Source organism: Pinus tabuliformis, chromosome 4_1, assembly GCF_031772625.1.
Source record: "Pinus tabuliformis cultivar Carrire ecotype Pingquan chromosome 4_1, CPIR1, whole genome shotgun sequence".
Lineage (NCBI taxonomy): Eukaryota > Viridiplantae > Streptophyta > Pinopsida > Pinales > Pinaceae > Pinus > Pinus tabuliformis.
This window is the reverse complement of record NC_142303.1, coordinates 352,481,885-352,770,242: the sequence shown is the minus strand read 5'-3', so window position 1 is coordinate 352,770,242 and position 288,358 is coordinate 352,481,885. Positions and strand designations below refer to the sequence as shown.

Sequence of the window (288,358 nt, the reverse complement as noted above, 5' to 3'; positions counted from 1 at the left end):
ACAGAAGGACGCACCTGTCCCTTAACATACAGAGCGTCCATGGATGCAGCTTTTGTGAACATGGTTAGCATCCCCGCAGGTAAGGCTAGAGAGAACCTGCGACCCCAGAGATAAACATATTTTTGACAAGACTCTCTCTCTTCTTTGAGTTTGAGATGGATAACAGAGGCATAAGACTTGCCTAAGAGGGTAGCATGACTGTTGATTTGAGCCATACTAACTGTAAGTGGTCATGGTGACATTTTTTAGTGTAACAACTGCATATATTTTTTTCAGAGACAACTCATCAGGATGATCCTATTATGACACATTTCCACATTGTGCTTATCGGTGGACATGATCGCCATATCTCTTTGTTGAGAAATCACTCTGACATAGCTACTGAGTGTGGGAATTCCTAACTCAGGACATGATTTTAGATTTTAACATATGTGGTTGTATCAGGTTTCTCATAGTCCTGAAGCTCTGATCCTATCTCTCTTTTTTCCAACACAACAATTCTAAAGTATTTCAGCCATCATCTTTGTCTCTGATCTCACACTTTAGGGGGAATTTGTTATACATGAAAATGACCTCCTCATCAGCTAAGAGGAGAAATATAGTTTGACTGAAGGTTTGACCAAGTTCGCAATTCTATTTGCTAGGGTAACGCTCATTGGGAACTAGTAAGATGAGTTATAACGCTCCCCATGCATGAACCAGGGGCGTTAGTCCCTAGGGTAACTCTTTGTGTTTCCTTAGGGGAAGCGTTAGTCAACTTTTGTGAGGTTTCGGAGGTTAAAGGAGCAGGTTGACTGAATAATATCCCACTTTTTACTCATATGTCAGCTCGAAAAGCAGGAAATATCCATCTTTGATCGATTTCAGGATATTGATATTTCTAACGAAGTCTAATAGAAATAGAAAGAGAAATAAAGAAAGGAAAAATCCTACATTGGCAAGGATTAGATTATCATTCTATATATTGTAGGCTTAGAAAATTGAGAAAGAGGTCGAAAGGTTGAAGGATTTCTAAGTTATTGTCAAAAATTTGTATCAGACATAGTGGTTTACCAAGAGGTTAAGAAGAGAGAGAGTGAGAAAAAGGGGATGGAGGAGTAAGGAAATAAGTATTCACTAGATGTTTGTAATCATCCTTTCCTATTTGCAATATAGACCTATAGTTGTGTTGTCTACTATATGTTGTTTACGTTGTGATTTTGGTATGCATTGATGCAATGCCATAGTTTCTGAGTAGCTTAGATTCATTTTAATTGTTATCCTTACGTATTAATATTTTGATTATCAATTTTATATGTTGTAGTATTACTTCTTGTATTATCTATATGTAGGTGTTGATCTATGATCTAGTAGAGAGGTCTTCCACTCCGCTACATTGTGTTCTCCAACAAAACTGCATCAATGTCTGAGGTAATATCTTCCCTCCTGCTTTGAATATCATTTCATTAATATGGCTTTGTACATGTTTCTTTGTGCCATATGCAGCTAATATGATCTGTCTGCCAAGGATCCTGGGAAGATCCTTGAGGGCATTCTAGCCAGAACTACCCTTGCATTAATTCCTATAGTAGTGTACGACATGCACAACATTGAGAACAACTATTCCCAACATAGCTAAGGCATCTGACATATCAAATACATTTACTTCACCTTTCTTCCTACCTTTCTCATGATTGTCCTACCATCGTCCATTTACTCCATTGTATCCAACCAATCCAACTGGTTGTAACATTCTTGCCTTCAATTTCCCTTATACATGCACTAGGCTTCATCTAGGTCTTAGATTACATGTTGGGTTTAATTCATCCCTTTCCAAGCTTCATTAAGTTTCCTATTCCTCAAACAAATTCCCAAGACCCTCAAAACATAAAAGGAAAGACAAGAAAAAAACATGAAGAACACCATGGAAAACCAATATCAATACAGAACCACAAATAAAGTGGCATGATCAAGAATGAAACATAAATAGAAATACAAATCACGCGCAAACAATTCAGAAAAGACTGGAAGCACAAAACTCCCAACAAACAGCGTGAATAAATCCCCATGGGTTCCCAATGCCTCTAAGGGAAAGCTTAACATGAGGCTTCTTCAAGATTTCATGGCAGTCTCTTTTTCCATTTTATCCCTGCATAATGTTGCCATAAACATATAACTATCAGTGTATAAATAAATGTAGCAATATAATAGTTACCTTACATTGTTGTACTCAACATGTTGTCTTGTAACTTGTTGATAGTGTTGGACCCACCAACATGTCAGGGGATCTCCCCAGTAAGAATTCCTAGTTAGACCTCAGACCATTTGGTGTAGGAGTCTCAGTAGTGGGTCGTATAGCAATGCCTTGATTGTGATTTCACACAGAAACAAGTAAGATAACTCTATTGGTAGCAGGGTTGTGACCACTGCAGTGAATCGAGGAAGATGCATGAGATGTTCTAACACAGGTGGGTTGAGATGAGTGCACCCCTTAGCATCCTGTAATAGTACTCAGATGGGAAGGGAACACACGAGTGAAGATACATCAAAAGCTAGGAAGCAAGTCAGCTGGAAATCCAAAGTGATGGTTAAACCAATCAACACATGTCAGAAAGATTCATACATATTCATACAGAACAGTCCATACATGCATGGATAAGAAATAAAATACATATGCCATTTAGAGTAAACAAGAAAGATGGAATACAGTAAAGCATATGCATGAAACTTGTTGGCTCTTATTATATAAATAAGAGTAACTTCCAATCATACAAGACATCAATGTACACTCAATAGCCCAAATAGTGGAACATTACAGCCACATCCACTTGCTCCTCCAAGGAGATGAACTAGCTCCATGTAGTGGAGAAGCCAAGGCACATTACAATATTGTCCAAGCTCTCTCCAAGATAGTCTTATCGAAAGCTTGGCTAACCAAAAGCCTTTACAATGAGTTATGAGGTTCTATTTATAGCAAAGGGTGGGGTGACCCTTGACATCCCACTTTGTGACAATTCATGTACCCTCATGACTCTTCATCTACTCTATGACATTTACATCCAAATATTGACACTTGAACTTCCACTTGACATGACATTACATTACAATGCACATGTGCTCATGAGAAACAAAATAGCTTGAGCAAGCCATGCAGGACATCACTGAAACTCGGTCCATTGAGGTGAGACCAACTCTTTGACATGATTTTGATGGTGAAGATGGTGAGCTGATGCCAAGCTTGGTCATCCGTGATGGTGTGCATGCACCCCATGGAGACATCTTGCCGAAGTGAACTCTTGCCTTTGTTGCATTTGGTGCATTGCTATGGATCCTTCTTCCAATTCATCCACTAACATGTGCATGGTATTCTTGGGTGCGACTGAAATGGAAACACACTGATGCATAGTGTCTATGCTGATCTTCAAGTGTGTGCTAGTGGTCATGCACATCAACTTGTCGAAGTACATGTTGAGCTCCATTTGTACTTTCTTATTGTCTTCACCTTGGTGAGTGTGTTGAATTGGTTGGATCGCATGTGTGTGCACAATGATGTGCATACTGTTGAATCCCTTACATGTGACCAACAACACTTCTCACCATGTCTGCTCCATGCCACCTACTGGGATGGATATTTAACTTGTACACAGATAGTTCCATCTGTGAATGTATGTTGCGCCCCTTGTTGTTCCTATTACTGCTGCACTCATTCGCTTGTCTGTGCAACTTCCTGTTCTCTCTTGAGTTGTTGCTTCAACACATGAAACTCCTTCTTTGTTCCATTCTTTGTCTTCGTGTCATCTTCATGTCACAGCATTACCTCATTACCTCAGGTGATCTTCATGCTTTCTTTCCCCAGATCGTCCAATGTTGTCTCAGTGAAGGCAGAGTCTCAACCGAGCTTATCCAGACTCACCGATGGGAAACTAAATGGCAATGTGAGTGTGAATGCATGGTGATACTAAGTGTAATCATAAGTGAATGATTAGGCATGGAAATGGTGAATGACAGATTTAAAAAATGGAACAACATGCATGTGGGTGAGGCGAGTCGCCGAATCGGAAACCATTCATGAAAAATAGTTTAATGCATGGGATAGCAATGAGATGTTGACGAAAACCAAAACAGTGATAGTAAAAGATAGAATGTATCAAAAGGATAGCAAGCGCTCACTGAAATCAAGAAGACAACATTCATATGAAGCGAAAACACAAAAAGTGCCAGAAATTCAACACAAGTCATGGAAAGCGAGCTTACCCCAAAACAGCTGAGTTGAGTGTGCCAGCAACTGCTAGATGTGATTTGGGATGTCATAGATGCAAGGTGGATGTGAGGAATGAGCTCCGCAGTGTCCATATGATGAGTTTTCATAACATCAAGGTTGTGACGCACATGCCACAAATCTAGGGAAAGTGACACTTGGTGGGAGGCTTCTGAAATGATCCTTGGATGTAACCTCAAATTGCCAAAATAGATCCCTAACATAAGGGATTCCTTTGTATGTTATATTGGGAGAAGAATCCCATGCATGCAAGTCTATTTTGCTCGGTCCCATAGGGAACCGGTCAACTCAACTACACATACAAGAGGCTACTCAACTGCAGGGAGAAAACGCACATTTCTGAATGGGAGCTCAACTAGATACCCAAAAGATTTACACAATTTTTAGGTAGAGAAGATGACTACTACCCAAATTCACACAAATTTTGGGATGAGCAGCCCTGCTGGGGAAAATTGTGCAATTTTCACTATGAGTGTTAACTACCAAAATTACGCAATTCTGGACCCTAGCAAGCTGACAGTCAAGATTGTGCAATTTCTAGAGGGAAGGCTGGTTGCCCTCCAGAATTGTGCAATTTCTTGGGGGAGCTTCTCATCTTGGAGCTGGACCAAATCTGGGTGATCAACCAATGAGGAGAATGCATCGAGTTGTCATCGACATGCTTCCTTTGCAGAAGAAAAACATTGAAGCTTGTGTACTTGATGAAGCAAGACATGATGTTGTGAAGGTTGGAAGGGAGGCTCCAAAATGAACCCAAGGAAAGATTTTTGAGGGTGGTTCTAGCCGCCACAACACATGGTGACACACTGGTAGAACTCTAGCTCTCTGAATGGACCTTGTTCATGAAAATAAAATCTAACACCTCCAAAAGTATTGCTTAGTTCTCAGCTCCTCTTTGTTTACACACTAGCTTGATTGTAAGATGTACCATCTGCCAAGCTCTTGGTCGATTGACACACATTCCAAGCCAAGGCAACATAGTTGTTTTGATTGGAGTTGAGGGGTATATTGGCAGACAAGCAATATAGTAGTCAAAATCTTAGTTTCATCTTTGGTGTTTCTTTGCTGCGAGCAGGCTTGGACAATACCCCGACAAAGTCACATAGTAACACAGGCATGGCTCCACTACCAGCGAGCCTAGTTAGTACCCAAGTCGAGTTACTTGCATCACCTCTCTACACAAGAAGCCTTTCTCTTCTTTCACCATATTCATTTTCATTTTTTTCAAACTTTCTTCACTGTTTCATTTTTTTATTTTTTTTCATCTTTATAATTGTGCATAGCACTTATTCATTTCAGAGGCAGAAGAGGGATCCTGACTTATTGAAAGAGGAAGAGGTTGTTCCTATATAGGAGTAGTTTATTATACCTTTGACGTGCTTGCTAAGGTTTTCCCCCTCACCTTACTCTCCTTGACTGAGTTGACAAGGGTTAACCCAAAAACATCTGACTAGGGTAGGTGACACTAGTTAGTGCACAACCATTATGTTTTCACCAAGTTTCACTTCGAACAATATGTATTTTTGTTCGACTTATCATGGACTAAAAGTAACAAGTTCTTCATACAGTGGGAGGATGACAGATAACTAAGTAGTGAAAGCAGCACAAGGCCTCTTGTGCTTTACCCAACTTTCTTCAAGAGTCATACATGGTTTCATGTGAAACTATCCTACGAAACGAAACAAGAGAACTAACAAACAACAAATAAAAGTAAGACCAGAAGCAAAAGAGAAAGCAAAGAAATTAATCAAACAATGAAGAAGATAAACCAACAAATAAAGAAATTAAGCAAACAAGCATGCAATCAAACAACTCAAAAGAAAACACTACTCCTACTCCTAAGCTAACAGTGCATGGGTCATCTCATGTGAAGTGATACTTCCAATGCAGCCACCGGCACATTGGTTGACCCATGTTTGTGAAGTCATGGTTCACGAACAAGATAGTTGTGCAAACCAACAAACAAGAAGTATGTAACAATGAAGACAAACGCACTCTGGGCATACAAGTGACCATGGAACAAAGATGAGTGAAAGTGCAGGACATGCATTTTGTGGTGCTACCATGATGTTGTGCTACATTGCATGCAAATGTTTAGTGTATGCATTCTCTTGACCATGACATGCAAGAAAACGTGAGAAAGGTAGACCACTTGTGTTGAGCATGTGTGCTTGCTGTCTAAGATTGCTCCAATGCATGAGCGATGGGATCGTGTAGTTTGAGTGTAGGAAGAAAAATCTGGGTGTTTGGTTGAACTTCAATGCAAAGCAGAGAGTGATGAGGATCCTTTAGTGTTTCAACAATTTCCTGACTAGAAGTGAAACCAACCTCAGGACAACAAGGGCCTGACATAATCATCAACTTGGGCTAAAGTGCCTTGACAGTCTAGGGGGTTTCAACCTTATTGACAGATAGATCATCATAGACCAGTTCCTTAGATAGATTAACAATGGTTGAATCAACACTGTGATTGGATGATGAAGTGAATAGATCACAACAACCAAGATTATAAAATTTGAGACATTCGTCGGCATCCTCATGATTTGATGAATCGGGCAGAGGGATATATCAGAAGAAAAGATGTTCACCCTCTATGTTTTCGAAAAAGATAGACAATATATGGGATGGATTTTTCGAGAAGGACGTGTCCTCTCCGCACTATTATGACAGATTGACATCTAACGTGTCCTATGAATGATCGGAAGTAGAAAAATCTAGAAATGGGTTTTAACAAGGGAAATCAACAATGGAAGAATAAAAAGGGATGTTAGGATAAAGTGGATTAGGCGTGGCTTAAAAGGAGTCATCCTTCACCAAGAGTTCTTGTTTAGATTCCCGCACACACTCGTTATGAATGATGGTGTAGTTTGGCTCCATAACACTAACTCCATTGACAACTTGATCCTTGTTCATAATAGGTGAGGAGTCTGGAATGGAAGAACACAAGATAGTACAATCTAAAGGATCAATAGAATGTGAGGGCAAAGGTCAAGGGAACAAATCCAAGTGACAACCAATAGGCTTGCAAGCCAAATCTGTGCAAATTTCAAGAGAAGGTTGGGTGGGAGGATGTGACAGTTCAACAGAGGTTTGTGCAAGATCTCCCACAGCACTCCTCGGTGGTGGAATTTTTTGATGAGGTGAATGTGGACAGTCACTTGAGATAGCGATTGTGCTTGCTCGTGATTGTGTAGTTCCATTACTGAAATATGGGTGAGATTCGAGTAATTTCAAGAATTGCGGACTTTTAGATATGTGAAGAAGATACTCAAATCTCCCATCGATAAATTCCCAATCAATATCATCTTCCGGGAATCAGTATGCAAGATTACAAAAGCATGTGTAAAATTGTTCAATGGATTCATCAGGTGCTTTTCATAATTCCATAATTTCCTTGTTCATTTCTTTATAGTTAAAGTGATTGAAATCACGATCTATCTTTGCGGCCAGATGAGCAAGAGAATGAATATATTTTTTTGGCACTATGGCACACCAGTGCCGGGGAAGCCCTGAAAGTGTGTAGATGAACAGTACGTAGCTCATGTATTCTTCAAAAAATCCATGTCTTTCACATGAGCCTACAACACTTACCACATGCCTAACCAAGGCTACATAGCCTCCACCATCAAATGTTTTATGAGAGAAGTTATCTGAGAGATTTTACGAGTTGATGAAATCATTTCCATAAGACATACATTCTAGAAGAGAAACTCGATAGTTAGTCATGACAGATGTGTAGAGATTCAAAACATATCTGAGGACTCAGCTTGTCATCTGGCCCTTCTTCTAGTGCCAAAATGTTGACGGTGTTGGACACATCGACATGTCTAGGGATCTCCCCAGTAAGAAGTCCCAATTATACCTCAAGCCATTTCCTGTAGGAGTCCCAATAGTGGGTTGTATAGAAATGCCTTGATCATGATTTTGCACAAAGGAAAGTAAGATAACGATGTTGGTAGCAAGGGTGTGACTGTTGCAGTGAGTCAAGGAAGATTCGCGAGAGGTTCTAACACAGTTGGGTTGAGATAAGTGCACGCCTTGGAAACCTGTAATAATACTCGAATGGGAAGGGAAAACACAAGTGAAGATACATCAAAAACTAGAAAGCAAGTCAGCTATCAATCCAAAGTGATGGTTAAACCAATCAACACATTTCAAAAAGATTCATACATACTCATATGGAACAGTCCATACACGCATGCATAAGAAAGAAAATACATATGCCATTTAGAGTAAACAAGACAACTAGAATACAATACAACATATGATGAAATGTGTTGGCTCTTATTATATAAATAAGTGTAAGTTCCAGTCATACAATACATCCATGTACACATGCTAGCCACAATAGTAGAACGTTACAGCCGCATCCACCTACTCCTCCAAAGAGATGAACTAGCTCTATGCAGTGGAGAAGCCAAGGTGCATTACAATATTGTCCAAGCTCTCTCCAAGATAGTCTTATCGGAAAATTCACTTACCAAAGCATTTACAATGAGTTATGAGGTTCTATTTATAGCAAAGGATGGGGTGACCTTTGACATTCCCCTTTGTGACAGTTCATCTACCCTCATGACTGTTCATCTACTCTATGATTGTTACATCCAACTATTGACACTTGAACTTCCACTTGACATGATGTTACATTACAATGCACATGTTCTCATGGGAGACAAAATGGCTTAAGCAAGCCATGCATGACATCACTGACACTCGGTCTGTTGAGGTGTGCATGGTGTGCATGCAACCCATGGTGACATATTGCTAAATTGATCTCTTGCCTCCATTCCATCCGGTGCATTGGTATGGATCCTTCTTCAAACTCATCCACTAACATGTGCATGGTCTTCTTTGGTGTGATTGAAGTGACAACACACTAATGGATAGTGTCCATGCTAATCTTCAAATGTGTGCTGGTTGTCATGCACATCAACTTGCCGAAGTACATGTTCAGTTCCAATTGGACTTGCTTATTGTCTTCGCCTTGGTGAGTGTGCTAAACGGGTTGGATCGTATGTGTGTGCACAATGACTTGCATACTGTTGAATCCCTTGCATGCGACCACCAACATCGTTGACCATGTCTGCTTCATGCTAGCTACTAGGATGGATCTTTAACTTGTATGGGCTCAGTTTCATCCGTGAATGTATGGTGCACCCCCTACTGTTCCTATTCCTACTGCACTCATTTGCTTATCTATGCAGCTTCATGTTCTCACTTGAGTTGCTGCTTGAGCACATGCAACTCCTTATTTGTTCCATTCTCTGTCTTTCTATGATCTTCATGTTGCACTGTCACCTCATAGCCTGATTCGCCAAAGTTCCTTTAATCATTAGTGGATTTGCTAGAGCTTGCAACTCTGTTCTGCCCATGTGTTTTCAACAACCTTCCTCTTGCATTTGTTTCATTAATTGCATTCGTTACATTCGTTATGCTATCGTCAACTATTGTTCATGATGCTTCTCAATGTGATGATACTGCTATCATATCTTGATGTCCTTGTCTACGAATAGCTTGATATCTTCATGAATAGGAAAGTTCATAGACATTTGATCGATTGCATCTCCAGGTGTGCTCTGAATGGTGTCTTCGACTCTGCTTTCTTGGAACCATTGTACCTGCACTACTAAGAGGCAGATGAACACCTGTAATACCTGGAGACATGGAAACACTCATAGCAAGCAATCTGCCAATTGAAAGCCAAAGTAAACTTGAAAACTGACTTGCAACATTCCTGTGTGACTGATCATGAAGGTTGCATAATTTCGGTTGAGAGGTCAGGAGAATGACTGCCAAAACTGCGTAATGCACATTTCATGGTTACTTTGGGATTGACCTAGGTCCAGCAAAGATTTTATCCAAGAAAATCCTGGTACTACTGCCCCTTTTGGCAACAGTTCACGGTGTTTAGATTGAAGTCTCACCTGAGGTAATATGGGATAGTGCTGGAACTAGGTTTCAGCACCCTAGGGATGCCTTGATGAATTTTGGGAAGTTCGCGAACCAATCCTGTGCACTTGCGCTATTACGCGCAGCCATCTGTCCTTCACGACTTATGTAACTGCTTCCGCCTAGATTTGTAGTGGTGTGAAGAGATGAATTATAGATCCTTTATCCTTACTGTTCCTTTATTATAGATCCTACCTTAATTATGTGGGTCCAATATTCTTATAAATCATTCAACATTTATAACCAGTGCGCGCAATCATAAAATATAAAGAGATGCATAAATATCATAGAAATAATAAACACATAGTATTCCAGAATCAACTTATCTTTTACTAATCTTCTGCTCAAGTATAATCCCAACTCCTCCCTATGCATTATGCTGCAGGGGTCCACGCGCATAGCTGCGGACTCTACCAAGCCTCTGCACACACAACTGTAGAGCCTCTCCCTCCTACTACAACCCAAGACTTGGACTTATAGACTCAAAATGAATTTCTTATTCAGAATCCTATAATACTTCTCAAAGTTAAGACTTAGAATCTCTTTTACACTTAGATCCTCACTCTCTTGATACAATCCCATGGTCCACGGACCATGGGTAGGCCGACACACTCTACATTAAATTATATTATTTTACGATAGACAACCCTAGACTCTTGCGCTCCATGCCTACATTTTGCAGGGTCTTTACATTACTTTGACCAAAGGCTTTAAACCCCAAAATTTGCTATGGGGGGATCTGCTGCCCAACAACATTCTGGTCTAGATATTGACTACTAAAATTGCACAACGTGCAATCTTAGCTGGCAATGGTTGTACACACAGTGGCTGCATTGCACAATTTTTTGGGCCAACAATCACTGTCCCTCAAAAATGTGCAAAATAGTCCTGGAGTGTAGTGGCTAGGTAGAAATGCGAATTTCTAGAGAGGGAGATAGAGCCTTCCTTCCCTAGATCGTGCAATGTTGTCTCAGTGAAGGCAGAGTCTGGGCCGAGGTTACCCAGACTTGCTGACGGGAAACCCAATGTGAATGTGAGTGTGAATGCATGGTGATATCAAGTGCAAGCATAAGCGAATGATCATTCATGCAAATGGTGAATAACATGTTCAAAAAATGGAACAACATGCATGTTGATGAGGCAAGTCGCCGAATCAGCGACCATTCGTGAAAAACAGTTTCATGCATGCGACAGTAGTGAGATGTTCATGAAAACCAAAATGGTGCTACTAAAACCTAGAATGTATCAAAATGACAGAAATCACTCACTGAAATCAAGCAGACAATGTTCATATGAAGCAAAAACACAAAAAGCACCAGAAATGCAACATAAGTCATGGAAAGCAGGCTTACCCCAGAATAGTTGAGTTGAGTGTGCCGACAGCTCCTAGATGTGATGTGCGATGTCAAGGATGCAAGGTGGATGTGAGGAATGATCCTTGCAATGTCCATCTGATGAGTTTTCATAACTTCAAGGTTGTGATGTGCATGCCACAAATCTAGGGAAGGCGAACTTGGTGGGAGGCTTCTGAAATGATTCTTGCATGTAACCTCCAACTACCAAAATAGATCCCTAAAATAAGGGATGCCTTTGCATGTTATCTAGGGAGAAGCATCCCATGCATGCAAGTCTATTTTGCTCAGTCCTGGAGGGAACCGGTCAACTCAGCTGAACATGCAAGAGCCTACTCAACTACTGGGAGAAAATTCGCATTTCCGACTGGGAGCTGGACTGGCTGCCTAGGATATCTACATAATTTCTGGGTAGAGTAGCTGATTGCTTCCCAAATTTTCAAAAATTATGGGTTGAATAGCCTTGTTGGGGAAAATTGCGCAATTTTGACTGTGAGTGTTGACTACCATAACTACGTAATTCTTGAGCCCATCAAGCTACCAGTCAGGATTGCACAATTTCTGGAGGGAAGGTTGGTTTCCCTCCAAAATTGTGCAATTTCTAGGGGGAGCTTCTCAGCCTGTAGCTGGACCAAGTCCGGGTAGTCAGCCTGTGAGGGGAATGCATCGAGCTGTGATTGATAGGCTTCCTTTGCACAAGAAAAATATTGAAGCTTGTGTACTTGACAAAGCAAGACATGCTACTGTGAAGGATGGAAGGGAGGCTACAAAATGAAGCTAATGAAAAGATTTGGAGGGTGGTTATAGCTACTACAACACTTGTGTTATAGAAATTTTTGGGCGCTGCAACCCCAATCATAAATTTTCATAAACCAAGCGCTCCTAAGTCCCTAAAAGTGTTGTTCCGTCCCCCTAAAAGAACAAGGTCAGCTGATTTCATCATCTCCCAGAAGTTCTCCATGAAAAACTACTCAGAACTGGTCAAAACTGGACCATCTCACCTGCTCCATGGTCAAAGTGCGCTGCATCCCACGTAAAGGGACACGGGAGGTGTGATGCATACTGAAAAGCCCTTCTATGGGGTGCGATGGGCAAGAGTGGACAAACGACATAGTCAATTTGCAAGGTGGAAGATCATGGAATCTTCCAAAAACTTCTGCTGTGACACTTTCCTCTTTGCATTCGCCCAGGGATGAGTAAGAGATCATCAATCTCTAAGTGGAATCAAGAACTATCAGAGAGAGGACACTAATCAAATCTCAGAGGCTGGAATTTTGTATCTTGTAAGGAAGTGCTGTTGGTTTCTTGGTGTAACATCATAGTGTTGGGTGATCTAAGCTTTTCATGAGATGAATAAGGGCTTTCTTACTAAGATGATGACGCTGGGTCAGAACAATTGGTTGTAATCTTCTTTACTATTCTTGATTATTAATAAATCTATTCAATTTTTCCTCCACGTTCTTGTATGATTGATGATATATGCATTTGTGTGGTCAATATATATCTGGTCCTATATTGTCTATGATAGTAGATCTCTGTTCTCGGATAGTGTTATGCTGCTTTGATTCCACAGGTGCTCTTTGAAGCTGGGTAGATGAGGAAGCGAGTGGAAAAGATCTATTAGAAGGGAGAGGAATCAAGCAAGAAACCAAGCGCAAGACAGAGGTTGGTCTCCTTCTTTCCCCTCTTATCTACTTCTCATAAAGGAAAACGAAAGTGGTTTTATTTAGTTTGTTTCTAAGGTAGCTACCAGCCTTAGTGGGACTAGCAGCTTTGCATAGACACTAGATTTCCTAATAACAAAATAGTGACTCTGCTGGGGAGCGAAGAGATTGTTTGTTTGTCTATATCTGTTTGTTTTATAAACTTACAGACGGAGCCTGAAGTCAAGCCAGCTAGCCTTTGAACTGCATTTTCTATGCAAGTGCAAAGTAGATCAATGCTGCTTCAATCTATCTCTGGGTTTTGTTTATGAACTGAACAATCGATTTACAAACTCTCTAATTGCCCTTGTGATGGATCTAGTAACCTCCTTAGATCTACCCCTATGATTTATTTACTGATTACCACTTGCTCGGCCTAAATCCCTGAACTGTGCTGTAAACTGTGATCAAGAACTAGATCAAAAGTCTCGCACTGTACCATCGCACCCTCTCTTCAAGAATATCAGTATGCATCACACTTCCCATGTGTTGTAGGTGGGATGCATACTGGAGTCCCTGTGTAACAGGTGCGCTGATCAGAAAAGGATAATTTTGCCTCCAGACTTTGCTTTTTCTTCACTCTTTTCAGCTCTATTTAGGAGTTTTGTTGTCTGTAGTCAGTATACCTCTATTGGAAACCCCCTTCCTTGCCATTATTCTGCCTCCATTGTGCAAAGAACTATAATTTTTTTTTATGTATTGTGAGCCATTTTCAGTTCTCTTTTACAAAGAAGTAGTGTAATTGAACTATCATTTCTTGATTTGGATGTGTCGCAAGTGTCGTCTTTAGTCATAGAAGAGAATCCAATTGTTCTTGATAGTCGATTACACTATTGCTCTTGTATTTGATTTGAATTAGTAGTTTTTTTAAGTGTCGAAAGCAAGTTTTCCATTCCAAATCGCAAAGTGCCATCATTGTCTTCATTTTGTCTTGAAAAGAAGCTTGTTAGTAATGTCGCTTTGAAAAATAATTCAGATTTGCGCTTAGCTTTCTTTTTATCATTCACACATTAAGAAGGCTAAAAACAAATACATGCATGTGCATTTGCATTTAGACTGTTTGTTGGATTGATTTAGGATAGTACATATAGTGTGTGCTCTCTGCTCCATGTTGAAAGAATATCATCTCTCTTTCTTTAGTAGCTAGGATTTTCACTGCAAAAGGGATATTAAACGATTGTTTATCATCTTAGATTGCATTTTAGGAATTGTATATCTACATCACGCAGTGAACCTGGAAGGAAAATTTCTTAAGCAAGATCAACTGTAAAATAAATTTAATGAATCTAAAAACGCTTTGGAACCTAACGCACAACATTTAGAAGTCTAGGCTAGAGACATATTCCGGCGTCGTAAAGCCTAGTAACTATTGTTTTCATTGCTGGTTGGGTGATTCCTCCACTTTGAGACGACAAGTGCCAGTATAGACTTGTGCTCCCACATACCATCGAGTATATATTGGGAGACCACAATAGGCTATATCCTTTATCCATAGGAAGTCGTGTCTACCGCCCTATCGATCGCAATGCATTGAACACACATTCGGGGAGATTGACTGCCGTACTGTAAAAAGTATTCTATAGTTTTGCGATTGGTTTGGTAATCCCTCTGTCTAGATTTCTAGAGTAGCCTCTTTCATTCCTTTTTAGACTCCTTAAAGGAAAAGGTCCATCTAAGCACTTGTCAGTTCAAGCTCATTAAAAATCGAAGGTGACTAGAGTCATCTTTTGTTTTTTCTCGACTCTTAAATATTGAAAAAACAAGTTGTTTCAAAGCATCTAAAATTAATTTAATTTGGAAACATATTTCCCCTTGATTTTTAGTTGGTCGGGTAATCTGCAATCGTGGAAGAAATTCAATTGAAACCCCGTCATTCACGAAGGCTTATGAGTCAACTGTCTTTGTCTCCAGAATCAAAACTGTTACAGATGAAGCGAACTCGTTTAATCGGTTCCAAATCCCCTGGTAAAGTTAGAACAAGTGTTCCGACACCATCGGAAACTCCGGTTGCTCCAAACATTTCTGGTATCCCTGCCTTTACAAAAGAAGTTCTGCAGCCACCAAAGGACAGTAGAGTTGATCCTAGTGTGAAGGAAAACACTTGTATTACTGAACCAGCTCCATCTACAGTTGATTTGGAAGGTGTTATTCCCTGATCATCTATTTCTGCAGATTCTATACCTTCTTCGTCACCAGAAATATTTTACGGACCTGGCGATCTACCTCTTCCACCTGGTCTGATTTCTATAGAAGAGATTGTGGAGGATCCTCCATCTAGTACTCCATCGCAATTTGGAGTTGGGATCACTTTATATCCTTCTTCATCAGAAATTAGTCTACCATTATCAAAAGCTCTTGTAGAATCGCTAGGAAATCTTTTGGATAGACTAGAAATGTCTGCACAATCGTTGACATCTAGGACTGTGTCATCTGACACAACGACGGTAGAAGTTCCTGCTGTCACTCCAACAATGTTTGCCAGAATACCATCTATCCCAACTAGCTCTCAATCGCTATACGGGGCCCACTTAGGGGTTATTTCGACAGTATGGTCCATTCCCGTTTGTTCATCCGGAATAATATCTGGGAACTCTTATGTTGAGTCTCTGCAAATTGATCCTTCACGGTGTCAATTTGGGCAGTCCGGTCTTCAAGGGCAAACCATTCCTTTAAGTACCAGATTACCGCTGTATGGGGGGCAATATAGCCTCTCATTGTCTCCTTCGGGAGGACAACCATACGAGAGTTCACAACAAAATTCAGGTTATGCTGGAGTTACATCTAGGGGATGGGTGCCAATACTACCTCAACAACCAAGAGTTGTATACTCGATGCAACAATGTTTACCTATGTCAAATATACCAACTACACCGGCTATTATGACGGTGTCGCAAGTATAAGCGTTGCCTGTTGTATGCCAACCTCAGGTTTCTCAGGCTGTAATGCAACAACCTCTTATCCCTATGACTCAACCACAATCGCCAACTAGTGGAATGACACAAGCCCAAATTTGTAAAATTACCCCTCATCATGGTCAAACAGCCAGTATTGGACAACAACACATGGCTTCACAACCATGGCTGGTGCAATATCAACAACTGCGATTCCAACAAGTTTACCAAGGATTTGAGCAACAAATATTTGCAAATAATGGGCAGCCGTATATTCAAAATGGTCAAAATCAACCATTCTACAATGGTTATGCCCATCAACCTTACCAAAGTTACCAGCGTCAAATTCATTATGCTGGTATGCAAAGACCAATTTCTTAGGCAATTCCATCTTATCCTGGGTATGCTTCGCCGAACCTGAATCAACGGTTACCCTTCGTGGCAACTTTAGAGTTACCAGATCTAAATCGGCTAACGAACGATCCAATTGCTTACGCCCCTTGGTGGCCAGCGATTCCACATAAACTTCCATCAGATATTCCTAAATTTAATGGAAATCCGGGTGAAGACCCGTCGAATCATGTGATGACCTTTCATCTGTGGTGTTCATCAAACACCCTAAACGATGATTCAATTAGGCTTCACCTTTTTCAGAGAACGTTAATTGGTCTAGCATCAAAATGGTATATTGAATTACCTGGAGCTTCGTTTGATAACTTCAGTACCCTAGCCACAACCTTTTTAACCCATTTTCAGTTACCCATAAGGTACGAAATGGAACAGAACTTCTTACCAATTTCAAGCAAACGATGGCCACTCACATATCCGATCATATTCATGAGTGGCGACGACATCGTAGAATGGTAAAAACGTGCGTTCCTGATCATCTTTTAGCTGAATGGATTGTCAAGTTATTATTACCTTCCATTACAGAAGATGTGGAAAAAGCAGGAGTCATCACTGAAGAGCAATTTATTGCTCGTGCGCAATATTTAGACTTGATCTATACTCAATCTGGCACGCTCTACAGTAAAATACCTGACACTCCCAGACCGGAATTTTCTGTTCCTCCTCCTCCTAAATCAAACAATGACTCTCATGCCGACAATGGCGTGATTGGTACGACAAACACGAAATCAACAAAGGCTATGTCTAAAAAGGCCCGTAAGATTTCTAGTCAAAATGAAAAAGATGAACTTCGCACCTTGGAAGTAAATGCCGTCTCAACTGATAAAGGCAAAGAAACCAAGCAACCAGGAGGCAAGAAGAAAAACAAAGGGAAGAAGAAGAAACAGGAGGAATCATCACCTGAAAAATCTTCTGCAAACCCTTCTGGAGATAAGAAACCAAATCATCCATGCCTTATATGTGATGAAGATCATTGGACAAGAGAGTGTCCATATAAAGTTGAGCTTATAAAATTCTTCAAGAATTCAAAAACTTCGGCGGTATTGACTGATCCGTTTCCAAATCTAGGAACAAATTTGGTTACTAGTGACAATGCTTCCCCATCCCAAGTGCTGATGTTGTCGGTTTCGAAACAGCAAAATGATGCTTTGATAACGACAAGGAATAAAGATTACGGGAATCCACAACTGTCGAACAACAACGATAAAGATCAACTTAGTAGTTCGACAACAGCTTCGACAGAAGTTGTGCCACCCATCATTCCAGAGCTAACAATAAAACCGCTAAAGGGAGTAGTACACATATTGACATTTAATCGTCATGCCAGAGCAGCACAACATTATAATATAGTGGAAGATCTGGCCCAATCGCCATCCGCTATGTCGACACTTGAGGTACTGTAAAATTGCCCCTCCCAAAAGCAGGCTTTATTATCAGCAATAGGTGGGATTGACCCAAAGGATTCTAATCTTGTGTCCTTTAATCACAAAGGATATGATCCTCAGTTACCAGCTCAACTAGCTTTCCTCATTCAAGTGAAAGCCCTCAACAAAACTGTTCATCGAACAATTATTGATGAGGGGGCATCTACATGTATTATGTCGATGAGTTGCTGGAAAACTTTAGGATCTCCAACCTTGTCGTGATCTTCAACGACATTAAATGATGGATGAACATATACCCCATATGGGATTTTAAGTAACTTGCAAGTTGAACTGAGGGGAAAAATAGTAGAAATAGATGTTGAAGTAATCGGCGAAAACCTCGACTACAACATCCTCCTGGGAAGGCCCTAGATATATGCTATGGCTGATGTTGTGTCTACCTAATTTACGAAGATTTCATTTCCCTTTCAAGGGGGAATTACAATCGTCGACCAACAAACATTTCTCCCCAATAGTTCCCAAGTTACAGGAAGCATTCCGATGATCCATGGAAGCCCCCATTCACTTCAAAATATCGGAGTAGGCCTACTAAAAGACCCTATATTAATGGGGACTTTTGCCCTTCCACCTCCAAGCAATCTGACGGAAGTGGCAATGGTAGGAACCTACACTATGATATCTTCTATTCAAAATATCTCAGAAAATGATATTAACATGGATCATCTGCAAGTGTTGCCTCCAAGCCCAATAGAAACATTGTAGCAATCAATGTTTTTGGCATGGGAGGCAGACCCAAATCAACGCTCATCAAGCGTTTGGATAGATAGGTCCAAGGAATATGGTACCCCTTCAAATCCTTGGTCGCAAGTGCACTACACCGACGAAGGAATGGTTCAGTCAATGATAATTGACGGGGTGCCATGGGAAGATTACCACCATCGTTCCCATCGTCCAGATTGTTAAGAAGATACTCCTAATGACCTTCATCATCCTTCAATTTTTGATTTCCTATCAAATACTGTAAACATGGTGGATTCCGAGCGAAACTTGTCCAATATTGAAGAGACTATCGCCATAAATATCTCGACCAAAATAGAGGTTGTAGAGAATATTTATGTTGGCAAATGTTGTTCTCCTTTAGAACTGGAAATATACAAAGTTATTTTTCACGAATTCAGAGATGTCTTTGCCTGGTCATATGATGAAATGCCAGGCATTGACTCGAGTATAGTTGAACATGAAATAAAGATGTATCCAGATGTCAAACTAGTACGACAATGGCTACGGCAGGTGCACCCCAAAAGAGCCGCTGCCATCTAGGCAGAAGTTGAAAAACTTCTCCATGCTGGTTTTATTTACCTGGTTCCTCTAACCGATTGGGTATCTAACATTGTTCCTGTAATGAAAAAACAAGGAACAATTAGAGTGTGCGTCGGTTATAGGGATGTAAATCAATCTTGTCCAAAAGACAACTACCCTACACCCTTTATTGACCAGATAATAGATGAATGCGCTGGATGTGAAATCTTTTCATTTATGGATGGATTCTCCGGGTATAATCAAATAAATATCCGCCCATAGGACCAGTCAAAGACTGCATTTATTTGTCCATAGGGCACATTTTCATATCGCAAGTTACCCTTTGGTTTAAAGAACACAGGGGCAACATTTCAAAGGGAAATGAAATATGCCTTCCATGACATCAAAAACATCGTTCAACCATATCTCGATGACCTTCCGGCTCATTTGTGAAAGCGGACCATTCATCTGCAGCATTTGAAAGCGATATTTCTACGTTGCTGACACTACAAGATACGACTCAATCCACACAAATGTGTGTTCTGTGTTAGTTCTGGTCATTTACTTGGCTTTGTAGTCTCAAAGAATTGGATTCTTCTCGACCCATGCAAGGTTTAGGCAATCATAAACTTGCCTCCAGCTTCAAATTTTCTTCAGATTCAGAAACTCCAAGGGAAAGCAAACTTTCTGAGGAGGTTCATTCCAAACTACGCTGAACTTGCTAAAGGTTATACACGTCTATTGAAAAAAGAAGTACCCTTCATCTGCGATCCAGTCATGCAAGCTTCCTTTGATGCTTTAAAGGAATCCCTAATGAAAGCATCATTAATGTACGCTCCTGATTATCAAAAAGACTTTAACCTATATCTGGCTACAGCGGATACAACCATCGCAATGGTTTTAGTTCAAGAAAACAATGGAATTGAACATCCCATATATTATTTGAGTAGAAACTTAAATGATACAGAAAGCAAGTATTCCTATGTTGAAAAGCTGGCTCTCGCAGTTGTTCAAGTGATACAGAGATTTCGACACTACGTCCTCTTTCGAAAAACTACCATTTTGTCAGATTGCAACCCCATGACTTATATATTATCGCGACAGTTGCTGGGGGGAAAATATTCAAAATGGATAGCAATCCTTCAAGAGTTTGATATGGAATTTGTAAAATCCAAATCGAAGAAATCCTTGGTTTTTGCGGAATTACTATGCGATCTCTGATTGTCGTCCAACGATGAAACATTCGAAGAAACCATCGTGGACGAATCTTTGTTTCTGATATCTTCAAGAAATCCGTGGTATGGAGATATAATCATCTATCTCCAAACCCAAAAATATAGGTCTAATACCTCTCACTCGGAACAAAAACGTATCCGATACCAATCAAAAGACTACATGATCTTCGGTGATACGCTTTACTGTCGTGGTGTCGATACAGTTATGAGGAGGTGCCTCACCCATGAGGAGGCCGAAAAAGTCTTGAACGATTTTCATTCGGGCACGTGTGGGGGGCATCAATCTGGTTACGCTACGACACAAAAATTTTTATGACTAGGATATTTATGTCCAACAATGTTCAAAGATTGCATAACCGGAGTCAGAAGTTGCCATGGATATCAAATTTTCGATAGCAAAACCAGAAGACCACCCGCACCCCTGCAACTGATAGTTGCGGTTGGGCCATTTGCCAAATGGGGCATAGATTTCATGACATGTAACCCCCCCTCGACTGGGGGGCATGGGTATATCATAGTCGCGGTAGACTATTTTACCAAATGGGCTGAGGCGATGCCTACATTAAAAAACACCGACGAAACAGTTGCCCTTTTCTTTTTCAATCATGTAGTCACCAGATTCAGTGTTCCACAGGCCATAGTCACAAATCATGGATCACATTTTCACAATCACATGATGGTTGAATTGGCTGCCAAATTGGGGTTGTCCCACGATAGCTCTACTCCATATTACCCGTAGGCCAATGGACAAGTTGAAGCAATCAACAAAGTCTTGAAGTGGATGCTGCAAAGGATGATTGGAATCCACAAAAGGAATTGGCACCTGATCATGTACTCACCCTTGTGGGCATACCAAACATCGATAAGGAATGCAACCGGGTTTACACCCTTTCAACTGGTGTATGGCCTAGAAGCAATCTTACCAGTTTAGTGTGAGATATCATCCCTCAAACTCGCAGTCGACCTTCTCCCCGGAACTTCAGAAGAGGAGGCTCGTTTCTTCGAACTAATCCAATTGGATGAAAACCTTCGTGATGCCACTTTGGCTAATGAAGCCCATAAGAAATGAGTTAAGGTGCAGTTCAACAAGAATGTCAAACCCCGTGTCTTCTCAGAAGGTGACTTGGTCTTACTTTACGACCAGGAATCCGATAAATTGGGAGCAGGTAAATTCAAGTCTTTGTGGATGGGTCCCTATATTGTTAAATTTGTATTAGGAAAAGGGGCCTACGAGTTAGTGGATTATGACGGGATTCCACTGGCGCAACCCCGTAATAGGTTGTACCTTAAGCGTTACTATGCATGATTTAGTGTAGTAACCCCTATGCTTTTGTTACATTTTTGTTTTCGCTAAGGGTAATTGTTTTAGTCAAGTAATCCACTTTTTACATTTTTCGCAGATGTCGAATGTATTGGAATCTTTTGTTGGATATGCCGACGGAGTGATTGTAGTTTGCGGAACCTATTTTCTGTGGCCTTGGCCATTTTTTATCCAAGCGACGCGTTAGTAAGTTTCAGAGGGGTATGTATTGGTCGGTAAACAAATACCATTGTTGAATATAGCGCGTTGATAGAAATCCTCTCTGATGCCATCACACATGGCATACGCTGACTTGTCATCATGCTAGACTCACAACTCATCATCCTACAACTCACTGGTATCTACTTTGTCCGCAATCCATCTATCTATCGCATGTTCCTAAGGGTCAAGATTTTGGAAAGGTAATTTGATTTTATTCAATATCAGCATATTTCCATAAACATAAACACATTAACAGACTCATTGGCAAATTATGTCTTAGATATACATTTGCAACGTTTATAAAAGAAGCATTTCATCAATATTTGCATCAGGATCATGTAACTTAACCAAAATAAAACTCTGGAAACCAAAAATATATATATAATTGTATATGGTTTACACATAATGTTTTGTAACCAAGACAAAATTGGTCAGATGACCCAAAACTCAAAACACTAGGGGGCACCCTAGTTTAATGATGCTGGTGATAACAAGTCACCGCCTGTGCAATCATGCGTAAAATCCTAGTCCACCGACTTGGCACGCCAGTAGTATGCCGTTGCAACCTCAAAGGCAGCTCGTCAGTCCTCATGTTCGGAATACCAAGAGTGAGGCCCTTGACTTGATCCTGCAATGCTGAAAGAGTCTCGGCCACATCAAGGTCACGAAGGATAGCCCTTCCCACAGCCTCTCCTGCTGGAGTGGCAGCTGGCACTCTCAGGAGTACTACTGGCTGAACTGGTCCAACATCTGCATGAGCACATTTGTTTTGATTAGTCCTGATAGAATAAAGCACAAGAACATTATAAAGAGAAATGATAAATAGAGATATGGTCAAAGAATTTGCCGATGACACCGCACTGCTCGCCAGCTGGCAGTACCAAATCCGGGTCACCTCGGAAATCCATACCAGCATATGGATACTCGGAAAAACCCATCTCCTAATGGTTGAACCACTCGAAGAAGGTATCAGAAAAGGAAACCTGGGACTGACCAACATGTCTGGCCATAAGGTCGACCCATCTCTGCATCTGTGGCTCAATCGGTGGAGGTAAACCAAGTGAAAGATACTACGGTTGCATTAGCGGGATCTTTTCCAAGGCAAAAGCGATCAAAATAGAACCATATCCAAAGTTATTCAATCTTCCATTTTTCACCTTGGTTAATTGTTCTTTCATCATAGAGAGTACTGCATCACACCAGTTGAACACCTTTGGTGCAAGGCATTCCAAGGCATACTGCATATAAGACCTGTTGGCCACATGAAGAGCCGGACTACCAGAAATTCTAGCAAAAGTGAATAGAATGGTCCTCAAGGGCCTGTCAGTGACATCTCAAATATTGATCTTGCCATCCTTACTCGGTTGAGATCCCTTTCTGCAATACTGGCGAATGTAATCTCTCACGGATTCACCCCCACGAGCCGAACCTGATAATGAGATAGGGGCACCACGCCTCAATAAGCTGGTCAAAAAATAGATGTCCATGATAGTCAAAGGGATAGATTTTCCCCTAATCTAGAACACCTAGTTGGTGGGATCCCATGCATCGAGAAAATATTGCAACAAGTTGATTTTTTGCCTCATGCTAGAGATGCTGAAAAACTTGAACAGGCCATTGTTCCGCAGTGCATTTACCGTAACCTGATCATGTAAAGCAAGCATGTCCTCTTCTTCATGCTCACGTTCTTGCCATGTAACAGGCATTTTGCTCCAATGAATCTTTGAAAACAAACAAGAGAAGAGTCAGGATCCTGATTTGGTGAAAAACAGGAAAAAATTTCCATGAAAAACTTTGCACAAGCTTCCCTCCTTGCGCCCACCGCACCCCTAGCAGTGTTCTGGGTGGGATGCATGCTGACTGGTCAATGGCCAAGCTAGCATGCATCACACCTTTCGATATAGAAAGTGTGTGATGGAGCCAGGGTGAGTTTTTCAAACCCTAGAGGCTCAGAAAAATTAGAAAACATGCTTAGAATTCAAAAAGGAAAGAATGAAACTGAAGAGCTCAGGTTTAGCTCTTACCTAGTCCAGACGGCGCCAAGAATCGTCCACAGAATCTCCCAGAATCATCTAATCAAAATCAAGGGGGAAAGCACCTCCAAAGCTCCAACAAACAAAAGTTCAAACAAAATGGTAAAATGAGAGGGAAAAATCACTTTCAAATTACTTTTCACGTAATTCAAGTAAAATTTTAATATTTTGACTCATTTTTCAAGCATATATTATTCATTTCTAACTGGTTTGATGAAGTAATTGAATAGGTAGTACAACCTTTGAAGGAACAAAGTTTTCAATGGTAAAATCAAAGTAATCAATGACCATTATATCGAGTAGTTTTTAGATGGAGTTCAAGCTCATTAAAAATTAAATATAAGTAGTGAGCAAATGTTTCCCCCAAAGTTTAAGCTCATTTATTAAAAAATGAACCAATTTCCAGTAAATAACCATCATGAATGCATTATCATCAGCCTTTGAAGCCTTGGTCGTGTTCTCATCATCACCTCCACTCTGTATTGGCTGATCATTCACCTCCATTTGATTGTTTACCCTTTTTTAGGAACAGCTATGAAGAGTGATCCTGTTAGCCATCCTTGTGACACTACCATGATTGGAAAATTCCAAACCTTACCTGGAATTAGTTGCTACTCAAATTTATCACTCGTTCCTCGAAAAATGAGTCTCCTTTAATCTCTTTTCATCTGACTCGTAAAATATGAAAAGATTTCCAAGTCCCTCACTTATATTTTAATCTTTTTGGACCTAAGGGATTATTACACAAAAAGATCGAGCGCTTGTTTTGTTCGGCTCGTTAAAATTCCCGAAAATTCATCCCTTTTGTATTATTTTATACTTTTTGGGACTTAAGGGATTATGAGACGAAAAAGGATTATTGGAGTTTTATTTACATCCCTTTCATACTCTCTAAAATTGAAAAGGACCAAGTTATCTTTGTCGTTAAACTCGTTAAAATTGAATATCGACAAACTTGTCCATACAGACAAGAATGAGTTTCTCTATCGCTAGGCTCGTTAAAACATAGCGATGGGTTTTCCTGAAGGGAAAATTATAGAACAAGCCTATGTTATCCTCCTAAAGCTTGAAAAAAATAAAGAGGTACTGGTCAGCAATGACTGGGGAAAAATTGGGAAGAAAACTTGGAAAAACTTTATTGGTAGCAAGTCGCTCTTGAACATGACACTTTCACTATGCACTCGAGTCAGGTTGGTTTGCTCTGTTCACTAGTCATATCACCATTGGTCCATCACACCATCTGTATTTTGGGTTAACGCTACCAATCCATCATGTCAGTGTCGCCGATATGTTCAAGAGAAGTCGCTCAGAGAATTCACCTGTGTCTCATCCACTGCAATACATTTACGCTCCATTCTTTCATGACCGCCACCCTGAACCTTATATCATCAAATCGTTTTTGCCTCCATTAAAATCATTTGCTCCGTTCCGTGTCATTGATGTGGGATTCACTAAGGCCCTCCTATGACGGATCACTTCTTGTCGACATCAGCTCATTATCCAGGAAGTCGATCTAGGAACAACCCTTTCAGTACTTTGAAGCTTGCATGCCTCAATGGCAAGTTTCTCACTTCCGGCAACAGGTTTACATCAACGGCCTTCGACTGAAATGTTTTGCTTGGTGTTCGACGCCAAGTCCCTTATTCACACCATGTGAATTGTACTGTAGTACCTGTTGGCATTATGATACATATGTTGTACTTGATGGCAACCCACTCATCTCAGATAATAAATTATAATGTAGAGAAAAGTTCACGCACTTTTATGCAGAGAAAAGTTTATTTCACGTAGAGAAAATGTTCACGCACTTTCATGCAAGGAAAAGCGTGTATATGTTGGAGAACTTACCTTTGGTCCATGGTAGTTAGTCCTTGGTATTTGAACCTATGAGGAAAAACGCGTATATGTTGGAGAACTTACCTTTGGTCCATGGTAGTTAGTCCTTGGTATTTGAACCTATGAGGAAAAGCGTGTATATGTTGGAGAAATTACCTTTGGTCCATGGTAGTTAGTCCTTGGTATTTGAACCTATGAGGAAAAGCGCGTATATGTTGGAGAACTTACCTTTGGTCCATGGTAGTTAGTCCTTCGTATTTGAACCTATGGTTTTGGACCATGGTACTTCGTCAAAAGTGTTGATCTCACGTACTTTCATGGTTGGTTCATGGTATTAGTCCAACAGTTTTTTGATCCTATGGTTTTGGCCCGTGGTATTGTGAAAGGCCTAAGCCTATATAAAGCAAAGGAGATCACTTGGCTAATTCATTCTTGCAAATCGAATATCTTAAGATCTGAAATATTGGATTATTTTTTTAAAAGTTTGATCTATGAAAGGGAAGTTGAAAGTGAATCTGTGAAGGGTGATCTCTCGAGCGCTGCAGCTGCAGAAGTGCGGAGACGCCACAGAGGCGCCACAGAAGGCGCAGTGCGGAGCTGCCACAGAAGGCACAGTGCGGAGCTGCCACAGAAGGCACAGTGCGGAGATGCCACAGAGGCGCCACAGAAGGCGCAGTGCGGAGGCGCCACAGAAGGCGTAATGCGGAGGCGCCACAAAAGGCGCAGTGCGGAGGCGCCACAGAAGGCGCAGTGCGGAGGCGCCACAGAAGGCGCAGTGCAGAGGCGCCACAGAAGGCGTAGTGCGGAGACGCCACAGAGGTGCCATAGAAGGCACAGTGCAGAGGCGCCACAGAAGGCGTAGTGCGGAGGCGCCACAGAAGGCACAGTGCGGAGACGCCACAGAGGCGCCATAGAAGGCACAGTGCAGAGGCGCCACAGAAGGTGCAGGTGCGGTGGTCGCGGCGCCACAGAAGGCGCAGGTGCGGAGGTAGTACAGATATCCGCAGATCTATACCGGTGAAGTTGCGATCCCTGCTTAAAATTTGTTTTAACTGCCTTTGACTATTCTGCAGGGTTTTGGGTGCATAACTGATGTTTGGTTACTGGTATTGAGTTCAGATAATAGCATGATTAATGACTTATCTTTATGTACTAGATCTGGTTGATAACTCTCATAATATCATTGTATATGTAGGGATCTGGTGATTGGGTGATTCAGAAGGTTGTTTGATTATGAGCTTCAATGTTATTGTTGGGTCCAGTATGAAAATTGGATGAAAAGTGGCCTTTCAGATTATGTGTTGTGCTTCCGTGTATCCAGTCTGAAAATTGATGAAACGTGGTACCTGGAGGAGAGAAGATTGTAGGCCAGCGCCTATGTACTAGTATCTAAGCTAGTACAAAAGCTAAGGGAGATCTTTGGAGCATTGTAGCAGGTAGCAGCCTACGTACTAGTAAATGGATCGGCTAGTACAAGAGCAAAGGGGGTTGTAGCTCCCGTACTGGTATAAGACTGCACCAGTACAAATATTGTAAAAGGATTTTCTTATTAAGAAGAAGATTGAGATGACTTGCAGCAGGTGGTTTTTCTCCCTCATTGGGTTTCCACCTTATATCATGGTGTTCATGTGTGTGCCTTGTGTGTGATGATCTATTCTCTATTACGACATTTGTTATCTGATAATATGGTTGATAATGTTCTAATGCACTCATTGAAGATCAATTAACTTAATCATAAGAAGTTGTGGAAGTAGCATATATGAATCTGATTATGGAAATGAAAAAGTTTTATTAATGTGATAATACTGATTCACCACCCCCCCCTCTCAGTATTATTTCCAATAACTGGTATCAGAGCAGGTCCTTTGATAGAAGCTTGATCGCTTGAAGGAGATCCGTGGAACAATGGGAAAGAAGCTTAAGAAGAAAGCACCTAAGAAAAAGAAGTCATCTCAGAAGAATTATGACAGTGGGAGAATCGATTGGGGATTAGGTATAAGAAGCTCCTCAGATTCAGAATCATTATCAGGTATGAATATATTATCCTCTGATGTTCTAGCTATATTTCCTTTTGGAAGAGATGAAAGTGATAGCGAAACTACTGAATTTGCTCTTATGGGTGAACAAGAAAGATATCAAATAGAGGCAGAATTTAAAAGACTGACAGACAAAATTAGAGATCAACAAGATCTATTGAACAAAAGGGAATGTGATTTCAAAGAAGAAGCTACCAAACTAAAGGCCCAACTAGAAGAAGGAAACAAGGTAAGAAATCTACTCAAGGACAAGGAAGACCAATGTCAAAAATTGCAGCATGAAGTGACATCATTAAGAAAAGAAGTCAACGAAAGAAGCACAACCATCAAGAAACTCAAAGATAGATCCAACTACTATGAAAATATTGAAGCTACAATCCTCTCACTAAAAGGAGATCTTGAAGAATTAAAGAAGTAGAATACAGATCTACTCCAAGCTATTGCAAAACAAGAAAACGAAGTCACCAGCTTAAAATCTCAACTAGAATGTGCCTTCCGAGTTCGTCAAATGCAGCAGGATTTGAATGAAGAACAAGAAAAGGAGATTCTCAAACTAAGGGAACAAATGGAAGAAGGAAGGAAAGCTGAAGAAGATTTGAAAAAGCAATCTCTTGAAAAGGAAGAACAGCTTCAGGTTGAGGTAAATATCTTGAAAGGTAAACTAGAAGAAAAGGATAAGCTTTTACGATTTCAAGATAGTTCTAAAGTCTTCGATGATATTCTTAGTAGTCAAAGGTCTCCTGCTATAAAGACTGGTCTTGGTTTCCATGAATCTGTTGAAGGTGAATCTAGTTCACAAGGTGAGGCAAGGAACTCTAAAGAGAAATCTAAAGTGATCAACGAAGAAATGAAAGATCAATCTCATCATCAACCAAGAAAAGAGATTCCTCAAAGAAAATCCTTTACTCCTCCTATGAATAATGTTGAATGTTATGTATGTCATAATCTTGGACATGTTGCAGCTAGATGTAGAAGAAGAAGGGTTCAAGACCATTATGGAGAAAGATCATCACATTCAAGGTACTTTTATGGATATTGCTTTGCTTGCAATATGTTTGGTCACAAAGCTGCTGATTGTTACAGGAGGAATATGAAACATGTAAGATGTTATGCATGTAACAAGCTTGGACATATAGCTAAGGAATGCAGGAACAAAGTGTGGGCACCATATCAAAAGGAGAAAATGTCATCATCAAGCTTGAAGATATGGAGGAAAAAGGAAGTACAGTCAGAAAAAGGCGGCACTGCACAACGTACAGACATACCAGAATCAGAGGGAGCTGAAAGTACAAAACTTCAGTGTCCTGAATCTCATATGCAAACTCCATAAAGGAAAGTTGCATATATACGTGAGTTAGTTACTGCACAGTCGCGTATATGATTGTTTGAAGAAAGGCAGTAGGGACAGATTCAAGAGAAGGATGAGTTTTTCTCTAGTTAATAATAATGATGTGTGGATATGATAGTTAGAAGTGTTTTGGTTCTAACTTGATATTGATGATGTCTTGATACTTCTTATTGATATGCATGATCAGACAGATGGCACAGGTTTAGAGGGAGCATATGGACTTAATGCATTAATGGCATTATGGTTAATAGTCCTTGGTGATGATACTTATATGGATAAATGATTCATCTTGCTATGGTTATGAGTTGTTCACATGGTTCTTGGATCAGATTTATGGTTGATTCTCTAATGATGCTTGCATGGGAAGCACTTAGCTTGAATTCACATCTTCTTGATGTTGAGTCACTCATATGCTGCTGTCGTCATATGCATAAATATCATATATTACAGTTATGATTCCTTTCATTCTTGGCACAAATGGATGAGGATTGTTGGTTGGATACAAGGATGATTATTCAAAGTTGCATTGTTGGAGACATGATGATAATGAGCTCTTATCTATATGATGAATTGTTTCATACATATGTTGATTAATGCAGATATTCCCAATTGATGATACTTGATTCATGTAGATTTGGATGGCTATGATGTTTCTCACATAGAATGTGAAATTCTGTTGATGCGGACATACCTTGATGATTCATGCACTAATACAAGTTGCTGGTCTAGTTGCTGTTGACAGATACTATGGAGCAGATCATAAAGTGTTGTTGCTGATGTTCATCTTATTTAGGTGATGTCATATCAAGACTCATGATGTAATAGTGTCATCTCTTCAGGTCATGTAACGACCTATGTTGGTTTCCCCACTATGCCTGGGATGAAGATGAAATGTATTTGGTTTTCATTTTTCTGATATATCCCCACTTGGTTGGGTGATGGATGTATGTATTGAATCTTTTAGGAAGGTCATTTGTGATGTAGAACATCCTTTTGCAGACCTTGCTTATAGTAAGGGGGAGCCTGAGAATGAACAGCACTATATAGTAGAGCAGACATTTCAGCTTGTTCTCAGAAAGAACATGATCAGATTGGTGCACCATGACATATACAAAGGGAGAGCTCATTCAGAGATTTCAACAGGTACTCAGGGGGAGCATATCATGCATTGTTGGCATTATGGAGGAAGTACAGAATGAGATCATGGATGCTGGTCTGAATATTGCTGCAATACGTCTCTATCTCTTTCATGGTCATGGATTATGGTTCTTCTTTGCAGATTTGGTTTATAGTCAGGGGGAGCATGTTCTTAGGGGGAGCATAACCCTTTGACCTTGATATCAAAGGGGGAGACTGATTGTTTGTTGTTGCCATCAAGTCCAAAGGGGGAGATTGTTGGCATTATGATACATATGTTGTACTTGATGTAGAGAAAATTATAATGTAGAGAAAATTTCACGCACTTTTATGCAGAGAAAAGTTTATTTCATGTAGAGAAAAAGTTCACGCACTTTCATGCAAGGAAAAGCGTGTATATGTTGGAGAACTTACCTTTGGTCCATGGTAGTTAGTCCTTGGTATTTGAACCTATGAGGAAAAGCACGTATATGTTGGAGAACTTACCTTTGGTCCATGGTAGTTAGTCCTTGGTATTTGAACCTATGAAGAAAAGCGCGTATATGTTGGAGAACTTACCTTTGGTCCATGGTAGTTAGTCCTTGGTATTTGAACCTATGAAGAAAAGCGCGTATATGTTGGAGAACTTACCTTTGGTCCATGGTAGTTAGTCCTTGGTATTTGAACCTATGAGGAAAAGCGCGTATATGTTGGAGAACTTACCTTTGGTCCATGGTAGTTAGTCCTTGGTATTTGAACCTATGGTTTTGGACCATGGTACTTCGTCAAAAGTGTTGATCTCACGTAATTTCATGGTTGGTTCATGGTATTAGTCCAACATTTTTTTGATCCTATGGTTTTGGCTCGTGGTATTGTGAAAGGCCTAAGCCTATATAAAGCAAAGGAGATCACTTGGCTAATTCATTCCTGCAAATCGAATATCTTAAGATCTGAAATATTGGGTTATTTTTTTAAAAGTTTGATCTATGAAAGGGAAGTTGAAAGCAAATCTGTGAAGGGTGATCTCTCGAGCGCTGCAGCTGCGGAAGTGCGGAGATGCCACAGAGGTGCCAAAGAAGGCGCAGTGCGGAGGCGCCACAGAAGGCGCAGTGCGGAGACGTCACAAAGGTGCCACAGAAAGCGCAGTGCGGAGGCGCCACAGAAGGTGCAGTGCGGAGGCGCCACAGAAGGCACAGTGCGGAGGCGCCACAGAAGGCGCAGTGCCGAGGCGCCACAGAAGGCGCAGTGCGGAGGCGCCACAGAAGGCACAGTGCGGAGACGCCACAGAGGCGCCACAGAAGGCGCAGTGCGGAGGCGCCACAGAAGGCGCAGTGCGGAGACGCCACAGAGTCGCCATAGAAGGCACAGTGCGGAGGAGCCACAGAAGGCACAGGTGCGGTGGTCGCGGCGCCACAGAAGGCGCAGGTGTGGAGGTAGTACAGATATCCACAGATCTATACCAGTGAAGTTGCGATCTCTGCTTAAAATTTGTTTTAACTGCCTTTGACTATTCTGCAGGGTTTTGGGTGCATAACTGATGTTTGGTTACTGGTATTGAGTTCAGATAATAGCATGATTAATGACTTATCTTTATGTACTAGATCTGGTTGATAACTCTCATAATATCATTGTATACGTATGGATCTGGTGATTGGGTGATTCAGAAGGTTGTTTGATTATGAGCTTCAATGTTATTGTTGGGTCCAGTATGAAAATTGGATGAAAAGTGGCCTTTCAGATTATGTGTTGTGCTTCCGTGTATCCAGTCTGAAAATTGATGAAACGTGGTACCTGGAGGAGAGAAGATTGTAGGCCAGCGCCTATGTACTAGTATCTAAGCTAGTACAAAAGCTAAGGGAGATCTTTGGAGCATTGTAGCAGGTAGCAGCCTGCGTACTAGTAAATGGATCGACTAGTACAAGAGCAAAGGGGGTTGTAGCTCCCGTATTGGTATAAGACTGCACCAGTACAAATATTGTAAAAGGATTTTCTTATTAAGAAGAAGATTGAGATGACTTGCAGCAGGTGGTTTTTCTCCCGCATTGGGTTTCCACCTTATATCATGGTGTTCATGTGTGTGCCTTATGTGTGATGATCTATTCTCTATTATGGCATCTATTATTTGATAATATGGTTGATAATGTTCTAATGCACTCATTGAAGATCAATTAACTTAATCATAAGAAGTTGTGGAAGTAGCATATATGAATCTGATTATGGAAATGAAAAAGTTTTATTAATGTGATAATACTGATTCACCCCCCCCTCTCAGTATTATTTCCAACAGTACCTTGAGGGTCATCATCACTATCGGTGATTCCTCGCGTGCCTGTTAACAACTTACATCATTGGCTGGTAATCAGGCGATGTCTTTCCATGTTCGACTCGAGAACATCTCTCACATGGATCGACTTGTACTTTGAGTGAAGATCGAACGAAATTGAAGACCCCAGATCTAGTTTCATCCATTTGGGCTGAAATATATATTATGGAAAATAAAGACATCAAATTTACATCATTACTGCACAAATAATCATCCAAAGGGATGATGGCTCTACTAGAATCATTAGTCTGCATGCAGACGATTGTCCGTCTTATGTACATGAAAATGAATTTATAAAGTTGAGCATGGGAATGCCCGCCTCAGCTAGATCATGAAAATATCATGAAGATAATGTATTGTATTGTATCTTATTACAGGTCACCTTCCAGCTTGAAAAAACTTCAGATCCTCAAGATAAAGCATTTCACCCGACATCAAAAGATTAACGACCTCATGCTTTAGGGGGCAAATGTTATAGACATTTTTGGGAACTGCAACCCAAATCATAAATGTCCATAAACCAAGGGCTCCTAAGTCCCTAAAAGTGTTGTTCCATCCCCCTAAAAGAACAAGGTCAGCTGATTTCATCATTTCCCAAAAGTTCTCCATGAAAAACTACTCAGAACTGGTCAAAACTGGAACATCTCACCTGCTCCATGGTCAATGTGCGCTGCATCCCACCTAAATGCACATGGGAGGTGCGATGCATACTGAAAAGCCCTTCTATGGGGTGCGATGGGTGAGAGTGGACAAATGGTAGAGTCAATTTGCGAGGTGGAAGATCATGGAATCTTCCAGAAACTTCTCCTATGACACTTACCTCTCTGCATTCGCCCAGGGATGAATAAGAGATCATCAATCTCCAAGTGGAATCAAGGACTATCAGAGAGAGGACACTAATCAAATCTCAGAGGCTGGAATTTTGTATCTTGTAAGGAAGTGCTGCTGGTTTCTTGGTGTAACATCATAGTGTTGGGTGACCTAAGCTTTTCATGAGGTGAAGAAGGGCTTTCTTGCTGAGAGGATGATGCTGGATCAGAACAATTGGTTGTAATCCTCTTTGTTATTCTTGATTATTAATAAAGTTATTCAAGTTTTCCTCCACATTCTTGTATAATTGATGATATATGAATTTGTGTGGTAAATATATATCTGGTCCTATATTGTTTATGATAGTAGCTCTCTGTTCTCGGATAGTGTTATGCTGCTTTGATTCCACAGGTGCTCTTTGAAGCTGGGTAGACGAGGAAGCGAGTGGCAAAGATCTATCAGAAGGGAGAGGAATCAAGCAAGGAACCAAGCGTAAGATAGAGGTTGGTCTCCTTCTTTCCCCTCTTATCTACTTCTCATAAAGGAAAACGAAAGTGGTTTTAGTTCATTTGTTTCTAAGGTAGCTACCAGCCTTAGTGGGACTAGCAGCTCTGCATAGACACTATATTTCCCGATAACAACTTGGCGACACACCAGTAGAACTCCGGCTCTTTGAATGCACCTTGTTAGTGAAAGGAAATTCTAACACCTCTGGAAGTATTGTTCAATTCTCAGCTCCTCTTGGTTTCCACACTAGCTTGATTGTAAGATGTAGCATCTTCCAAGCTCTTGGTTGATTGACACACATTCCAAGGCAAGGCAATGCAGTTGCTTCGATTGGGGTTGAGGGGTATATTGGTGCATAAGAAGTATAGTCATCAGAGTCTTAGTTTCATCTTTGGTATTGATCTGCTGCCAGCAGGCCTGGACAATAACCCGACGGAGTCACATGGGAGCACAAGCATGTCTCCGCTACCAGCAATCCTAGTCAGTACCCTGGTGGAATTACTTGCATCACCTCTCTACGCAGGAAGCCTTTCTCTTCTTTCGCCTTATTCATTTTCATTTGTTTCAAACTTTCTTCACTTTTTTTATTTTCATCTTCGTAACTATGCATAACACTTATTCATTTCAGAGGAAGAAGAGGGATCCTGACTTATTGAGAGCGTAAGAGGTTTTTCCTACATAGGAGTAGTTTATTATACCTTTGATGTGACTGTTAAGGTTTTCCCCCTCACCTTACTCTACTTGACTGAGCTGAGAAGGGTTAACCCAAAAACAACTGATTAGAGTAGGTGACACTAGTTAGTGCACAAGTGTTGTGTTTCCACCAAGGTTCACTTCGAACAGTATATATTTTCCTTCGACGTATCATGGACGAAAAGTAACAAGTTCTTCATACAGAGGGAGGATGAAAGATAACTAAGTAGTGAAAGTATCACAAGGCCTCTTGTGCTTTACCCAGCTTGCTTCAAGATTCATACATGGCTTCATGCGAAACTATCCTACGAAATGAAACAAGTGAATTAACAAAATTAACAATCAACAAAGAAAGGAAAGAGTAGAAACAAAAGTGAAAGAAAAGTAAGTAAGCAAACAAGAAAGAAGATAAACAAACAAACAAAGTAAATAAGAAAACAAGCATGCAACCAAAGAACTCAAAACCAAACGCTACTCCTACTCCTAAGCTAAAAGTCCATGGGTCATCTCACATGAAGAGATACTTCTGATGCAGCCACAGGCACATTGGTTGACCCATGTTGGTGAAGGCATGGTTCGCGAGAAAGAAAGCTCTGCGAACCAAAAACAAGAAATATGTAACAATGAAGACTAACACACTCTGGGCTTACAAGTGACCACAGATCAAAGATGAGTGAAAGTGCATGACATTCATTCTATGGTGTTGCCATGATGTTGTTCCACACCATGTGCAGATGTTGAGTGTATGCATTCCGTTGACTATGACATGAAAGAAAACGTGATAAAGGTAGACCACTTGTGTTGTGCATGTGTGCTTTCTATGCAAGATTCCTCCAATGCATGAGCGATGGGATCCTATAGTTCAAGTGGAGGAAGTGAAATCTGCGTGTTTGGTTGATCTTCAATGCAAAGCAGAGAGTGATGAGGAGTCTATAGTGTTTCAACAATTTCCTAACCAAAAGTGAAACCAACCTTAGGGTAGCAAGGGCCTGACATAACCATCAGCTCGGGCTGAAATGCCTTGAAAGTATAGGGGGTTTCAACCTCATTGACAGATAGATTACCATAGACTAGTGCCTTAGACAGATTAACAAAAATTGAATCACCATCGTGATTGCATGAGGAAGTGAATAGATCATGACAACCAAGATCAAACAATTGGAAATGTTCATCGACATCCTCATGATTTGATGAATCGGGCAGAGCGGTAGATGAGAAGCAAAGTTGTTCACCCTCTACGTTTTCAAGAAAGATAGACAACAAATTGGACATATTTTTTGAAGAAGATGTGTCCTCTCCACACTATTATGACAGACCGACATCCGACGTGTCCTGTGAATGATCAGAAGTAGAAACATCCAGAAATGGGTTTTTACAAGGGAAATCAGCAATGGCCGAATTAGAAGGGATGTCAAAATAATGTGGATTAAGCATGGTTGAACAAGAGTCATCCTTCATCGCGAGTTCTCGTTTAGATTCCTGCACACACTCATTATGAATGATGGCATAGGTTGGCTGCATAACACCAACTCCGTCAACAATTTGATCCTCGTTCATAATAGGTGAGGAGTCTGGAATGGAAGAACACAAGATAGTACAATCTGGAGGATCAATAGAATGCAAGGATGAAGGTCGAGGGAACAAATCCAAGTGACAACCAACAGGATTGCAAGCCAAATCTATGCAAATGTTAAGAGCAAGTGGGGAGTACGGATGTGACAGTTCAATAGAGGTTTGTGCATGATCTCCCACATCACTCCACAGTGGTGGAGTTGTTTGATGAGGTGAAGGTGGATAGTCACTTGTGAGAGTGACTATGTTTTCTCGTGATTGTGTATTTGCATCAACGAAATATGAGCGGGATTCAAGTGATTCCAAGAATTGTGGAGTTTTAGATATGTGAAGAAGATACTCAAATTTCTCATCGAGAAATTCCCAATGAATATCATCTTCGGGGAATCGGTATGCAAGATTACAAAAGCACGTGCAAATTTTTTCAATGCATTCATCGAGTGCTTTTTGTAATTGCATATTTTCTTTGTTCAGTTCTCTATAGTTAAAGTGATTGAAATCATGGTCTATCTCTACAACCAGATGAGAAAAAGAATGAATATATTTTTTGGGCACTGTGGCACACTAGTGCATTGGGTGCCCTCGAAGTGTGTAGATGAACAATGCAAAGCTCATGTATTCTTCAAAGAATCCATTTCCTTGACATGAGCGTACAATGCCAACCACGTGCCTAACCAAGTCTATGTAGCCTCCACCATCAGGTGTTTTTTGAGACAAGTTATCCGAGAGATTTTATGAGATGATGAAATCATTTTCATAAGACATACATTTTGGAAGAGCAACTCAATAGTTAGTCATGATAGATGTGTAGAGAATCAAAACATATGTGAGGACTCAACTTGTCATTTGGCCCTTCTTCTCATGCCAAAATGTTGACAGTGCTGGACCCACCAACATGTTAGGGCATCTACCCAGTAAGAAGTTCCAATTAGACCTTAGACCTTTTGGTGTAGGTGGGTTATATATCAATACCTTGACCACGATTTCGCAAAGAGGCAAGTAAGATAACGTTTTTGGTAGCAAGGGTGTGACCATTGCAGTGAGTTAAGGATGATGGATTGGAGGTTCTAACACAAATGGGTTGAGATGAGTGTGCCCCTTGGTAACCTATAATAGTACTCAGATGGGAAGGGAACACGCGAGCAAAGATACATCACAAGCTAGAAAGCAAGTCAGCTGGCAATCCAAAGTGATGGTTAAACCAATCAACACATTTCATAAAGATTCATACATACTCATACGGAACAGTCCATACATGCACGAGTAAGAAAGAAAATACACATTCCATTTAGAGTAAACAAGACAGTTGGAATACAATACAACATATGTATGAAATGTGCTAGCTCTTATTATATAAATAAGTGTAAGTTCCAGCCATACAATACATCCATGTACACACGCCAGCCCCAATAGTGGAACGTTACCACCACATCCATCTGCTGCTCCAAAGAGATGAACGTTCTATGTGCAGTGGAGAAGCCATGGCGTGTTACAATATTGTCCAAGCTCTCTCCAAGATAGTCTTATTGGAAGATTTTCTTACCAAAATCCTTTACAATGAGTTATGAGTTTCTATTTATAGTAAAGGGTGGGGTGACCATTGACATTCCCCTTTGTGACAGTTCATATACCCTCATGAATCTTCATCTACTCTATGACTGTTACATCCAACTATTGACACTTGAACTTCGACTTGAAATGATGTTACATTACAATGGACATTTGCTCATGGGAGAAAAAATGGTTTGAGCAAGCCATGCAAGACATCACTGACACTTGATCTCTTGAGGTGAGACCAACTCTTTGACATGATTGTCATGGTGAAGGTGGTGAGGTGATGCCAAGCTTGGTCCTCCGTGATGGTGTGCATGCACCCCATGGTGACTTATTGTCGAAGCGAACCCTTTCCTATGTTCCATCCGGTGCATTGGTATGGATACTTCATCCAACTCGCCCGCTAACATGCACATGGTCTTCTTGGGTGTGACCAAACCAGCAACACAGTGATGCATACATCTGTGTGGATCTCCAAGTGAGCACTGGTGGTCATGAACATCAATTTGCTGAAGTACATGTTCAGCTCTAGTTGGACTTGCTTATTGTCCTTGCCTTGGTGAGTGTGAGGAATGGGTTGGATCGTATGTGTGTGCACATTGAAATGCATACTGTTGTATCCCTTGCATGTGACCAACAACATTGCTCACCATGTCTACTTCGTGCAAGCTGCTGGGATGGATCTTTGACTTGTATGGAAGTCGTTTCATCCGTGAATGTATGTTGCGCCCCAGCGATTCCTATTCCTGATGCACTCACTTGGTTATCTGTGCAGCTTCATGTTCTCCCTTGAGTTGCTGCTTTAGCACATGCAACTCCTTCTTTGTTCCATTCTCTATCCTTTCATGATCTCCAGGTCGCATCATTGCCTCATAGCCTTATTCTCAACAACCTTACTCTTGCATTTGTTTCATTTGTTACATTCGTTATGCTTTCGTCAATTGTTGTTCATGATGCTACTCAATTTGATGCTACTACTATCATATCCTGATGTCGTTGTCTACGAACAACTTGATATCTTCGTTAATAGGAAAGCTCATAGACATTTGATCAACTGCATCTCTAGGTTTGCTCTGAATGGTGTATTCGACTTTGCTCCCCTGGAAACTATAGTACCTGCATTGCTGAGAGGCAGATGAACACCTGCAATACCTAGAGACATGGAAACACTAATGGAAAGAAATCGATTAGTCAAAAACCAAAATAAACTTGACAAATGACTTGCAACATACCAGTGTGACTGATCATGAAGCCCGCACAATTTTGGCCGAGAGGTCAGGAGACTGACTGCCAAGACTACGCAAGGTACAATTTGGGCTACTACGAGAATGACTAACTGCTAGAACTGTGCAATGCACATTCCAATCTGGCTGGTAACTGCTAGAATTGCACAATGTGCAATCTAAGTTGGCAATGGTTGTAGGCTCAGTGACTGCATTGTGAAATTTTCTATGCCAGCAACCATTGTCCCTAAAAAATGTGCTAAATAGTCCTAGAGGGCAGTGGTTGGGCATAAATGTGCATTTTTGAAGAGGGATATAGAGCCTTCCTTCCCAATATCATGGAATGTTGTCTCAATGAAGGTAGAGTTCAGGCCGAGGTTGCCCAAACTCACCGACGGGTGACCAAACGCAAATGTGAGTGTGAATGCATTGTGATACTAAGTGTAAGCATAAGTGAATGATCATGCATGCAAATGGTGAATGATAGGTTCAAAAAATGGAACAACATGCATGTTGGTGAGACAAGTTGCTGAATCAGCGACCAATCATGAAAAACAGTTTCATGCATGCGACAACAGTGAGATGTTAATGAAAACCTAAACGGTGCTAGTACACGCTAGAATGTATCAAAATGACAACAAGCTCTCATTGAAATCAAGAAGAAAGTGTTCATACGAAGAAAAAACACAAAAGCACCATAAATGCAACACATGTCATGGAAAGTGGGCTTACCCAAAAACATCTAACCTGAGTATGCTGACAACTCCTAGATGTGATGTGGGATGTTAGAGCTACAAGGCAGATGTGGGGAATGAGCTCTACATTGTCTAGCTGATGATTTTTGAAAGATAGAGGTTGTGATGCACATGCCACAAATTTGGGAAAGAGACACTTGGTGGGAGGTTTCTGAAATGATCCTTACATGTAACCTCCAACTGCCAAAATAGATCCCTAAAGTAAGGGATGCCTTTTCACGTTGCCTTGGAGAAGAAGCTCATGCATGCAAGTATATTTTGCTCAGTCCCGGGGGGAACTGGTCAAATCACTTTCACATGCAAGAGGCTACTCAACTCCTGGGAGAACATGCACTTTTTTGACTGGGAGCTGGGCTGGCTGCTAGGTAGATTTGCTTAATTTTTGGGTAGAGCAACTGACTGCCGCCCAGATTTTCAGAAATTTTCAGTTGAGCTCCCTACTAGAGAAATTGCACAATTTTCATTATGAGTGTTGACTGCCAGAATTGCGCAATTCTGGAGCCTAGGAGGTTGCCAGTAAGGATTGTGCAATTTCTCAATGGAAGGATAGTTTACCTCTAGAATTGCACAATTTCTTAGGGGAGCTTCTCATCCTGTAGCTAGACCAAGTCCTGGTGATCATCTTGTGAGGGGAATGCATCGAGTTGTGATCGATAGGCTGCCTTTGTGCAAGAAAAACACTGAAGCTTGTGTACTTGATGAAGCAAGACATTTTGCTGTGAACCTTGGAAGGGGGGCTCCAAAACGAAGCAAAGGAAAAACTTTGGAGGCTAGTTGTACCTGCTATGACATAACGAAAAACATACATATATGATCTCTCTAGGGACTTTAATTCCCTGATGAATCCTGCCATAATTGAAAACCAATTGTTTACCTTTCAAATACATGTTCATCAATCTAGCACATATCCACATAATTTCAGACAAAATCAAGGTTAAGAAGACTTCCTATATTCATGCAAAGCACTCATTATTTTAGAATTTCGGTTTTCAAACATAGCTAAAGGAATTCTCACCCAATTCATTCTTTTAAATTTTACCTTATTGCAATTGAATATTATTACATGCTATTACCTCATCTGGTTGTTAGTTATATAAAAAAGTCAATTGTTACCTTGTCATGCTAATACCAAGCATGTTTCCCTCCAATTGTTCACACATGCTAGCCACATGTTTCAAATATCAAGACATCATGTATATTAGTTTGAACTTAGCCTTTACGAATACTAAAATCCATGTAATAATCAACTCATATTCATTAATCATAATACTAAGACTAACACTCACTTGTAATCAAGTGCATATCATCTGTCTCAACACATAATGTGTTAGTAAAATTGTTTTAAAACAAGATCATTCCTTTAAGCAATCTTATAGACACATACCCATATCATGCAATTAATCAAACATTCAAATAACCTGTAAACATAGCATGTTAGATAAACCAAATAGACAACATGATCGAGGTGGATTTCGGTGGCCACCCACCAATTCCACTTGGACCCCCACCATTGTCTCTTTCAATTTTTCAGTTTTCTTAATTGTAGCATAGTTTACTATTTTTAGCAGTATTTTGGGTCGTAAACCTCCATAGCCATTTTGAGGCCCTAAACGACATTTTTTTGGCAATTGATCCCTAATAATTGTTTTATGTAATTTTTTATATCATAGTCCTCGAAGAGATCTTTCCAACAAGATATCATGCACATCAAACAGGGAAAATATGACCAAGTCACGACCCCGAGAAGTTGGCTGCCCAACTAATCCCAACGGGGCCCATAAACTCTTGGTGTTACATCTCCTCGGGTTAGGGTTTTGATTGTTTAGGGTCTTCACTTATTGTTCAATAATAAAAAGGCCCCTGAGCCTCATTGTAATGCAGTTCAGAGGCATGTAGCTGCCACATCTCTCCTTAGAGTTAAGCTACCATTGCCCGATCTAGTTTATTTCCATTTCTGTTTGTAAGAATATTTCAATATTTTACATTAATGAAATTAAGTATTATTTTTGCTGCAGCTCTGTATTTATGGTTATCTATGTAATTTTTTATGTTTGTGTCTAAATTCAGATCAGTGGTATCAAAGTAGTCTTCTCTTTCTTTATTTTTCTTTGCATGTCCCTAACTAGGTTAGGATCTAAGGAGTTAGGGCTTGAACTGGTCGAACCTTTGGAAGACCAGCCTCACAAATCTCGACGGCCTCCCATGGCGGATGAAAATAAAGGCAAGGGGGTAGGAGTTCCTATCAAAATATTGCTCGAATAAACCCTTGAGTGATGAAGGAATGCGATGATGGACAACTTTTCCCAAATCCTTTAGCGGCTATCCAGGGGTGACACATCTAATAGCTACGCTGGAAACACCACACCGTTTCAGGTACAAGTTAACTTTGAAATCCTCATATTTGAGGGTTAGAGAGATACAAATGTTGTAGATAAATGGTTAAATCTACTAGAAGGGTATTTTTCTATTCATGATTTTTCTAGTTGGGAAAATATTACTTTTGCTCTTCTCAAAGCTTTGCCCCACGTCAAGGACTGGTTGGAAACCTAGCGGAAGGATGAAAGTATGACCTCTCTATTTTTAGTGGAACCAACATGGAATTCATTTCAAGATGCCATCAAGGAGTAGTACTACCCTATCAGCAGCTATGACGAGAAATACATAAAGTCGACCACACTGCGATAGGGAAGGGACCAGGACATGCCAAATTTTACCAAAGGTTTTCATACCCTTCGCACAAAGTTGGGTATTAAGGATTCTGAGCACCATTTGGTACTCAAATATTACAGCTACCTACACAGGTACCTCCATGACAAGATGGAGTTCCTGGACATCTCCTCGCTCAGCATGACGTACCGATATGCTGTCAAAATCAAGCAGAAGTTTAAACAAAATAAGAAAGACTTTGGATCTGCAAATTCGAAGAACAAAGGAAAAAGAAAAGGTAGGGTGACCCAAGCCAACTCTTCGAAGCCACAAGAAAATAACAACACCATGAAGTCAATTAGGGACACAGGAAAGTGGTGTGAGTTCCACAAGAACCCTACTCACAACACAAGTGAGTTTCAGTCCAAGTAGTCGCTGGTGGCTGAGTTGAAGGCTTCAGAATCAGATGCATGTTCTAACCCTGAGCTAGAACCCGACAATAGGAATGAGAAATGGAAGCAGATCATTGATGCGGAGCCTAGTGCCACTACTACCACTGCTAAGATCCATAAGAATGAGCCTAAAGATCCAGAGGAGGGTGAGCCTCTTTTCCACTCACAGATGTGGGTTAAGGGTTCGTCGTTGTAATTCATTGTTGACAATGTGAGCCAAAAGAAACTCATTTCAATAGAGGTCGGGAAGCAGCTAGGACTACCGACCATAACACACTCGAAAGCGTACAACATTGGGTGGCTTCACCAAGGATGAGATCTTCGAGTCCGCCAGTAGTTTTTCCTTCCCTACAGCATCAAGCCCTTCACAAATGAGGTATTGTGTGATGTTGCACCACTTGATGTTTGTGATGTATTATTAGGCCAACCATACTTGTGGAAGTGACCGTATGAGTTAAGGCCTCGTGCTATTATATTTCTTTTTGTAATAAATTATAAAAGATATTGAAGGTAGCCTCACCTACGCCACTTCTTTGATCTCTACTAAGAAAGGCAATAAGATCATCTCCCAAACTACGAATTTTTTTTATTTCTGGTTCACTCTCGAAGTAAGGGGAAGATCGTAGCCACATCCATGGCCCCCAGGAAGGGTTCCCACATGTAGCATAAGCAAGTGGATACTATCATGAAATGATACAGGAACATCTTCCCCTCAACGAAAGGGGTACGCTACACTATTAGGTCAAGCATTCGTTTGATTTGACTCTGGAGTACCTGTACCCAATGGGCTGATATATTGCTGCTCCATTCTGGAAAATGCCAAGTACAAGTAGCAACATGATCAACATCAAGTGTCATGCAAGTTTTAGTTGGTCGATAAAGTTTGGTTGCATTTTCCAAAAGAATGCCTTACTAGATCCCATCAGAAGCCCAGACCACTCCGATATGGTTCTTACACCATTATCAAAGATGTGGGAAACAATGCTTTGGATCAAAAAAATGCCCCATTCCTTGGCTTGTACTGAATGTTTACTATGGACCACCCTTGACTATGCTTCCCACCATTACTAGACACATCAGAGATTGCAAAATAGCTCACGAGGGACCAAGTTCAATAGAAGTTTCCCCATCTTAGGGAGGAACTCAACGTAATGCGGACCATTGCCTCCTAAGGGGGGAGGGGGGCAATGATCCAGGTGAACATCGGTGGCCACCCTCCAATTCCACTTGGACCCTCACCGTTGTCTCTTTCAGTTTTTCAGTTTCCTTAATTATAGCACAATTTACTATTTTTAACATTTTTTCGGGTATTAAACTTCCGGAGATGTTTTGAGGCCCTAAATGATGTTTTTTTGGCAATCTACCGCCATAAATTTATATTAAGTATTTTTGTCCATCGTATTCCTTGGAGATATCTTTCCAATGGGATATCATGTGTGTCAAACAGAGATAACATGACCAAGTCATGACCCCAGGAAGTTAGCTGCCCAACTCACCCCAACGGGCCCATAAACTCTTGGTGTCACATCTCCTCGGGTTATGGATTTAATTGTTTAGGGTTTTATCTTATTTTTCAATAATAAAAATGCCATAGAGCCTCATTGCAATGAGATTCAGACGCATGTATCCACGACATCTCTCCTCAAAGATAAGCTACCATCATCCAAGCTAGTTTATTTCCATTTCTGTTTGTAAGCATATTTCAATATTTTAGATTAATGAAATGAACTATTATTTCTGCTACATCTCTGTATTTATGGTTATCTCTGTAATTTTTTGTGTTCCTATTTAAATTTGGATCACACATAATGAAACTCATACCTCAATTTATCTTAGGGAAGGATATCACATATGCACAAGTGAGTTGATATTAGTATGACACGATATCACAAATATATCAACTCATACCCAAATGTGATAAAACAAAGCATATTATATTGGAAACAATATTAATACTATGGGGGAGGGGGTGGATAAGTATTAAGCCTAATTTTAACTTTTATGCCAACTTATCTTTACTCATTCAGTTTGGAAAATATTATATGAGAGAAACCAATAACAAACCATAACAACATCCATATCAATCAACACAAGCATACACATCATGAGCATCAAACACATGAGACACGAAGGTTTTACGTGGAAACCCCTTCGATAAAAACCACCAAATCTTGTTGTCGTTATCAATGTAAAAATAAGAGCACCTACTCTATTACATAAATCTATTTGTGAGCCATCACTCATAGGAAGAACCAACTTCCTTTGATTGTTTTCTATCACCCACTAGGAGGATGCACTAACTCCCTCCATTTGCAGACACCTAATCAGCCTACCAAAAGCACCATATGAACCACCACCATCATGTATTTGTTGCAAGAACCAACTTGTAGCTCCTTGTATTTATGCAAGGACCAACTTGTAGGAGGCACCAACCCCCAATCCTTTTCAGACACCCACTAGAAATGGAAGCACCAACTTCTTGTATGTAGGCTCCAACCCACACTCAAAAGAAACCTTACTGTTCACTATAATTGTCAGGCTCTCTAGCTGTTTTCATTTCCTTGTTCTTTGCTTTTATCTTCCCTTGGCCCACACAACATTCTACCCTGTAGACCTTTACAATAGCATGTTGTTCCACTCAAAAGAACTCACTAACACACAACTCTCTCAGTAATCTTTCCACACCACAACACCATACTTTTCTTCGCCCTCTGCTCTCAAGAACACACATTCAACACTCCACCCCTTCTATTCCACAGGATCTTCTTGGTCTCTCACACAGCATCACAGAATTTTGGGGTATCTTTCCACTACATAGGAACTCATAACCTCTTCTTTGCAACATAGGCTCACTCAACCTTTCCTCAATAGTGCACTCACACCCACAGAGCTCTCCGCAAATCTCACTAGCAACAATGTTGCTTCCCCCCACATCACTCAATTGTAATCTTGGGTTTTGCTCCATTGCTAAGCTCTCTTTTTTAATCATCACTCTAGCATTCACACTACCTGAGTGTACTCCTACATGGTTTCTCCATCCTGCTATTGCATCTGACTTGGCCATTGATGCTGAATTAATTTAAGGGATGTGCTACTGAGTGATCTCCCATATTAAGAATTATTTCTCAGTCAGAATTGTACACTCCAGCAAGGCTCTGCATGCTTATTCTTAGCTCACAAATATTTACAGCTATTTTGGCATGGATTCTCTATTCTTCATTTAACTCCATGAAGCATGCATGAGAATATCAGAGGTGTCTTACAAATTAGTGCATGGCAGGCTCCATTAAATCATCTATGTAATCATGGTCCTAGTTGCATTGACCCAGCAATCTCCGCAATCACGATTACTCCTACAACATCAAATTTACTATGCAGATTATCTCTTTAGATACCAACCCATTCATCCTCTATACTCCTTTATAATGTAATAGAGGAGCCCAAACATATCATAACTTTTTATTAAAATGATATTATGACCTCGGAAGGTTCCAAGCACCTTTTTCTTAGACCCTTACTATTTTTCACCATAGGACCAGGTGAGATGACCAAAGGCATAACATTTAGGTGTTAATCCCTTCATATCCTATTGGTGTCTTATATCCTCATGTTCTTCCTCTATTCCCTTAGTTCTTTGGGCTCAATGACCAAACGAAAACAACATCGAAGCTGCCACATATCATAACTTTTCTCAAAATGTATTTATAGTGGAGTTCTGAAATCTCCAACCTTCGATATGCTCTAGAACACTTAGGTATTAGGCCCTTCTTTGCACCCTTAGGTATTTAGGTCCCCACAACTGAGTGTCAATAAACATCAAAATCCTTTAGCACTGTAACTTTTTCATATAAAAATTTCACGGGAGTTATGAGATCTCTGACCTTCGATATTCCCACCTCTGAGATGATGTCATGATTTTGTTTTCAAATCCATGTGGCGTCTCCATAGTGGTGACATGTATCACCGGGATCTTCCCCATTAGGACACCCAATAATGACGAATATGACTAAGACGTGTCCTCTGTACTTCCATATCATGCTGACATCATCTACCACCATCAATTCCTGAGTGGAAATGACATGTTTCCATGTGTCCTCTCAGAGGAGAGAGAAAGGGTCCCTGGGTCTATGGTTTTGCAATGAATTCCTTTGTAAATATATGCTCCCCACAATCTTGGCACTCATAAAAATATTCAATTTATAAGGACTTATAAAACTACAAGGTTCTGATATGCCGAGGTTCTCGCCTACTATGATATTTGACATTTTGAGGAGAATTAAATTGAGGTTACAATGTACCAGATCAGAATGTTCTCAAAAGGAGATTACATTAAGTTTACAAAGTTCTGAGGTTCCTAAACTTCGAGGTTCCAATGGTCTCAACCTTCTAAGGTTCTAATATTCAAAAAACTTCCTGTCCCTAGGTTCTGATATTTGGCCTGCTTCCAGGTCTCTATTAAATAAACCTCTGAAGTCCTGATATTTCGACCTTCAATATTCCGAGGTTCTGAGGCTTCCAAGGTTGCAACATTCCAAGCCTTTTGAGGTTCTGAGGACTTCCTTCCTTGCATAGAGGCTCTGCCATCATCTCAGCTGAGTTTGACATCACTGCCAACTTTGGTTTTGTGTCAGGACTCCTCCAATCACCTTTTAACTATGTTACCATGGATTTAAGTAACCAAACTTTGACTAGGAATAACTCCTAATACAGGAGGCCATTTATAGACATCCACATACCATTAGAAATATCTTTTAGATCACTAGCCAAGTCTTCCATCTCTAAGAGGATATGAGTTGCTCTATTACGGTAGAAACTCCTCCAAAGTCAGGGACTTCCAACCATCATAGTCTTGTCTTTATGGCTTCTCCAGTATGCCTATTATTATTGTGATTCTCTATCAAAGACTACAGTAGCCATAGGAATCCCCATGATCTTGACACGTCAATCGTATCAATTCTAGCATCATCTACCACAGACATCCATGCTCGATCGTTGACATAAATTCCAACACTCTTTCCATCTATCAGATAATGCTAGCTGCCCAACATATCCCCCAACATGATTGTTGATGTCAATGCCAATGCACTAAAAACCGCTATCCATCTAGACAATTCCAATTATCTAACAATCTCCCCCTTTGGAATTGATGGAAACACCTCCTCACTTCTCCATATTGATGTCCAATCCTTGGGATTTTTCTACACTTCTCCTAGCATGAACCACCAATGGATTTCTCTCCTTTGCATGGGCCATCAAACCTTCTTCAATAAGCTTCTCTCCCCCTTTGAAATCAATGGAAAAGGGCTTATAGGTTGCTTCTTCTTCCCCATGCAATCATCGACCATCAATCACTGAGGGTCTAGTTCCTGATGTGCATTTTTCCCTCTAGACTTATCTTCAAGGACTGATAACTGTTGCTGCTCTATAAATTGGACATATGTGATATGATCACCCTGAAGATATACTACATGTGCTTTGTATTCATCCATTTTTTTCCACCTTATGGTTGTTGACTGAATACTTTCTCTTCCAATGCATATTTTGTACTGAATGAAGAAATAGATACCAATTAAAATTTCTCATGGTATTGTTGTTGCTATAAATACCAATCATTATTGATGCATTGAGCTTTTTCTTCATTGATATTGTTGCTTCATCCTCTATTCTCACTTCTTCTGAGCAACTATATTAACCAACTTTACTCGTCTTGAGATTAGGCTACTCGAAATATGGATTACTTCTTAAATAATACCAATTACACCAAAAAGAATCGAACAAATTTGATATAGTAGTAGGAAAACTCTAATAATTCCTTTCATAAATAAATGCCCATTTTCAAAAGAAGGCTATTCCATACGAACCCAAACCATCAATTGACATACCAAGACCAATTGAAGACTAAGGTACATTTGAAATATTATACCCATTTTTCTTTATGAAAAGAAGACTACTAAGCAAAATTAGGTTCACAAACTTAAATGAAATAAGGGTACTTCACCGAAGATGCAAAACTTTCATTCCTTGTGAAATATTTCTTACCAGGGCTAACAATTTTTGCCCACTACTATTGCCAAAGTAGCTCCCCCTGAGCCAATGCTCTCAGATCTCTTACATCTGCATGAAGACAAATCCTGTGGACCTAACCTGACAGTGGATGTTTTTCCATTCCACACTTTTGTTTCAACTCATATTCTTCTTCTCGCAACATAAGATGTTGTTGTGTACTCCCCCTTACACTAGCTAGCTACACCTCTCTCTTTTTGAATGTTGATACATTTGAACTAAAAAAATACATTACACATAGGTTACACAATTCTACTCTGGAAATCTCCATCATCAAAAATACATTATTGTAATCGGCAAGGGGCTCGGTCATACCTTCATTGTTCAGATACATCTTGTTTGTATGAGATTTTATGCCTGCATATGATTTATTTGGCCTACCTTGAGGGAATTTTCTTCTTTTAATGATGAGAAAGATAGGATATACTCCCCCTGAGTCCATCATATTCCTCCTTCTTCTAAACCTTCTTTGTTCTTTTCCAAAAAAAACATTATCCTTAAGATGCTTCTTTTCCCATGTTTTAGCATTCTCACTGTTGCGCGTGCATGGAGGACTCTATAGAAATTCCTTATAGATTCAACCTGATAATTGTAATTTACTAAAACAATAGACTTGAATATAATTTACTCATCATTGGAAACAATTAAACGATCATGAAATCATGAACCATACAACAGAAACAATTCAGTCGACACATTACACAATCATTTCCTTAGGAAAGCGATAGCTAAAAACACCTAACTTTTGTATATTGCATTAGTCAGAAAATATGAGAAGATTACAATGCTTTTCTCAACCTTGAGCAACCTATGCACTATCTTTATCTGTCTCACTACTTCCGAAACAAGCTCTTCACAATACATAACCAAATTTCGGCTTGCCCAACTCCCTATTTCCTTCTATTGTTTCCTTGGGATTTATCCCCCTATTAATTAGGGAATTTCCTCAACTCGAATTGTGTCATATTCATAGGTCTTCCTTTGATTGCATGCACCACTTGTACAATTCATATGATTATACAACTAATAGTACATTTTCCCTGAACTCCAATCTCAAATGGGTAACTCTCATATCTAACATGGATGATTGATTTATGAGTGAATCATCAGTTAACTAGTTAAACACATGAAGAAGCACCCCACTATCTAAACTGCTGCTAGTTCCTCCACCAGTTGGAACTAGTTTAACTGACTTTAACTCAATTAAACTGAATTAATTAATTACAACTCAAAATAAACTCAAGAAGGACTCCTATAAGGAGACTCTCTACATGACTCAAGTTATACCCTCAACTTGAATCAACTGAGCCAACTAAGTCAATTTAACTTAGTTAACTCATACATCTTGTATTGTCATGTTGTATTACAATTTTATTCCTAACTTAATTCAAGGACAAAAGTAAATTAGGATTTTCTTATTTCATTTTCAACACTCCCTCCCAACAAGAAAGGGATTATTAGATACCCTATTGTTTCCTCTATGGAACTCTAATTTTCCTCTTAACAGTGCCTTAGTCAATATGTATACATGCTATTCCTCTGTAGGAATGTACTCCAACAACATGATTCTCCTCTGCATACAATCTCGTAGGTGGTGATATGAGAGGTCGATATGATTAGGTCGATCATGAAAAAATAGACTCTCAGAGAGTTTGATACAACTATGATTGTAACATTAAATCATTGTAGGATTTATTGACCAAATAACCCAACAAGGATCTTCCTTATCGAGATAGCCTCACAAGTTGCTTGACTTGAAGCCATGTACTCTACTTTTTCTGAACTGAATGCAACTGATCCCTGCATTCTGCAATACCAAGAAACCATTATTGACCCAATATTGAAGATCCCCCTTGAAGTGCTATTACTGTTGGATGGACTGCCTCGCCAATTTGCATTTGTGAAGCCTTGAAAATTCACTCCCCCTGTCTGTCTATACTAAAGACAAAACTAAGTGGTGCCTTTGAGATATCTCAGCACATGTTTAGCTTCCTTCCAACAGAGTTTGGTTGGCTTAACCATTGCTTGACTATGTTAGTTAACTGCAAAACATATGTTTGGTAATGTGTTCAGCAAATACATAAGTGAACCAATAAGATTCTTGTATATAGTAGGCTCCACTACTTCACTTGAAGTAAGATCTTCCTTCATGCAATTTCCTACTAGAGGAGTAATGCATGAGCCCCTGTTCCTTCATCTCGAATTCTCTTGCAAGATATTCTTCGTAAGATTTTACTAGCCTCTCATAACCCATTAGAATTAAATCATCAACATATAATAATATTATCAATAATTTACCTTCAAACACAATATGTAAACGTTCACATCTCCTTCACTTTTGGTGAAACCCAGCGCACTGAAATAGTTTTCAATCCTAGTCTACTAAGCACGAGGTGCTTGTTTCAATCCATACAATGCTCACTACAGTCTTCACACATGTGACTCTCTATTGAAGGTATCAAATCCTTCTGAATGCTCAATGTAAACCTCTTCATCAATCACTCCATTAAGGAATGATTTCTTCACTTCCATCTGATTTGTCTTCCATCCCATCTGTGTTGAAAGTGCTAGAACATACGTGATTGAAGATTACCTTGCTACTAGAGCAAAGGCCTCCTCATCATCAATTCCCTCCACCTGAGAGAACCCTTTGTCCACAAATATGGCCTTGTATTTCTCCACACTCCCATTTGTCGTTTGATTTACCTTGTAAAGAAATCTGGAAATCACCACTGACTTGTCCGTGAGTCTTGGGACCACCTCCCAAACATTGCTTCTGATAATGGAGTCATACTCCTCTACCATGGCATCAACATATTATGCCACTATACCAATAGGTGTCATATATCATGATTGACTTGTTGAAATTTGTAATATGTTCATACCTTTTCTTATTGCAAAGGTTTTCCATATTTGTGAAAAAATAAAAAAATTTAAAAAATGTAAAGAGGGTATACCCTAAAAGATAAATCAAAGGGTGTAAAGAATAAAAAGATTGTCAAAAAATGAAGTAAAATGAACCCCACCAAAAGGAAAGACCAGGAAAGTGTGCAAGTCTAAATTCCACTAATTTTTTACTTTTGTATAATTGTGTGCAGCTTGTCACTTGTGCCACAATTCATGAACATTAAAATAGTTTAAGCTTGGCTAGTTCATTTTTCAATTTCATGTTGTAGAAATAGAGATTAAATATCTGACTGAACAATGTAATCTTGGCAAATAAGTAGATAGGTAGAGTGAAAAAGGAGCTCAACAGTTTAATCTCATCCCTTGGATGTAATATGTGTAGACTTAGATAGGCATCACCATGTAAAAGAAAAGAAATTTTGGTAAGGGTTTGCCAGTCTAAGTGCACCCGAATAAAGAAGTGAAAATGCTAGGTTAAGTAGGTAGGGTAGGTAGATGATGGTTGCAGAATAACATGTGGTGAATGTTAAGTCTAAATGTGTAAATATTTATACTTTCATCAGAAGGCAAAGGCATGTATCACGTGGAAGGCACATCAAGGAAGCAAAGTCAAAATAATTAACTTTCGTACTCATTTCCCCTATTTTTTTACTAATTTCCCCTAAGTGCCAAGGCATCTATCGAATTAAAGGGGCTCAGAGTATTTCTCTAACTTTTGGAGGGATCAAACACTCGGCCCAATAATCTATGATACCTTAAGCACTTAAGGCCATGCATCAATGATCACACCCCTTCATAAGTCATTCATTCCCTTTATAAAGGGAAATTAAAATATTTTCCATAAAACCCTCATTTTTCACTTAGTAAGTTTTAGACATACACATGAAAATGTTTTACAATTCGCGCGTTTTCCATTCATTTGGTCATACTAACCACTAATCCACATTATTATGTAATTCCCTTATATAAAGCAACATTACCCATTCCCGTAGTATCATAACTATGTAGAAACCACAAAATTCTTATATATCCTTCCCCTCGGTTAAATATAACCATAATACAACAATAATTGGGATTAATTAGTTAATTTGTAACTAATTAACCCCCATGGTTAATTAATAACTTTTTCCACCAATCCCGTCACTCCCAATGCAATTAAAAAACTTTAATCATGTCGGGTTCACCCTCCATTAAGCTCCCATCACCTCACCTTCTCGATAGTCATCCAATCAAGCTCCCCAGATCCGATGATTGTCATGCATATCAGACAGCCCTCCGTGACCAAACGTTAGCACATGATCACGAGTTGTTTTGCAAATAGTGCCATTGCCATGTGTCGCTCATCGTATGGAATCACTCGGTTGAGCCCAAATACTGCCTCCCCTCCATTAGCGATGCGATAAAAACCACTTACCACCTCCCGCTAATGACAAATCATCAAATCATTCACTCACTAACACCACCTATCCAAATCTCGAAACCTGCCAAATTTTTGACTTTGTATAAAAAACAAAAGAAATCAGTTTATCGTCCTATTTTGCGAACGCATACATTCATGCAAAATTAATGTCGAGGTCAACCAGATCATGCTCCCAGCCGCCAACCACCTTTAAAACTTGTAGTCGATGTCGCTTAGAGTCATCCATTCACACCCAGTGTACCAGCATTCCATTGCCTATCCCTAAAAATAGGTATTTACAAATTCCCATCAAGAAACCCTGTGAATACTTGCTTTCTCTATAATTAATTGAAAAGAACCCCAAATTTTACCATAATTCAGTTATTGCACCTGAAATTCAAGTTCCCCAGACCCTCTGTTTTCACCAATTTCTCATAAAAACCCTAGTTTCCTATCTGAATCCACAAGAACCAGAATGGAAACCCCTGTTGCCCTAAATATTGCACCTATTACTACCCCCCATCGTGACTTAGATTATCTGCCTCTAGCAGATAAAGATTTTCAAAAAAAAAGACCTAACCACTAATAAAGACCACATAAAAATATTTTGCCAATGACAAGATAATCACCTAAATGGCTATGATACCATGGGACTTTGGGAATCCAATCTTCCAATGTTCTTTCTCCCTTCTGTGCACATTTTCCCTAACATTATACATCGATGTCATGCCAACTAGGATCCCAACCTTAGAGCAGTAATGTCCCCAAATCAAACTGTCCTCTTCCCAATTACTGCAGACTCCATCAATTAAATGCTTCAATTTTAGCTCGGTCAATCCCTCACCCCCATTTCCCTTGGAGATTTGCTTGAGAAGTCATCTAAATTGTCCCAGTCTAAACTTAGTCACCTATGCTAGACTTTCATATATAAGGAACTTCAAACCAATAATCCCCCTCCCTATCTGTCAGCTTTCTTCACAGAGATAGGAAAAACTATAGTTGATATGATAGCTGCAATCATGGGATTTAATACCAGTGAATATGTAGATGAATTGACCCTAGTTTTGATGACCATCTTTAACCCTGGTCAACCCCCTACTGTCAAGTACAATTATGCTACATTTATTGCTGTGAAAATCCATGACCAGTTCATGAGGCTGGAAAACGAGAAAGTATTCAACTACTCAACATTCATATATCACCTCATCCTCTACTATCAGTCTGACAAATTCCCATTTTTTGTGAATAAACTTTACACAAAAGGTAATCCAAGGTCAGTCATTTTCTGGACTTCTATCTTCCACCATTATTTTGCTTGTCCCTATTCATATAATGAATTCATTGACTAGTTTGTCCACCTAGAAACCACCATGCTAGTAGGAAATCCTCCTCCTAGGATTATAGATGAAATCAAAAGGATCCTTCAGCTATCCAAACAGTACATGGTAGGTGACTGGTACTTGTACCAGAATCACACAGAGATCAGGATATATGGTTGTGAGCTTCCTCCATTCAAACTACCAAAATATGTTCCAATGAGTTTTTTTGCATTGGAATATTATAGAAAAATGCTAAACTCATATCAGATTCACTTTACCATGGCCAAGAAGAAATCATAGCTAAGAATCAAAGATCACTTGGGCCCATTTGTATACAACAATAGAGAAGTAGGCAAGGAAACAGAACAAATCCTACAACTCCACATGAGATTAAATAAAAGTTTTAGTTCGAAATATAACCCACACAATTTCAATTGTGATAGGCGAATGGAAAATAGATTATCACCATTTTTTCATCATAGAATCCTAGAAATTGAGCAATATGCCAATATGGATGAATCGAGAGAAGGAACTCTTGTAGAGATGGATAGTGATCAGGTCAATGCAGAAAATGTAATGAAAGATATAGAAAAGACAATTGACCTAGATCCTTTTTAACAGGTACTAGTTGAGACTTCTCAGAAGCTAACATCAGGGACTAGTGCCTCAACAGCTGATACTTCTCAAAAGCACTCACAAGAAACTAGTGCACTATTAAATTGTAGGATCATCATAGGAAACAAAACATGAAACCAACACTCCAGCATCAGGCCAATCAAACATGTCAAATAAGCCTAAAATCTCAAAAGAGCAGGCCCCGCCATAATCCCATCCAACTCAGATTAATGTGGGAGACCCCCTTATTTTTCAAACTCCTCTAAATGAGGAAAAGAGACTAAAAAGAGATAGGGAAGTAGCTACCCCTACAAGTGGTCCTTCAGACCAGCTTGGTGCTACGCACAAGCTAAATCCCAGTAGGTGGGGCACCTTCTAGTTCAGAAAGACAGGATCTGGAGAGACAGAAAAACACTGAGGTTTCATCTTTCAGGCCTTCATCTAACAAGTCCTTAGACATCAAAGAAAAATTCAAAGAAATAAAGGCCAAAAATGAATCGTTAAGGGCCCAAGTCTACACACAATATTTGAATATGGCTCCTACAAATCAAACTACGTTGATGTCAGCTTATGACATCAAGGAACGAAAAATGCAGATGATCTTTTTAAACACCAAAGTACAGTAGCCTCAGTCACTTGCAGACTACCTCAAAACTAATTTTGAGGTCTTGGCCAAGGACATTCACCCCATAGATCAAATTGAATTACATAAGCAGATAGGGGAAATGGTGTATTCTACATTGACAAGTAAGGCCATGATGGCACACAGATTAGAGAATTCATTGAAAAATATCACTGCTCAACTACAGTTAGAAAGAGCCTCCTCATAGGCAAAAGGCAATAGAATCAAATCATTGGAGGAGTTGATTATTGGATTGTTTCATAACCCAAAATATGTAAAAGCTGCAGAAGCCCTAATAAAGAAGAAAAATGAATACATAGCTACCTTGAGAAAGTATTTAAAGTTGCCTCCGTTGATGCATCCATAAACTTCTAAAGTTATTGAAAAGAAGGCTAAAGAAGAGCTTATGGACCTAGTCCCCAAGCTAAATGAAAAATTAAAGGAGACTGAGCAGGAATTAGAGAAATCACTAAAAAGTAGGCAGAGTGAGTTGACCTCTCAGCCTCAAAATGTAGTACTAGTAGTCTCCACAACAGTTCCTTCAACATTGGCCACAGCTCTTGCACCAAATGTTCCTTTGGCCACTGTTAGCCTCCTCTTACAACAGGTTTCATATTTCATGATTGATAGTGGAAGTGCCAAAAATGTTCATCTTTTTTATGCTGCAAAAGTTCCATTTTTGAAAGATTTCTCAGTTAAGGGAAAGCCAAACAACCTAAGCTTGGTTTCCCTAGGTTTAAATTGCTTGTCTTAGATGATAGAGAAAATTAGTATCTGTCCAAACAGTTTAAGCTTGGCGGATTAGTAGTTAGGTAGAGAATGAAGGCACCCAACAGCTTAATCTGGGTCCTTGGAAGAAATAAGGCTAGTTTTTAGGAAGGCAGTTTAAAAGAAAAGCAACCAGGGTTTGCAAGTCTAAGTGCACCCTTTCTGAAGTAACAAAAAAATGCTAGGTCTATTAGGCTAGGTAGGTAGCCTGGGGTTGCAGAAGCAAGATCATCTTCAGTTTTGGCTTTGAGAAAGGAAGCTCATCTCATCAGTGGCAGAGGTAACAAAGCAGTGTTTGATGGCAGAATGCTGGAGGCATGTCTAACTTCCCTTCACTCCGCCCCAAAGTCCCTTACTAAAATCCCCTTAAAGGACGTTGGGATCTACCCAATAAGTCCTGATTTCTTCTCATTTCTGTGAAATATCAAGGTAAATGTTGGCTTTGTTCAAATGAAAAGAAGCCACATTTCTTGTGAAAAATCACTTCTCACTCTCATTTACCCCTATGTCTAAGTTTTACTTTTGAAACTTAGCCTTCTGTTTTACTTTCACCTCACAATCCATATTAACTTCTAATTGTACTATGTAGCTCCCTAACTACTCCTCCATCCCCATTCACTATCAAAAAACATATAAAATTCCCAAAAATATTAAATAACCTCCCCTTGGCACTATAGCCATATGTCTTCTAGTCCGGGAAATAGCAGTCCATTTGGGGCTCCTATTAACCCTTCTGTCTCCTAACCTCGGAATTAACCCAACCTCTCGTTGGGCTAATAACCTTTACCCAATTCCCCGCTCATCAAAAGTCTCGTATTTTTGCCCTCCGCAGTCATTTTTTCCCAAAGGTTAAATGTTTAAATGCTTTATTGAACATTAAACTAAATGTTTGACCCCCGCGCGCATATAAATCCAAGAACCCACTTTATTAAAGTTTAAACCCCCCCCTGCCGCATGAATAATTAAATAAAATAGCGGGCGGGTCCCCGCCCTAACCTTCCACCGACTTACCCGCCCGCCAGCCGTTAGATTTGGCCCGCCCAAGATCTACGGTCGGCGGGTGTTTTTACCCGCCAAAAGCACAAGGGTTAGCATCCGGGAGTTCGGCGGTTTTCCCGTCGTACTCCCGCCACGCGTCGCCCTCCCAAGTGTGGCGGAGCCCCCTCCTCCCAAACCGCCCGGGCGCTAAAGCGGTGCGCCATGAAACCGCTTACCGCTCTCCTTCATATGACGTAAGCGCCACGTCTGCCCCATGACGTCATCTCCTCGCCTCCGCTGCTGTGCCACGTTGCCGCCACTTCATCCCTTTTGTGCCCGTGTCACCGCCCCGTCAGCTGCCACGTCATCTATCCGTACCCCGGACCCGCCGATGACATCATGCTGACGTCATCCCAAAAAAAAGCAGTGCCAAAAGCGCCAAAATGTCAATTTTTGCTTAAAGAGCGCGCAGATGACCGTTGTAGTTCATTTCTATTGGTTCATTTGAAGGCTCCGGCTCACTATTTTATTCATTTTCGCATTCCCAAAGCTCAAAACATCTAGTTGAGCTGTCGCGACCTACAAATTCAGCTTCATAGCCTACTGTCGCACCTGCTCGTCCACTCTCGGCGCTGTTTGAACCAGGTATTTGTCATATCTCCCCCATTTTCGCTCCTGTTCTTTCATTTTATCCATTGCACATACTATAAACCTGTGAAATTTCCCAATTTGCAACGCTGCTACGCCTGAGACTCCATTAAACTCACTGGAAACCCTTCACCTCAGAAAAGGCCTCGTAAACCTTGTGCCCACTTACAAATTCACTGGCGAGTTCTGTTTTAGAGCTCGGCCTCCAGGAAAAGTCTTGCAGCAGCTCAGCATTGCCCTGTTTTACCCTATTCCGTTGTTTAAGTCAGTCCTCTGAAACTGTAATTGTCCTCTGCCCCTTTGCATTATTCTTCACAGTCTCTAGCCCCAGAGAATTCACTAAGAAAAGGGAAGTTTCAGCTCAATCATTCAAAAGTTGCATAATGGCCTCTCCATCTGCTTTGAACATCACTCCCATAAATCCACCAAGTAAAGAACTTGAGTCAATGGCCTTGGCTGATACAGACTATCTTATTCAAGACCTGGTTGGAAACAGAAATCATTTGCATACCTACTGCCAGCTGAGAAACAGTTTCATAAATAAATCCGACATGTATGGCATATGGGAGTCCAATTTGCCACACTATTTCCTCCCCTCTGTCAATATTTTTCCTGAAATTATTCACCTGTGTGCTGCAAATTATGAGCCAACTCAGAGGGCAGTTAAGTCTCCATCTGGGAGCATACTCTTTCATATCACACCTGACTCCATCAACCAGATGTTGAATTTCAAACAGACTCAGATACTATTGCCCTTCTCCATGAATAACTTACTGGAAGAAGCCTCTTGGCTCCCTGGCCCCAAGATTGAAAAAATTGCTAAGACCTTTATGAGGGCAGATTGTCAACCTAAGGAGCCACCTCCATTCCCATATGACCATTTCAATGAGGTGGGTAAGTTACTTATAGACATGATATCTTATGTGTTGGGTTTCACAACAAGTGAGCATGTGGATGAGACGGTGTTGGTTCTGTTGTCTTCATTTAGCCAAGGACAACCTCCTGCTGTCAAGTATAATTACGCCAAGTTTATAGCAAATAAAATCCATGACCAGCTCATTAGGCTAGATAGGCAAGGAGTTTTCAAATATTCCTCATATATCTATCATTTTCTCATGTATTATCAGTCCAAAAGCTTCCAATGCCCCATCAAGAAATTGAATTCAAAGGGAGAAAGAAGATCTATTGTCTTCTGGTCATCTGTTTTCCATCAAGTCCAGCATTCTCCTTACTCATACCGTGATGTCATTGACCAATTCGTTTATCCAGTCTCCTGCCTCTTGATGAAAGCTCCCCCTCCCAGAATAACTTATGAGATGCAGAAGCTATTGCAGCTATCTAAGAGCTACAAAGTAGGTGACTGGTACCTATATCAGAACCACACTGTGATTAGAATCTATGGCTGTGAGCTTTGTCCTTACAGGCTCCCAAGATATGTGCCAATGAGGCTGTTTTCCTTGGAATACTACAGGCAGCTTATAAATTCAGATTTGACTCATTTTCACAGCACCAAGAAGAAGGCACAACTCAAATTCAAAGATCACCTAGGCCCCTTCATCATGAACAAGAAGGAAGGTTGGCAAGATGCTGACCTGATACTCAAGGATCAACTCAAATTGAAAAGAAGTTTCTGGTGGGTCCCTTATGACCCGCTTGGCTTTATTAATGCCAAAAGGGTCAAATACAGATTGACACCCTATGACCACTGCAAAAACCCACACATCGAAAAATATGCTAATCAAGACGCATGGGCACAAGGCACTTTAGTTGAAGAATTCACTCAAGAGGAAATTTTGGAGCAAACTGCTAAAGATCTTGAAAAAACTCTTGACTTGGATTCTGCTGACCAGGTGACTTTCAAGCTGCCATACCAAGTGGAGGAGGGCACATCTACAGCTGCAGCTTCACAAGCTGCCCAAGGAGCATCTACATCAGCAACAGGTACAGTTAAAGGTAAAGAGCCAATGGAGACAGAACAGTCAATGGCCACTGAACAGCCAGTCACTTCAACCGAACAAACTCAAGGGCAGACCCCTCCTCAACAAACAGAGACACTACAAGTGCCACCTCTGCAAACTCCTGTCAATGAAGAAAGAGGCAGAAAGCGAGACCGAGAAGACTCCACACCTGCTAGTGGGTCTACACAGCAGCCTGAATCTAAGAGGCAAAGAGTTGATCCTCCAATTGAGGAGGAGGTCAGTGAGGAGGTCATAGAAAGCCCAAGAAGGGAAGCAAGCTAGCACACACCTACAAGCTCTTTTCAGCAAGAGCAAGATAGACAACATGACATGGAGGTGTCTTCCTCCACACAACAAGGCAAGAGACCAGCTAGCGTTAAAGCTAGCTTCAAAGAAATCAAAGCTCAGAATGAGCTACTTAGAGTGCAACTATATGATCAATTCCTAAAAGCTACACCTGCCAAGCAGGAAATATTGATGGCATAATTTGACATCGAACAAGAAAAGATGATTCTTAGCCACTTCAAGCCCAAGATTCAGCAGCCACAGTCAGCTGTAGATTTTGTTAAGACAAGGTTAGAGGTCCTAGCCAAGGAAATTCACCCCATGGATCAAATAGAGCTACATAAGCAAACAGGGGAAATGGTTTATGCCACCCTTGTAGAGAAGGCCACATTGGCCCATGAGTTGAAGGAATCATTAAAAAATACTAACACTCAGCTGGATTTTGAAAGATTATCCTCCACAGCAAAAGACAATAGAACCAAAACATTGGAGGATATTATTGTTGATTTAAGACATGATCCTAAGGATCCTAAGGGTGTGAGGGCCTTTATGAAAAAGAAAGATGATGATATAGCTGGATTGAAAAATAGATTGAGGTTGCTTCCTACTGAGCACCCTCAAATAGGAGAACTGCAGAAAGAGAAAGAGGCTGAGGATCAATTGGATTTGATGATGAAATTGAACCATAGAGTAATTGATTTGGAAGGGGAGTTGGAGAGAGCACTACAGGGCAAGCAGGGAGAGTCGACCTCCCAGCTGCCTCAAACAGTTCCAACTGTTGTTGCTATTCCATCTGCACAAGCAGCGGTAACTCCTCCAAATATTCTGGCAACTACCACAACAGCTACAGAAGCCACGGCATCAACAATAGCAGCACCTGAAACAGGCATGAGCATGGATGAATTGACAAGAGCTGTCAATGAGCTAAAGCTGCAGGCAACAGAGATAAAGGAGGCCAAAGAAAAGCTGGCCAAACTGGAAGAAAAATATGATAAGTCCAAAATGACAGTGGCTGAGCAAACAAGGGAAATTAAGGCCCTGAAGGACAAAATTAAAACCTTGGAGAAAGAGTTGTCTTTGGACAAGACCCTAGCTGAAATAAAGAAGATCATGTGGGCCAAGATTAATAAGTCAATCACCAGCAAATGGAGGTCAATTTAGGCCATGTATGAACAGGTAGAATTACTTGGCCTCGCTAAGTTCGAAATTCAGAGAGCCAAAGAAGCATTGTGAAATATGCCTGAGCAGGCCAACAAAATGATTAATTTTCTAAATCATCAGACTAAGGAAGAGTTGGCAGCGCTGCATATCATGAACCGAACAGAGGCCATATTAACACTAAAGAGGGTGCCAACATTGAGAAGCTTTGTACAAATGCTGGAAGCAAGATGTCGGGAAATACAGAGGGATGTAGACAATTTTGACACAAAGCTTGCAGCATTACAGACTAGAGGATTGCCCAGCCTACTGACCAGCGCTAGAAAATTGTTGACACGTGACCAATATGCAACCAATCTTAATAATTATGTCACCAATCAGCTTACTTGCTACATCAAGTTCTACAGCAGAGGCAGGGCCGCCTTTAGGAAAAACCCTCTATGACAGGCTGGAAAGCTTATTTTACATGGAGCATGAAGTTAATCACCTGTTTGAAATGCCGCCAAATTATTACAAGTATATAGAGGCTGATGAGACACTTGTCAAAATACAACAGCATCAATTACCTCCCGAGGATTGGTGGCAGGCAATGCTGGCCGTATTGCCCAGGTGATTTCAGTTTTTGCCTCTTTTTGTTTATTTCAAAATCTCAGTCAGCTACAGGTCAGCAGCAGGCGCAGGATAGGGCATGAGGCACCGGTCAGAACAATTAAGGAACGCGCAGGGCAGGCTAAAACAGTGACGAAGCAAAGAGCTGGGACGACAAGCTTAAAGGCACGGATTTTGTGAAAGCGCAACCCCAGCCGACTCAAATGGACTCAAAAGTCAATATTCACTGACAGAAAGAGCAGCTGTTACATGTGTCTTTATTTCAGCATTTATTTTCTCATCAACCGCTCCTTGGGAGTTGGTAAAGAAGTTATGAGTTAATAACTCATCCTCTAGATATTTTTGTATCTTGTTTTTGTATATATACAACCCTCTGCATTGTTAAAGGGGTTGGTCAGCTAATGTATTCCTGAAGAGACTCGCACTGTATGTCTGATACTTTTTCTATAATCAAAGACTGCTTACAAGCTTGGAGAATGGACTGCTCTGTGTCTAATGGTCTGAAGAAATGAATGTGGAATTCTTGTGCTGCAGTATGAATCAATAAGTGTTTCTTACCTCTGTTATTCCAATTTCACATATGCTTAAGTTACAGAACAAAGGATTGGTTTAGAATTTGCTTAGCCGCACTCTATGCTCAGTTTCTGTGGCTTATTAATGTTTTCCTCTTGATTTAGGCATAAATATGAATTCCTTTATGGCTCATGTTTGATCTATTTCACATATGAATGACTGTTATCTAGGAATTCTTAACTGCTCCCAGATAGATTTCATTCATCTTCTTTCTGCTAACCTGTTTGAGAGATTCTTTGTTGCCTCTCATACCTTAGCCCTCTTTCCATCCTTTAAAGCTTAAGTGTTGTTTCATGAGCAGCTACCCTGCTCCATATTCTTTCTTGTGACCAAGAAAACACACCAGCAGTCTTACTCCATGACTCCACGCCCAATGGTTTGAAACCTAACAGACTATGTTTTGCCTCTCTACTTGAAGGCATCATCCTTCCCACCAAACTTAAACAAAACCCCTGAACTTCAATAGCTAGCCTAAAATCATTATCAACAAAGCTAAATCAGAAAGAGAGAGCCCTCTCTGATTGCAGGTGGGCTAGAACCTGCAATCCAAAGATTGGTTTGTGGTTACCTCGGCCGTATCCTTTCAGGAGCTTAAGGACAACCTGAGTGATAACAACCATAATAGAAGCTATTATAGCTACAAGCACAGGTACATCAGAGGTGGTAATTTTAGGCCAGAGCACTAAAGAACTAATCAAGTCCATGGAGGAAATGAAACTCCAAGTTTCCAAACTCCAAAAGGTAAAGGAGAAATTTGTCACCTTAGAGCAGAGGTATGATGTGTCAAAGATTAATTTTTCTAAAGAAGTGAGGAAAAATAGAGGCTTGGATCAACATGTAAGAACATTGGAAAAGGATCTCACTTTTGAAAAGCCTTTAACGGATATTAGGAAAATTCTATGGACCAACATCACTCAATAAATAAATGATGTTTTGTCATCCATACAAATTATTTTTGAATAGATTGACCTAGTCAAGGTTTCTCTTCAAGAGATTGCCAAAAATAAAGAAGAGCTAGGAGGGAAGCCTGAGGAAGCTATCAGGTTAATAAACTTTTTGAATAATAGGAACAGGAACCAATTGGAACAACTGAATATTGAGGATAGAACTGCAACCATCCTTGAGATCAAGAAAGTCTTGACCAAAAGAGTTTTAATGCAAAACCTGGAAAGGAAATGACAATATATGCAAGAAGATATTGATGAATTTATGGAAAAGTTCGGCATATTACAGAGCAAAGGACTTCTCAATCCTTTAGTGATTAATGATAAGTTAATGAGGCATGAATATTATGTTAATAAATTGGGTCAGTATGCAAATAACCAAGCTAGTTCATCTGCTCCCAAGGCACTACCTATAGGCAGAGTTCTCTACGACAGTCTGGAGAACCTATTTTATGTTGAGCACGAATTCAAACATTTGTTTCCTGTATAGCCCAATTTTGCAAAATACACTGAGGCTGATGAAATCTTCAAAAAGCTACAAAGGACCAAGATACCAAGGGATGATTAGTGGATAGATATGATAGACATTTTGTAATTTACCTTGGTAAAAAGTAAATTGAAGTATTTACCATAGTCAATTTTGGTAAAAGAAGATGAATGAGGATAAAGCAGGTAAAGAGTATCAGAGTAGGTTGTAGAGTATCAGTAAAAAGCTGAAAGCAATCAGCCAACATATAATTACGAGCAAGACAACATAATGCTCAATCGTAGGGCTTGCCTCCATCTCATTCAACAAAAGTAGGGATAGCAAGCTAGCAAGTCACTTTCAGTTTCTATCTTCGAGACCACCTGTCTCTACTTTTATGTAAAATATATTTAGTCTTCCTAGAATATATCTCTATTAGTTAGGAGATATTTTATTGTAAATTTTTGTATAAGTACTCCCTAATTTTAAGTACTTAGTGTGGATTCTTTGACATTTTTGTAAACTTATTATATTGGAATAGAAGTGTTGTTGAAAAACTCTTGTATGGCTAGCTGGATGAAGAAATAAAGCAAAGGACTTTTACAAGATTCATGTGTTAAACATTGGACAAATAAGTATTATATATCTTATGTGTTTCACTGTTTTAATATTTCACATGTGTTTCATATCTGAATAATAAATGAAAATTTATATTTCAAAAAGTGCTTTACTGCATTCTGTCTTTAAAATTGTTTTTATTCTAAATGTTTTCTTCTAAACTATCATAGGCAAGGAATTCTTAACTGCTCCTTGCTTCTTAGTTTATCATTGTGGTCATCTAATAAGAAATTATTCATTTATTTTTATTAGTGATCACCCAATTTCCCTCCTCTTAGAATTTGTTGAAGGATTCTTAACTGCCCTTCTTCCCTTTTAAGACCATTTCACCCTTTCAAGTTATCATTTGTCTCTTGTTTAACTACCTTGCCCTATGAAGCCCTCCTTTGTTGAATCAACCTAATCTAGTTAAGCCATCCTTAGTTGAATCCATAGCCCAATGGCCTGAAATACTCTGTTCTATCCACCAAACACAATCAAAACCCCCAAGCTTTCTTAACTAGCCTAATATCTCATAAAACAAAGCTAAATCTTAAAGAGAGAGCCCTCTCTGAGTACAGATTGGCTAGATTATGTACTTAAAAGTTGGTTTATGCTTACCTCGGACCCCTTTCCTTCTTCTAACAACTTCAAGGAAAATTTGAGTGATAACATAGTGGCAACTCCGCTAGGGACCAATTCCTTAGTCTAAACAAATATTTAAGAATATTTGAAATCTAAATCTAAGGAATCTTAAAGAAATAATAGAAATTGTTTCTTTGATATCAGTTAAGAAAATAAAACCTAAAATCCTGGCTTTAGAAAGGACTCGTTATGCTAGAGCTAATCCTAGTCCCAATCCACCACAAGTGTTTGAGAACCCCAATCTGATCCCCATAATTCTTAGGAGACAATAAAGTTCTGTTAGTCCTTGGCCTACCTTCAGATCATCATCCTGTCCTATTAGGTGGATTTACCTTGAAGACCAATCCTTTGACAAATACTTTGAGACCTCTTTGTTTAGGACTTCATCTGATTATGAATTAATTGACTTAGTCCAAGACCTAGAGTTCATCCAAGAATTAGAGCTTCAAGAAGCCAATTTCTCAATTGATAGGAATTTGCAGAACTCACCACAATCTGATCTTACCATTGAAGGAACACCCAATCCCTCTGTAATCACAATTGTTACTGCATGTTCATCATCTTTTCCTCAGACATATCAACCTCAAACCACTCAGTATCAAACCACCCCTTCTAGCCCTCCATCCACAACTCAAACACCCACTATTATTCCAACCCCAGTTGATGTTTCACCATTACCTATAGCAATGACAAGTAGGTATACCCCTGTGGTACTACCAGCAAACTGAGGTACCATGCCCTAGGATTACCAAAGTAAGATCACTCAATTTGATGATACTGGTACCTATACAGCCCACCAACACACCAAGAAGATGACTGATTTCTTTGACATTTATGAAATAGATGTTGATGATGTACAAATGAGAATATTCGTTCAGATTTTAACTTGGGAAGTTAGAATGTAGTTTGGAGGTTTAGCAGCAAATAGTATAGACAACCTAGAAACTCTATAGGTAATTCATGAACTGATGGGAGAAAAAGAAAGATCCTCTTCAGATTCTATCTGAATATGAGAACTTAAAGAGAGCAACATAAGAAACTGTGCAGGATTATTGCACTAGATTCAACAATGTCTATAAAGCCATCCCTCAAAACCTCAGATGCCCACCTGATTTAGCCTTAATCAAATTCCCAGATGGATTTGATTTTGATATGGCTTTCCATCTGAGGGAACGAGCCCCTCATACTTTGGAAGATATGCAAAGCATAGTAGTTAGTGTTGAAGCCAACCTGAGGTCTAAAAGAGCCAAGGATAGGAGTGAAAGGATAATACCATTAAAGGAAGAATCCTTACCCTTTGAACAGAAGCTAGATGCAGTAATTAAAGGGATGGATAGACCAGGAGACAGATTAGAAACAATTGAAAGAAAAGCTCCTTAGGATGGTCAGCCAACCAACATAAGGAGAAATCCTAACTTTAGAAAAAATAAAAACTAGAACACTGGGAAGACTGGTCTAGACCAAAACATTAGACCCCTTTTCTAAGAGAATTATGCAGAAGCTTCCAACTCTGAAGATCCAGTAGAAGATACTCAAATAAATCTGATGGGACTCAGTAATGAAGGAGAAGTTTTCTTGACCTAAGAAGATCAAGAGGCCCACATTCTTAAACAATTTCAAACTCACTTAGGTGAATCATTCAACTTTAGGGAAGGATATGACACAGCCATATTTGAGGTTGATAAGCAATACAACCCAAGGAGTAGGCGAATTGATGTCCCTGAAGCAAACAACCAAGTGGTTCCAAAATAACCCATAAAAGGTAAGACAATCACCACACCTGTATATATTCTTTCTAGATCAAACATTAATCCTTCTAACCCCATAATTGAAGATGTCTCTAATAATCAACCAAACAATAAACAAACCTCCACTTCTCTTCCTTCCAAGGGAATTGTGGAAGAAACTTCTGAAGTTTATTTAGGAGAATCAGCAAATCATGATTCCACTCCTGAAAAGGAGAAAAACATAGAAAACACAGAAATCAGAGAGAATATTGTTGTTTGAAATCGAAAAGCCCAAATAGAAAACCCTTTAATCTGGAAACTGAAGTAGGTAAGCTAAAAATTGTTGTCCCATTATCTAAATTAGCTAAATGTGATGGTTAATGAACTCAAATAAATAGATCATTGAAAATTACTGGAGCTGATGACTCAGTTAATGTTTTTTATGACCAGCCCGAATTAATCTATGGCCCAGAAGTGAATGGAAAACATTTGGAAGGGGGAAATCCTCCCTTCTATGTGAGCTTAAACATACATGATAAGATTATTCACAACACCATGTTTGACTCTGGGGCATCTCATAACCTCATGCCCAAGTCTATAATGGAAAAGCTAGACCTAGACATCACTAGACCATACAAAGGTCTCTTTTCTTTTGATTCTAGTCAGGTGAGATGTTTAGGATTGATAAAATACTTGTGTGTCTCATTGGTTCAATACCCTACAAAAACAATTTTAATGGATATAGTGGTAGCAGATATACCACCAAAATATGGCATGTTATTATCCAGATCCTGGGGTGCTAAACTTTAAGGATCTCTTCAATTGGATATGTCATATGCTACTATCTCAGTTTTTGGCCAACCAAAGAAACTATACAAAGAAACATTGATGAAATATGTAGTAAGTAATCACGAAAAAGCCCAAAATTTCTCCATCTATTCAGTACACTATGATATGGACTCATTTATTTTTTATAATGTAGAAACCAATCCTCCCAACACTTTAGAAGTTTTAGCAGCTAAACCAAAAGGAATTAAAAAAGAAAAATGAAGTTTTCACATCTAAGAAATATTAGATAACAAAGAAAAACTAGATGAGAATGAAAAACTAGATCCCACTGTTAAACAAATTCCTACCACCCCTGACACCAATTATGAGCATGAAATTCTTTGGCATTTAGAATTTGATGGCTCAGTCAATAAACTAGGGGCAGGAGCAGGAGTTTGGGTGTACAATTTAGAAAATGATCACGCTAAAGGCCATGCCTATAGCTTAAATTTTAAGTGAACCAATAATATAGCAGAATATGAGGCTCTCCTTTTGGGGCTTAAACTTGTTAAAGGATTAGGAGCAATTAGAGTGTCCATCATAGGAGATTCAAAATTAATAATCAAACAGATCAAAGAAAAATATTTTACTAGGGATCCTATTTCAGGAAATTATAGAGGAAGAGTCATAGAAATTCTCAACAATTTTCTGGAAACTTAGCTTGCTACAATCCCTAGAAAACACAACTTTCAAGCCCACATTCTGGCCATATTTGCTAGCATCTTCAAATTACCTTTCAAACCTAATCATTAGTTTGCTTATGAAATTAGGCATAGACCAACCATACCTAATAATCTGAAGAACTGGTAGGTTTTTGAGAGTGATGAGTAGATCAATAACTTTTTAACTTTAGATGAAGAGTTTTCTAACAGTCACATAGATGTTGATACAGTTATTAATTCTAATCAGAAAAATTAGATAGAAACAAACATTCTAGAGGAAATTTCAATTAATATGCTTCATCCCACAAAATTCACACAAAAAGAAGTTCAAGACCTAAAACAAATGGACCTAGATGAAATAATTGACGAGGAAACAAAAGTTATTAACCTAAAAGACAATAATTTACCTAAAGGATTGACTCCTCTAGAAGATCTATTTGATTCCAATGATATTCCCAAGAAACCTAAAATGGAACCATTAAAAGTGGATATTGAAGAATACAACTTAGGAACACAGGATAATCCAAAAGTGATAAAAATATCAAAGTCTTTACCTCCTGACCAGAAGCTAAAGTATGTTGAACTTATGAGGGAATTCCAGGATGTCTTTGCTTGGAGTTATGAGGATTTGAAGTCATATAACACCTCCATTATCCAACATACTATACCTTTTAAAGAAAATCAAAATCCCTTTAAGAAAAAACACAGAAGAATTAACCCTATGCTATTACCATTAATTGAGAAAGAAATTAAACGCATGTATGAAGCAAGGATTATTGCCCCTATTAGATTTTCAGAGTGGGTGTCTAACTTGGTGCCTACTAGGAAGAAGACTGGGGAAATAAGGTTTTGTGTTGATCTAATAAATGTAAATAAGGTCTCTCTTAAAGATAAGTATCCTTTACCCAAAATGGATCATATTTTCCAAAGGGTAGTGGATTCTTCTAGAATTTCACTTTTATATGGGTTTTCAGGATATAACCAAATCTTGGTTCATCTTGATGACCAAGAGAAAACTTCTTTTACAACACGATAGGGAACTTTTATGTACATCAAGATGCCATTTGGACTAAAAAAAAACAGGAGCAACCTTCCAAAGGGAAATGGACATTGCCTTTGCCAAAGAAATTCATGATTTTCTTGTTATATATCTGGATGATCTGACTGTTTTTTCCAAATCTGATCAACATCACTTAGACCATCCTAGACAAGTCTTTTTAAAATGCAAAAAATATGGCATTTCTTTGAATCCAAAGAAGTCCTTGTTCAGTATGGAGGAAGGTAAACTTTTAGGTCATATTATTTCCAAGGATGACATTCAAATTGACCCTTCCAGGATCAAATCTATACTATAGATACCTCATCCAAGAAGTATTAAATAACTTCAAGCTTTACTAGGGAGGATAAATTTTTTGAGAAGATTCATTTCTAACTTAGATGAAGTCATTAGATTATTAAATAACATGTTAAAGAATGATTCAAGTATCAAATGGACAGTAGAGGCCAAACAATCTTTTGAAGAAAACGAAATGGCCTTAACTAGAACACCAGTCCTCATAAGTCCTCAATTTGATAGAGACTTCATCATTTTTTCTTTTGCATCATAACACACCATAGTAGCTATTTTATTACAAAAGGATGATCAGGGATGTTAAAAACCTATAGCCATTTTTAGTAAAGCACTCAGAGATGCATCATTAAAATAGAAAATAATGGAGAAACAAGCTTTTGCATTTGTAAAAGCCATTAAAGACTTCATAGTCTACATATTATACTCTCATGTGATAGCTTATGTGCCTAATGCAGTTGTCAAAGACATTCTAACTAAGGATGGAATTGATGGAGAAAGAGGTGAATGGATTGTTATCATCTTAGAGTATGATATAGATATAAAACCTACAAAACCAATAAAAGGTTAGGGACTGGCCAAACTCATGGAAGAAACTAATTGTCAAGCCCTAGACATCAATGAACAAGATAACCAGTAGGAGATGGCGACTCCACAAATCAGCCAGGCCTGCTGAGATTCACCTTGGTATGCTGATGTAATTTATGTTTTAAAAAACTTGCAGGCTCCACCAGGGTTATCCAAAACCAAGAATAGGTTTTTAAAAATGAAAGCTTCAAAGTTTTCTATCTTAGATAATTCTCTTTCTTGGAAAAATCATGAAGGAATTTTCTTGAATTGTTTATTAAAAGATGAAACTAACAAGGCTCTCCAAGAATTTCATGCAGGAGATAGTCATGGACTCCTTTATTGGAAGTCAACTGGAGATAAGATCCTAAGGGTTGGATTCTATTGCCCAACCGTATTTGCAGATTTGAAGAAATTTGTAAATTCTTGCCATAAATGTCAAATATTTGGAGGCAAAAGAAAGTTGTTACCTTTACCCCTGAAACCCATTTCCACTGAGAAACCTTTTCAACAATGGGGTCTTGACTTCATTGGAGAAATCCATCCACCCTCTTCAGGCCAACACAAATGGATACTCACTACCACTGACTATTTTACTAAATGGATAGAGGCCATCCCCTCCAGACAGGCCAATGACACTGTGATCATAGGTTTTCTAGAGACCAATATATTGTCCAGGTTTGGCTGCCCCACTAAAGTCATTACTGATAATGTTGTAGCTTTCAAATCAAAGAGGATGATCAGTTTCTGTAACAAGTATCACATTACACTAGGCCATTCCACAGCCTACTACCCTCAAGGGAATGGATTGGTTGAATATTACAACAAGAGTCTAATTAATATCATCAAAAACTGTTGGAAGAGAACAAGAAAACTTGGAACAAAAAACTGATAAATGCATTATGGGAAGACCGTCTTACAACCGAAAAATCCATTGGAACTAGTCCTTATGAGTTGGTATATGGCATGGAGGCTATTTTTCCTTCATCACTAGGGGTTCCTGTCATAAAAATACTCCAAGAATCTCAAGTGGAACCTAATGATATTCAAAGAAGGATAAACCAGACTATCAATTTGCAACAGACCAGGGAGGAGGTGTACCAAAGATCCCAAGTGTTGCAGGAGAAACTTAAAAAGATATTTGACAAAAGAACCAAGGCAAAAGATTTCTACCTTGGAGATAAAGTGTTAAGATTGGATTCCGGAAGAGAGGATAAGGGGAAGCATGGGATGTTTGACTTCCTATGGAAAGGACCATACATCATTTATGCTTTCAAAGGAAACAATGCATATTTTCTTAAAAACTTAGATGGTACAGAAGCAGAAGAAGGACCAGTCAATGGTCAGATGTTAAAGCATTACTTTGATCCTACATACTAATGTCACTATGTTCTTTACGTACATATTATAACTTTCGTAATGTCATAGTGTTGATTGGACAGTAATATTTTGAAGTTGAAGCCCAAAGAGAAGGCCCTAAGATTCAAAAGTATCACTGTCATACATACAATAAAGTAGCAAGCAAAATAGGATTGTAGAGCACAGACAAAATCATAAAGAGACCACTGATCTACTATTCTTGACTTTTCACCAGGGAAAGCCATCCCCAAGTGGAGCCACTATTATGCCCCTCTACCAATAAGTGTCATATATCATGATTGACTTGTTGAAATTTTTAATATGTTCAAACCTTTTCTTGCTGCAAAGGTTTTCCATATTTGTGAAAAAATCAAAAAATTTAAAAAATGTAAAGAGGGTATACTCTAAAAGAAAAATCAACGGGTGAAAAGAATAAAAAGATGGTCAAAAAATGAAAGAAAATGAACCCCACCAAAAGGAAAGACCAGGAAAGTGTGCAAGTCTAAATGCCACTACTTTTTTACTTTTGTGAATAAATAATTTTGTGCAGCTTGTCACTTATGCCACAATTCATGAACAGTCAAATAGTTTAAGCTTGGATAGTTCATTTTTCAATTTCATGTTGTAGAAATAGAGAATAAAGATCTTACCAAACAATGTAATCTTGGCAAATAAGTAGATAGGTAGAGTGAAAAAAGGAGCTCAACAGATTAATCTGAGCCCTTGGATGTAATAAGTGTAGACTTAGATAGACATCACCATGTAAAAGAAAACAAAGTTTGATAAGGGTTTGCAGTCTAAGTGCACCCTAATAAAGAAGTGAAAATGCTAGGTTAAGTAGGTAGGGTAGGTAGATGATGGTTGTAGAATAACATGTGGTGAATGATAAGTCCAAATGTGTAAATATTTTTACTTTCATCGCAAGGCAAAGGCATATATCACATGGAAGGCACATCAAGCAAGAAAAGTAAAAAAAATTAACTTCCCTACTCATTTCCCCTAATTTTTCACTAATTTCCCCTAAGTGCCATGACACCTATTAAATTAAAGGGGCTCAGAGCATTTTTCCGAATTTTAGAGGGACGAGACCCTCAGGCCAATAATCTATGATACCTTAAGCACTTAAACCCATTCATCAATGATCACACCCCTTCATAAGTCATTCATTCCCTTTATAAAGTCTTTCCTAAGTAAAATTCTATTTTACTTAGGGAAATTAAAATATTTTCCATAAAAACCCTAATTTTTCACTTAGACTAAGTTTTAAACATACACATGAAAATGTTTTAGACTTAGTGCTTTTTCCATTCATTTGGTCATACTAACCACTAGTCCACATTATTATGTAATTCCCTTATATAAAGCAACATTACCCATTCTCGTATTATCATAACTACGTAAAAACCACAAAATTCTTATATATCCCGCCCCTAGGTTAAATATAACCATAATAAATCAATAATTGGGATTAATTAGTTAGTATATAACTAATTAAAAACCTTGACCCCACCATAATAAATAAGGATTAATTAACCCCCATGGTTAATTAATAACTTTTTCCACCAATCCCATCACTCTCGATGCAATTAAAAAACTTTAATCATGTTAGATCTACCCGCCATTAAACTCCTGCCACCTCACCTTCCCAATAGCCATCCAATCAAGCATCCCAGATCCGATGATTGTCATGCATACCGCAGAACCCTCCATGACCAATCGTTAGCATTCAATCATGAGTAGTTTTGCAAACAGTTCCATCGCCATGCATCACTCATCATATGGAATTGCTCGGTCAAGCAGAAATACCGCTTCCCCTCCATTAGTGGTGCGATAGAAACTGCTTACCACCTCCCGCTAACAACAAAACATCAGATCATTTGCCCGCTAGCGCCACCTATTCAAATCTGAAACCTGCCAAATTTTTGACTTTGTATCAAAAACAAAAGAAATCAGTTTGTCATCCTCTTCTGCAAACGCATACATCCACGCAAACTTAACATTGAGATCAGCCAGCTCGTGCTCCCAGCCGCCAACCACCTTCAAAACTTGCAGTGGACGTCGGTTAGAGTCCTCCATTCACACCCAGTGTACCTGCATTCCATTTCCCATCCGTAAATATAGGTATTTACCAATTCTCGTCAAGAAACACTATGGATATATGCTTTCTGTGAAAATTAATTGAAAAGAACCCCAAATTTTACCATAATTCAGTTACTGCACCTGAAATTCAAGTTCCCCAGACCCTTTGTTTTCAACAATTTCTCATAAAAACCCTAGTCTCCTATCTGAATCCACAAGAACCAGAATGGAAACCCCCTTTTCCCTAAATATTGCACCTATTACTACCCCCCATCATGACTTAGAATATCTACCTCTGGGAGATAAAGATTTTCAAATGAAAGACCTAACCATTGATAAAGACCACCTGAAAATATTTTTCCAAGGTCGAGATAATCACTTGAATGGCTATGATACCATGGAACTTTGGGATTCCAATCTCCTAATGTACTTTCTCCCTTTTGCGCACATTTTCCCTGAAATTATACATCAATGTCATGCCAACTATGATCCCAACCTCGGAGCAGTGATGTCCCCAAATCAAACTGTCCTCTTCCAAATTACTATAGACTCCATCAATGAGATGCTTCAATTTCAACCCAGTCAAGCCCTCACCGCCATTTCACCTGGAGATTTTCTTGAGAAGTCATCTAAATTGTCCCAGTCTGAACTTAGTCGCCTGTGTCAAACTTTCATACATAAGGAACATCAAACCAATAATCACCCTCCCTATTTGTTAGTTTTCTCCACAGACACAAGCAAAACTATAGCTGATATGATAGCTGCACTCATGGGATTTAATACTAGTGAATACGTAGATGAATTGAACCTAGTTTTGATGACCATCTTTACCCCTGGTCAGCCCCCTGCTGTCAAGTACAATTATGCTGCATTTATTGCTGAGAAAATCCATGACCAGTTCATGAGGCTAGAAAATGAGAAAGTATTCAAGTACCCAACATTCACATATCACCTCATCCTCTACTATCAATTTGACAAATTCCCATTTTTTTTTTAATAAAATTGACACAAAGGGTAATCCAACGTCAGTCATTCTTTGGACTTCTATCTTCCACCATTCTTTTGCTTGTCCCTATTCATTTAATGAATTCATTGACCAGTTTGTCCACCCAGTAACCACCATGCTAACAGGAAATCCTCCTCCTAAGATTAATGATGAAATCAAAAGACCCTTCAGCTATCCAAACAGCACAAGGTAGGTGACTGGTACTTATACCAGAATTACACAGACATCAGGATATATGGTTGTGAGCTTCCTACCAAAATATGTTCCAATGAGGTTGTTTGCATTGGAATATTATAGAAAAATGATAAATTCATATCAGATTCACTTTACCAAGGCCAAGAAAACATAGCTGACAATCAAAGTTCATTTGGGCCCATTTGTCTACAACAATAGAGAAGCAGGCAAATCAACATAACAAATCCTCGAACTCCACATGAGATTAAATAAAAATTTTAGTTCGAAATATGACCCACATCGTTTCATTTGTGATAGGAGAATGAAAAATATACTATCACCATATTTTCATCACAGAATCCCAGAAATTGAGAAATATGCCAATATGGATGAATGGAGAGAAGGAATTCTTGTAGATATGGATAGTAATCAGGTCAATGTAGAAAATGTAATGAAAGATCTAGAAAAGACACTTGACGTGGATTCTTTTGAATAGGTACCACTTGAGACCTATAAGAAGCCAACATCAGGGACTGGTGCCTCAACAACTGATACTTCTTAAAGGCCCTCATAGGAAACTAGTGCACCATTTGCCGGATCATCACAGGGAAGAGAACAAGAAGCCAACACTCCAGCATTAGGCCAATCAAACATGTCAAAGCAGACTGAAATCTCAGAACATCAGGCCCCACCACAGTTCCATCCAACTCAGATTAATGTGGGAGACCCCCCTATTTTGTAGACTCCTCCGAATGAGGAAAAGAGCCTAAAAAGAGACAGGGAAGTAACTACCCCTGCCAGTGATCCTTCAGACCAGCCTAGTGCTAAGAGGCACAGGCTACAACCCCATTCAGAAGAAGAATTTTTTGAAGAAACTACAATGAATTTGAGGAAAGAAGGTGTAGATAGTCAGCATACATTCCTAGTAGGTGGGACACCTTCTAGTTCACAAGCACAGGAGCTGGACAGATAGCAAAGCACTCAGGTTTCATCTTTCAGACCTTCATCTAACATGTCCTTAGACATCAGAGAAAAATTAAAAGAAATAAAGGCCAAATTTGAGTCCTTAAGGGCCCAAGTCTACACACAATATTTGAAAATGGCTTCCACCAACCAGACTAGGTTGATGTCAGCTTATGACATCAAGGAATGAAAAATGCAGATGATCTTTTTAAAGCCCAATGTTCAATAGCCTCAGTCACTTGCAGACTACCTCAAAACTAATTTTGAGGCCTAGGCCAAGGACATTCACCCCATAGATAAAATGGAATTACATAAGCAGATAGGGGAAATGGTGTATTCTACATTGACAAGTAAGCCATGATGGCACATAGATTAGAGAATTCATTGAAAAATACCACTTCTCAACTACAGTTAGAAAGAGCCTCCTCACAGGCAATAAAAAATAGAATCAAATCATTTGAGGAGTTGATTATTGGATTGGGTCATAAGCCAAAAGATGTAAAAGCTGCAGAAGCCCTGATAAAGAAGAAAAATGAAGACATAGCTGCCTTGAGAAAGTAGTTAAAATTGCCTCCACTGATGCATCCACAAACTGCTGAAGTTATTGAAAAGAAGGCTAAAGAAGAGCTTATGGACCTAGTCCTCGAGCTAAATGAACAATTAAAGGAGACTGAGCAGGAATTAGAGAAATTTCTAAAAATCAGGTAGAGTGAGTCAACCTCTCAGCTTCAAAATGTAGTACCTGTAGTCTCCATGGCAGTTCCTTAAACATTGGCCATAGCTCTTGCACCAAATGTTCCTTTGGCTGTAGTAGAAGCTATTAAAGGTACAAGTACAGGTACATCATAGGTGGGAATTTGAGGTTAGAGCACTGAAGAACTAATCAAGTCCATTGAGGAAATGGAACTCTAAGTTTCCGAACTCCAAAAGGTAAAGGAGAAATTTGTCACCTCAGAGCAGAAGTATGATGTGTCAAAGATCAATTTTGTTGAAGAAGTGAGGAAAAATAAAGGCTTGGCTCAACAGGTAAAAACATTGGAAAAGTATCTCACTTTTGAAAATCCTTTAACAGATATTAGGAAAATTCTATGGACCAACATCACTCAATCAATAAATGATGTTTGGTCATCCATACAAATTATTTTTGAATAGACTGACCTAGTTAAGGTTGCTCTTCAAGAGATTGCCAAAACGAAAGAAGAGCTAGGAGGGAAGCCTAAGGAAGCTATCAGGCTAATAAAATTTTTGTACAAGAGGAATAGGCAACAATTGGAACAGCTGAATATTGAGGATAGAACTGCAATCATCCTTGAGATCAAGAAAGTCTTGACCAAAAGAGCTTTAATGCAGAACTTGGAAAGGAAATGTCAAAATATGCAAAAAGATATTGATGAATTTGTGGAAAAGTTTGGCATATTACATAGTAAAGGACTTCCCAGTCCTTTAATGATTAATGATAAGTTAATGAGGCATGAGGATTATGTTGATAAATTGGGTCAGTATGCAAATAACCAAGCTAGTTCATCTTCTCCCAAGGCACTACCTACAGGCAGAGTTCTCTATGACAGTCTAGAGAACCTCTTTTATGTTGAGCATGAATTGAAACATTTGTTTCCTATACAACCCAATTTTGTAAAATACACTGAGGTTGATGAAATATATAGAAAGTTACAAAGGACCAAGATACCAAGGGATGATTGGTGTACAAATATGATAGACATTTTGTAATTTACCTTGGTAAAAAGTAAATTGAAGTATTTACCATAGTCAATTTTGGTAAAATTAGATGAATCAGGATAAAGAAGGTAAAGATTATCATAACAGGTTAAACAGTATCAGTAAAAATCTAAAAGAAATCAACCAGCATAGAATTATGAGCAAGACAACAAGATGCTCAATCATAGGGCCTGCCTCCAGCTCATTCAACAAAAGCAGGGACAACAAGCTAGCAAGTCACTTTCAGTTTCTATCTTTGAGACCATCTATCTCTACTTTTATGGAAAATATATTTAGTCTTCCTAGAATATATCTTTTTTAGTTAGGAGATATTTTATTGTAAATTTTTGTATAAGTAGTTCCTGATTCGAAGTACTTAGTGTGGATTCTTTGACATTTTTGTAGACTTATTATTTTGGAATAGAAGTGTTGTTGAACAACTCTTGTATGCTGGCTGGATGAAGAAATAAAGCAAACGACTTTTACAAGATTCATGTGTCAAACATTGGAAAAATAAGTATTATATATCTTATGTGTTTTACTATTTTCTGGTTTAATATTTCACATGTGTTTCATATCTGAATAATAAATGAAAAAGTATATTTCATAAAGTGCTCTACTGCATTCTGTCTTTCAAATAATTTTTATTTTAAATTTTTCTTCTAAACTTTCATAGTTAGGGAATTCTTAACTACTTCTTACTTCTTAGTTTATCATTGTGGTCATTTAATAAGAAATTCTTAATTGCTTTTTATTAGTGATCACCCAATTTCTTAAATGCCCTTCTTCCCTTTTCAGACCATTTCACCCTTTCAAGTTATCATTTGTCTCTTGTTTAACTATCTTGCCCTGTGAAGCCCTCCTTTGTTGAATCAACCTGATCCAGTTAAGCCATCCTTAGTTGACTCCATAGCCCAATGGCCTGAAATACTCTGTTCTATCCATCTGCTCCTGAATTCTACCACCAAACACAATCAAAACCCCCAGCTTTCATAACTAGCCTAATATTTCATTAAAAAAAGCTAAATCTTAAAGAGAGAACCCTCTCTAAGTATAGATTGGCTGGATTCTATACTTAAAATATGTTTTTTGGTTACCTCGGAATCCTTTCCTTCTTCTGACAACTTCAAGGAAAATCTTAGTGATAACACAACACACACTGGTTTCTTCACTACTTCCTCGAATGAGGATGGCTCAATCTCTACACTCTCACTCATTACATCCATGTAGCTAGTGTATCGATCTAGTGACCTCCTCTGGCTTCTCTGTGATGTGGGTGCTCCCACATTCTCTCTAGCATCAGGAATCAATTTTTCAAATTCTCTGGTGCGCTTCCTTCCATATCTAGAAGTCCCTACATGTGTGGGTGCTTCTACTCTCTTCTCGTCTGCATGTGGTTTATCCACATGATCCTGAGGTTCTTCCATTGCAGCTAACAAATCCTCATCTCCATGTAACTGAAGCTCCCTCTGAAGGGAACATCTCATGGCCTTTGCTTCATCAAAATTCACAAATCTACAAACCACTATCAGCATCTGATATGGTAGGTACACCGGATAATTGTGAGGTGTATCCGTGTAGCTGAAAAATATTCCAAACTCAACTATTGGCTCTAGATTTTTCCTTGCATCCTTGGTAACATGAAAGTAAACTGGCAAACCAAAGATCCTAGAGTGCGCCACATCTAGTTTCTTACCTCAAAAAACTTCTTCTAGTGTACTCATCTTGAGAATCTGATGAGAAATCTTATTCTTCACATATACAATTATGTTGCATGCTTTAGCCCATAAGTGTAACAGTAGACCCTGATCATGTAACATTGCCCATGCAACTCCAAGAATACTTTTGTTATTCCTTTTAGCCATCCCATTATGTTGTTCATTATGGGGTGCTATTAACTCCCATTGAATGCCTTCCGATGCAACTCTTCTTTTCAATTCATTTGACACATATTATCCATTATTATCGCTCTTGAGAGCCTTCACTTTCCTGCCAGTGTATTTCTTAACAAGTTATTTTAATTCAAAGAATTTAGAATAACTTTTGATTTTTCTTCTGCATGAATAAAATACCACACTTATGTGAGAAATATTCTACAAATATTACATAATACTTCTGATTGGTCATGGGGGCTGTCCAGAACGGTCCACACACATCTGAGAGAAATATTTCAAGGATCACTTATGCTCGACTGTCCTTATCATGAAAGGTGGGTCTGGTGTATTTCCTCAATGTACACCCTTTCCATGTATCTCTCTGCTATAGTGCACTCTTGGGAAGACTTGGAGAAATATTTTGCATGATCTTCAAAGCTCTATTGTGCAAGTTTCCCAATATTTTACACCATAATTCACCGATGTCTTGGATCTGCACCTTTTATAATTTTGTGCTAAAAGAAATGAAGTCTTCTACATCCAATTTGTATGTATTCTTCACGTGATCCAATTCACTTGTCCTGAGGCTATTTGATGAAGGAAAGCCTTTCCTTTGCTAAATATCACATTATATCCATGGTCCTCCAACATAGAAACTGAAACCAAATTCTTCTTCAAACCTTGAACATACATGAAATATTTTAATGTGAGAGGAGAACTAAAATCCCTCTAAAATGTAGTACCAACATCGATCACACTATACATTCCACTATCTCCCATTTCGATGTCCATCTAGAGGTCCTTCTCCTCCAAGTCACTAAAGAATTATTTGTTGTCTATCATATGGAATGAGGCTTCACTATCCAGATACAACATACTACCCATCGCTGATGTCACCATGCAAGTAATGAGGGTGAAATCCAACTCAAAGTATGAAGAAATACCTTCACCTATTGCTCCTCCTGAGGGATTCTTGCTAGCCTTCTTGTGCGGACATTTCATGGCATAGTGTCCCAGCTTGTCATAGTGAAAACATTTAATATTTGACAAGTCCTTCTTCTTTCCTGCCTGATTAGAATCTAACTTGGAATGGGATTAATTTCCTTTCCATTTCTTTGTCCTTCTAGCCAAGGCATAATTCTCCTCATCATCATGCCTGGACGAGTTTCCATCTCTAGTGTTCCAACAAACCTCTTATTTCACCAAGATGAACCACAAATGCTCCCACTCTAGTAGCTTCTCCCTCCCATTTTATGAATCCTCGTAGCTATGCTAGCACTTGGGAAGGCTTAGAAGTGCTAGGATGACTAGATCGTCTTTAGAAATTGTAACACCAAGACTTCCAAGCTTATTCCCACGTTGGGTGAACTTGGTCAAGTACTTTGGTATTATGTCACCCTTCTCCATCTTGATTTTCCTGAGCTTGTCTTTCAATGCTAGCTTCCTATGGTCACTGTTATTCTAAAATAGTTCTGTCAAGGCCTTCCATGTTTTATATGGATTCTACTTCCCATGGAGGTTTGGGACTATATGATCTTGAATTTCTTCTAGTTTGATCCTTCTCACCTTCACAACACATTTCCTACACTTTGCCAGATATTGAGCATCAATTGTTGGAGGCTTAGGAATATCTTTGTCTATGAATTCCCTCGACCTGTTATCTTCCAACACTTCCTTTATCCTATCCTTCCAAGAAATATAGTTTGAGCTACCCTCAAGGGAATACTCGAGTCTCAATCCATAGAATGACATCCTACTGGCTCTGAAGAATGATACTGCAAACTCAATTTCACCTACAAAAGACAAAATTGTATTCTCCTCTTCTAAACTTATTTATGCTCCGATACCATGCAGAAATTCCTTGTATATTCAAACTACTAATTGTAATTTACTAAAACAATAGACTTGAATCTAATCTACTCATCAGGAAAAAAAATTAAACAATCACGAAATCATAAAGCATACAAGAGAAAACATTTAGTCAACACATTACACAATGATTTCCTAGGGAAAGCCACAACTAAAAGCCCCTGGCATCTATATATTGCATTAGTCAAAAACTATGAGAAGTTTACAATGCTTTGCTCTAGCCCGAGAAACGTCTGCACTATCTCTATCTATCTCACTGCTTCCTAGAAAAGATCTGGTCAATACTTAACAAGATTTTGGCTCTCCAAAGTCCCTATTTCCTTGTGCTATTTCCTTTGGAATTAGTCCACTATTAATTAAGGAAATTTCTCAATTGGAATTTTGGAATCCTCATAGCCCTTCCTGTGACTCCATGCAACACCTGTATAATTTAGATGATTATACAACTAATAGTAGATTGTCCCTAAACATCAATATCAACTCAATAACTCTCAGATCTGACATGCATGAGTTGTTTATCAGTGAATCATGAGTTAATTAGTTGAACACATGAAGCAACACCCCACTGTCTGACCTCCTACTAGTTCCTCCACTAGTTGGAACTAGTTTAACTAACTTTAACTCAATTAAATTGAATTAATTAATTACAACCCAAAATAAACTCAACAAGGGCTCCTATAATGTAGGAGACACTATACATGACTCAAGCTAGACACTAAAATCAAATTAACTGAGCCAACGAAGTCAATTTAACTTTGTTAAGTCATAAAAGTTTTCTTGTAATGTGAAATTATAAAATTCTTTTCCTAATTTAATTCAAGGAAAAAATTAAATTACTATTTTCTTGTTGCATTTTCAAGAGACTCTTCTCCTTCAAGTCCTCTTTATTAGCCCAAGCCTTCTTGCTTCCTTTTTTCCTTTTAGAGGGGTCTGCTACAAGATTAGGAGGATAATTCTTCCTAGTTTTCTTTTGATTCCTTCCTCCCGTTTTCATCTTGCTTTTTCAACACAGAACACTGAAGAAAACCTTGTATTCCTCTACTATATTGTTTCTTCTTGTCTTCAAATCTAGAGCTACTACATTTTCATGCATATGCTAAGAAGCATGACATTTCTTCTCATATATTTAGCTTGCTCTCTTGTTCCCAAGATTTCCATAATTGCCCATTCAACATAGCACAAGAACGGGGAAAAGAATTTATTGTTATTGACAACATTATTTTCAAAACTTCTATCATTTCCAACATGCTTACTTTTTTCATTCCTGAGTTGTTGCTACCTAACATATCTTGTTTCTTCCATGTCATCTATAGTTATGGATTTATGTCCAAAATTATTGCAAGAAAAGAAATAACTATGAAAATGATTTTGATGACATAAGTTACCTTTTCCTTGAAGGCTTTTTCCTTAAGCGGAAGGACTTTTGTTGGCTCTTTATGTTCCTTCCATGGCAGTTTGCATTACCTACTTTCACTCTTTCTTTTTGTTGGCTAGCTCTCTTATGTTTCTCTCCTTGTTGCACTTCTTAGCATACTATTGTTTCCTTATATTTTCCTATTGTTGATGCTTTCCTTTCTGATGTTGCTATCCAACAACATCTTTTGTTTTGTTGTTGTTAGAATTTCAAACTTTCCTGACATGGGTGGTTGACCTTCCAACCTTTTCCTTCTTGGATCTTGGTTCTTCTTCGAAACCCAAACCAGCCTTGATGAGTGGGCATCTTTGTTTAATAAGAATCTTATCCAAGGTATTTCTTCTCTCCTCAATCTTTTGATATCAAGACATCTTTTTATTATCCCTTTCTAGGTCATGTCTTAATGAGACTACTTAATTTTGCAGTCTTTCACATGAGCTTCTCTTTCACCTAGTTGAATGGTTAACCTCCCATGCAAATTGCTAACCTCTTCTTGTTGAGCATTTAGATCAACTATTGTTTTTCTCAAATTTTCATTCTAAAGATCATCAATTTTCAATTGCTCTACTTGATTGAGATTTTCCTTTGATATATCCTTGAACTCCATAGACTAGAGATATAATTCTTTCTAAAGTAGATCCTTTCATTCTGATCCTTCTCTTCATTATCATAGGTGCTAGTTGAGTTACCATAGAGATCTAAATTCCTCTTTCTTTCCATAGAATCTTCCACAACTTTGAGATATATTGCTTCTTCATCACTACTAGCGGTACTCTTATTTTCTCCTATCAACAAGCACGCTTGGGATCCCTCTTTTGCTATTGCCACTAACGTAGGTTTATACTCCTATGGATGAGCATGCTTGGGACCCCTCTTTTGCTATTGCCACTAAAGTAGGTTTATATTCATTACTACTACTAGATTTATGGCTATCTATATCTTCAAGTGATTCATTTGAACATATAGATAATGAATGGAATATTTATTTACATTTATCACAAATCAATAACTTACCTTATGAGAAACAGTGATTCTCATCCAATTTTTCTTCTTCACCATGCTTGGAGTGAAGATAAAAAAAATTCTCACATGAAGAAATATATTCAATATTCTGAGCATATTTCTTTTGGAATGCCTTCTTCTTATTCTCCCTTCTCTTCTTATCATTATTAGAAACATTCACATATTCAGGTTCACTTCTTGAGCAACAAGGTTCTTCGACCTCCTCTACTGCTGCATAGCTTTCTCCTCCAATAGACATTGCAATCTATCGAACATTACTTTACTAACTCGCAATGCCTCACTTTATCACCATTTGTCTTATACAACCCTTTCATGATGATTTCCTTGTCTTCTGTATTCAACTCATTCCTCTCTCCATATACCGTAGACAACCAAATATCTTCATTGGCTACCATCAAGTAGGCTTACATTCTAATCTTCTAGAGCTCATAGTCTAATCCATTTAAAAATGGGAATCCTTTTGTCATTAGCCAAACTTGATTAGCCATTGTTTCCCTTTGATCTACCTTCTCATGATTAAGCTATTCTTGGAGGAACCTTGGATCTGATACCAATTGTTGGAAAAAATGTTAATACCGGGGGGGTAAATTTTTATTAATGCTAATTTTCACTTTTATGCCAATTTATCTTTACTCATACATATTTTCCATCCATTATATGATAGTAACCATTAACAAACCATAATAGTAGGCATGTCAACAAAGACAAGCATAGAGGTTTTAAATGGAAACCCTGTCAAGAAAAAACAACGAAATCTTGTTGTTGTTATTGATGTAAAAATAAGAGAACCTACTCTATTACGTCAATCTTTTTGTGAGCCACCACTCACAATAAGCACCAACTCCATTTGATTTCTTTATATCACCCACTAGAAAGAGGCAATAACTCCCTCCTTTTGTAGACACCTCATCAGCCTACCAAAAGCACCATCTGAAGAAACAACTCCATGGATTTGTTGCAAGCACCAACTTGCAGCTCCTGGGATTTATGCAATCACCAACTTGTAGGAGGCACAAACCCCTAAGGCTTCTCAGAATCCCACTAGAGATAGAAGCACCAACTTATTATATGCATGAAACAACCCACACTCAAAAGAAATATTACTCCTTATAATTGGTAGCATCTCTCCCTATTTTAAACTCTTTATTATTTTCTCTTCTCTTCCCTCAGCCCCTGGAGAATTTTATCCTCTACACTCTCTCCAACAACCCATTCTTCCACTCAACAACACTCACTAACACACAACTCCCTCAACAATTTGTACACACCACAAAATAATACTTCTCTCATCCATCTGCTCTCAACAACACACATTTAGCACTCGACCCCTTCTATTCCACATGATATTCTCGTCCTCTGAAACAACAACACACGCTATTAGGGTCTCTATCCACAACATAGGAACTCTCAACCTCTTATTTGCATCACAAGCTCACTCAAACTTTGCTCAAAAATGCACTCACACCCACAGATCACTCCACACAGCTCACTAGCAATAATGTTTCTTCCCCCCACATTGCTCAACTATAATCCCAAGTTTTGTTTCATTGTTTCACTATCTCTTCCAACCATCACTCTATGATTCACACTCGTCAAGTTTACTCATGTATGGCTTCTCCATCTTGTTGTTGTGTTTGACTTGGCCACATCTGCTGAATTAATATAAGGGATGGGAAACTGAGCGATCTCCTGTATTGAGAATTCATTCTTAGTCAGAACTGCACACTCCAACAAGGTTCTCCATTATTTTTCATGGCTCACATAGCTTTACAAGTACTTCAACATGGATACCTTTTTCTTCATTTAATTCCATGAGGCGTGCATAGGAAGATCATAGGTGGCTTAATTTTTAGATAATGAAAAAATCCATTAAATCGCTCATATAATCATGGTCCTTGTTTCCTTGACCCAGAGATGTCTACAGTTGCCATTACTCCTGCAACACTAACCTTACTATGCACATTTACTCTTCAGCTTCTAATCAATTCATCCTCCAGACTCCTCTGTATGGAAATATCGGAGCCCAAACACATCGTTACTTATTGTTAAAATGATATTATGATATCACAAGGTTCCAAGCCACTTTTTATTCACCCCTTATTGTTTTTCACCATAGGACTAGGTGTTGTGATTGATGACATAAAATTTATGTGCTAAGCCCTTCAAATCCTCTTGGGGGCTTATCTCCTCATGGTCTTTCTCTATGCCCTTAGTTCTTTGGGCTCAATGACTAAATGACAACAACATCGGAGATCCCACATATCATAACCTTTCTCAAAATGTATTTATAGTGGAGTTTTGAAATCTCCAACCTTTGATATGCTCCATAACACTTAGGTGTTAGGCCTTGCTATGCGCCCTTGGTTTGTTGGGTCCCCACAACTGAGTTCCAATCAACATTGGAAGCCCTTAGCATCATAACTTTTTCAAATAGAAATTTTGATAGGATTTATGAGATCTTTGACCTCTCATATTATGACCTCCAAGATGATGTCATGTTGTCGTCATCAACTCCATGTGGTCCCCCCATAGTGGTGACATGTGTCACTAGCATTTTCCCCATTAGGGAACCCAATAACATTGAATATTATTAACACTTGTCCTCCATACTGCCCCATCGTGCTAATATCATTTGCCACCATCAGCTCTGAGAGCCAATTACCTGCTTCCATGTGTCTTGTCAGAGGAGAGAGAAGGATCCCTCGGTCCATTGTTTTGCAACAAATTCCTTTGTAATTCTCTACACCTCGCAACCTTGGTTCTTTTAAAAGAATTCAATTTATAAGGACTTACAAAACACTAAGCTTCTTATATGTCGAGGTTCTTGCCTGCTCTGATATTCGACGTTCCGAAGATAATTGCATTGAGATTACGAAGTATGGGATCAAAACTTTCTCAAAAGGAAATTACATTGAGGTTATGAATTTTCGATGTCCTAATGTTCCTAACCTCTTATTTTCCAATGGTATCAACCTTTCAAGGTTCCGATATTCTAAAATTCACCTTCTCCGAGGTTCTGATATTCAACCTTCTTTCATGTCTCTTTTAAAGAAACCTTCGAAGTCTCGATATTCTGACCTTTGATATTCCGACCTCTGATATTCTAAGGTTTCGAGCCTTCATAGGTTCCAAGATTCTAAGCCTTCCTAAGTTCAGAGGAATTCCTTCTTCGCGTAAAGGCTCTGCCATCATCTTCGTTGAGTTTGGCATTGCTGGAAACGTTTTCTATGTGCCAAGACTCCTCTAATCACCTTTAACTATGTTTTCATGGACTTATGTCACCAAACATTGACTATGAATAAATACTAATCCAGGAGGCCATTTGTAGACTTCCACATCCCATTGGAAAACTCTTTCAGAGCACTAATCAACTGTTCCTTCTCCAAGAGTATCTAAGTTGATCTCTTGAGGAGAAACTCCTCGAAATTTTGGGACTCTCAAACATCATAGACTTTTTTATGGCTTCTCCAGTAAGCCTGCTACTATGTTGATTCTCTACAGGATACTGTAGCTACCATAGGACTCCCCCTAACCTCCACATATCAAACATATCAATGCTAGCATCTGCTACAACAAACATCCATGATTTTCTAGTTGACATCAATGGAAACACTCTTGGAAATTGTCAAACAATGCCAACTTCCTAACACATCTCCCAACATGATTATTGACATCAATGCCAACACACTTGCAACCACTATCCATACGTAAAATTTCAGTTATTCAATGTATGCATAGGCCAATCTATATTAACACGATACATATAAAATCAAGATATATAACGTGATAACCATAATCATCATGTGTACAACCATAATTCATATAACAACAAATTAAATGTCATGAACGACTAATCAACACACGTGCATATGGTCACACTGATCAACTGTAATCTATCATACATGTAACAACAACAATAATAAAATGGAAAGCATGTATATAACCCTAATTCATATAAAAATAATTAACCAACATACATGCATGCCAGACATATAAACTTTTATGATGATCTTCTCCTACTGTGAGATCTAGAATGTCCACCTCATAACATACCAAAGAAATTATAAACTGCATAATGACCACCGTGATGCATGTTTGGCTTACTATACATGCATAATCATAACCATGAAAATGCATGCATAACAACATGCATCTAGCCCATCCAATCTAAGTGTTGAACCATGATTTGATACCACTTTGTGGTTTCAAATATTACCCACAAAGAATGCAATGTGCTCTGATACAACCCTATGGTATGATATATTACCCAAAGAGAGCACAACCTACTCTCACACCATTTTGTAACAACCCTCCTCCCACACTTACCCAAGTACGCTGGTCCACTGTGGTAAATATGTGATGAGGTGTTACTATGATATGGTTCAAATCCCTATGTATAGTTAAGGAAGTGGAACTAGTGAACTAAATCCCAACCAGCCTTCCTCATAATCTACAGGACCCCCAAGATCTAAACCAACCACTCAAGGTGGACAACCACTGAGTTAACTTTCTTTTCCACTAACCTAGGCTCTTAATTGCTCCCAAGAAAAGGAAAGATATTCATTGAGACCCTTCAGTTGGTCTCATGAGAATGCATCCTAGTGACTGTATACATTTTCACTCAGTTTTGTGCCAACGACTGCGATATGTAAGCCACTTTTGTCAGGGCTAGTCACCTTGCTATTACCCAGAACTTGATGAGACTTTCAAGAATGATGACTGACACACAAACAAAGCTTTTAACATAAAACCTAGACAAGGACTTGATCAAAATCGGCCTAAACATGACAGTCATTCCATCAAACACATTGAGGACATGAGGTCTACAGGTCATGAATGCATATCTAAACATAGGGATCTGGAACTCATTTGAGGTTTACCAAGAAGGACTAATGCCCTCTCACAATAGCTACAATAACATTATTAGGGGATTTTACAATACAAGAGATACCTACAAAATGCTTATATGGGCTAAAGTGATGTTTCTTGATAAAATGTTATAATGGTGATATATTGTTGAAATACCATACTAAAATATGCATTGTCATAAAGATAATCCCAACTTATGCAAAGGGTTACACGACAACCCCAGATCAAGACAACATATGCAATGGGTGACCTCAACATCATATTACACCATGATCACTTGTAATCACCATAATAAAATGGTGAAGGAAAATAGAGCCAAGTAGTTTTAACATCAACAATGCAAGGCTATAAATTCTTACTCATTCCTTAAACTGATTATATCAATTAATCCTTATTCGTAATAATTGTTCATTGTTCAATTAAAGTATGTTCATCCTTATTTATAATTAATGGTGATGTGTCTACATGAGTATAATAACAAAATGAGTTTTGGACACTTTGTGAGGGCATGATCCAAATTCGTGACAGTCGATGAATATTCAAACTTTCACCAAGGTCACCCTAAGGTGTATCAAGGACATCAATTTGATTCCTAAAGTTCCATACCTTTATTCCAAGATTGTTGCATTAAGATCTCATTACATTATTTTGTAAATATATTATTTTTTCATTAATGACAAATATTAAGTTATGGAAAAGGACAAAAGGGAAGATCAAGAGTTATGGTGGAAGTTGAAAGGTCAAGCAGAGTCCAAAAGTCATAGGAGAAGGTGAAAATTAATCCTCCTAATTTCTATAAATGAAACCTCATGCCTCATTCAAGGAAACTTTTAGCAATTAAGCTAGGCTAGTAATAGGATTGTTATGTTGTTCTTAAGTAGTTGAAGGCAATCACTCTTGGTAGCATATAGGTGGAGGGATTGTGAGGCTAGAGTTCTATCATTAATATGATATGAAATGCTCTCATCCCACTATTAGATTTTGATGAGCTTGTGTACATGAACTTGAATGGGTGGCATTATTAATGAGAAAATTCCAGTTCATGTAATGATTCCCATACGTGTTAACAACACTTATAAGGATTATTCATGATATTTTATTTATGTATGTAGGTTTACACATTGGTTACATGTTTAGGAACTATTTTGTTTCATGCAACTAGTGTATTGGATTTGAACCTTTATTCCTTGTTTAATGTTAATGTTAGTGATTAATTGTGAAGTAATTCACAGTTGGTCTCCAACACTCTTATTTGAGTATGTTTAAGTAGTTTTCTCAACTATTTGATTGTTCCTTAAGGCATGCCCTCACACATTATATTGTCGTTATGTTCCTATATAATATTTTGCAAGACATCAATGGAGGGATGAATTTATCCTTGCCCTTCTAATATATTACATTTGGTATCACATTCTTATATTTTCATTCAATATCCAAGAGAAAAATACACAAACCTAATGGTACCCGATCCGGTATCCCGAATGGGGCTCCTATCCAAAACAATATGAGGTATAATTGGGATTTCATATTGGGGATACCCCTTAGCATTGGCAGACTATCCCTTAGTGTTGGCAGACTATCCAAGATAGTCAATAAATTTTAGAACTAGATGGAGGGAAGATGATAAGATAACCATATTTTAATTTTTATATCTTATAATGTGTTCCTCTGAACCTTGTGTTTGGAGTTGTGTTTATGGAGAAATTGTTCTAAAACTCCCTTCAAAACTTATATCTTTTCAAAAGACAAGTATGATAGTGAGGGTGAAGTTTTCACATTATAGCATCTTACTCAAAGTTTTGAAGGTTGTATCTCGAATAATTTGTTAGATGAAGTTGTAATATGTATAATTTTCAATATTACCCTTGAATTTCATCTCAAATGCTGGTCTCAAACTTTACCACATGCATCTATTCATTTAATTCAACAATTCATTGATGTGTTTCTATTTGATTTTGAGGGATATAGTTACCATAAAGATTTTGACAAGACGAACAAGATTAGAAGGAAACGATGTGAATCATTGGATGATTTTATATGTAGATTTAATAATATTTGTTATACTTTTCCTGAGAGAGATGTGGACTTGAATTTTTTCCATGAAAACTGTGCCAAATTGGTTTAATTTTCTTTGGATCAACTTGAATCGGAATAGGACATTAATGATTCTAACAATCCATAATATACAAATCAATAAGAGGTTATGACAACTTGTGTTTCTTGTCCTGATCAAACTCAAGGATAATATCAAGCCTTTGAAGAGGAGATGGTTTACCCTAGCTTCTGTCATCCTCCATTGTCTTCATTACCTAATGAATTAATAGACTCTTGTACTAGCATTGAAATTTCATTTTATGATGAATGAAGTAATTGTGCAACAAGAGGAACCAAGTTGTCATGTTTTTTGAGCTACAATAAACCATGTTGAAGTAAAGTAAGATCAATATGGAAACCACATTAGTATACCATCCTTTGACCATCATGTCGATAAATTTTTTGTTGATTCAATTAATTTTTAGCCTCCCTATGATATGCTCTTACATTCACAATTAGGAGATGAAATGTTTGAATCAATTTCTCATGATCTATTTAATATCCAATATTTGATAAGTTAGGGAGATCTTAGAGCTCTAAATGTTTGAGGAAATTTGTCAATTGATTCATCTGCGATGTTAATTTGTGAAGAGCCTCATTTTTTTAATGTCGAGTCTCATAAAATTAATGGCTCTGATAATGTATTGTGTCACACATCTAATCATATCTAAGTGTACCCACCCATCAATATTTGCAAGACAACAAAATTTTTTGATCCATCATTTCAAAGTTTAGAAACTTATCAATAGGATGAGTCACTTCATATTTTGCTGATGGTTATGTGAGGTGATCATGACCTTGGCAAGATGTTTGAAAAAAATAGATTCAATTTTCTTCATGAGACTCTTTCCCTAGCACCTCTTCCTCTAAGGGATGCACATATTTTAATGATTTCCAAGCCTCTCATGTTCATTATTTTCAATTTCATGATATAATCACCAAATGGTTGGAGTAGTCTTATTTAGTAAGCTCTCTTGCTAATAAGAATATTCAATTTTAGCTTGCACTTTCTATGAATGAAGATGTAGTTGGAGGCACATTCATGAGGTATTTTCAGGATACTCCTATTTATCGTTCTATTTTTATAAACATAAAGTTGTTTCCTAATTAAAACATTCTTTTTTAGTAGCTCTCTTACCTAAAACCAGAGATTTAATTGTATTTGATTTTGGTGTTGGTATGGGAACCATTGGAACGTTGAACCCTAGCTTCGTAGACGCCGCCTCCTTTCCTTCGGCCGCTGCCTGGTCCCTGCTCGGCCATGATATGGACGGTGGAGCGCGTTTCAGCCCCAGAGCGCTGATTTCCCCCTTAAGCAATGATCTGCAGGCTGGAACGATGATCCCTATTTTATTGGATGCCGCCTCTCTTCCTCTGACCGCCGCTTGGCCTCTGTTCGGCCCTGAGGTTATTGGCGGAGCGCATTTCAGCCACAGGACGATGGTTTTCCCTTTAAGCACTGAAATGCAGGTATTTCATCTTTGTCTGAAAGCTTCCCGCTCCTCTCTAGCTTCCGCTCGGATTTCTGGGGTTGCCAGACTTTGGCCCTCCGTGGCGGCTTCGGGCATCCTTTGCTTACCTCAGACTGCAAACATGAAGGCCAAGGATGATCAGGTGGATCATTCTCATGCTTTTCCTCAGATGACGGCAAACAGGAAGTTGTTCTATAATCTGGAAGGCTGCTCAACCTTCTTATCACCTCCTCTGCCTCCCAAAGATAGCCAGTACTCTGTTTTTAAACTCCAGATTTTTTTCAGAACCCTGGATCTATCTGGACGGGCCATATGGAGCAGGATGCATCAACAGTCTCAATGACGATGGAATACCCCCATCCTCTTCTCTCATGCCCTTCAGGCAAATTCAGAAAAAGAATACCCAGCAAAGCTCCCGCCTCCCCTTGTCTCAGATCTGCAGAGGAAAGAGGAGCTCTGATTTTTTTGTCTCGTTTCAGATCCAAATCAAGCTCATTTCCGGTAAAACCCTGCTACAATGGGTGAATTCCACAGATCTAGTGCAGGACCTCAAGAACGCACTGGATCTCAAGCTGGGGATCCCCTCGGCAGCTCAACGGCTTCTCTACGAAGGTAAACAACTTGAGGATCTATACTCTCTTTCTTTTTACAGTATTAAAAGAAATGCTTCCATTAGTATTGCCCTTCGTTTGAGAGGGGGAGCTATAGGACAATCATCTTCAGCCAAGGCATACTCATACAAAGAGGCTGTCCATGCACAGAAACAGGAAAAAACAGTTCCACCAGTCCAGGCTCCCAAACCTTTTCTGGTGGACAAACTGGAGGAAACCCCCTCAATCGAAATAGGGCATCCAACGCTGGATGAGCAAACCCAAAAGTATGCAGAGCACGGTATTATATGCAGGTTCAATGGGCTATGGCCGCGCACAACAGACCTCTACCAGTGGATTCACTCTAACTGGACCAACAACTGTCGAGTTCTGTTATGCTCAAAAGGCTTTTTCATTACAGTGTTTGCTTTTGATGAGGACTACCAAAAGGCCTTAAAAGAAGGGCCATGGTTCTGGGGTTCAGCAGGTCTATTCCTCACCCCCTGGTTCCCAGACTTCGATCCATCTACAGCAATCATCACCAAGCTCCCAATCTGGGTCAGACTACCTAACCTCCCGGCACATCTATGGCACTTCGCAATGTTCTAAGGGATAGGTAACTCTCTAGGCCGCTTTCTAGACACAGACACGTCTAGAGGAGAAAAGGGCCTATACACCTTTGCCAGAATCTGTGCAGAAATAGACATGAGCAAAGGTCTCCCGGACAAGATCAATCTCAAGATTGGAGACTTCCACTGGACTCAAAACTTGGACTACGAGAACACAACCTTCCGCTGCCGCAACTGCCATCACACAGGGCACCTTCAGAGCTCTTGTCCCTCGACGCCAGCCCAAAAAAAGAAAGCCAATCCTAAGCAGAAATCCAAAAGCTGGAAGCCTCATGATCCTCTACCCATGGATGACTTTGATTTCAGCTCGTATGAAGAGGAGGAGAATGAGGAGGAAGTGGCTGCAAAGATGGCACAGGATCCGCCCTCGGCTGAGCCCGAAAATTTGTCCGTCTAGCCATTCTCTCAGAAAAGAATTCATGAATCTTCTACCTCGGATTTAGATAAGGAAAACTCTCAGCCAACCCAGCTCAGTTTGCAAACCTTGCCAGCTCAGCATTGCCCTCCTGAATGGGTCAAAGTGGGTAAAAAGAAAGGGAAAAAGTGCCACATAGTTGACTCTACCCATGTTGGGTAGAATCCTATTCTTTGCTTTCGCTCCTTGGTTCTCCTAGTTAATTCCTGCTCAGCTCATCCTTCTTCTCTCTTCTTCTAGGAACCGAGGTGGATAGCATATCCTTTCCGGCTGCCTGTGCTACTGCTTCTCCTGGTTGTAATTTCTTGATGTACATTACTTTCCTTTAATAGACTTAATCTTTACCGAGAAAAAAAAAAAAAAACTCTTACGTAAAACCATGACCTAAACAAGTTTTCGATCAAATGAGAACTGTACTAAGAACCTAAGTTTTTGTGGTAGAAAAAAATCATCTGATTTTGAAAAGTGGTGATTCCAAATACACTTGATTTTCTAGCATATTTTTGACATGTTAAATTTTGCTATGTATCAAGTATGAATATTTTTTTTAAATGTTAGCTATTTTCAAGTTGATTTTTAAAAGTGTTGATGCAATATCAACCCAATTTTTTACGAGGCTTATTTTTTACACTTTAAATTTTCTAATGTATTAAGTGTGGATAGTTATTTTTGAAATTTAACAATTTTTTAAGAAGTCTTCTTCTTCTTCTTCTTCTTCTTCTTCCCTGAGATATTTATTTTTAAGTGTTCTTCAAGTTTTTTATTTTTTTCTTTACTTTTCAATTTTTTTTGTAATGAAATATTCATTATTTTGCATAGTTTAAAAAAGGGGTCAATATTTTAATATTAGGATTTTCTATATAGTTATGTGTCATTAATTAATATTTCAATGCACATCAAATAATTGTCACTAAAAAGGAAATAATTTTAAACATTTGAAAAAAGAATACACATTTTGAATATATATAATAGAACAATACACATTTTGAGACTTTTTTTTGTTAAAAATGACATTTCAAATAAGCAATTTTTATAAGAAAAATTCAACAAAAAACTTAAAATAATACCAATTTTTATGCATTTATGTCAAAAATTAATAATAATCTCAGTTTTTTTTAACAAAAAATAAAGATTCATGTAAAAATTAAAATGAAATCAGATAATACAAATATAAAACATATAACAACAATAATTGAATACTTATTCTTCTCATAAAATCTCAAAGTAAAAACATTTCAAGTATAACTAATGGATAGTTCTCAAATTTCAGCTCGATTTTCAAGCATAACTTAAATTTAATCAATAATATCATTTAATCCATGTTCATCATCTTCTAGAGTTTCATTATTGTCTTCTTCTATAATATTTTGTTCTTCATTTTACTCATGTTTCCTCCTTTAATGGCTATTTGACGTCTGCAAATCTCCCAAATTGTCATTTTCCAATCATTCCATCTAATGGTGTTTGAGATTTCGTTTACTTTTTTTCCACACAAGATTCATTAAAATCCCCTTTCCTCGAACCAACTTCTTGCATTGCATCTGGAAGAAATTGAATAGAATTAATTCTTTGTTGAAAAAAATTGCATTGTAGTGAGTATTTTTCAATGAAAATACATTTTCTTCTTTTTTATAGGCAACATGCTAGTGTTGTACCTAATCATCAATCAAGAAAGAAATAATTAAGTAAATTAGTATAAACACATAAAAATTTAAAAATCAAATATTGAAATTAAATTTTATAAAAAAAACTTACATGAACTTGAGAATAAATCCAAAACCCAAACACCTTCATTTGAACATAAATCTATAAGATAGTTAATCAATGCTTGTGGCTTTTGATAAATGTTAACTATCTCTCATTTTGAAACTTTGTCCTCAAATGTTAGTTTTCTTACGAAATCATCATGAACGAGTACTTGGCTATGGCCCTTTCCATCTACTCGATTCAGAAGAATATGCTTACAACTATCATCATTTTTCTAACATTCAACATGGATGAACTCACAATCACTTATAATTGGTTGATATCTACAACCAATAAGATTTGACTTATCATGAAATAGTAAAAGGCCAATTAACTTGTACATACATATATTTTTTTAACATTAATCAAACATAAAATTTCAATGTATTACAATATAAGTTGCATCTTTGAGTTTTCTTTTCCCTTGAAGGTTGATAATAATATTAAAAATTGTGCTTTTGAAAGAAATGTCACAAATATCCAAAATTGTCATGTTGTGACTTCTCAAAATTGTATAACCACTTTATTAAAATATTGATAACTATAAGGCTCATTATCATATCCAATGTTTGGGAAATTGAAACTATCAGGAATATCTGAAATAACTAGGAAATATTCCCTTTTAGGTATGGGTTTTGAAATATCTTCAAAATCACCTTGTATTATGTGATATTGGATAGTGTGAAGCCTTTTCTAAATTCAATGACTAACACGATCATTTCAACATTCTTAAGATGCTTCTTTCTTAGCCTTTCAAGATTAATTTTTTCAATAAACCTTTTGAAACTATTCAGTACTGCATTTGCATCCTTCTTCGACATCTTTAATGAAATAAAAAAATATATGTATAAGTAATAAAATATGTACAATTTACATATGAACAAAATGAATATATAAATAAACATACTTTTGTGAATGCAAGGTAAAAATATTTAAGTGTTTTTGTATAACTTGAATCTAAGTAGTTGCATACAACATCATCCCAACTCTCTTCATTCAACAATTTAACCATATGTTCTTATATTTTCATATAAACCTTATGACCAATTAAATAATTTAAAAAATGTTAATATAGTGATATGTATAATAAATACTAGCAAGAACAATGTGTTATATTTAAAATAAAATCCTAATCCAAAAATAAGTAAGAGTAATTCAACAAGCTTACTTTTGAAATTCTGAGCACATTTCATCCAATAAAATTCACTTGACTTCACACGAAATAATATCGATATGACTAGTCTATCATCCTTCACTACTTGCATTGTTCTTTAAGGTGTGATAGTCATATCATCTAGAAAATGCTTGATTTCAGGACCTGTCTTACTGCTGGTGCATATAAAAGGTTTAGACTTTTTAACCTTCTATTTTTTGTGGCAATATTCTCCCACATTTCGAAAAATCTAATCAATAAATTCTCATATCTCCTCAATTCTAAAATCCAACTGGAAAATATTATCCATACCTCTGAATAAATCTAAATTTAGTTTTCCACCTTTTGAAATGGTTTTTTACTCAATTTGATAACCTATTTCCAGATAAAATTCCTACCAAAAGTTTAGACTGACTTTTGCCTTATCCCCACCACATTTTTCTTCAAATCTATTATGAATAATTTAGACATTTGGATGAAATTCATAAACATATTATACTCATTATATGTATTATGATTCCATGCCAATAATTTTTCTTCTACTTCTGTTAAACCAAGATAAAATATACATCTCATTGTTTTGAAAAGCGAGTTATAGGGATATTCCTCTATCATTTGTCTCCTGGCCTCTGCAGAATGGTTCCCCCCAATTACATAATTTTTGTATTCAAAACAATTATCCTCTCAAATTCCTCTTTGTTGGGAAATTGAATTAGATGAACAAGAACAACACAATCAACCACATGTGCATATGGATTGTACCTAATCAATGCTTTTAAGTTATGGAAATGTAGGTGATGTGGCTTTCTAATTTGATATTTAGATTATTATTCATTTGGATTATATAATTGGCTGACAATAAGATGAAATATTTTTTCTCCATTAATTAAGTTATTCATAATCAACTAATCCTGAACAAAATTTTGTTTTGTTTTCATAATGCCATCCTCTAAATCATCACTTGGTGTTATGATTTCTCTACTGCATTTAAAGCTTTCGCTGTGATCTTCACTAGTGCCCATGATTTTCACAAATTGCCCAACTTTTGATTTCTGCCTGTTACCGGTTAACATGTTTTCTTCTAGATAAACCATCTCTACATCATCACCTAGAAGAGAGACATTAGTGGGAATTTTTCTATTTGGTGATTTATAGCTTTTCTCCCTTTCAACAGTAGTTCTAATGTCATTATCGCTAGTGGAAACATATTATTTAGCTTCAACTTCCATAGCTTCAAAAGTAACATGTCTAGCTTTACCATATTGATCAAATTTAGAAATTCTTTATTGATCCCCTCTATGTAATCTTGTAGTTTCATGAACTATTATTCATTGCTTCCCTCTCCATTCTTCTTCTATCACTGTCCAGAAACTGATGATCACAATCATAATATTTGTCTTCAATTAAAAAATACCCTCCATCATAATTGAAAAAATCTTAGCAAAATCCTATCAAACAAAATATAATATGTCAATGATAAATAAGTAATAAAAAACATAATGATACTTACAATAATTCTTAACAAAAATATAAATAAGCATACTTACAATGTTATTTTCAATTTTTAGTGCGACTTCTTCACACAACTTTGCAGATTCTTCATATGTGTCATACCTGACCTTTAAGAGATGATATCTATCATTTTCATGTGTCCTCGAAAGTTTTGTAAGAACATAAACAATATATGTGTTCAACACCAAACATATGTCTCGTAGTTTTCCCATCAGGTCATATGGTTCACCAAAGATAATCATACCACATTATAGATAGATAAGTACACCTTCATTGCTTTGTCTATATTTAATGTGTCATGTAAATTTTGTTTTATTTATTTCTCGTGAATTCCTCCATTCTAAAATAATCTTGAATGTATTTGAGGGGCTAGTAATTTGACTTTTACCATGTTTATCAGTTCGTCTTCATTCAAAAACATTCATATAGGGTTCAACTGCAACTTTAGATGATGTAATTGTTGCCCCTATTCCACAAACATTCACAAAAACCTTCATTGATGCCATCCTCTCTCTCTCTCTCTCTCTCTCTCTCTCTCTCTCTCGCTATATATATATATATAGAAAGAGTGTTTAGTATTTTTAATTAAATTAGGATAAATATATTTAATTTTTCAATGTTTTTTATTTTGTTTGTTTGTTTAAACAACGAAAATAAAAAAACATTTTAATTATATATATATATATATATATATATATATATATATATATATATATATATATATATATATATATATATATATATATATATATATATATATATATATATATATATATAGATATATATATATATCTCAAGAGTGTTTAATATTGTTAATTAAATTAGGATAAATATATTTAATTTTTAATTGTTTTTTATTTTGTTTGTTTGTTTAAACAACCAAAATAAAAAACATTTTAAAATTAAATATATTCATCTTAATTTGATTAAAAATGATAAGAAAAATTAAAACACTCCAAATGTTTTAAAAAATAAAACACAAAAAATATAGAAAGTTATTAAAAAATAGCTTAAAATTTTATTTTAAAATATTAAAAAAATAATAATAATAAATGCTTAAAATTTAATTTTAAAATAAAAAGTAAAAAAAATGATAGAACAAAAAAATTAAAAGTAACAATTTAAAATATTATGCTTAGGAGGGTACCTATGGGCCTTCGTACCCCTGCTAGGCAGAGGGGTTGATTCTGGGAATCATCTCCTCTGCTCAACTAGGGGCCAAAGCCCTACAAATTACCTCATCAAACTCGCTCATGGGCCATCAAACCCATGTTGGCATAGGGGTTGTATTGAGGAATCGATCCTTGAGCCTAGCAGGGGACGGAAGTCACATGGGTGAGCCACACCAGGTTGCTCATGGGCCTTTGGCGCTCCACCTAGTGGGGGACTAATGACCCAGTGAGGCTCACTCAGTGGGTGGCTGAAGGCACGCAGGTGACCTTTCCAGGCTCTCCCATGGGACTTCGACCCCCACACTTCGTAGCCTCGACAGGCTTGCCCATGAGCCTTTTGCTCCACACTGATCGGAGGGGCTGATGGATTGTGAGTCACCTTGCTAAGTTCGCCCAGCATGCCAAGAGGGTGGAAAAGGCCTATGAGAGAGTTTGGTCAGGCTAACCAGGTGCCTTTGACCCCCTAGTGGTTGTGCCACGCTAGGCCACCCATGATCCATTGGCTCCCCACTCAGCCGAGGATCAAGGACCCATGGGCAGCCTCACTTGGCTCATCCGCGTGCCTTCGGTCCCCCATTAGGCAGCCTAACCAAGCTCGTCCATGGGCCTTTATCCCCCCACTAGTGGGAGGTGTGATTCTCGCATGTGTGCCTTCGGGCCCCCACTAGGTGGAGAGGTTGATTCCGATGATCAACCCCTACACCCAATAAGGGGCCGATGGAATGCAGGTTGCTTGTCCAAGCTTGTCGACATTCCATCAGCCATCCCCATGGTCGAGGGGTCAATTCTAGGAATCATCGATGTGCCTAGCGGGGGACTGAAGTCACGTGAGAGAGATTAGCTAAGCCACCCATAAGCCTTTGGCCCCTTTCCTAGTGTGTTATAGACATTTTTGTGCCTTACAGCATTGAGAATGAAATGTCCATAATCCAAGGGATCCAAAGTCCCTAAATGAGTTGTTCCTACCCCTAAAGGAACAAGGTCAACCAATGACAACTTCTCCCAGAAGTTCTCCACCAAAAACCACTCAGAAACAGTCAATTCAGGATCAATTCAGAGCCTCCACTAGCTGTCTGCGCTGAAATGCAGAGATTACACTAGCTAGGTGGACTGCAACGCAGGTAGAAGCACTACCAGGGTGCGCTGAGCGGGAAATGACAAATGGCAAGTTCATTCAACGAGGTGGAAAGGCACTGGAAGCTTCCAGAATATTCTCCAATGACACTTGCCTCAATGAATTCGACTAGTGATGAGTAAGAGGTCCTCAACCTCCAAGTGGAAGCAAGAACTGACAGAGAGAAGCCACAAGTCAAAACATGAGATGACTCATCCTCTCTGCTCACATCTATATATGGATCTCTCACCCAGAGGTTCAGCGGGCTGGAATTTTGTACTTTGCAGAGAATTGCTGTTGGTTTGGGATTGACATTAGCACATTGGGTGATTTATGCTTTGTTGGAGGAGAGGAAGGGATTCCATCGCTGGGAGGTAGATGCTGGATCGGAACTCACTTGGTTGTATCTCCTCTCAGACTTTATTATCTTATCAATAAACTATTTGAGTTTCTCCTACATGTTGTATACCAATGATGTTTTGTTATGTTTACATGTTTAACTTAATCTGATCTTGAGCTTTTTATGAATGTATATCTGTATCTTTGTGTAGTTTCTCTTTCTTGTGATCTTGCAGGAATTCAGTGAAGTTGGGCCGGTGAAGGAGCAAGAAGGTGGGAGCTACTGAAGAGAGGAGTGATTTGGATCGACAAAACTAGCGAAAGATACAGGGTAGTTAGATCCTTCTTCCTCACTTACATTCCATAAAGAAGAATACTCGAATAAGTTTACCTGTTTGTTGCTAAGGCACTATCACCTCTTAGAGTGGGATAGGGGCATTCCGTATTGGATACTTTTCCCAACAACAAATTGGCGACTCCACTAGGGAGAGTATCTTGTTGGTTTATTTGTGTTTCTGGTCTTGTTCTTCTCATAAACTCAGGAGTGCCGAATCGAAATGCACTTGCCATTTTCAAGTGCAAAGTAGAGATCTGCCACTCTAGCCCACTCACTGGGCCTGTTTTTATGATCTGAACAAACTAATCCACAAGTGCTCTAACAGCCCTTTGTGATAGATCTTAGTCCTCCTATAAATCATCCTCCTAATTGTACCTAATTGATAGCTTTGATTTGGCCAAAAACTGTTGATTTAACTGCAAATCGTAACCCAGAACCCAGAAACAACTCTCGTTTCTGTTTCAGCGCAGACTTTGTGAAGAGGTTCTGCATTTCAACGCAGGTCCCGTGAAGGCTACCTGTGCTGAATGTCAAAACCTCTGTGTTGGGGGTGCGCTGAACAGTCTTTGCCTTGTGCAGCTGTGGTTCCCTGCTTCCTTTTGCTCAGTTTCATCTCTGTTTTTTGCAGCCTGTTATCAGTCAATGTACCTATATGAAACCCCTTTTCTTTGCCTCAATTCCGCCTTAGTTGTATAAAGAAATTGTATTTGTTCTTTGTGTATTTGTTACATCATTTGCAGTTTCCCATTACAGAAGTAAACTAGTCATACTGTCGCCCTTAGATCTAGACCTGTCGTAAGTGTCGTTTTGATCTTAGGAGTGAGTTTGTTTGCTGTTCACAGTTGATTTAGCTTTCACTTTTGTCTTTTGGTTTGAATTTATGCATTTCTAGTGTCGAAACAAGTAAATCATAAGGTGTCGTAATCGTCTTTTTGATTTTGAAAAAGGAACTTGTTTATGTTTTCACTTGAAATCGAATTCAAATTTGTACAACAGCTTTCTTTTTAGGCATCAATATTAAGGAAGCGAAAAAAAATACATGCATTTGTGCATTTGCATTTTGATAGTTTGCATGCTTTGATTTAGGGAAAAGTGCATTACAGTGTGCTCTATGCTCTTTGAGAAAAGTTGTATATTCCTTTTCCCTTCGTAGCTAGGATTTTCATTGTTGAAAAGATATAAAAGCTTGCTTATCATATTTAGACTGCATTTAGGAATTGTATCATACATCTCATGGTGATCCAAAAGGCAAACTTCTAAGAAAGATCAACCTAAAATAAATTGAATGAACTTAACAACGCTTTGTAACATAACGCACAACATAGAGGTCTAGGCTAGAGACGTGTTCCAGCGTCGTAAAACCTAGTGACTGTCGATCTCGCTGATGGTTGGGTGATTCCTCCTGAGGGACGATAGCGCCAGTACGGATTGTGCTCCCACGTACCATCGAGTATATATTGGGAGACCCATATAGGCATAAAACCTTTATCCTTAGGAATCCGTGTCGGCCGCCCTACTAATCGCAATGCACTGAACACAGCATTCAGGAAGATCGACCGCCCGTACCTTAAAAAGTATTCTGTGGTTTTGTGAAAAGTTTGGCACACCCTCTACCTAGAACTCCAGAGCAGTTCCTTTTGGCCTTTTTCAGACTCTATAACAGAAAAAGTCCATCCAAGCATTTGTCACTTCGGGCTCATTAAAACATCGAAGGAGACTAGAGTCATCTTTAGCTTTTTCTCGACTCTTTAAAATTGAAAAAGCAAGTTTTGTCTAAGGCGTCGTTAAAATTTATTTTAAATGGAACAATCACCCCTTTTTCCTGCGTTGATATTTAGGTTGAGAAAATGGAACCCACCAACCAAGGAATTCCCCTTGGTGGAAATCCTAGTCCCTTTTCCTCTTGGGGAGATGTTGGTGCGCCCCATATGGCCACATTGTCACTTCCAGGACTGACAATTGGCTTGCCGGTCTGGCTCTTCTCAACCAATGTTGTTCAGAACACCACTATTCCTGAACAGTCGAATCAGCAGTTAGACCAGTCCAGATTTGCCCACCAGCCTTCTACATCCTCTAATTCTTCCTCTCCTCCTTCCTCTTCGCTTGACGGAACTGGTAAAACAAAAAACCAGGTTCCTAAGGAGAAGAAGGAAAAGAAGAAGAAAGAGAAGAAGAAGAAGGAGCCAAAAGCGACTGGGGGCAAACAAGTGTCGTCTGACAAAAATCCACACACAGCACTGACTAGGCCTAAATCGCCATGTGTCATATGCAAGGGAGACCACTTCCACAGAGATTGTCCCTGCATCCCTCAGATACTAAGGGACTGGTCTCCCCATTTGCACAATCCAGTGGCATCAACCTCTGATAGCGATGTTGAATGCATACCGTCAACTAGCGAGAGTGAAGTCCTTGGACAAAAAGGGAGAGCTAGATCTCCCTGTAGACTGTGCGAAGGCGATCACGCCATCCACCATTGTCCCTTCTTAGACGAAGCGAAAAGAGTTTTGGATGATCGTCCGGTTTCACCGTTACGACTTCCTCCTGGATATAAAAAACTCTTACCGAGTCCTTCGTTAGTTGAAAATCTAGCTGGCCCACTCAAGTGGTCAGCTGAAGCGCCGGTCATTGAAGATGAACCAGCTGAATCCATACTCGATGAAAGTCAAAAGGTCGAGGCGGCAGTTGACCCAGTCTTGCCTTCAGAGGATTTATCTTTGAATGATCCAGTCACTGAAGAGGATAAAGATGACACCATCCAAATTCTCTTCATCAACACAGACTTCGACGAGCACGGGGGCACTCCCCCCATTCCTTTATCGTAGGAAGGAAGTTCGTCAGAGCGATACCGGGCCGTTTACTCGGTCCCACCACCAAGCAACCTAGTTGTCTCCTTCGACTGGAACTAACTAGGCAGACCCCGTTTGCCAGCAAGCATACCATTCAGAATTATTGTCCAAATATACAGAATGGTAATGGCTGGCACCATCATTGATGAAGGGGCATCTGTGAGTATCCTTTCCTCCACTGCTTGGAAAGCGCTTGGTTCGCCAACGCTTTTGCCTGAAATGAGAAATCTGACAGGCTTTGATAAAGGAACCAGTCAACCTTTAGGGATCCTCCCCAGTGTGCCTATCACATTGAAAGGGAAGACTGTTCAAATGAACGTGATGGTCGTTCAAGGACCCTTGGATTATAAGCTACTCCTTGGATGAGACTATATATATTGCATGGGAGCCATCATCTCCTCACTCTTTAGAGTAATGTGTTTTCCACACGAAGGAAGAGTGGTCAAGCTCGTGGAGCAGCTTTCATTTCCCGGATCACACATCGCAAATAGTCATATACCTTCCCTAAATGGTCTCTTCATGCAAGAAATGTCTCAACCCACGGTCCGTCCTCCCGATTAGCGTGAGTAATTCGGAAGGATATGACTGGAACCCAGGGGGCATGCGTCGTGGTCTGCTTCGGCAGGAAAACTTTGGGTATAGGGTAGGTTTCCGCGAGAGAATATGACTAGTCTGTACCCCGCCCATGCTGGAAGAGGGTTATTCTAGAATAAGATTCTTTTGTCAAAGTTATGTGAGTTGACAGACAGAGTCTCTCACCTTTGTCTATCTCGGTAGACATCGCCGAAGAAGTGTTTTGTTCGCTGCATTGATGAAACAATCTTTGGGTAACCTGAAAGAGGTAGGCCTCTCCCGGTAAAACAAATGTTTTATTGGACTAAGAAGGGGTAACCTTGAAATTGTACTTTATGCCTGGGGGTATGCAAACCTTTTGGAGTGCAAGCAAGGGTGGCTATTTATTTTTCTAAATTTTTAGCTCCTCCCTTTAAACCTGTAGGTCTAACCCTTTAAACTCATAGGATTAGTCGTTTCCGAACTTGCATAACGAAAGGATGCGGGGCATAGCTTTGGTAAGGCGCAAGCTCCATAAAAAATGGCATCTTACATGAGACATTCTTATCATATGACTGGATTATCGAGCAGTTTTAGCACATAGTTCATGCTCGTTAAAAAATAAACATAAGATCGAGCAGTTTTAGCACATAGTTCATGCTCGTTAAAAAATAAACATAAGATTGAGCAGTTTTAGCACATAGTTCATGCTCGTTAAAAAATAAACATAAGATTGAGCAGTGTTTTTCCGCGTTTAAGCTCGTTAAAAAATGAACTATCTTCCGGTAAATAACCACCGTGAATGTAACATTATCAGCCATTAAAGCCTTGGTCGTGTTTGCACCGTCACCTCCACTTTTCCATTGGCCGATCGTTCACCTCCATATGGTTGTTTACCCATTTTGAGGAGCAACTGCGAAGAGTGATTTCACTAGCCATCCTTGTGACACTGCCATGATTGGAAAATTCCAACCTTTACTTGGAATCAACTGCTAACCCGTTTTATCACTCGTTCCTCAAAAGACAAGTCTTCTTTAAGATCTTTTCATCTGACTCGTAAAATATGAAAAGATTGCCGAGTTTTGGCCTTCCAGCTCGTTAAAACGACTGGAAGTGTTATCCCTCCTCTAGATTTTAATCTTTTTGGACCTGAGGGATTATTGCACAAAAAGATCGAGCGCTTGTTTTGTTCGGCTCGTTAAAACTATCGAAAACTCATCCCTTCTGTATTGTTTTATACTTTTTCGGACTTAAAGGATTAGATGACGAAAGAGGACTTTCGGAGTTGACTTTACATACCTTTTTAGACTCTCTAAAAATGAAAAGGACCGAGTTATCTTTGTCGTTAGACTCGTTAAAAGCATTAAATAGCGACAAACTTGTCTTTAGACGAGAACGAGTTTCACTATCGCTAGGCTCGTTAAAACATAGCGATGGGTTTGCCCGAAGGGAAAATTATAGAACAAGCATATGTTATCCTCCTCAAGCTTGACAAAAATAAAGAGGTACTGGTCAGCAATGACTGGGGAAAAATTGGGAAGAAACTCAAAGAACTTTATTGGTAGCAAGTCGCTCTTGAACATGACACTTCCACTCCGTGCCTGAGTCGGGTTGGGTTGTTTCATTCACCGGTCACATCACCATGGTCTCGCCAATACCATCCATCTTTGGGGTAAATGCTACCAATCCATCACACAAGTGTCGCCGATATGTTCAAGAGAAGTCATCCAGAGAAGTCAACCGTGTCCCATCCACTGCCATACATTATCCTTCATCCTTTCATGACCGCCACCCTGAATCATATGTCGTCAGATCATTTTCACCTCCATCAAAATCATTTGCTCCGTTCCGTGTCACTGATGTGGGATACATTAAGGCCCTCCCTTGACGGATCGCTTCTTGTCGACATCAACTCATTATCCAAGAAGTTGATCTAGGAACAACCCCTTCAATACTTTGAAGCTTGCATGCCTCAATGGCAAGTTTCTCACTTCCAGCGACAGGTATACATCAATGACCTTCGACCGAAAGATTTTGCATCATGTTCGATGCCAAGTCCTTTATTCACACCACGTGAATTGTACTACAGTACCTTGAGGGTCATTATCATTATCGGTGATTCCTCTCGCGCTTGTTAACGGTTTACCTGATTGACCGGTAATCAAGCGATGTCTTTGCATGTTCGACTTCAGAACATTTCTCACATGGATCGACTTGTACTTATAGTGAAGATCGGACGAGATTGAAGACCACGAATCTAGTTTCATCCATCTGGGCTGTGATATATATTCAGGAAAAATAAAGACATTGACATGTACATCATTGCAGCAGATAATCATCCTACCCAAAGGATGATAATTTCATCAAAATTATCAGTCTACCATCAGACGATTGTCTGTTCTATGTACAAAAAAATGAATTTATAAAGCTGAGCATGGGAATGCCCGCCTCAGCTAGATCATGAAAGCAGTATGAAAAATAATGTATTGTATTGTATCTTATTACAGGTCTCCTCCCAGCATTGGAAGAACTTCGGATCCTCCTAATAAAGCATTTCACCCGATAAACGGCCTCATACTTTAGGGGGCAACTGTTATAGACATTTTTGTGCCTTACAGCATTGAGCATGAAATGCCCATAATCCAAGGGATCCAAAGTCCCTAAATGAGTTGTTCCTACCCCTAAAGGAACAAGGTCAACCAATGACAGCTTCTCCCAGAAGTTCTCCACCAAAAACCACTCAGAAACAGTCAATTCAGGATCAATTCAGAGGCTCCACTAGCTGTCTGCGCTGAAATGCAGATATTACACTGGCTAGGTGCACTGCAATGCAGGTAGAAGCACTACCAGGGTGCGCTGAGCGGGAAATGACAAATGACAAGTTCATTCAACGAGGTGGAAAGACCTTGGAAGCTTCCAGAATCTTCTCCAATGACACTTGCCTCAATGAATTCGACTAGTGATGAGTAAGAGGTCCTCAACCTCCAAGTGGAAGCAAGAACTGACAGAGAGAAGCCACAAGTCAAAACATGAGCTGACTCATCCTCTCTGCTCACATCTATATATGGATCTCTCACCCAGAGGTTCAGGGGGCTAGAATTTTGTACTTTGCAGAGAATTGTTGTTGGTTTGGGATTGACATTAGCACATTGGGTGATTTATGCTTTGTTGGAGGAGAGGAAGGGATTCCATCGCTGGGAGGTAGATGCTGGATCGGAACTCACCCGGTTGTATCTCCTCTCAGACTTTATTATCTTATCAATAAACTATTTGAGTTTCTCCTACATGTTGTATACCAATGATGTTTTGTTATGTTTACATGTTTAGCTTAATCTGATCTTGAGCTTTTTATGAATGTATATCTGTATCTTTGTGTAGTTTCTCTTTCTTGTGATCTTGTAGGAATTCAGTGAAGCTGGGTCGGTGAAGGAGCAAGAAGCTGGGAGCTACCGAAGAGAGGAGTGATTTGGATCGACAAAACTAGCGGAAGATACAAGTTAGTTAGATCCTTCTTCCTCACTTACATTCCATAAAGAATAATACTCGAATAAGTTTACCTGTTTGTTGCTAAGGCACTATCACCTCTTAGAGTGGGATAGGGGCATTCCGTATTGGATACTTTTCCCAACAACACAGTGGGGGCGTGATGATCAACAGGAGGCCTAACCAGGCTCCCTTGTGGGTCTTCGGCCCTCTACCAAAAGTGTGGCCTTGCAGCCACGGGCCAAATACCCCCCACTCAGTAGAAGGGTCGATTCCTAAAATGGGGCCTGTTATATGTAAAATTCAATTTTGCGGACAAAAATGAACTCCCTAAATATAGTGGTATGATCTAGAACAACATACAACAAAAAGATCTATGTTCTCCCTAGAGAGATTGAAATATGGAAATGGGGCCTACCTCAAATCTTTAGTAAGTCCTCTTCTTCTCCTTGCTTGTAAGCTCCAACTCTAACTCCAAGTGCTATAATTAGACCCTACAAAAATAACTAGCACAAGCAAATAAACCACAACATCCACATTTCATAATCTAATATCTCTATTCAATGAGTCAACATGGAATTGAAATACATAAGCATCAACATGACAAAAGTATAGGAAAACATAATGCTTTTTGTATTAATAAATAAAGGAAAGAGTTACAACCATATATAGTTGATTTTGTACATGTCTTCTTAATTGATTTTTCATTCCTCTCCATAGAGAAAACCTTCACTCTCAATCCTAATGCATAAATGGATGGATTCCTTAAGCTTAAAGTAGTAGTGTGAGGACACTAGTAATCTCCAAAATCCAATCCAGACTTTATGGGGGACAACAAATTTATATGTTGAAAGTTGTAGTTTAGGATTTACTAATCTCCGCTTGAGATCCACATATAATGGAGGATTTTTATAGACATTTTTGTGCCTTATAGCTCTAAGCATGAAATGTCTATAAACCAAGGACTCCTAAGTCCCTAAAAGTGTTGTTCTAACTCCTAAAGGAACAAGGTCAACAAATTACAGCTTCTCCTAGAAGTTCTCCACCAGAAACTGCTCAGAATCAATCAAATCAGGATCATTTCAGCTGCTCCACTAGCCAAGTGTGTTGCATAGCACCCAAGTCCACTATCTAGGTGCATTGTAATGCACCCAAATGCACTACCAGGGTGCGTTGAGCGGGAAATGACAAGTGGCAGAGTCATTACACGAGGTGGAGAGACAATGGAAGCTTCCAGAATCTTATCCAATGACACTTGCCTCACTGAATTCGACCAAGGATGAGTAAGAGGCTCTCAGTCTCCAAGTGGAAGCAAGAACTGATAGAGAGAGGACACTAGTCAAATCATAAGCTGACTCATACTCCTTGCATACATCTATATATGGATCCCTCATCCCAGAGATCCAGAGGCTGGAATTTTGTACATTGCAAAGAATTGCTGTTGGTTTTGAGATAGATATCAGAGTATTGGGTGATTTATGCTTTGTTGGAGATGAAGAGGGGCTTCTCTGCTGGGAGGTTGATGCTGGATCAGGAATCATCGGTTGTAACTCCTCCCGGATCTTCTTGTTATATCAATAAAACTATCTGAGTTTCTCCTACATGCTTGTGTATCATTGATGTTTGTTACATTTGTATGTTTAGCTTAAATCTGATCCTAAGCTTTTTATGAGTATGAACCCATGTCTTTGTATAGTTTCCTTCTTCTGTGATCTTGCAGGTACTTGGTGAAGCTGGGAAAGTAAGGGAGCAGGTAGCTTGAAGTTGTCAAAGAGGAGAGAGATTGGATCAAAGGACTAGTGCAAGACAGAGGTTGGTTCATCCTATTTCTCTTTGTTTATAGTTCATAAATAAGAATACAAAAGTAGTTTTCTCTGTTTGTTTCTAAGGTCACTGTCACACCTTAGTGGGATAGGGTCATTTTGAATAGACACTTTTCCCGTTAACAAAATGGCGACTCCACTGGGGAAGATTGTCTAGTTAGTTTGTTTGTGTTTCTCTTGTTGTTTGTTTCATAAACTTAGAAGTAGCAAATCAAACTGCATTTGCCATTAACAAATGCAAAGTAGACATCTGCTGCTTCAATCCATTCACTGGATCTGTTTATGATTTGAATAGCTGATTCACAAATGATCTGATTGCCCTTTGTGATAGCTCTTAGACCTTCTTTAAATCTACCCTCTGATTGTGCATTACTGATTGCTTTTAATCGGCCAAAAACCATATATTAAACTGCAAACCATGACCCAGAACCCAGATAGAATTCTCGTTTCTGCCCCAGCGCAGGTACTGTGAAGAGTTCCTGCATTTCAGCGCAGTTCCCGATAGGGCAACCTGCGTTGTAGTCCAGTTTCTCTGTGTAACAGGTGCGCTGATCAACCTAGCCTTGTGCAGCTGAGGTTCTTTGCTCAATTTTTTCAGTTTTATCTCTGATTTTTGCAGCCTGTGATCAGTGTATGTGTCTGTTTAAAAACCCCTTTTCCTTGCTGTAATTCCGCCTCAGTTGTATAAAAGAAACTGTAGATGTTTTTGTGTGTTTGTTACGTCATTTACAGTTTCCCATTGCAAAAGTAGAATAGTCATACTGTCGTCCTTTGGTTCAGATCTGTCGCAAGTGTCGATTTTGATCATAGGAGAAAGTTTATTTGCTGTTGACAGTCGATTATGCTTTTACTTTTGCCTTTGGTCTGAATTTGTGACTTTCTAGTGTCGAAACGAGTATTTATTTCAAAATCATAAAGTTTCGTAATCGTCTCTACCTTTTGATTTCGAAAAGAAGCTTGTTTGTGTTTGTCACTTGAAAGCAAATTCATATTTGTACAACAACTTTATTTTTAGGCATCAATATTAAGAAAGTGAAAAACAAAACACATGCATGTGAATTTGCATATTGGCAGTCTGTTTGGCTTGATTTAGGAAAAGTGCATTTACAGTGTGCTCTTTGCTCTTTGCGAAAAGATTGTGTCTTTCTTTTCCCTTAGTAGCTAGGATTTTCATTGCTGAAAAGAGATAAAAGTTTGTTTATCATCTTTAGATTGCATTTTAGGAATTACATCTACATCTCGTGGTGATCCCAAAAGGCAAACTTCATAAGAGAGATCAACTTAAAATAAACTCAATGAACTTAACAACGCTTTGTAACTTAACGCACAACATTTAGAGGTCTAGGCTAGAGACGTATTCCGGCGTCGTAAAGCCTGGTAACTGTTGTCCTCACTGATGGTTGCGTGATTCCTCCACTTTGAGACGATAAGTGCCAGTATGGACTTGTGCTCCCACGTACCGTCGAGTATATATTGGGAGAGCCCTATAGGCTTAAAACCTTTTATCCATAGGAAGTCGTGTCGACCGCCCTACTGATCGCAATGCATCGAACACAGCATTTGGGAAGATTGACTACCGTACCATAAAATGTATTCTGCAGTTTTGCGATAGGTTTGGTACTCTCTCTACCTAGACCTCTAGAGCAGTCCCTTTTGTTCCTTTTCATACTCCTTAACGGAAAAGGTCCATCTGAGCACTTGTCACTTCAGGCTCATTAAAAATCGAAGGAGACTAGAGTCATCTTTTGTTTTTTCTCGACTCTTAAAAACTGAAAAAACAAGTTGTGTCAAAGCGTGTTAAAATTTATTTTAAACGGAATATTCATACCCTTTTCCTACATTGATCATGGGTTGAGAAAATGGAGCCTACCAACCAAGGAATTCCCCTTGGTGGAAATCCTAGTCCCTTCTCCTCTTGGGGAGATGTTGGGGCGCCCCATATGGCCACATTGTCGCTTCCAGGACTGACAATTGGCTTGCCAGTATGGCTCTTCTCAACCAATGTCGTTCATAACACCACCATTCCTGAACAATCGAATCAGCAATTAGAAGAGTCCAGAGTTGCCCACCAGCCTTCTACTTCCTCTAATTCTTCCTCTCCTCCTTCATCTTCGCTTGATGGAACTGGTAAAACTAAAAGCCAAGTTCCTAAGGAGAAGAAGGAAAAGAGGAAGAAAGAGAAGAAGAAGGAGCCAAAGGCAAATGTGGGAAAACGAGTGTCGTTTAACGAAAATCCACACACTGCACCGACCAGGCCTAAATCGCCATGTGTCATTTGCAAAGGAGACCACTTTCACAGAGATTGTCCTTGCATCCCCCGGATACTAAGGGACTGGTCTCCTCATTTGCACAATCTGGTGTCATCAACCTCTGGTGATCATGTTGAAAGCACACCATCAACTAGTGAAAGTGAAGCCCCAGGAAAAAAAGAGAAAGCTAGATTTCCTTGTAAACTGTGCGAAGGTGACCATGCCCTTCACCGTTGTCCATTCTTAGATGAAGCTAAAAGAGTTTTGGATGATCGTCCGGTTTCACTGTTACGACTTCCTCCTGGATATAAAAACTTTTGCTGAGTCCGTCACTAGTTGAGAATCCAGCTGGCCTGCTCAGGTGGTCAGCTGAAGTTCCTATCATTGAAGATAAACCAATTGAATCCATACCAGACGAAAGTCAAAAGGTCGAGGCGGCAGTTGACCCGGTCTTGCTTTCAGAGGTTCTATCTTCGGATGATACAGTCACTGAAGAGAATAAGGATGACACCGTCCAAATTCTCTTCATCAACACAGACTCCGACGAACATGGGGGCAATCTACCCATTCCTTTACCGCAGGAAGGAAGTTCGTCAGAGCCATACCCGGCCGTCTACTCGGTCCCACCTCCAAGCAACCTAGTTGTCTCCTTCGACTGGAATCAACTAGGCAGACCCCGCCTACCAGCAAGCGTACCATTCCGAATTATAGTTCAAATATATAGAATGGTCATGGCTGGTACCATCATAGATGAGGGGGATTCTATGAGTATCCTTTCCTCTATTGCTTGGAGAGCACTTGGTTCGCCATCGCTGTCACCTGAGATGAGCAATCTGACAGGCTTTGATAAAGGAACCAGTCGACCTTCAGGGATCCTTCCCGATGTGCCCATAACATTGAGAAGGAAGATAGTTCGCATGAACGTCATGGTAGTTCAAGGACCCTTGGATTATAACCTACTCCTTGGACGAGACTATATTTATTGCATGGGAGCCATCGTCTCCTCACTCTTTAGAGTGATTTGTTTTCCGCACGAAGGAAGAGTGGTCAAGCTCATGGACCAGCTTTCATTTCCCGGATCACGCATAGAAAATGGTCATATACCGTCCTTAAATGGTCTTTGCACGAAAGAAATGTCTCAACCCCCAGTCCGTCCTCCCGATGAGCGTGAGTAATTCAGAGGGATATGACTAAAACCCAGGGGGCATGCGTCCTGGTCTGCTTCGGCAGGAAAACTTCGGGTATAGGTTAGGTTTTCGCGGGAGAATATGACTAGTCTGTACCCCGTCCATCGGTGGAAGAGGGGTTATTCTAGAATAAGATTCTCTTGTCAAAGTTATGTGAGTTGGCGGACGTCGTCACTCACCTTTGTTTATCTCGGTAGACATCGCCGAAGAAGTGTTTTGTTTGCACCGCAAATAGAGCAATCTTTGGTAACCTGTAAGAGGTAGGCCTCTCCTGATAGAACAAATGTTTTGTCTGCAAATTGAGGGGTAACCTTGAAACCATATTTTATACCTGGGGGCATGCAAACCTTTTGGAGTGCAAGCGAAGGGCGACTATTTATTTTTTAAATTTTTAGGTCCTCCCTTTAAACCCGTAGGCTGACCCTTTAAACTCGTAGGATTAGTCGTCTCCTAACTTGCATAAAGAAAGGATGTGCGGCAAAAATATAAAAGTTGTCGTTTTTATATGAGACATTCTTATCATATGACTAGATTAATCGAGCATTTTTAGCACATAGTTCAAGCTCGTTAAAAAATAAACATAAGACATGAGCAAATGTTTCCACCCACGTTTAAGCTCGTTAAAAAATGAACTATTCCCCGATAAATAACCACCGTGAATGAAGCATTTCAGCCATTAAAGCCTTGGTCGTGTTTGCACCGTCACCTCCACTTTTCCATTGGCCGATCATTCACCTCCATTTGATTGTTTACCCATTTTGAGGAACAGCTGTAAAGAGTGATTTCACTAGCCATCCTTGTGACACTGCCGTGATTGGAAAATTCCAACCCTTACTTGGAATCAGCTGCTACGCATTTTATCACTCGTTCCTCAAAAGATGAGTCTTCTTTAAGCTCTTTTCAACTGACTCGTAAAATATGAAAAGATTGCCGAGTTTTGGCCTTCCAGCTCGTTAAAGCGACAAGAAGTGCTATCCCTCCTCTAGATTTTAATCTTTTTGGACCTGAGGGATTATTGCACAAAAAGATCGAGCGCTTGTTCTGTTAGGCTCGTTAAAACTATCGAAAATTCATCCCTTCTGTATTGTTTTATACTTTTTCGGACTTAAGGGGTTAGATGACGAAAAAGGAATTTCAGAGTTACCTTTATGCACATTTTTAGATTCTCTAAAAATGAAAAGGACCGAGTTATCTTTGTCGTTAAACTCGTTAAAAAGATTAATAACGACAAACTTGTCTTTAGACGAGAACGAGTTTCACTATCGCTAGGCTCGTTAAAACATAGTGATGGGTTTGCCCGAAGGGCAAATTATAGAACAAGCATATGTTATCCTCCTCAAGCTTGACAAAAATAAAGAGGTATTGGTCAGCAATGACTAGGGAAAAATTGGGAAGAAAGCTCAAAGAATCTTTATTGGTAGCAAGTCGCTCTTGAACATGACACTTCCACTCTATGCCCGAGTCGGGTTGGGTTGTTTCATTCACTGGTCACATCACCATGGTCACGCCATACCATCAACATTTGGGGTAAATGCTACCAATCCATCTCATAAGTGTCGCCGATATGTTCAAGAGAAGTCATCCAGAGAAGTCACCTGTGTCCCATCCACTACCATACATTTTACTTCATTCTTTCATGACCGCCATCCTGAACCGTATATCATCAGATCGTTTTCACATCCATCAAAATAATTTGCTCCGTTCCGTGTCATTGATGTGGGATTCATTAAGGCCCTCCTTTGACGGATCGCTTCTTGTCGACATCAGCTCATTATCCAAGAATTTGATCTAAGAACACCCCATTCAGTACTTTGAAACTTGCATGGCTCAACGACAAGTTTCTCACTTCCGACGACAGGTATACATAAATGACCTTCGACCGAAAGATTTTGCGTGGTGTTCGACGCCAAGTCCTTTATTCACACCACATGAATTGTACTGCAGTACCTTGAGGGTCATTATCATTATCGGTGATTCCTCTTGCGCTTGTTAACAGTTTACGTCATTGACTGGTAATCAAGAGATGTCTTTCCATGTTCGAATTCAAAACATTTCTCACATGGATCGACTTGTACTTCGAGTGAAGATCAGACGAGATTGAAGACCCCGGATCTAGTTTCATCCATCCGGGCTGCGATATATATTCAGGAAAATAAAGACATTGAAATGTACAGCATTGCAGCACAGATAATCATCCTACCAAAAGGATGATGACTCTATCAGAATCATCAGTCTACCATCAGACGATTGTCTGTCCTATGTACATGAAAATGAATTTATAAAGCTAAGCATGGGAATGCCCGCCTCAGCTAGATCATGAAAATAGTATGAAGATAATGTATTGTATTCTATCTTATTACAGGTCTCCTCCCAACATTGAAAGAACTTTGAATCCTCCTAATAAAGCATTTCACCCAATAAACGGCCTCATACTTTAGGGGGCAACTGTTATAGACATTTTTGTGCCTTACAACTCTAAGCATGAAATGTCTATAAACCAAGGACTCCTAAGTCCCTAAAAGTGTTGTTCTAACTCCTAAAGGAACAAGGTCAACAAATTACAGCTTCTCCCAGAAGTTCTCCACCAGAAACTGCTCAGAATCAATCAAATCAGGATCATTTCAGCTGCTCCACTAGCCAAGTGCGTTGCATAGCACCCAAGTCCACTAGCTAGGTGCATTGCAATGCACCCAAATGCACTACCAGGGTGCGTTGAGCGGGAAATGACAAGTGGCAGAGTCATTACACGAGGTGGAGAGACAATGGAAGCTTCCAGAATCTTCTCCAATGACACTTGCCTCACTTAATTCGACCAAGGATGAGTAAGAGGCTCTCAGTCTCCAAGTGGAAGAAAGAACTGACAAAGAGAAGACACTAGTCAAATCATAAGCTAACTCATACTCCTTGCATACATCTATATATGGATCCCTCATCCCAGAGATCCAGAGGCTGGAATTTTGTACATTGCAAAGAATTGCTGTTGGTTTTGAGATAGATATCAGAGTATTGGGTGATTTATGCTTTATTGGAGGTGAAGAGGGGCTTCTCTGCTGGGAGGTTGATGCTGGATCAGGAATCATCGGTTGTAACTCCTCCTAGATCTTCTTGTTATATCAATAAAACTATTTGAGTTTCTTCTACATGCTTGTGTATCATTGATGTTTGTTACATTTGCATGTTTAGCTTAAATCTGATCCTAAGCTTTTTATGAGTATGAACCCATGTCTTTGTATAGTTTCCTTCTTCTGTGATCTTGTAGGTAGTTGGTGAAGCTGGGCAGGTAAGGGAGCAGGTAGCTGGAAGCTGTCAAAGAGGAGAGAGATTGGATCAAAGGACTAGCGCAAGACACAGGTTGGTTCATCCTATTTCTCTTTGTTTATAGTTCATAAAGAAGAATACAAAAGTAGTTTTCTCTATTTGTTTCTAAGGTCACTGTCACACCTTAGTGGGATAGGGTCGTTCTGAATAGAAGCTTTTCCCGTTAACAAGGATAAGCTCAAGGGATAAGAGATGACGTCTACAAGATAGGATAAGATAAGGATTTGAGATCTCCATCCATGGTAAATTGTTAAAACCACCTTGGAAGCTTCTGGAAGGAGAAATTTCAAAAATAATTTTTAATTTTCCCACGCTTCTAGAATCTATGCACCTTGAGAGTGGAGAAACATGCAGTGATCAATGTTGACTCTTAGCTATGAAAATTTCCTCCGGCACAAGTTGATAGGCATGCAAAGTGCAACAGGGCTAAAAAGATGGTTTTTTAGTTGATTGACCGAGTAACATAGGCTTTTTGGATAAATGATGCTTAGAGATTTACATAGGGATTTTGAAGAAGTGTTCAAGTATGTTGATTGATTTTTTTATCAAGCATTTTGAGTGGTTGTGGAAAAATGATCTATAACAGGGCTGATTATGGGAATTGGCCCTCTGCCAAGCAAGGGACCCAAGGCCCACGGGTGGCTTGGCCAAGCTTTGCAATTAGCCTTCGACCCCTTGCTAGGTGGCGTAGCCATGCTCACCTGTAGGCTTTCGACCCCTCCACCTAGTGAGCACCCCTACAGCCACGAGCCTTCAACTGCTTATTGGCTAGAGGGGGTAATTCCTGGAGTTGGTCCCTCCGCTCAGCAAGCGGCTAAATGCCCGTAAGGAAGACTAGGCAAGCTTCCTATTGGAAATTTTCCCCTCCACCTAGCGAGGAACCGAAGTCCTGCAAGTGGCCTGACCTAGATCCCTTGCATGCTTTCAGATCCTCATTGGGCGCAAGAGACGATTCCAAGAATTGACCCGTTTGCCTAATGGCTAGCATTACCAGGCTCACGACAAGGCTATTTGTGGGTTTTCAACTCCCTGTTGGGTGGCCTGGCCAGGCTTTCTTGTCGGCCTATAGCCCCTAGTGTTCGAAGCAGTCAAAGGCCTGTGGGAGATCCTGTCTAGGCTACCCATGCGCAAGGCTTGCTAGACTACCCCCATGCCTTTAGCCCCCGATAGTGTGAGCTAAGGCGGGGTGCCCATGGGACATTTGCTCAATGTTGGCTAGATGACCGAACACCCACAAGTGGCATGGCCTAGCTCACCTACTTGCCTTCATCTCTCTGCTGGTCATAGGGGTTGATTCGTTGAATCAACCGCTTCACCTAGTAGAAGGCACGCAGGTGTGGAGGGCTAGGCCACCCACAGACCTTCAATCATTTTTCCAATGGGTGGCCAATGACTTGCGAGCGGCCTAACTAGCCTCATCCATAAAGGCCACCCATGGGCCTACGATGCCGCATTAGACAGAGGAACTGAAGGTTCGCAGGTGAACTTGACAGGTATGCCCATGGACGTTCGACCCTCGATTGGATGGAGACTCGATTCCTGGAATGGACCCTCCGCCTAGTCATGGCTAACATGCCACAGGCCTGCCCGCCTAATGTAAGTTTTTTAATTTTTTTTGTTTTGAAAAAAAAATCTATTTTTTTAATAAATGAATTTTTTTTGAAGGAAGAGTTTTGTTTTTTTTGGTATCTTGGAGGAACTGAGCAACCCACTTGACATGTAACTACTAGTAAACTTCTAGGGTTAAAGAGCTATCCTCCTTGTCGTAAATTGGTCACCTCAGGAGGGGATTTGAACCTAGGTCTACCTTTTTTCAATGATTTCCTAAATTTTGAATTAAGGAATTGAAATTCACTAGAAGACAAATTAAAAAAAAAAAGGTGAACATTATTTTTTCTATTTCAAATATTTTTCTTCGTTTTTCTCCTAAAACTCCTACAAATATGAGTCTTTTTGTATTTTTCCATATAAAAATATAAAAATAAATGAATTTTTAATCTGGTTTTCCCCCTAAATTATGATATTAAAAGAGTCCTCTAAAAGAAAAGAAAAAGAGTAAAAAAATAAATTAGTTTTGGAGCATAAAAACCATAAAATGCCAAATTTTCCCCAAATTCCTCTATAAATGGTGAAAATAAAAGGCATACTAACCTTTGAAATGTGAAAAACTCTTGTTGAATGTGTTATTGATGACAATGCAGATCCTTTGCAAAATCGCTCTAAGCTTTTTAATGATACCTAGAAGACTTTCTGTGATGTGAGGAATACAAGTAACAAAAGTTATTATATAGCGTGTATTGTGGGATTAATTTAACGTTTCTTGAATATGGGATTAGAATTAAAATTTAAAAAATTAATATATAGTTAATATTATAGATTTAGATTAAGTTTTATTCGATGTTGGATAAAAAATAAAATATAAATTATAAAAATTAACTTAGTTACCTAGTTAATGTTAATTAATTTAAGTAATATTTATTTTAATTTGAAGGGAATGCTTTAAAGAAAAAAATTTGTGGAAAATTTGAGTAGAAAGTAGGGTTAAAATTTTCAAGACCGAAATTTTAGTAGAATGTTTTCGAATAAATTTTAGAGGAAATTTTTGGAGGAAAATATTTCAAACCAAAGTTCTGGAGGGAAATTTTTCAGCAAAAAATTTTGGGAGAAAACTTTAGAGGGAAATGTTTTGGCAAAAAAATTTGGGAGAAACTTTAGAGGTGAATTTTCAATCTTTAAGCTATAAATTATCAGTGGATGAGAATGGATTTGTATCATTCAACATATTCTATTTGAAAGTTATGGATTCTTATAATAATGAAGTTTCTCATTCTCAAGCATTGACATCTTCCTCACGTAACAACTCTATTTATATTGATGAATATAACAAGAATTATTTCACTATGAATAGAGAGTCAAATTTTCCTCTTCGTCCTAATCCTAAGGATTATGAAATAAACTCTAATGAAGGGCAAGATGAATAATTTCCTATAAATAGAGAGTCAAATTTTCCACTGTTCCTAATCGTATGGATTATGAGAGCACCACTCATGAAGGGTAGGACGAATAATTTCCTGTAAATAGAGTCAAATTTTACACTTATTGCTAATCCTAAGGATTATGAGAGCACCATTGAAGAAGGGAAGGATGAATAATTTCCAATAAATAGAGAGTCAAATTTTCCACTTAGTCCTAATCCTAAGGATTATGAGAGCACCACTGGTGAAGGGAAGGATGAAATGTTTCCAATAAATAGAGAGTGACATTTTCCACTTAGCCCTAATCCAAAGGATTATGAGAGCACCCTTGATGAAGGGGAGGGGGAGAATTAAGTATTTCCAGCAAATAAAGAGTCAAATTTTCCACTTAGTCTTAATCCTAAGGATTATCAGAGAACCACTGAGAAAGGGGACGATGAAGAATTTCTAGTAGATAGAGAGTCAAATTTTCCACTTACTCCTAATCCTAAGGATTATGACAGCACCACTAACAAAGGAGATGGTGAATAATTTTTTGTAAATAATAATTTCACTATGAATAGAGAGTCAAATTTTCCACTTACTCCTAATCCTAAGGATTATGAGATAACCAATGATGAAGGGGAGGATGAAGAATTTGTTGCAAATGATAATTAAACTTTGAATAAAGAGTCATATTCTCCACTTAGTCCTAATCCTAAGGATTATAAGAAAATCGTGGATGAAGGGGAGGAGGAAGAATTTCTTGGAAATGATCATTTTAGAGGCACATATGTGAATAATGCATTTTCTTTGAGTTAGTATTTTGAAGGCACTAATGGTGATGATGAATTTCCTGCAAGAAAGGATTTCAGAAGTAGAGATGAGGATAGTGAAGGATTTCCTCCAAGAAATGATTGAAGGGAAGAAACGATGATGATGAAATTCCTCCAAGCAAGGATTTCAAAAGCACAAATGAAGATGGTGAAGAATCTTTTTCTCAGTCTGGATTTCAAAATGAGAAATGATGGTAATTAGGGATTTCCTAAGAGAGAGGATGTTAATGAATACTTTCCAAGCAATGATGGTGATGAATTTCCTAACTATGTTCAGAATGATCATAGTGAGGATAATATTCCTCCTGATGATGATGAAAATGCGTCTAAAGAGGATAATTAAATGATGGACACGTTCAAAGAAAATATTATATCTAGGAGTAGGAGTAGAAATTTTCATATTAGTCCAAGATATTCTAGTTATACAAGAGATATGAAAAAATATATCACAAGAATAAGTTTTGTCTTATTTCAAGTGAGTGTTGTCAAAAGGGTTGCTTGAAACATATGGATTTCAAGTTTGCATTGGATAAAAGGAAGAGATATTTGTTAATCAACTAAACCATGCAAAATTCATAATTAATGAGTTACATGCATTCTACACTGGGAAGTTATGATTATCATATTGGGAATTTATTTCTCTGTAGAAAGACCTCCAAAATGTTTAATTCAAATGTTAATTTTCGTCTGTCAATAATACAAGCAAGATTGGAAAACAATCTGACGTTTTATTCACAAGTATGTCATAGAAGAGAGGCTAGGACGTTAGAAAATATTGCAATGTCATTGATGAAAGACTTGTTTCCAAAGAATGGAGAGTGTATGCCAAATAAAGACACAATACATATTGTAGATAATTTCTCAAGCCAAGATATCTACAACTTATACAAAGAATATACACAATGTGCTGAAGAAGATGGTAATTTTATTACATATTCATATTTCACGAGGATATGGTAGAACAAATTCAACAATGTTTGTATTCATAATAAAAGAACGATGGGGGTTTGCAGTACATGTGCTTCTCTTAAATAAAAAGGGGATAAATGTCAAGGGGTAGAAAGAGGCATGCATTCATAAAATTATTTTTAACAATTACATAGTTATGAACAATAAAAATATATCTATTAATAGATTTCTTTTATTTTATATGTAGATTCCATTGTCAAAGCACTCCAAGAGCATCACAATCAACAAACAAGTGAAAGGAAAAAATTGTACAAGCATCAAAAGAAGTGTTATGATAATACAAATAAATATTTGGGTTTGTTAATCGATGGTATGGTCTAGAAGAAAGCACTTATCCCACATTTTGTTTGCACACCAAAAAAATTATAGCAGGAAAGTTTATTCTACTTTCACTTGGTTGGTTGTATGGTCATTAATGGGAAAATGTTTCCAAGGGTTTAATTCACAACTCCAAATATTCATAATGGTGCAAATATTACCATAACCATAATTTATGTTGTGGTTTCCCACTGTTATGGTAATCTTCTTAAGGTTTTGTATCTGCAATTAGACAATAGTAGTCGTGAAAACAAAAATCAAATTGTTTTTAGATATGTAAATAAGCTTGTTGATTGGTAATTTTTCAAAGGTAAAGGTTGGTTTCCTTATTATTGGGCACACTCATGACCTGATCAGATGTTCAATTATTTTTTAGTAACATTGAGGAGGAAGGATGTTGGGAGTCTACCATTACTAATTGAATGTATTAAGAAATCATACATTCAAGAGCCTATTTTTCATGTATTGGAAGAAAAAATTGGCATGCGAAGGTTTATTATGAGATCACATGGTGAGGAGAAATGGATTGAACAAGTTAATGAAATTAGATTCCAACATCAATTTTTTATCAAAAAATTTGATGGGAAATCACTTATATTAGGCAAGAAATATTAAATTGATGCAGAATGGGGGTGATTGCCAAGTTTCGAATTTTTGAAGTTCACTCTAGATCATGCAATATTTGCATCAAATATAATATTACTACAATTAGTTTTTGAAATTCATAATGCAAGAAGGCATAAGTGAGATATAATTATTTTGAATGCTTGGAAGAAATTAAAAAATCTATTAGAGATACATATGAGTCGCTGATTTAGTTTGGTGGGAGCCTTTTTTCAATAATCAATGTGTTATCATTTCAAGATCAACAAATGAATATATACTTTTGAAGACTCCATTTATTTGGCCACAAAATATGTCAAATGAACATGAGGAAAGAAGCATTGTTGAACAACAACAATTCCAACGTATTATTAATTCTCCGTAGGTAGAGGAATGATAAATTTGTATTGGTTGTATAAGGTCACGTGCAAAACATGAAGCCATGGGAGACCATTATATGGGTTATGTGCAAGATATTAAGGAGGGTTGCGTGATCTCAATGTTAGCAAATGGAGATCTACATGGCTATCCATTCTGGTTTTCCAAGGTTATAAATGTGATTAAAGAAAATGAAGATGTTAAAACTATTGCAGTATATTAATATTCCACAAATACCCGTCCACTCAACGGTGCGTACAAGTTAGAGATGGTAGTAGATAAGCAAATTGGAAAAAATATAAAAATAAAGGATATAAATATAAATCATCATTGCACAAACCTCTTAAACTTGGAGGATGTTGACAGACCTTTATATGACTTAAATTTAACAAAGAGAGGAGCTCTTCACCTCAGGACCATACAAATTCTGAAGAGGTTTCTACCAAAGAAATAGTATTAAGATGGGACTCTATTCAACCCAGTTGTAGATATATAAGACTTTTGAAACATGAAACAGTGGGCATGCATGTTGACTGAGATGAGGTAGTAGTTGATGAAAGAGAAGAATATGGGTCATGTTCCTGTGCATTCAGTCATTCATCTAAATATGTTGTAGATTTTGATGGTGCGCCAAAGCCTATGAGTGATTTTGAATAATTGTCTTAGACATTTGATGTAAATGATGTTTGCATGGTAACTTGAAATAAATATTTTAACTTCCATATGATCTTACATGAAGTTATGATTCATTCTATGTTTGTTGGATTATATGTATTAATTATGAAGAATTAATTTGTTTATAATATCCACAATGCCTCAATAAAATAAAATAAAATATCTATGTTCTATTCAATCTACCAATGTTTATATTTTGATTGAAAGTAAAAGAATATTAGAAATTAATGTTGAGTTTTTAAATTATACAATGATACTTCCATGATATTATTTATTGTTATCATTTGGTATACTATAGTTAAAAAACATGTTGCAATTTTAATGCATCATTAAAAGGGGATACTTCGTTTTGATAGTTGATTTTTAGGCTTTTGTTGCAATGGGATAAGTTTCCTTAGGCTAAGACTTCAAAATAACTATAATTTTAGCCTTTAAAATAAAAATTACTCTTCGAATAATGAATCTTTCATTTAGATGTTCATTTTTAAAAATTGTTTTGGTCATATAATTTGTCCATAATGTCATGGTTGAAATATGTTGAAAACTTAAGGTTTTTAATTCCATGGTAGAAAAATTGTCAAAATTTTAATTTTTTTTTTTAGTTATGATATTTTATAATTAATGCTACGTTGAAAAATTATAGGTTTTTTTAGATTCATCATATTTTATCTTTAATGACATGGATGGAAATTGTTGGGATTTTAAGGATTTTCAAAGACATGATATTTTATCTTTAATGTCATGCTCGAAAATTGTTGGAATTTTAAGGTTCTTCAAAGTCTTGTTATTTTATCCTTAATGTCATTGCTAAAAAAGGTTCAAATTGTAAACCCGAAAAAAAAATGTTGTTCTACCATCAACACTTTTCGTTTTCATTTTTTTACACAAAAAATTGGTTTTTACTACCATTTTAAAAAAATGTTGAAAACTTATCACCTGAGAAAAAGCATCATTTTGACATAGAGACTTTTTATTTTTTGGTTGTTTTTTCATGCTTTTTTGGGGATTTTTGGCTAGGGTTCTTGTTTTGAGATAATAGTTCTCATTTGATCGGTAACTTCGTTGACCTTCATTCTCATGTGCAAGTGATACATGAAAGTATTCTTATTTTTGCATATTGTTTTATACTATTACTAATTGTTTATATCATTTTTTTGCAAGTTAGAGGAATCTCCTATGGATACAATGGAAGTTTGATTTCAGTTAATCCCAACCTTCTTCCCAATTAGACTAGGATTTAGGTTTAGGATAATTTTGTGTCCTTATTAGAATAGTTTTGCATGTTTTTTTTTTTATTTACATAGTTGCATCTACATTACATTTCATTTTGGAATTGTTTTTATAATCATGTCATAGCTCTCACTTTCATTTAACATTATCTTTTCTTTGATTTGCATTTGATTCTTATTACAATGCATTACATTTTCCTTTATTGACATTTCCTTGCATGATCAATCTGCCTCTTATTTGAGTCTTGTTTTTTGCATCGCATTTACAGGTTTGTATATAAATTATTCATGACGAGTCTTGTCATATTGGTTTATCTAATTCAAGTGCATTGGCTTGAATACTGATATACCATCCAATGGTCTTCTGTGGTTGTTGTAACCACTCTAATATGTAGCCTCTCAAAGATATTAATATTGAAACCTTGTCCCATATATCTATTTATACATGAGTCTACCATATGAATAAGGAAAATATGATTAGATATATTTGTGGGAAACTCTAATTAGTTTTAAGGCCTACATCTCTACCTGGAGTTTGTTTTGCACCTCGTTCTAGTAGTTTATATTGAGTTTTCATTATCCACTTGACAATTGGAGATGTGATGTAGAAATAGGACATGACGACAAACCTAACTTAGAAAATCTTCTAGTTTGTGCCAAACAAGAAACAACCGCTCTTGCCCATAAAATAATTCGGGATCCCTCTTCCACCCTCATGTAATGAATGCCCAATACAATTCCAAAAGCATAATGAAAATAAATAAAGGGTGAAAGAAGAGAAAGGATTCCTACATAGAGAGGCGATGTAAGAAACTTTATCGGAGTACTTGTAAGGTGTGAAAACATTGAAACATTGCATGTGATTTTACTGAGTGACTCTATCGAGGTACATAATAGGCCTGCTGACAACAAAGAAACACGAGAAGCTCACTTTAAAATTTTGAAAATAATAAGCCCTTTGTCAAGTTCTCTATGTCATTGTTGAAGATTGAAAGGTGTGAATTCTTGATTTGGTGTGTAAGGATTAATAGGACCTACTCATCAAGCAAATAAATGATATATTTGTAACTAGAAAAATAACTTAAGTGGTACTCGCATTATCTCACGTTCAATACTTTCATGTGTCTATTTCAAGACTCAATCTATTGAACAGTTTAAGGAAAAGAGACTAGATTATAATAGTTGTTCAACATTTGTTGTAGTCTCTACAACAACACCAAAAACTTTTCAACCATATCATACTTTGAGTCCTCCTCTACTTGTCTAAGTCCTAAGTACTATGGTTAGGACCTAGTTATCTCTTACTTCATCTCTGATTTCATTTTTCAAGTGCAATAAGTTTTTCATAATTATCTCTTTATTATACACTCATGTTTAATGTCCCCATAACATATACTATAAATTAGGCATAGGTCTTATGTGGTCAAATAGTGTTATGAAACCAACTCAAGAAAAGATAGAAAAGATAGATCAACGCCTTAGAATTCAGCATCTTCGAGGGGGCAACCTCCTTTACATTACATAAATGAACAAGTATTCGATGATACAAATGACAAAACCTCCTTTCTATATATAGGAGTCTAAGGAGTCACAATATAATCCAGCCGACCCAACAATAATAATATAAAGCTACAAAAATAACAATAGAGGGACTCTATGGGGCACAGAAAAAACAATATGGGGGTAATAGGGGCACAACAATATAAATAAGGGGTATAACTACAATAGTAATGGGGTAATCACTAGTATTATAGGGACCCAACATGCCCCTCTCCTTCAAAAAACTGTTGTCTTCAACGCTTGAGTACTTCTGGATACTTCTGCATAAAATTCTCATCCTCCCATGTGGAATCTTCAGCAGATAAGTTCTTCCACTTGACAAGATACTCTGAAATTGATAGATTTCGTAGCTGTCGAGTGCTTGTTTCTGTGACTGCTTCCGGTTCCAATATAATTTTTCCCTCCTCGTCAAGTTCTGGCAATATTGTTTGAATTGGGAGCTTGTCGCCTATAACCTTCTTTAAACATGAAACATGGAAAACTGGGTGCAATCGAGAAGCTGCAGGAAGCTCCAATTTGTATGCCATAGTACCAATCTTTTGCAACACCTTGTACGAACCATAATACTTTGGTGATAATTTATTATCCTTCTTAGCTTGCTTTAGGGACATTTGCTTATATGGTTGTAGCCGTAGGAATACCCAATCACCTACATCAAAACTTCTTTCACTGCGATGTTGATCTTCCTGTTGTTTCATTCTATTTTGTGCCAACACGAGGTTATCCTTTAAGAGTTGGAGGACTTGTTGTTGATGTTCGATGTGATGTTCCACTGCCTGAACCTTAGAATTTTCTCTTAAATATGATGTGATGGATGGTGGTTGATACCCATAAAGTGCCATAAATGGGGTCATTTTTGTTGCTGTATGGAAGGAAGTGTTATACCACCATTCAGCCAGAGGCAACCATTTGACCCATTGTGTCTGTTTATCAGATACAAAGCAACGAAGATATCCTTCCAAACATTTGTTTACTATCTCAGTTTGCCCATCAGATTGAGGATGATAAGATGAGCTATGAGCTAACTGAGTACCAAGACAAGAAAATAATTCTGTCCAAAAATTTCCAGTGAAAATGGGATCTCTGTCACTTACAATAATCTTTGGGTTTCCATGTAGCTTTTGAACTGTTTCCATAAATGCAGTAAAAACTGTACTGGCTTTAAATGGATGTGATAATGCACAAAAGTGTGCATACTTGGTAAGTCTGTCAACTACCACCATGATGACACTCTTTCCCTCAGACTTGGGTAAACCTGTGATAAAATCCATTGAAACCTCCTCCCAACGTTGGCTTGGAATGGATAAAGGTTGTAATAGACCCGGTGTCTTAATTGTTTCAACTTTATTTTGTTGGCAAACCAAACATTCCGCCACAAACTTTTGAATATCTGATTTAAGGCCATCCCAAAAAAATTCCTTCTTAACCCTGTGGTAAGTTTTTAAAAATCTTGAGTGCCCTCCTAAGGGAGAAGTGTGCAATTCCATAAGAATCTTTTGTTTTAGCTGGGAATTCTTACAGAGGTATAAGCGATCTTTGTACCATAATGAATCATTTTTCCAGCTAAATGTATCAGAAGTACTGGAATCTTGTTGTAGCTTTTGAATAAGTGCCCACACTTCTTCATCATTCTTCCATTCCTCCCTTGCTTCGTTTATCCAATCTGGTTGGATAATAGAAATGGCACACAACAATGCTTCCACATCCTCATCCTTTCTTGAGAGTGCATCTGCCACCACATTTTGCTTCCCTTTTTTGTAGATGATTTCAAAGTCATAACCCAACATCTTTGTGACCCACTTTTGTTGCTCTTCAGAGGATAATCTTTGTTCTAAAAAGTATTTAAGGCTATCATGATCCGTTTTTACCTTGAAGTGTCTTCCCATTAGGTAGGGTCGCCATTTCTTAAGTGCATGGAGTATTGCCAACATTTCCTTCTCATAAATAGCTTTGTTTAAAAACTTTCCCTTGATTGGACGACTTTCAAAAGCAATGGGTCTTTCATCTTGCATTAGAACAGCACCAATTCCATTTCCTGAAGCATCACATTCCACAATAAAGGTTTTTGTGAAGTCCGGTGTAGCTAAGACCGGTGCTTGGCACATTGCCTCTTTAAGATGTTCAAAGGCCTTTGTTGCTTCCGGAGTCCATGAAAATGAATCTTCTTCAATAATGTTGTTAGAGGTGCTGCTATTCTCCCATAATTCTTAACAAACTTGCGATAATACCCTGTCAACCAAGAAATCCTCGCAGATGCTTTATGGATGTGGGGATTTTCCATTCCTTAATGGCTTTAATTTTGCTAGGGTCTACCTTAACTCCTTCATGAGATACAATATGACCCAAATATTCCACCTCCTGGACTCCAAAGAAACATTTGGATCTTTTTGCATATAATTGTTTCTCCTCCAATAGTTGTAGCACCCTGTCAACATGTTCAACATGATCCTTCCAAGACTTGCTGTAGATTAGTATATCATCAAAAAATACTAACACAAATTTTCTAAGGAATGGTTTGAAAATTGAATTCATCAAACCTTGAAATGTTGAAGGTGCATTGGTAAGGCCAAAAGGCATGACCAAAAATTCATAATGACCCTCATGAGTTCTAAATGCCGTTTTCGGAATGTCTTCAATCTTCATTCTGATTTGATGATATCCCGAACGAAGATCCAACTTGGTGAAGTAAATTGATCCATGCAATTCATCCAGTAATTCATCAATGACAGGAATGGGGAACTTATCTTTAATAGTGAGCTTGTTGAGCTCCCTATAATCCGGACACATGCGCCATGATCCATCCTTCTTGTGCACCAATACTACTGGAGCTGAGAAAGAACTTTGACTCGGTTGAATTATACCAGCCTCTAGCATTTCTGCAACCATACGTTCAATTTCACTTTTTTGGACATAGGGATATCTGTACGGCCTGATGTTTGGAGGAACACTTCCTGGAATCAGATGAATAGCATGATCATGATCACGCATAGGTGGGAGACCTTTGGGAGTCTCAAATACCTTGGAATGATTGTCCAGGACTTTTTGGAGATCTGGAGAAATAGATGATTCCAATGTGGAAACATCTAGCGAACATAATTGTGCAATTACACCTCTTTGCTCCTTTTTTAGAAGCTTTGTCATGCCATTAGAGCTGATTATCTTTCCTGGTTTCCCTGCAATACCCCTTAATTCAACTTCCTTTCCTTCCGTAGAAAATTTGATGAAAAGTTCTTGAAAATTAAAAGCTATTGTACCCAAGGATTGTAGCCATTGGACTCCTAGTACAACATCAGCACCTCCCATTGGAATGGAAAGCATTGGGCTAGTCAATACATATTCTCCCATGGATAGCTTGATATTATGGCACTTTCCAGAGCAATTTATTGTTCCTCCATTTGCAATCATCACTTGACACTCTGGTGCTGGATATAGGAAGCAATTCAATTCTTTTGCTACCCTACAATGAATAAAATTGTGGGTGCTTCCTGAATCAATCAACACTATTACCTTTTTCTTCTTGATTTGTCCTTCTATCTTGATGGTTTGAGGAGTGGTAATTCCCGCCAATGCATTACAAGATATGGTCGGATTTATTTGTTCTTCATCTAGGCTTTGTTCCTGGAGTATATCCTCTTCTTTTGACCTTTCTTGCTCCTTTTCTTCTTCCTCTTCACAATCTATGTAGAATAATTTCTTCTCAGCACACTTATGACCTTTAGTGTATTTGCTATCACAATTGTAACAAAGCCCTTTTTCTCTTTTTTCTTCCAATTGTTGTGGTGTCAACCTTGTAGGTTGTGGAAGACTATGGGCAACAACACTTCCGTCTTTATAGTTGTGAATGGTATGCTTCCTAGTTGCCATAATTTTGCTTTCCATTTTTCTTGCTAACCTGAATGCCTTCTCTAATGAATCAGGTTCCCAAAGGCGGACATCATGTTGGATATTATCCTTTAAAGAACCTATGAACACATCAATCCTATGCTCCTCTGGAATATCTTTTACCCTTATGTTCAATTTTTGGAACTCCTCAATGTGCTCCATTATTGAACCCTTTTGTTTGAGACTTATCAATTGGCTAAAAAAAGTGTTGCTTTTTGTATCCTCATAATGTGCTATCAATTCTTTCGTAAAAATTTCCCAAGTGATAAATTGTTTACGAGAACAAAGCCATTGATACCATACAAACTGATTTGGTTCCAAATATACAGTTGCCATACGTACCTTTTGTGCGTTTTGCACATTATTGAGATCGAAAAATTGCTCCATCTGTAATATCCATGTTGCGGGATCCTTGCCATCAAACTTTCTCATATCGATTTTTGGAATATGGTGGGTCTTCGATCCAACATTAGATTCTATGATATCATGATTAACATTTCTTTTGTTCGCATCATGAGTTTCCTTTACTACCTTTTCACCATTAGTAAGTATTCCTTGTAGAAAATTTGTCAAATCTGTCTTCATATCTGTCATGCCTGTCTTCAAGTTTGTGTTCAAATCTATCTTCAATTCTTCCATGTCTGTCTTCAAATCTATCTTCCAATCATCCATCTTAGCTTCCATGCCGTTTATCTTAGATTCCATGCCATTTATCTTAGCTTCTGTTAGCTTTTGTGAGTGTGACATTTGTTGCACTTGTTATTGTAATTTTGATATATCATGTAGCATTTCTTCCTCTTTTTCATGAGTCATGCTAGAGCTTTCACGTTCCTTACTAGGTGTTTGCATTTTATTTCCTCGGGGCATCAGTTACCGATAATAATTCTTTACTATGCCCTTTGAATTCCTTCAAACCCAGCTTGCAAAAAAATTAAAAAAAAAAAAAGTACACACCTTTTTTCACTTTGTAGAAGCCTGATATTGAATCTGATGTATCTCTGTAATTCCAGATCCTCCAATTCTAAAATTGTGATCTGTAGTAGCCTTCTGTGTCCTCTTTCGAATGCCACAAGTCTGACACAAATTAGATTCTCCAAGGAAGAGTTATGCGAAATCTCCCACAATGACTTGATTATATACTAGTTTAGTAGAGCGAACTTGTATGACCTGCCTCGAGTCACTGTTTCGACCTATGGATCTGAAAAATGCATACAAGAAACTACAGTTCGTCCTCTTTCTATCCCTTCTTACAAAATTTCAATCCGATACCCAGAGATAAAGTTATGACGATTTTCCCCAAGTCACCTGTTTTGAATGTAATTCAAGAGTCTGCAAAAAGACCAACTTCCTCAGATCATATCTCAGCAAATATCGTGTGAAAATCTCTGAAATTCAGATCCAAGGTTCAGTGTGATTTCTTCTCAAATGGGTTTTCTTTGCGACTTCTGAAACATCACAGAAAAAATTTATAGCGAAAATGCCACGATGACGTGTTTGGAGCAGCAAAACCCTAGAATCCAAAGCTCTAATACCAAATGTTATGAAACCAGCTCAAGAAAAGATAGAAAAGATAGATCAACGCCTTAGAATTCAGCCTCTTCGAGGGGGCAACCTCCTTTACATTACATAAATGAACAATTATTCGATGATACAAATGACAAAACCTCCTTTCTATATATAGGAGTCTAAGGAGTCACAATATAATCCAGTCGACCCAACAATAATAATATAAAGCCACAAAAATAACAATAGAGGGATTCTATGGGGCACAGAAATAACAATATGGGGGTAATAGGGGCACAACAATATAAATAAGGGGTATAACTACAATAGGAATGCGGTAATCACTAGTATTATAGGGACCCAACAAATAGACTCTACTTTTGTGTCATTTAGTAACCTGCATCTTTAGCCTTGAGTTCTTATGAATGAATTATGAATGTTTCATGTTGATTTAAGTCTTAGTAATAATGTGGTCACTGATAATGTGGTCAGGATGGAAACCACATTTGTCATTAAGTTAAACCTATGTGCTTCACTGTTGAATTGGTGCATCTTTAGCCTTGAATTCTTATGAATGAAATATAAATGTTTCATGGTGATTTAAGTGTGAGTAATAATGTGGTCATGATGGAAACCACATTTTTAATTAAGTTAAACCTATGTGCTTCACTTTTGAATTGGTTTGTGAAAAATATTTATTCGAGATACACAATTAAACCTTTCTAATTGTATATTGCACATCGACCCTCTTTTCAAGAAAAAATTGAGTTTATTTTCAAGAAAAGACGTGTAGATCTTAAGTTAAACCTATGTGCTTCACTATTGAATTTGTTTGTGAAAAAGATTTATTCGAGCTACACAATTAAACCTTTCTAATTGTATATCATCGACCCTCTTTTCAAGAAATAATTGAGTTTATTTTCAATAAAAGACGAGTAGATACAATATCTTTTAAAATTTTCTTTCAAAGTCATATGAATGTATATTTTCAAAAAGCTCATGCCCATTTTATTTTCATCTATGGTGCATTCAAGGCTTCAATAATTATAAACGGCTCACCTCATGAAAGGTTTATAAAGCCATGTGGTACTTTGGCATACACGTGTTTCCTATCCCAAGTTTATTTGTGATAGAGATGTTTTGTTCCTCGATGTTTGACTAGTGCAAATAGCATGAATCAATGGCAATGCACTATAAGGAAGGAATTAGAATGAGCACAAAATAAAGTGAGAATGCATGTGACAATGACTATAAATGGCATGAAGTTGTGTCAAATGTAATGCTAGATGATACATCGTTGATGTAGTACGACGCTACATTTAAAACATGAACATATTGAGTGTTGCATTTGGAGGTAATGCCCCACCATATTATTAAAACCTCAAAAGGAGGAGATCGAAGTGTCATGCGATGAAGGCCATCTAAAACATTGCAACCATTCCATTGACACATTGTGCACGATGTTAAACGATACAAATAGATATGATATAACATACGCCAAGGTAATTAATTTAAGGACATTATTGACAAGTGCGCTCCATGAAGACATTTGCAAACAACATTTGTTAGGACAGCGATGAGGTGTTTATATCAAGACAATGCGTAAAATGCATAATACGAAGTGACAAAAAATAGAACACAAATCCTAAGCCATCGTACAATAGAATCAAACACCTAAATCCATAGAAAATAATGTGATGTAATTTAATGTGTTACATCACAATGTGATACCGTACTAGATTGAAAACTATGATAGTTATTGGTTGACACAACTAGTAATATCACAATGTGCAAGGAGGACTGCATTACGTTGACATAATATTGCAAACGCCATGATAAATTAGCATTGAATAAACATTCCTTTGTAGCATCACATGTTAAGTGTGAAGTTAAATTCACGTAGGATTCTAGATCCTTTTAGATCAGATCTTTCTAGATATCCAGGATTTTAGATCTTTCCACACCGCCAGTAGTTTCTAGAATCACATGCAGGATTCTAGATCCTTCTACATCGCTAGTAGTTTTTAGAATCACATGTAGGATTCTAGATCCTTCTTCCGATTCTATAAATTTGTAATTTCTCTGGCCAAGGAAAGGAAGCGAAGGCCCGAGCTTGTTATGTAATGCAAAGTGATTTCTGTTCTCCAGTGATTGTTTTATCTATTCAGCTGTTTCTGACTAAGTAATCTTGTTGTTTCTCCATTTGTCTGTCTCTGTGAATTATTCTCTACTATTGCCGTCTAAGTCTCTAAGCATAAATTCGTTGTGTGTTATGTATGTTCTGATCTAACAATTAGTATCGGGACTAGGATCGAATATCAAACGTGCAAACCACTTAGTGTCATCACCTTACTCTGGCAACGTTCATTAAAACGTTCGTTGTTACCTCTGTAGTTGTTGAAGGATCTGTCCAGGAAATAGCTCATGAACGTTGGAACTAAAAAAATGTGTTGTTGGAGTTTGAAAAGTGGAGATCCATGGAGATTGGAGTTGGAACGTGGTGTTCATAAGTTCTTTTTACATCAAGCTTGCACTTGTACGTCATGTTTTCTCTCAAACCAACATATGTATGTGTGAAATGTGAAAAGGTTAAAACATTATATATGTTTTTATATTTATTATGAAAATATATAATTATATGTTGGAATTTTGAAAAATATATTTTAAAAGCAGCAGGAATTTTGAAAAGGGTATTTTAAAAGGAGTAAGGTATTTATTACTAAATTTTAAAAATAATAATTAACGTTTTATTTTTAAGTGGAGTTTTTGTATTTTGGGGCATGAATTTGATTGAAAATGGAGACAACAGTTACAGATATGGAGAAGCTGAGCGGGACTAATTTTGTCGTGTGGAAATCACAAATGGAGAATATATTGATTTTAAAGGATTAGTATTTTCCGATTGAGGGCACAACAAAGAAACCCTCATCGATGACAAATGAAGAGTTGAATAAGCTAGATAGAAAGGCAATTGAAACAATCCGCCAATATTTAGGAAAGAATGTCTATTTCAATGTGTTTGGAGAAAAGATGGTAGAAGGATTATGGAAGAAGCTCCATGATCTATATGTGAAGAACACGGCATCAAACAAAGTGTTCTTGATGAAGAAGCTTTATAATCTCAAAATCAAAGAGGGTGCTTCAGTTTCTGAGAACTTGAATACATTTAATATTATTAATAATCAACTTGCCTCTGTTAAAATCATTTTAGATGATGAAATTAGAGCTATTTTGCTAATGTGTTCTATGCCAGACAGCTGTGAAAATTTAATTGTAGTTATGAGAAATTTAACAACTACAGGGACCCTAAAGTTTGATGATGTCAGTAGCAGTTTAATGACTGAGGAACTGCGATGCAAGTCAATTGCGAAAAACTAGAGAGGAGAGGTTCCAGGTCTAGTTGATCGTGGTAGGAGAATGGATCGAGGCCGGCAAGGCCGATCAAAATCAAGGAGAGGAAAAATCATCTGCTTTCATTGTGGCAAACCAGGGACATGAAGAAAGAATGTCAATTCTGGAAGAAAGGACAAAAGGATCAGAGACTGTCTAGTACAAATCACAAGTCATCCAGCACAAATGAGGGTGAGACTACTGTTGTAGCCACAGATGGTGATGTGTTGTTCACTATTTCAGTGGAGGATGCATGTGCATATACAACTAGTAGTAGCTTTGATTGGATCCTTGACTTTGGGGCATCTCACCATGTAACCCCATGCAAAGAGATTTTTGTTTCATATAATCCCGGTGATTATGGTAGAGTGCATTTGGGGAATAATCATTTTTGCAGTATTTTTGGAGTGGGAGATGTCCAGATCAAGATGAAAGATGGAGAAGATATATTTTTGAAATAGGTCAGGCATGCACCAAAAATGCGCATGAGTTTAATCTCTATAGGACGACTGGATGATGAAGGCTATTCTACAAGCTTTGGAAAAGGAGACTAGAAAATTAGCAAAGGTGTATTGGTGGTGGCCAAAGGACCCAAGACAGGAACATTATACACATTGAAGACAATGATAGGAAAATTAGATTTGGTTGTTGTCACACAAGAAGAAAATTCAACAGATTTGTGGCATAAGCGTTTGGGTCACATGAGCGAGAAGGGTTTAAAAATCCTTGTTGACAAAAATTTATTGCCCGAATTGAAATCCTACAATCTTGATCTTTGTGAGCATTGTATATATGGTAGACAAAGAAGGGTTTCATTCCTTAGAGGTGGCCATGACAGAAAGAAAAATGTGTTAGAATTAGTACACTCAGATGTGTTTGGGCTTGTTAACATCAAATGATTAGGAGGAGCATCATATTTTGTAACATTTATACATGATGCATCCGGGAAGGTTTGGGCATATCCTATGAAAAATAAAAGTGAAGTGTTAGGAATATTTCAAAAATTCCATGTTGTTGTTGAAAGAGAGACTAACAAATTGTTGAAGTTTTTAGGAATAGATAATGGTGGAGAATATTGCTCAAATGCATTTAAGGAATATTGTAACAGGTTTGGCATAAAGCATGAGAAGACTGTGCCTGGTTCTTCTCAATACAATGGTGTCGCAGAAAGGATGAATCACACCATTATGGAAAAGGTGAAAAGTATGTTGTCCAATTCCGGTTTGGTGAAGAATTTTTGTGCTGAAGCAGTCACAACCACTTGCTACCTCATAAATAGATCTCCAACTACAGCCTTGGATGGCAGTATCCCAGAAGAAGTTTGGACTGGTAAGAATTTGAATTATTCTCACTTGAAAATCTTTGGATGTGAAGCATTCGTACATATTCCCAAAGAAAATAGAATTAAGCTAGATGATAAATCTATGAAATTCATTTTTTTGGGATATGCGGATGAAGATTTTGGTTATCTTTTATGGAATCCAATCAAAAATAAAATTATTAGAAGGAGGCATCTTATATTTAAGGAGTCAAAAATGTCCAAGAGGATTGTAGATGAGTTGAAGGTCAAGAAGGTTATTGACAGGTTTGAAGAGCAGTAAGAAAACATACCACCAATACAAGAAAATGAAGAGAAAATTCAGGAGCATGAAGAACAACAAGTGGAAAATGATAAACAACAAGAAGAAGCAATCTTGTAGGAACCTTTACAGGAGATTTAGCCTGATAATGTACCACCACAGTTGGCTCATAGATCTTCTAGGCCTCATAAGCCTTCACAAAGGTATCCTCCTTCAAACTATATTTTGTTGACTGATGAAGGTGAACCTAATTGTTTTCAAGAAGCTTGTAAAGTCGAGCACGGTAAAGAATGCAAGAAAGCAATGGAAGAAGAAATGAACTCTTTGAGGAAAAAGAAACTTGGGAGTTGGTAAACCTCCCAAAAGGTAGAAAGGCTCTACAAAATAAATGGGTTTATAGGATTAAGCATGAAGGTGACGAAAAGAAGAAAAGGTATAAGGCAAGGCTGGTGGTGAAAGGTTTTGCCCAAAATGAAGGTATTGACTTCACTGAATTTTTTTCACCTATTGTTAAAATGTCATCCATTAGAGTCATTCTTGGTCTAGTTGCTGCTTTAAACCTAGAATGTGAATAGTTAGATGTAAAAACTGCATTCATTCATGGTGAATTAGAGGAAGAAATTTATATGGAGTAGCAAAAAGGCTTCATAGAAAAAGGAAAAGAAGGCCTTGTTTGTAGGTTTAAGAAGAGTCTCTATGGGTTGAAACATGCACCTTGAAAACGGTACAAGAAAGTTGATTCATTCATGTTGGAACATGGTTTTTAGAGTTTGGAAGCTGACCATTGTGTCTATATCAAGAGGTATGATCAACAAAAGTATATCATATTATTGTTATATGTGGATGACATGTTGATTTTTGGGCATGATAAAAATAAGATCAATAGATTGAAGAAAGATTTAGGTACTAAATTTGCAATGAAGGATTTGGGACCAACACAACAGATATTGGGCATGTGGATTATGCGTGACAGGAAAAAAAAAAAGGTTGTGGCTATCGCAAGAAAAATATATCAAAAAGGTGCTTGACAAGTTTAATATGAAGGATGCCAAGCAAGTTGGTACACCCCTTGCAGCCCACTTCAAGCTGAGTACTGAATTGTGTCCTAGTCATGACAAGGAGAAAGAAGAGATGAGCAAGATTCCTTATGCTTCAGTAGTTGGCATTTGATGTATACCATGATATGCACACGACCAGACATTACATATTCAGTGGGAGTAGTGAGTAGGTTTCTTGTCAATCCAGGAAAACAACATTGGCAAGTAGTAAAATGGATTTTGAGGTATCTCAAGGGTACTAGTCATTATTGGTTATGTTTTGGTCATGATGAGACTGTGCTTAAAGGATTTATAGATGCAAATATTTCTGGAGATATGGATACCAGAAAGTCCACTACAAGTTATTTGTATACATTTGTAGGTGCAGCAGTATCATGGGTGCAAGGCTACAAAGAATAGTAGCCCTCTCTACAACAAAAGTAGACTACATAGCTGCAACAAAAGCTTGTAAAGAGATGTTGTGGATGCAGCGATTCCTAGGAGAGATAGGAATAAAGCAGGGCAAGTATGTGTTATATTGTGATAATCATAGTACCATTCAATTGGCGAAAATGGTAGCATTTCATTCAAAAACCAAGCACATTTACTTAAGGTACCATTGGATCCGGCATGCGTTGGAGGAAGAACAATTATCCTTGGAAAATATCCATACATATAGGAACCCTGCTGATATGCTCACTAAGATTCTACCACAAAATAAACATGAGTTATGTAGAGATATGGTAGGACTTGGTGTGACTTGATGACTCTTATTTGGCTTCAAGTGGGAGAATGTTAATTGTGAAGCGAAATTCACACAGGATTATAGATCCTTCTAGATTAGATCTTTCTAGATCTCGAGGATTCTAGAACTTTTTACACCGCCAATAGTTTCTAGAATCACATGCAGGATTCTAAATCCTTCTACAGTGCCAATAGTTTCTAGAATCACATGCAGGATTCTAGATCCTTCTTCCAACTCTATAAATCTGTAATCTTTAGCCAAGGAAACCAAGTGAAGGCCCGAGCGTGTTATGTAATGCAAAGTGATTTCTGTTCTCCAATGATTGTTTTATCTATTCCACTATTCTGAATGAGTAATCTTGTTGTTTCTCCATTTGACTTTCTCTTTGGATTATTCTCTGTTATTGCCATCTAAATCTCTCAGTATAAATCCGCTGTGTGTTATATATGCACTGATTTAACATCACATTCCGTTCTATGCACCAACGTAATAACCATTTGAGGGACAATGTAATAACCATTTGACGGATGCTCGAAAAGCATCACACAAAACATGTGATTAGAGCCATCATATGCATGATAATGACATTATATTGAAAGGGACATAACATACTTTTGAATAAGTTTATAAACACATTTAAAAGGAAGTGAATGACAGTGATCGAAGAGTGTGGAAAACGATTCAAAATTAATGAAAAATAACATTTCAAAATAATCAATGGAAACGTTAAACCATTGAGTGTTATGTTGGATATAAGGTCGAGGAATGCGTGACAAATATGCCGAGCTATGATACATTTTTAAGCTTCGTTCAAGTTCTTTGCATGTTTGTGCTTCGTTCAAGTTCTTTGCATGTTTGTGTTGGAAGAATCACAGTGCTTTTATGGAATTTTTAATTTCGAATCTGGGATCCTAGTTCCACATTTACGGGTTTTGGTGTTATTGAAAATCTTTTTATGGTACCAGAGTCTAGACCCAGGTTGATTCTCCCTAGTTGGGTTTGAAGGATGTTGAATGAATCACTTCACCTCTATGGAACCTGTAATTTCCACCATGAAAATCCTAATTAAGAGTTTAGAACGTTTACCAACACCTGCAGACTTTGGTATTATGAAAACCTCAATATCAATTCTAAACTCTGGCATACCCTAGCACCAATGCAGAATGCCTAACAATGAAAGCTATATATAAATGAGTGGGAGGGTATATAGTCGGGGGCTACATAACACAATGCGACCAAGTAAATATACATTGCGACCAAATGATAATATATGTGTGGCCAAGGAATATAAGAACAACGTTTTATGTATATGTGGCCTGCATGGTGTTTTAAGAGCCTTTTCAACATTCATGGCTTTTTCTGAGACTCTTCTTCATAACAATTCTTCTAAGGCTAGCATGAGAGCCATGACACCGAAGAACAGTAAATCCATGGAAGCAAAAATGCATAATACAAATGGGAATGAAGGCGAGGCTACAAGGTCGCCATGTAAAATGGGATCTGACGGAGATTTCAGTTTCTGTACGGTGCTTTTCGTTGTTCGATTGTTTATCTTCTGAGTGTTCTTTATGCAGAGACCGCAGGTTGAATTAGGGCCACTGTAAATCTTCACAAAATCCATATACTTCAGTATCTTGAAATAATATATTTAGTTGCAGAAAAACGGTTTTTCCATATCACATTCGAATTCAACACGATCACTCTTATTTGCGCTTCTGTACTACAATTGATTGTGTGTTCCAGTGACGTGTATTACGTAAACTCCGAGTGGAACAAAAGAGAATGGCTTTATTTGCTTGGATTTCTGGCAATACCTTCAGTCCTGCTCCCATCAATTCACAAATTATGTGTTGTATCATTGCTAAGGATCGCGACAACCACATTTACGTTGTTTTACATTACAGTGGTTGTTGTTCAACATGGCCAAATTGATCACGCATTCCACCAAAGACAAATTAAATTGCAAAGTGCATGTCATAGGAATAGAGGGGAGGCCTTATGATACTAAGGTGTGATAAGTTGACAGGAAGTACTACTGCGCCAGCACAATCGCATCGGTGCACCGTAGAGGAGCAAGCGAATATTCCCTTGATGCTAGAGTCTTCGCCCCCGCAGAAGCCCAATCACAAATCACATCTTCACTCAATTAGAGTGCAACTAATACCAAGTCGATTCACCTTCCAGCGAAATGAAAGTAGCACAAGCAAAAATAAGAATGGTTTCAAAATGAATAGCCATAATGTAATAGATTGGATAGGAAAGCAGCAATAGATATGTAATGTAATGCATACGTGTTCATACAATGCGTTGAAGTAATAACATGTGGTAATGTAATGCATACGTGTTCATCCAATGCGTTGAAGTAATAACATATGTGGCATTGTAAAGTTAGATTTAAGAGCTGCAATTATATTGACAAATATATCCATGCATATAAAATGCGTTGGAGGATTATGAATGCAAATTATACGTTGTAAATGGCATTACAGATGCGTTGCAGAAGAAGGGTTTATATTTTATAAAGGATTTACAAATAATATTAGCACAGGCATATTTATCAACGTAAATATGGTTGATATAGACCGATAGGCATATATCAATTATATATATATATATCACATTTTTTAATGTGGTTGATATAGGTGGATAGGATTATATTAATCACATTAATAATTAATATGGGTATTTAGCATAGTTACCAAATTTGAATTTGATAGAGAAAAAATTCGACCATATAAAATTCAATAAGGAAAAATTCGACATTATACATCTTACAAATACTGCAAACTTTTATTTTTTTTATTGGATTTATCATTTTTTTTCTATTTTTTCATAAGCCTTATCGATTGTAAATTTAATTTTGCCATTTTATAATTTTTTGTAATATAGAAGTTACTGTTTTTCTATTTTTTGTATAAAAGTTGTGGATTTAGAAGTTTACCATTTTATATGTTTATGAATTTTGCTATTTTATAAATTTCTGTAATGTAGAAGTTACTATTTTTCTATTTTTTCACAAGTCTTATCCATTGTAAATTTAATTTTGCCATTTTATAATTTTTTGTATTATAGAAGTTACTGTTTTTCTATTTTTTTTTTTATAAAAGTTGTGGATTTGGAAGTTTAACATTTTACATTTTTATGAATTTTGCTATTTTATAATTTTTTGTAATATAGAAGTTACTGTTTTTCTATTTTTTTGGTATAAAAGTTGTCAATTTGGAAGTTTACCATTTTATATGATTTTTAATTTTTTGTAATATTAATTTATCTTTTTTCTATTTTTTTTATAGGAGTTATCCATTTAACACTTAAATTTGTGAGTTTATCATTTTTTCCAATATAGAAGTTGCGATTTTTATTTTTTTTATAAGAGTTACCAATTTGCAAAGAATTTACTATTTTATAATTATTTTAAGAGATAAGTTATCCTCTTTTTTGGCAATTTGTCATTATATAGATATTATTTTAGTTGCAATTATATAGAAATTACCAACTCACCTGTCATTTTAAAACAATTGAGTCACATGATGTCTCCTAAATATGCATAGGAGCTATTTATATTATTTAATGTCAATGACAATATTGATTCATTTTTAATTAAATTAATTATTTAATAAAAATTTTACATTTTCATATTAGCAATTTATTAACGATTATACCATATTATGTCTTAGAACAATTTGTAAATAATATATAATAAAATACCAAAATCAAACTAAAATTAAAACAATAAATTTTGTAACCAAATTTCTAACAATATTTAACGTTTTATGGAGAAATTTGATAAAAACAGTTTTTTTTTTTTTTTTTAATATAAAAATTATTATTTTTTATTTTGTTTTTTATAAAAATTATTGCTTTTTTTTTTTCCAATTTTCTCATTAATCCTCTAAAAAAGTATCCACATAATTTTTTATAAAAACTAAAAAAATTAGGTGCATTAAAACTAAAAAAATAGCATTAAAGCTAAAAGATCGTTCCATTATTTTTATAAAATTTCAATTCTCAAATTTCCACATGCTTGTTATTTTATAAAAGGTAATTGAAAAACTCGATTTACTTCTTTTGTGATAACTCGATTTACTTCTTTTGTGATTTTATTCAAGGTAATTGAAAAAAACTCGATTTACTTCTTTTGTGATTTTATTCAGCAGTGATTTGTAAGCGTTCCTATCCATGGTTACATAGAGGTTACATAGAGCATGAGCTTCATTGTTCTACACAACCCCAATATTCATCAACTCAGCAAGAGCAGTGCTGGACATAAATGGATAGAAAACTTTGACCAAAACCATTCACTACTGAACTGTTTGAATTGACGATTTATTCGTGGTACCAAACTAAATCAACGAATTTCTGAATTATTTTTTGCTGGTATGGCCAAACTTGGTAACTATTGTATTTAGTATTATTAATAACTATATATAAATAACTATATAAAATTATTAATAACTATATAAATATTAACAACTAGATTATTTATATATATTACAGTATAAATATTATATCAATATTATAATAACTATATAAAATCCTAATATATATTAATTAATAATAAGAATAGCTCATAATAATATTAGATTATTTTTATATTATTTAAATAACATATTGTGGAATTGAGGCTTGTGTGATCCATATCAAGTTAACGAGAGATTTTTCGACATAAATCACATGATATTTCATTTGTTGACTCATTTCAAACCAACGAGTGTGGTTATCGTCAGAACAAGTTGAAGAATTAGACCAAGCTATGCATGATAAATAGACAGAGCAGAACCTCCAATGGTTATAATTCTTGACTAGGCAACAACTATATTAACCAATGGCTAAATTTGACTAGAGATTAGTTAGCATGACCAGCGGCATAAAGGTAAGTTAATTTAATATAATAATTTGGATGTTTAGTTATAATAAGCCAGAGGGATGCAAGACATCACCTTACATATATATATATATAAGACAAATAAAATAAAATGGATTCTAAGTGGTTATTAAGTTATTATTATTGGTATTATATATATTTATAATAAAAAGAAACTAATAGTCTTTTATATCTATATATATATATATATATATATATAGTCATATATATATATATATATATATATATATATATATATATAGATATAATAAAGAGGATTATTTTTAATGGTTATTAAGTTAATAGTTAGTTATAAGAGGAATGACCTTAATAATAATAATAATAATTTTAATATTCATATTGAAATTAATTGTTTATATACCTAAAGTTTTTTTTGGGACTACTTTATAAAATTATATATATATATATATATATATATATATATATATATAATAAAATAAAATTAATTTTATAAAGATAAAATTTAGCTATAAATATATTAATAGTTTAAGAATAATAATATTAACAAAATAAAATAGATTCTAAATGGCTATTAAGTTATTATTATTGGTATTATATATATTTATAATAACAAGAGACTAATGATATTAAATATAAATACACCATTATATATATATATATATTAAAGTGGATTTTAATGGTTATTAAGTTTGTGAGAGATTTTTGGGCGTAAATCACATGGAAAACCATTTGTCGACGCGTTTCGAACCAACTAGTGTAGTTCATCGTCAGAACAAGTTGAAGAAACAGATCTAGCCTAGCAAGTTAAATAGTCCGAGCAGAGCCTCCAATGGCTAACTTGACTAGTTTGACTCTAGGACCGGGGTCAAAATTATTTTAATAATTTAATTAGCAATCTCAGGGATCAATAAATATATAAAATTTTTAATGGGTATTAGTTCAAAAAATATTATAAAAATAATAAGTTAATTAGAATTTAAAGGAAACGAGGACCTTATAAAATGAATAAATATATAAATTAATTTTATTAAAAGAATTATTAAAAAATTTTAAGTTAATTAGTTACATAAAGGGCATTATAATATTAGAATAAAATAAAGTAATAACCAAAGTTCATAGTTAGTGGATTTTAATGGTAATTAAGTCCATAGTTAGCTATAAGAGGTATGAACAAAATTAATAATAATTTCCAATATATGTATTGAAATTAATTGTTTATATATACCTAAAGGTTTTAACATATATATATATATATATATATATATATATATATATATATATATATATATCTTCCTAGTTGTTTTCTTCCTTTCCTGGCCTCCGCCTCTCCATTTTTTGGCTTCTACAATTACTTATATATACAATTAATTATATGTGAATGTTTAATTTTTTTTAATTTTATTTGATTATATATATATATATATATATATATATATATATATATAAATAAAGTAGTTAAAACCTTTAGGTATATATAAAAGATCAATTTCAATATGGATAACTTATTTAACAATTTGTTAAACAATTAATTTCAATATGTATATTGAAAATTATTATTAATTTTTTTCATACCTCTAATAGCTAACTATGGACTTAATAACCATTATATATATATATATATATATATATATATATATATATATATATATATACACCATTAGTCTCTTGTTATTATAAATATATATAATACCAATAATAATAACTTAATAACCATTTAGAATCTACTTTATTTTATTAATATTATTATTCTTAAACTATTAATATTTTTATAACTAACTTTTATCTTTATAGAATTAATTTTATTTTATTTTATCTATATATATATATATATATATATATATATATATCTATAATTTTATAAAGTAGTAAAAAAAAAAAAAAAAACTTTTAGGTATGTATAAACAATTAATTTAATCTGGATAATTTCTTTAACAATTGGTTAAACAATTAATTTCAATATAAATATTAAATTTTTTTTTTTTTTTTAACGTCATTCTTGTTATAACTAACTATTAACTTAATAACCATTAAAAATAATCCTTTTTATTTTATTATTATTATTATTATTATTATTATTATTATTATTATTATATATATATATATATATATATATATATATATATATGATGATGATGATGGCGATGATGGTTAACGTCTGTTGAGACCAAACATTGGTCTATCGGACCTAAAGAAACAAATTATTTATTTTCATTTAAGTTTTTATTCCTATGCTCAAAAAGCCTAGAGAGAAGCCTCCCGAGCTCACTATAATTTTGACATTGTAAAAGGCTAGGAAGGTCAGTATTGTAACAAAGATTGTGAAACTAAGATCTAATGTGGTTGTACATGGGGCACTCTAAGAGGAAGTGGTTTTCATCCTCGATGTTCCTATTCTCACATATATGGTAGATCCTTTCCATCCATGGCATTTTAGGAACTACTCAACGACCTGTTTCACTATGGAGCTCTTGAGAATTCGTTCTAATATTTGCTATATTAATTTTTTTTTCTTTGAGCTAGTTAAAATAGAGAGATACTTTTGATCTTCTAGGGTGGGGTTGATGACCTTCTTATAATAACTTAATTTTCTTTTAGCCACTAAATCTTTCTCACACCACATTTTTTCTTTGAACTTAGAAGTAACAATATCTTTAATGTTATTTATGTTTTGCAATGCATCATTCTCATTGATCTCCCAATAGTTTAACCAGGCCCTTGTGTCTTTATGTCACCCCCGATTGAGCCTTAGGTGGTTTTGGCTGGAATTTAAAGCTAGTTTAGGAAGTCTATGATCGTCTATTTTATTGAGATTTTGCTTGTATAACAGAAACCTAATCATAGCTAGGTTCTCAATAGGGGAAATACCTACTTGTATAAGGAGAATAGGATAGGGTGTATTACTTATAATTTTTAGGTTATAATTTATAAAACACTTTTGGATTTGCTCAATTTTTCTCCATCATTCTCTAGAGATGCTGCAACCCCAAACCTCACAGCCATATAAGATAACAGGAGTGACTAAAGTTTCAAAGAGGAGCTTCTTTTTATCCCACATTACGAGGTTTGTTATTTTACAATTATTTTCAAGACCAAAATAAGCTTTCCACCTCCCTTTAATCCTTTCCTCAATGCTATGGTTCCAATTGAGCTTGTGATGAATATCAATTCCTAGGTACTTGTAAGAATACACTTCCTCCACGTTATTATTATCATATATAAAATTAGCGTAAGTGTCCTTCTTGGATTTTATAATCATAACTTTTGTTTTGTCAGTGTTAACATTCATACCCATGGTAGAGCAGAAATCCTTAAGAAGCCTGAGTTGCTTATCAAGATCAGATGGGCACCTTGCCAAAAGAACAATATCGTCAGCATAGAGAAGAAGGATGACGACTATCCTAGCTAAGATCATGCCATCACATCCTGCTTCCTCTAAATAGCCTTCAAGATTATCGATGTAAATCCCAAATAGGGTAGGGGAGAGGGGGCAACCTTGTTTAGCTCTGATGTTACACTCAATATCTTTCGACCACCCTTCATTTCTCTTTAGCTTGGCAATTACATTCTCATATAACCTTATAGGAGTAGCTCTCAACTCGATAGGAACCTGTAGCTCTTCTCATCTATTCCAAAGGTTGTATTTAGGAACCGTATCGAAAGCCTTTCTAAAGCCCACAATGCAACAAAATAAATTGGATTTATCATTATGACATTCCTCCATAATGATCCTAAGCGTAACGAGGTGGTATGTTGTTGAGTTATGCCTTCTGAAACCTACTTGGCCTTTAGCCCTCTTACCTTCACTTTCAAGCCATATGCTTAGCTTCTTTTCCAAAATACTATCATTTAACTTGGCTAAGAGAGGGCTGATCATAATTTTCTGATAATTAGAGGGGTTATTTGTATCCCCACTTTTAAAAATAGGGATAATGAGGCTCTCAGTCCAAGGTTTAGGGAACACTTGCTTGACTTCTTGATTGAAAATCTTGTGAATGTGGCGGATGAGGACAGAACCTCCAATTTTTAAGATTTCCGCCTGGTAACCTTTAATGTCCTTAGCTTTCCCATTAGCGAGGTGATTAACCCCAAACTTAATGTCTTATAAAGAGAAAACTTCTTTTGTTGTGAGCAGAGTTTCCAAATTATCCATGAGATTTGCAGACTCATAAAGATTTTTAAGATAGGAATTCCAATCATGAAGAGAAATTTTATTGTTATCTTTAGTCTTCCTAGGTAGAATCTGCCTCCAAATTTCTTAGGAGCTACCTTAGAGAGGTGTAAGAGATTCTCCTGTCTTTGACGAATGTACTGCCTCTTATTCCTTTTAGTTAGGAATTTGTATATTTTTATCTTGTCCATTTTAAGAGATTCATCAACAACTTCCTTAATTGCTCTCCTCACACTTTTACAATCCTTGTCATACCATGGATTGGTTTTGCTATTTCTTTTATTATTTGAAACTTCAATTGAGAACTTGTTAATAGAATATGAGAGGGTTGTAGTAAAATTATGATAGAGGTCTTCTATGTTGTCTATACTAGATGAAGGAAGCAAATTAGTTTTTAATTCATTTAGAAAGAGATCATTTTTATTTCTATCAAATATTAAGTTCTTTTGGTTGTAAGTATTATTTCCTGTGGGAACTCTATGCATGAAAAAATTGAGAGTTATAAGTAAAGGCCTATGATCAGAGTCATGTTCGTCGTCGTTTAAGATGTCAAAATTTATTATTTCGTTGTATAATGGGAGATTGGAAATAATGTAGTCTACCACGCTGCTACCAAGTCCATGGATGCAAGTCGTCTTGCTGGAATTGGGCCACTTCTTAGACCATTGCAAATTATGAGACCTTGAGCACTACATAGCTTGACTAGCTCCGACCCAAAAAAAATTCCTCGAGGTCTTCAGAGCTCCTTTTGTACCTACTAGCCAAAGAAGGGTCTTCGTCTAACCAAAGAGGATTAGGGTTGGAATGATTGCTTAGAATAATAGCTTGGTTGTTTGAAGTTCGAGCATTAAAGTCACCTATTAAAAGGATATTATCATCATTCCTTAGGCTAGAAATATAATTCTCCAAACCATTGTAAGGGTTAGTTTTATCTAGATTCTTTTCTTATAGAAGTTAGAATTGATGGGGGGGAAATAACATATTGCTATGTAGGACTTTTTATTATTAATGTCTCTGATCTTTATCCAACTATATTGGTTATGAGGGTCGTTTTTATAAATCCAACCATGGGGGGAGATGTTATTCTTAATGTAACAAGCTATTCCCCCTATGCCTCTATAGGAGGATCTCTTTGTTATGAAACCAACTCAAGAAAAGATAGAAAAGATAGATCAATGCTTTATAATTCAACCTCTTCGAGGGGGCAACCTCCTTTACATTACATAAATGAATAATTCTTGGATGATACAAATGACAAAACCTCCTTTCTATATATAGGAGTCTAAGGAGTCACAATATAATCCAGCCGACCTAACAATAATAATATAGAGCCACAAAAATAACAATAGACTATGGGGCACAGAAATAACAACATGGGGGTCATAGGGGCACAACAATATAAATAAGGGGTATAACTACTATAGTAATGGAGAAATCACTAGTATTATAGGGACCCAACATGCCCCTCTCCTTCAAAAAATTGTTGTCCTCAACGCTTGAGTAGTTCTGGAAACTTCTGCATAAAATTCTTATCCTCCCATGTGGAATCTTCAGCGGATAAGTTCTTCCACTTGATAAGATACTCTGAAGTTGATCGATTTTGTAGCTGTCGAGTTCTTGTTTCTGTGACTGCTTCCGGTTCCAATATAATTTTTCCTTCCTCATCAAGTTCTAGCAATATTGTTTGCACTGGGAGCTTGTCGCCTATAACCTTCTTTAAGCATGAAACATGGAAAACTGGGTGCAATCAAGAAGCTGCAGGAAGCTCCAATTTGTATGCCATAGTACCAATCTTTTGCAACACCTTGTACGAACCATAATACTTTGGTGATAATTTATTATCCTTCTTAGCTTGCTTTAGGGACATTTGCTTATATGGTTGTAGCCGTAGGAATACCCAATCACCTACATCAAAACTTCTTTCACTGCGATGTTGATCTGCCTGTTGTTTCATTTATTTTGTGCCAACACGAGGTTATCCTTTAAGAGTTGGAGGACTTGTTGTTGATGTTCGATGTGATGTTCCACTGCCTGAACCTTAGAATTTTCTCTTAAATATGATGTGATGGATGGTGGTTGATACCCATAAAGTGCCATAAATGGGGTCATTTTTGTTGCTGTATGGAAGGAAGTGTTATACCACCATTCAGCCAGAGGCAACCATTTGACCCATTGTGTCTGTTTATCAGATACAAAGCAACGAAGATATCCTTCCAAACATTTGTTTACTATCTCAGTTTTCCCATCAGATTGAGGATGATAAGATGAGCTATGAGCTAACTGAGTACCAAGACAAGAAAATAATTTTGTCCAAAAATTTCCAGTGAAAATGGGATCTCTGTCACTTACAATAATCTTTGGGTTTCCATGTAGCTTTTGAATTGTTTCCATAAATGCAGTAGAAACTGTACTGGCTTTAAATGGATGTGATAATGCACAAAAATGTGCATACTTGGTAAGTCTGTCAACTACCACCATGATGACACTCTTTCCCTCAGACTTGGGTAAACCTGTGATAAAATCCATTGAAACCTCCTCCCAACGTTGGCTTGGAATGGATAAAGGTTGTAATAGACCCGGTGTCTTAATTGTTTCAACTTTATTTTTTTGGCAAACCAAACATTCCACCACAAACTTTTGAATATCTGATTTAAGGCCATCCCAAAAAAATTTCTTCTTAACCCTGTGGTAAGTTTTTAAAAATCCCGAGTGCCCTCCTAAGGGAGAAGTGTGCAATTCCATAAGAATTTTTGTTTTAGCTGGGAATTCTTACAGAGGTATAAGCGATCTTTGTACCATAATGAATCATTTTTCCAGCTAAATGTATCAGACGTACTGGAATCTTGTTGTAGCTTTCGAATAAGTGCCCACACTTCTTCATCATTCTTCCATTCCTCCCTTGCTTCGTTTATCCAATCTGGTTGGATAATAGAAATGGCACACAACAATGCTTCCACATCCTCATCCTTTCTTGAGAGTGCATCTGCCACCACATTTTGCTTCCCTTTTTTGTAGATGATTTCAAAGTCATAACCCAACATCTTTGTGACCCACTTCATCCCATTAGGTACGGCTGCCATTTCTTAAGTGCATGGAGTATTGCCAACATTTCCTTCTCATAAATAGCTTTGCTTAAAAACTTTCCTTTGATTGGACGACTTTCAAAAGCAATGGGTCTTTCATCTTGCATTAGAACAACACCAATTCCATTTCCTGAAGCATCACATTCCACAATAAAGGTTTTTGTGAAGTCCGGTGTAGCTAAGACCGGTGCTTGGCACATTGCCTCTTTAAGATGTTCAAAGGCCTTTGTTGCTTCCGAAGTCCATGAAAATGCATCTTTCTTCAATAATGTTGTTAGAGGTGCTGCTATTCTCCCATAATTCTTAACAAACTTGCGATAATACCCTGTCAACCCAAGAAATCCTCGCAGATGCTTTATGGATGTGGGGATTTTCCATTCCTTAATGGCTTTAATTTTGCTAGGGTCTACCTTAACTCCTTCATGAGATACAATATGACCCAAATATTCCACCTCCTGGACTCCAAAGAAACATTTGGATCTTTTTGCATATAATTGTTTCTCCTCCAATAGTTGTAGCACCCTGTCAACATGTTCAACATGATCCTTCCAAGACTTGCTGTAGATTAGTATATCATCAAAAAATACTAACACAAATTTTCTAAGGAATGGTTTGAAAATTGAATTCATCAAACCTTGAAATGTTGAAGGTGCATTGGTAAGGCCAAAAGGCATGACCAAAAATTCATAATGACCCTCATGAGTTCTAAATGTCGTTTTCGAAATGTCTTCAATCTTCATTCTGATTTGATGATATCCTGAACGAAGATCCAACTTGGTGAAGTAAATTGATCCATGCAATTCATCCAGTAATTCATCAATGATAGGAATGGGGAACTTATCTTTAATAGTGAGCTTGTTGAGCTCCCTATAATCCGAACACATGCGCCATGATCCATCCTTCTTGTGCACCAATACTACTGGAGTAGAGAAAGAACTTTGACTTGGTTGAATTATACCAGCCTCTAGCATTTCTGCAACCATACGTTCAATTTCACTCTTTTGGACATAGGGATATCTGTACGGCCTGATGTTTGGAGGAACACTTTCTGGAATCAGATGAATAGCATGATCATGATCACGCATAGGTGGGAGACCTTTGGGAGTCTCAAATACCTTGGAATGATTGTCCAGGACTTTTTGGAGATCTGGAGAAATAGATGATTCTGATGTGGAAACATCTAGCGAACATAATTGTGCAATTACACCTCTTTTCTCCTTTTTTAGAAGCTTTTTCATACCATTAGAGCTGATTATCTTTCCTGGTTTCCCTGCAATACCCCTTAATTCAACTTCCTTTCCTTCCATAGAAAATTTGATGAAAAGTTCTTGAAAATTAAAAGCTATTGTACCCAAGGATTGTAGCCATTGGACTCCTAGTACAACATCAGCACCTCCCATTGGAATGGAAAGCATTGGGCTAGTCAATACATATTCTCCCATGGATAGCTTGATATTATGGCACCTTCCAGAGCAATTTATTGTTCCTCCATTTGCAATCATCACTTGACACTCTGGTGCTGGATATAGGAAGCAATTCAATTCTTTTGCTACCCTACAATGAATAAAATTGTGGGTGCTTCCTGAATCAATCAACACTATTACCTTTTTCTTCTTGATTTGTCCTTCTATCTTGATGGTTTGAGGAGTGGTAATTCCCGCCAATGCATTACAAGATATGGTCGGATTTATTTGTTCTTCATCTAGGCTTTGTTCCTGGAGTATATCTTCTTCTTTTGACCTTTCTTGCTCCTTTTCTTCTTCCTCTTCACAATCTATGTAGAATAATTTCTTCTCAGCACACTTATGACCTTTAGTGTATTTGCTATCACAACTGTAACAAAGCCCTTTTGCTCTTTTTTCTTCCAATTTTTGTGGTGTCAACCTTATAGGTTGTGGAAGACTAGGGGAAAAAACACTTCCGTCTTTATAGTTGTGAGTGGTATGCTTCCTGGTTGCCATAATTTTGCTTTCCATTTTTCTTGCTAACCTGAATGCCTTCTCTAATGAATCAGGTTCCCAAAGGTGAACATCATGTTGGATATTATCCTTTAAAGACCCTATGAACACATCAATCCTATGCTCCTCTGGAATATCTTTTACCCTTATGTTCAATTTTTGGAACTCCTCAATGTGCTCCATTACTGAACCCTTTTGTTTGAGACTTATCAATTGGCTAAAAAAAGTGTTGCTTTTTGTATCCTCATAATGTGCTATCAATTCTTCCGTAAAAATTGCCCAAGTGATAAATTTTTTATGAGAGCAAAGCCATTGATACCATACAAACTGATTTGGTTCCAAATATACAGTTTCCATACGTACCTTTTGTGTGTTTTGCACATTATTGAGATCGAAGAACTGCTCCATCTGTAATATCCATGTGGCGGGATCCTTGCCATCAAACTTCCTCATATCGATTTTTTGAATATGGTGGGTCTTCGATCCAACATTAACATCTATGGAATCATGATTAACATTAATTTTGTTCACATCATGATTTTCCTTTACAACCTTTTCACCATTAGTAAGTATTTCTTGTAGAAAATTTGTCAAATCTGTCTTCAAATCTGCCATGTTCGTCTTCATATCTGTCTTCAAATCTGCCATGTCTCTCTTCAAATATGTATTTGAATCATCCATCTTAGCTTCCATGCCCTTTATCTTAGATTCCATGCCATTTATATTAGATTCCACGCCACTTATCTTAGCTTCTGTTAGCTTTTGTGAGCGTGATGTTTGTTGCACTTGTTCTTGTAATTTTGATATATCGTGTAGCATTTCTTCCTCTTCTTCATGAGTCATGCTAGAGCTTTTAGGTTCCTTACTAGGTGTTTGCATTTTCTTTGCTCGAGGCATCAGTTACTGATAATAATGCTTTACTATGCCATTTGAATTCCGTTAAACCAAGCTTACACAAAAATTTAAAAAAAACTACACACCTTTTTTCACTTTATAGAAGCCTGATATTGAATCTGATGTATCTCTGTAATTTCAGATCATCCATTTCTAAAATTGTGACCTGTAGTAGCCTTCTGCGTCCTCTTTCCAATGCCACAAGTCTGACCCAAATTGGATTCTCCAAGGAAGAGTTATGTGAAATCTCCCATAGTGACTTGCTTTTAGACTAGTTCAGTAGAGCGAACTTGTACGACGTGCCACGAGTGACTGTTTCAACCTTTGAATCTAAAACATGCACACAAGAAACTAATGTCCATCCTCTTTCTGTACCTTCTTACGAAATTTCAATCCGATCCCCAGAGAGAACGTTATGACAATTTTCCCCAGGTCACCTGTTTTGAATGTAATTCAGGACTTTGCAAATAGACCAACTTCCTCAGATCATATCTCCGCAAATATCGCGTGAAAAGTTATGAAATTCTGACCCAAGGTTCAGCACAATTTCTTCTCAAATGGGGTTTTTTTGGGACTTCTCAAAAGTCACAGAAAAAAAAGGTATAGTGAAAATGCCACGATGAGCTGTTTGGAGCAGCGAAACCCTAGAATCCAAAGCTCTGATACCAAATGTTATGAAACCAGCTCAAGAAAAGATAGAAAAGATAGATCAACGCCTTATAATTCAGCCTCTTCGAGGGGGCAACCTCCTTTACATTACGTAAATGAACAATTCTTGGATGATACAAATGACAAAACCTCCTTTCTATATATAGGAGTCTAAGGAGTCACAATATAATCTAGCCGACCTAACAGTAATAATATAGAGCCACAAAAATAACAATAGAGGGATTCTATGGGGCACAGAAATAACAACATGGGGGTAATAGGGGCACAACAATATAAATAAGGGGTATAACTACAATAGTAATGGGGTAATCACTAGTATTATAGGGACCCAACACGCTTGTTCCAGGTAGACCATAGCGTAAAGCCATATATGTTATGGACCTTAGATTCTTCGTGCTCCCAAGTTTCAACAAGCAAAATAATATCAACATCATTTGAAATCCAACTCAGCTTGGGGCCTTTGTTCCATGGGAAGCCCCAATAGTTCCAAGAAAGGATCTGGAGCATGTTTAATTGCTATTGATTACTATATTTTTGGTTTCTATCTCGAATAAAGGCTTTAATATTTCTGATTATTGCCCATTTTCCTTCCTTTCTAGCTTCTTTTACCTTTTGAACCTCCTTTCTTAATTCTGCTTGATCTTCTGGAATGAGATCTTCATTTATGAATATTCTCGTTCCTTTTAGACTTGACGTTTTACTAAGTATTCGTACTTATGATCAATGGAGCTCACCTTTAGGCGGATTAGTCTTCCTTTATTCTCGGTTAATTTCCCCAACCTTGTTGCTTAAGTGAGAAACATTGTTTCAATTTGTAATCTATTATGTAATTTTGTCTGGGCTAAGGCTAAAGTATCCTCATCTACTTCATCTTTTAAACCGAATATTATAAGGTTCAAGACCCTTTTGTTTTTTTCTTCTATGTAAGCCTAATTCTATTAATAAAAACAAAAATATAATTACATTGAGGCCCCGTCTCAACCACTACTGCTAGAGTTCATCAAGAAGGTCTAAACTACCCCAGATTGGGAAACTAGTTTGACATGGAAAAAGACAAATCATATATCTCGGGACTGTCACCAAAGGAAACACATACATAGGACTCGAATCCATGTTTTGAAGCAAAACCCCAAAAAATATTCAACACAACACCACCAGAAGCGACAACAAAATGACAAACCTGCTAGTCAATCATACAAACAACAAAAACAAATATTATCAAATAATATTTAGAATATTGTTGGGCCCACGTCGTCGCATTGCACATATGAAGGTGTAACGGCTCCACCCCTTGGTTTCCGCTGATGCGATATTGTGATGCGATCCGATCGCAATCGCATATTGCTATATGTAAAGGATCCACCCCTTGGTTTCTGCCGATGCAATTTTGCGATGCGATCTGATCGCAATCGCATATTGCTATAAGTAAAGGCTCCTCCCCCTGGTTTTCGCCGATGCGATATTGGGATGTGATCTGATTGCAATCGTATATTGCTATATGTAAAGGCTCTGCCCCTTTGTTTCCACTGATGCGATATTGCGATGCGATTCGATCGCAATCACATATTCATATATGCAAAGGCCTTGCCCTTTGGTCTTCCCATTCTGCAATCGCCGGCAGTCTATTGGGTGGCCATTAATGTTCATGGAGATCACCCACCTCTGGGTGCACTTCTTCCTCCTCAGCCATTTCATTCTTTACCAATTCTTGATATTCCAACATCTGTTGTTCAGTGGCTAGAGTAGAGAGTGTACCTGTATGGAGATCTGTTCCGCTTTCCACTCCTATATTTGCCAATAGGTCAGCTACTTTGTTTCCCTCCTGGTGTATGTGCTTGAGATTGATCCCTTTGTGGGAGGAGAGCTAGATTTCGATATGTTTTAGTCAACTCTCCATTCTCAAGCTGTTGCTCACGTTACTTAAGGTTGTTCCCTGCAACATTTTGGGGACCATATTTATGAGAATTTGCGAGTCTACCTCTATAACAAGCAGGAATATACCCTGTTTTTGGGCTATAATGAGTCCCTGCCATAATCCTTCTAACTCTACCGAGTTTTTGGTGTCCCATCCAGTTGAGCCTAAGTAGGTTATAATAGGAGTTCCCTTATGATCTCTGAATATTCCTCCAAATCCAACCTTTCCTGGATTTCCTTTTGAGGCTCCATCAAGGTTTAGCTAGAACATGTGTCAGGGAGGTGGAATCCACTTATCTGGTGTCCTGCTTCTTGTGTTTTTCCGTTGATTATCATTTCTTGGTTCCACTGCAGATTCTAATTTATCCATATGGTTCGTTCCAACGGGAGAGAGGGAAAGTCTCCCTCAAACCATGTTTGAAGAAGTAGTGTTTCCTTGAAATTTTGACAGACTGTATTCCATAGAGATTCCAAGGGCATAGATTGGTCCCTGAATATTTGTCAGTTTCTCTCCTTCCATAGTGTCCACCTGAGAAAACCTGGTATAAGCTTCCATAAGGAGTTTAACATCTTGCTCTTGAATGTGTTCCTTTCCCAGTTGCGAATAGTGGAAACTATATCTCCTTATGTCCTTCCATCCTTTTGGCATCTAAAGCTGACCTTTTCCCAAAGATTATGCGTTAATGGACAAGAGTTCATAAGATGCTGAGTGGTTTCCTCTTCTTGCTTGCAGTTGGGATAGATGGAGGGGCCTTGGAAGCTCCTCTTCCTGAGATTGTCCCAAGTAAGGATTTTATTGTGACATAAGAGCCAAAGAAAGGTTGAGACTTTCAGCCAAATCTTGGGGTCCCATATTTTATTCCAGAGAGGGTCCTTGACAATGTGTTCCTTCATGATGATGTGATAGGCCTCCCTAGTTGTGAAGGATCCTTTTTCTTCATAGCCCCATCTAAGAATATCCTTTTCCTCTGAGTAATGTATTCTTCTCTTTGCTAATTCAGTACTGAGAATCTGTTGAGCTGAGTCCGTTCCCTGTCTTATTATGTGGTCCATGCTACACCATTTCCTGTGCCCTTGCAATGTGGAAGGAAGCCAGAAGTGCTTGACAATATTATAGGTTTTCATTTCCTATTCCGGGATTTGATGAGGTAAGATCAAATCCTTTAGTTTGGGTTGCTACTACCAAGAGTCATCCCAGAACCTTGCTGTATTTCCGTCCTTCACTTCCCAGAAGCTATGCTGCTGAATTAAGAGCTTGTGTTGCTTGGCCGCATTCCAGATTAGAGAACCTGGGTTGACTTCTGAAATTCGGATTAATTCTTCGGTGGGTCGACTGTTGGCATAATTTGCAGTCCATAGGGATGCCCAAGGGGTGGATGGAATAGTAAGTCATTTCCACCAGATGCGGGCGCCCATAGCCATATTGTTGTGGTAAGGATTGTTGAGTCTTGAAAATGTCATTCATTTCCATTACACTTTCACTATTATGTTCATTATATCACCTCCATTTCACCTCCATTTCACTACTATGTCACCACATTCATCCCACTTTCATTATCATTGGGCCACCTTTATGTTTTTCCAATATTTACTATTTCTAAGGCTTTTAAGTGAATTTGTGGTTAAACATTAGAAAATAATGTGCATATGCTTATACCTAACAAATGGGTTGAGGTTGTTGACATGTGTAGGTTGAAAGGAGACTTCTAGAAGACCCTTATGTGGCACTCTAAGGCCAAATTCGAATTTGGTTGGAAAGAATCATGGGATCATGAGGATATGTGTCACATCTCCTAATTGTATTGTAACTCTAAAAAGACATGTGTCTTATCAGTTCCTATTTTGATTAGGACTCTAGAGGTAGAGGGAGAGATTCATGGACTCTCATTAATGAGATGGCTCTCATCTTTTTGTATAAATAGGAGATCTCTCTCCTTCATTTGTTAGTCTTTCCTTTAGTCTTTTCTTAGTCCTTTTAGCTTGTTAGTCCCATGGCTTTTGAAAGCTTTTGTACTTTGTACTTTTGAAGAAATTGAATAAAGCTTTGATGTTCTCAACATGGAAGGAGATGTGAAGTAGATGTCATGGAGCATATTAGGATGTAAGTAGAGTAGATTTCATTTTGTAAATATTGCTTTGTAGAATGTAAGGTAGATTAGATTTTTCATTCATGCAATTTTAATTCATGCAAGTGTGTTTAATTTTGCTTTGATTTCATGACTAATGGCATATGTGATCATCTTGTCTATGTTGTTGACCTTTATTTTTCTAGTTTGATTTTCATTAGTATCATTTCTTTAACTTGCACTTTACTTTCTACTCTTAGATATCAAGTTGTTCATCTATTGATGGTTCTTTTTCCATAATCAAATAACTTTATTGGAGCCAAAATATCACTTAGTACAGCTTGGTTTAGTTTGCTTTAAGACTCACATTGCTGACTTGTTCATAACTGTTCTCACATGATAAATCTAGCTGAAAGGCAAAAAGGTTAAGAAAAGGTTAAAGTAGTGTGATTTGTCTCCTTTATGTAGTGTCACTTAGATTTCACATTGCTTAGATTAAGTTGATTTCATTTTCATTTTAAATCAGCAGGAGAGATACTGGGCCAATGTCATTAGTCCTTTATTTGATGTCTTTATTTTCCTTTAAGCATTTGATTTCATAGGTAGTAGGGGGCCCCTGCCTTGTATAGTTGTCACTTTAAATTCTTGCATTTCTTTTTCTTATTTCATGTATATTAATGTACAGATGTCTTTACTTTATTTTCTTGTATTTCTTTTTCTGATTTTCATGTATATTAATGTACAGTTTGAATTACTGCATTTTTTTTTTTAACATGTATATTATTGTACATAAATTGCTTTCAAGTTGATTGTAGATTAGTGATGCACATAGCCTTTTAATGAACTAATGACATGATAGAATCATCTTGTCCTTTTGCTGAAGCAGCAAGGATACTAGGTCTCATAGTCATTCTCTCATTATTTGATTATTACATTTTATTTTGATTGAACTAGTTGTATATTTACACTTTTGTTTAAATACTAACTCCATCAATAGCATGTTTTAAGTTCTTTTGAAGTGCTAAGTTTTGGAATTTACCATTAAGGACATAGGCCTTGTCTTGAAATCTTTATCCATACTTGTCCTTTAAAAGTATTCTTAAGACCTTAGAAAACCAATAAGAACAAAACCCCAAAAACAAAATAAACTATAAAACAACGAAGTAAGAGAAAGGTTAACTAAGCACATATAGTGCACCACACTTCATCAGTTTACGATACCCGGATTGATAATTTATGTAGAGCAATTTAAGACATTAAATTGACTAGACAAGGATCCCTCAAACCCATTCCACCAACAAGCTTTGGCAGACAAAATGTGTCCCAATTGACTAGGGCCCATTTGCATTTTTGATCTAAGTTGCCCCACAGGAAGGATCTATGTAGGCGTTTGATCTCTTTGAGAACCCATTTGGGTGTAGCTAGGATCGAGAAGAGATACAGCAATATGTATTGCAGAACCACCTTCATTGAGACAAGGCGACTGGCCATATTGAGAACCCTATGAGTCGAGGAAGATAATCGAGCCTCTAGTTTTTCTAAGAGCATTCTCCAAGAGGAGTGTTTCATAACTGAGTCAGTCATAGGAGTGCCAAGATACTTGGAAGGGAGAACAACAATTGAGAATCCAAGAATATGAGCGATAGAAGCTTGGGTGACAGCGGGGGTATGAAAAAAGAATATTTGAGATTTGGCCTTGTTTATCTTTGCGCCAGAGGCCTCCAAAATTTATGTCAATAGTGAATTGAATTGTTGAGTTTCCTGGACAGAAGGGTGACCAAAAAGCATATTGTCGTCCACAAATTGTTGATGAGTGAAGGCTGGAGTGTTAGGAAATGGCATGCCTCTTTGTTTCTGGGAAAACAGAGCAGCTTTAATACTGCGGCCAAGACCTTTCACCATTAACATAAAGAGGAAGGGGGAAAGAGGGTCCCCCTATCTGATACTCCAGGAAGGTTGGAAAGGAGATGAGGGGATACCATTAATCAAAATTGATAAAAAAGAGGAAGAGATGAGACTCATGACCTAACGAATCCAAGTTGGGGAGAAACTAAAGGCAGATAGGGTATTTTGAATATACATCCAACTTAAACTGTCAAAGGTTTTAGAGAGGTCGATTTTAAGTAGCATACCTGATTTCTTGGAGTGCTTCAGGGAGTGGATGATTTCATGAGTGAGGATTATTCTGTCCGTAATATGCCTACCTTCTACATATCCTGACTACTCTGGTGAAATGAGAAGTGGTAGCAGTGATTTAAGTCTTGAAGCTACGATTTTGGAAACTATCTTGTAGATGACGTTGCATAGGGCAATGGGCTGAAATTTGTCTGGGGTGTTAGAATGAGCTTCCTTTGGGATAAGGGCTATGAATGTGGCATTCATAGCTGGAAGCATCCACCTCATGGTTCTTGATTCCTCAACAATCTGCCAGACTTCCAATTTAATTAGCTCCCAGAAATTATGGAAAAAGTTGGAGGTAAATCCATCTGGCCCTGACGCCTTGCCTTCTTTCAGTTGATGAACTGCATTTTCCACTTCCTGTAAGTTGACCGGCCTGAGTAAGAGCTGGTTGTGCTCTTCTATGACGAGTTTGGGGATGTTCTCTATGATTTTTCCTATAGCTTGCATTTTCTTCACCTGTGGTTCTTGATGAGCTTGCTTAAAGTAGTTGAGAAGTTCGAGCTCGATTTCTTCATGTTTTTCTACTTTTACCCCCTGCTCATTTTGGATGTAAGTAATATTACTATTCATTCGGCATTGAATAGTGGAACGGTGAATTTTTTTTCTTTTTTTTCCCTTCCTTTAGCCACCTCATTCTTGATTTTTGCTTCCAGAGCATTTCTTGTTGTTTGGCCCTCTCTAGGATCTGAGTTTCAAGAGACTTTTCCTGTTCCGAAAGTTCCTCTGATCTTCCCTCTGTGATGAGCCATTGCTGCAATTGTTTCATCTCTTGATCTAGAGCAGTCTGAGCCTGGAAAATGTTACCAAACGACGAATGGTTCCATTGTTTTATTTTACTCTTGAGGTATTTAAGCTTATGCTTAAATTTGAACATGCTTGTACGATCTGGCGAAGAGAAGTTGATCCATTCCAAATTTACCAGATTGACAAAATTCGGATGTGTCATCCAAAAAGCCTAGAAGTGAAACGACTTGCGGGTAGCATTGCCTGGTCGAGACCATTAGAGAAAAATTGGCCAATGGTCTCAGCCTGTCAGTGGCGGGATTGACGCTAAAAGGTCTCCCCCTAAGTGGATTGCATTGTCAGAGATTAGGAATCTATCCAGACGAGATGCAATTTGGTGCGAACTAGCTCTTTTGTTATCCAAGTAAAAATGCCATTGTTGAATGGAATGTTAATAAGACAATTGCTTTGAATGTAATCTTTTAGATTGTTACTTTCCTTGTACAGCTTATTCCTTCCTCCTCCCTTTTCTTCCATCTTGGTTATCATGTTGAAGTCGTCCCCAGTGATCCAGGGCAGATGAGACCTATCAGTATTGATTGAGGAAAGGGTATTCAGAAGTTCTACCTTATTCATAGCTTCCTAGGGAAAATATACATTGGTTATGTGACCATGTATACTGGTGCCTATAATGTGGAAAGTAGCTTGAGGGAAATTCTTGTTTGCATGAATGTCGTTGAGCTCGATAGTACGTGCATCCCAGATGATTTCCAAGCCTCTTGAGGTGCTAGAAGCATCTACTGTTGCTACTATACTACCCGACTAGACTTTTGTAGCCATTCGATCTAGAGAGATGGAGTTACATTTAGTTTCTTGCAGAAAGAGAATTTGGGGTTTCTCTTGATTTATCATGTTCTTAATCAGTCTGCATTCCCAGGGCTATTGAGCCCCCTGATGTTCCATGAGATTAGCTTCATGATGGAAGGTTGGAGAGAGAGTTGTAATACTTTGTGAGCTTGGAGTACTTGCATGACTCCACTAGCATTTCCCCAATGCGAATGGTGCGTTGAAGATCCATTTTCCTCCCTCTCTTTTTGTTATCTTTGATTATGCTTTTCCCATCCCATAGACCTCTAGTTTGAATACCTAGGGATTTTTGCCTTTGAGCTCTGGAGAGAATTACTTCCAGATTCTCCAACTATTGCTCTGGGATTTTATCATAATTTTTTGTTTTGCATGCCTGCTCTAGACCAAGAATGTCCAAATCCCCAATGTCTATGCTTTCTGGTTCTTCTTCCATATGTTGTGTATCACTTATGTCTTTTGTTGTTTCTGTTGCCCTAGAAAGGTTAGGCTGCGAGTTGTCTACCTCCATTCCTTGCGAGTACCAGGTTGGGACTGTGCGCAGAGCCGTGGAGGAAGGATCTGTGGGTAATGGTTCTTCTGGGATTTTTTTGGGATCAGAATGTGCAGGTTGTTTGTTCATCATGGGATCCTTCTCAGATGGGACAAGGGGCTCAGGGTTGTGTATTTCTTGTTGGGCTAGCACTTCAAAACTATTGCTCGTAGAGGGTTTTGATGAACTGGCTTGAGGCTTCTTAGGGATTGTAGTAAGTTTCTTATGATTTTTCCTACGATTGGAAACTTTAGTGAAGCCAGTCAGATCCGAACCCTCAAAGGCAGTGGTATTCAAGGGTTTTTGGTTTAGAGGACAAACCCGAAATAGGTCACCCAGTGCATGGGGTCTCCTGCATCTTAACGGCACATGTTCATAATCAATTAACTGAACCCATTCAAGATCATCATGAGAAATACTTACCGCATCCAGAAGTGCCTTGCTAAGGTGCATATAAATGCAAGTGTGGGCGAAGGAGGTATATCTTCAGAGTTTTGTTTCCTCTGTCATTTTGACAAATTCATCAGACCATTTCCTATGGTTTGTAATGTCTCTTCATCCCAATATTCCATTGGGAGTGAGTAGAGACAGATCGAAACTGGCGCCTAGTTGAGAACTTCTTTGTCTGGATTAAAGCGCTCCACCCATCACCTCAAATATAGGCCAGCTGTGTTGAAAAAATAGGGGCTGCCATCTAGTACTCTGTTTCAGTCCTCCAAGCAGTTGAAGATGGCTATGAAGAACCCTTTAGGTCCTAGCTACAACATTATGTGTCCTTTTGGCTTCCACTTCGCTGCTATCCAGCCATGCAACACTTTCTCTGTTGGCCACATACCTATGAATTTGCCTATCAATGCATGATCTCTCATGTATTGGATCTGAGCATTGATCCGATGACTTGGGAGCTCTATTTTTGAGTGTTCAGTAGTGACCAGTCTACAGGTGTTTGAGGTGACCTAGGGGTTCTCCCTGTCGTTCACCTTGACATCTTGTGGATCTATCTTCTCTCTGTCTCCATTTTGATCAACTGAACTAGTTCCTTCATCACGCCTCTAAGGAGAATCATTTGCACTGGGGGAGGCATAGTGTCCTCCCATGGGCAGTATTCATGTTGCTCGCACTGCTTCTTGTTGTCTGCTGCCTTTCGTATTGTTGGTGGTATGACCATATTGCAGAAGTCTGCTCAGGGCTATCGTTGCAGGTTCTACAGAAACCCTAAGTCGCCATACCCTCAGGCACCCTTTCCTCTAATGATCTATTAAAGGCTATTATTCTTCCTGGTCCTTTTGTTACATTCGTGGTTTAATTCTATTGATTTTTTCATTTCATCTTTAATTGGTTTGTTATCTAACTTATCTACCACATTATTTAGGGTGGGTCAGCTATTAACTTTTCTTCTAGTTCTTTAATCATGTCTTTCATTTTAAGACTCTTTAATGTATCAGCATCTCCTTGCTGGGATGGTTGGTTAGTATCTTGGTTTTGTTTTTCTATAACCTGCAATCTAGTCTCCATTGCCTCCATTTTATTCTCCAATAGTTCTATTTTATTTTCAATTTGTTTTGGGATCATGTCTTCAAGAGATGCAAATTTATTTTCTAGCATGGCTTCTAACTCTTTTTGTATCTTGGCTTCCCTTTCTTCTCCACATTTCTCTAAACACTGTATATACTCATAAAGGCCTTACATAGTAACTGTGTTAGGCCTACCTTTGGTAATCTTTGGTAACTATGGTGAAATATTCATATTTGAAATTATATGAGAAAATATGTATTAGAAAAAGAAAAATATAAGGAATGTGTGCACCTGATATCAACAAACCTAACTGCAGATCACACATGCCCACCGCAACCCATAGACCGAAGAATATATGCAAAGAATATATAGAGTACATTTTTAACTCTTTCACCAAGGCTTAGAACTCTTTCATCGAAGAATATATGTGAAGAATATATAGAGTTTGTGTTTAACTCTTTCACTGAGCCTCAGAACTCTTTCACCGAAGAAAATATGCAAAGAATATATAGAGTATGTTTTTAACTCTTCCACCGAGCCTAGGACTAAAAGTATATATATATATATATATATATATATATATATATATATATATATATATATATATATATATATATATATATATATATATATATATATATATATATATATATATAAGGCGATGTCTTGCATCCCTTTGACTTATTATAACTAAACTTCCAAATTATTATATTAAATTTACTTATCTTTATGGCCCTGGTCATGCTAACTAATCCCCAGACAAATTTAGTCGTCGGTCAATATAGCTCTTGCCTAGTCAAGAATTATAATCGTTGGAGGTTTTGTTCTGTCTATTTAACATGCATAGCTTGATCTGATTCTTCAACTCATTGGTTCGAAATGCATCGACAAATGAAATATTATGTGATTTACGCCAAAAAAATCTCTCTTTAAATTAAATAACCTAATAATATAAAATTATAAAAAAATAATAACAATTATATTGTATAATAATAATAATTGATTATAATATTATATTGTTATTGTTATTATATTATTATAATAATATACAAATATAATTATTATTTTTTTCCCATAAAGAAAAATCATAATTTCATTAATATAATTATTATTATAATAATAATATAGTCAATATTATTATAATATATTATTATAATAAGAACAATAAAGACCAATTATTTATTATTTATGATAATTGATAACTATACAAATAATAGCAACTATATTCTTATATATTTATGATTATTATATTAATATTATTATAATAATATAAACTCATAATAATATTAGTATTTTTAATATTTATCTTAGCATTTTTATACATAGCGTTAATTATTATCAGTATTTAGGATTATTAATAACTATATAAACAACTATATAGGATTATTAATAATATTAGATTATCATTATATTATTTAAATAATCTAATCATATAAAATTATAAAAAATTAATAATAATAATAGATTATAATATTATAATAATACAGGCAAGAATTAAATCAACTTAAAATATAGGAAGTTATATGGAGTGGTCCACATATATATATATATCTATATATATATATATATATATATATATATATATATATATATATATATATATATATATATATATATATATATTAATGCAAATAAATCGCAATCGCAAAAAAGAACTAGGTAGGTTATTACCACCAGAATCACCGATTCCCGATTGCGATCAGCAGTGCTGACCCGAAACACATTTATATTTTGTTGTAAAGTCTCGGCGGGTCCACAGTTACATGTATGTACTTATATAAAGATTTCCGACTGCGATTAATGTTGGCGGACCCAAAACATATTTACATTATGTTTAAAAGCTCGGCGGGTCTGTAAGGCACTGAACGCAACCAAGAATTAAATCAACTAATAATATAAGAAGTCATATGGAGTGGTCCCCTTATATATATATATATATATATATATATATATATATATATATATATATATAGATATATATATATTACTAATGAAAATAAATCACAATTGAAAAAGTGCACCAGGCAGGTTATTACCACAAGAATCATTGATCCTCGATTGTGATGAGCAGTGCAGACCCGAAACATATTTACATTATGTTTCAAAGCCCAACGGGTCCGTAAGGCGCTGATTATGTATGTTGTTGAATTCAATGATCACCGATTGCGATTTGATATTGCGGGCTAGAACCGAAAGGTATATTCATTATCGTTGTAAGTCTCGTTATGTCCGGCAGGTCGAAAAGTATTTTTATGATTGTGCATTTTATATATTTCAATTAGAAAGAGATTATAATAGAAATGGTTGATGATTGTGATATGGGTAAGCCGGACCTGAAAGCCTATGTATTACGTTTCATGACCATGGCAGGTCCATCATATCAATGATATAATGTTTATATATATGGGGAAACGTTGATTGTCGATTGCAATGAGGGGTATGCCTTGACAGTCATGCTAATAGTATTAAAAGTGGGAAATAACCCCAAGGGTTTATGAACCCAAGGGTTTATAAATACTACAAACACTAAAATAAACATGGTTATTTTGATGGTGATACAAGTCTTGTCACAATGTGACATTCAACCATGGTTGACCATGTTTGGTTATGATTGGCAATGGTTTACATGATTGATATTATAAACCAAATGGAATAATTAACCCAAGGGATTGATATCATAAACCCAAATGAACAATAAACCCAAGGGATTAATACTAAAACCCCAATGAATAATAAACCCAAGGGATTAATACTAAAAACCCAAGGGTGTATAAACCCAAACGAATAATAAACCGAAACGAATAATAAGCCCAAGGTATTGATATAATAAACCAAAAGGAATAATAAACCCAAGGGATTATTATTTATTTTCATCGTGAGACAATCATTGTCACAATGTGACATTGAACCATGGTTGACTATGATTGACAATGGTTTACCATGATCGATATTATAAACCGAAGGGAATAATAATCCCAAGGGATTGATATTATAAACCTAAAGGAATAATAAACAAAGTGATCAATACTAAAACCCCAAGGGTTTATAAACCCAAGGAAATAATATTAAACCCATGGGACTAATATTATAATCCCAACATTGTTAAACCCAAATATAAACAAGCTATAAACACTAAAATAAACATGGTTTATTTTCATGGTGAGTCAATCTCTATCAAAATGAGACATTCAACCAAGGGACTAATATTATAAAACCAACATTGATAAACCGAAATATAAATGCCACAAACACTAAAATTGTTGGGTCCCTATAATACCAGTGATTACCCCATTACTATTCTAGTTATACCCCCTATTTATATTGTTGTGCCCCTATTACCCCCATATTGTTATTTCTGTGCCCCATAGAATCCCTCTATTGTTATTTTTGTGGCTTTATATTATTATTGTTAGGTCGGCTGGATTATATTGTGACTCCTTAGACTCCTATATATAGAAAGGAGGTTTTGTCATTTGTATCATCCAAGAATTGTTCATTTATGTAATGTAAAGGAGGTTGCCCCCTCGAAGAGGCTGAATTCTAAGGCGTGGATCTCTCTTTTCTATCTTTTTGTGAGCTGGTTTCATAACATTTGGTATCAGAGCTTTGGATTCTAGGGTTTCGCTGCTCCAAACAGGTCATCGTGGCATTTTCGCTATAATTTTTTTCTGTGACGTTTCAGAAGTCGCAAAAAAAACCCATTTGAGAAGAAATCGCGCTGAACCTTGGGTCCGAATTTCAGAGCTTTTGCGTGATATTTGCGGAGATATGATCTGAGGAAGTTGGTCTTTTTGCAGACTCCTGAATTACATTCAAAACAGGTGACCTGGGGAAAATCGTCATAACTTTCTCTCTGGGGATCGGATTGAAATTTCGTAAGAAGGTACAGAAAGAGGACAGATGTAGTTTCTTGTGGGTGTTTTTCAGATCCAAAGGTCGAAACAGTGACTCGTGGCACGTCGTACAAGTTCGCTCTACTGAACTAGTCTATAATCAAGTCACTGTGGGAGATTTCACATAACTCTTCCTTGGAGAATCCAATTTGGGTCAGACTTGTGGCATTGGAAAGAGGACAAAGAGGGCTACTACAGGTCACAAATTCAGAACTAGATGATTAGAAAGTACAGAGATACATCAGAGGCAATATCGAGCTCCTACAAAGTGAAAAAAGGTGTGTAGATTTTCTTAAATTTTTGCTTAAGCTTGGTTTGAAAATTTATTTTGAAGGAATTCAAAGGGCATAGTAGAGCATTATTATCGGTAACTGATGCCCCGAGGAAAGAAAATGCAAACACCTAGTAAGGAACCTGAAAGCTCTAGCATGACTCATGAAGAAGAGGAAGAAATGCTACATGATATATCAAAATTACAAGAACAAGTGCAACAAATGTCCCTTCACAAAAAGGAACAGAATCTAAGATGGATGGTTTAAAGAAAGGTGTAGAAGCTAAGATGGATGTTTAAAGAAAGGTGTAGAAGCTAAGATGATTGAAGTGGAAGCTAAGATGGATGATTTGAAGATAGATTTGAAGACAGACATGGAAGAATTGAAGAAGTTGCTACAAGAAAGGGTCACTAATGGTGAAAAGGTAGTAAAGGAAACTCATGATGAGAACAAAAGAAATGTTAATCATGATTCCATAGACTCTAATGTTGGATCGAAGACTCACCATGTTCCAAAAATCGATATGAGGAAGTTTGATGGCAAGGATCCCGCCACATGGATATTACAGATGGAGCAATTCTTCGATCTCAATAATGTGCAAAACACACAAAAGGTACGTATGGCAACTTTATATTTGGAACCAAATCAGTTTGTATGGTATCAATGGCTTTGTTCTCGTAAACAATTTATCACTTGGGCAATTTTTACGGAAGAATTGATAGCACATTATGAGGATACAAAAAGCAACACTTTTTTTAGCCAATTGATAAGTCTCAAACAAAAGGGTTCAATAATGGAGCACATTGAGGAGTTCCAAAAATTGAACATAAGGGTAAAAGATATTCCAGAGGAGCATAGGATTGATGTGTTCATAGGGTCTTTAAAGGATAATATCCAACATGATGTGCGCCTTTGGGAACCTGATTCATTAGAGAAGGCATTCAGGTTAGCAAGAAAAATGGAAAGCAAAATTATGGCAACTAGGAAGCATACCATTCACAACTATAAAGACGGAAGTGTTGTTGCCCATAGTCTTCCACAACCTACAAGGTTGACACCACAACAATTGGAAGAAAAAAGAGCAAAAGGGCTTTGTTACAATTGTGATAGCAAATACACAAAAGGTCATAAGTGTGCTGAGAAGAAATTATTCTACATAGATTGTGAAGAGGAAGAAGAAAAGGAGCAAGAAAGGTCAAAAGAAGAGGATATATTCCAGGAACAAAGCCTAGATGAAGAACAAATAAATCCGACCATATCTTGTAATGCATTGGCGGGAATTACCACTCCTCAAACCATCAAGATAGAAGGACAAATCAAGAAGAAAAAGGTAATAGTGTTGATTGATTCAGGAAGCACCCACAATTTTATTCATTGTAGGGTAGCAAAAGAATTGAATTGCTTCCTATATCCAGCACCAGAGTGTCAAGTGATGATTGCAAATGGAGGAACAATAAATTGTTCTGGAAAGTGCCATAATATCAAGCTATCCATGGGAGAATATGTATTGACTAGCCCAATGCTTTCCATTCCAATGGGAGGTGCTGATGTTGTACTAGGAGTCCAATGGCTACAATCCTTGGGTACAATAGCTTTTAATTTTCAAGAACTTTTCATGAAATTTTCTATGGAAGGAAAGGAAGTTGAATTAAGGGGTATTGCAGGGAAACCAGGAAAGATAATCAGCTCTAATGGCATGACAAAGCTTCTAAAAAAGGAGCAAAGAGGTGTAATTGCACAATTATGTTCGCTAGATGTTTCCACATTGGAATCATCTATTTCTCCAGATCTCCAAAAAGTCCTGGACAATCATTCCAAGGTATTTGAGACTCCCAAAGGTCTCCCACCTATGCGTGATCATGATCATGCTATTCATCTGATTCCAGGAAGTGTTCCTCCAAACATCAGGCCGTACAGATATCCATATGTCCAAAAAAGTGAAATTGAACGTATGGTTGCAGAAATGCTAGAGGCTGGTATAATTCAACCGAGTCAAAGTTCTTTCTCAGCTCCAGTAGTATTGGTGCACAAGAAGGATGGATCATGGCGCATGTGTCCAGATTATAGGGAGCTCAACAAGCTCACTATTAAAGATAAGTTCCCCATTCCTGTCATTGATGAATTACTGGATGAATTGCATGGATCAATTTACTTCACCAAGTTGGATCTTCGTTCGGGATATCATCAAATCAGAATGAAGATTGAAGACATTCCGAAAACGGCATTTAGAACTCATGAGGGTCATTATGAATTTTTGGTCATGCCTTTTGGCCTTACCAATGCACCTTCAACATTTCAAGGTTTGATGAATTCAATTTTCAAACCATTCCTTAGAAAATTTGTGTTAGTATTTTTTGATGATATACTAATCTACAGCAAGTCTTGGAAGGATCATGTTGAACATGTTGACAGGGTGCTACAACTATTGGAGGAGAAACAATTATATGCAAAAAGATCCAAATGTTTCTTTGGAGTCCAGGAGGTGGAATATTTGGGTCATATTGTATCTCATGAAGGAGTTAAGGTAGACCCTAGCAAAATTAAAGCCATTAAGGAATGGAAAATCCCCACATCCATAAAGCATCTGCGAGGATTTCTTGGGTTGACAGGGTATTATCGCAAGTTTGTTAAGAATTATGGGAGAATAGCAGCACCTCTAACAACATTATTGAAGAAAGATTCATTTTCATGGACTCCGGAAGCAACAAAGGCCTTTGAACATCTTAAAGAGGCAATGTGCCAAGCACCGGTCTTAGCTACACCGGACTTCACAAAAACCTTTATTGTGGAATGTGATGCTTCAGGAAATGGAATTGGTGCTGTTCTAATGCAAGATGAAAGACCCATTGCTTTTGAAAGTCGTCCAATCAAGGGAAAGTTTTTAAGCAAAGCTATTTATGAGAAGGAAATGTTGGCAATACTCCATGCACTTAAGAAATGGCGACCCTACCTAATGGGAAGACACTTCAAGGTAAAAACGGATCATGATAGCCTTAAATACTTTTTAGAACAAAGATTATCCTCTGAAGAGCAACAAAAGTGGGTCACAAAGATGTTGGGTTATGACTTTGAAATCATCTACAAAAAAGGGAAGCAAAATGTGGTGGCAGATGCACTCTCAAGAAAGGATGAGGATGTGGAAGCATTGTTGTGTGCCATTTCTATTATCCAACCAGATTGGATAAACGAAGCAAGGGAGGAATGGAAGAATGACGAAGAAGTGTGGGCACTTATTCGAAAGCTACAACAAGATTCCAGTACTTCTGATACATTTAGCTGGAAAAATGATTCGTTATGGTACAAAGATCGCTTATACCTCTGTAAGAATTCCCAGCTAAAACAAAAGATTCTTATGGAATTGCACACTTCTCCCTTAGGAGGGCACTCAGGATTTTTAAAAACTTACCACAGGGTTAAGAAGGAATTTTTTTGGGATGGCCTTAAATCAGATATTCAAAAGTTTGTGGCGGAATGTTTGGTTTGCCAACAAAATAAAGTTGAAACAATTAAGACACCAGGTCTATTACAACCTTTATCCATTCCAAGCCAACGTTGGGAGGAGGTTTCAATGGATTTTATCACAGGTTTACCCAAGTCTGAGGGAAAGAGTGTCATCATGGTGGTAGTTGACAGACTTACCAAGTATGCACACTTTTGTGCATTATCACATCCATTTAAAGCCAGTACAGTTTCTACTGCATTTATGGAAACAGTTCAAAAGCTACATGGAAACCCAAAGATTATTGTAAGTGACAGAGATCCCATTTTCACTGGAAATTTTTGGACAGAATTATTTTCTTGTCTTGGTACTCAGTTAGCTCATAGCTCATCTTATCATCCTCAATCTGATGGGCAAACTGAGATAGTAAACAAATGTTTGGAAGGATATCTTCGTTGCTTTGTATCTGATAAACAGACACAATGGGTCAAATGGTTGCCTCTGGCTGAATGGTGGTATAACACTTCCTTCCATACAGCAACAAAAATGACCCCATTTATGGCACTTTATGGGTATCAACCACCATCCATCACATCATATTTAAGAGAAAATTCTAAGGTTCAGGCAGTGGAACATCACATCGAACATCAACAACAAGTCCTCCAACTCTTAAAGGATAACCTCGTGTTGGCACAAAATAGAATGAAACAACAGGCAGATCAACATCGCAGTGAAAGAAGTTTTGATGTAGGTGATTGGGTATTCCTACGGCTACAACCATATAAGCAAATGTCCCTAAAGCAAGCTAAGAAGGATAATAAATTATCACCAAAGTATTATGGTCCGTACAAGGTGTTGGAAAAGATTGGTACTATGGCATACAAATTGGAGCTTCCTGCAGCTTCTCGATTGCACCCAGTTTTCCATGTTTCATGTTTAAAGAAGGTTATAGGTGACAAGCTCCCAATTCAAACAATATTGCCAGAACTTGACGAGGAAGGAAAAATTATATTGGAACCGGAAGCAGTCACAGAAACAAGAACTCGACAGCTACGAAATCGATCAATTTCAGAGTATCTTATCAAGTGGAAGAACTTATCCGCTGAAGATTCCACATGGGAGGATGAGAATTTTATGCAGAAGTATCCAGAACTGCTCAAGCGTTGAGGACAACACTTTTTTGAAGGAGAGGGGCATGTTGGGTCCCTATAATACTAGTGATTACCCCATTACTATTGTAGTTATACCCCCTATTTATATTGTTGTGCCCCTATTACCCCCATATTGTTATTTCTGTGCCCCATAGAATCCCTCTATTGTTATTTTTGTGGCTTTATATTATTATTGTTAGGTCGGCTGGATTATATTGTGACTCCTTAGACTCCTATATATAGAAAGGAGGTTTTGTCATTTTTATCATCCAAGAATTGTTCATTTATGTAATGTAAAGGAGGTTGCCCCCTCGAAGAGGCTGATTTCTAAGGCGTGGATCTCTCTTTTCTATCTTTTTGTGAGCTGGTTTCATAACAAAAATAAACATGGTTTATTTTGATGGTGATATAATTCTTGTCACAATGCAACATTCAACCATGATTGACCATGTTTGGCTATGATTGACAATGGTTTACAGTGATTGATATTATAAACAAAACACAATAATGAACCCAAGAGATTGATATTATAAACCCAAATGAACAATATACCCAAGGGATTAATACTAAAACCCGGATGAACAATAAATCCATGGGATTAATACTAAAAGCTGAAGGGATTATAAACCCAAGATAATAATAAACCCAAGGGGAAATGATTTACAATGATCGATATTATAAACCAAATGCAATAATGAACCCAAGGGATTAACATCATAAACCCAAATGAACAATAAACCCAAGGGATTAATACTAAAACCCTAATGAACAATAAACCCAAGGGGTTATTACTAAAATCCCAAGGGATTATAAACCCAGGGGAATAATAAACCCAAGGTATTGATATAATAAACCCAAAGGAATAACAAACCCAAGGTGCAATGGTTTATAATGATTGATATTATAAACCAAACGGAATGATGAATCTAAGGGATTGATATGATAAGCCCAAACGAACAATAAACCCAAGGTATTAATACTAAAAACCCAAGGGATTGTAAATCGAAGGGAATAATAAACCCGAGCTGTTGATATAATAAACCAAACGGAATAATAAACCCAACGGGCAATGGTTCACAATGATTGATATTATAAACAAAATTGAATGATGAACCCAAGGGATTGACATCATAAACCCAAATGAACAAAAAACCCAGGGGATTAATACTAAAACCCCAATGAGCAATAAACCCATGGGATTATTACTAAAAGCCTAAGGGACTATAAACCCAAAGGAATAATAAACCCAAGGGGCAATGGTTTACAATGATTGATATTATAAACCAAACGGGATAATGAACCTAAGGGATTGATATGATAAACCCAAATGAACAATAAACCCAAGGGATCAATACTAAAAAACCAAGGGATTATAAACCCAAGGGATTATTATTTGTTTTCATTGTGAGACAATCGTTGTCACAATGTGACATTGAACCATGGTTGGCTATGATTGACAATGGCTTTCCATGATTGATATTATAAACAGAAGGGAATAATAAACCCAATGGATTGATATGATAAACCTAAAGGAATAATAAACAAAGGGATCAATACTAAAACACCAAGGGTTTATGAACACAAGGAAATAATATTAAACCCATGGGACTAATAGTATACACCCAATATTGTTAAACCCAAATATAAACACTCCAAACACTAAAATAAACATGGTTTATTTTCATGGTGAGTCAATCTTTGTCAAAATGTGACATTCAACCAAGAGATTAATATTATAAAACCAACATTGGTAAACCCAAATATAAATACTGCAAACACTAAAATAAACATGGTTTATTTTGATGATGAGACAATTCTTATCACAATGTGACATTCGACCATGATTGACCATGTTTGGCTATGATTGACACTGGTTTGCAATGACTGATATTATAAACCAAACATAATAATGAACCTAAGGGATTAATATTATAAACCCAAATGAACAATAAACCCAAGGGATTAATACTAAAACCCCAATGAACAATAAATCCAAGGGATTAATACTAAAATCCCAACGGATTATGAACCCAATGGAATAATATTAAACTGAAGGGCCTAATACTATAGATCCAACAACATTGAAGCATGGGACTAATATTATAAACCCAACATTGGTAAACCCAAATATAGATACTACAAACACTGAAATAAACATGGTTTATTTTGATGTGAGACAATTCTTGTCACAATGCGGCATTCAACCATGATTGTCCACTTTTGGCTATGATCAACAATGGTTTACAATGATTGATCTTATAAACCAAACAGAATAATGAACCCAAGGGATTGATATTATAAACCCAAATGAACAGTAAACCCAAGGGATTAATACTAAAACCCCAATGAACAACAAACCCAAGGGATTGTGAACCCAATGGAATAATATTAAACCAAAGGGCCTAATACTATAAACCCAACAATGGTAAACCTAAATGTAAATACTACTAACATCAAAATAAACATGATATAGATTGATGGTAAGACAATCATTGTCAGAATGTGAAATCAACCATGGTATACCATGATCAATATTATAAACCTAAGCGAATAATAAACCCTTGGGATTAATATGAGAAACCCAAAGTAATAATAAAACAAAGTTATTAATACAAAGAGAAGAAGGGATTGTGAACCCAAGGGAATAGTATTAAATCCAAGTGACTAATATTATAAACATTAAAATAAACATGATCGACCATCATTGATTTACATATTGAGACAATTCCTATCACAATTCCATGTTGGGCCATGGTCAACATTATAATAAACCATGTTTGACTCACGAATAATAAACCCAAGCAATTGATATTATAAACCCAAGGGATTAATACTAAAACCCCAAGCGATTATGAACCTAAGGCAATATTATTAAACAAAAGGGACTAATAATATAAACCCAAGGGAATAATGAACCCAAGGGATTGATATAATAAACCCAAACGAATAATAAACCCAAGGGATTAACAATAAAACCTTAAGGGATTATAAACCCAAGGAATTATTAATATTAAAAAGTTGAAGAATGAAGAAAACCAATAATTTGATATTACAAACCATTGGGAATTAATAAACCCAAGTTAAAAATATTAGAAACCTGTTGTCCTATAGAACAACCCTCCCCATTTGAAAATTCTTATATAAAAATTTTAACAAGAGATGGGTCCCTTTTTTAATAAACTTAGCTAAAATCAATAGTTCTAAATAATAAGTCTTTTTTCTTTTAGGATAACTTCAATAACAATCACGTTTTTAAAAAAATTCCATATGATACATGAAAATCCTTATGATGAGGTCCGATCCAATGTAAACGCGAAACAAAACCCGGTCATAAGATAAACTATAAATGAAACATATCGCATCATGCACATCCTTTGGCTAAAAGATGGAATTACCATTTCCTTTAGCATTCCCCGATGCGATAACACAAACAGAAAGCACATATTGCAAATTTCTTAAGGAAACATTCCATGGGGTCATACAACTCTGTCGATGTGACAAGGCAATTGCAATCGTGCATCGGTAAGGTCCCAAAACACATAACAAATGCCCATTTGAGATCCGTTGATGTGATTTCATCACCATAAATAAAGGCACGCTTGTCAATAAAGTGGAAATAGTATGATTAAACGAATGCTCGAGGGTTTTAAGAGTGTAAATCATTACTAAATGAGAAATAAACGATTTATTGATTTCTTAAAGATTATCCTGCCTCCCTATGACAACTCACTCTTTATCGCAATTAGAGATATACAAAGGAAACGGTTAAAGCATAAAGTTGGGCGTATCAATCTGTGATATGCGATTATTGCTAATCGTTGATTGGGAAACTCACCATCATCCGTGGTAACATAATATATCAAATTCATATCACTTATTATGCTTAATTGTTATTAGTCTTGTGTATTGTGCATTATCTTGGAACAGATTTTCTCCTCTATTACGATCACCTGTTTCTTTTGCAAAGTAAGTTTGAATTCATCAATTTAGGGGAAATGTCGAAGAAATCAAAGAAAGTAAAGATTCCAATCTTAACCAAAGAGGAACCAGCAAAGAAGGGTTTGATACATGATACTACCTGCACCGGCCTAGGCAAAGCTTCATGGGAAAGCATATACAATTTATTGGAAGCTAAAGATCTAGAAGCAATTGAAGAAGAAAAGGCAACAGCTGATTCTAGTGACAAATCAGAGAATACTCTTAAGGATTTGGCCTGCTCTTTCCTCCACAGAATAGCTTCCCGCCCAAGAATATTACCCTACAATGACTTAATTAGATGGGTAATCGAGAGCATCAACATAATAGATAGAGTATTTTTTACGACTGATGGAAGGATATTCAGCTCGTTCAAAGCAAAAGATATCAAAAATATGTACCATTTGGTGGAACCGGAGAAGCATTACAACAAGGCATTTATCAAGGCCTTTGCCAAACAAAATGACGTGGAATCAGATCCTATCAGGCAGTGGAGGCATTACCCAAACAAACACAAGCATGAATCATCGGGTATGTATTTTCCTGACTCCTTAGCATCTCCTTACTGCTTTGCTAGTGCTATGATATGTAGACTCTTTGGAGTCTTTGATTCCAATAGGTTTTCAATTGAAATGGTTCCTTTAATGGAGGCGGCAGTTAACTCCTATATCATGAATTGGGCAACCATTTTGTCTGATAAAATGGCCAACCATATCCTCGATTATAGAAGAAATAGGTTCGTGACTACCCAGGCAATACCCCCATTTTATATGAGTTCCTACATTATGGACACTATCTATTTCAATTCCAATTACCCCATTCTAGGTTGGAAATGGACTCCACAAGACCCAACCTCCATTCACATCTATCATAAGGAATTGTGGAAAACCCATTATAAAATCCATCTTTATAGAATTTGTCATGGTTTTTTCCTGCCTGTTCATTATGCTATATTCAATAAACCCTCTCCTCAGTTATCTGATGAAGCCAGTGTCAACTTAACATCAATTGGTAATTGGTTTGATGAAGAAAAGTTCACCTACATTAAACATTTTGGAAGCACTGTTGCTCCACATGTTCTCCCCTTACACACTCCCAACAAACTATTTTCGAGGGAAATAGCTTATTACATCATAGAAGAAGGGATGTCCAGAAACCTAAAGGACTCCAAAAAGAAAATGTGGCCTACATTCCCCCTCCCATGTGGTACTGTCACACTACATGACTTCAAACATGCAAAGAAAGAAGCAGAGAAAATAAAACTGCTAAATTTAGCAACCATTCCAAAGAGGCAATATGATCCAAAAACAATAGCCTATAACTTCACCTCTTATGTCAAAATTGTCAAGTTTGAACATGACAAAGATGATTATGATGATTTGTTCACCTCAGCTGACTTATTTTATCAAGTAAAACAACTTGCGAAAATCAAATTGGGAGCAAAGGGAGTAGAAGCATTTCTACAATTCAAAACAAGGAGGTTGGAAACTCTACCGATGCGCTTATTAAATAACACCCCGATGCTGCAACATGAAGGGAAAAGTGAAGGAAAAAATACCAAGAAGATTCTTGAAAAGCAGAAGAGCCCTGAATGGTAGAGGATAAAGCAAGGAACTACTGAGCTCCTTCATACTGATAGAAATATTCATCAAACTTTAATCAAGGAATGGCAGCAATTCGATAGAATCATAAAAACCCCAAAGGACTCCAAAAACCCCACTACACCAAAACCACCCACAACACAACAATCTGAGGTTATTACTATTCTGATTGAAGGGAGAAGCGACCCACCCAAAATGCAACAGGATATAGAAATCATTCCTGAAAATCCCACAAAAGGGATTGTACTAAAAATAGAGGAAATACCACCCCTTGATATATTCTACAGTCCAAAGCACACGGTTGTAGTTAAAAGACAAAGGAAAAAGAGGAAAACTGATCAACCACCTCTTTTAACTCCTCAGGACGAAATCATGAATGTGGTATGGAAGTCAAAAGTCAATCCTTCTGAGGATTTAACAAGATTATCTCAGTATGTAGGGGCTTACACAGCAGCAACAATGGACAAAGCCTCAAAGGTCAGTCAACTAATCAGGGATAAAGATCAAAGAATCACTGAGCTTGATATGCAATCAATAGAAGAACAACAAAAGATTAATCAACTAGAACATCGACTAGTAGAACAAAGGCAACAAAATGAGCAACTTAAAGAATAGTTGGATCTGGAGAAACACAAAATTTATAAGCAGGCTCTCCAGAAACAATAGAAGTTGTCTCAAGAACTAAGCAGCCTTCAGATACTGATTAAGGAAGAAAAGAAGGCCAAGGATGATCAAATTGCACAACTACAATCATAGATAGAAAAAGGCAAGGGTTATCCACAGGTTACTGAATTCAAAAAAGAAGCCTTGGAGATAACCAAATCGTTGTCATTGAAATTGAACATCCTTTCCCATAATATATCATTGGCCAACCTGTTGTGCGACATATATGCATCATTGATTGACAAGGCAGTTGACCAAAGATTGGAAGTGGAAAAAGCAGATGAAAAAATAACAAACTTTCTCTCTTGGAAAGATTCAGAGGAAGGAATGGCTGCAAATCTACCAATAATACAAGAATAGCACAAAGAAATCCTATTTTCGGAATGGGAATCTTAGCTAATGAAAGCCGAAATGGAAACTTCTAGAGCCAGAGCTACAATGAATATTGTAATTGAATTAGTAAATAATAGTTATATATGTCTAATTAGATTTCCGATTGCTCTCCAGGCAAACTCCCAAGAGCAAAGGAACTGGAACATCAATGGAGAGAGGAGTTGGCAAGCAGAGAAAAACAAATCAGAGAAGTTCAAAACTTGACATGGGATGCATTCTGGTTTCTTCTAGTCAAGCCTCGTAGCCAACAGATGGCCATGAAATGCCTGTCTGACACAGTCAATTGCATGGTTCCCGAACTCTCCGATGCCACCTACACAACCCAACTACATTCTAGGATGAGCTAGCCTCCAGAAATCTAGCCAATGCTAGCAATCTGTGCGCTGCAACCAAAAGAGAAGAAGCTAATTCAATGAATTAGGTCAACCGCCATCGCACTACTAATTTTATACCAAATCCCACATTTTCATGTCACAGCTTGAACACCTTATAGTGATTTTTGTTTCTAGTAGTTTTTATTTTTATTATTTAAGACCCTTTCATGTATTTAGAAAGGGTCCTCAATTTGTATAAAATTTTGACTTGGGAAGTTGCACTACTGTACTTCTAAATATTTCTTTCATCAAAAACTGCATCAAGGTTTCACATTTTTATCAAGAAGCTTTTTGAATACTTGCACTTATGCATCTTTTGGAGGTTTTTCTCAAATAGCAAAGTGGAAATGAAGTGTTGTTCACACCAGAAGGATTCAAACACATGAGCTACTTCTATCACTATTTTTTTCTTATTTCATTATGAGAATGAGCACTTGTTTAAAAATTTCTATTGTTGATATATGTATTTTTTGACAAATAATTATTTATCATATCATTTCTAAAGATTGAGAATTGTTATATTTCGGAGGATATATGCCATCGATATATATATATATATATATATATATATATATATATATATATATATATATATATATATATATATATATATATATATATATATATATATATAGATATATATATATATATAAATGAATATGATAATGTTTTTATAACTACCTTGTTTAATTTATTAAACAAAGTAACCATTATATGAATGCATCTTTCTATTTGATAAGTAAGGCATCTATATGCTTATTTTTCTTTTAGGAATAATCAAAGATCACATTGTTTATAAATCACTCGGCTTAGATAAGAATACTTATATATTTTTCAGTTGTAGGATAAAGAAATTGTCATAGACCCATTGCACATGCTTCAAATTTGTGAAGCGAATTTCATGTTCTTGAAAATGAAGTAAATGTTACTATGTTGTTTAAGATTCTTGTGCCAATATTAATATTTCCTACAGAAGAGTCAGAATAGATTAGTTCGATAGTGATCTAAAACAAAACGAATATAAGAACCATATTGCAAACCAACAAGCTTTTTCAAGACTTGCACTTTTTCGTCTTTCGGAGGTTTTGTCAAATAGGAAAGTGGAATTGAAGCATTGTTCACATAGGAAGGATTCAAATGCATGCGATGCTTCTATCATTGTTTTTGCCGTATTTTCTTATGTGAATGAAAACTTCTTTAAAAATTGTGATTATTGATATATGTATTTTTTCTCAAATAATTCTTTATCATATCATTTTTGAACAATCATAATTGTTATATTTCAAAGGATATATGTCAGCGATATATATATTTTGATGAATGCGACAATGATAAACCATGATTACATTAATAATAACACATTTATATCACTACATTGTAAACAATAAATAGAATTCAGCCCATAAATACATTGATATCAATACATGAATGTATTAATACTATAAATGTCAAGAATATTGATATAAACACCTAGAACATGAAATCGCAACAAAAATATTATAAATGTAAACAATATTTTCATTTATGGATCTTGGTAAACAAAGCGAAGGGATCCACACAGAAGACCACAACAATAACAAATGCAATAGAAATATATAAAATAGTAATACTCCCATTGGAGCAAAGCAACATAAATGAAAAAAACACATCTAAATTGGACACATTGGATTTAAAGAACAATAGCATAATAGGACACTCTAAGATCAGAGATATACAATTTTTCACATAAAAACAACACTAGTGTTTAAAATAATCACAATTTAACCAACATTGCAACCACAGAAAGAACATTGAGTCTTAACATATATTTTTTGTTTTGTCTACATCAAATAATCCACTACAAAATTGAATTTCAAAACTATAAAGAAGGCCACAATGTTATTAGTTGTATTTCATAGTGATATGGACTTCGATCACTCCTCTTCCTTCTTCCTAATTGTAACATATGCACTATATTTCATCTTCGCATAACGTTGGAATGTAAAAGGTGGTGCAATGCGTAAACCATCTATTGATTTCACTCTCGATATGGCTATGAAGGTAAGGGCTTGCTGCTCTTTATTCCTGATATCAATTGACGCTCATTCTAAAGTCAATCCTTGTGACTTGTGGATTGTAAGAGCCCATTCCCTCTTCAAAGGAATTTGTTATCCATTTCCTCTTATCACTGGGGTGATAGGGAAAATGTTTGGATTGCTTGCATCGAATGGAACAACAACATACTTATCAAAAAAATTAGTTGTGAACATTGGAGGTGCAGGCGGCGTAGAGGTAGGCACATAGAATATATCCTTAACAAAACCAAGTGCACCATTCACCAAGCCAGCTTCAACCCATAAATTACATGTCAACATAACACGCTAACCACGACATAACAAAACTTCACGATCCAATTAATCATCATCAACACCACCAATTTCTGAATGCCTTGAATATTCAGCAACACAACATGCAATTAGAGAATCTAATGATTTCAACATATGCCTATTATGCAAGGACACCAAATTATTTGTTGGAAACATGTGAACTATTGCATTAAATAAATCTCTTTCTGTAGGATGCAACCTCATATCAGCCTGAGACATAAGAAAGTCCCAATCTTCAAGAATAGGTTCTACATATCTTATGTTATTGAGGACTCTACGAAAACAAGATTGTTTCTTATTATTCCCTTGTTGGTGAAAGATTGTGTTAAGAGTGACAAAAATGTTGAATTTGTTACATAAGACTTTCCCCACTGTATTTCCTACATACAAAGGCTTACCTTTGACACAAGGCAGTTGGCCAAGGTCACCCACAAGGATGATGGATCTCCCACCAAAAGGACAATCCTTTTTCTCTGGAAATGCTTCTCGTAACTCAAAATCTATCTGCATAAACAAACTTGATCCCAGAAATCTCATTTCATCAATAAATATATATCTAACATGTCACATTTCTTCTTGGAATACTGCAAGTGACTGCCCCTTCAGTGGCTACATATATTTAATTGGGATTTTTATAGCCAAGTGTATTATTTTTGCATGTATATTAAAAGCATCTATTCCTGTTGGTGCAAGAAGAAGCAAAGGGCTTCTTCCATCACTTGATGAATTAGAAAGAGCTTCAAAATACAATTGATAAGGAAAGACTTATGAATTCCTACAGTGCCCTGAATAATCATAAGAAGAGCTTCACAAATTTCATATTCAGCAAAGTGCCTTAACACAATCTCAAAAGCAAGTCATTATTTTTTCGACAAAGAACCTGGAGATGAAAATGTTCTATTTAATAGGTCAACAATATCGCCCGCTGATTTTTCAATCCTTATAAAATTAGTAGCTTCCTCTGCAGCATCATAAAAAATAGTTGTACTCTTCCAGTCAAAGGATATATCAAAGTCCCTTCGACCAAGGGTGTGAAGATCAGAAACATTCACATCGTTTGGTGGAACCAAACGAGAGAAAATCTGCCATTCTTGAAAATCGTCTTCAACACTCATTTCATGGTTAGAAAAATCACCATTTTCTTCATCCTGAATATTGTCTATAATTGATGGTTGTCGATTAACATGTCATGCTCGATATCGAAAATTCCTCCAACTTTCAATAATAACTTCAGCTGAAAGGCCAATTTCTGTAGAAATTTCACGAAATGGCATGTACAATAGCAATTTTGACCAGCAAAAGGTTTCAAATTCCTCTAAATCCTCACCGAGAATAGAATAAAACTGTGGCCAAACCCACACAACAGCATGAAGATCTCTAGCCTTCCATGGATCTTGTTTACGCTTGCTATTAAATGTCCAAGATCTTGTTGTTTCTATCAAAGATAGATGTTCATGGAAAAAAGCTCTCCTCTAATAATGTTGAACGAAAGTATTCTCAGATGAACATTGCAAGCCATCCCTTGATATTTTCCTAAAAACATTTCTTCCAACATTTAAGGAAACAAATTTCCAACTACAAACAACAAGAGGCAGCTTAAGCAACATATGTCATGTTTATTGTGCTCCAATGTCACAATCAACAATCGTTTCTGCAAGAAACTTTCTATATGCACATAAAGTAGGATCCTCAGGGCCAATAGAATTTGAAATTCTAGTTAACATATGATCAAAACTTTCAGACCTTTTTTCTGCTTTCGACGCATACTTAGAAATGTATTTCAACACAACATAGCAAGAAACCATTGGTTGGAAATCAACATTTGCATGCCACATTGTTAGAAGGTCAATGTTATGTACATTAAGAATGTCATCATTTCTTGCTGGCTCATTTTTTTCTTCCTTGATCATCTATGAACAATCTTGATTCGCCACAAGGATCCCATGGAGCATTATACTGACATGTTAGAATAGCACCCTTTTTATGCAAACAAGAACCCATAGTACACTTTGTGTGCCTTTGGACACGGTTTACAATTCTTTGTAATAATTATGAGGATCACAAGAGAAATCCTGACTAGTATTCAATAGGCAAGGGTCATCATTGAGGCCTCGTGGAACCATTATGTTGTGACGATGGATGTCACGCAGATTCCATGCAGTTACATATTTGTCGAAGAACATCTTTGCAACTTGCACATCAGAACTATTTGACCAATCAAGTATATCGATGTCAGGATCACCTTCGAACCATAGGAAACCATGGATATGCGCTAAACCTTTGTGTTGCCACTCATATCTGAAATAAATCAACATATAGTTACTACAAATAATATAAATAGAACCACAATAAAAGTTGAAAAAGTATAGAAGAAAAATTCAACACAAACCTGTACCAAATTTCTTTAGCTTTAAGGTATTTTTGGATAACCTCCTCTTGAAAAATATTGAATCTGTGGTGCATAAATGCCGTAACAATATGAGGGTACTGGATAACATTCTAAATTTTCATACGATGCTCATTTGAAGAATGAGAATGTGAATGTATGGGCATAAGGTTATGCAACTCTGGACACTTTGTGTCAGCTGCACTCAAAGTAAAAAATAAAGATGGACATCGTAACTGAGTAATCATGTCCATTAATTCAGATCAAAAATTAGTCCAGTATGCCCTTGTACCTCTCAGAGAAGAACCAAACCGCATAAGATGCTTAGCCAACTCATTATCTAGTAATCATATAGTTGGTGACGCAACTCGTCAACTGTTGTAGGTGAGTTATCATGTAAATGTTTCTTTGCAAAAACTACAATAGTTTCTTGACTCCGATGCCACATTATCATGTTTAATAGGTAATATCGAAGCCAAGGATGGCTACCAAATCTCTGATCATAGTACCTAAGAAGATGCAATGCATATTCATGAACTTCAACACTACAAACACGTGGTTGCAATCAATCAACATCACCAGTGGGGAACAATGTTGGGAATGCCACATCGAACAACCCCTCTGTATTATATTCATTCACAGGCGAGGTTCCAATAGTGGGCCAATCCATGTCTTGAACATGTGAAGAATTAACATTATCAAGAAATGCTCTAATTTCTTCCACTTCTCCGCGTTCATTTGGTAGGTGAGCAACAAAGGAAGAAGGATGAGAGGGAAAATGCTCAACATTTTCCTCTTCATTATTAGTTTCATTGATCTCAGATTCTTCAATATGACAATCAACAAATTTAATCCTGGAGGAGACATCTATTGAACTTTTGAGTAGAGCATTCAATGAATCATAATCAATTAGAACTTCTCGATAGTATTGATCATGCTGGATTTTGAAAAGAAATGCATCCATCACTCAATATCTTTTGACATAACATTCATAATATTTAGACTCAGTGCCATGTCTCCTCACAATTAGAAAGTCAATATCTTCAACACGTCAGGGAAAGCTTCGTGTAATTGTAGAAATATCTTGAGGAAAACTAATTGTATGACCACTATACTTATATTGCCCACCTCGAGCATGTGTCACTTGAAAAATGGGATTCACACGTGCTATTAGCATTTCTTCAACTTGAGTAAGAATTCCTAAAATATGAGGTTGCTCACCAAGATCCATGTTATTATACCGACAAAAACGATCGGCTCCTCTTTCACTCTTACATCATCTGCAAAGAGGCCCTTCAGCATGTCTGACAACAATGATTCCTAGATATGATTCTTAGCAAATGTAGCACATCTAGACAATTGACAAGCTATCTATCTTTGCTCGAAACCTTTTATGCACTGCAATCATGTCTTCATCAAAATGAATATGATCTCTACTCATCGAACCATGTTGAAAACCATTTCGATGAGTAAAATCTCTTCTAACATTTACTTCATCTTCAGGAACATGAGATTCCCTTCGCAAATTTGAACCATGTGGAATGCATCTATGGGGATGTGTTTCCAAATTTATGGTGTGCACTTCGCAAATCTGAGAGCATGTAAAAGTCTCTCTGTCATAAAAGACCTTAAAATTTAATTTGCAACTAACTATAAATGAAGAAAATGAAAAAGAATTAATTGCATTCAAAATTTACGTTTTTGTCTTCACATGGATGAGGGTTATTAGATGGTTGCTCTTGGATTCTAAGAATAGTGGGTGAAACATTTTTCCATGTAGTTTTTTTGCCTCTATTCAAATCATTTGTTTCCTATTTCAAAGAAATAAAACACGTTATAAAACTAAATGCCAAAAAAATAAAGATTCAAAAATTTAAAATAAATCAAATACATCTAGAATAGTTTTACAATTTGATCTTTTGGATTCCAATTGGCCAACCTAACGACATGACATCATGGTTTCTCCATGAAATGTTGTAAAACACAATTTTAAGGCAACTGTAAATGCGAAAATGAGGAAAATATCAAATCCACTCAACATTTACATTTGTTTGGCGATGTGGATGAACGCTATGAGATAGGTCCTCTTCACTTCTAACATCAGTAGATGTAACATCTACCAAGTCAATTTTTATACCTCTATTGGAATGACTTACGTCTGATCAAAGGAAATAAAATTCATTGTCTAAGCCATAAGAAATTTAGAAAACGAAAAGCGAATCAAAAAACACTGAAAATTTACATCAATCTGGAATGTAGCTGAACAACCACTATTGCAACGAAAACCAAAATGTAATTGTGTTACCTCATTGTGCCACACGAAATGCTATTAGGGATGACTGATCCTCTTCAACCACATTACTTTGAGAAGCAGGATTTGAAGGTCTTTTGTTTCGAGCAGCTAAATCCAAATTATCAAACAAATATCCAAGTAAACTATCATTCAAATCATCACAAAAAATGTCATCATTACCTTGACCATCACTTATTTGCTATGTTTGGCCATCACAACATGAAATTGGACACACGGAGGGGTTAGGGTGGACATTTTCATGCACAATATTGATATGGCGTTCCTCCCAATTGCAAGATGTTTCCCCAATGTTATGAATATTTTCAAATGAGCATCGAAGAACAAGGCTATGCTGAGGAGGAGCATATCCTGATAATGAACTATCATTAGGAAATGTTCTTTCCATTATATCGTCCATACTACGATACTTACAAGGAAATATAGAATCATTTTCAAGAGTGGCTTCAATCTTTTTTCTCTTATATTGTTATAGAAATTTTTGGGCACCACAACCCCAATCATACATGTCCATAAACCAAGGGCTCCTAAGTCCCTAAAAGTGTTGCTTCACACCCTAAATGAACAAGGTCAGCTGATTACATCATCTCCCAGAAGTTCTCCACAGAAAACTGCTCAGAACTGGTCAAAGCTGGACCATACAAACTGCCCAGTGCAGAGGGTGCAATGCATCTCTCCTACTCAGTGTAAAGTGTGTGATGCATACTGGAAAGCCCTTCTGTAGGGTGCAATGGGTGAGAGTAGACAAATGGCAGAGACAGTTTGCAAGGTGGATCATCATGGAATCTTTCAGAAACTTCTCCTGTGACACTTGCCTCTCTGAATTCACCCAGGGATGAGTAAGAGATCATCAATATAAAAGTGGAATCAAGAACTATCAAAGAGAGGACACTAATCAAAATCCCAGAAGCTGACTCACCCCCCTCCAATCATCTATATATGGATCCCTCATCACAAAGATCTAGGGGCTGTAATTGTGTATCTTGTAAGGAAGTGCTATTGGTTTCCTAATGGAATATCATAGTGTTGGGTGATCTAAGCTTTTCATGAGGTGAAGAAGGGCTTTCATGCTGAGAGGATGACACTGGGTTAGATCAATGGGTTGTAATCCTCTCTTCTACTCTTTCTATCAATAAAATTATTTGAGTTTTCCTCCATGTTCTTGTATATTTTATGATATATTCATTTGTGTGGTCAATATATATCTAGTCCTATATTGTTTATGATCGTAGATCTCTTTTCTTCGATAGTATTATGCTGCTTTGACTTTACAGGTGCTCTCTAAAGCTGGGTAAGCAAGGAAGGACTGGCAAAGATCTGTCAGAAGGTAGAGGAAACAAGAAAAGGACCAAGCGCAAGACTGAGGTTGGTATTCTTTGCTCCCCTCTCATCTACTTCTCATTAAGGAAAACAAAAGTAGTTTTAGTTTGTTTATTTATAAGATAGCTACCCATCTTAGTGGGACTAGTAGCTCTGAGTGGACACTAGATTTCCCGATAACAAAATGGCGACTCCACTGGGGAATGAATAGATTGTTTGCTTTTCTATATTTTTTTGCTTTATAAACTTACAGATGGAGCCTGAAGTTAAGCCAGCTAGCCTTTGAACTGCATTTGCTATGCAAGTGAAAAATAGATCAATGTTGCTTCAGTCTATCTTCAGATTTTGTTTATAAACTGAACAATCGATTTGAAAACATCCTAATTTCCCTAGTGGTGGCTCTAGTAACCTCATTAGATTAGCCCCTGTGATTTCTATTTACTGACTATCATTAGCTCGGCCTAAATCCCTGAACTAAGTTGCAAACTGTGACCAAGAAACAAGTTGAAGTCTTGTTCGTGGACCATCACACTTTCTCCTCTTAGGAACCTGGATGCATCGCGCCTCCCATGTGTAGTAGGTGCACTGCATCGCACTTTCCCTGTGTTGCAGGTGCGCTAATCAGACAAGACCTCTTCTGCTCTCAAATTTTGGTTTTGTGTTCACTCTCTTCAGCTTTATTTAGGAGTTTTGCTGTCTGTGATCAGTATACCACTGTGGAAACTCCCTTCCTTTGCATGATTCCACCTCCATAGTACAAAGAATTGTGAATGTTTTTATGTATTGTGCGCCATTTACAGTTCTCTTTTACAAAAAGTAGCATAATCAAACTGTTGTATTTTGATTTGGAAGTGTCGCAAGTGTCATTTTCAGTCAAAGAAAAGAATTCTATTGTTCTTGATGGTCGATTATACAATTACTCTTGTATTTGATTTGAATTAGTAGTTTTTCAAGTGTCGAAAGTAGTTTTCAATTCAAAAGAACAAAGTGACGTCATTATCTTCCTTTCGTTTTGAAGAGAAATTTGTTAGTACTGTCGCTTTGAAAAAATGATTCAGGTTTGTACTTAGCATTCTTCTTGTCATTCACACATTAAGAAAGCTGAAAACAAATACATGCATATGCATTTGCATTTATACTGCTTGTTGGTTTGATTTAGGACAGTGCATCTAGTGTGTGCTCTCTGCTCTATGTTGAAAGAATATCATCTCTCTTTCTTTATTAGCTAGAATTTTCATTGCAAAAGGAAGATTAAACGATTGTTTGTCATCTTAGATTGCATTTTAGGAATTGTATATCTACATCACGTGGTGAACCGGAAAGGAAAATTTCTTAAGAAATATCAGCTATAAAATAAATTCAATGAACGTAAAAACGCTTTGGAACCTAACGCACAACATCTAGAAGTCTAGGCTAGAGACGTATTCCGTCATTGTAAATCCTGGTAACTATCTATTAGGCCAGGCAGTAACTCTCCAAAGGCAGAAAAACTGATTGGTGTATTATTCCATAGGTAACCCATTTTTATATACAATAGGGAGTGATTGTTCAGTTCATCTCCCGATGACTGTTCACCTTCCCAATTTATTTAGTTACATAAAATTCCCAATCATGAAGATTAGGTGTCAACATTCCCCCCCTTAATCTGAAGGGATGTTGGTGAGTCCAAGCATCATTCTGAATCGTTCAAGCTTTTCCTTTCCAAGTGCTTTGGTGAAGATGTCTGCAATTTGCTCATTTGTGGAACAATGACGGAGATGGATTGTTTTGGCCTCAACATGATGTCGAATCAGATGATATTTAGTATTGATATGCTTTGTTCGATCATGGAACTTTGGGTTCTTGGCCAGTTTTATTGCAGAGGTGTTATCAATCATGAGTGGAGTTGATTGTACTTGTTTTACCTGCAAATCTTCAAGAATTTCCCTGAGCCACACAATTTCTTTCGATGCTTCAGCTGCTGCCACGTATTCTACTTCTGTTGTGGAATCTACTGGAACTGATTGTTTGCGTGATCTCCAGGAGACAGCTCCTGATCCAAGACTCATAGCATATCCTGAGGTAGATACCCCAGTTTCTTTGTCTCCATCGAAGTCTGAATCAGAGTATCCAATCAAGCTGAAGTCGTCCACCTGTGTATACTTGATTCCAAGGTCTTGAGTTCCCTTCAAGTACCTTAGAACTCTTTTTGCAGCAGACCAATGCCCCTCACAAGGGTTTTTCATGAACCTGGAGAGGATTCCAATAGTAAATGAAATGTCTGGTCTGGTAGTAATGAGGTAGATGAGACTTCCTACAAGCTGTCTATACTTTGTTGCATCCTCAAATTCCTTTCCTTCAATAGATGTGAGCTTTAAGTTTTGTTCCATTGGAGTAGAAAGAGGATTGCACTCTGTCATGCCAAATCTGTTTAACAAATCTCCAATGTATTTTTTTTGAGAAAGAAATATGGATTTTGGATGTTGGGTTACTTCAATGCCAAGATAGTAATGAACATAGCCCAAATCAGTCATTTCAAAACTTTTCCTCAATTCCTTCTGTATGGATGCAAGGTAGCTTTCATTGTTCCCTGTCATTAAAAGATCATCTACATATGCCACAAGATACACAACTGTTTTGCCAACTTTCTTGACAAATAAAGTTGCATCATCAAGATCAAAATGATTGAAGTTGAGTTTCAGAAGATGCTCAGTTAGTTTTTCATACCAGGCTCGTGGTGCTTGTTTGAGGCCATACAAGGATTTCACAAGTTTGCATACTTTATGTTCATGTCCTTTGACAGAAAATCCTTCAGGGTTGGACATAAAAACATTCTCTTTTAGATCTCCATTCAAGAAGGCAGTTTTTACATCCATTTGATGGACTTTCCAACCGTTCTGAGCTGCTAGTGCAAAAAGTGTCCGGATGGTGGCCCATTTTGCTGTGGGGGAAAAAGTTTCCTCATAATCGACCGCTTCCTTCTGTGCAAAACCTTTTGCCAAAAGCCTAGCTTTGTGCTTGTTAAGTGAGCCATCAGCTTTGTACTTGTTCTTGTAGACCCACTTGCAGCCAATTGGTTTGGTTCCAACTGGAGGATCAACCAGCTTCCAAGTGCCATTCTTTATGAGAGCATCATACTCCTTTTTCATTGCTTCTTTCCATTCATCATGAGAAGCAGCTTCTTTGAAGGAAGTTGGTTCAAAATCTGTAGACAAGTTCAATTCACAATCATAAGTAACATCCATATCAACAAGTGAATTAGAATCATCTACATCACCTCCGTTTTGTCGGTTTGAATTTCTGGTTCCTGTTTTTCCAATTTCATCAGGATGAACACTTTCAAGTGTCTTTGTCAGCCACTTTGGGGGACCTTTCTGAGATGGTCTAGGCTGCTCTGTTGATTGAGTTGGGACTGAATCAAGATTGAGTCTCCCAATTCTATCAATTACATCACTTAAAGCATCATCCGTTGTTGGAGTTTCATGCAGGGGAGATGGTTCTTCAGAAGAAGATTCCACATGTTGATCTAGTATAGGAATCCCCCCTTCAAGATGTGGAATCTGATTATCAAATTCTTGAAATGATTTCGTTTTTGCCAATCTATCCATGCAATCAAGTTGCCGCTCAACAACATTGTTAGATTTGGATGATTCAAGAAAAATGACATCTCTAGATACAACAAACTTTTTATTTACTTCATCATAGAGGCGGTATGCTTTAGAGGTGTTTGAATACCCCAGAGAGATAAACTTATGACTTCTAGCACCAAGTTTGTTTCTATGTACCTTTGGTATCAAAGCATAACGGGTGGAACCAAAGATCCTGAGATGTTTTATCGAAGGAACATGTCCATACCACAATTCATAAGGAGTCTTGTTTCTTATAGCATTAGATGGACATCTATTCTTTATATATGCAGCACATAGAATAGCATCAGCCCAAAACATTATCTTTACATTTTTGAAGAAAAGTATGAATCGTACCATATTCAAGATTGTTCTATTCATTCTTTCAGCTACACCATTCTGTTGGGGATTATAAGGCACAGTTGTTTGATGTTTGATCCCATGTTGGCAAAGATAGTTTTCAAATTCATTTGATGTATATTCTTTTCCATTATCAGTGCGAATAGACCCAATATGAGATTGTGCATCATTTTCAATCCATTTATGAAAATTCTTGAATGTTTGAAAAGCATAAGATTTGTTCTTCAATAAATAAACCCAACACATTCTGGTGTAATCATCAATAAACATCATGATATATTTATTTCCATTTGCACAAGGAACAGGCATTGGACCACATAAATCTGAATGAATGAGTTCAAGCTTCCTATGTGCTCTTGAATGTGAATCATGAAAAGATTGTTTGCTATTCTTTCCTAGAATGCAAGCATCACATTGCTTATGTTTCCTAGGAATTGTAGGCAAACCAGCAACACCATTTTTCTTCAATAAGTGGAGACTGTCATAGTTTAAATGTCAAAATCTAGCATGCCACAATAAACTTGATGGAAGTGTACCTTCTTCATGATGAGAAATATATGAGAAATGTTGTGCATGAGCAGAGGTTCCTTGCAGTTTGAGAAGCCTTTCTTCTTCTATTCCCCTCATGACAAGTGAGTGGTCAGATGCTTTTCTTACCTCAAGCTTGCCATCAAACATATGAATGGAGTGACCTTGCTGGCGGATGTGGACCAAGGACAGCAAGTTTCTCTTCAGCTATGGGAGATATAGAACATGATCCAGAAGAAATTCTGGAAGACCAGGCAGTTTAAGCCTGATTGTGCCAAGCCCTGATGGCTTGCTTTTTGACTGATCTGCAAAGTATACTACTCCATCAACATTGTGAGTGAAATCTTCAAAAAAATCTTTCCTATAAGTCATATGACAGGTTGCTCCTGAATCAAGCAACCAATCATTTTTCGAAGAAGCATTAAACAAATCTTCATTTACTCCAATGTTACATTGTTCCTCAATATAGTGAGTGGATTCAGGTGCTTTACCTTTGTCTGTATCATCAATTTTACATTTCTGTTGGTTTCTTTTCTGCTCAATTTTGTCCCATGGTAGCTTGCATGTAGAAGCATCATGTGATCCATTTCGTTTGCAGCAAATGCAATGCAGATCTACTTTTTCTCCTTGAGAATGTCTACCCCCCCTGCCTCTGAAGTATCTTCCTCTTCCTCTTTGTCCACCTCTTCCTCTTGTAGAATCTTGAGCAAGATGCTTTTCTTTATGAGCAAGGAAAATAGTCTCTTCAGAAGATTCAGGGACTGTCTTCTTTCCAAAGGCTTTCTCTCTTTCAGCAAACGTTTTCACAAGAGAGTCAAAGGTTATATCTTTAAGATTTCCATTTGCTTGTAAAGACTTAAGATAATTGGAGTAAGTAGGATAGAGTGCCTTGAGAAAAACAATAAGAGGGATATCCAGCTCAACCTTAGTGGATTTGATATCATGCATTATGGATTTTACCTCAGATGCAAGAGCAAGAGGATCATTATTTTTCAGTTCAAGAGAGAAGAGTTTAATCATGAGCTGAACAACTTCAAGTGTAGAATGTGAGTCATAGAGTTCTTTCAGCTTTTGTAAAGCTTCAAAGGCAGTTGAATATGATGAAATATGGCGACTTACTTCTTCATTTATAGATGCTGTGATTAATGCATATGCTTTGTTGTTCTTGTTTTCCCAAATGACGAGCTCTTTGTCTGATGTAGGCTACACTGGGTCATTGTCTCCTTCTTTGACACACACTCCCTTCCACAACTCATTAAAGATGAGGGTGTGTTTTATCATCCGGGACCATTCAGGATAGTTCTCCTTGCCCGTGAGAACTATTCCTACCATAGAGATGATTGAATGCATTCTGTAAAAAAAAACTTCCTTACGTTACAGCCTTATGCACTATATTTTCTTCAAATCCCTCTAATTTTTGATAGAAGCATCAGCATTTCATTGAAGTATTATGTACATATCACTTCAATATTACATATCACTTTAATGCTTTAACTTTTCAACGCAGCATTACCATTCAAATGATAAAAAAATTGTGCAATACTACTATGTTTTGAATGATATATAAAACTGCGCAATACCACAAATGCTTTGAATGATATATAAACTGCGCAATACTATTCAAACTCAACACGTATCCACGGACATTCACGTGGACTACCAAGACGCAGTTTTGTTACCATACCATGTCATTGCTGCCCAATAAGAGTACAAGATCTCAAAATCCTCGTCTAGATCTGTCCTCAGCAATGTTCACTCTCAAGGGCTTCCCACAGACGGCGCCAGATGGTCTACAAAGCGAAGATCTGCTCTTTCGAGCTTGCAATTTCTGCGAAATTTGGCCCGGAGACTTTCCTCGGTCTATATCACAATGAACGACCGAAGCACCTCGCACCAGATGGTCTACAAAGCGAAGATCTGCTCTTTCGAGCTTGCAATTTCTGCGAAATTTGGCTCGGAGACTTTCCTCGGTCTATATCACAATGAACGACCGAAGCACCTTGCTGCCCTACCTCCCCAGTTCAGTTCCATCGAGGGCAGCAATGGCATCATTCACTTTCTGATGAGTATGTAACAAATCCAAAGCCTCGTGACCGCCCAGTTTTTTTATCATATACAACTCTTGCTTCCGAAACCTTTCCATGTTCGCTGAATAATTGCAACAAGCTATTATCATCAGCCTGCCATGGCGCAGGACAGCAGCAAACTGGAGAATAAGAACCTGAGCAGAAGTGTTTGGCTAGCTAAGAGACCAAACCCACGAATGCGTGCCGAACGGAGTCTTGTAAACAAAAGTCTATTCGGATGAGAAAACTACAGATGCGTTAATACAGATGCGTTAAGATGACAGATGCGTTAATGGACAGAGCCCAGTGGTGCAGGGATACAGATGCGTTAAGATGACAGATGCGTTAATGGATAGAGCCCAGTGGCGCAGGGATACAGATGCATTAAGATGACAGATGTGTTAATGGACAGAGCCCAGTGGCGCAGGAATATGGAACGATTTTGGATTCTGAGTGTCAGGAACAGCGTAGAGACAGAACGTAGGTAGGCAGATAGAATTATAGAAAGAGTTACAAAGACATAAAGGGTAAACAGGGAGCTGGCTCTGATACCATGTCAGGCCAGGCAGTAACTCTCCAAAGGCAGAAAAATTGATTGGTGTATTATTCCATAGGTAACCCATTTTTATATACAATAGGGAGTGATTGTTCAGTTCATCTCCCGATGACTATTCACCTTCCCAATTTATTTAGTTACATAAAATTCCTAATCATGAAGATTAGGTGTCAACACTATCACTTTCATTGTTGGTTGGGTGATTCCTCCTCTTTGAGATGACAAGTGCCAATAAGGACTTGTGCTCCCACGTACCATCGAGTATATATTGGGAGACCACAATAGGCTGTATCCTTTATCCATAGGAAGTCGTGGCTGTCGCCCTATTGATTGTAATGCACTGAACACATCATTCGGGAAGATTGACTGTCGTACCGTAAAAAGTATTCTGCAGTTTTGCGATTGGTTTGGTAATCCCTCTATCTAGATTTCCTAAGTAGTCTCTTTCATTCCTTTTCAGACTCCTTAAAGGAAAAGGTCCATCTTGGAACTTGTTACTTCAGGCTCATTAAAAATCGAAGGCGACTAGAGTCATCTTTTGTTTTTCTCGACTCTTAAAAATTAAAAAAACAAGTTGTGTCAAAGTGTCTAAAATTTATTTTAATCAGAAAAATATCACCATTCCCACCTTGGTCTTAGGTTGAGAAAAATGGAGTCCACCAACCAAGGATTTCCCCTCAGAGGAAATTCTAGTCCTTTATCCTCTTGGGGAGATTTTGGTGCACCTCATATGGCCACATTGTCACTTACAGGATTGACGATTGGCTTGACAATATGGTTCTTCTCGACCTCCGTCATTCAGAACACTGTGGTTCCTAAACAATCAAGTCAACAACTAGATGATTTAAAGCTACCCCCCAACCTTCTACTTCCTCTGATTCTCCCTCTCCTCCTTCCTCTTCGCTTGATGAAGCTGGTAAAGCCAAAAATCAAGTAACTAAGAAGGAGAAGAAGGGGAAGGAGAAGAAAGAGAAGAAGAAGAAGGAGCCAAAGGCAAAAAGGGGTAACCAAGCATCATCTAGTGAAAATCCACACACCGCACTGTCCAAGCCCAAATCTCCATGTGTCATTTGCAAAGGAGACCACTATCATCAAGATTGTCATTACATCCCTCAGATCTTAAGGGACTGGTCTCCTCGTTTGCACAATCCAGTGTCATCAACCTCTGAAGATCATGTTGAAAGTACACCATCAACTAGTGAAAGTGAAGCGTTTGGACAGAAAAGGAAATGTAAATTTCCTTGTAAATTGTGTGGAGGTGATCACGTCATCCACCGTTGTCCCTTCCTAAACGAAGCTAAAAGATTCTTGGATAACCATCCTACTTCACCGCTACGGCTTCCTCCTAGATACAAGAAACTCTTGCCGAGTCCATCACTAGTTGAAAATATGACTGGCATGCCATTATGGTCGATCAAAGCATCTACCATTGAAGATAAACACAATGAATCCATACCAAATGAATGTCAAAAGGCTGAGGTAGCAGTCGACTCAGTCTTGTCTTTGGAAGGTCCACCTTCAGATGATACAATCACCGAAGAGAATGAGAACGCCTTTGTTCAAATTAATTTTGTAAACACAGACTCCGATGAACATGGGGGAAATCTACCTGTTCCTTTACCGTAGGAAGGAAGTTCATCAGATTCATATCCGACTGTTTATTCGGTCCCACCTCCAAGCAACCTAGTCATTTCCTTCGGTTGGAATTTACTAGGCAAACCCCATTTACTGGCTAATGTACCATTCTTAATCATTGTACAAGCTTACAAAATGTTCATGGTCGGTACCATGATAGATGAAGGGGCTACTGTGAGTATCCTTTCCTCAACTGCTTGGAAAGTGCTTGGTTTGCCATCGCTTCTGCCTGAGATGAGAAATTAGACAGGCTTCGACATAGGAACTAGTCGACCATTAGGGATCCTTCCCAATGTACCTATAACGTTGAGAAGGAAAACTGTTTCTATGAACGTAGTGGTAGTCCAAGGACCTCTAGATTGTAATCTACTCCTTGGGCGCAACTATATTTATATCATGGGAGCCATTGTCTCCTCACTCTCTAGAGTAATGTGTTTTCCGCATGAAGGCTGAGTGGTCCAACTCGTAGACTAGCTTTCCTTCCCCAGCTCATACATAACTAATAGTCAAATGCCATCCCCAACTGGTCATTTCACACAAGGAATGTCTCATCAACCTCCAGTCCGTCCACCTGAAGAGTGCGAGTAATTCGGTGGCCATGACTGAAACCCAGGGGGCATGCACCTTGGTCTGTTTTGGCCGAAAAACCTTGGGTATAGGGTAGGTTTCCGTGGAGGATATATGACTACTCTGACACACCTGTCAATTTAGGAAAATGGGATTATACTAGAATAAGATTCCCTCATCAAAGTTATGTGAGTGGAGGAGACCGCACCACTCACCTTTGTCTATTTCGGTAGACATCGCCAAGGAAGTGTTTTGTCTGCAACACAGATGAAACTATCTTGCAAATGCAAGAACTTCTAAATGGTAACCTGGAAACTTTACTTCACTATACCTGGGGCATACAAACCTTTTGTGAGCAAGTGAAAAGCGACCAAAATAACGCTCTCTATGGTTCTGCTGACTTCAACTACCTAAGTCGGGTGAGTGGTCGAGTCAACCATTTGTCTTCGCAGGGGCTAGATGGCACCAGCAAAGTAAAGGAAAAATTTTCCTACCTAACCTTGGTAGTGATCTTGGTAGTTAAGTAGAGGAGTGTAGTTGGTTGTTCCTATCTTGCATACGAGAGGCAATGGAGCATAGCTTCGAAAGGTGCAAGCTCCATAAAAATGCGAATCTATCAATGAGACATCCTTATTATATGACTGGCATGAGCAGTTTTTATGTGAAGTTCAAGCTCGTTAAAAATTAAATGTAAGAAATGAGCAAATGTTTCCCCCAGAGTTTAAGCTCATTAAAAATGAACCAATATCCAGTAAATAACCATTGTGAATGCATTATCATCAGCTTTTGAGCCCTGGTCGTGTTCTCACCATCACCTCCACTCTATTTTAGCTGATCATTCACCTCCATTTGATTGTTTACCCCTTTTAAGGAACAACTGCAAAGAGTGATCCTGTTAGCCATCCTTGTCACACTCCTGTGATTGGAAAATTCCAAACCTTACCTACAATCAGCTGCTACCCGAGATTATCACTCATTCCTCAAAAAATGAGTCTCCTTTAAGCTCTTTTCATCTGGCTCGTAAAAAATGAAAAGATTGCCAAGCAGTTGGCCTCTCCAGCTCATTAAAGCTACCAGGAGTGCTATCCCTCCTTTAGATTTTAATCTTTTTGGACCTGAGGGATTATTACACAAAAAGATCAAGCGCGTGTTTTGTTCAGCTCATTAAAATTACTGAAAATTCATCCCTTTCATATTATTTTATACTTTTTCGAACTTAAGGGATTATATGACAAAAAAGGATTATTGGAGTTTCCTTTACGTCCCTTTCAGACTCTCTAAAATTTAAAAGGACCGAGTTATCTTTGTCGTTAAACTCGTTAAAATCAATACCGACAAACTTGTCCATATAGACAAGAACGAGTCTCACTGTCTCTAGGCTCATTAAAACATAGCGACGAGTTTTCTTGAAGGGAAAATTATAGTACAAGCATATGTTATCCTCCTCAAGCTTGATAAAAATAGAGAGGTACCGGTCAGTAATGACTGGGGAAAAATTGGGAAGAAAACTTGAAGAAACTTTATTGGTAGCAAGTCACTCTTGAACATGACACTTTCACTCCACGTCCGAGTTGGGTTGGGTTATTCCGTTCACCGGTCATGTCACCATTGGTCCATCGCACCATCCATAATTGGGGTTAATGCTACCAATCCATGTCAGTGTCGTCGGTATGTTCAAGAGAAGTCGCTTAGAGAATTCACCTGTCTCATCCTCTGCAATACATTCACACTCCATTCTTTCATGACTGCCACCCTAAACCTTGTATCGTCAGATTGTTTTCACCTCCAAAATCATTTACTTCGTTCTGTGTCGTAGATGTGGGATTCATTAAGGCCCTCCTACGACGAGGCGCTTCTTGTCGACATCAGCTCATTATCCAAGAAGTCGACTTAGGAACAACCCTTTCAGTACTTTGAAGCTTGCATGCCTCAATGGAAAGTTTCTCATTTTCGGCGACAAGTTTACGTCAATGACCTTGGACCGAAAGACTTTGCGTGGTGTTCAATGCCAAGTCCCTTTTTCACAGCACGCGAATTGTACTGTAGTACCTTGAGGGTCATCATCATTATCAGTGATTCGTCTCGCGCCTGTTAACAACTTTCATCATTGGCTGGTAATCAGGTGATGTCTTTCCATGTTCGACTCGAGAACATCTTTCACATGGATCGACTTGTACTCTGAGTGAATATTGGATGAGTTTGAAGACCCCGAATCTAGTTCATTCATCTGGGCTGCGATATATTCAGGAAAATAAAGACATCAAATGTACATCATTGCTGCACAGGTGATCATCCGAATCAAAGGATGATAGCTCTATCAGAATCATCAGTCTGCCACACAGACGGTTATCTGTCTTATGTACATGAAAATGAATTTATAAAGGTGAGAATGGGAATGCCCGCCTCAGCTAGATCATGAAAAATATTATGAAGATAATGTATTGTATTGTATCTTATTATAGGTCGCCTTCCAACTCGAAAAAACTTCGGATCCTCATGATAAAGCATTTCACCTGACATCAAAATATTAATGACCTCATGCTTTAAGGGGCAACTGTTATAGACATTTTTTAGAACTTCAACCCCAATCATACATGTCCATAAACCAAGGGCTCTTAAGTCCCTAAAAGTGTTGCTTCATACCCTAAACGAACAAGGCCAGCTGATTACATCGTCTCCCAGAAGTTCTCCACAGAAAACTGCTCAGAACTGGTCAAAGCTGGACCATACAGACTGCCCAATGCAGAGGGTGCGATGCATCTCACCTGCTCAGTGTAAAGCGTCTAATGCATATTGGAAATCCCTTCTGTAGGGTGTGATGGGTGAGAGTAGACAAATGGCAGAGACAGTTTGCAAGGTGGATCTTCATGGAATCTTCCAGAAACTTCTCCTGTGACACTTGCCTCTCGGAATTCGACCAGGGATGAGTAAGAGATCATCAATCTCCAAGTGGAATCAAGAACTATCAGAGAGAGGACACTAATCAAAATCCCAGAAGCTGACTCACCCCCCTGCAATCATCTATATATGGATCCCTCATCACAGAGATCCAGAGGCTGGAATTTTGTATCTTGTAAGGAAGTGTTGTTGGTTTCCTGGTGGAATATCATAGTGTTGGCTGATCTAAGATTTTCATGAGGTGAATAAGGGCTTTCATGTTGAGAGGATGACATTGGGTCATATCAATCGGTTGTAATCCTCTCTTCTACTCTTTGTATCAATAAATTAGTTGATTTTTCCTCCACGTTCTTGTATATTTTATGATATATGCATTTGTGTAGTTAATATATATCTGGTCCTATATTGTTTATGATTGTAGATCTTTGTTCTTCGATAATATTATGCTACTTTGACTTTACAGGTGCTCTCTGAAGCTGGGTAAGCAAGGAAGGAGTGGCAAATATTTGTCAGAAGGGAGAGGAAACAAGCAAAGGACCAAGCACAAGACTGAGGTTGGTATTCTTTGCTCCCCTCTCATCTACTTCTGATGAAGGAAAATGAAAATAGTTTTAGTTTTTTTGTTTCTAAGATAGCTACCCATCTTAGTGGGACTAGCAGCTCCGAGTGGGCACTAAATTTCCTGGTAACATATATGCAACTCTCCTACGCTCATTTATTACATCCTTATTTTGATGATACTGCAAATGATGACTTTCATTAAACCTCTCACATGATTCTCAAGACAAAATTATTTTTCTTGCATGCACGCTTGTGCCTTGAAATGACATGTCTTCAATGAATAATAATTATTCATTATGCAATCATAAACATCAAACATAAAAAGTGTATATCTTATTTTTTTTCCAAGCATATAAACTTATGAAAATGTAGAAGGTTTTTTCCAAATGCCTAAAAACAAAAAAACAAAATTTCAAAATGGCAGAAAAAACAAATGAATTCTTCCGAATGACCCAAAAAAGAAAAGAAGCCCAAATTTCCATGTATCATATTATAATCAAAATGGAAACCACATTATTGCCACACAAGAATCTGAAAATTTGGAAGTATATATGCTATCAAAATATAAATATAAATATTAAAATGAACATAAACATATAAAACTATTTGAGAAAGAATGACAAAAACCATTACAAATATAATGTATAACATAAATCATAGAAATTATCATTATACAAACAAAGGAAAAAGCATAACATCGAGAAACATATACATGTAAATAAGAAAACTTTAGTGGAAACAACATTAAATATTTTACATCACAAAGATTGATACAAACATAATTTTAAAGTATTACCATAAAGACACATAGTATGTATAGAGGCAAAAATGGAAATATTTTCCACAACCACAGAGAGTATATAAAATGGAAATATTTATAAGAACTCCCAAGAATACTAATATCCTAAGAATCCATCACCATATCCAATGGTGGAATCTCATCAACAGATTCCATACGGGCAGCAATTGCAAAAAAATCTCCTATTCAATCAAATCATCGTAGTCCTGTTGTGCTAGGTACTAAAACTGGGACATCTACCCATTAGTTGAACTATCAATATCTATTGGAAAACAAATGTGACTCACCATGTCATATAATACGAAATAAACTTCACTTCCGTTGCACATAAGAACCAGACCATGGACTGTTCGGAACAAAAGATACTTAGGACATTTGCTATTTATATCTACAGAAATTTCTTCCAATAATTTCCATCTGAAACCCCAATCATCTTCAAAGTAGTCAATTATTCATTCAAAAGACAGTTGACCAAATTGGAAATGATCTAATTCTTCAATTGACCATACAGAAGTGGACTTGTCATTGACAAGGCATATCAACTGATTCATGTATACTGCTAACGAAATAAAATGTATGTAAGTGATTGGAACAAATGAGAAACCACACTCATTTTTTATTACGTCAAACCAGTAGATTGTATACCCCTACCAAGGATGATCTTCATACTCCTTGTCTAGATACAACCAAAACATTTTACTTTTATAAAAGAAAACATTCTTGGGGGGTGAAGTGCCACCAAATGGAACACCAGCTCTTTTCCATACCCTATGAAGACTACTACAAACATAAAATTCAGACGGCATTCCATGATAGATATGTTTTAAAACAACCTAGTCATATTTTCTACTACTTACATTTTCCAATAATGAAAAGAACCCCGAGTCTCCAATTCGTACTGGCCCTATGTTTTTAAATGCCTTTCTAAATGGATTCGCTACAAAATAGTTGTGTGTTTGGGAGCATTCTGTTGGTAAGGATAAAACCACCATTGGTCCAACAACACAGTCCACTCTGTATCTTGAATCTATGAATCGCAAATGAAATTGATATATGTGGCCATTCTGATTAAGGTATTGTGGAGCAAAAAAATTGTCTCCACTATTGAGAAAATGAACAAGAAATCCAAATTGGTTCGTGGAGACATTCTTGCAACGTAAAAAGAAAGAAGGGTCCTACAAAGCATTCTTCCATTTTTTACACACAGTGCCAAACTTTATCACAACTGATAAATGGAGCCACGAAAACACAAGTTCAAGAACTTGGAATGGAAGAGAACTCCACATACCTGGATCCATGATGAAACAGTGAAACCACTTAACAGTGAAAAAAAAAGGCATTTGATATCAACAAAACAATTTAATGTTGAATAAAATTAAAAGTAACATAAATACATAATTTACCACACACAATTTTCCATTTTGCAAAGCAATTTTCCATTTTCTACTGAAAGATCTTAAGAAGGAAGCAACCTATGCAGAAGATTTAACCCTGGGAGAAGAAACACTAATAGAGGAGTGTTTTACAGAGGATGACCAATGTAAAGGAGGATGGAGAATGTCTGTTAAATGAGACAAGCAGTGATTTATTGCAACAGAAAAAATTTGATAATACATTGATATTTGAAACTGTGACGACACAAGAACTTGTTCTTGTGCAAGAAGAAATATCACATCGGTGGGGGCATTATATAGTTTAACTCCCCCAAGCATAAACCCAATTACACTAATAAATGATAAAAAACACAATCGGAACCAAGTTCAGAACTTTAAATATATAGGGAATGGTTTATGTCCCTCTGGGTTCCCTAAGATATTGGATCGGTGTATGGAAGTGGAAGGAGTCTAGCATTGAGGTTAAGCGATATGTGATCACGTGACTTAATCTGAACCATTGGATTGTAGATCGAATCGCCAAGGAAAAATATCACATCAGCGGGCTTATGATACAGTTTAACTCCCACAAGTGGAAAACCCAATTACACAAACAAACGATTAAAAACCACAGTAGGAATCAACTTCCAGACTTGAAATATTATAGGGATTGGTTTATATCCCTATCAGGTTCTTAAAAATATTGGATCAACGTATGGAAGTGGAAGGAGTCTAGCATTGAGCTTGAGTGATATGCGATTGTGTGACTTAATCTCAAGCATCAGATCACGAATTGGATCGACAGTCAAGATCTGATTGCAAATCGCAATTGGAGGAAGCACAAATCACAATGCGTAATGCAAAGGCTTGGAGACCCAGAACCGATGGGCGTATAGTGGTGAATCTATAAATTTGAGATTCGCTATAAATATGATTTGGAGCGAGTTTCCTGTGTAATCCATATATTTCTGTTAAAGTGGTTTAATGCTGAAACATGTGTTAACACTCTAATATCGCATATTGGAGTGGAAGGGGCGATGAACATACATATATATATGTACATTGTGGAAGGTCCGATGGCCAATTGCGACGAGGTTAAACCTTGGGAAACGTGATAAGGCTATACAGAAGGGCGAAAAGCTATGTTTGTTTGGGCATTTTGCATTGTGAATCATTTACAAGGAAATATGCACCGACAAGAGATTTATGTGTTAGAAACATATGTAACCAAATGCTTTGTAAGGGGAAGCCTATATATGTGTGATATAAGGTTTTGTAAAGGTTGTGAAGTGGTTTTAAGTCTCTATTTTTAGGGAGAAGATCAACGCTAGAGAAGGAATAAATTTTGGGAGAGCATTTAAAAAAATGACAGAACCTTTTTTTCTATGAGCCAGGATATCATGAAGGCATTGAGGTTGAAAAATATGTGATTGCGTGAGTTAATCTAAACCATCAGATCGTAGATCGAATCAGGAAGGTGAAATATCGCATCGGTGGGCTCATTATACAGTTTAACTCAAGTAAGTGGAAAATCCAATTACACAAACAAATGGTGAAAAACATAGTAGGAATCAACTGCCGGACTTGAAATATTATAGGGAATGGTTTATATCCCTATTGGGTTCGTAAAGATATCACATCAGCGTATGGAAGCAGAAGGAGTCTGGCATTGAGCTTGAGTAATATGCAATCACACGACTTAATCTCAACCATCATATTGTGGATCAGATCAACGGTCAAGATCTCATCACAAATCACAATCGGAGGAAGTGCAGATCGGAGTGCGCAATGCAAAGTCTTGGAGACCTGGAATCGATGGGCGTATAGTGGCAAATCTAAAATTTTTATATCCGCTATATATATGATTCAAAGCAGGTTTCCTGTGCAATCCATATATTTTCGTTAAAGTGGTTTGATGCCAAAACATACGTTAATGCTCTCATATCACATATCAGAGCAGAAGGGGCAATGAAAATACATATATATATATATATATATATATATATATATATATATATATATATATATATATATATATATATATATATATATATATATATATATATATAGATATATATATATATATATATATATATATATATATATATATATATATAGATATATATATATATATATATATATATATATATATATATATATATATATATATATGTATGACCATGGTAGGACCAATGGCCTATTGTGATGAGGTTAAACCTCAACAAATTTGACAAGGTTGTACGGAAGGGCGGAAAGGTCTGTTTATGCGGGCATTTTCCTTTGTAAATGGTTTATACACAATTGATTCCCTTCTTTTTTTCCATGGGCTAGTCATCTCATTTGAATTAAAGTGGAAAGACAAACTATACATACCTGTAGGATCGATTTACGAATGCCTTTCAAACTTGAAAAAATAGTAATTCCAGCAACCTTAAGTGCTAAGAAAGAAATGCATGCATCCATGGAGCGTTTGACAATCACTGAGAAAGCATTTCTCCAATGCTAAAACCTGAAAAAATAGTAGGGAATAACTCAATCAAACACGAACTACACCAAATTATCAGAGACAGTCGTGAGAGCTTGGAAACAATTAAAAACACAATGGGATTTGCCACCTTTTTTACCAGATAGAAGCTGAGAGAATCCAGCATTCCAATTATCCTTCAACAATTCCAATAACTTAAGCTCTAACAAAGATATGCATGCATCCACGGAGAGTTTGATTATAATATATTGAATGGGCCATAATTTGATGTTCGAACTTTTGTAATGTAACTCAAAACTCAAAATGCCTGGTGGAGGAGAATACGAATAGGCAGAGCATTTCAGATTTCGACTGTACTTAACTGAATTAGAGAAATGTTTCATCAATTGATGCCTACATACCTCATTGTCATGGTTATTGATGATTTGTCAAGAACAAATGCTTCAAACCTCATTGTAATGCATGAAACATTTCCTTATTACTCAAATTTATGCCTACACACCTCATTTTCATGGTTATGGATGATTGTCAGGCATAAATCCTTCAACCGTCATTGTAATCGATTAAAATGTGTCCTTATGCTTCAACCATGCATACATTTCAGAATGCAAAGAGACCATTTTCAAAGCCACCGTGAAAGATGGGTGTTCGATAGTAATTTTTTTATTTCATTTTTTCTTAATCCTACATACATGGTTATCAACAAGAGGCACAATAAATTTTTAATCATGTTTGGTAAAAAATTAATTCAAGTATGGTCTAAGTATGTGTTCTAGACATGCAAGAAAGTTACTGTAGCTAATTTCATCCATTGATTTACTGACTACTACAAGAATATACTGGCATCTTTCAATTCAGGCCATCTGATCAAAAATATTAATTAAAAAAATGATTAACTTGCCAATTCTGATAGGGAGACTCCTATTAGCATAACCAGGGATTACGATGAAATAAACACAAAGACTATGTCGAATTAATTTTGGAATACAAGAGTTACCTATAAAATGATCCTATGGGCTAAGATGATGTGCTCTGGTAAAAGGTTATAATGGTGCGACGTTGTTGAAAGACCATACTAAATGATGCACTATCAAGATAAACCTAAAAAAAATTCAAAAGGTTACGCAACAACCCCACATCAAGATAACATATTGGATTGGAGACCTTGACATCATATTACACCAGAATAACTTGTGATCACCATAATAAAAGGTTGAAGGAAAATGGAGCCAAACAGTTTTAACATCAACCTTGCAGGGCTGTAGATTCTTCCTCGCTCCTCAAACTAATTATATGGATTAACACTTATTCATAATAATTGTTCCTTGTTCAATTAGAATGTGATAATTCTAAATTCTAATTAATAGTCATGAAGTAGAATTTCCTATTGAGTACACTTCGTGAAGGTATGATCCAAATCGGTGACGGCCAAGGAATATTCAACTTGGAACCGAGATCACATTAAGGTGTATCACCTTAAGTTGTATGAACGACATTAATGTGTTTCCTTAAGGACCAAGGGCCATACATTTATTATAAGATTGATACGTTAAGAGCTCATTACATTCTTTTGCAAATATATTATTTTGTTATTAATGACAAATATTAAGTTATGGAAAAGGACAAAAGGGAAGATCAAGAGTCATGATGGAAGTTGAAAGGTTATGGGGAGTAAAAGAGTCATAGGAGAAGGTGATAGGTCACCCTCCTCATTCTTATAAATGTAAGATCATGCTTGATTCAAGGGGACTTTTAGCACTTGAGCTAGGCTTGTAGTAGGATTTTTATTTTGCATAAGGGGCTGAATACACTAGCTCTTAATAGCTTATACATCGAGGGATTGTGAGGCTAGTGCCAATTTCATGACAATGATATGACACACTCTCATCCCACTTTTGGGTTTTTAGGAGCACATGTATATGTACTTAAATAGGGGACAATATTAATGAGAAGATTCAATTTAAATGCATTGATTTGCATACATGTTAACGACACTTGTAATGACTATTCATGTTTTTATTATTTATATATGTGGGCTTACACATTGGTTACATGTTTATGAACTATTTTATTTCATGCAATTGGTGTGTTGGCTTTGAATCTTTGTTCCTCGTTCAATGTTAATGTTAGTGATTAGTTGTGAACTAATTTTCATTTTCTCCTACACTCTCTCTTATTTGCGTATGCCTTTGTTAGCATGAACTATTTGGTTCTTCCTTAACTCATGCTCTCACTCATTATGTTTTTATGTTCTTCTATCATGTTGTGTAAGATATCAATGAAAGATTGAATTTTTCCTCATCCTTGAGATATATTACATTTGTTCTCACCTTCTAAGCTTTGCATTCAATGTGTAAGAGAAAAATACACATAGGCAATGGCAATGGTGTCATAATCTAGGATGACCCTCCTATCCCAAAGAATGAGAGGTCTAATTAGGATTTCATACTACCCCTTAGTATTGGAAGATTATTGAGCACTGACAATACAATCTTAAGGTTCAATATATTAAATTTAGGGTTTGACATATTAATCTTAGGGTTTATAATATTAATCCTAAAATGTATAATATTGATCTTAGAGTTTATAATTATATTCTTATGATTTACAATATCGAGTTCTATAATATTAATATATTAATATTATTATTTATACTATTAATATATTAATATTATGGGTTATAATATTAATCTTAGTATTTATAATATTCATCTTGGGTTTTATAAATTAATGCCATGATTTATAATCCTAGATCTTATAATATTTATCCTAGGGATAATATTAATTCTAGAGTTTATAATATTAATTTTAGGGTTTATAATCATAGGGTATAATATATTAAATTTAAAGTTTAATATATCAATCTTACAGTTTATAATCTAAAGTTTTATAACATTAACCTTGTGATTTATAATATTTGGTTTAGTATTAAGGTTTAATATTGTTACCTTAGAATGGTACATAAATCTATCCAATGTCATAGTGTGAAAAGCCTTGTCACAATGTGACAATTATTGTCGTAATGTTGCATTACATTACAACTTATTAAATGCTGCATTGCAACATTATGAAGTTGGGGTTCAATATTAGGTTTTATAATATTAGGATTTATAATATTGGTTTTTGTTGGGAACAGGATCCCACAAGGATAGTTTTGGGGCTAAAATCCCCCGTTTTGGTCAAATTTTGTAATAAACTTATAAAGACTCCACATTTTGTGGTCACGGAGCATGATGGTGTCAGGTGTCATAAACGGTTATCCGCCCTTAGATTTTTAAAGTAAAGTATGCTCTTAAATATCTACCCATGGTTCGCGGACCATGGGATTGTATAAAAATGAGCTAAGCTCTAAGTAGTTTTAGAGTAATGTAATGAAGAAGCTAGTCATAGCTCTGAAGTAAGAAGTCTAAGTTTTAGGTCGTAGCATAGGTAGAGGCTCTGAGACTGACTGTGCAGAGGCCTAGGGTGGAAGTATGCAGCTAAGTGCATGGACCCCTACATATATATGCGGAGAGTTGATATAGTCTATAATCGCTTGAAGATATCAATAACGAGAAGTATTCTACAAATTCTATGTCTCTGTTCCGATTAATGGATCTTGTCATTTTATGTATGAATTTCCTTTATAATGCTTATATGATGCACGAATGAATGCAATTACATTGGGTAACTAAATGCAAGTAAGAACATCTGTTTACATGGTGCTAACTACAATTATCTAATAAGATAAGTAAGATTCTTAAGGTAACTTGATAATCTGTACAACACGCTACCCTAGTAGCACAAAAGTATCTTAATCGAAGGTTAGGGTTGCGTGAACACTAGCTGTACCCTTTCACTGAGGTATCGAAGGGAGGAATAAGGAGTTAGGAAGACAGAGCCCTAGAACTAAGTGACCTACGCAAAGGTGGGAATAGAAGGAATAAACTGACATCACGACCATCTCAGGGTCTGAATCTTGGTTCCAGCATCCCCCCATACTACTTCGGGTGAGACTTTGGTCCACGCTCTGTGGACTTATTTAGAAACAGCCAGTAGTGTACCGATTTGTCTAGCTAATTAATGTTGAACCTAAGTCAGCCCCCCTCAAACCATAAAATGGTTTCGTTGCTGGGACCGAAATCTACATAAGAGATGTGTGATATCATATCAGTGGAATCCAACTAAGAAAGATATTGGAGACTGGTTAGATAAGAAAATCCATGAATTTGTGGCACAAGAAAATAGAAGTCTGCAACTGACAGAGGAACATTGGCTAGAGAGGTACCTGTATACAGAGATCCACGAGATCTTTTTCTATTCCTTTCCGTTTGAACTATACAAGTGGATCGCGAAGATAGTAGATAGCCAAGGAAGGTGGAAACTTGATGGTCCTATTGTGTGGACCCCTGAGCTAGTGCGAAGGTTGGAATCCTCTGGGCATAAGATCACTCGCGTTGTCGATAATTGGCTTGATCACGTCATAATAGGATTTGTAACTGAATTCGTGGTTGATACCTCAGTAAGCTACAGTGAGGCAGAGAAATGATTTTTCAAAGGACCACGAGGTAAGTATGTGAAATCTTTGAATACCTGGATTAAAATGTTATTGTGTAAATAACGGGTTATGCATCTACCTTGATGTTCAGAGCTACGCAAAGCCAAGAAACTTACAGAAGCAAAGGAAAAAAGGGTCCTGAACATAGCCCATTGATTTCACCTCCGTGAGGTGATGAAAAGGGGATAGCGCAAGCTTCTCTGCAAAGTGATATTTTGTTAATAAGACAAGGATTCCCACGACTTCCACCTCCACCCACACCACCTCCAACTTCACCAGCGTCACCTATGACTTCACCCATACCACCCCTACCTCCACCGTTGTTTAGTATGGTGAATTTAGTGAAGTTTCCTTTGTTCAAAAGCTTGGGAAATGGGGACATCGACCAGTTCTGGTTCATCATGAAACCCATGTGGGAAGCTCAGGGCGTTACAGATGATCACATGAAGAAGGCAACATTGGTTAGTGCTTTGTAGGGTTCTGCACTAACCTGGTCTATCAAGTACTATAATGATAACCCGAATGCTGGAGTGGCAGACATCGAGACAACATTGAATAAAGAATTTAGTAGGCATAAGTCTAAAGCACAGTTGATTGTAGTGTATCAAGGAAATCACGATGCAACCAAGTGAGACACATTAGGAATTAGATCAGAGGTTGAAATGTGAAAATCGTGAAGCTAACATGATCTTGATAGATGGACAACATCACGAATGGTTTGTGGCTTTGCTCTTGCCTCACCTAAGGGTTGCGTTGTCGCAACAGAAGATAATGACTAAGGCAGAGGCCTTGGAGATCGCAATGAGATTGCATGAGATGTCGATGCAAGATCCAAATCTGGGGTTTTAGTATATCCATGGACAGTTTAAATACCTTTGCCTTTACATGCAAAGTTTGAAGCAGGACATGATAGTTCGTCCAAAGGTACCTAAAGAGGTATGGTGCCTGAAATGCAAGAGTTGGGGGCGTGAAAAAGACCATTGTCTGGTCTTTGTGAACTATATTGAAGGAGGAGGACTGACGAATTTGAGGCGAAAAGATCAGGAAAGACCAAGCATGGTGCCTGCATTATGGTGCGGTATATGTGAGGTAGCAGGAAAACATGCCACAGATAACTGTCATTTTTTGTAGAAGTCTGTACAAACGTTGCAATAATTGTTCAAAAACTTTTGTAGGTTGGTAGGGCATGATGAGCATCATTTCAGAAGTTACGGATTGATGATGGATAGAACTCTCACCTATAGGATTCAGGAAGAAACACGGCCCCCTGACCAGAGCGTGGAGATAGCGCGGATAGGTTTTCAGGGGCGCGAATGAGGCTAAGGTGGAGGAAGACCTGGAAGAGGTCAGGGACAGTTGATCTGCTACAATTGCGGTGGACCAAGACATTATGGTTGCGATTGCACTAACCCAGCACATCCCTCGTGCAAGTAATGAACTCTGTTTGATCACGAAACAAAAGATTGTCCTATGTTGATAGCAAGGATACGTGACAAATCGTTGATACCCCCTCAGCTGACTCAGAATCTATAGATGATGAGGTCTAAGTTGCACGAAGAGGATCCGAACATAAATATAGTGCTTTGAAGTGGAACCACAACAGGAGATCATAAGGGGAAACAGTCCAAAGACAATACATGGGTTTGCAATGCTCTAGCGAAGGAGGCTGAGTTCAATTTGGAGTGTGCACATGAAACATTCATTGAAGCAATGAATAGCCTCGCTGAGGCCTCCACCTCAGGGAGAAAGGATAAGCTAGATCAGGAGATGGACCCTTCTATGCTTACAACTTTCCTAGAGACTTATATGAATTTACTATGTGATAAGGGGCTACAAGATCTTATAAACACATGTGTCAGAAACACTCCAGGTGAGCCATGTGTAGTACAAGAGATTGGTAAGCATAAAAGAAGGACAAGACGAGAGATGAGGCTGATTGTGAATATAGAAGAGTATGAAATGGATCAGGTTATTTTGTACCTAGGGTCAAACATGAACGTCCTACCAAAACATACCTTGGAGCAGATGGGGAGACCCATGATACAATGGTCTCTGATTTAGCTAAGGATGGAAAATCAGTAGAATATCATCCCAATAGGGTGGCTGCAGGGGGTGACTGTAGATATTGAAGGTGCAAGCACACTGGTTGACTTCGAGGTAATAGAAATTGTGGATGAAAACAACCCCTATCCTGCGCTCCTGTGGATTGATTAGGCTACTAATATGAATGGCGTAATTAATCTAAAGAAGTGAAATATAATATTTGAGAATAAATCACTCCATGTAATAGTACCCCTAGATCCTATTGAGGGATCGCACTATACTGAACAACTCCACGATTATGATAGTGATGACGATATGGACTTTATCTATAAGATAATAGTGTGAGAGCAAGAATAAGTGAATCGAACAATGGATGGACGAATTACATGGGATCGCAAGAGTTCATGCACCTTGGACTCTGATGAAGAATTAGAGTGCTGGTAGAATCGGTTACATGAGGTAACTACACTAAGCTATAACATGATTACCCAGTCGCTACATTGTGTGCTCTCCGAAGTAAGAAATATGCCTACTTATGATGGCTTGATTGATGTAGATACCATTTGGGATGCATTTGAAAGGGAGGTATCAGAGAAGAAGCACTTCCAGGCATTAGATTGGGCACTGTGTACTATGCCTGCAAGGTGGTGGGGTACGCACAAGGGAAGCTTTGATGATTGGTGCGAATGTAGGAGAATGATGAGAACATGCTTTGGGAAGTTGAAGGTGCAAATGACAGACAAGTATGATGGGAAAGATAACCTACTCATGCACTTGGCCAAATGGGCTCAGTCTTATGGGGAAAAGCCCCAACTTGAATGGGTGCACTTGTTTTATCACACCCTGGATGTCATCCCGATGAACTAGTATGTAGAAACAGAGCTCCGCCATGATACAGGTGAATGAGATATTCTGTTCGAAGTATTCATAATGACATCTAGTTTTGACGACGGGTTTGACTATATTGATGAGGCGCTACAAGAGGTGAAAGTAGCAATCTTTAGGATACCGTAGGACCCTTAAGACTTGATTCAACCTAAGTGGGATACTCAGCTGAGTCACACAGTAGAATGATATAAGGTAATGATTAAAGAAGAAGATGAGGGTCCACGGAAGATTAACATCCCTAGAATAGAAGGAAATTGCAAGGTTGAAGGACCACAGATTGAGAATCTTGATATATCTGAGCCACTGAAAACAAAACAAGTAAACATTGCTATGGAGGTAGAGACCAAATTTGTGAAGATTGGAGATTACTGGGACAACGCAATGGTGGATAAGGTCGCTAAATTGCTCTGCGAATACTAGAATTTCTTCCTTACCAAGTTTAAGGATCTAAAAGGGATAATTGGAGACCTACGTGTTATGAAGATCACGTTGAAACCTGACGCGAAGCCGGTTAAGCAAAGACCTTACTGTCTCAATCCAAAGTATAAGGAGAAGGTCCACTTAGAGCTAGACAAGATGCTCACAGTAGGCATCATTGAGCCTATGGAAGAAGCTAACTAGGTAAGCCCAATGGTGGTACAGGAGAAGAAGCAGAAGGATAAAATAAGGATATGTGTGGATCTTAGAAAGCTAAAGGACACTTATGTACATGATCCTTTCAACACTATTCATTGATGAAGTGTTGGAAAATGTAGGTGTCCAAGAAGCATATTCCTTCATTGATGGGTTCTCTGGGTACCATCAAATCAAAATCATACTGAAAGATAGGAGCAAGACAACCTTCACAACTGAGTGGAGTTATTTCCAGTACACTGTAATGTAATTGGGTTGAAGAATGTGCCTGCGATTTTCTCGCGCGTAGTTGTAGCTACGTTCAAGTAGGCTATTCATAAGTTCCTGGAAGTATAGTTTTATGATTGGACTATGTTTGGGTTGATGAAACACCATGTAGAAAGCTTGTACCTGATGCTGGATACCCATTAAAGATACCAGATCACACTCAATCTGAAGAAATTCCTGTTCTGTGTTCCTTTTTGGACCTTGCTGGGTCATGTGGTTTGTAGATAGGGACTGATCATAGACCCCGCAAATATCGCAGTGATACTGAACTTGGAGGCACCAAGGAGTGTGAAACAGTTGCACACTACCTTAGGACATACAGGATATTACAAAAAGTTTATTAGAGGCTATGCCAAGATCACCACGCCTATGGAAAAGTTGTTGTAGAAGGATGTCACATTCTCCTAGAACGTAGACTGTAAGAAGAGCCTGGATGTATTGAAAGAAAAGATGGTCACTACATTAATTTTACTCTTCCTAGACTAGAAGAAGGAGTTTCATGTACACATTGATGCGTCATGTAAAATGCCGGGAGTAGTACTAACACGGGCTGGTGGAGAAGGCTTGGAGCATCCTATAGCTTTTGCAAGCAAAAGGTTATCTAACATAGAAAGGAAATATTCCACCACCGAGTGCAAATGGTTAGCTATGGTATATGCCCTGCAAAAGCTTAGGCACTACTTGCTGGGAGGCCACTTTAAGATGTATACAAATCAATCCACGTTGAAGTACCTAGTCAATAAGCCTGTGTTGGGGGGGAGAATCTATAGATGGTTGTTATTGTTCCAGGAATATGATTTTGAAGTTATTGTGAAGCCTGGACGACTGAATGCGGGACCAGACCATCTGTCGCGCATTGAAAAATGGGAAAAGCCCACTAATTTAGATGAAGGACTGCCTGATGCGTAGCTATTTGTAGTGCACATCGCGGATGCTAATTTTGAGGATATAATACACTTCCCAACAACAGGAACTGCCCCAGAGAGATACACTATCCAACAGAAGGAGTTAGTGGTGTGCATGACATATTTTTCTGTCATTGCAGGGAATCTATATAAAATGTGGTTTGATAAGATATTGCTATGATATGTACCCGAGTTTGAAAGGAGAAGCATCCTCATGGATTCTCATGGGGGTGCCACGAGAGGACATTATGCAGGGGGAGAAATCGCGTAAAAGATTCTATGCATGGGGTTGTGGTGGCCAACACACCATCTGGACTCAAAAGCATATTGCAAGGTGTGTGATGTGTGTCAAAGGACTAGAAGGCCATCATGGAGGCATGAGATGCCTTTGAATCCACAAATGACTTTGCAACCCTTTGAAAACTGGGCGACAGATTTTGTGGGACCTATTCAGCCACAAGGAAAGAAGGGAGCAAGGTACATTATCACTGCGAGAAAGTATTTAAATCGTTGGGCAGAGGCATACCCTGTGAAGGATTACACAAGTGCAACTACTGCAAAGTTCCTCTTTGAGCATGTACTGACATGATTTGGATATCCAAATATCTTGATGAGGGATCACGGTATCCACTTTCTGAATGAGACGATGAGCATGCTAACGAAGGAATTTCAGGTATATCACCAGAAGAGCACACCTTATCACCCGTAGGCTAATGAGAGAGTGGAAGCATTCAATAATGTGTTGGAGAAAGTGCTGACCAAGGTTTGCAATGCTCAGTGAAGTGATTGGGACCTACACATACCTGCAGTACTATGGGCTTATTAGATGACATGCAAGAATTTGATTGGAGAAAATTCCTTTAGGATTGTCTATGGTGTTGAAGCAGTAATGCCTATGGAATATATTGTGCGCAGTCTACTCATAGTGGCACTCACAGGTATGATAGATCACAGAGCCCTATACGAAAGGCTCGTGCAACTGGATGAGCTTGAGGAAGAGAGATTTCTAGCCAGATTTCACCAACAAGTCCAAAAGTAGCACAAAAGAGCATGGCGTGATAGACACATTAAGTTGCACAGCTTTAAGTTAAACGACCTAGTTTTGTTATATGACAACAAGTTTGATAAATTTCCAGGGATGTTCAGGATGCACTGGTTAGGGCCCTATGTCATTAAGGAGATTACCGATGAAGGAGCGGTATAGCTGGTTAAATTGAATGGATATCCCTTTTGAAGAAAGGTGAATAGCAACCAGTTGAAGGCATACACTCGTGGTCTGGCCATGTGACTAGATGAAGGTAGCAGAGTCTTAGCACTTCAGTTAGCTGAAAGGAGGTGCAGGAATATAAACTACACTACCCAGGTTGGGGAGCTATGTGATTGGAGGATTGTGTGAAGCAAGGAAGTGTCACAGAGTTTGTGGTAGCATGAAGGGAGTTGCATTACCCAAGAGGAAATCGTGCAGGTCGACTAGAAAGTGATCGTTAAAGTCACTGTTTATGATTTGATGGTAGAAATACGACCAAATGGAGTGGGAGGCCGACATTTAAGATGCAATTTATGGCTCAGATCCTTGAAAATCTACCGTCAATCCAGAATTAATGAACCAAATTTGGGGTGAACAATCGGATTTGAATTCAAAATGCCTTGTAAATTAGAAGTGGTTGTCGAGTGAAAAACACTTGTCATTCTAAGAATTGAGTTGTTGAGCTCTCAAGCACTCATGAACTGAGAATTATTCAAGGCTTTAAAAGGGGCTCTAGCGTTTCCAAACTTAACAGAGATGTCACAAGCATTATTGGAAAGAATTATGTTGGCACCCGTAGAAACTATAAATACCAAAGAAGTACCAGATGAGTCAACACCAGAAATGGATATGGAGGTAGAAGTAGGTGCTCGAGAAGTGGCTGAAGTATTATTAGAAGTCCCTAAATCACCGAGGATGCCGAGACCAAAGATGACCCCAACCAAAATGACCACCAACAATAAAAGGGACAAGTAGCGTGCCATACCTATGTGTGCATTGCCAAGGAGAAACCCACCAAAACCCACCGCTCAAGAGAAAGGCAAGGCCATAATTTTGGAGCCGAAGGAGGAAGATATTGAAAACATCCCAATGGACGATGAGGATATGGGAGTCGAAGTAGAGGACGTTGAAGCCCAAGACACAGACCCTATTACTCAGTTGCCTGAGTATGTCCCTCCGCACAAGCCCAAGACCTAGGTGCCAAAAGACATCGATGAAAGAAAGGCACCCTTGCAAACCCCTCTACTACCGGATGATATTTTTTTCGATGGACCACACTTAGCGTGGGTGCCACTGCTAAAACTTGAGGACTAGGACCTAGCTGATCACGAGAAGTTCCCACACCAAGAGACCGAGTAGGTGATGCGCTGCATCATTAATAAAAATACCAGAATGACTGCATTGGAGCTATGAAGGTGGCTCAGAGGAGTGGACAAGGCAAGGTTGCTCAACCTGCTTTGGATGCCACAATATGTTATGAAACCAGCTTCAAGAAAGATATAAAAGATAGATCAACGCCTTAGAATTCAGCCTCTTCGAGGGGGAAACCTCCTTTACATTACATAAATGAACAATTCTTAGATGATACAAATGACCAAACCTCCTTTTTATATATAGGAGTCTAAGGAGTCACAATATAATCCAACCGACCTAACAATAATAATATAAAGCCACAAAAATAACAATAGAGGGATTCTATGGGGCACAGTAATAACAATATGGGGACAATAGGGGCACAACAATATTAATAAGGGATGCAACTACAATAGTAATGGGGTAATCACTAGTATTATAGGGACCCAACATGGCCCTCTTCTTCAAAAAAGTGTTGTCCTCAATGCTTGAGTAGTTTTGGATGCTTCTGTATAAAATTTTCATCCTCCCACATGGAATCTTCAAGCGGATAATTTCTTCCACTTGATAAGATACTCTGAAATTGATTGATTTCGTAGCTGTCGAGTTCTTGTTTCTGTGACTGCTTCTCGTTCCAATATAATTTGTCCTTCCTCGTTAAGTTCTGGCAATATTGTTTGAACTAGAAGCTTGTCACCTATAACCTTCTTTAAACATGAAACATGGAAAATTAGGTGCAATCGAGAAGTTGCAGGAAGCTCAAATTTGTATGCCATCGTACCAATCTTTTGCAGCACCTTGTATGGACCATAATACTTTGGTAATAATTTATTATCCTTCTTAGCTTGCTTGAGAGACATTTGCTTATATGGTTGTAGCCGTAGGAATACCCAATCACCTACATTAAAACTTCTTTCGCTGTGATGTTGACCTGCCTGTTGTTTCATTCTATTCTGTGCCAACACGAGGTTATCCTTTAAGATTTGGAGGACTTGTTGTTGATGTTCGATGCGATGTTCTACTGCTTGAACCTTAGAATTTTCTCTTAAATATGATGTGATGGATGGTGGCTGATATCCATGAAGTGCCATAAATGGGGTCATTTTTGTTGTTGTATGGAAGGAAGTGTTATACCACCATTCAGCCAGAGGCAACCATTTGACCCATTGTGTTTGTTTATCAGATACAAAGCAACGAAGATATCCTTCCAAACATTTGTTTACTATCTCAGTTTTCCCATGAGATTGAGGATGATAAAATGAGCTATGAGCTAATTGAGTACCAAGACAAGAAAATAATTCTGTCCAAAAATTTCCAGTGAAAATGGGATCTCTGTCACTTACAATAATCTTTGGGTTTCCATGTAGCTTTTGAACTATTTCCATAAATGCAGTAGAAATTGTACTGGCTTTAAATGGATGTGATAATGTACAAAAGTGTGCATACTTGGTAAGTCTGTCAACTACTACCATGATGACACTCTTTCCCTTAGACCTGGGTAAACCTGTGATAAAATCCATTGAAACCTCCTCCCGATGTTGGCTTGGAATGGATAAAGGTTCTAATAGACCCGGTGTCTTAATTGTTTCAACTTTATTTTGTTGTCAAACCAAACATTCTTCCACAAACTTTTGAATATCTGATTTAAGTCCATCCCAAAAAAATCCTTCTTAAACCTATGGTAAGTTTTTAAAAATCCTGAGTGCCCTCCTAAGGGAGAAGTGTGCAATTCCATAAGAATCTTTTGTTTTATTTGGGAATTCTTACAGAGGTATAAGCGATCTTTGTACCATAACGAATCATTTTGCCAGCTAAATGTATCAGATGTATTGGAATCCTATTGTAACTTTCAAATAAGTGCCCAAACTTCTTCATCATTCTTCCATTCCTCCCTTGCTTCATTTATCCAATCTTGTTGGATAGTAGAAATGGCACACAACAATGCTTCAACATCCTCATCCTTTCTTGAGATTGCATCTGCGACGACATTTTGCTTCCCTTTCTTGTAGATGATTTCAAAGTCATAACCTAACATCTTTGTGACCCACTTTTGTTGCTCTTCATATGATAATATTTGTTCTAAAAAGTATTTAAGGCTATCATGATCCGTTTTTAGCTTGCATTGTCTTCCCATTAGGTAGGGCCGCCATTTCTTAAGTGCATGGAGTATTGCCAACATTTCCTTCTCATAAATAGCTTTGTGTAAAAACAATTCCTTGATTGGACGACCTTCAAAAGTAATGGGTCTTTCATCTTGCATTAAAACAACACCAATTCCATTTCTTGAAGCATCACATTCCACAATAAAGGTTTTTGTGAAGTCCAGTGTAGCTAAGACCGGCGCTTGGCACATTGCCTCTTTAAGATGTTCAAAGGCCTTTGTTTCTTATGGAGTCCATGAAAATGCATCTTTCTTCAATAATGTTGTTAGAGGTGCTGCTATTCTCCCATAATTCTTAACAAACTTGTGATAATGCCATGTCAACTCGAGAAATCCTCGCAGATGCTTTATGGATGTGGGGATTTTCCATTCCTTAATGGCTTTAATTTTGCTAGGGTCTACCTTAACTCCTTCATGAGATATAATATGACCCAGATATTCCACCTCTTGTACTCCAAAGAAACATTTGGATCTTTTTGCATATAATTGTTTCTCCTCCAATAGTTGTAGCACCCTATCAACATGTTCAACATGATCCTTCCAAGACTTGTTGTAGATTAGTATATCATCAAAAAATACTAACACAAATTTTCTAAGGAATGGTTTGAAAATGGAATTCATCAAACCTTGAAATGTTGAAGGTGCATTGGTAAGGACAAAAGGCATGACCAAAAATTCATAATGACCCTCATGAGTTCTAAATGTTGTTTTCTGAATGTCTTCAGTCCTCATTCTGATTTGGTGATATCCTGAACGAAGATCCAACTTGGTGAAGTAAATTGATCCATGCAATTCATCCAGTAATTCATCAATGACAGGAATGGGAAACTTATCTTTAATAGTGAGTTTGTTGAGCTCCCTATAATCCGGACACATGTGCCATGATCCATCCTTCTTGTGCACCAATACTACCGGAGCAGAGAAAGGACTTTGACTCAGTTGAATTATACCAGCCTCTAACATTTTTGCAACCATACATTCAATTTCACTCTTTTGGGCATAGGGATATCTGTATGGCCTATTTAGAGTAACACTTCCTGGAATCAGATGAATAGCATGACCATGATCACGGATAGGTGGGAGACCTTTGGGAATCTCAAATACCTTGGAATGATTGTCTGAGACTTTTTGAAGATCTGGAGAAATAGATGATTCCAATGTGGAAACATCTAGCGAACATAATTGTACAATTACACCTCTTTGTTCCTTTTTAAGAAGCTTTTTCATACCGTTAGAGCTGATTATCTTTCTTGATTTCCCTAAAATACCCCTTAATTCAACTTCCTTTCCTTCCACAGAAAATTTCATGAAAAGTTCTTGAAAATTAAAAGTTATTGTACCCAAGGATTGTAGCCATTAGACTCCTAGTACAACATCAGCACCTCCCATTGGAATGGAAAGCATCGGGCTAGTAAATACATATTCTCCCATGGATAGCTTGATATTATGGCACTTTCCAAAGCAATTTATTGTTCCTCCATTTTTAACCATCACTTGACACTCTGGTGTTGGATATAAGAAGCAATTCAATTCTTTTGCTACCTTACAATGAATAAAATTGTGGGTACTTTTTGAATCAAACAACACCATTACCTTTTTCTTCTTGATTTGTCCTTCTATCTTGATGGTTTGAGGGGTGGTAATTCCTGTCAATGCATTACAAGATATGGTTGGATTCATTTCTTCTTTATCTAGGCTTTGTTCTTGGAGTATATCCTCTTCTTTTGACCTTTCTTGCTCCTTTTCTTCTTCCTCTTCACAATCTATGTAGAATAATTTCTTCTTAGCACATTTATGACCTTTAGTGTATTTTCTATCACAACTGTAACAAAGCCCTTTTGCCCTTTTTTCTTCCAATTGTTGTGGTGTTAACCTTATAGGCTGTGGAAGACTAGGGGCAACAACACTTCCGTCTTTATCTTTGTGAGTGGTATGCTTCCTGGTTACCATAATTTTGCTTTCCATTTTTCTTGCTAACCTGAATGCCTTCTCTAATGAATCAGGTTCCCAAAGGCGAACATCATGTTGGATATTATCCTTTAAAGACCCTATGAACACATCAACCCTATGCTCCTCTGTAATATCTTTTACCCTTATGTTAAATTTTTGGAACTCCTCAATGTGCTCCATTATTGAACACTTTTGTTTGAGACTTATCAATTGGCTAAAAAATGTGTTGCTTTTTGTATCCTCATAATGTGCTATCAATTCTTCCGTAAAAATTTCCCAAGTGATAAATTTTTTATGAGATCAAAGCCATTGATACCATACAAATTGATTTGGTTCCAAATATAAAGTTGCAATACGTACCTTTTGTATGTTTTTCACATTATTGAGATCGAAAAATTGCTCCATCTGTAATATCCATGTTGCGGGATCCTTGCCATCAAACTTCCTGATATCAATTTTTGGAATATGGTGGGTCTTTGATCCCACATTAGAGTATATGATATCATGATTAACATTTCTTTTGCTCGCATCATGAGTTTACTTTACTACCTTTTCACCATTAGTAAGTATTTCTTGTAGAAAATTTGTCAAATCTGTCTTCAAATCTGCCATGCCTATCTTCAAATTTGTGTTCAAATCTATCTTCAAATTGTCCATCTTAGCTTCCATGCCATTCATCTTAGCTTCCACGCCATTTATCTTAGCTTCTGTTAACTTTTGTGAGAGTGTCATTTGTTGCACTTGTTCTTGTAATTTTCATATATCATGTAGCATTTCTTCTTCTTCTTCATGAGTCATGCTAGAGCTTTCAGGTTCCTTACTAGGTGTTTGCATTTTATTTCCTCAGGGCATCAGTTACCGATAATAATGCTCTACTATGCCCTTTGAAGTCCTTCAAAATAATTTTTCAAACCAAGCTTAAGCAAGAATTTGAAAGGATCTACACACCGTTTTTCACTTTGTAGGAGCTCGATATTGCCTCAAATGTATCTCTATACATTCAAATCATTCAGTTCTGAAATTGTGACCTACAGTAGCCCTCTATGTCCTCTTTCCAATGCCACCAGTCTGATCCAAATTGGATTCTCCAAGGAAGAGTTATGTGAAATCTCCCATAGTGACGTGATTATAGACTAGTTCAGTAGAGCGAACTTGTACGACGTGCCACGAGTCACTGTTTCGACCTTTGGATCCGAAAAATATATGCCAGAAACTAGAGTCCATCCTCTTTCTATACCTACTGATGAAATTTAAATTCGATGCTCACAGAGAAAGTTATGACGATTTTCCCTAGGTCCCCTGTTTGGAATGTAAGTCAAGAGTCTACAAAAATACCAACTTCCTTAGATCATATCTCCCCAAATATAGCGCGAAAAGCTCTGAAATTCAGATTCAAGCTTCAACGCGATGTCTTCTCAAATGGTTTAATTTTTAGCTTCTGAAACGTCACTGAAAAACGTTATAGCGAAAATTCCACGATGACCTGTTTGTAGCAACGAAACCCTAGAATCCAAAGCTCCGATACCAAATGTTATGAAACCAGCTTCAAGAAAGATGTAAAAGATAGATCAATGCCTTAGAATTCAGCCTCTTCAAAGGGGCAACCTCCTTTACATTACATAAATGAATAATTCTTTGATGATACAAATGACAAAACCTCCTTTCTATATATAGGAGTCTAAGGAGTCACAATATAACCCAGCCGACCTAACAATAATAATATAAAGCCACAAAAATAACAATAGAGGGATTATATAAGGCACAGTAATAACAATATGGGGCCAATAGGGGAACAACAATATTAATAAGGGATGTAACTACAATAGTAACGAGGTAATCACTAGTATTAGAGGGACCCAACACAATACAACTACACCTTGGTGACAGTAATGGTCATCAAGCAACTACTTTGCTTAGTGCATGATGGGTGCCTATGGCTGGAGGAGCCAATACCCATCATGGATATATTGATTCATAGGATAACGCGATTGTCATATATAGGAGAGAATCCGGCCATGATATTCGGCGAAAAAGGTGGTGAGACGGCCCTCGTAGAATCCATCAAAGAAAAATTTAAACTAGTGAAGAAGCCATGTGGATATGCTATATCCACCATCTGCAACCCTGTTGTACAAGTAGCCACGTAGATCTTAGCAGGGAAAGTGATGAGGAAGTGTTGTGCCGATGAGATGTTGGCGCCTATCATCACACTAGTAGCTCAATGTGCCAAAGGAGTCTAGTTCAACTAGTCTGACTACCTTCACAGTCAGTTCCCAGCAAATTGTCGTGAAGCATAGGAGCTTAACAAGACATTCCACTATGTGACTCTTGCTATCAATTGTGCTGGTAGTGTGGGAGCTACAAAAGGACAGTGTGTTCCCTTCAGTTGTGCCATACCTCCCAGAAGCAGTGAGGTATGCTTCGATGTGGGTGACCAAGGAAGCACATCGAGTCAAGCAAAGAGAGATCTTCTGGATCTTGATGGAGATGAACATCCACATGGCTATCAATCACAAACCACAGTTGTTGCCTACACTATACACCAACCTGCAAGGCTATGCAGAATTTGAAGGAGACTTTCACCATGTATCTATTAGGGAATTGAAGGACCCTGCACAGAAATGGTACGACTTACCTGGAAACGGATAACACCATTGACGCGATGCTATATTAATGGCCAGCAAAGAGGTGCTCTACAATAGACTTGGCGGTGGGAGGAAGCAAGTCCACCATGAAAAAAAGGACGAGGCCGAGCTTAAGATGATATAGCTCACCGAAAAGAGGAAAAATGAGGCCACTAACAAGGCCCACGTGGAACGTGATGTCGTGCAGAAGAGAGTGAAGCAGACAGGTGGGATAGAGCAAGGCTCTCACAAAGGCGCGAGGTCTCCTTCACTTGAGATTGAAGAGACAGATGAGCAAGACGACGTGAACCCTCAAGAGACGTCCACCTGCATCAAGCGCCCAAGGGAGCTGGAGAAAGGAGGGTCCAAGAAGAAATCAAAGGCTACCAAGACATCACTACCCTACCACACCAACAGAGGGTGACTTGCATGAACTTGGTGACATAGCGAGGGATGTCACCACGGAGGCCTTGAAAAAGTTTGAGAAGCAGCAATAGATAATATTGGGGACCATCTAGATAGGTTTATAGGAGCTGCAGACTAACACATCTCAGGCTAGCACGGTGTCCACTAGCCTAGCTATTGGCACTTCAGAGGTTGTCGAGATGCTGCACGTGAAGGCCTCCAGCGTGAACGTGCTGCTTGATGGAACACTGACCATAGAGAATGAGGCTGACAGGCCCACTATCAACGCTCTAAAGGGAGTAGGGTTGAATCTAGCAACGCTCCTGCATGAAGCACTCCACCTCTTATAGGATTGAGTGATTGTAGAGCTAAGGGCCCATGAGCACCACACCCTCCAGGTGATTAGTGAATAATGGATCAACAACGAGCAGATGGCACTACAGTGAGATTCTACCATCGCTGTTGAGACTAAGGTGACCAATCAGACCAAGTGCATTATGCAGGCTATCGAGGACTCATGCCAAATGGTCCTAGAATTGGCCATTCTGAAGGAGGAGTCAGTTGAGGTGTTAATTCACAACCTAACCACACAGATTCCCGAAACTTGTACTAAGATGGTGAGGGTTAAGTTGGAGTTGAACCTACAGATAACAGAGTTGGAGTAGAAGGTCCAATGGTAGTGGGTAGTGTAGTAGCAAACTGCATGCAACTTTTTGAGAAGTCATTTGAGGTCATGAGAAGCTAAAAGGAGGACCCCGATGTACAGTGACTAGAGATGGAAGCACGTGAGCTACAACAATGCTATGATGAGGTTAAGGGCACATCGTGAATCGTCATGTTGACATAAAGACTAGCAAAGCTGTAGGAGGTCAATCAGCTGAAGGAACAAGTGGATGCAGCACTTCATAAGGAAGCAGCGCTGAAGGCATGACTAATGCCATGGTTGGATGAGGCTTAAGCTTGTGACTCTACAAGAGATGCAGCAAAATCTCCAGGCTGACAGCGCAGGAGTAGAGATTGAGCATATGGTCGAAGATGTGAAGTAGGTGGCATATTAGTGTGCGGCCGAGGTTGTGGTCATACGGGTTGAGCTAGAAGGGCTTCGCAAAAAGATCTTTGCACCTGCCGAGTGACTCGAGGATGAGTCATGATGTTTATGTTGGGAGCCTATTGGGAACGGGATCCCCTAAGGACAATTTTGGGGCTAAAATCCCCCATTTTTGTCAAATTTTCTAATAAACTTGTAAAGACTCTACATTTTCTAGTTGCGGAGCGCAAAGGTGTCAGGTGTCATAAAGGGTTGTCCACCCTTAGTTTTGTAAAGTACAGTCAGTAGTAAAAGATCTACCCACGGTCCGTGGACCATGGGATTGTATAAAAATGAGCTAAGCTCTAAGTAGTTTTATATTAATGTAATGAAGAAGCTAGTCATAGCTCTGAAGTAAGAAGTCTAGGTTTTGGGTCATAGCGTAGGTAAACGTTTTGGAGATAAGTGCATAGAGGCCTATGGTGGAAGTCCACAGCTGACTACGCGGACCCCTACAGCTGTGTGTGCAAGGTGGATAGAGTCTGTAATCACTTAAAGATATCAATAAATAGAAGTATTCTGCAAATTCGATGTCTTTGCTCTGATTAACGCATCTTGTCATTTTATATATGAATTTCCTTTATAATGATTATATGATGCGTGAATGAATGCAATTACGATGGGTAACTGAACGCAAGTAAAAACATCTGTTTACGTGATGCTAACTATAATTATCTAACAAGATAAGTAAAATTTTTAAGGTAACTTGACAACCTGTGCAATATGTTTCCTTAGTAGTTTGAAAGTATCTAAATCGAAGGTTAGGGTTGAACGAAGGCCAGTCATACCATTTTGTGAAGGTATCGAAGGGAGGAATAAGGGGTTTGGAAGATAGAGCCCTAGAACTAAGTGACTTGCACAAAGGTAGGAATATAAGGAATAAACCAACATCACAACCATCTCAGGGTGCAGAAACTTGGTTCCAGCATCCCCCCATACGGCTTCGAGTGAGACTTCATTCCACGCTCCACGAACTGATGCCGAAAGTGCCAGTAGTGTAGGGATTTGTTTGGATAATTAATGCTAAACATGGGTCAGGCCCGCTTAAGCCAACCATTTTATAATATTAGGGTTCAATATTGGTTTCATAAGATTGGTGATATAATATTAGGATTTATAGTATTAATCGTAAGGTTTATAATATTAATGTTAGGGTTTATAATCCTAGGATTTAATATATTAATATTAGGGTTTATAATATCAATCTTATTGTTTATAATATTTGGTTTGATAATATTAGGTTTTATAATATTTGATTTAGTATTATGACATTAGTATGGTATAAAAATCTATCTAATGTCACAGTGCCACAAGCATTGTCACAATGTGACAATCACTATGACAATCATTGTCGCGTTGTTACATTACATTCCAACTTATTCACTGTATCATTGCGACATCAAAAAATTAGGGTTTAATATTAGGGTTTATAATATTAATCCTAGGGTTTATAATCCTAAGGTTTAACATTAATCGTGGGGTTTATAATATTAATCTTAGGATTTATAATATTATTCTTAGGGTTTATAATATTAATGCTAGGATTTATAATATTAATCTTAGTATTTGTAATATTAATCGTAGAGCTTATAATATTTATCTTAAGGTTTATATCAATAATCTTAGGCTTTATAATCCTAGTACTTATAATATTTATCTTAGGGTTTAATATCAATTCTATGATTTATAATATTAATGGTAGGATTTGTAATCCTTAGATTTGTAATATTTATCTTAGAGTTTATAATCTTAGTTTTATATTTTATAATATTAGGCTTTATAATTTTATGGATTCATCATAATAATATATTAATCTTAAGATTTATAATATTAATCTTATGGTTTACAATATTAATATAGGTTTCTAATCCTAGGGTTTATAGTATTAATCTTATGTTCTATAACCTTAGGGTTTATAATACTAATGCCAGGATTTATAATCCTAAGGTTTATATTATTAATTCTAGGGTTTAATATTAATCCTATGGATTTTAATTTTAATCTTATGGTTTATAATATTGGGACTTAAGATATTAATCCTAAGGGTTGTAATATTAATCCTAGGGTTTATAATAATAATTCTTATAATATAAATCATATAGTTTATAATATTTATCGTAGGGTTTATAATATTAACTCTAGGGATTATAATATTAATCTTAGTGTTTATTAGCTTACGTAGTACCAATCTTATCGTTTATAATATTAAGGCTTATAATATTTGTTCCAATATTAGGGTTTAAAATTACGATGTTGGAATGGTACGGAAATCCTTCCAACATCGTAGTGTGACAATCATTTTCACAATACAACACTCTATATGACAATTATTATAACAATGTTACGTTACATTGCATTTCATTCGGTGTTGCACTATGACATTTCAAAATTATGATTTAATATTAGAGTTTATAATATTGGGTTTAATATTAGGATTTAATATCAATCTTAGGGTTTATAGTATTATTGTTAGGTATTATAATCTTACTGTTTAATATTAATCCTAGGGTTTATAATATTAATCTTAGAGTATATAATGTTGATGTTAGGGTTTATAATGCGAAGGTTTCCAAGACTAAGGTTTATAATAAGAATCTTAGCGTTTATAATATTAATGCTAGGATTTACAATATTAATCTTAACATTTATAATATTAATTCTAGGGTTTATAAGATTAATCCTAAGGTTTAATATTAATCCTGGGGTTTATAATATTAAATCAATATATGATAATTATAATATAATAATAATAATTATTAGAATTATTAGTATAATTATAACATAATAACACTAAATCTTAAGGGTTTATGTTATTATAAACCTAATATGTATAAAATTGTACACATTATATTTTATAATATTAATATTAAGGCTTAAGAGATTAAAGTTAAGATTAATATTATTATATATGATTATTATAATTGTTAGTATATTAATTATTATTTTTATTATCAACCATAGTCCAATGTCACATGGTGGCAAAGATTCTCTCAATATGAAAATCAACCATGGTCAGTGATGGTCAATGGTGGCCTGGGTGCAGACAATATAGAAAATCGCCCAAATTCTGATATAATTTCCTCTAATTCTGGCTTAAACCCTTCTTCAATCCTAACTTGAGTACCATTCATCTATTTCTAGACTGACTGTTCATAAATTGTCCTCTTCGGTCACTATTACCACTCTTTTCCCCTTAATCACCCGAACCCTTGTTATGATGAACAATTTACACCACAGAGCCTCTTTTCGTCATCAGAGCTGTAATTCCATGAGGATTACGAAATACACTATCGGAGTTGTAATTCCATGGGAATTACGAAATACACTATCAACGGGGTTTTTTAATGGAATGAACGCAATTGTGCATAAATACACTATTGATGACTTCAAATTGCCATAATGTGATTATACAAAATGCACTATCGGCAGAGTTTTATTGTTGTAATGTTATTTCACATGAAAATACACTATCGGTGGGCTTTTCCCAAACGGATCCATTAACACACAATTACACTATCAGCGAGGCTTTTGCAAAGGAAAACGTTGATACACAAATACACTATAGGCGGAGTTATCAACAATCACAAACGGTGATTTCAATGTCTCCTCGCTAGACTCCCTCCGCTTAAAGACTTGCAAATGCGATAAGCCGTGGATCCGATAGGTTATTAAAGCCCCCCTTATATTGTTTCGGATCTGAAAGTCACACTTTAAACTTCAGCACTTCAAAGGCTAGTTCCTCCCTGCTCCAACATAACGATGCGATATTAGTTGCAGACCCGATAAGGATATCGACCATACTTGATAGGATTTCAAGTCTGAAAGTCGATTCCAACTAAGTTTTTCATGGTTTTCCAGTGAAAACCAAAGTTTCCGCCTACAGAACCCAACAATGCATATAAGGGAAATAGGGCATGCCGATATAAAGGAAAACCACTCCAAAGGCTTAAATCGAAGTATTAGTTGGAAAATAAGGCCAAATCACTATTATAAAGACTTAAAAGAAAAACGCTGCTCGAAGCCAAATATACACATAAATACCAGATTTAAACAGGCAACCAGGCATTCAGATGCATAAAAAGGGTTTCGGAGATCACAATGTCTCCAAGATCGACCAATACACAGAGATGTCTGCTCCTTTCTTCAGCAATACGACATAAACACATTCAGTCAAAATCCCTTTACAATAGCCTCAAAATTACATATATACTGGTTCGTGTTAACAACCAGTTCCTAAAACAGAGGCTTAAATTTATTATAACTATCAGTTCTGCAAGACATCCTCCTCGAGAACCTTCACTATGCTAACCAATCCTATTTTTTCAACAAGGTATTCTCCTCGAAAACCTCCACTATAGCTTAACTATTAACATTTATTACAACATGATTTATTCCTACATTATATCTCTATGCTAAACTAGGAAAACATGGAAATTGATGGCTAAAGGATCCCACTCCTTTGCTTGTAGATATTTTTGTATTTTTGGAATAAATTTGAATATTTCCCCTCCAAGTCTCATGCTCCTGCATCAGTCAACCATGTTTATTTTAGTGTTTATAGTATTTATGTGAGGGCTTATATAAGTTGGGTTTATAATATTAGTCTCTTGGGTTTAATATTGTTCTCTTGTGTTCATAATCCCTTCGGTTTTTACTTTTAATCCCTTTGGTTTATAATATCAATCCCTTGGGATCATTAATCTAAGGATTTAGCCATGTTTGAGCATGGTTAGTGTTTACAATATTTATCTTAGGGTTTATAAATGCTAAGTTTATAATATTAGTTTTTTGGGTTTAATATTATTCCCTTGTGTTCATAATCCCGTGGGGTTTTTCTTTTAATCCCTTTAGTTTATAATATCAATCTCTTGGGATTATTAAGCTAAGGGTTCAACCTTGTTTGAGAATGGTCCAACATCGCATTGCGACAATCAACCATTTTGAAGATTGTCTCATTTTGAAAATCAATCATGGTCAGCCATATTTATTTAAAGGTTTATAATATTTATCATAAAGTTAAATTACTAAATGAAATAATTAATGATTTAATGAACTATTTAATGAATTCATTTATAATTTAATAAATTACTTAACAATGAATGAAATAAAAATCAATTATTTAATAAATTAACAATATTTAAATTTATTAACATGACTTTCGACAATAATCACATCTGAATTCATTTTTTGATGCGTTTTGAACCAACTAGTGTGGTTCATCGTCAAGACAAGATGAAGAATCAGATCAAGGCCACAAGTTAAATAAAGAGATCCATCATTCAACGGCTATAAAAATGGCTATTTTAGACCAAGGAAACGACTATTTTTTACTAAGGAAACAACTACAAGTGACTGAACTGGAGCGAGATACAGGAAGAGGAATAAAACTAATTTAATTAATTAAATAAATAAATAGTTAGTTTGTTAAATGAAATCATTATTATTAACTTTTTTATATATAATAATAGGACCATTATAAAACTAGTTAGTTAATTAGTTAATATAATTATGAGATTATTTATTTAATATTTAATTATAAATAACTAATTTTTTCTAATGAATTAAAACTCAAACCTCAAAACATTAAAACACATAGGACTATTAACAATTAGTTAGTTAATTAGTTAATATGATACTAAATTTATTTATTCATTCATTTACATGGTATAAGTAACTCAATACCGTGTAAATAAATCAATAAATAATATTAATATCATATTAACTAATTAACTGACTAATTATTAATAGTCTTATAGTATTAGATTTAAGACTTTTGTGATCCATAATGTAGAATAAAGTCTTTCAGATTAATCACATAGTTAGGATTCGGTCGACGTTTGGAACCAACTAATGTGGTTCATCCTCAAGACAAGGTGAGAAATCCATAGATCGGAAGGAATAAATAGTAAGGATGCAACATTGCCAAGAGTTAGCCATTAAAAATTAGTTATTGGTGGATTACTTACAACAAATTTATGTAATTTAAAGTATTTTTAGGTTTTAGGATTTGAGTTTTAGTTCATTAGAAACAATTAGTTATTTATAACTAAATATTAAATAAATAATCTTAGAATTATATTAACTAATGAACTAACTAGTTTTATAAGGGTCCTATTATTATAAAAAAAAAGAATATGATAATAGTAATGACTTCATTTAACAAACTAACTATTTATTTATTTAAATTAGTTTTATTCATTTTCATGTCTCTTGGTTCAGTCAATTGTAGCTGCTGCCAAGTCTCTTTAGTTGTTTCCTTCCTCAAAAATAGTTGTTTCCTTGGTCTAAAATAGTCATTTTTGTAGCTGTTGAATGATGGATCTCTCTATTTAACTTCTGGCTTCTGATTCTTCATCTTGTCCTGACGATGAACCACACTTGTTGGTTCAAAAAGCATCGACAAATGAATTCATATGTGATTATTGCCAAAAATCATCTTAATAAAGATGATATGGATCACAAAAGCCTAAATTCAATAATATTGAAATTAATAAATATTTATATTTAATATTTAACAATATTAATATCAATATTTAACTACCAATATTTATTTAATTACTATTGTTATTATTTTTTATTAATATCTAATTAATTAATTAATTAAAAATATTTTTAATAGTTTTTTATTAATAAATATTTATATTTAACATTAAACTATATTTATAACCATATTTATTTTAATTAGATATGGTTATTAATATGGTTAAATGAATTAATTAATTATTTGATGTATTATTTAATTAATTATTAATGAATTACTTAATAATGGATGAAATTAAGTTTTATTAATATATATAATTAATAATACTATTAAATTTAATTAATATTAATATTAAAATTAATAATAATATTATTATTATTATTAATAATCATAATTGTAGTTTAGCCCATATCAATCATACTTGCCAATATAGTTATAGTAATTAAGTTGTGTTAATTTATGATATCTAGACCCAGAGAAAACATAGACAAAACCAAGAGGAAAGCTATTTGCGTTCACACAAATTATGCTTGTGGTATGTATTTAGGTAAATATAAAACTGTTGACATTGTCACATCTCGTGCCCACCAGTTGCACGTACTATAATTTTGGCGAAAGGACTGCAACCTAAGAAATTTTGTCAAATCAGCTGTAACCCACTGACCTCATTGACCGCCGACCATTAAAACCCTTCTATGACATTGACTGCTGACAACTTCCTTGACAATTGAAGCTTTTACACGATTTGACAATGGAAGCCTCAACTTGTTTCACGAATGAAGCTTTGTATGTGAAATGAGTTGAGATAAATACCTAATATTGATCCGTTCTTGTTTTGTTTATGGACACCTGACAGTTTGACAATTGAAGCTTTGGCAATTAAAGCTTTCTCATGAAATTAATAATAGATAACTTATTTGTTAACTTCATAACTGTTAAATGAATTGATGTTAATATTTAATATTTATCTGTGCATGCGTCATCTCACTAGTAAATTTAAATTTGATGTTAAATTAACTTCCTGGACATTCTATATATACAGGTGACCTTGCTCTACCATGATAATGTGCGGAGGAGGGATCATAAAAGTCTCTTACTTCACGTAAATTTCAACACCAGAGGCGCCTCTCCTCCGCCCATGTGCGAAGCCTAACGTACTGCGAAGTGTGGCACCCTTTCACTTTTCTCAGATAGATCGCAGATCGAAAGTATATTTGTTCCACCTTCCCCTTGGTTTCATTCGTTAATTTCACAGTGGAGGACAGCAGTTGGAGAGTTTTGTTTAATCCCGGGCTTTTTGCCTTGCGCAGGCCAGGCTTAATGCATCGCTTCAATAACCGTCCGAAGAGGCGCTTGAAATCGAAAGCGGGCAACTAAATCAAACAACAGTCTCATTTTTTGGCCGGCAGGGAGATCGAGAGCCTTTGCTCTCTATTTACACAAGCACGCCCATAACGCTTTGCATGTGGTGCAATTGCTTCATATACTCACGCTGGACTGAAGACGTAGCTATTTACTTTGAAGACTTTGGAGTTCTGCATCCACCCATTGCTTGTAGAAGTGACTTTATGGATAACTTTCCGGGATCACAGACTCCCCAACTTCTCATTCAGGTTTGTAATCCTCCTAAATGAGATAGCAAAGATGTCGTCTGCATCTTTAACGACATATTTGCGTTGAATTCCGCCTTCGCACTAGGTATACGCTATATCATGCTGTAAACTAATAGAATTTTTGCCACCGTATGAATTTCCAGGTAACACGTCTAACATGTGGACGCTGCGTATTGCGTTGGTGCTCCAATCATTGGGTGAATGGTGGTGTTGGTATTCCCCTGTTTCTGAAAGCTCGCAGTGAAATAGCAAGAGAGGCAGCCAACTCTGCAGCAAGTGCACCACATTCGAAACGTTATCCGGCGGTCTTGTGGCAATGGACAGCGAAGGCTCTCCATCTTCCTGCCGACCAAGAATTAAAAATGTTGTTGGCTTTACACGCCCGTTCTGGTTTTCAACCGCCTTTTCCAAGCGGCTACGATGGTTATGTAATAAGCTTTTCCTGCGGTAAGGCAAAACCCCGGGATCTGACTTACAGACATCTGTATTTCTGCAGTAGAGTAAACTGTGTTTTGGCCTTTTAGAGAAGATTATAATAAATGGCCACCACGGTGATCTTCTTCACGGAAACTGATTTACTCTGAAGAGTGCATCAAACAAGGTTTTTAAAATATGTTTTATCATCTGTTTTATCGATTTATTTAACAATCCTCTCTAACGTGGGAATCTGTAATCAACATCGCTTATCAACGACGATTTAAACAGTGCATTAAATACTATTTCTACATGTTTATTATATGTGACGACGATCCACCGAGATAAACTTTTGTATTTCAGGAGCAAAGTAATCCCTAACAAAGAATTGGTTCGTAGAGTTCCATCGCTAACCTTGCGTTACTTTCGTTGCTAGATGGCGCCCACAAGTGTGTAAGGCGTATCAATGTGAAACGGGCTAATGTTCATTTCCACAAGTGTCAAGGCGTATCATTGTGATAATCTAATGTTCATTTTAGTACATGCCGTGCTCTCTGTTTCAAAAATCAATGTTGACAGTTTCCTACTATATTTCGATGCTTGTCAAAATTCCTGTACTTTCTTCTAATTTATTTCGTTATTTTTGGTTAACGATGAACGTTGATGTCTATCACAATCATTACTGTAACCGTGTATGTTTCATTCTGCCCATTCATCAGGTAAAAGTAAGCTCTTGACCAGCCTTACCGGGTGTCATTGCATTAAGATTACTGTCTTTTCTATTTTAGCCGGTGAAAGTAAGTCATTAAGGATGACTTTCATCTATGAATACAATGGGTTGATTTTTTCTCAGAGCTTTCTTCATTGGTGGTTGCAAATTAATTATTAAGTTGGAAAATTTTTATAGTTCAGCATCGACTAGGATATTTTATAATATTTTTAAAATGAAATGTTATATTAAAAATAATAATAATAATAAAATGCAGATATATTTAAAAAGTCATATATATATTATATTTATGTAATTTAATTTATTATATTATAATTTTATTTTTAATACTCATGAAAACAACTTTCTATTAAAAAAATATAATATATATGTCATATTAAAGTAAATTAAAATAATAATAATTTAAATTTATATAATAAATAAATATATAAAAATTCGTTATATTTACTTCATAAATATATAAAAATTATATTTATGTAATTCAATTTATTATATTATAATTTTATTTTTAATACTTTTTATTAAAAAAATTATAATATATATGGTATACTAAAATAAATTAAAATAATAATAATTTAAATTTATATAATTAATAAATATATAGAAATTCATCATATTTAATTAATAAATATATAAAAATTATATACCAAAAAATATAATCTTTATGTTTACACTAAATTATTTTTCTAAAAGTTATTTATATATAATGATATTGAAAAATTAAATTATAAAAATTATAAAATTTGTTAAAAGAAATGCCTAACACACACATATATATATATAACTATATGTATTAGTATTTTTATAGAGTTTGAGTTGATGGTAAATGGATGTACTATTAAAGTTATTTTTTAATTTCATTTTTACATGTGAAATTTCTATAAAAAAATTATTTTATTTTAATTCTCTCTCATCAAATTGTATCTTTAGAAATCTAATCCCTCTACTAACTAAGATAATGAGTTTAATTAGATATGTTAATTAATAGATATTTAAAATAAAAATAAATCCAATTTTAAATATTAAATTAGAAAATATATATTTATTGAAATACACAGTTTACATAGAATTGAGAATTTCATATTTAAATTTAATTAATGAGCACATAAAAATTTAGTAGTTATTCTTAATTCTATTTCTAGATTATTTAAAAATATAAAATATGTCCAAAAGGATATGTGTGTGTGTAATCTATAATATATAATATTATTAAGAAATAGCATAGATCCATTTTAACTCTCTATTTATCAAGTTTTGGTAAAAATCAAATCTATAGACGTGTTAACTATTTTTCAAGTCTTACACTTAAATATATATTTGCATTTTCATAAATTTAGTCCTTCTAAGTACTTAGTAAATCTAAAATTAAAATAAATAGTTATTAAAATTTATAAAGAAACTATGAAATTAATATAAATAAATGCATTTATTAAGAAATAAATATTATATAAATTTTTATATATAACCAAAATTCTAATATTAACTAACTTACAAATTAGAGAAATATTTATAGGTTAAATAGTTGGTGAATCTCAATAGATGTCAACCTATAATAAACATCAAAACACTTACTACATGATACATCTCACATTTTACAATTAGAATTAGAAACCACTAAATTATAACTTTATTATTGTTATTATTTTTTTTTCTCGATAAAGACTAATTCTATTAATTAAAATATATAGTACAATCAGGAGAAGCAAGAGACCGGCAGACCGGAAATGATGGATTCATCAACCTCGGTCCCGGAGAAAAGATTCAAACTCATAGCTACAGCAGATGACTTGAGATCACAGACTGACTAACTGACTTTTACCCCATAGGGGCAGAAACTCCAACACATTGTTTTTTCCCCTTCTTTTTGTTGACTTTTGTCCAGCCATCATGGGGAGAATGAGCTAGGACAACTTGAAGACTGGAATTCTCTATCATCGAGAATTCCTTTTCTGATTTAGAGGAGGTCTCATGGGCGCGTTTCTGGGATATCGCTGTGTCATGGGTGAGCCCCATATTATCCATGGGCGGATCCATCGGCTAAGGCACCTGGTCCGGTTCTGAGTCACTTTCCCCATCCTTCGAACTAGGGGAGCTGGAGCTCCCAGCTGGCGGCGGAGGACAGGGAGCCCAACGCTTGGGTTTGGTTTTTGCAAAGGTTCCCTTTTTTGATCTTGCTGTCAGCGAAGGGCAGGAGTTCTGAAGGTGCCCTGTCAGGTGACAATGACGGCATCGGAAGGCAGTGTTTTCGTAATCTATAAACTGGGTCCAAACAGTGTCATTAATCTTGAGATTGATTTGCTCTGGCAATCCCTTGCTTAGATCTAGCTCCACACAAACTCTGGCATATGTGTAGAGACCTTGTCGTTCCCTCTCGTAATCTCCCTTTAAGAAGCAACCCAAAGTGTTGCCTATTTGCCTGTATACTTCTGTTCTCCACAGGTGTATTGGGAGATTTGGAAGTCTGATCCAGACAGGGGCTTTTGTGATAGCTGCAGAAGCTGGGTCAAAGTCTGGGAACCATGGAGTTAAGAAGAGACCTGCCGAACCCATGAACCAGGGGCCTTCCTCTAAGGCCTCTTCATAATGCTCGAGATTATCGAACAGCACTATAAAACATCCCTTTGCACAGAAGTAAATCTTGCAACGGTGAGTCCAGTTGTCCTTGATCCAGTCGTAAAGGTCCTTTGAGCATGGCCAGAGCCCATTGAATCTGCAGATGATTGCCCTTTCAGCAAATTTTTGGCTGTCGTCTGCCAGGTCCGGGTAAGAGATCTCAACAATAGGAACCTCCTCCGATTTGTCAACGAAAAAAGGCTTGGGTGGAGCCTGATCCTGTGGGACTATCTTTTCAGGCTTCTTACCATGGACTACATCTTTATATGAGAATGCCTTAGCTGAGGATGAACCTCCAGCAGCACCTCCTCTTAAACGAAGGGTTAAAATAATGGATGCATCTTTCTTAATGCCATAAAAAGAAATAGGATGGAGATCCTCTAGTTGTTTACCTTCATGGAGAAGCCGTTGAGCTGCAGAGGGGATCCCCAGTTTGATGTTCAGTGTATGCTTGAGCTTCTGCACCAGATCGGTCGGGCTTACCCATTGTAGCATAGTTTTTCCTGTAATGAGCTTGATTTGTATCTGGAATGAGGTAGAAAAGTCCGAATGCCTCTTTCCCCTACAGATCTGTGAAGAGTGGAGGCATACGCGTTGATTGATTTTCGTTTCTTGGATTTGCCCCATGGGCAGAAGAGGCGTACAGCCTATCGGTGCAAACCCTTCCTTCCCAAAAGCCGAGCTTCCTTTAGCAGATCTACTGTGGCTGTTTCCCATCCAGGGGAGCGGATCTGCAATATCTTGCCCGATCTGAAGCGTCAGAGACATTGAGTTCGGGAGATCCGTCTTATTCCGAAGAATCGATTCCAGGACTTGATGATCCATCTGAAGCCGCCAAGAAGCTTTAGCTCCCATCTTGCCATCTCGTATAACCCTAAGGTTCTTCAGTGGCGAACCCTTCCGGGTAGATAATGATCGGAGAAATAAAGGTTCACGGGAGTACTGGGCTGAGATCGGGTAATGCTTTGTCGCCCAAGAGGGAGATGCGTATGAACATTTGCTCAGAAGAGCTCCAGACCAACCTTCGATTTGCGTTTGCTCTGTTCGAAACCCTTGAGCCCTCCGTGCGGCAGCCAGAGGAAGGGAGGCGGCATCCAAGAAAAAAGGAGTCTTCTTACCATCCTGCAAATCCTTGCTTTACATGAAAACCAACTCCTTGAGGCTGAGGTTTGCTTTGCCGTCCTCATCATGGTCGAGCAGAGACCAGGCGGCGGCCATGGGAGCGGAGGCGGTGATCATGAAGCTAGGGTTCATTGCTCCGGTCCTTAGGACAACCGGTAATGTTGGACAACGAATGTTATTTGCTTTTTCAAAGTTAATTTGATTTGACATAGGGACCTGTGTCGACGCAACGCTCCATGTGGAAATCCCTTTATTATTTTTTTATTATTATTATTATTATTATTATTATTATTATTATTATTATAAAAAATTAATATATAACTTAAACTTATATATATCTATATATATATATATATATATATATATATATATATATATATAATATATATATATATATATATATAGATAGATATATAGATATATATATCTATATATATATATATATATATATATATATATATATATATATATATATATATATATATATATATATATATATATAGATATATTTAAAAAGACAGGGAACAAGATTCTTAATTATGTAGATTTACTCTTACTTTACCATGGAGATCTTTAATGTGTAAATAAGATTGGGCTAATACAACATTCCAAAAAAATAATAATTCACTTCATAATATGCTTGTTGATATGACATTTTTTTGCAATTAATCATTTTAATTGAAAGGGGAAAAATAACATAACTACTTTGTAGATAAATCTCAACCCTTTATTTGTGTATACTATTATGAATATTCTAGAATATTTTGTACATGCTAAATCTCTACTATTCACTTAATACTTATTGATAATTACATTAAAATTGTGAAATTTTGTTAAAAAATAAAAACTCCTATCAATATATTAAAAAAAATATAATATCAACTCCACTAATTATATAAGTTATATATGTAGCATATTTCCAAAGTAATTAAAACAAATAATACAAACTCGACTAATTATCTAAGTTTTATATATACATCACATCTCTGTGATGCTAAGAAGTGAAATACCACAAACATAAATTCATTTCTTTGATGCAAACAATTTTATTGCCACTCAAGTTAGATCAATGATCATCCTCATCTCGGATGCTTTTAATAAATGGTTTAAACTTGTTTTTAAGATTAGATATGGAAGAAGTTTAATTGCAACATCCTTGCAATTAGACATCATTCTTATGTTTGTAGATGATGTATTGGTCTTTGGGTGGTTATCAAAATCCTAGCATAGGGAATTATTCTAAATCATCTCCAACTTTGGACATATTGTTCGATTAGTTGCAAACACCCAAAAATCAGTGGTAATCAAGGCAACAGAGAATCATGAAGCAGTACAAGAGATTGAAAATTTATTTGGTCTTCAGGTCTCCCAGTTGTATGATGATTTTATGTATTTAGGTGTGAGGATGAAACCAAATAATTATAGGATCAAATATTGGTTATGGATAGTGGATAAATTTAAGAATCGAATTACACATTGGTCCCATTGTTGGCTCTCATTGGGTGGAAGGTATGTCGTAATTCAATCTGTGTTGCAAGACATGTCTTATTACTTGATGCATTTGTTTACGCTACCCCACAATATCATCAATCATATTAAATTGATCATAGCCAAATTCTTATGGGTTGGTAACAGAGAAAACAAAAAATTCCATCTCGTGTAGTTGGATGCAATAACATGGAACAAATATTACGAGGGCTTGGGACTCAAAGACATTAAAATTTGTAGTTGGACACTCCTAATTAAGAGATTTTGGTGGGTGTTAACTTAGAAAGGAATTTGGAAGGATATTATAAAAGGAAAACATATGAAGAACATGTCGTTCTCCCAATGATTCAGATTTGGATATGATAGGCCACCGAAAAGGTCACACATCTAGAATGGTTTCCTCAAAATTAACTCCTATCTATTTAAAAATATGCACTTGTCCTTTGCTTCAGGAAATCAAATCGTCATTAGAATTGACCCTATTCTTGGTATGAGTAATTACTACTTACCTGAATAAATTTTAAATGCTCTGCATGCTCTTGGTATTTTCTTCCTATCAAAGGTAATTATGGATATGCCAGATAGGATCTCAATCTACATTTGGAAATCAGTGAAGAATATTGGGCCCAAGGATCAAATGGTAGGGACATGGGAGAGATATACACACAATCTCAGGATGGCTGATTTTTTTTTTCATAATGGAGAAGATAGTCTATGCTGAAATGGTAACTTGAAGAATGAAAACTTAATTGTAACTCAGACATACCCTTTCATATGCCATGATATTCACCCTGAGTTTCCTAAAAGCTAGTATGCTAACGTATAGCATTGAAACATTCCAACTATTTTGATACTATTCATTTGGATAACGTGGAAGAACTGGATATTTACTATTGGTGACATGATAAAATGTGGGATGCACAGTCCAAAATTCCACCTCTTATGCGAGGGGGTGGAGGAGGATGTCAAACATCTATTTTTTCAAAGCTCGACTGCAAATGCTATTTGGTATGGTCTTACACAATCCCTTACAATTCCATATAATGAATCTTTTCCTACAATACGAGATTGATTTTCATGGTGGAGACATAGAAACCATTCTTATAGAACTCTTCCCTAGTTTATGATTTGGGGAATATGCAGAGCTCGTAATGACGAGATCATTGAAGGCTGATTTCTTGAGATATACATGGTTATGTCTGTAATTTGTGCTCATTTTGGTAAATAAAGCTAGAAGGAGTCTGTTTCAAGGCTCGATGGGAACCTAGAGAACCACAATAACTTAGTATTCGCTAATGGGTTTTTTGATGGAGCAGCACAACATAAAATATGGGGTTATGGTGTTCTTTTATTATTGGATTCAACAAGACAACTAAATATCTATTGGAGAGGAGGAAATGGGACTAATACTCGCGCTAAAATTATTGCTCTGTGGGGTCTAATATACTTTTCAAAGAGGACGGAATTGACACACATAAATATCCTAGGCGACACAAAAGTAATGATAGACTTGATGAATGGCAGGGAAGAAACTAGTATTACAAATCTAACAAACTGGATGGACTGTATTGAAAACCTGAAGGTATCTTTGTCCACTATTAGAATCAAACACATCTTCAAAGAATTAAATTCTACTACAGACTCCGTTTCCAAAATAGGTATCAATGAAAATCTTGGTGCTTTCTACTACAAAATCCTCAACAAAGTAGAACTACAAAAATAGGGCACATTGCAACTTGGATGAGACTGAGGAATATGTTTTATATTTTCTGCAGCCAATGCTTCATTAATTTTTTTCTGTATATAATTGATTGGAAAGAGCTATGCCCCCTAGGGAAGGGTATTGATTAATATTAGAACCTTCATAATAGCTTTTATTTAACTTTTGGAATTCTATAACTCTATTTCAATTTTGGTTTTGGATCCTTATAATTAGGGTGTTTATGTCTTAGATAGTTTTAATAGATATGAAGGCTTCTTATGACGTTTATAGTCCAACTATCTTAATGTATATCATGTACTGATATTTTCACTCTAATGGAAAGATCAATTTTTTTTTTGTTTTGAAAAAAGATATTTAATTGCAACATATGCGCATGATGCATTGTAGGGTTTACATATAACCTTATGGATGGATGTTATCCATAACATGACTGAGAAGGAGAGGAATTTAAATTTCAGGCTAGAGCAATATTATCTCCACCGAACACTTTCCGAAAATTGAGCATACCTAAGGGAACTTTACTAATTGTTTCGATATGTAATATTGTACATGAGTGAGATGGACACGAGGATTTTATTTGACTTTCTCCAACATTAGATAATATGGGAACTTCAATAATTATTTCACATATGTAATATTGTAGATAAAATTAAAGATTTTATTCATATTTCTCCCATATTAGGAAGGATGATTGTGGTTTTGGGGTTTCCCCACCTTATGGGTATGGGTTTTGTTAGTTGTGAATTTACTCTTGTCCCTAGTTTCCATTTTTTTTATTATTTATTTTATTTTGTTGCTATTTTATTGGAAAGGGGGATTGATGTATTGGGTTGCTCAAAGGTCTGTCGTTATGGTGGAAAGGAAGGTTGGACAAAGTTGGCACCTACATGTTATTGACGAGGTTGGGTTGTGGAGTTGGAGTGGGGTGGGCTAGAGAAGGGGTAGTAAAGGTTTCCTTATGAAATATTAGTATATACATTTTTGTATATTGACACCCCAATAGAATTCCAGAAGGTACCGTAAATTACCCTTGCATAGAAAAGTTGTTAGATGTAGCAAGGGAATTTGTAACATCCCCTCTTTTTATATGGGAAAAGGTAACTATTTACTTAGTGATGACATAGTAATTTTTTTCTAGCAAATAGATAAAACATCTCTCCACATCAAGCCTAATCTTCGTTTTGATCTCTACTTGTCTTACATATTCAATATGTTACTCTTTAACGTAATCATTATCTATTGATTTGACTTTAGAGACGACGAATTACAATCATGTATGAATTTTGTTTCACAATTTATCTTTTGCTAGCATCACTTCTCTAGTTAAAACTATGATGGAGATTTTGGTATATTTAAACTCATTACACCAGGCTTAGACCTTTGTTTAATCGCATTATATTTTGATTTACAATTACCATCTCCTTCTTGTACTTACTATTTACATATGAATGCATTTGGGTTCTTTTCTATATATATATAAACTCCCATATATAAACTTACATTTATAACATTTAACATTTTGATATTGTGTTTCAGCCCTTGTGATTATGTTTTAAATTGCAATGGTTATATAACCTAGCCCCACAGATTTCACGCCTTACATATCTTGTGGATATGCTTGTTTAAAAACATGAATTAGATGTTATTTATCTGTGGCCACATCATTTTATAAAATATATATCATGATTCCATCCAAGATGGCTGCCACTTGGATTCATTGTCACGTGAATCTGTGATGTGTGACCTTGGACCCCCAATGCTCTTGTTGAACCGTAGCCAATTGTCGATTTCAAAGGTGTTGATCCTATCTTTTTGAATAAACAATTGGGGTAGATTTGGGCAAGGATCAAGGTAACTACCCTACCTCGCCCCGTCATCGAAATTTCATTGTGATTGTTTCACTATGGTGAATAAGGCTCTGTAACCTCACTTCAAACCCTACCAGAATAAGGTACTTTTAATTCATTTTTAAAGTGCTTCTACTGTAAATTACTTTTCTTCATTGGAGTGAACTCATTGGAGTTTCTCTTTAGGTTGGTTGCACATGCTTATAAATTGCTTACTAGCTCATTTTCTAGTAAGCTCATTCCCAATTTTTGCATATCCCATTTTCAGCGTTAATAGATGAATTCTCAGATTTCAAGTCGTTTCTCATGACCATGCTAATCAACTCTACTTGTCTCTCAAGTGCTTCAATCATAGGGAAAGTCTTCTGATCCCATGGCACTAGGTCTTAACAGGGGTCTTCATGGGTACAGTCTCCGACCTATCTAGAGACTCTCTGCTGAGTTGCTCGCCTTGGGATAAAGATTTCAAACCCTAGCTATCTGAGCAGTTACTTATTTCCATTCTTTTTGATGAGGGATTATTGATGAGAACTAATATAGTCTTCTTCCTCGTAGGGAAAAACTGGTGAATATGTCCGACCATTTACTGGAAATTATTTTTGAATTGCAACCCTTATCATTTATTTTTATTTTTTTTAATTTCCTTCAATGGTTTTGCAATTAATGGCTTGTATTTCTTTCTTTTCCATAGGAACGCTCTCATGGTGGCAGAGACGGGAAAAATATTTTACTAGAACAAAGTCTGCCTAAGTTTTCCTAGATTTGTTAATCGAGTCTTGAAGGTGCTTAGTCTACCTTCCTTGCATTCTTTTGCATTATTTTCCAAGTTATTTGAGCCAATATGGCACTCCGGCTCACCTGGGGTTCAACTAGGTAATGTTGAATATGGTTTATGGTGGGTTTATCAATCACGACTTAGAGTAGCCAGAGACTTATTTGGTGATGTGTAAATTGTATACATGTTTGATTACAGAAATGTCATCCCTTTCATCCTTTGCATATTGAAGTTCCTGTCTTGAAATTCACTATAACATTTTTCTTGCCCTAGGACAGTTTACCCCTATTGTAACGATGATTGTAATAGTTCAAACCAACACCCTTGGCTACAAACTTATTACTTGTCATTTAAATGTCATTTATTTTTTACGTGCATACTATCCATTTATGGTTGTTGGGCTATTCAACCTAGGCTTATACTTTTTAATCTTGGAAATGTCGATGGCTCTACCTATGAGCCTCTCCTCTCATTCCAAAATTTTCACCACCAATTTTTTTTATATTTATACTTTCATGTTCCTTTAATAATTACGATGATTAGATATCGAAGTGTTTCTTCCAACACCTTGTATTTTGTTAAACATTTTGGTGCATGCTTTCTTTTGTTTCTCAATGCATATTATGTTCTATTGCACAGGTGAAAATCTGAAAGATATTTTATTCATGTCTTTTCACAGTTGTTGGGGCAAAGTGATTGCCTATCATTTAATTGTCAACCCGCAGTTTTTGTAAACTCGTGAAGCATGCGTGCAATGTATGTGCTAGAAATTGTCTTTCAGTTTAGATCAATCTAACTACAAAATAACAAAAACCAATTCATCTAATCTATAAAATCAAATAACAAAAATGAAATTCAACTAACCCGTGAAATCGAAAACAACTAATGTATACTTAGTTACTCCATCATTCAATTATGAAGTGTTACCTTCTTGAGATGATGTGTAAGCAACTATTTATACTTTAACTTCTAATGTCCTAGAAAATCAAGTAAAGTGTGCAGAAAATAACTCAGTAATTGCATGTATTAAATATTCAACTATTCAATCTTGAAATATTATTAAATCAATTTCTTAGAATGATCTTTAGGAATATCAGTTAATGCAATTAAATGACGATCTTAAAATCAAATATAAAGCATGAAAAAGTAAAGCTCCATGATTGCATAGGTTGAACATTCAATCACCCAATTTGAAGTCACCTTCTTGGCCTAATATTTTATTAAATTATACAATGAATTGATAGTTTGATCTAAGAAAGTAAATAACAGAACATGAAAGGAAACTAAATAACTATGAGCTCTTGCCTCAAACTAAATCCAATTGGAAAATATGTAAATCTTTCATGTTGAAATGTTTTTAGATAAGCAAAGGTTACACAGACATCTAAAACTAATACTAAGAAAGAAAATGAAATTTAATCTATAAAAGCAATTAAATATCACACATTTTAGGTACCTGATCTAAAAGTGTGAGAGATGGTAAATCGAGATGTTCCATATGTAAGCAAAACCAAGTCAAAATGAAGGAACATTCATGAGTAAGGTGCCACAATCTAATTCTGTATTCAAAGCTTGAGCATAACTCCAATTTTACACATGAAAATGATAGGAGAAAACTTCCCCTATTTATAAAAAAAGATGAGAAGCTATCTCATTAATGAGATTCCATGAATTTGTCCCGATATCTCTAGAGTTACAATCAAAATAGGAAATGATAAGACACATGCCTTCTTAAAGTTTCAATACAAGTAGGAAATGGGACACATATCCTCATGATCCCATGATCTTCTCCACTCAAATTCGAATTTGGTTTTGGGATGCCACATAAGGGTCTTTTAGAAGCTTCCTTTTGACCTACACATATCAACAATCTCATCCCACTTGTAAGGTATAAGCATATGCACATTATTTTCTAATTTTTTACCATAAATTCACTTAAAAATGCTAAGAATTAATAAAGTTTGGAAAAACATAAATGTGACCAAATAACAATAATGGTAAGGTAAATGTAATGAAATGGAGGTAAATGTAATGAAATAGAGGTGGAGTGAAGGTGACAATATGGAAATATAAGTGAAAATGTAATGGAAGTGAATGACAATTTCAAGGCCCAACATACCCCCCAACTGAAGCTATTGCATGTCCTCATGCAATCTATTACATTAATTCTTTTTTATCCTTGAGCTTTGGCTTAACTTTGCATGATATCATTTGATAACTTCATACTTTTGCAAAATCTTTTAGTTGAATTGCAAGATGGCTGGCTCTTGTGTTACAACCATATTTTGTTGTTGCACATTCATTTTTTATCTTTGAACGTTTCATAATGATAATTTGATTATTGTTGCAAAGTATATCTTTATTGGATTGCACCGTAGTTGGTTCTTGTATGACAACCATGATTGTGTTTGTATCCAATGATCCTTTTAGTACTTTTGAGAAGCCTTTGTATGCTCATAAGAATAATGTAATAGTTAATATCTTTTGAAAGTATTTGGGCTTTTGAATGTGATATGGATATCATAAAATATGAATATGAATGTATCCCCCCCCCCCAAACTGATGATATTGGAAATTTTATGAGATGAGGAAGAGAAATGTTTTTTTTTTTTTTCTAAAAATTACCATTCTAGATTTTCAAGGAATTTTATGGTAAAAGGTTAGAAAATGACATACCTTAACTTACCCTTTAGATTATGAATGAACTTCATGTGTGGTGGCTGCAAAATTCTGATCATAATCTTATTCAAGTGGTTGGACAAGTCATGGAGAAAAGAGTCAAGATGACTTTTTATTTTCTTTTATTAAAACTTGTTGAATCTGCTACGGAATAGTGTTGATTCTGCTGCTTCCATTTGATTCTGTAGCTGTTATTTGATTCTATAGCTGTCATCTGATTCTGTAGCTGTTGTCTAATTCTGCAGCTGCTATCTGGTTCTGCAGCTGTTGTTTGATTCCACAACTGCCATCTGGTTCTATAGCTACATATCTTCTACATTTGATCCAAAATGCTAAGAATGATAATCTTCATGTCTTCAAAACTCATTGACACAATTTTTGTTATGTGAATAAATGTTCTGATGTCGAACATAGCAGTAAATTGTTGACTTAGTGGTGATTAATGAATGCCACTAGTCAACACGAGAACCCTCACATGGATGACAATGAGAGTCAATATGCCCAAACACATCTTGCTAAGTATGAATAATTTTGTTATTGTTGAGTACCTAGAAGATTTGATGAACAAGGGACATTGATGTATTCCCATTGTTCGTCAGCATGAGGACTTGCCATTAAGGCATGCAAGCCTTAAGGTGCTTTTGCAAGTATTTTAGACTCAAAGGACTATAGACTCAATAATTTGCATTGAAGCAGGGTTTATTTGCGAAATGAAAAAGGATAGGAAAGGAAAAATGAAAATAGAAGATGACAATGGAAAATAATAATGACAATCGGCAATAAGCATGTAAGTGAGCTCCTTTATTTTATTTGTGGGACAGGCGGAAAGTGTATGTGAATAAAGGAAAATGAACAACTGACTCTTACTGGGAAAAATGATTGTGCCTTGTTTTGAATTGCTTGGTTGGATTTATAATTCAAAAGGGGGCAAAGGTAATGGTTTTGGTGGATATGGACATGGACTTATTCCTATGTTTCTCATGGAATCGGTCCTTTGAAGCCCAATTGTGTGCACAATTAGTTTTCTTCAATGATCATTTGATCATCCCAAACCTGCAAAAAAAAACTTGACATAAATAACATGAGTGTGTTAAAAAATAAATGGCCAAATTACTTTCTGATTCTTATGTAAAATGTAAATGTTTAATAAAACAAATTAAGGAAAATGAAAAGTGTTATATTCAGTCCAATTCATGATATCGATAACAATCCGTTTTTAAGAAATAACCATGAAAATTAAATTAACTCCCTGTTGTTGGATGACTTCATGCACTGTGCTCAATAGAACAATTGGCATCACAAAGATTTGTTGTGCTCTGCAAGTTAAAAGTTCATAGAAAAATACACAGCAACAATATTAATGCCAAATGTTCATAGATCATCTAAATAATTTCCCAATTGTTGTGCATGTCATTATTGAATCATCATTTGTGCTGCAAAAATAACATGCTATCAAAATTTTTTGAAGTGGCAAAAATATGAAAAAGAACTTGTACAAAATAATTTATTTCAACCAAATTTTGCAAGTATTTTTCACTTTATAAATTGCTTCAATAGATTGATTGCATATGTATTAATCATCAAAATTTTATTTTATTTTTTTACATATATATATATATATATATATATATATAATATATATATATATATATATATATATATATATATATATATATATATATATATATATATATATATATTATTATTATTATTATTATTATTATTATTATTTTCACAAATAAAATTATTTCTTTCATTCAATCTTTGAAAATTATTGTTGTTTGTTTCATTACTTCAGAAGTGGGGACCTTTCTCATTCTTCAAATTAATAGTGGCCTCAAAATTATCTTCCTTTCTTTCGCCTGGAAATCCACATCTCACATTAGTCACTATGTGCATGTTTGGCACAAATCGCATTAATGTATCAACCACAAATCTGAATTCATTGATTGTGTATTCATGCTTCATAGCATTCAAAATAGAATCACTCCCTGACTGCACTAACACATGATGAAACGAGTATACACATGGGTACAACATTAAGTTAGCATTTTCTTCCAAGTGGTCAAAGATGCAAGGAGGGTAAATCTGTTGAAATTTTGCAGATGAGAAAGAGACATTGTTTGATTAGAAGTCTCAATGAATTAAATTTGTTATTGCCAGCAAAACCTTGTGCATAAAAAAAAAATAAAATAAAATAAAATAAAAAATAAAAAAACCGTTTTCCTCACATAGTCACCAAATAGGGTCCCAAAGAACCATAATTTTCTCCCAAATGGTTAAGAATCTGAGGAAATGGTTTCTAGGTTATTGAATTAATCCCGTTCCAGAAATAACCCATGTCCCATTGTTTTCATATTCACCCTAGTTTTCTCACAAAATTCATTCTAAAGTCGGGTGTCAAGAAATTCACGCTTTCTCGTAATTACGTTTTCTATAAAAATCAATTTTGGATTTCTCCTAAACGGTTGAAAAATCTAGAAAATTGCTTACAAGTTACCTAACTTCCCCCATTCTAGAGAAAACCCATGTCTCAATTATTTCAGATTCGCCCTGGTTTTGTCAAAATTTGCGTTTTAAAATCGTGTGTTTATGCTGCTACGTTTTCTATAAATGTTCCATGATTTTTTATTTACAGGTTTTGAAGGTTGGGCTTGTGGCTACGTGAATGTCATATAGTAAAGGAAAATGGAAGATATAACGATATCAATCATCCTATAGACAATTCTGTCATACTCAAAATATGGAATGAGATAAAAGATGGGACAACGCTTTGAAGAAATCTAACTGCATCATTTTTGTAATCCTGCAGAAAACTCTTACATTATAGATGTAAGGATTTTTACACATGGATTTGCAAGTCTTGTAGTAGCTAAATAATTTTTATGATATACTAACAAAACAATTTCTTTTCATGAACCTCCAGGTCACATGAAGTGCAGAAGGAGAGTATACTTGAGAGATTTATCTTGTTAGCATAGTCAAGATTTTATCAATCGATTCCTCTATAAATTTTGCAAAAATAAAATGAAAAGGGTTGATCTCATACATTAAATTATCGTTTATGGTCTTCGCTTGTGCTCCTTGTTCTCAACCATTTGTTTTATTGCAAATTTTTCCTACCAAGGGTTGGTAGATGGGTGGTTCTTACTGCACCATAAAACATCAAATTTATCCTAAAAACTATAAAAAATTATTTTTATTTTTCCCATCTATCTAAAAACTATTTTTTTTATTTTTTAGGTATATTCATGCTTCCAATGAAGCCATTTACATATTAGAATTTTTGAAATGCTCATATCCAACATAATTGATGAATATTGTGGCATAACCGGTTTTTGATACCATTCATTAATGTAGTCTTTGGGCTGCATTCTATATCCTTTGTCCATAAATGTTTAGTAAAAACAAAAACACATAAAATACACTCTTAACTGAAAGCTAGTTCCTATGTAGACTTCCCCTAAAACGATGCCAAAATGTTGGGGAAAAGTGACTGCCTATCATTTAATTGTCAACCCAGGGGTTTCATAAACTCGTGAAGCATGCGCGCGGTGTATGTGCTAGAAATTGTATTTCAGTTTAGATCAATCTAACTACAAAATAATGGAAACTAATTCATCTAATATATGAAATCAAATAATAAAAATTAAATTCAACTAACCTGTGCAATAAAAAAAAACTAATGTATACTTAGTTACTTCAGAATTCAATTATGAAGTGTTATCTTCTTGAGATGATGTGTAAGCAACTATTTATACTTTAACTTCTAATGTCATAGAAAAGCAAGTAAAGTGTGCAGAAAATATCTCAGTAATTGCATATATTAAATATTCAACCATTCAATCTTGAAATATGATTAAATCAATTTCTTAGAATGATCTTAGGAATATCAGTTAATGCAATTAAATTAGGATCTTAAAAGCAAATATAAAAACATGAAAAATTAAAGCTCAATGATTGCATTGGTTGAACATTCAATCACCCAATTTGAAGTAACCTTCTTGGGCTGATCTTTTATTCAATTATACAATGAATTGATAGTTTGATCTATGAAAGTAAATAACAGAACATGAAAGGAAACTAAATAACTATGAGCTCTTGCCTCAAACTTAATTCAATTGGAAAATACATAAATCTTCCCTGTTGAAATGATTTTAGAAAATAAAAGAATACATAGTCATTCTAAAACTAATACTAAGAAAGAAAATGAACTTTAATCTATAGAAGAAATTAAATCTCACACATTTTATGTAGCTGATCTAAAAGTGTGAGAGATGGTAAATCGAGATGCTCCATATGTAAGCAAAACCAAGTCAAAATGAAGGAACATTCATGAGTATGGTGCCACAATCTAATTCTGTATTCAAAGCTTGATCATAACTCCAATTTTACACATGAAAATGATAGGAGAAAACTTCCCCTATTTATAAAAAAAGATGAGAAGCTATCTCATTAATGAGAGTCCATGATTCTCTCCCCATATCTCTAGAGTTACAATCAAAATAGGAAATGATAAGATACATGTCTTCTTAAAGTTTCAATACAAGTAGGAAATGGGACACATATCTTCATGATCCCGTGATATTCTCCACTCAAATTCGAATTTGGCTTTGGGAGGCCACATAAGGGTCTTTTAGAAGCTTCCTTTTGACCTACAGATGTCAACAATCTCATCCCACTTGTTAGGTATAATCATATGCACATTAGTTTCTAATTTTAAACCATAAATTCACTTTAAAATGCTAAGAATTAATAAGGTTTGGAAAAACATAAATGTGACCCAATAATGATAATGGTAAGGCAAATGTAATGAAATGGAGGTAAATGTAATGAAATATAGGTGGAGTGAAGGTGACAATATGGAAATATAAGTGAAAATGTAATCGAAGTGAATGACAATTTCAAGGCCCAACAACAATAATGCTACTATTGTAACGTATTAGTATGGAATTATATATACATGTTTTTAGGTCAGTGACCTAGGGGACCCCCATAATCGTTTGATCCCTAACTCTCATCTTTCTTACAACTAATGTTTTTGGCCGCAAACAATTATATGTTTCTTTCACGTCTCAACACTAACCTAATCCCCAAATCCGAACCTTCAATATATATATATATATATATATATATATATATATAGATATAGATATATATATATATATATATATATAGATATATCTATATATATATATATATATATATATATCTATATCTATATATATATATATATATATATATATATCTATATATATATCTATATATATATATATATATATATATCTATATATATATATATATATATATCTATATATATATATATATATATATATATATATATATATATATATTTTATTAGAGTTTTTGAAAACTTATCGTGACTATTACTCTTAACATTAAGTTACGAGATCGAGTGAATTTTAACAATATTCATTTAGCATAGTATCAACAATAATTTATTGGAGTATTAATGAGCAACCTATAGTGACTCTCTCCATAGTTCAAGAAAAGTATAAAGTAGCAATAACAACAATTTGTGAAGCAGCATGGTTAGGAAGAATTTTGGAAGATCTATGATGAGTAGTAGAAGAAACCTACTCAGTTGATTTGTGACAAACTAAGTATGATGCATTAACAAACATGAGAGAACTAGGAAGGCCAAACCTTGTAATTATGTGTTGATCGATAAAATCCTTAACAATTTTAGAATTATCCTTAATAATTTCATAACTAACCAGGTTAAAGGGTATTGCTTCCACCCACTTGGTGAAATAATCTACAGTCATTAAAATATACTTGTGCTATTTAGAAGAGATTTATAGTGCAGAAGTCACGACTACAAAAGTATTTTTCATAAAGTTTTCATCAGTGATCCAGTAACCTATCCTCGGAGGAAATATGTAAGTCATACAAAAAATGAATACAGTAAAAACAATTACTACATAAGACATGCCTAACCTGGAACTCAGCTACAATACACCTTATTTATTTTGCTTGATACAAACACACTCATATTTAGGAATAGAGCATTAATACATAACAAATTTTAGTTTTCAAATCTCTACATTATACAATAACTTTATCTTTTTTAGTACCTTCCTACATACACATTCTCATATTCACTACTCGAACATAAATATATTTATATAGATCCTACCAAAAATGGGTTAAAGGCTTTCACAATACTCTGAGCGTTGAACATACTCTATGTCAATCCCCCATGAGCTCCCCCTTAGCTGTAAGGAAAAATATGTAGAACCATTATCAAGATTTTACCTCTTGAACCTCAATAGAGGAAATATTTAAGTGGGACAAAAAATGGATAAAGTAAAAAAAAATTACTACATAAGAAATGCATAACCAAATCAGCTACAATCCACCTTATTTATTTTTCTTGATACAAACACACTCATATTTAGCAGGAAAGCATTAATACATTAAAAAAAAAAACTAGTTTTCAAATCTCTACATTATACAATAACTTTCTATTATATTATTTTTAGTACATTCCTACATACACATTCTCATATTCACTACTTGAACATAAATATAGTTATCTAGATGCTTCCAAAAATGGGTTAAATGATTTCATGATCCTATGAGCCTTGAACCTACCTTGTGTCAATCCCCCATGAGCTCCCCCTTAGCTGTAAGGAAAACTATGTAGAACCATTATCAGGATTCAACTAGTCTTTCTCTCCCACTAGTAATTTTCTTGAAGAGTAACTATCTTTGTCTCCCATAGTTCCTTGTTACAAAATCCACAATCTGACATTTTTATCCAATCATGTCAATTATTAATGGTCTCTCGTGTCAAAATTCCTATTTTTCTCATTCCTATTTTTCTCTCTTCTTCCCTCTGCAAAAGATAAAACAATAATAATCATGATAAAAGAGGTTTTTTTTTCCTTTTTTGTTTCTGCCCCGCTAGGAATAAATCATTTTTCAATCGTTTTCCTACCAGTTAAGGATTAATCTCTCATGTTAACCTTTAACACATTTATGAGAGGAATATTTTATTAAAAATAATTTCTTGTTTTCATTTTTTAAGATAATAATTATATCAACATATTTCATCATATTTCATTCACTTTTTCGAATCAACAAATAAATAAAAACTCTCATAGTAAGTTTTCAAGGGTAATACATCTCCCCTCCCCTTAAAAGGGACATCATCCTCGGTGCTTTTCTAAGCATCCATCCTTATCAAAATAACATAGGAAATGTCTTTCTCATCTCATCTTTCATTTCTTGAGTGGCCTCCTCTAGCCCAAAGCATTTCCATTTCACTTTAACCTAGGAAATGGTTGGATTCTAGAGTATAATCTCCCTTTGGTCCAAAACTTGCAGTGCCTTGACCTATAATTCTCATTGTGATTTGACCTGTACAACATGTTAATCAATTATATGAGTTAGGCCCAAAAAACCAAGGAGCCAGTTAAGAGAAACTTCCCAAATTCAAATAACTCTTTTTGGGTCTTACCTTATGTTGAAGCCCCGAAAATCGGGTCGACAACAAGGGGGATACCCACCCAGTCCGGACCTTGGTTGGTAGCTCCTTATCCGTTTAGTGTAGCGGGTCCGACTGGGGATAATGGGACCAGTTTCCCAATCTAAGGGTGTGTGTGTGTGCAGAGTTGGATGATGCTGATCTAAGAGTTCTAATCTAAGCTACTTTAATATAATTCTATGCTATTGTAATCTAATGAAAAAAACACATCTAATCTATGCTAACCTGGGATGTATTTCTTCTATTATGCGATCTAAAGAGATTTCAAATAATAACTGGTAATAAAGATCATTCAGTTATCATAAGAATGGAAATCAATTAAGATGAACCACTTTGCATAAAAAGTTAGGCAAAACAGTTGTGAACAGCATATCGCATAATAAGTTATTCATATATCAAACATAAATAAATGGCTCCACCGTACAAAAGTGCCAAATGGTAACTCAAACATTCATGCAATAACATATAAACAACTAAAAACTGTATATCACTTTAAGAATATAAGCAGAAATGGCCAAGGGATAAAAGTACCATTTATGACTGGTCCTACTCATAAGCTTCAAGCAACAATGATTTATCTCTACTTGTTCTAATATCTACCAAAAGTACAGAAGTGCAACATTAGTAGCAGATATCAAATCCAAACATTAAGAAACCTTGATCCATTCATTCATCAAAACCTCCTCTAAGGGTGCAGAAGTACATGTTCTAAGGACAAGTTTTTGACAAATTTCTGGACCCTTCTCTAAATGCATGAGAAGGGTTTAAATACTACTTCCTAATTCTAATAATAGTTTATTTACAAAATTTAGGATGCGGTTTTCAAATGACCATCCTTTTTCTAATCTAATTTTTTAAGTAAAAACAACATTCTAAATTAAGCTACTTCTGAATCTGATCTTTAAAGCTACATGCATTCATCATTGGTTTAAGGAGAGTCAGTTGGCTGACTTCTACTTTGAGTTGGGCTAAGAAAACAGTATCTATGAGAGCTGGCACCACTTTTTCGGCCACATTTATGATACATTTCACAGTCATCCACTGACTATGCGGCTTCACCAAGTATGCCCAGTAACACTCCCAATTTAACCTATTTAGTGCTTGGACTACTTTTCCCTTTTCTTGCGCCTTCTGCTTCCATTCTGCTTGTTCTACCTCCCTGATTTGATCGTCCCACTCGTTGAAGAGCAACGCTGAGCCCACTTCTTGTGCTACCTGTGTATTGCTCACAGGTGTTTTTGGGGCTTGTCCTTCAAGATTGATCAGTTCGTTGAAGGTTTCCCATTCCTTATCTAATTCTGTTGTGACGGGTGGTGCTTCAATGACGAGAGGGGGGACATCTCTTGGCGGGGAGGCGATAACCTGCTGTCGTGTAAATTCCATTGACTGAGCGGTGTCTTTAGCTGACTCTTCGCTCCTATCTTGGTTGTTTTCGGATCTTTTAGAATGCTCAGGCATTTCTTGTCTAGTCTTAGATTTAGATCCGAAAGTGCTTGAATTCCCACTGAGGCTAACGCTTGGAGGAGGTTCTCTGGCAGGTAGTTGCAGCTTTTCTAGAGGAACACTGACTAGTCTTCTTTCCCTGTATACCATGAATCTTTGGAGGTCATCTGGAGATAATCGCGATTGAGCTTCCTGCAAAATTTCCTGAAGTGAGCTTTTACTCTGAAATATATCATCAAATAAATCCTTTTTTCCAATGAACACTTTTATCTTGACTGTCGTTGTGAAATCCTGGGCAACCTCATTTGGGTCAAATGGCCTTGCCGGGAATTTAAATAATTGTAGACACGTCATATTCTCTACTTCGGTGAACGCGTGACCTACATCGAACAATGAAAAGGCCCCACAAGCTACAGGAAATTGTGGCCATATGGCCTTCTTTTTGTCTTTTAGGTCTTTAGTTAGGCCGCCTTCTGAACAGGTTTGATATGCAATTTCTCGAGCCAGAAGTTTGTCAGGAATATACAAAGGCAGGACATGAGGGGGGACGGTGCTTCCAAATACTCTAATATAGGTGAACCATTCTTCTCTGAACCATCTTGCGATGGGGATGATATCTATCTGTGCCTTAGGTGAGCACCTCAGGGGGTCTTTATCATACATCATTCTATACATGGGTAAGATAAGCCCGTGACAAATCTGGTAGAAATGTGGAATGAACTGAGACTCCCATAATATCTTATGATAAACATGGATGGGTAATGGGTCCTGAGTTGTCTGTTTCCAACCCATAGCAGAAAATTTAGACACATAACAAATAGAATCCATAACATATGCGGATAGGTAAAAAGGAGGATAGATCCTTTGAAACATGGATCTTTTAGACCGGTAATTGATAATAGCCATGAATAGGTTATCAGAAAAGATCTTGGCCCAATCTACAATAACGGCATTTGTGGCAGCATCGATCAATGGTAACCATTCAGACGAAAACTTATTGATATCTGGCATCCCAAATAATCTACAAAGCATGGCCGCAGCAAAACAATATGGAGAGGTGAGGGAACCAGTGCTGTACATACCGTTTTTGTCTTTCTTGAGCGGTTCATCTTTTCTGGACCAATCTTTGGTGGTCTCTAATAGGTTTGGGTTCTCTGCCACAAATTTTTTAATGAATTGTGCATTGTAAGTCGCCTGCGGTTCAGGAAGATGATACATGAGCTTTAAGTCTTGTGCAGCGAATGACCCGATGAGCCCATGTCCTTGAATCTTGAACTGTCTGTCGTTCATTTCTGCATTGTCAAGTATCCACTTGATCATATCCGTATATGGGAGAATTTTGGGCCTTGCTGCTATCCGATGAAGGAATGAGCACACTAGTTCTTCTAAGGATGCTTCGGAAGAGCCCTGTGAGTCTGCGACAGCGGTAACCTTCATTATTCTGGGGTTTTCTTCCTCAAGCAGTCTGTACATGCTTTCCCACGTCGATATCCCTGCGTCTCTGCTACAAGCTGTGTCTGTATATAAAGGTGCCATTTCCTTCACCTCAGAGCCCTGAGCCTTATTTTTCTTTCCCATTTCTTCCTGCGTATGGCTTGGTATCGTCCTTCGTTCTTCATTCCTGCAGCTCACAAGCAAAATGGAAATGAATGATCAAGAAAGGTGATGGGAGAGTCTTAAATGCAACATATATATCAAATATGCCACCTTACATGAAGTAATTCTTTGCAAAATCACGCGTCTACATTTAATAGATGACAACTAATACCTTTATTATCATTAAAAGCACATGATCTTGAGTCAGATTATGGTAAGTGGCTTTTCTTGAATAGCGTGCCCGAAAGATTCGTGATGGAGTGATTTTGCGATTTGGTTCGCAATCGTCGCAGATCGCGACATCGCATTATTGCACTATCGCGCTCTCGCACCGACTCACAAATATAACATCGCAGAGTTGATTTGGCTTAATATCGCAACCATCGCTTTATCGCGATATCGCAACATCGCAGATCGCAGAAGTTTTATGCTTGCCATATTTTGTTAGCCCATTCCCTGCGATATGCGATCTTGCGATCGGGGTTATCGCAAATCGGAAAATCTTGAAGTCTTTCTCATTAGCATTACCTTATTGCGATGCGATATATTTCTTAGTACGAGAATCTTGCACATACCAGGATTATACCCAAATGGAGGTGCTTATCTATTATTTTATGATGCAGCTTTTTAAAGAATTTTTTCTCATCATAAACTTAGGTTTTAAAGTATTCAAAAGATCTTCCTAAGCTTACGATGGTAACCTTATTTTGAAGAAAGGAAACTCTTGCTTTTCCTAAATTTTAACTAAGGGTCCCCATTCATTTAGTATTTTGGACAACACTTAAATGAAAAAGGGGGGGGGGGGTTGTTGCTGGTCACAACAATTGGCGATTCACTTGGGAGAACCAGTTATCTCTAATTTTCTATTGAACTTTTCAAATTTCCAAAACAAATTTTTTTTAGAAAATTAAACTTTATTATAAAAAGATAAAGCGCATTATACTCCAAACTGTCAATGACATTTTGTTCCAACCTCTTTCTATTTTAATTATTTGCTTCCTCAGCTTGTCCTTGCATTTACATCAGCCATTACTTGGTCTTGTAAAGATAAAATAAGGTCTTCCCTGTGTACCAGTTTTTTAAATATGCTCATTTGTCGTAGGTAGAGCCTCTGCTGCCAGCAGGCGTTCATAGCCTCGACAGGGTTACCTATTACCCAATAATGATCCTTTATCCTGCTTAAGGTGATCTACAACTTTCAAAGAAAAACCCATATTGACACTTTTTCCCTTTTTTATTCTTAAAGAACAATGTCTTGGTTTGGTAGCCAAATTATGACACAGTCATTCACTTGATTTACACTTTTGCTGAACAAGCTGGCTCGTGATGAGACCCCTTGTCTTTTGATCTCAACAATCTTAAGTCGTTGCCCTGTTTTGGTGGACAGTAATGGAAAAGGCTGCAAGTTATAATATCTGTGATTATGATAAGCCAGCTCGTGGTGAGACCTCTTATTCTTCAAGATATAGTGTATCCTTGGGTCGTTTCTCTAAATGCTGCGATTTTCTTTAGCAGGGAGGAAGTCATTTTTTTCCTTAAGAAAGCTCTGGACGACAATAATAGAGTTTTTTGGAAATGGCTGTTCTACAGGGAATCCTCATTTTATTATTGATACTTTTCATTGTACGGATATAAAATGTTTTCTTCACTAAGATTGCTTTCATCAATTTTCTTGAAGTTGAAACTAGTATCATATCTGGGTTAATTTTTTTTAACTGTATCTATTAATAATAAAGATCAAGTTTCCAAAAGATTTACTATTTATACAAGCAGGAGTTCAAAATCTGATAGAGAAATGGTGTCTTTAGTAAATGTCAAATGTTGTTAACCACAACAAATTTTATTAGGGAGGAAAATATTTAAAGAAATGAGAGGTAATTATTCCCTTGGATTATGTACATGATAGGGGTAATTTATTCTCTTATTTTGCCTACCAACATTTAAAAATTAAATTATCCACCTAATAACCTAGCTAAACTACCCCTACTTCTATTCTAACTATACACAGACAAATTGACTAGGTAAAATGATATTTCCAGTGAAACCATCTTTTCATTTTTATTCCTACACATATGTACCTTTTAAACATCAGTGTTAAGAATAAAACTTTTCTTGGACTGTGAACATTGAATGTAGGATTAGAAAGTGTAACTTCAGGCGGAGTTCCGCCTGAAATTTCTTTCTTATGAAATCTTCTTTCCAATTGGATACCTATTGGATCATAAAAATCAGGATGAATTTCTGTTATGGATTGGTGATCATGTAATAGGAAAGATGACAAGCCAGGTTGTGAATATGATTTTTTAGTTTTAATGGCCTGTAATCTACTATGTGTTAAAGTCAAGCTTTTAGCAATTTCTCGTAAAAGGAAAGCTTCCACATATAAATCACTAAATAAATCAATGAATAATAGATGGAAATTTTTGGAAAGAGATTTATCAATTAACGCGAATTGCTAGCAAGTTTCCAAAAATACTTTCTTTCGTTGATGATGTTTTGGATGACATAGAAGTTTCTTCTGAAAGGCTAATATTGATTGATCGTGGAATTGAAAAAGTTCTGTATTTCCTTGACACAATTTAGTTTTCCAAAATGGTAATACATCTTTCAAATGTTCTTTGATAAGGTGCTCAATATACCATAGTAATCTATCAAAAGTCTGAAAATTTAAAATACAATCCGATTTTATACAAAATGAGTGCAAGCGAAAAAGAATGCAATGATTATCTATACAACTAATGTTACAGCACAACTCGGATTGACTTGAAATATCTTCTTTTTCACAAGAACTGGCCAAAATTATGGGATCCGAGTAATTTCGAATTACGTCTTGTGAATCAGAAATCAAGTTATGATTGGGAATAGGCATGGGGGTTTGCTCATGATACGAATCATAGATCGAGATATTGTTTTGGATAGTAAAATCATGCAAATGATCCGTCACTCTGGAATGAGAATCGACTGATATGATTCTTGAATTAGAATATCTCTCATTATCTGAGCTCTATTGAGTTACTTGAGATAAATCAACATCATCATCATCAAAGTAGCTATCATAAATGATTTTACAGGTTTCTCTAGATTTTTCTTTTCCATCCAATATTTTCAGAAAAGGAAGGTCAAGTCATTCTTGTTTGTAAATGACCAAAGGATGTTCTATAGTTGCGTCTTTATCTTGAAAACCTAACGGTGATTCATTTGAATAATCCTCTGTACTTTTTGAGATATCATTAATACTGAGGGGGAAAAAATTATCATCACTAAATACATCAGGATAAAGAGAAAAATGTGATTCTGAAACAATGCATTTGAAAATATCATCATGAAAAAATTCTTGTTCATCACATTCATTGTAGACATCGGGCTTTATATCATACCTTTGCGTGTTTGTATTTTCCGAAAGAGAATTAATTTGTTGTTCTAACCTTGGCGTCTGCATTTGTTGACTTGCGATGATATTATCTAACCTTGTCTCCAAGTTGCTTTCTGGTTCCAAGGTAGGCTTTCTTTCAACGTTCTCGCTTTTGTCTTCTTGCATTAGAGCAGGCACGTTTCCTAAGCTTTGGGAAGTTTCTTCATCATGAGTGATTGGCACATTCAAATCAGAATTTTCATTCCTATTAGAAGAAAATAAAACAAGACTTGGACTAATTTCTGATGGATCAGACATAGGAGGTAGGGAATGCTCAGCATAATCTGAAGATTCTTCATTCATGAGTTCATTTTTAAGATCATATTTTAGACAATCAAGATGAAATTGCATATTAAAATCCCTAACAGATTCATCTTCTTTTCGTAGATACTCAATTTCATCATATACCTGATCATAATCATAGCAATCAAATTTACAAATGAAATCCTTGACAAATTGGTCCCAGCTGTGAATTGAGGCAACTGGGAGGGTTCTACACCATTTTCTAGCTTCCGCCATGAATGTGAGAGTAAAAATTCTGCATAAAATGCCTTCATCAATTCTTTGAACGTTTGAACTTGAAACACTTTGAATAAATTGAAGGGCATGATTAAAAGCAGAAGAATTATTCTTACCATTGAATTTTACCTGAGACAAGAGTCTTACCACTTCAGGTGGAGTGTTGGAAGAGGCACGAACATGGATGCAACTCCAAATGGGAAGTTTGTGAGCAGCCATCCTAATTCAAATGTTTACAATTTCAAACCATTCCAACAGACACTATGCTCATGCCCTCCTTCTAGCGCCAAATATGTTGAAGCCCCGAAAATCGGGTCGACAACAAGGGGGATACCCACCCGGTCCGGACCTTGGTTGATAGCTCCTTATCCATTTGGTGTAGCAGGTCCGACTGGGGATAATGGGACCAGTTTCCGAATCTAAGGGTGTGTGTGTGTGTAGAGTTGGATGATGCTGATCTAAGAGTTCTAATCTAAGCTACTTTAATCTAATTCTATGCTATTGTAATCTAATGAAAACAACACATCTATTCTATGCTAACCCAGGATGTATTTCTTCTATTATGCGATCTAAAGAGATTTCAAATAATAACTGGTAATAAAGATCATTCAGCTATCATAAGAATGGAAATCAATTAAGATGAACCACTTTAAATAAAAAGTTAGGCAAAACAGTTGTGAACAGCATATCGCATAATAAGTTATTCATATATCAAACATAAATAAATGGCTCCACCATACAAAAGTGCCAAATGGTAACTCAAACATTCATGCAATAACATATAAACAACTAAAAACTGTATATCACTTTAAGAATATAAGCAGAAATGGCCAAGAGATAAAAGTACCTCTTATGACTGGTCCTACTCATAAGCTTCAAGCAACAATGATTTATCTCTACTTGTTCTAATATCTACTAAGAGTATAGAAGTGCAACATCAGTAGCAGATATCAAATGCAAACATTAATAAACCTTGATCCATTCATTCATCAAAACCTCCTCTGAGGGTGCAGAAGTGCATGTTCTGAGGACAAGTTTTTGACAAATTTCTGGACCCTTCTCTAAATGCATGAGAAGGGTTTAAATACTACTTCCTAATTCTAATAATAGTTTATTTACAAAATTTAGGATGCGGTTTTCAAATGACCGTCCTTTTTCTAATCTAATTTTTTAAGTAAAAACAACATTCTAAATTAAGCTACTTCTGAATCTGATCTTTAAAGTTGCATGCATTCATCATTGGTTGAAGGAGAGTCGGCTGGCTGACTTCTACTTTGAGCGGGGCTGAGAAAATGGAATCTATGAGAGCTGGCACCACTTTTTCGGCCGCATTTATGATACATTTCACAGTCATCCACTGACTATGCGGCTTCACCAAGTATGCCCAGTAACACTCCCAATTTAACCTATTTAGTGCTTGGACTGCTTTTCCCTTTTCTTGTGCCTTCTGCTTCCATTCTGCTTGTTCTGCCTCCCTGATTTGATCGTCCACTCGTTGAAGAGCAACGCTGAGCCCACTCCATGTGCTACCTGTGTATTGCTCATAGGTGTTTTTGGGTCTTGTCCTTTAAGATTGATCAGTTCATTGAAGGTTTCCCATTCCTTATCTAATTCTATTGTGACAGGTGGTGCTTCAATGACGAGACGGGGGACATCTCTTGGCGGGGAGGCAATAACCTGCTGTCGTGTAAATTCCATTGACTGAGTGGTGTCTTTAGCTGACTCTTCGCTCCTATCTTGGTTGTTTTCGGATCTTTTAGAATGCTCAGGCATTTCTTGTCTAGTCTTAGATTTAGATCCGGAAGTGCTTGAATTCCCACTGAGGCTAACGCTTGGAGTAGGTTCTCTGGTAGGTAGTTGCAGCTTTTCTAGAGGAACACTGGCTAGTCTTCTTTCCCTGTATACCATGAATCTTTGGAGGTCATCTGGAGACAATCGCGATTGAGCTTCCTGCAAAATTTCTTGAAGTGAGATTTTACTCTGAAATATATCATCAAATAAATCCTGCATCCATATCAATCAAGGATCCATGCAGCATAATGTAAAAGAAGAAGCACATAAAAAATAATCATATACTTCACACCACAGACCATCTGAAGAAGTGGATGTCTCACTGCTGAAGCTACTCAGACCATCGATCCCAAGGCATCGATGAAAGAAAATGGTTGCTCACACAAGAATGTGAACATCTGACACATAGTTGTTCAATAAAAAGATGAAGCTTGCTGGACATCGATTTCTCAGCCTCAATTGCAAGAAGAATTGAAAAAAGAAGAATCATCGATCAAAAGAAGTAGAATATATCATAAAAGTATAACTCCTCTGGACTTCTCACAGCTTGCTTGCTATTTGGCTTTGTAACGCTCTGGCTTATGTCACTAGATCTGCGATCTGGCAGAACTTCAAGCACTCTCTAGCTTCCACGCTTCTCTGTAGCTCTGCGGCTCTGTGGATTTGAAGCATTGCTCTGCCTTCATGCTTCTCTGTGTATTCAGGCTCTCGGGCCTCTTTGCACGCAATCTCTCAGGCTCTCTATTATATGACCCTCGCCCACTGATACACAACCTTCCCACACTCTGCCCTGGCTCTCTATCACCATCGTGTGTTATAACACATTTTGATCAAAGCCGCACTTAAAAATCAGAGGCTCAGAATCGAATGCTATTGAATGGAAAGATTGGCCGTTGTAACAAAATCACATGAAAGCCTTTTTCCTGTTAAACAGACAAATACATTGAAAAACTGATAAATCCAACCAAAATCTTGACTTCAAAACATTTAAATTGACCCTACAAACCCTATCGGGTCTGTCCTTGGACGCTTATTACAATTGGCAGTCGGCAGTTGGTATCGGCATTTGACATGGGCACTGGTCGTGTTTATCGGTGCGATTCTCGGGATGTCACCGATATTTATATCGGCGATATTACAATCGGCGATCAACACGGCGTTGTTATCGGCGCTTTTATCGGGGCTTCATCGATATACATATCGGTGATATTATATGGGTGACATATATTTTGGGTTGGGGCGATATATGTTATGCAACATATAACATATAAATCGGCGCATATCTATATATATATATATATATATATATATATATATATATATATATATATATATATATATATATATATATGTATATATGGTTGACCGCTGGGGTTTGGGCCGGGTCCACGACCCATTAATACTTTGTTTTAAACAACATATATATAGATATATTTACAGACATGTATGCAGGATATGTGGAGAAGGCTTCGGCAGGGGTTATTGCTGCCGATCACAATCCATTATATAAATATATGTGCATTTATTGTGATAACGGTGTTTTAAAGGGTTCAGTGGGGTTTGTTGCTGCCAATCCCGAAACCATGTCTTCAATTGTTTTTATATAGTTATTTTTAACTATATATTAAACAAAATTTTGTTATATGGTTATTTATTTAACCATTTTCCATGATTTTGTCTCTTATGCAAGTTTAGGAGACAAATGATAAAACGCCAAATGTTAATGGCTGATGGGCTACCATGTGGGTCCCACTTGCTTACTAGGATTGTTATAGACATTTTTGGGCACTGCAACCCCAAGCATAAAATGTCCCTAAACCAAGGGCTCCTAAGTCCCTAAAGGTGTTGTTCCAACCCCTAAAAGAACAAGGTCAACTAATTACAACATCTCCCAGAAGTTCTCCATGAAAAACTACTCAAAACTGGTCAAAACTGGACCATTTCACCTGCTCCATAGGCAAAGTGCATTGCATCCCACCTAAATACACACAGTAGGTGCATTGCATTTCAAAAAGCCCTTCTATGGGGTGCGATGGGTGAGAAGGGACAAATGGTAGGGTCAATCCGCAAGGTGGAGAAGCATGGAATCTTCCAGAAACTTCTCCTGTGACACTTGCCTATCTGAATTCGACCAGGGATGAGTAAGAGATCATCAATCTCCAAGTGGAATCAAGAACTATCAGAGGGAAGACACTAATCAAATCACAAGCTGACTCATCTCCCTTGCAGACATCTATATATGGATCCCTCATCCCAGAGATCCAGAGGCTAGAATTTTGCATCTTGTAAGGAATTGTTGTTGGTTTCTTGAGGCAACATCATAGTGTTGGGTGATCTAAGCTTTTCATGAGGTGAAGAAGGGCTTACTTGCTGAGAGGATGATGCTGGGTCAGAACAATTGGTTGTAATTCTCTTGGCTCTTTCTTGATTATCAATAAAACTATTCTAGTTTTCCTCCATACACTTGTCTGATTGATGTTTTATGCATTTGTGTGGTTAATATACATCTCATCCAATATTGCTTATGATAATAGATCCATGTTCTCATATAGTGCTATGTTGCTTTGATTCTACAGGTTCAGTGAAGCTGGGTATGAAAACAAGCGACAAAGGACTATCAGAAGAGAGAGGAATCGAGCAAGGAACCAAGCGCAAGACAGAGGTTGGTCTCCTTTATTCTTCTCTCATCTATCTTTCATAAAGGAAAACGACAGTAGTTTTTCTTTGTTTGTTTCTAAGGTAGCTACCAGCCTTAGTGGGATTAGCAGTTCTGCATAGACACTATTCCCGGTAACAAAATGGCGACTCCACTGGGGAACGAGTAGATTGTTTGTTCATCTACATTTGTTTACTTTATAAGCTTATAGATGGAGCCTGAAGTCAAGCCAGCTAGCCTTCGAACTACATTTTCTATGCAAGTGCAAAGTAGATCAACGCTACTTCAGTCAATCTCCGGGTTTTGTTTATGAATTAAACAATTGATTTACAAGCTCTCTAATTGCCCTTGTGGTGGCTCTAGTAACCTCCTTAGATCTACCCATGTGATTGATTTACTGATTACCACTTGCTTGGCCAAAATCCCTGAACTGAACTGCAAACTGTGACCCGGAACCCAATCAAAGTCTCGTCCCTAGTCCAGCACACTGTCTGTTCTGTGAACCTCAAATTCAGCGCACTTCCCGAGTGTAGTAGGTGCGTTGCATTTCAGTTTCACTGTGTTACAGGTGCGCTGATCAGACTAGGCATTGTTCCTAAATTTTGGTTTCTGTGTTCACTCTTTTCAGATCTATTCAAGAGTTTTGCTGCCTGTAGTCAGTACACCTCTGTTTGAAACCCCTTTCCTTTCTGTTATTCTGCCTCCATTGTGCAAAGAACTATAAATGTTTTTATGTATTTTTTGAGTCATTTTCAGTTCTCCTTTACAAAGAAGTAACGTAATTGTACTGTCGTTTCTTGATTTGAAAGTGTCGCAAGTGTCGTTTTCAGTCATAGAAGAGAGTCTAATTGCTCTTGATAGTCGATTACCTTGTTACTATTGTATTTGATCTAAATTAGTAGTTTTTCTAGTGTCGAAAGCAAGTTTTCAATTCCAAATCGCAAAGTGTTGTCATTGTCCTCATTTTGTTTTGAAAAGAAACTTGTTAGTAATTGTCACTTTGAAAAATAATTCAGATTTGCGCATTAGCTTTCTTTTTACCATTTACACATTAAGAAGGCTGAAAACAAATACATGCATGTGCATTTGCATTTAGACTGTTTGTTGGTTTGATTTAGGACAGTGCATATAGTGTGTTCTCTTTGCTCTTTGTTGAAAGAATGCCATCTCTCTTTCCTTAGTAGCTAGGATTTTCATTTGCAAAAAAGAAGATTAAACAATTGTTTATCATCTTAGATTGCATTTTAGGAATTGTACATCTACATCACACGGTGAACCTGAAAGGCAAATTTCTTAAGCAAGATCAACTATAAAATAAATTTAATGAATCTAACAACGCTTTGGAACCTAACGCACAACATCTAGAAGTCTAGGCTAGAGACGTATTCCGGCGTCGTAAAACCTGGTAACTGTTGTTTTCATTGTTGGTTGGGTGATTCCTCAACTTTGAGACGATAAGTGCCAGTACAGACTTGTGCTCCCATGTACCGTCGAGTATATTTTGGGAGACCACAATAGGCTTTATCCTTTATCCATAGGAAGCCGTGTCTGCCACCCTATCGATCGCAATGCACTGAACACAGCATTCGGGAAGATTGACTGCCGTACCGTAAAAACTATTCTGTAGTTTTGTGATTGGTTTGGTAATCCCTCTGTCTAGATTTCCAGAGCAGTCCCTTTCGTTCCTTTTCAGACTCCTTAATGGAAAAGGTCCATCTAAGCACTTTTCACTTTAGGCTCATTAAAAATCGAAGGCGACTAGAGTCATCTTTTGTTTTTTCTCGACTCTTTAAAATTGAAAAAACAAGTTGTGTCAAAGCATGTAAAATCTATTTTAAACGGAATAATTATCACCTTTCCTACGTTGGTCTTGGGTTGAGGAAAATGGAGTCCACCAACCAAGGAATTCCTCTTAGAGGAAATCCTAGTCCCCTCTCCTCTTGGGGAGATGTTGGTGCACCCCACCTGGCCACCTTGTCACTTCCAGGACTGACAATTGGTTTACTTGTATGGCTCTTCTCAACCTCCATCGTTCAGAACACCGCAATTCCTGAGCAATCAAGTCAGCAACTAAATGATTCTAGAGTTACCCCCCAACCCTCTACTTCGTCAAATTCTTCCTCTCCTCCTTCCTCTTCGCTTGATGAAACCGGTAAATCCAAAAATCAAGTACCTGAGAAGAAGAAGGAAAAGAAGAAGAAAGAGAAGAAGAAGAAGGAGCCAAAGGCGAAGAGGGGCAACCAAGCGTCGTCTAGCAAAAATCCACACACTGCACTGACCAGGCCTAAATCTCCATGTGTCATTTGAAAAGGAGACCACTATCATAGAGATTGTCCTTGCATCCCTCGGATCCTAAGGGATTGGTCTCCTCGTTTGCACAACCCAGTGTCGTCAACCTCTGGTGATCATATTGAAAGTACACCGTCAACTAGTGAAAGTGAAGCCCCTGGACAAAAAGGAAGAGGTAAACTTCCTTGTAGACTATGTGAAGGCGATCATGTCATTCACCATTTTCTCTTCTTAGATGAGGCTAAAAGAGTTTTGGACGACCGTCCGATTTCACCGTTACGGCTCCCTCCTGGATATAAGAAACTCTTGCCAAGTCCGTCACTAGTTGAAAATCTGGCTGGCACGCTCCTGTGGTCGGCCGAAGCATTTATCATTGAAGATAAACCATCTGAATCCATACTAGATGAAAGTCAAAAGGTCGAGGCGGTAGTTGACCCAGTCTTGCCTTCAGAGGTTCCATCTTTAGATGATACAGTCACCGAAGAGAACAAAGATGACACCATCCAAATTCTCTTCGTAAGCACAGACTCTGATGAACATGGGGGAAGTTTACCCATTCCTTTACCGCAGGAAGGAAGTTCGTTAGAGTCATACCCGGCCGTCTATTCGGTCCCACCTCCAAGCAACCTGGTCGTTTCCTTTGACTGGAATCTACTAGGCAGACCCCGTTTACCGGCTAGTATACCATTCTGAATCATCACTCAAGTATATAGAATGGTTATGTTCGGTACCATCATAGATGAAGGGGCTTCTTTGAGTATCCTTCCTCAACTACTTGGAAAGCGCTTGGTTCACCATCGCTTTTGCCTGAAATGAGAAATCTAACAGGCTTTGACAAAGGAACCAGTCGACCGTTAGGGATCCTTCCCAGTGTGCCCATTACATTGAGAGGGAAAACCGTTCACATGAACGTAATGGTAGTCCAAGGACCCCTGTATTATAATCTACTCCTTGGACGAGACTATATTTATTGCATGGGAGCCATTGTCTCCTCACTCTTTAGAGTAATGTGTTTTCCACACGAAGGAAGAGTGGTCAAGCTCGTAGACCAGCTTTCATTCCCCAGTTCACGCATTTCAAATAGTCATATACCATCCCTGAATGTTCTTTTCACGCAAGGAATGTCTCATCAATCCCCAGTCCATCCAACTGATGAGCGCGAGTGATTTAGGGGACATGACTGAAACCCAGGGGGCATGCATCCTGGTCTGCTTCAGCAGGAGAACCTTGGGTATAGGGTTGATTTCTGCGAAGGATATATGACTAATCTGGCAAACCCGTCCTTACAAGAAAATGGGAACAGACTGGAATAAGATACCTTCGTTAAGGTTATGCCGGGTAACCCCACTCCTCTTTCCCTATTTCGATAGGCATCACCGAGGAAGAATTATCCACTACGCGGATGGAACTTTCTTGGTAACCTGGAAATTTTTCTCTATACTTGGGGGCATGCAAACCTTTTGGCGTGCAAGCGAAGAGCGACTATTTATTTTTTAAATTTTTAGGTCCTCTAACCCTTTAAACTCGTAGGATTAGTCGTTTCCTAACTTGCATAAAGAAAGTATCCAGAGCAAAGCTTTGTAAGGTGCAAGCTCCACAAAAATGGCATCTTAGATGAGACATCCTTATTATACGACTGGATCGAACAGTTATATTGCGGAATTCAAGCTCGTTAAAAAACAAACATAAGCAATGAGCAAGTGTTTCCCCCCGTGTTTAAGCTCATTAAAAAATGAACTAATTTCTGGTAAATAACCATCGTGAATGTAGTACTTCAGCCTTTAAAGCCTTGGTCGTGTTCTCATCATCACCTCCACTCTGTACTGGCCGATCATTCACCTCCACTTGATTGTTTACCCCTTTTGAGGAACAGCTGCGAAGAGTGATCTTGTTAGCCATCCTTGTGACATTGCCGTGATTGGAAAATTCCAAACCTTACCTGGAATCAACTGCTACCTGAATTTATCACTCGTTCCTCAAAAAACGAGTCTCCTTTAAGATCTTTTCAACTGACTCGTAAAATATGAAAATATTGCCGAGCTATTGACCTCTCCAGCTCATTAAAGTGACCGGAAGTGCTATCCCTCCTTTAGATTTTAATCTTTTTGGACCTAAGGGATTATTACACAAAAAGATCAAGCGCTTGTCTTGTTCGGCTCGTTAAAAGTACTGAAAATTCATCCCTTCTGTACTATTTTATACTTTTTCGGACTTAAGGGATTAGATGACGAAAAAGGATTTCTGGAGTTTCCTTTACGTTCCTTTTCAGACTCTCTAAAATTGAAAGGGACAGAGTTATCTTTGTCGTTAAACTCGTTAAAAACCTAATAGAGACAAACTTGTTCATAACAGATAAGAACGAGTTTCACTATTGTTAGGCTCATTAAAACATAGCGATGGGTTTGCCCGAAGGGAAAATTATAGAAAAAGCATATGTTATCCTCCTCAAGCTTGAAAAAGATAAAGAGGTGCCGATGAGCAATGACTGGGGAAAAATTCGGAAGAAAACTTGAAGAAACTTTGTTGGTAGCAAGTCGCTCTTGAACATGACACTTTCACTCCGCATCCAAGTCGGGTTGGGTTGTTCCATTCACTGGTCATATCACCATGGTTCCATCACACCATCCACATTTGGGGTTAATTCTACCAATCCATCATGTCAGTGCCGCCGATATGTTCAAGAGAAGTCATTCATAGAATTCACCTGTGTCTCACCCACTATAATACATTTTCACTCCATTCTTTCATGACCGCCACCCTAAACCGTATATCACTAAATTGTTTTCACCTCCATTAAAATCATTTGCTCCATTCCATGTCATTGATATGGGATTCATTAAGGCCCTCCTATGACGAATCGCTTCTTGTCGACATCAGCTTATTATCCAAGAAGGCAATCTAGGAACAACCCTTTCAGTACTTTGAAGCTTGCATGCCTCAATGGCAAGTTTCTCACTTCCGACAACAGGTTTACATCAATGGCCTTCGACCAAACGATTTTACGTGGTGTTCGACTCCAGAACATCTCTCACATGGATCAACTTGTACTTTGGGTGAAGATTGAACGAGATTGAAGACCCCGAATCTAGTTTCATCCATCCAAGCTGCGATATATATTCAAGAAAATAAAGACATCAAATGTACATCATTGCTGCACAGATAATCATCCAATCTAAGGGATGATGGCTCTACCAGAATCATCATTCTACACTCAGACGATTGTCTGTCTCATGTACATGAAAAATGAATTTATAAAGATGAGCATGGGAATGCCCACCTCAGCTAGATCATGAAAAAATTATGAAGATAATGTATTGTATTGTATCTTATTACAGGTCTCCTTCCAGCTTGAAAGAACTTCGGATCCTCATGATAAATAATTTCACCCGACATCAAAAGATTAACGACCTCATGCTTTAGGGGGCAACTGTTATAGACATTTTTGGGCACTGCAACCCCAAGCATAAAATGTCCATAAACCAAGGGCTCCTAAGTCCCTAAAGGTGTTGTTCCAACCCCTAAAAGAACAAGGTCAATTGATTACAGCATCTCCCAGAAGTTCTCCATGAAAAAATACTCAGAACTGGTCAAAACTGGACCATTTCACCTGCTCCATAGGCAAAGCGCGTTGCATCCCACCGAAATACAAACAGTATGTGCGTTTCATTTCAAAAATCCCTTCTATGGGGTGCGATGGGCGAGAAGAGAAAAATGGCAGGGTCAATCCGCAAGGTGGAGAAGCATGGAATCTTCCGGAAACTTCTCCTGTGACACTTTCCTATCTGAATTCGACCAGGGATGAGTAAGAGATCATCAATCTCCAAGTGGAATCAAGAACTATCAGAGGGAAGACACTAATCAAATCACAAGCTGACTCATCTCCCTTGCAGACATCTATATATGGATCCCCCATCCCAGAGATCCATAGGCTGGAATTTTGCATCTTGTAAGGAATTGTTGTTGGTTTCTTGAGGTAAAATCATAGTGTTGGGTGATATAAGCTTTTCATGAGGTGAAGAAGGGCTTACTTGCTGAGAGGATGATGCTGGGTCAGAATAATTGGTTGTAATTCTCTTGGCTCTTTCTTGATTATTGTTATAGACATTTTTGGGCACTACAACCCCAAGCATGAAATGTCCATAAATCAAGGGCTCCTAAGTCCCTAAAAGTGTTGTTCTAACCCCTAGAGGAACAAGGTCAACAGATTACAGCTTCTCCCAGAAGTTCTCCATGAAAAACTGCTCAGAATTAGTCAAAACAAGATCATTTCAGCTGCTCCACTGGCCAGGTGCATTGCATCTCACCTAAATACACTGTGTGGGTGCGTTGCATTTCAAAAAGCCCTTCTATGGGGTGCGATGGGCAAGAAATGACAAATGGCAGTGTCATTCCGCGAGGTGGAGAGGCAATGGAAGCTTCTAGAAACTTCTCCTGTGACACTTGCCTCTCTGAATTCGACCAAGGATGAGTAAGAGATCATCAATCTCCAAGTGGAAGCAAGAACTATCAGATGGAAGACACTAATCAAATCATAAGCTGACTCATCTCCATTACAGATATCTATATATGGATCCCTCATCCCAGAGATCCAGAGGTTGGAATTTTGCATATTGTAAGGAATTGTTGTTGGTTTCTTGAGACAAACATCAGATTGTTGGGTCATCTAAGCTTTGTATGAGGTGAAGAGGGGCTTCTTTGCTGAGAGGTTGATGCTGGGTCAGAACAACTGGTTGTAACTCCTCTTGGCTCTTTCTTGTTTATCAATAAAAAATATTCTAGTTTTCCTCCATACTCTTGTGTCACTGATATTTGTTGCATTTGTATGGTCAATTTACATCTGATCCTAGATTGTTTATGATTATAGATCCATGTCTTTGTATAGTGCTATGCTACTGTGATCTTACAGGTACTTTGTGAAGCTGGGCATGCAAGGGAGCAGGTAGCGAAAGACTATCAAGGAAGGGAGGAATCAAATCAGGCGATTAGCGCAAGACAGAGGTTGGTCTTCTTGTTCCTCCCTATTTATAATTCATAAAGGAAAAACCAAAGTAGCTTTACTCTGTTTGTTTCTAAGGCAGCTGTCACACCTTAGTGGGATAGAGCAATTCTATATAGACACTTTTCCCTGTAACAAAATGGCGACTCCACTGGGGAAGTATTAGTTTGTTTGTTTATCATTCCTTGTTGTCTATTTCATAAACTTATAGGTAGCATTCGAACTGCATTTTCCATAGCAAATGCAAAGTAGATAAATGCTACTTCAGTCCATCTACTGGATCTGTTTATGATTTAAACAACTGATTCACAAACTCTCTGATTGCCCTTGTGATAGCTCTTAGATCCTCCTTAGATCTACCCCTGATTGTTGCATTACTAATTACCTTTTTCTCGGCCAAAACCCATGAACTGAACTGCAAACTGTGACCCGGAACCCAAACGGAGTCTCGTTTCTAGCCCAGTGCAAGTACTGTTCAGAGAATCTGAACTTCAGCGCACTTCCCGAGTGGAGAAGGTGCACTGCATTTCAAATTATCTGTGTTGTAGGTGCGCTGATCAGACTAGGCTTTATGCAGTGTTGGTTTCTGTGATTCATTCTTTCCAGTTCTATTCCTGAATTTTGCTACCTGTGATCAGTATATGTCTGTTTGAAACCCCTTTTCCTTGTTGTTATTCCACCTCCTTTGTACAAAAGAACTGTAAATGTTTTTGTGTGTTTGTTGAATCATTTTCAGTTCTCCTTTGCAAAAGTAGCATAATCGTACTGTCGTCCTTTGATTTGAAACTGTCGCAAGTGTCAATTTCAATCGTAGGAAAGAGTTTGATTGCTGTAGATGGTCGATTATCCTGTTACTATTGTTTTTGGTCTGAATTTGTAATTTTTCCAGTGTCGAAAACGAGTATTCATTTCAAAATCATAAGGTGTTGTGATTGTCTCCATTTTTGATTTTGAAAAGAAACTTGTTGATATTTGTCGCTTGAAAAGAAATTCAGATTTGTGCATCAACTTTCTTCCTATCATTCATATACTAAGAAAGTCGAAAACAAATACATGCATGTGCATTTGCATATAGACAGTCTGATTGGTTTGATTTAGGAAAGTGCATTTAGAGTGTGCTCTTTGCTCTTTGTGAAAAGATTCTGTCTTTCTTTCCTTAGTAGCTAGGATTTTCATTGCACAAAGAAGATAAAAAGATTGTTTATCATCTTAGATTGCATTTTAGGAATTACATCTACATATCGCGGTGAACCTGAAAGGAAACTTCATAAACAAGATCAACTATAAAATAAATTCAATGAATCTAACAACGCTTTGGAACTTAACGCACAACATTTAGAAGTCTAGGCTAGAGACGTATTCCGGCGTCGTAAAGCCTGGTAGCTGTTGTTCTCACTGATGGTTGGGTGATTCCTCCACTTTGAGATGATAAGTGCCAGTACGAACTTGTGCTCCCACATACCGTCGAGTATATTTTGGGAGACCCCAATAGGCTTAATCCTTTATCCATAGGAAGCTGTGTCTGCCGCCCTATCGATCGCAATGCACTGAACACAGCATTCGGGAAGATTGATTGTCGTACCGTAAAAAGTATTTTGCAGTTTTGCGATTGGTTTGGTAATCCCTCTACCTAGATTTCCAGAGCAGTCCCTTTCATTCCTTTTCAGACTCTTTAACATAAAAGGTCCATCTGAGCACTTGTCACTTCAGGCTCCTTAAAAATCGAAGGACACTAGAGTCATCTTTTGTTTTTTCTCGACTCTTAAAAATTGAAAAAACAGGTTGTGTCAAAGCGTCTAAAATTCATTTAATTCGGAAACATACTTCCCCTTTATTTTTAGTTGATCGAGTAATCCACAATCGTGGAAGAAAGTCAATTGAAACCCCATCGTTCGCGGAGGCTTACGAGTCAAATGTCCTTGTCTCCAGAATCGAAGCTAGTACGGACAAAGCAAACTCGTTTAACCGGTTCCAAATCTCCTGTTGAAGTTAGAACAAGTGTTCCAACAACATTAGAGACTTCGGTTACTCCAAACATTTCTGGAATCCCTGCCTCTACAGAAGAAGTTCAACAGCCACAGAAGGATAGTAGTACTGATCCTAGTTTGAGGGTAAGCACTTGTGTTACCGAACCAATTCCATTTACAACCGGTTCGGAGAGTCTTGCTCCTCAAACATCTGTCGCTGCCGATTCCATACCTTCTTCGGCACCAAAAATATTCTACAGACCTGACGATCTACCCCTTCCACCTGGTCTGATTTCCATAGAAGAGATTGTGGAAGATCCTCCAATTAGTACTCCATCACAATTTGGAGTCGGGATCACTCTGTATCCTTCTTCATCAGAAGTTAGTCTACCGCCAGCGGAAGCTCTTGTAGAATCGCTAAGTAATCTTTTGGATAGACTAGAAATGTCTAAACAACCATCAACATCTAGGACTGTGTCGTCTGACACAGCGACGGCAGAACTCCCTGCTATCACTCCAACAATGTTTGCCGGTATACCATCTGTCCCAACTAGCTCTCAACCGCTAGAAGGAGCCCACTAAGGGGCCATTTCAACAGTATGGTCTGTTCCTGTTTGTTCATCTGAAATAATATCCAGAAACTCTTATGTTGAGTCTCAACAAATTGATCCATTTGGAGGTCAATTTGGGCAGTCTGGCCCTCAAGGGAAAACCATTCCCTTGAGTTCTGGATTACCACCGTATGGGGGGCAGTATACCCTTTCATTATCCCCTCTGGGAGGATATCCATACGGGAGTTCACAACAACATTCGGGTTATACTGGAATTACCTCAAGCAGTTGGGTACCGATACTACCTCAACAACCAAGAGTTGTATATTCGATGCAACAATGCTTACCTATGTCAAATATACCAACTATGCCAGCTATTGTGATGGTGTCGCAAGTTCAAGCGCTTCCTGTTGTATGCCAACCTCAGGTTTCTCAGGTTGTAATGCAACAGCCCCTTGACCCTGCAACTCAACCACAATCGCCGACTGGTGGAATGACACAGGTTCAGATGGGTACAATTACCCCTCATCTTGGTCAAACTGTTAGTATCGGGCAACAGCACATGGCTTCACAACCATGGCTAGTACAATACCAACAACCGCAATTCCAACAAGTATACCAAGGTTCTGAGCAACAAATATTTGCAAATAAAGGACAGCCATATATTCAAAACGGTCAAAATCAACCATTTTACAATGGTCATGCCCACCAACCTTACCAAAGTTACCAGCATCAAATGCATTATGCCGGTACGCAAAGACCAACTGCTCATGCAATCCCATCTTATCCTGGGTATGCTTCACCTAACCTGAATCAATAGTTACCCTTCGTGGCAACTTTAGAGTTACTTGATTTAAATTGGTTAACAAACGATCCAATCGCTTACACCCCTTGGTGGCCAGCGATTCCGCATAAAATTCCATCAGATATTCCTAAATTTAATGGAAATCCGGGTGAAGATCCGTCGAATCATGTGATGACCTTTCATCTGTCGTGTTCATCAAACACCCTAAATGATGATTCGATTAGGCTTCACCTTTTTCAGAGGACGTTAACTGGTCCGACAGTAAAATGGTACATCGAATTGCCTAGAGCTTCATTCGACAACTTCAGTACCTTAGCCACAACCATTTTAACCTATTTTCAATTACCAATAAGGTATGAAACGAGAACAGAACTCCTTACCAACTTCAAATAGACAACGACCACTCACATATCTGATCATATACATGAGTGGCGACGTCGTCGTAGAATGGTAAAAACATATGTTCCCGATCAGCTCTTAGTTGAATGGTTTATCAAGTCATTACTACCTTCTATCACGGAAGATGTGGCAAAAGGGGGAGTCGTAACAGAAGAGCAAGTCATCGCTCGTGCGCAATATTTGGACTTGATTTACACTCAGTCTGGCACGCTCTACGATAAAATACCTGACGCCCCTAGACCGAAATTCTCAGTTCCTCCTCCTCCTAAATCAAACAATGACTCTCATGCTGGCGATGGCGTGATTGGCGCAATAGACATGCAATCGACAAAGGCTACATCCAAAAAGGCCCGTAAGATTTTAGGTCAAAATGCGAAAGATGAAATTCTTGCCTCGGAAGTAAATGTCGTATCGACAGATAAAGGCAAAGAAACCAATCAACCAGGGGGCAAGAAGAAAGGCAAAGGGAAGAAGAAGAAACAGGAAGAATCATCACCTGAAAAATCTTCTGCAAACCCTCCTGGAAATAGGAAACCAAAAAGTCCATGCTTTATATGCGATGAGGATCATTGGACCGCAGATTGTCCACACAGAGCTGAGCTTAAAAAATTCTTCAAGAATTCAAAAACCTCCGCAGTGTTAACTGATCCATTTCCAAATCCAGGAACAAATCTGGTTGAAAGTGGAAATGCTTCCCCGTCTCAAGTGCTAATGTTGTCGGTTTCAAAACAGCAAAATGATGCTTTGATATCGACAAGGAACAAAGATTATGGGAATCCACAACTGTCGAACAACAAGGATAAAGATCAACCTAGTAGTTCGACAACAACTTCGACAGAAGTTGTGCTGCCCATCATTCCTGAATTGACAATAAAACTGCCAAAGGGAGTAGTACACAAGTCGACGTTTAATCCCTGCGCTAGAGCGGCACAACATTATAATATAGTGGAAGATTTGGCCCAATTTCCATCTGCTATGTCGACTCTTGAAGTACTACAAAATTGCCCATCCCAAAAGCAGGCTTTATTATCAGCCATTGGTGGGATAGACCCAAAGGATTCCAATCTTGTATCCTTCGATCATAAAGGATATGATCCTCAATTACCAGCTCAACTAGCTTTCCTTGTTCAAGTGAAAGCCCTCAACAAAACTGTTCATCGAACAATTATTGATGAGGGGGCATCTACATGCATTATGTCGATGAGTTGTTGGAAAACTTTAGGATCTCCAACCTTGTCGCGATCTTCGACGACATTAAAAGCATTCGACGGAAGGACATATACCCCATATGGTATTTTAAGTAACTTGAAGGTTGAACTAGGAGGGAAAACAGTAGAAATAGATGTTGAAGTAATCGATGGAAATCTCAATTACAACATCCTACTAGGAAGACCATGGATATATGCTATGGCTGTCGTTGTGTCGACCTATTTTAGGAAGATTGCATTTCCCTTCCAAGGAGGGATTACAATCGTCGATCAACAAAACTTCCTCCCCAATGGTTCTCAAGTTACGGGAAGCATTCCTATGATCCATGGAAGCCCCCATTCGCTTCAAAATATCGGAGTAGGCCTACTAAAAGATCCTATATTAATGGGAACTTTCACCCTTCCACCTCCAATCAATCTGGCGGAAGTAGCATCGATAGGAACCTGCAATATGATATCTTCTAAAAAGATCTCAGAAAATGATATCGACATGGATCATGCAATGGTTTTGCCTCCAAGCCCAACAGAAATATTGTAGCAATCAATGTTCCTAGCATGGGAGGCAAACCCAAATCAATGCTCATCAAGCGTTTGGATAGACAGGTCTAAGGAATATGGTACCCCTTCAGATCCTTGGTCGCGAGTGCATATCACCGACGAAGGAATTGTTCAATTAATGGTAATTGAAGGAGCACCATGGAATGATTCCCACCATCGTTCCCTTCTTTCGGATTGTGGAGAAGATACCCTGGATGACCTTTATCATCCTTCAGTTTTTTATTTTCTATCAAATACTGTAAACACGGTGGATTCCGAGCGAAACTTGTCTAACATTGAAGAGACTATCGCCATAAATATCTCGACCAAAACAAATGTTGTAGAGAATATTTATGTTGGTAAATGTTGTTCTCCTTCAGAACTGGAAATATATGACGCTCTTTTTCGCAAATTTAGAGATGTCTTTGCTTGGTCATATAGTGAAATGCCAGGCATTGACTTGATTATCGTTGAACACGAAATTAAGATGTATCCAGATGTCAAACCAGTACGACAATGGCTACGGCAGGTGCACCCCAAGAAAGCCGCTGCCATTAAGGCAAAAGTTGAGAAACTTCTCCATGATGGTTTCAATTACCCGGTTCCTCTAACCGATTGGGTATCGAATATTGTCCCTGTTATGAAAAAACAAGGAATAATTAGAGTGTGCGTTGATTATAGGGATGTAAATCAAGCTTGTCCAAAAGACAACTACCCTACACCCTTCATCGACCAGATAATTGATGAATGTGCTAGATGCGAAATCTTTTCATTCATGGATGGATTCTCCGGGTATAATCAAATAAATATCCGCCCATAGGACCAGTCAAAGACTGCATTTATTTGTCCGTGGGGCACATTCACATATCGAAAATTACCCTTTGGTTTAAAGAACGCAGGGGCGACATTTTAGAGGGCAATGAATTATGCCTTCCATGACATCAAAAACATCGTTCAACCATACCTTGACGACCTTCCAGCTCATTCGCGAAAGCAGACTGATCACCCGCAGCATTCAAGAGCGATATTTCTACGTTGCCGACACTACAAGATACGACTCAATCCACACAAATGTGTATTTTACGTCAGTTCTGGTCGTTTACTTGGCTCTGTAGTTTTAAAGGATGGGATTCGTCTCGACCCATGTAAGGTTCAGGCAATCATAAATTTGCCTCCACCTTCGAATTTTCTTCAAATTCAGAAACTCCAAGGGAAAGCAAACTTTCTAAGGAGGTTCATTCCAAATTATGCCGAACTTGCTAAAGGATATACACGTCTTTTGAAAAAGGAAGTACCCTTTGTCTAGGATCAGGTTGCGCAAGCTTCCTTTGATGATTTAAAAGAATCCCTAATGAAAGCATCATTAATGTACGCCCCTGATTATCAAAAAGACTTTAACCTGTATCTGGCTGCAGCGGATACGGCCATCACAATGGTTTTAGTTCAAGAAGACAACGGAATTGAACATCCTATATATTATTTAAGTAAGAACTTAAATGATACAGAAAGCAAATATTCTTATGTTGAAAAGCTAGCGCTCGCAGCTGTTCAAGTGATACAGAGATTTCGACACTATGTCCTCTTTCGAAAAACTACCATTCTGTCAGATTGCAACCCCATGACTTATATATTGTCGCGACAGTTGCTGGGGGGAAAATATTCAAAATGGATAGCAATCCTATAAGAGTTTGAACTGGAATTTGTAAAATCCAAGTCAAAGAAAGCTCTGGTTTTCGCAGAATTATTATGCGATCTCCCATCGTCGCAACGATGAAACATCCGAAGAAACAATCGTGGACGAAAGTTTGTTTCTGATATATTCAAGCAGTGAGTGGTATGGGGATATAATAATTTATCTCCAAACCCAAAAATATAGGCCAAATACCTCTCACTCTGAACAAAAACGCATTCGATACCAAGCAAAAGACTACATGATCATCGGTGATACACTTTACCGTCGTGGTATTGATACAGTTCTGAGAAGGTGCCTCATGCATGAGGAGGCCGAAAAAGTCCTGAATGATTGCCATTCAAGCACGTGTGGGGGGCATCAATCCGGTTATGCTACAACGCAGAAAATCTTACGAGCAGGATACTTCTGGCCAACAATGTTTAAAGATTGCATAAACGCAGTCAGAAGTTGCCATGCTTTTCAAATTTTCGATAGCAAAACCAGAAGACCACCCGCACCTCTGCAGCCAATAGTTGTTGTTGGGCCATTCGCCAAATGGGGCATCGATTTCATGACATGTAACACCACCTCGACTGGGGGGCATGGGTATATCATAGTCGTCGTTGACTATTTTACCAAATGGGCCGAGGCGATGCCTACATTAGATAATACTGGTGAAAAAGCTTCCCTCTTCTTTTTCAATCAGGTAGTCGCCAGATTTGGCGTACCACAAGCTATAGTCACATATCATGGATCGCATTTTCGCAATCACATGATGGTCGAGTTAGCTGCCAAACTAGGGTTGTCTCATGATAGCTCTACTCCGTATTATCCGCAAGCCAACGGACAAGTTGAAGCAATCAACAAGGTCCTGAAACGCATGCTGCAAAGGATGATTGGAGTGCACAAAAGAAGATGGCACCTAATACTGTACTCAGCTTTGTGGGCTTACCGAACATCGGTAAGGAATGCAACCGGGTTTGCACCTTTCCAACTGGTATATGGCCTGGAAGCAGTCTTACCAATCCAGTGCGAAATCTCATCTCTCGAACTCGCAATTGATCTCCTCCCCAGAACTTCAGAAGAAGAAGCTCGATTCTTGGAACTAATCCAATTGGATGAAACCTGTCGTGATGCCGCTTTGGCTAACGAAGCCCATAAGAAATGAGTCAAAGCGCAGTTCGACAAAAATGTCAAACCCCGTGTCTTCTCAAAAGGTGACTTGGTCTTGCTTTATGACCAAGAATCCGATAAATTGGGAGCAGGTAAATTTAAGTCTTTATGGATGGGCCCCTATATTGTTAAATGAGTGTTAGCAAAAGGAGCCTACGACTTAATGGATTATGACAGAATTCCACTGGCGCAACCTCGTAACGGGTTGTACTTCAAGTGTTACTATGCGTAATGGTAACCTGTATGCTTTTGTTATGTTTTTGTTTTCACTAAAGTGTTTATTTTGGTCAAGTAATCCACTTTTTACATTTATTGCAGATGTCAAACCTATTGGAGTCATGTGTTGGATATGCCGACAGAGCAAGTCGTAGTTCGCGGAACCTATCTTCCGCGCCTGGGCCATTTTTGATCCAAGCACCGAGTTAGTAAGTTTCAGAGGGGTATGTATTGATCGATCAACAAATAACATCGCTGAATATGGCGCGTTGATAGAAATTCTCTTTGATGCCATCACACATGGTATACGCCGACTGATTGTCAGGCTAGACTCACAACTCATCATACTACAACTCACTGGTATCTATTCTGTCCGAAATCCAGCTATTTATCGCATGTTCCTAAGGGTTAAGATTTTGGAAAGACAATTTGATTTTATTCAATATCAACATATTTCCAGAAACTTAAACACATTAAATGACTCATTGGCAAATTATGTGTTAGGTAGACATTTGCAACATTTATAAAAAGAAGCATACCATCAATGTTTGCATTTGGATCATGTAACTTAACCAAAATAAAACTCTGAAAATCAAAAATATATATAACTGTTTATGGTTTATACATAATGTTCTGTAACCAAGACAAAATCGGTCAAGTGACCAAAAACTCAAAATGCTAGGGGGCACCCTAGTCTAATGATGCTCATGATAGCAAGTCACATCCTGTGTGATCATGCGTAAGAGACGAGTCCATCGTCTTGGCACACCAGTAGTGTGTCGCTGCAACCTCAAGGGTAGCTCGTCAGTCCTCACATCTGGAATACCAAGAGTGAGGCCCTCAACCTGCTCCTGTAATGCTGTGAGAGTCTCGGCCACATCGAGGTCGCGAAGGATAGCCCTTCTAACAGCCTCTCCTGCTGGGGCGGCAGCTGGCACTCTCAGGCATACTACTGGCCGAACAGGACCAACATCTGCATGAACACATGAGTTTGATTAAAGTCTTGATAGAATAGAGCACAAGGACATTATAAATGAAAAACGATAAACAGGAATATGGTCAAAGAATTTACCAATGGCGCCCCACTGTTCGCCATCCGACAGTACTAAATCTGGATCACCCCGGAAGTCCATGCCAGCATATGGATACTCGGAATTAACCATCTCGTGACGATCAAACCACCTGAAGAAGGTATCAAAAAATGAAATCTGAGACTGACCAGCATGCCTAGACATATGGTCAACCCATCTCTGCATACGTGGTTCAATAGGTGAAGGTAAATCGAGTGCAATATACTGCAGCTGCATCAATGGTATCTTCTCCAAGGCAAAGGTGGTCAAAATAGAACCATACCCAAAGTTCTTCAACCTCCCTCTCTTTATCTTGGTCAACTGTTCTTTCATCACAAGAAGTACTGCGTCACACCAGTTGAACACCTTCGGTTGGAGGCATTCCAAGGCATACTGCATATAAGATTGGTTGGCTACATGAAGAGCCGCACCACCAGCCATCCTACAAAAGGTAAACAGAATAGTCCTGAGGGACCTGTCAGTGACATCACGGATGATGATCTTGCCATCTTTACTCGGCTGAGATCCCTCTCTACAATACCGGTGAACATAATCTCTCACAGATTCACCTCCTCGGGCCGAACCTGATAAAGAGATGGGGGCACCCCGCCTCGACAAGCCAGTCAAGAAATAGATGTCTACTACAGTCAAGGGGATAGATTTTCCCCTGATCTGGAACACCTGGTTGGTAGGATCCCAAGCATCGAGCAAATACTGCAGTAAGTTGATCTGTTGTCTCATGCTAGAAATGCGGAAAAACTTTAGCAAGCCACAGTTCCGCAGTGCGTTTACTGTAACCGGATCATGTAGGGCAAGCATGTCCTCTTCTTCATGCTCACATTCTCGCCATGTAATGATCATCTTACTCCAAAGATCTCTGAAAAACAAACAAGAGAAGAGTTAGATCCTGATTTTGGTAAGAAATAAGCAAAATTTCCATCAAAAACTGTGCATAAAATTCCTTCTCTGCACCCATCGCACCTACAGTAGTGCTCTGGGTGCATTGCATGTCAGATGGCCATTAGACAGGCCAACATCCAATGCACCTTTCGATACACAGAGGGTGCGCTGAAGGCAGAACAAGTTTTTCAAACCCCAGAGGCCCAGAAAAACCAGGAATCAAGCTCAGAATGCAAAATGGAAAGCATGAAATGAAAGAGCTCAGGTTTAGCTCCTACCTGGTCCAGACGACGCTGAGAATCGTCCACAGAATCTCCCGAAATCAGTTGATGAAAATCAAAGGGGGAAAGCACCTCCAAAGCTCCAACAAACCAAAGTTCAAATGAAATGGTAAAATGAGAGGTAAAAACACTTTTCATTACTTTTTACGTAGTTCAAAGTAAAATATTAGTGTTCTAACTCATTTTTCAAGCATATATGGTTCATTTCTGACTAGTTTGATGAAGCATTTGAAAATACAGTACAATCTTTGAAAGAACAAAGCTATTTATGGTAAAGTCAAAAAGAGACCATTCAATCGAGTAGTTTTAGCGCAGACTTCATGCTCGTTAAAAAATAAACATAAGCAATGAGCACATGTTCCCCCAGAGTTTAAGCTCATTAAAAAATGAACCAATTTCTAGTAAATAACCATCGTGAATGTAATACTTCAGCCTTTAAAGCCATGGTCGTGTTTGCACCGTCACCTCCACTTTTGCATTGGCCGATCATTCACCTCCATTTGATTGTTTACCCATTTTGAGGAACAACTGTGAAGAGTGATCTCACTATCCATCCTTGTAACACTGTGGTGATTAGAAAATTCCAAACCTTACCTGGAATCAGTTGCTACCCATTTTATCACTTGTTCCTCAAAAGACGAGTATCCTTTAAGCTCTTTTCAACTGACTCGTAAAATATGAAAAGATTGCCGAGCCATTGGCCTCTCCAGCTCGTTAAAGGGACCAGAAGTGTTATCCCTCCTCTAAATTTTAATCTTTTTGGACCTGAAGGATTATTACACAAAAAGATCAAGCGCTTTTTTTGTTCGGCTCGTTAAAACTATCGAAAATTCATCCCTTCTGTATTGTTTTATACTTTTTCGGACTTAAGGGATTAGATAACAAAAAAGGAATTTTGGAGTTTCCTTTACGTTCCTTTTCAGACTCTCTAAAATTGAAAAGGACCAAGTTATCTTTGTCGTTAAACTCGTTAAAATTTTAATAGCGACAAACTTGTCTATAGACGAGAACGAGTTTCACTGTCGCTAGGCTCGTTAAAACATAGCGATGGGTTTGCCCGAAGGGAAAATTATAGAACAAGCATATGTTATCCTCCTCAATCTTGATAAAAATAAAGAGGTACTGGTCAGCAATGACTGGGGAAAATTGGGAAGAAAACTTGAAGAAACTTTGTTGGTAGCAAGTCGCTCTTGAACATGACACTTTCACTCCGCATCCAAGTCGGGTTGGGTTGTTTCATTCACCGGTCACATCACCATGGTCCCATCATACCATCCACATTTGGGGTAATGCTACCAATCCATCATGTCAGTGTCGCCGATATGTTCAAGAGAAGTCATTCAGAGAATTCACCTGCATCTCACCCACTACAATACATTTATACTCCATTCTTTCATGACCGCCACTCTGAACCTTATATCACCAGATCGTTTTCACCTCCATTAAAATCATTTGCTCCGTTCCATGTCATTGATGTGGGATTCATTAAGACCCTCCTATGATGGATCACTTCTTGTCAACATCAGCTCATTATCCAAGAAGTTGATCTAAGAACAGCCCATTCAGTACTTTGAAGCTTCCATGCCTCAATGGCAAGTTTCTCACTTCCGGCGAAAGGTTTACATCAATGACCTTCGACCGAAAGATTTTGCGTGCTGTTTGACGCCAAGTCCTTTATTCACACCACGTGAATTGTACTGCAATACCTTGAGGGTCATTATCATTATCAGTGATTCCTCTCGCGCTTGTTAACAGCTTACATCATTGGCTGGTAATCAAGCGATGTCTTTCCATGTTCGACTTCAGAACATTTCTCACATGGATAGGCTTGTAATTCGAGTGAAGATCGAACAAGATTGAAGACCCCAGATCTAGTTTCATCCATCCAAGCTGTGATATACATTCAGGAAAATAAAAACATCAAATGTACATCATGGCTGCACAGATAATCATCCAATCAAAGGGATGATGGCTCTATCAGAATCATCAGTCTTCACTCAGACGATTGTCTGTCCTATGTACATGAAAATGAATTTACAAAGCTAAGCATGGGAATGCCCGCCTCAGCTAGATCATGAAAATATTATGAAGATAATGTATTGTATTGTATCTTATTACAGGTCTCCTCCTAGCATTGAAAGAACTTCGGATCCTCATAATAAAGCATTTCACCCGACATCTAAAAGATTAACGACCTCATGCTTTAGGGGGCAACTGCTATAGACATTTTTGGGCACTATAACCCCAAGCATGAAATGTCCATAAATCAAGGGCTCCTAAGTCCCTAAAAGTGTTGTTCTAACCCCTAAAGGAACAAGGTCAACAGATTACAGCTTCTCCCAGAAGTTCTCCATGAAAAGCTGCTCAGAATTGGTCAAAACAGGATCATTTCAGCTGCTCCATTGGCCAGGTGCGTTGCATCTCACCTAAATACACTGTGTGGGTGTGTTGCATTTCAAAAATCCCTTCTATGGGGTGCGATGGACAAGAAATGACAAATGGCAGTGTCATTCCGCGAGGTGGAGAGGAAATGGAAGCTTCCAGAAACTTCTCCTGTGACACTTGTCTCTCTGAATTCGACCAAGGATGAGTAAGAGATCATCAATCTCCAAGTGGAAGCAAGAACTATCAGAGGGAAGACACTAATCGAATCATAAGCTGACGCATCTCCATTACAGATATCTATATATGGATCCCTCATCCCAGAGATCCAGAGGCTGGAATTTTGCATATTGTAAGGAATTGTTGTTGGTTTCTTGAGACAAAGATCATATTGTTGGGTGATCTAAGCTTTGTATGAGGTGAAGAGGGGCTTCTTTGCTGAGAGGTTGATGCTGGGTCAGAACAACTGGTTGTAACTCCTCTTGGCTCTTTCTTGTTTATCAATAAAAGCTATTCTAGTTTTCCTCCATACTCTTGTGTCACTGATATTTGTTGCATTTGTATGGTCAATTTACATCTGATCCTAGATTGTTTATGATTATAGATCCATGTCTTTGTATAGTGCTATGCTACTGTGATCTTACAGGTACTTTGTGAAGTTGGGCGTGCAAGGGAGCAGGTAGCGAAAGACTATCAAAGAAGAGAGGAATCAAATCAGGGGATTAGCGCAAGACAGAGGTTGGTCTTCTTGTTCCTCTCTATTTATAATTCATAAAGGAAAAATGAAAGTAGCTTTACTCTGTTTGTTTCTAAGGCAGCTGTAACACCTTAGTGGGATAGAGCAGTTCTATATAGACACTTTTCCCTGTAACAATTATCAATAAAACTATTCTAGTTTTCCTCCATACACTTGTGTGATTGATGTTTGATGCATTTGTGTGGTTAATATACATCTGATCCATATTGCTTATGATAATAGATCCATGTTCTCATATAGTGCTATGCTACTTTGATTCTACAGGTTCAGTGAAGCTGGGTACGAAAACAAGTGGCAAAGGACTATCAGAAGAGAGAGGAATCAAGCAAGGAACCAAGCACAAGACAGAGGTTGGTCTCCTTTATTCTTCTCTCATCTATCTTTCATAAAGGAAAATGACAGTAGTTTTACTTTGTTTTTTTCTAAGGTAGCTACCAGCCTTAGTGGGATTAGCATTTGTACATAGACACTATTCTCGGTAATAGGGATGCCATGTGGCATGTTGTGGGCCCCACTTTCTCCTCTCATGTCAAACTTTGAAGAGCTCTATCTTTCGCATACGATCTTGGTTTGACGAGCCGTTTGCACCACCATGATCAGGACGATGAGGCCTTCGATCCAGTCCTAGCTCAAGTATAATCCAAACTCTTTGATTTTTGAGCCATCCTTGTCCTGTGTGTCTTTCTGGAGTCTCTTAGATCAATCCTCCCCAATGAGGAGCTTTTGGTCCTCCAAAAGCATGAAAAATAATCTACATCTCTATATGTACCTTGTCTGCATCACAAGCGTCCTGAAAATGTCTCGCTTCCATCTCTTTCGCCTTTGTTCTTTGGAGCCTTAAGCAACAAGCCGACACCTGCTACTTCTACAACCTGTAGTACATTGTTTGTAAATCAAATGCTTTGAATAACATGACTAAACTAAAGACCCAAACGTCCCATACTTGCCACGAGTTTATAAAACATACTCGGTGGTCACGTTTACAACAAGATGGATGTAATACCCCAGCTATGACAACAAGACCAACTCATCATGGTTGCTCTAAAAAGTGATGGAAAACACATCATCACTGTAGCACATGCTCTACATACTTAAGGCCAAACATGATTGTTTTGAGAAGTGACAGAAACATAACATCACCTTCAAAGTTTTAACATGCAACTCAAAATACGACGCAAAACATGACCAGACATGATTATCGTTGACCAAGTGATGGAAACACATTATCACTATTACACTTTA

The 288,358-nt window shown here is 37.4% G+C and overlaps 1 protein-coding gene across 1 annotated transcript; it reads left to right on the top strand.

Moving 5' to 3' along the window:
- Positions 1–233,036: 233,036 nt before the first annotated feature.
- LOC149175734 (benzyl alcohol O-benzoyltransferase-like) lies at positions 233,037–234,348 on the top strand. Its single transcript, XM_089422954.1, has 3 exons — positions 233,037–233,187; positions 233,290–233,592; positions 233,736–234,348. The coding sequence occupies exons 2-3, from the start codon at positions 233,443–233,445 to the stop codon at positions 234,114–234,116; spliced, it is 531 nt and encodes a 176-aa protein (XP_089279080.1). The 5' UTR covers positions 233,037–233,187; positions 233,290–233,442; the 3' UTR covers positions 234,117–234,348.
- Positions 234,349–288,358: the final 54,010 nt, after the last annotated feature.

Bases quoted from the DNA above. Each gene is read 5' to 3' on its own strand.
- LOC149175734 (XM_089422954.1), top strand. From the start codon at position 233,443: ATGTGGTGCAATTGCTTCATATACTCACGCTGGACTGAAGACGTAGCT. The intron at 233,593-233,735 runs GTTTGTAATCCT...ATGAATTTCCAG, and splicing joins CTCCCCAACTTCTCATTCAG to GTAACACGTCTAACATGTGG.